Source organism: Poecile atricapillus, chromosome 8, assembly GCF_030490865.1.
Source record: "Poecile atricapillus isolate bPoeAtr1 chromosome 8, bPoeAtr1.hap1, whole genome shotgun sequence".
NCBI lineage: Eukaryota > Metazoa > Chordata > Aves > Passeriformes > Paridae > Poecile > Poecile atricapillus.
The window spans coordinates 7,350,573-7,634,436 of NC_081256.1; the positions used below are offsets into that span (position 1 = coordinate 7,350,573).

General features: G+C 46.5%; 9 protein-coding genes and 1 long non-coding RNA gene across 31 annotated transcripts in view; 6 read left to right on the top strand and 4 right to left on the bottom strand.

The window, feature by feature from the left end:
* Positions 1 to 29,092: 29,092 nt before the first annotated feature.
* Positions 29,093 to 47,130, top strand: KY (kyphoscoliosis peptidase). Of its 2 annotated transcripts, none has more exons than XM_058844419.1 (12): positions 29,093 to 29,366; positions 30,342 to 30,404; positions 32,342 to 32,434; positions 34,010 to 34,084; positions 34,204 to 34,236; positions 34,839 to 34,889; positions 35,987 to 36,069; positions 36,428 to 36,536; positions 39,167 to 39,284; positions 43,400 to 43,588; positions 44,139 to 44,329; positions 45,186 to 47,130. In XM_058844419.1, exons 1-12 carry the CDS (start codon positions 29,123 to 29,125, stop codon positions 46,091 to 46,093), a joined length of 2,157 nt encoding a protein of 718 aa, XP_058700402.1. In that variant the 5' UTR covers positions 29,093 to 29,122; the 3' UTR covers positions 46,094 to 47,130. The 2 variants fall into 2 exon arrangements, with proteins under 2 accessions (XP_058700402.1, XP_058700403.1); XM_058844420.1 differs by having other exon boundaries at positions 29,094 to 29,366; positions 32,372 to 32,434.
* A 1,890-nt stretch (positions 47,131 to 49,020) lies between these two features.
* CEP63 (centrosomal protein 63) lies at positions 49,021 to 70,534 on the bottom strand. 10 transcript variants are annotated; one of them, XM_058844042.1, is made up of 16 exons: positions 70,393 to 70,528; positions 69,927 to 70,007; positions 67,750 to 67,884; positions 65,996 to 66,176; positions 64,687 to 64,782; positions 62,445 to 62,561; positions 61,519 to 61,632; positions 58,932 to 59,165; positions 58,530 to 58,675; positions 57,669 to 57,803; positions 56,789 to 56,903; positions 54,742 to 54,939; positions 54,230 to 54,316; positions 52,543 to 52,742; positions 51,717 to 52,017; positions 49,021 to 49,555 (listed from the first exon to the last, which is right to left on the bottom strand). In XM_058844042.1, exons 3-16 carry the CDS (start codon positions 67,791 to 67,793, stop codon positions 49,397 to 49,399), a joined length of 2,127 nt encoding a protein of 708 aa, XP_058700025.1. In that variant the 5' UTR covers positions 67,794 to 67,884; positions 69,927 to 70,007; positions 70,393 to 70,528; the 3' UTR covers positions 49,021 to 49,396. The 10 variants fall into 10 exon arrangements, with proteins under 10 accessions (XP_058700025.1, XP_058700023.1, XP_058700024.1 ...); XM_058844040.1 differs by having other exon boundaries at positions 69,886 to 70,007; XM_058844041.1 differs by lacking the exon at positions 69,927 to 70,007 and having other exon boundaries at positions 70,400 to 70,534.
* Positions 70,535 to 70,582: 48 nt separating this feature from the next.
* On the top strand, positions 70,583 to 74,224 carry ANAPC13 (anaphase promoting complex subunit 13). Of its 5 annotated transcripts, none has more exons than XM_058844049.1 (3): positions 70,583 to 70,721; positions 71,555 to 71,680; positions 73,771 to 74,224. In XM_058844049.1, exons 2-3 carry the CDS (start codon positions 71,582 to 71,584, stop codon positions 73,894 to 73,896), a joined length of 225 nt encoding a protein of 74 aa, XP_058700032.1. In that variant the 5' UTR covers positions 70,583 to 70,721; positions 71,555 to 71,581; the 3' UTR covers positions 73,897 to 74,224. The 5 variants fall into 5 exon arrangements, with proteins under 5 accessions (XP_058700032.1, XP_058700035.1, XP_058700036.1 ...); XM_058844052.1 differs by lacking the exon at positions 70,583 to 70,721 and adding an exon at positions 70,780 to 70,823; XM_058844053.1 differs by lacking the exon at positions 70,583 to 70,721 and adding an exon at positions 70,816 to 70,837.
* Positions 71,725 to 74,843, bottom strand: LOC131581589 (uncharacterized). The gene is made up of 3 exons (XR_009278121.1): positions 74,742 to 74,843; positions 73,475 to 73,541; positions 71,725 to 73,347 (listed from the first exon to the last, which is right to left on the bottom strand). It is a non-coding gene; the product is annotated as an uncharacterized LOC131581589 (long non-coding RNA).
* A 1,442-nt stretch (positions 74,844 to 76,285) lies between these two features.
* LIPH (lipase H) lies at positions 76,286 to 88,859 on the top strand. Its single transcript, XM_058843822.1, has 10 exons — positions 76,286 to 76,427; positions 80,378 to 80,745; positions 81,407 to 81,515; positions 81,601 to 81,702; positions 82,622 to 82,711; positions 83,813 to 83,980; positions 84,779 to 84,874; positions 85,771 to 85,882; positions 86,833 to 87,006; positions 88,616 to 88,859. Exons 1-10 carry the CDS (start codon positions 76,376 to 76,378, stop codon positions 88,686 to 88,688), a joined length of 1,344 nt encoding a protein of 447 aa, XP_058699805.1. The 5' UTR covers positions 76,286 to 76,375; the 3' UTR covers positions 88,689 to 88,859.
* Positions 88,860 to 88,992: 133 nt separating this feature from the next.
* TMEM41A (transmembrane protein 41A) lies at positions 88,993 to 92,002 on the top strand. Of its 2 annotated transcripts, XM_058843823.1 has the most exons (5): positions 88,994 to 89,195; positions 89,272 to 89,425; positions 90,217 to 90,378; positions 90,894 to 91,032; positions 91,555 to 92,002. In XM_058843823.1, exons 1-5 carry the CDS (start codon positions 89,098 to 89,100, stop codon positions 91,773 to 91,775), a joined length of 774 nt encoding a protein of 257 aa, XP_058699806.1. In that variant the 5' UTR covers positions 88,994 to 89,097; the 3' UTR covers positions 91,776 to 92,002. The 2 variants fall into 2 exon arrangements, with proteins under 2 accessions (XP_058699807.1, XP_058699806.1); XM_058843824.1 differs by lacking the exon at positions 90,894 to 91,032 and having other exon boundaries at positions 88,993 to 89,195.
* Positions 92,003 to 92,236: 234 nt separating this feature from the next.
* On the bottom strand, positions 92,237 to 164,714 carry MAP3K13 (mitogen-activated protein kinase kinase kinase 13). Of its 6 annotated transcripts, none has more exons than XM_058843809.1 (17): positions 164,637 to 164,714; positions 156,029 to 156,143; positions 138,502 to 138,647; positions 117,896 to 118,470; positions 111,505 to 111,688; positions 111,158 to 111,349; positions 110,164 to 110,322; positions 107,223 to 107,381; positions 105,755 to 105,863; positions 105,058 to 105,167; positions 103,802 to 103,918; positions 103,191 to 103,328; positions 101,479 to 102,208; positions 100,248 to 100,318; positions 97,259 to 97,556; positions 96,506 to 96,603; positions 92,237 to 95,608 (listed from the first exon to the last, which is right to left on the bottom strand). In XM_058843809.1, exons 4-17 carry the CDS (start codon positions 118,395 to 118,397, stop codon positions 95,344 to 95,346), a joined length of 3,132 nt encoding a protein of 1,043 aa, XP_058699792.1. In that variant the 5' UTR covers positions 118,398 to 118,470; positions 138,502 to 138,647; positions 156,029 to 156,143; positions 164,637 to 164,714; the 3' UTR covers positions 92,237 to 95,343. The 6 variants fall into 6 exon arrangements, with proteins under 6 accessions (XP_058699792.1, XP_058699793.1, XP_058699794.1 ...); XM_058843810.1 differs by lacking the exon at positions 164,637 to 164,714 and adding an exon at positions 163,559 to 163,610; XM_058843813.1 differs by lacking the exon at positions 92,237 to 95,608 and adding an exon at positions 96,119 to 96,417.
* A 6,220-nt stretch (positions 164,715 to 170,934) lies between these two features.
* Positions 170,935 to 196,497, top strand: EHHADH (enoyl-CoA hydratase and 3-hydroxyacyl CoA dehydrogenase). Its single transcript, XM_058843815.1, has 7 exons — positions 170,935 to 171,093; positions 177,499 to 177,602; positions 178,347 to 178,519; positions 180,124 to 180,235; positions 180,457 to 180,561; positions 186,579 to 186,920; positions 194,023 to 196,497. Exons 1-7 carry the CDS (start codon positions 171,023 to 171,025, stop codon positions 195,291 to 195,293), a joined length of 2,178 nt encoding a protein of 725 aa, XP_058699798.1. The 5' UTR covers positions 170,935 to 171,022; the 3' UTR covers positions 195,294 to 196,497.
* Positions 196,498 to 200,445: 3,948 nt separating this feature from the next.
* Positions 200,446 to 220,946, top strand: C8H3orf70 (chromosome 8 C3orf70 homolog). The gene is made up of 2 exons (XM_058843825.1): positions 200,446 to 200,803; positions 217,814 to 220,946. Exons 1-2 carry the CDS (start codon positions 200,626 to 200,628, stop codon positions 218,365 to 218,367), a joined length of 732 nt encoding a protein of 243 aa, XP_058699808.1. The 5' UTR covers positions 200,446 to 200,625; the 3' UTR covers positions 218,368 to 220,946.
* An 836-nt stretch (positions 220,947 to 221,782) lies between these two features.
* VPS8 (VPS8 subunit of CORVET complex) overlaps positions 221,783 to 283,864 on the bottom strand; it is a 67,603-nt gene continuing 5,521 nt past the window's right edge. The window contains exons 6-45 of one of the 2 annotated variants that reach the window (XM_058843808.1): positions 283,173 to 283,227; positions 277,821 to 277,945; positions 276,280 to 276,366; positions 275,206 to 275,273; positions 274,467 to 274,620; positions 274,305 to 274,364; positions 273,399 to 273,506; positions 272,529 to 272,609; positions 271,846 to 272,016; positions 271,094 to 271,168; positions 270,590 to 270,625; positions 268,314 to 268,383; positions 267,156 to 267,202; positions 266,210 to 266,299; positions 265,779 to 265,825; positions 263,939 to 264,161; positions 263,101 to 263,190; positions 261,915 to 261,966; positions 261,612 to 261,654; positions 260,826 to 260,898; positions 258,825 to 258,944; positions 258,223 to 258,294; positions 255,621 to 255,740; positions 254,587 to 254,643; positions 254,139 to 254,221; positions 252,766 to 252,850; positions 251,682 to 251,780; positions 248,653 to 248,742; positions 248,166 to 248,212; positions 244,175 to 244,316; positions 243,471 to 243,560; positions 242,997 to 243,039; positions 242,122 to 242,225; positions 241,008 to 241,086; positions 239,648 to 239,730; positions 233,482 to 233,562; positions 232,007 to 232,176; positions 231,274 to 231,442; positions 223,123 to 223,203; positions 221,783 to 222,497 (exon numbers count right to left, since the gene is read on the bottom strand). In XM_058843808.1, the coding sequence (XP_058699791.1) occupies positions 222,354 to 222,497; positions 223,123 to 223,203; positions 231,274 to 231,442; positions 232,007 to 232,176; positions 233,482 to 233,562; positions 239,648 to 239,730; positions 241,008 to 241,086; positions 242,122 to 242,225; positions 242,997 to 243,039; positions 243,471 to 243,560; positions 244,175 to 244,316; positions 248,166 to 248,212; positions 248,653 to 248,742; positions 251,682 to 251,780; positions 252,766 to 252,850; positions 254,139 to 254,221; positions 254,587 to 254,643; positions 255,621 to 255,740; positions 258,223 to 258,294; positions 258,825 to 258,944; positions 260,826 to 260,898; positions 261,612 to 261,654; positions 261,915 to 261,966; positions 263,101 to 263,190; positions 263,939 to 264,161; positions 265,779 to 265,825; positions 266,210 to 266,299; positions 267,156 to 267,202; positions 268,314 to 268,383; positions 270,590 to 270,625; positions 271,094 to 271,168; positions 271,846 to 272,016; positions 272,529 to 272,609; positions 273,399 to 273,506; positions 274,305 to 274,364; positions 274,467 to 274,620; positions 275,206 to 275,273; positions 276,280 to 276,366; positions 277,821 to 277,945; positions 283,173 to 283,227 (3,714 nt within the window). In that variant the 3' untranslated portion in view covers positions 221,783 to 222,353. Of the gene's footprint in view, positions 222,498 to 223,122; positions 223,204 to 231,273; positions 231,443 to 232,006; positions 232,177 to 233,481; positions 233,563 to 239,647; positions 239,731 to 241,007; positions 241,087 to 242,121; positions 242,226 to 242,996; positions 243,040 to 243,470; positions 243,561 to 244,174; positions 244,317 to 248,165; positions 248,213 to 248,652; positions 248,743 to 251,681; positions 251,781 to 252,765; positions 252,851 to 254,138; positions 254,222 to 254,586; positions 254,644 to 255,620; positions 255,741 to 258,222; positions 258,295 to 258,824; positions 258,945 to 260,825; positions 260,899 to 261,611; positions 261,655 to 261,914; positions 261,967 to 263,100; positions 263,191 to 263,938; positions 264,162 to 265,778; positions 265,826 to 266,209; positions 266,300 to 267,155; positions 267,203 to 268,292; positions 268,384 to 270,589; positions 270,626 to 271,093; positions 271,169 to 271,845; positions 272,017 to 272,528; positions 272,610 to 273,398; positions 273,507 to 274,304; positions 274,365 to 274,466; positions 274,621 to 275,205; positions 275,274 to 276,279; positions 276,367 to 277,820; positions 277,946 to 283,172; positions 283,228 to 283,864 lie in introns of both variants that reach the window. The other variant, XM_058843807.1, reaches the window with a different exon arrangement.

The window sequence follows — 283,864 nt, forward strand, 5'->3', positions numbered from 1 at the left end:
CTCCTATTCAGCTGAGCAAATAACAGAAAAAAATTGCCAAGAACCTTCTGGCTAAGTTTTAAGGAAATTTGCTTTCATCTTGACAACCCTTCTTCATTTCCTTCCCATGAATATCTCAGCAATCCAGTTTACTCACTCAGAGGATCACAGAAAGAAAACTGTGAAGTAAATGTCAGTATTATTTGCATCTTTATCCAGTCTGCCATAAAAGCAACACCATGTTATTTATCTGATCTAGCACAACTCAGTAACAGCTCAAGTATAGAATATTCATGATGTGCAAAGCAAAAAAATGTTAATCGTTTGAGAATACAAGAGGCAAAAGGCAAAAAGCTGAGTCTGTGAGTTATCCAGAAAAGTGCCTCATTTTTTTGGGGGGGGGGGGGTGGGGAGAAGGGGGTTTCCTCCCAAATAATAGTTAGCAACTGAAAACATTGCATTCAGAAACTAACAGTTGACCAAAAAAAGCCTGACAATTTCTGTAGGGGAAAAAATATAATAATACATCAATATTCTTCTGATTTCTTTTCAGCTGGCCAAAGAATTGGCTGCGCTGGGTGAAAGCCAGCTGTGTTTGTTCAAAATGTTTTCTGTTCTGTGAGCTTTGCTCCAAGTCTCCCAACAGCAAGGCTGTGATTCTCCTGAAGGACACATCTCCAAAAAGGCCATGTACCATCTGGGGGTGGAAGCGGGAAGGTGGCAGCATCCTGTCACAGGGCCACTCTTCCCTGCACACCCAGTGAGATTGTCACCATCTGCCCCAGAGACAGTGCCCATCAGTGTCCCCTTGGAGGGCACATCAAGGGCATTAAAGCCTGATGGGTTTTTGGGGCACAATTTTGTTCTATTTTCCTCTCTGAGCCAGCCATGTGTGGGAGGCAAACACCCCAGGGAAGGCAAAACCACCCTCTAGGCTACCAGCAACCTCCAGTTCTGCCCACCAGGCCCCTGTGCAGGAAGGACAGGGGGCACAGACCTGCTCAGAGCATGAGCAGCCCCCCAGAGGGAAGGCTTGGGGTGGAGCTGTGCCCGGGGTGCACGGCCAGTCCCTCTGTGCTCACAGCCCGCAGCGCATTGAGATGGCAGCAGTCAGCTGCCAGAATTAGCTCTGTCTTAATTAACAGCTTTGCCTTTGTTCTCAGATGCTGCTTCAGGCGATGCCAAAGCCTTTGTGGAGGATGAAGATCTGGGATCCCAGTGAAAGGAAGCGTCAAGACTTATCATATGGTGAGGCACAGATCTCCTTCTCAAAACACCCTTGTAACCACCTTTGAGAGCAGAGGGGTCACAGCCTGTGCCAGCCCCCGTTCATCCCCGCCACACTGGCTGTGACAGGACCAGCTGAAGCACAAACGTGAATCCCATCAGGCCATCCTTGTGTATCTGGTGGCAGTAACCATGCTACAAGGGAGGCTCTGGGGGGGTCACCCCAACCTCTTCGGGCTGGGAAGCAGCAAACCCATGCTCTGGGAGCCTGACATCTCCTGTGACAGTAGGTGAGGGGTGCCCAAGGCTCCTGCCCTGCACCAGAGCTACCACCCAGCTCAGACTGGGAGCTCACTGGGATGGTGCCCTTGGTGGCAGGAGAATCCTGTGAGCCGCTCACTAACATAGGAGTGGCTCAAAACACGCTAAAGGTCAGACAAACCTCCCCTGCATCAGCCTCACGGAGCAGCAGAGCTGGCAGAGGACATGGGAGCCTCTCCAGCCAGGACAAACACAGAGCTAAAGCAGCCCTGACACTTCCGGTTTATTTTCCAAGATGAGGCCAGGCCTGCAGGGAGGGCAGAAAGCTTTTCACACAGCGCAGGAGCACTGCTCCTGAATCCCTAATCCTGCCAAGGCAGCACAGACTGCTCCCAGCAGCTTGCATGTGCATTAATTGTAGAGGAAAAGCCTGTACCTACAGCATCCTCCCAAGAGTCAAAGCCTGAGGAGCTGGTAAATCCTCTCCCTGATAAGAGAGGCAGATCCCTTCAATATTCCAGCATTCCAGATTTGTCTGGTGTGCACCACATAACAAGAATCAGGTGAGACAGGTAACAAGGGCAATGCTGGTGAGCAGCATCCAGCCCCTGCAGCACCTCCTGTGCAGTTCAACCCCTTCCTGCGAGTCCAAATAAATGTAATATGATGTAATAACATTAATTAGCAGCATTAAATGCTCAGTGTATTCAAGGCACAACTCAGCCACTTGGCACAGTGCAGCCCAAACTGCTTACAGTTCTCCCAGGGGAAATTACCTCAGGGAGACTTCTGGGCTTAAATACCATTGGGAAGCTGAAGGAACAGAGGAAGGGAGAGAAGTTATTGTCCTCTCCAGGCATTTAAAGAAAATTCAGGTGTCTTATCAGAGCAGAAGAAGCTGTAGGAAGGACAACTCCTTTGTCATGTGAACAATTTGTGGACTAAATTGAAGCAAAACGTGAAGAAAAAGTAGGTGAGATGAAGGTTAATTTGGCAACCAGAGTGAGAACAGAGGGAGCTGGGGTATGGAAGAGTCTATTAATTCCCTAGGCAAGAGACGCAGCCTGAGCCGGGCCACGGAGTAACTCCTCACACAGTACAGAAAGATAAATTGCAGGTTCTGCTGGTGGAATATTCTGTTTATTAAGTTCCAAAATAGGAGACAGTCAAGTGCCAAGTGCCTTGAGCTTCTCAGTGCCTGAGAACATATTAATCACTGGTGGGAGCAGTGTTCAGGCAGCTCTGGTGTGACACCAGGCATAATGTAATGGGATGGGCACGCCACATCCTCCCCTCTACACTGCCACAGAGACACCTGCTCCTCTAGCAATGGACAGCAAAGACAGATAAAGATCAGCAAGTTCCTTTAGGAGCGAAATAATTCACTTTGTTTCATAGATGGTGCAATTTCTGCTACTTGGCTTTTCATTTTAACTGGGTTTTTCAGGGCAGTTGCAAGTCCCAGCAGACCTGCCAGCCATGGGACAGATCAGCCATGCCACTTTCTCCTCATTTTCCTTTCCTTGCTAGGATCTCCAGGTGGAAGGATCTCTTTGTTCCCTTTGAAGGCAGAGGACTAACAAAGGCAAATGCAAAAGAGAAAAACAAAAACTCCTTTGTCTGAGGATGGATGACATCTTTTTATCTGTTTCTAATCTGGCTTCAACTTTCATTTCTTTAGGAGGGAAAAAAAAAATCCAAATATTAAATTTTATGCCAAGGCAAGCTATAATAAGTGACAGAAACACTCCATCTCCGGGTCCCTGCTAGCTCTGTGAAGTCAGAACTCTCACAAGGAAGAAAGCAAAATATAGACAGACAAACACTTTCAATGGAGATTTAAAATAAAAACTCTCCTCATGTTCCAAATGCAAAAGCTACAGAAAAATATGTCGCTCCTCCAAGGAAATTTCATTATCTTGAAGCGAAATGCAATTTATCTTTGGAAGCTTAAAAAAAAAAAAAAAATAGCAGGGAGGGGAACCTGCCATAGGAGTTTCATTTTGTCACAGCGTTTGGTTTGTTCCAGTCTGAGCCATGTTCCCATATCTGGAAGCACACAAAGGGTGGGAAGTTTTTAAGGTGCAAGTCCATCCAAAGAAGGAGGGAGGAGGGAGAATGGTCCAGCCCACTCCATATCTGCTGCTTCAGGGTCCCATTCAGATATTTTCCAACTGAAATTACACACCAGGGTGTTAAAAGCTGGCTTGGATCAGGTGCTCACCTCATGCACAGAAAACTTGCCATTTTTTCCTGCTTTATCGTGATTAATTTTCAATTGTCACCTTGATCAATGGTCCCATGAACACTATCATAAGGATAATATGATTTTTCTCCCCGATCCTATCACTCATAGGGTAATTACATGGATGATTGCACTCAAGGGCAAGAGCTTCTGTCCTGCACCCTTACACAGAGCACACAAGTTCCTGGTACTGCTGGCATCACCAGGGCACTAAGAGTAGTTTTCCCCAGGTAAAAGGAACAAAACCAGGAATATTCAAGGCCCCAAACCCGCTAGTCACATATACAAGCCAGTGAATGTCTCTGCAGGCATTGCAGGCTCCCTGCTGTTTGGATCATCAGTCTCACAGACACAGGAGGTGAAGGCCAGAAGGACCTGCTGCAGCCCCCTGTCCTCCCTGCACACACCAAACCTCACACCGAGAGTTCTGCCTTGATCATTCCACTGCCTGCAAGAGAAACCTGCCTCCCAACCAGGTCTTTACCAAGCTACTGCTTTGATAGCCCAGGGACACATTTGAACTGCCCCAGCTGTGCCCTTCTGAACAGGGATCATGGGTACCACAGGGCCGTTGGCAATATCCAGGCAACCCTTCCCACTGTCACTCCCAAGGGATCAGCTGCCAAGACCATGAGATGCCATGTCCTGGTTCCCATCATGCACATCCTCCTGCTCAGGCAGAGGTTCACAGTCCTATGAGGAGCAGCTGAGGGAGCTGGGGGGGCTCAGCCTGGAGAAGAGGAGGCTCAGGGGGGCCTTCTCACTCTGTGCAACTCAGCAGGGTGGAGCCAGACTCCATTCCCAGGGAACAGGGACAGGACAAGAGGAAACAGCCTCAAGCTGTGCCAGGGAAGGCTCAGGCTGGACATCAGGAGGAATTTCTTCACAGTAAGGGTTGTTAGGCATCAGAAGGGGCTGTGCAGGGAGGAGGTGAAGCCCCCATCCCTGGAGGTGTCCAAGGAACTGCTGGACATAACACCCACAGTTCTTGGCTGGGTGACAAGGTGGGGATCCATCACAGCTTGGACTCAATGGTCTTGGAGGTGTTTTCCAACCTGAACGATTCTGTGATGACGGTGCCAGTGACCTGCATATCCCTATCTCTGTTCCATGATTCTCCATCTAGGGAGGGGAGGAAAACTGTTTTCTTCCAGGGATAGGATAAGTGCCTGAGCCTCAGCTCCCACCCCTCCACCCCACAGCTCAGAATGTCCAGGCGCTCCACAGAGCCACACACAATTGCAATTCTTAAAGCAGGCTGCTGGAAGAGGGACAAAGGGAGTCCTCGCCAGGCTTGATTGGCAGGAGACATCAAGAACCCTTCAAGAGGGGATTTGAGGGAGTTTTGCATTTCAAACACGGCAGGCAGGCAGAGGTTTACCCAGAGTGAAGAGGGAAGCAGCGAGGCTGCTGTTTCATCGGTTAACATCTGGCAGCTGCAAAGCTCAGAGATAATTCTGCCTCCGTCCTCCAGAGAGTTTGGATCTGGGAGGGATGCCAGAGATGTGGCAACTGGGAAGGGATGAAATTCCTTCACAGAATCCAAAACAGGCAGTGAAACATCACAATATTCTTCCTCCCTTTAAATAAGTGACTCTTTGATGCTGACTGAGCCAGTGGAAATGTTATTTCTTTTTGTCTAAGTGGAAGCAGGAGGAGAACAGAGGGGGCGATGCAGGTGTGGGAAGAAGAAACACAGCAACAGCTTTTTTTTTTTTCCAAAATCAGACCTTTTTGATCAAAACCTGCAAAGACTTTTGATCAGGGTCTGCAAACAAAGCTTTTAATTGTTACCTGTATTTCTATTCTTAAAAAGCCAATAAGGACATAAAATGATTTCCATTTAGAAATACCACGTTATAGAAAACCAACAGGAAAATCTGAATTTGGATTTAAAAAAAAAAAAAAAACAAAAACAACAACAACAAACAAACAAAAAAAGCAGCTAAAAGAGACCTTTCAGCCAAAACTTGAAACTTATTCAGAGGTAATTCTAAAAAATTAACTGTCATGTGTTACGACAGTTTGTGTAAGACCATCATTTGAGGTAAGACCAGATAGTTTCATTGTGGGTATAAGGACAATCCCCACCTGAGCAGCATCCTGTGTTCTCCATCTCTCTGCCAGCTTTGCGCTTGGGGTGGCTGCAGCCAGCTGGGGACAGTGACAGTCCTCACGAGGAACAGGCAATACAGCAGCAAGGCAGCTCTTCAGTTACAGAGGAATTGTCCTAATGAAGCCTGAACGCATATGCTGCCTCTCTGCAGGCATTTCTCCCATGTATGCCACAGTTCATCTCAACCCTCTTTCCAGGCTGCACATCCCTGGCTCCAGGACATGGTCCGAGGAAGAAGCAGCTCAGCAGGGCCATCTCACAGAGCAGCACTTGAGGCAGTCTCAAGCTCCACACCCCAGCACGGGTCCCTGGGACGGTCTGTCCCCACTCCCACGGTATCAGCACACCCTGAGATCACCAAGCCTGAGCAACAGTGGCCAGATCTGACCATGGATCTGCGTGGATCCCTCAGATTGAGGAACGGACTCCTGGCTGGTACAAATTCGGTGAGCACCCGAGCGAGGGGAGGTGCTCAAGACCCAGATCAGCCATCTCCTCTCCCCACTTATTCATCAACCAGGGCTGGGGGCAGACACCCCATTTTGCTGTTGCCCAGCCTGGGGACCAGCGCTCCGTGTGCCCTCGGGCCGCGCAGGTGGCCGAGGTTTTCTCGCACCAACCTCTGGAGGTCAGCAGCCGGCAGCACTGGGGCTCTGCACTGGCGGCTGCCGCTGGAAGGAATAGAGCCTGACCCAGGAAAGCAATGGAACTCGGGGAAAGACCCAATGGCTTGGACACAAAATGCTCTCTACACACCATAGGTGACCCCAAACGTTTGCACGGGCTGGCACACATCCTCCCTGCACTACTCTCCTTCCCTGCAGGAATGCAGGAGCGCAGGACCTTCCTCATTAATAGGAAATTATTAATTTCCAGAGCCTGCTTCACCCATTTAATATCTTCAGGTCTCGTGCCAGTTTGTCCACAAGTGAGCCCTGTTCTGGGAAAAGGAATGAATCCCCATTTCACTTTGCCAGCCTCCAATGTCATTTGCTCATTTCATGTCTGAAGGACGCTACAGCAAACCCTTTACAGCTAAATCATTACTGATTTTACAGAGGTTACAAGTTGCTGGTAATGTAAAAAAAAACTCTTGGTAAATTTATTACACAGAATCTGACATTGTCCTGCATAAATCTCCATGTTCCAGGTAAATAACAGAGATTTCTAGACAATGTGAAACACCAGCAAGAACCTAGGCAGGTGAACTGGAGGTATGGAAGGAAGCACATCTAGACCCACTTGTGCAGAGCAGAAAAGGGAGTCCTAACCTTCACCTGGTCCAAAAAGGTAAAAATCAAAAGAGGAAAGCAGAAGAAATCCTCCTGCCTTCCCTAGCGGACAGGGAAAGGCAGCAGGTCTGCCAGGACAAGGTAGCCACCTCCTCCCAGGGACATGCTTCCTTGAGCATCACCAGGATATTATGGGTCAGCATCCCTCAGAGCCACTGCTCTGCTATGCAGTATCTAAATATTGACTAAAAATGTGGATTTTCTCCACAAACAAGTCTGTGGCAAGCTGCCTCCAGGCTGGGTTATAACTCACTCTGGGTTAGCTAGAAGCAAGCATTTCTGCCCGCTGGAAAAGAGTTCCCATTACTGTTTCCATCCTACTCTCTAGGAAAGCAAAAGTGTGACTTTTGGTGAGGATCATTAATCTCATTATTTTTAGATGACATTTCTAGGTGTGTTCTCAGAGCTCCAGGCTCACAGCACAAGTGCAGACAAGTGGATGGGTCCATTGTGCACCAATACAAGATCACTCCCCAAAATGGATTGAAGCAGAGGGCAGGTAACGAGTCTGGAATTGTGGTGGTCAAAGAGGACAAATGGAGGATACCTGGCAGAGGACATGTCCCATCAAGGGTTGGCTATGATGTCCCAGGAGCTCACTGACAGCTCAGCCGCATCACTCAGGCTCAGGGCAGTGGAGCAGATGGCCAACTCCAACCACTACTCTGGTGGAAGGAACAAAAAGTTCCTCCTTTTCCAGAGGGGACAATAAACATCACTTCAGCTACTCAGAACCTCCTCCAGCACACCTAGGCCCCTCTTTATCCTGCAGCCACATATCAGCTGATACTCATTTCTCCCTAGCAGGGCTCCTCTGCAGGTGGAGAGCCCTGCTGGGGAGCACCCACAGGCAGTGGGCACCATCTCTCCCTATTGTCCCACTTCCAGCTCTTCCTCACCAGGTGACAGCTCTCAGACACCAGGTGAAAGCTCTCCTCCTGCTGCATCAGGAGGAGTTCCTGGGCTTTCTGAGCTGAGGAAGATCCTTCAAAATCCGGAGGAGGGGAGACTGTGGTTGCCCCATCCCTGGAAGTGGTCAAGGTCAGGTTGGACAGGGCTTGGAGCAACCTGATCTAGTGGAACGTGTCCCTGCCCATGGCAAGGTGGTCTGAGATGATTTTTAAGGTCTTTCCCAATCCAAACCATCCTGTGAGTCTCTGACTGGGTTGGGTTGATGGATCATGACATGCTCCCAACCCAAACCGCTCCACAATGTAGCTGTGGCCAGGCAGCCAGCCACAGGGCTGCCACTAGCACCTTCACTGTCCCCATTCATCAGCATCTCCTTCAAATCAGCAACTTCCACTCTCCCACAGTATTGCTCTCAATTTCCCTCCAAGAGCTTCAAGCATATCCTGGTGACATCATGCTACACCCCCTTCCCTGCTCTTTCATTTCTTTCATCAAAGTTTCTTTTCATCTCCCACCTCCTTGCTCTGGGGCGTTTTGTTCACCTCTTGCTGCCCGCAGAGTCGAGCCGCTGTGCTGGGAAGGGCTCTGCACCCGGTGTGGAGGTGGGAGCCCTCCCAGGGGGACCAAACGTGTCATCAGAGCAGCTCAAAGAGCACACCCCTCTCTCCCAAACCTCACAAGCTCCTTACAAAACCCACAGAGTTACCGTGGGATGAGGTGCATATCTTTGTCTATCAGACAAGCACATCCCCAGAAAATGGAGGCATATAATGAAATGTGTTTAACACGGGCTCAAAACATGGTGTTTAATCTGTGGGAGTCTCCACGCCCCCAGGCATGCTCGGGTCATGCCAGCACAGACAGCAGTGATCCTGAATGCTAAAGTAAGAACCAGGGAAGAAGATCTCCCGGGCTGGATGGGCAGACACAGCTGGAGGCACAGAGGTTATCTCCAGATTGCAGGTGCGATGCTCCCACCAGCAGGGTGTGGAGACGGTACAACACGAGAGCAAGACCTGGGAGAGGGAGAAGAGATAAACCTGAGCAAAGCAACACTTTTCAGCCTCTTTGGCAACAACAAAATCATGCCTTCATTTTAGATTAGCTGATTTTCACATGCATTTGCTTTTTTTGAATGTCAGCACAACCATGCAGGTTTGTGTCTGTATGTTTGAAGCAGAACACTGACCCCTTTTGAGGCTATTCCGTGTTACATTTAGCTTGTTCTCTTCATTTCTCTCAAAACCATTTGGTAAAATCTTGCTGAGTGTGGCCAAGCCCCTTCAGAGGGATAAAACACAGAGTTTGCTTCAGTTTTGCTGCTCCAGGCCATGTGGCTGGTGGCTGCAGGCTGCAGCACACAGATCAGGCTGAACTGGGGGTGCTGGGACAAAAATACTCTTTTTCCCCATTTGCACTGAATGTTGTCATTTTGACAGAATCCAAGCCCCCACAGTTGGTTGCAAATCATCCACCAGAGAAAGAAAAAAATCCTTTGCGCCACCTCAGCACCAGTGAGCCAGGACAACACATGCCAGAGCCTGGGAATGGGGATAATGCCACTACCTCAAGGCCAGGCAGCACCTGGAGGCTGACACATCCCACCTCTACCTGTACCTGCAATTTTACAAACTTCATAAATATATATATCAAATAAACTATTTACCTTTCTTCTAAAAAAAGAAAAAAACAAAAGTTGAGAGGCATGGCCCAACCTCAGCTATGAGCCACTGATTTTTCTATGATATATTACATCTGAATCCGCCGGTGTGATGAGCAGAATGTACCAATTTGGGTAATTGGTGAGGGCCTGAGAGCACGCACGCACTGCTGCCCTAAATGTATATTTACAGTGCAGGTTGTTTGCATTTCTGATGATCTGTGACGCCAAAAGTTAATCAGCTCCTCCAGTGCACGCAATCAGCTCCGCGGTGTTCTCCTCTCTGGTGTGGGGGAAGCCACTCCGACTGTGATTTCAGAGGTGCCAAACACCATTAAACTGTTCAGCGAAGCAGGGGGAGGATGCTGCCAGGACCAGGCACTGCCCAGGTGCTCCCTTGGGCCAGAGGACACCTGGGCGATGCAGGGAAACATGGGAACAACACTGGAACTCCGAGCTGACCAACAATCCTGACGGGCCCACACTAACACCTTGAGGCTGGTTTCAATTTAAATCTGAGTGCTGGCTCAACTCTTCCCACTGGATCTTAGCATTCCCATTCCCTCACCTAAAATCCACTTGAGTAATCAACTGTCAAGCTAATGACTGGGGCACCAAATCAGCAAAGTACTTGAGCACATGCTGAAGTCCCATTGAAAGAAATTAGACCTAAGCAGACACGTTGCTCCAAGGTGAGAGGGCTTTGTGTAAAAAGTCACAAGAAGGCTGTTCAAAACAGGTGTAACAGAGTATGGAAGCAAGCCATTCCCACTTGAGCGGCTTCCAAGCATCTTGCTCAGCACTCACAAGGACCTGTTGGAAGCACGGGAAACCTAGAGCTTTAGACCTCACTTTATTCTTTTGGCAGCCAAACCTGAGTAGGATTCAGAGGATGGTCCTGGAATGTGCAGGTGGCTCCCAGGTCCTAAGTGCAGGAGAGCACTTCCTGGGATGCCCTGAGGAGGCAGATGGGACATGGATGAAGGACACAGCACCCACAGGCACCCCAGGCAGGACCAACACAACCAGTACCTCCACATTGGGATCCCCCAGCGAGCCACAGGCAGGCCCAGCCCAGCACTGCTCCCTGCAATGAGATCCAGCACTTCTGAGCAGCAGGTAAGCAGGGTTACAGCCCAGGGACCCCAAAAGGAGCCCCCCCCTGCCAGCAGCACTGCCCTGGCTTCTCCAAGGAAGGACTGAGTCTGCACATTCCCCCCGCAGCCACGCGCCCACCCTGGCGATCCCCTCACGCCTGTTCCCCAGCGGGTTCGCAGAAATCCCACATCTCAACCCCCCCGGCCGCCTCCCGGTCACGCTCCGAGTGACGGGAAGAGCAAAGATCAAGTTTCTCTGCACACCAGAGAACAGGAATAACGTTTGGTCCTGCCAAGGACAACACCTCGCTCTGGGAGGTTGTTCAGGTAACCACCTGGCACGGTGAAATTGAGCTGTGACTTGCCTAAAGTGTGGGATTTTACAGCCCCACACGGTGTTAATGTGTGTGTATCAATATGCATATACATCAATAACCAATGTGTTCCAAGGAGACAGTTTCCCTGGAAGTTTTCCAGCATTTGGATATCTTTATTACGGTGAGTTAGGTCAAAGCCCTAACTTGCATAAACTGGCACAGCTCTCCTGAAATCAATACCCCTACACCAGCTCCTGCTATTTGATGAGGTGGCCCAGAATCTCTGTACTGGTTTTACTGTCTTCCTTCATCATCTGCCCAGTTTCCATCTCCTGTATTTTTTCAGCTGATTTTAGTTTTACTTGTGGAGTCCTGAGCAAAAGCTGAAAACAAAGGGAAACCAACCACAAGAGCTTCACTTGTAAGTGAGCAGTCCAGTTGTGTTCACCATCTCAGGGAGGATTTGCTATCTTTGGTCTCCCAGCACTTGGAGATTGCTCCTTGCTTTCCTGGAGATCCCCATGTCTGACAGTTCCCCTTAATCCCTCTTGGTGTCCAGCTTAAGAGTCAAGCACAAGACCAAGCTGAGACAGGCGGTACCACGAGGCATTCATGCCCTTCTGCATTCACCCAGGGTGCAGAGACACCTGTAAAAACTGGGAAGAAGCCTTTTCTTACAACAAGCTCTTGCAGAAAGTCAAAAGCAAAGTCACAGACATCTTTCACTGCAGCAGGAGGGTAAGAGAGAAGGCCCTGCTTGGCCTCCACTGGGGGAGCAAACCAGTTTACGTGCTAATCCCAGTGTGAGCAACCAGAGCTGGCACCAGCCGGGGCCACTTGTCTGACTTCAGCACTTGGCAGGGAGGGACGGATGAACAAAAATATGTAGCACAGACCCCGGCTGCCCAAAGCCACGGGTCGTTTGCTGTCGGCAAGCAGAGCCAGACAGAAAAATAAATATAGAGAACATCTTGAATTTGGAGAGTGGCTTCTGCATGGCTGCAAGGCTCAGCAATGCCCCTGCACAGGCTTTTCCGTGCCCACGGCACATCTGATGGTGTGGCCAAAGGGAGGGACAAAGCTGCCATCCCTCTCCCAGCTCACATGTGTCCATGCAATGCTTCCAAGCTTAGGGATTTGTTATTTCTGGGGGGAAAATTAAACAAAACAAACAAACAAAACAAACAAAAAAAACAAACATAAACCTGAGGCCAGAGCAGAAAAGGAATGAGGGCAAAGAAGGGATTTTGGCAGGAGAGGGCTGGAAGATGATGCTGTGAAAGGGTTCTATTCCAGGGAAGGCAGCCTGATGCCCCCATGGGACAGACAGAGCTGTCCATGTTGACAGCTTGGATCCAAGTGTCTGTCCCCACAGATGCCTTTGGAAGCACCACCTGTACATGTGCAACATCCCAATGCTCCATGCCAATGTGACAGGGCTGCAACAGGGAGGGAGCGAGGATGGGATGCGAGGCAGCAGGCACATCTAAATAAGGCCACAGAGGTAAGGGCAGGATCACTTTAAACAATTAAAGTTTCATTTTAATAGATACAACAAGGGGGAAAACATTCCCAATGGTAAAGAGCAAAACAGGTACCTTCTTTTTCCAAGGACAGTTTTCACAGCTGGCCTCCCTGAAGAAATGAAGCATGTTTGCATCCAGTCCCACCCCTTACCCCACAATTTTAGAACCTATTGGTTTATTTTAGCCAGGTCAGAGTGGGCAGGGATGTCTGAGGGAATTTCTGTTCTTACACTTTGTGGGTTTCTCCACACTTCCACATCTTTTGGAGAATCATGGCACTACTTGCTCAAACACATAAAAAACCCAGCCAAGTTCAGACTCATATGTCAAACTGTCCCATTAATCTTGTCCAGATTGAGCATATGGATGTACAAGCTCTTAGCAGGGGTTTACCCCACCTTCTCTCCCCAAAAATCATTATAATTAGCGTTCCTGTGACCAGATCACACAGCTATCTGCTGGAAAAAATCAAGGCAGAAAGTGGTGGTGCCTTGGTTCACTGGACATCTCATCCAACTCCATCTTTATGAGTCTGGGCTTTGCATGGGTACATTCAGTGCCACTTAAGCAGATTGGCTCAAGGACAGCAAATTAAACAAGGCCAAGAAAATCAGCTCTGGAGAGCCTCACATCCTCATGTCCTTCCAAAGTGATTGTGAGCCAGGCCATTTTCTCATTTACTTACAAGGGAAAATGTAATATATCACTTTGCACACCATGATCTGCCCCCAACCCTTCCCAAGCATTTGCTGGCAAATCATGGAGCTGGGTGCATCTGCTCCAAAACCATCAGGGAGAACTTTCCTCTTTCCAAAAGGTTAGTTCAAAGGATAGAAGGGTTTCTAACTCCTCCTGGGGCTGGTGGGAGTTTGGTATAACCCGCAAATTCCAGCTTTTTGCATTCCTGGAGTGAGGAAGGCATGTGTGCCCAAGGGGAGCGATGCCGGATGAAACACCTATGGGTCACTAAACAGAACCACTGCAGAAATCACTTCAGGATTTTGGTTTTCATGGTCTCTTCTGAACCCCAGTCAGAAGACTGGGCTAGAGGGGCAGCAGCTTAGGCCAGCCCCTGTTGCAGTCCCCCATCAAAGAAGAATTAATAATTAAACACAGGCCAGGTGAGGAATACTGGGTCTTGCAGACAGCTGAAATATTTCCATTTTAAAAGGCAGGAGGGTGGGAGCTGGAAGCCAAGTGCCAATTCATCTCCCTTCTACACAACAGCATTCCAAGGTAAATTATTAGGGAGGAGCTGTTTGTTGCCACTTACATTTCCCATGGATAAAATGGCCCATTCCAACCGTCCCAGGAATGGGGGAAACAGCACAGGAAAACTCCAAGAACACACACCATTCCACCAGCAGTGACTGTGGAAGGGATTCTTCCAACAGAGCTGGATGGAGCTGCCCACCAGAGCACCCCTTCAGAGCCTTCAGCTGAAACCAGCTCTGAGCCTCTGAGCTCCCTCCACTGTGACAGTGGATTTGTTCCAGCCCAAATAAGGCAGCCCCAGGGCTGGTTACCTGCAAGCTGGCCTGGCCCTGAGAGCCCTCTGAGCCACAGAGCCCTCACAGTATTAATAAACCTGGTGGCTCAGCCCATCACCCTGGCATCGGGAACCTTTTACTCCGGTGTACAGGCTGCTCTTACCTCTCTGTATTCGAACATCAGGTGTCCAGAATCACACCTGGAACCACCATAAATCAAATGGCTCCAAGCCCAAGCGCTGCCCTTCGCACGTTTAACAGCCTGGCCCCTCTGCGGTGCCCGCGCACAAAGACAGGCAATGTCATCCTCCCGCCGCTCCCTTAACTGCTTATTGATCCCAAAGAGCCTCCAAATGGATTTCTCTGGCTAGCTATCATCCTCCATAGCCCGGGAGATCCCCTCTATATTATAGAGCAGACATCTCAGTTAGAGCTTTATTTACTGCGAAGGAACAATTAAGCCATCCTGGTTCGATTTATGGCCGACACAGATAACCCCACTCAACACAAGCCAAGGCCAGTTTAACTTTCAGATACTCATCTCTTGCCACGTGCAAAAAAACAGCTTAATTTGTGCATTTTTTATATCCCTAGCTCAAATTCAGACTTCATCTCTGATCAGTCCAGTACGAGCTGGGAAATCATTCCCTTGCAGGGTGTCTAATAGATTTCCGTTGTGTTTACTGCAGTCCTGAAGTCAGAGGTCAACTCATCGGGCTTTATTTTCTGAAAACCTTATCTTGAAGCAGGTATTTGGGATGTTGGGGATCCAGATGTCCAGTGTTATGCTCAGGACAAGATATAAGGAATGGAGGAGCAAGGTACACCTATGACACTCACTTTGGCTGGCAGGTGCAAAGATCAGTTCTGCCAGCACTATATATTTCATCTCACTTCCTCCTTTTCCCATAACTCATCCTATCTACTCCACAGAAAGCGAAGCTGTAACCAGTTTGACAGAGTCCCAGAAGGTCTTGTTTGCATCCTTACCAGCATGGGAAACTTCCACAGCTTCTGCATCATCTGGGCAAAGAGGTAATGACAAACGCAGCAGAGACTGGTGGTGTCTTGGCAGCTGCTGGATTTTAGAAATATTGCAGTATCCATAGGTGAGATGGGAGCACTGGGATAGGAGGTGAGCTGGAGGCTGGAAGCACTGGGGCACCCCTGGTACTGCAGACTTACCCACTTACTTGCTCTCAGAGAGTGAAAACTAGAGGGGAAAAGATGAAGTTTCTTTCTAGCCCTTCAGGCAATGTCAGCATGTTATTTTAGCATCTTCCAAGCAGGACAGCACTTTTGTCCCTGCCCATGGCAGGGGGGGTTGGAAATGGATGATCTTTAAGGTCCCTTCCAATCCAAACAATTTTGTGATTCATTTTATGATTTATTGTACAGTGGCAAATTAATTTAGGAGGAAGATAAAACCATTCAGCTTCTGAAATAGAGTATTATTTCCTGCAGCATTAATCGGTGGCATCAGTACCACGTAATTTGTTACCGGTGGCATATTTCTGTATGGCTTCATTTCCTTAAAAGCATGGGAATTAATGAGGTGTTTGCGTTGGGAAGGGATTGGCAGGCACCGAGCATAATGTGGGCAATCACCGGAGAGGCTTCCTGGCTGCACGGAGGCACCAGGGTTTGTAAACCAGGGTGTAAATACCACAGCTCTGCTGCCCTACAGGGATTAATCTGCTCTGAGGCAGACGTGATTCCAGCAGCTGAACACCTGCCCTGCTGTATTTAAGTGCAGAACAAGAATTCACCTCACTTAAAGTAATGTACAGCAACACTGAACCATCATCATTTTGTTTGTCAGTAACTGAGTTACTGGTGATGTCTTTTCCCAGAAGAAAGTCAATCAGGAACCATCCAGCCCAAGGGTGTCACTGGCCCTGGGATGTCACTGGCCCTGTGAATCACAGCCCTTCTGCTCATGCCATAATTGTACTTCACCTCCTTATCTTGTGTACACTGAGGAACTCCGGGAGGGAAAACCCCCATCCCTCGGCAGGGATCCAGCCCAGGGGAAGAGCTGCCAAGGGGACAATCTGCTGGTGGAGGTTGGTGGCTGGTGCATACTGGAGCCATTCCCAGGAAAAGGAGTGATGGGAGAGGGCTTGAGGCCAATAGGTTGAGGAGAGTGATTCTGCCACTCTATTCCACTCAGGTGAGACTCCACCTGCAGTGTGTGTCCAGCTTTGATGTCCACAATATCGGAAAGGGTCCGGTGGAAGCTGGAGCCCCTGTGCTTTGGAGCCAGGCTGGGAGAGCTAGGGGTGTTCACCCAGACAAGAGAAGGCTCCAGGGACATCTTAGAGTCCCTTCCAGTGCCTAAAGGGGCTCCAAAAGAGTTGGAGAGGGACTTCGGACAAGGGATGGAGTGACAGGACACAGGGAATGGCTCCCCACTGCCAGAGGGCAGGGTTAGATTGGATACTGGGAAGGAATTCTTCCCAATTAGGGTGGTGAGGTGCAGGCCTCCCCTGACTTAGCATTAAAATGGGTTACCCTAAGAAAACCTTCCCATATTTTACAGGGGTTCAGAATTTATTATCTATTTTATACACATGCATTATAGATTTATATAAACCTGACCTTTTAAGAGCTGCCTTGTGCACTTGCTGAGCATTACATATAAACCAAGCATGAAATATTTCAACCAACAGCTTCCAGATGATGTGTGGGTAAAATTCAGGGCTGGGGAAAGGAGATGAAAGGCAGCCTCAGAAATTTGTGTGCTGCAGAGAAAAGTGACTCCAACCTCAGCTCTGCACCCTCAGACCTCGGTCCTCACTCTCCGAGACTTGGGCAGGGGCTCAGGTGACTTCATCAAGTGTGCTGAGATCCCTGAGAACAGAAAAAAAGGTGCAATGATGACTTCAGCTGCCAAAGTCTTGAATAACTAAACACTTTTGGGGCTGTGACCAGCAGAAACAGCAGAATAGTTATAGGAATTAGGAGAAAAAAATCCCATTTGCTATTTTCTCATGAACATTGTATAAAAGACCTTTCCTACAGGTAATTTGGTAACTCCACCATCAAACCTCCACTAAAGCAGGGCAGAAGCAGCTCAAATCCCTGGGTCAGAGCTGATGACTGTGGCAGTGAATCTCCCACTGCAGGCATTACAGTATTAACATTTAAAAAATCACGAGACCTCAAATATCCCAATGCTAAGTCTCATGACCTTTAAGTCAACTAGATTCAGGTTTCTTTTTCTTTGACTCTTGCTGCACTTTTGGGATGGAAATAAAAGACCTTTTTAAGTTTAGGGAACATTACAGGGAGCCTCCACCACCCATTTCTTCCCCCATTTACATTTCTGGTCCCCTAAATTCAGTTATTATAAGTGCTGGTTTATTTTCAAGCACTTCTTTTTCATGTTGCTGCATTTTGATGACTTGCTTTTAAGGCAATTCTTGACACATTTTTAGGTTGAGATTAAATGAGTGTCCCTTTGAGGTTCACTCTGACCCAAACTAGCATTAATGGTTTGTCCAGGTTGGCTCACAAGGAGTTAGGAGTGGCATTTTATAGGATACAAGGAAAGACAAGGACTGAAGTTCAAAGACAGAATATTAGAAAATTCCCGAGTTCTGAGGTCCTAAAGCACAGTCCCATGCTGTGCCTTGTGCCTGGGCGCACAATACCGCAACAGTCCTCATTCAATCCTCTTGACACATTTCTCCCTTTGATAACACACTCTCCCGAAAAACCAAACCCCAGCTCAGAGAAAGCCATTCCTTGGGCTGCATTCGTTTGGTTGGCCCAAATGAAAAATGTAGAGTCAGGTGTTTGTCAGCTACTCTATAGTGCTGAAAAAAGCCCTCTCCTGCTTTTCCTCTGCGTGGCCAAGGTGTGTACTTTAGATAAAAGTCCCGTTTCTGGCCGAGGCACTCGCTGCTGCTCCCAAGAGGCAGAGGACAGGCTTTGCTCCTGCTCTTCCCCCATCCTTACCGCCATCCCAAGGTGCCTCGGCTCCTGGCCCTTGGAATTATTTGGAATTACTAGCAGGCAGAGACCCCCAACACCGCCTCTCAGGACTGCAAAGAGGCTTAGAAACCCCCCAGATTCTCTGTCCACATTCAGCAGCCCCCACTCCCCTCCTCGCTGCCCTGCCGGCCGCTCCCCACGGCCTCGGGGCCCATGGAGCCGCAGGCACGGCGACGAGGGACATCGGCTCAGCCTAGAACAGGCACTCAGCTCAGCCGCCGGCTCTGTTTGCAAGTACAGATAAATATACATGAGGCAGAGCCGAAAAGCCAGAGTCAGCTCCTCTCCGAGCCCTGCGGCTCCGGTTACGGCGCTGCCCGCGCCCCGTGGCACGGACGCTCCCTGGAGCAGCCGCCAGCCTGGCACGGCACGGAGCAGATGGTCAGAGCCGCTTGGCCCGCGGCCGCCGCCAGCCCCCGGCTCCTCGCCTCTCACGATGCTCACCGAGGCCACCTGGGCCTCCCGCGGGCCGGGCAGGACACCGAGCCACCGGGGGCAAAGCCGGAGCAGTTGCTGGCGTGGCAGGGGTCAGCATGGAACTGGGGTCGCCAAAATCACAGCGCTCCTCCCAGCATCGCCATCTGCTGTGGAGGATCCTGCTCCCGTGTGAGCGGCAGACTGGGGTAGCCGTGGGCAGATTTGGGCAAGCAAAAACACTCTAAAGTAAAGTTGGATGGCAGAGGGATCACAGCACTTCAGGTAAATCCTCAAAAGCCACAACCACCCAGTAATGACCTGCCCGTGGTGGCTGTTGTTGATGCAGGCTCGTCCTGCTGCCCAGAGCTCCCAGGAAGGATCCGCTGCTCCGTTTGTTCCTCGGACAAAGAGGGCACTAGAAGCAGATGGGACACAGCAGGATACGTGTCCTGGGCTGCAGGAAGAGCAGAGAAGGGGTGGCAATGTCTGGAAGCAGGTCCTGTGCCTGGCCACCAGCCCCCGGGCTGGGGATACCGGCGGGGAGTGAGATCCTGCAGCCAGGCTGCCGGGAGACAAGCCATGTGCAGGTATCGGCTGCGTGCAGCGCTTGGTGCTTCCCTGCCCTCCCCGTTAGGGGCTTTGCACCCTCCCCAGTAAACTGGGAGTGTTCTGGCCAAGGGCAGTGGTCACTCTGGGCAGTGGCCTGAGAGCCCCCATGGCAGGGCTCAGCGGGGTTGAGGGGTGCATCGGGGTGCACCAGGGAGTTACCGCAGCACCAACATAGCCCTGAGCACGTGAGAGCCAAACAGCTCCAAACTCGCTCCAGGAGCACCGAGCAGCGAGCACGGCCATAAAGAGCAGAGGCAGCAGCGCTCCAACTTCCTGGCACTCGGGGAATCTTCCTGGATCACGTTACGTTCATGTGTCCTTGGCTCATCTCTGTACAGTTGAAAAACACTGTAAGGGGAGCCAGACAATTAGGACAGCTGAGGTCGAGAAGCAAAACCCAGGGAACCAATTCCTGCTAAATTGAAGCCCTGTTGCTTTCAGCAAACCACACTGTCTATACAGCCCTGCTTTGCCGAGAGGCCCCTGCAGTCAGAGACAGTGGGACCATACTGCCCATCAAAGTTCTGTGTTGTTCCACAACATGCTCCCGAGGAAGTGCCAGTTCTGCTGTCGGTGGGATGGTGGTGGAGTCACCATCCCTGGAGTTGTTCAAGGAATGACTGAAGGTGGCATTCAGTGCTCTGGTCTGGTTGACAAGGTGTGCGTCAGACAGAAGTTGGACTCGATGATCCTGAAGATCTTTTCCAACATAAAGGATTATGTGATTCTGCCATTTTGGGTGACCAAAGGAACCAGAAGGCAGGCAGGCATTAAGGGTGCTGGCTGGGTGCTGCCTCCAGGCTGGCACGGCTGAGGACAGTGGTGTCACTGCAGTGACACTCAGCATTTACTCCTTTGGCTCTGCATGTCCTGACATGAGCTGCATTAGCACGAAACGCTCCCTGCCCCGGGGGATGTTCCCAGGCACTGCCATGGCACAAATAAATAACAACAACAATGCTCCGAGGGTGGCAGGGGGGCTGTCATCTGACCCAGCACCACCGATGGAAAGAGCAAAGAGCTGGTGCCTGAGTTTGCCCCCAGCACTGTGAACGCACTGGCATTTGGTCACCAGCGGGAAGGGCTGACAGGAGGGTTGTTTGGAGGGGAGCAGCATCCACACAACTCCAGGCTTTACTGGCATGTCCAAATACCAAATGCACCAAGCACAACCCCCACACCTAACATCCAGGAGCTCTTCTCTCACCTTTTTTAGGGCTGCTTGTTTAAAGAGTACTTTTAGAGCTTTTTAGTACTTTTTTAGCACTTTAGGTAAAGATGCTTTGCCTCTGCCAGGCATTCCCTCACGGAATGAGGACTGATCCTCATTTCCTTGGCTCCTTTAGGCTGGGTCTTTTGAGCTTGAATAAGCCTAGAGCAGAAAGGGACACAGAGCAGGAGAGCAAGACATGCCCTCAGCCCAAGGGCACCAGCTCCAAACACAACCCTGAGCCATGGGCAGGGAGGAGGAAGAAGCAGCTGCCATGTGCATGTCACCAATGTCCCCTTGTCACACTTGAGTTATCCGGTGGAAGAAGCAAAACAGAGATTTGAGGGAGAACCACTCCCTTGCAGGTCTGCAGCTCGGTCACTCAAGGGCTGAGAAGTGACTGTTGTGTTTTCCTTGCAGGCTCTGCCCAGGCTGTGCAAGTGAGGATGATGACAAACCCAACAACCTCAGTAAGTCAGTTGTGAGACCAGCACTGGAGAGATAGACCAAGTGACACTGGTACTTAAAAACGCGACCTTAAGTACAGCACCCTAGGATTCATGAAGGATATGACCTTACCTCTTCTGCTTTTCTGCTTTTGAGGGATCTTGGGAAAAACAAAAAGATCTTTCTCTGATCCTACCAATCAGGAGGGATAAACTCCAAGTGGTGTTGTATGGTGGAATCAATATCAAATTGCCACCCCAGTTCCCCAGTTTCCAGGGAACTAATAAATTTTCATAGAATCAGGGCATGGTTTGTGGTGCCATGGGCAGGGACATCTTCCAGTAGACCACTCTCCAAACTGGCTTTGAACACTTCCAGTGATGGGACAGCCACAGCCTCTTTGGGCAACCAGTTCCATGAAGTTATAAAATATTTCTAGAAAGACAGAAAATAACCAAATGCCAGGCTCTGCTGGGCACCATGGCAAACCTGAGACTTCTGTGGGCAATCTGAAGGGGCCAGGGAGAGAGAGGCAAAGCAGAGTATCATTCCTGGGGTAACAGCCAATGCACACTCCTGCCCTGAGGCTGAGCCCATCATGTTTCCAAGAAGAGTGCTGAGGGAACAGCACTGTCCTTGCAGCTGCCTCAATGACAGGAATAATGTGCTGCAGAGCTAAGGGGGACAATGGGATGATGATAATGAAAGTACAGGAGTGAAAACTCATTACTGGAGATGCTCGGGAGGAATCCTGAGGGATCCCCTTAGGCTTCCTGGGCTGCTTTAACCCTTTGGGTGAGGCTCTGGTACTCAGGCCAATGTGCTGTGCTGCAGACTGTGCTCTCCTCCTCTTTTTCTCCCATTTCTTTATGAAAACAACTTTCCCTTTCCCCACACAGAGCGCAGTGCACACCACAGCACAGACACACCATGCCCTTTGGCATTCAGCTTCCTGGGACTGTGCATGCAGAGCAGAAAGCATAGTGGGGTTTCTGGGCAGCTGGTCCAGAAAAGAGTCCAATAATATTTTCTCTTACGCCCAGCAGCTCAAATGGAGATGGGAGCAGTGACTGGACAAGACAGACAGCCCAGCCCCACAGGTGAGCTCATTCCCTCCCAAGGGGAGAAGACTTCCCTGACTGCTTTTGGGCCTCCTGGGGCAGAAAGAATCTATTTCAGCATTGTTAATATTGCTTCAGATGCCCTGGCATCCTGCCACGTTTCTGAAAAGTTCGAGATGCCCCTCAGCCATCTCCATGGCAACTCTGGGATGCTGATCCCAGCTGGACACAATGTCCATGTCGGAACAGCAGGCTGCCAGGTTCATCTTCCTCTGTCTTTTGGAAGGGCAGAAGGAACTGAGAGGAGCTCTGGTTCCTCTTGATGCACTCCCAGGCTGCTGGAGGAGCACCACATCAGACACCATGGGGCTTTGACCTGTGCAATGAGCCAAATGGCTCTTCCCAGCTGGTAGCAAAATTCCTGGCAAATGTATTTTTGGCTTTTTTTTTTTTTTTGGAAGGTATTGCTACCTGATAAAAGAATTTTTGGAAGGTTTGTCTGGTACAAAATGATTTGGTGTTTTGGGCTTCTCCCACAACCTGGAGGTGCAAGCAGCCCTTACCTGGTAGGTGTTTCATATTCCAGTCCATGTCAAACAGCCCAGCATCCCCATGGCAGGGCAGCAGGAGTACAGGACACCACTGTGGTGTCAGGATTTTGGATGGAAATGGCAGGAACAGCCAACCTGAGAGAAAGTGTGGCCCTCAAGGAAGGCAGGAGATGCAGGAAAGGAGGTTTTCATCCATGCTTCCAGGGCTTTAGCCAAAAGAAATGAGTTTATGTGCAGAAGAAACAGTCCAGCCTTCCCTGGGGACACATTCTTCCTGCCAGCAGCTTCACATGTTGTGAGGGACACAACAGATCTCCTTCGTGTCACTCCAGTCCTGAGAACACACAGAATCAGCAGGATTCCAGGTCCAAGGATGCACAAAGGCAGCAAAACCCAGCCTGACTCACCCTGAATTAAATACATACATCTCCTTTTGGCACTGTCACACCTCACCCCATCCTGACAAGCACAAGATTCTTCACTCAAGAGCACCTGAGATGGTATTTTGGTAGCCATAGCTCAGAGGGATGCCCACAGAAACACCAGGGGTACTTCTTCAAATGAAGCCTTGCAGCAAATTCCAACTGTTCAACTCTTACTCCTGACACTGCAGCAAATATGGACAGAGCTTCTCAAAAACAAGAGCCAGTTACCTCTACACTTCTCCAAGGCAGTGGTGGACTTGCTTCTGTTGCCAATGTTGTGTCCTCAGTTCATCCAATAGCTCAGGTGTTCAAGATCACCATGAGAGCATCCAGCTCTTCCACAGCATCCTGGCACCTTGGGTTAAGAAGAAATAACTCCAGTGAGGGCCATTCTATGACCTTGCCCCCAAATGACCACTCAGGTCCTTCAGCTGTAGCCCAGGTAAACACCACCTGGAGCCTGTCCTTCTGCAGGCCAAGCTCCCAAGGAACAGCAGCCCCACTCTTAGGGTGTCTCAGGAAGGAAGGCTGGAGGCTCAACCCCCCAAGGTCACTGTCACTCCAGAAGGGTTGATTCCTACCATGTCCACATCCCTTCAAACACCTCAACTCACACTGAGCTCCAGGCATTTTTTCCAAACTTGCCTTCCATTTACATTTACCTTTGCTATCGTATTAGAGAACACCAGGCTGGCTGGGCAATTGAGACAACTCCTTTGTCTACTGGGTCACCAAGAAGGTGACCCTTTGCTCATCCCTGCAGCAGAGAGATGTTGATAAAATGCAAAAAAAGGACTTTCTGCATCTCCCAGGATATGCCATGCTGATTGTTTAATTAGAAGGGGCAAGGCTCCCTCCTGAATAAACCAGAAATAGCCTTCCAAGGAAAAAAATAACCCTGCCTGGGTATTCTGGGGGATTCTTGGAAAGAACAGCTATACATCTCCCCCAGTCTTGCACAGTACAAGAGCCAGAATTTTGGAGGAGGAGTATGTCCAGAAAGCCAATCTGCTCTGGGAGAGAAACCTCCTTCACCTTTAATGCTGGTAAAAGGAAATAGTGTGTATTTTCCTCTCTCCTGTGTGTTTTCATCTGCCCAACTTGGATGCATTTGGTGTCACACATCACCCCCACATGTCAGGGAGCAGCTTTGTGGGGAGTGCTTGACAATAAAGCTCACCTCCAAGGGCACAGCTAATGGATAATTCAGGTTACCAGAATACCTTAACAAAAACACCCTAAACCCTCTGCAGGGTCACACAGGCACCCACTGCCTTCAAAGGATAAGTTATTTGAAGATTATACAAGGATTAATGTCTAATGACTGCATGCAGCCTGGCCAGGACCACTCCCCTCATCCAGAAAGGCCAGCAGCAAACCCCAACATGCAGGCTTAAGGTCAGTGATCCATGCTCGGACAGACAAGTCAGGATAGCTCTGGAGAGCCTCACAGCCTTCGGTGGCTGAAGTCCTGCCAGCAGCCCCCTCCTCTCTCCCTGCCTCTGGCAGTGCTGGGGACAGGGGCAGTGCCTCCAGGTGCCACAGGCAGAGCCCCACGCAGCTGCCAGGGAACGAGGAGCTCCCTGCCAGCGCCTCCCGAGGTGCCCGAGGACACACGGCCACTCCTGCAGGGACACCCGGGACATCCATGTGGTATTTTTTGTTTTAAGAAACAGTAGCAAAACATCTTCTGAATCCACAGCTGCTTCGAGTGCTTGTTCTTGTAGGAACAAAGAGCAGCTATGTTCACAGCAATGTCTTTTGTCACTGAAGAAAGGGAGAGTAGAAAAAACCAGCAGAAATATTCGCAGTTCTCTCTCGGAGCACTGAGCTGCGACACACCCCGAGCCACACCCCGCTCCTCACACAGCTCTTCTCACAATCCTGTGCAGGCAGGGTGTCCCCAGGTTCCTCATGGAAGGAGTGCTGGGCAGTGTCGTGAGCCAGGGAGCAGCCTTTTATCCCTAGCAATCCCACTCAAAATGCAGGGCCTCCTGCCAGAGGCTCGCCCACCTGTGGACAGGTATTTCCCCACGGGAAGCAGAATTCGCCTCCAAAGCATCGCTCCCGCTGTGCCTCTCAGGGGTCACAGCATTGGCTCAGTTCTGAACCAGCCCTCATTGTCTCCCTGACATCTAAACACGTCCTTGACCTCCCTGGCAGGGCTGCCCCTGCCATCAGTTAGCTTGTGTGGATACCAGGAAACTGAATACATGGGCTTATAGTTCAGTGGAAAGTTTTGCTGCCGTCTTAAATCATAAAGCACAGCTGCTGACACAGCAGAACTGCAGAATGAGGCATCTGAGCAGCCTGGGCTTGGAAAACGCCGGCAGGAGAATAAGGGCAGGGAGGGAGAAAGGACAGGGAGGCCAAGAGAGCAGATTAAAACTCACCAGAGTGCAGCTGTAATGTGTTATACACCATGGATGTGTCCCAGCCCTCCACAACTCATTTGCAGTTGGGAGAGGAAAAAGGAGCTGAGATTCAATGTCTGTAAATGCAAAGTAACGGCTGGGAACAAACAAAACAAACTCCAGACTTCAAATGTATCTGCAAACACACACAGGATAATGAGCTCTGAATGAGACATTCTGAGGAGGAGAGGGATCTTGGGAGTCTGGGTGGTGAGTGAAAGCACCCAGCTCCTGGATGGTGAACAAAGCCAGCCTAAGGCTGGGATGGCTTGGGCAGGGAGGGCGTGGAGAACAGGACAGGAGCCACTGGCACCTCTGCACATGGAGCACAGCTGGCCTTGGTCTCCTGTCTCAAAAGGGATACAGCAAAGCTTGCAGGGCTCAGAGGAGGAGGAGCAGCAATAGGGAAAAACTCCTGCAGGAGGGCTCTGCAGCTCGGAGGTGACGCTGGAACTGCTTCATGGACAGTACAGCTGGCAAAAACAGGGACACTTTGTCGTGTCACGAGGAGTGTGACACAATGAAAGGCAAAAGTTTCAAACAGTGGGTATCAGCCATTGATCAAAGGGATCAGGATATGTTAGTTCCAAATTACATTAAGGGAAGTTCACCTTTAGATGACTTTGGTGCTGCCTCCAGTGTGGTTACAGGCCCAGGCTTTCTCTCCAGACAGTTGAGAAGGCTCTGAAACACCAGGGTGTAACATGTCCCAAGGTGGGCAGACAGGGCACGTCACCACACCAAGAGGAAGAGCAGCCCTAGCACTCTTTCCAGTGCAGGCATCTACAACTGTTTTTTCCAGTCTTGGAAAAACATTTGGACATCCTCACCCATGGCCCTGGCAGAACCAAGATTCCCAGCAGCCTCCCTGCAACAAGCAGAGGTGGAATATCTTCCCAGCACACCTTCTGCTAGAGTCTTTAAGGACCTTTGTGAAGGCAAAACACCTGCACAAGAGTCAAAACCCTTTCCTGGCAATGCAGCCTACAATTTCCCTTTCCACCCAATGGGATTCAAATAACCTAATTCTTGCTCTACATTCGTACACTCCCTCTCTCCCCTAGATCCCCCCAGAGAAATGCCAGCCATGTTGTAAATACATGTAATCATGGCACTCTGATTGCAGCTTTTGCTCTCTGGCCATTAATTCTTCTCCCTGGGGCCTTGGTGAGTGTTTAAAATCCTGCAGCAAATCCAGTAAGCTGCCCTTATTTGAAAATCAACATGGCATAAAAGGCTTTCTCCTTTCCCTCCTCAAAATGTAAATATTTTTATCTCCAAAAATATCCTGACCCATGGACAGATATTGCTGGTCATGTCCTTATCTCAGGCCAATGAGGATGTTACTGTTTTCCATGGAAAACTCATGGAGCAGAGGGCTCACTGCTGCATGGGAGGCAGCAGCACCCACCTCAGGCACAGATGTGCCTTCCTCATGGCATACACTACAATTCACCATCAGAAACCTTCCCTTTCCCCTCTCCAGGAGAAAATAGAGGATAAAACAGGAAAAGGGATAATGCAAAAGAGACTTTCAAGCCCAGCTACCTTCTCCCTGAAGACTGGCATTTTTAGGAAAGCAGGAGCTCCCTGTAGATGCTTTCAGTGTGCTGGAAGCACCCTGTGGCATGACACAGGTGAGGCTGGTGCAGGAGGGAAGCAGGGGGTTCTCAGCCCCTGGGCAGCCAGGCCAGGAGCAGCCACCTCATCACTGAGAGAGAGAAAAGGAGACTCAAGTGATTTGTACAGCCTGGCAGGAAGGGCACTGCAGCAGCCCCCAAGGTAGCAACCTCCATGTGCTCGGCTGCGGAGGCTCCAGCTCAGAGCTGCCAGGGAAGAAACATCCGAGCTCAACAACATCACCAGAGCATCCACACCAAGGTCAGCTTAGATCCCAGCATGGCCTGGCTGCACCACTGGAACTGGCCCTTCCCAACATCCCCAGATGTGAGCAATCACATCACCTCTTTGGAGCTGGAGAGGAGCGAGAACAAGAGCAGATCTGGAGGAGCAGAGAGGCCGGGACACACAGGGAAATCCCTGTGGATGGGAGGCAGGAGCAGAGTGGAGAGGGTTGGAGAAGATTTTGGTGCAGGACCTGGATGACACCAGGCTTAGGATTCAGCAGTGCCAATGAACAGCTGAGGAGAGCGGACTGTCCCACCTGCAATGTGAGGGAGAAGGGACAGCAGGAACAGGGGCTGCACCCCAGGTGAGCGGCCAGGGAGGAAAGGGTGCTCTGGACCAGGCAGGATCTGTGGGGCTCAGTGACAGGTGACAGGGGGGTGCTAAAGGCCAACAGGCAGATGGTGAAACTGTGATTAGAAAGTCACTCCAGCCATAAATCTCAGGGACCTGAAATGGAGATGGGCAAGCCCCAGATGGCTTGGAAATCTGCTTGGCAGAGTCCAGCACGGCTCAGCGTGCATCTGGCCCTTCTTCCTCCTCCTCCTCCTCACCAGGTTTAACCACCTCCAGCCAGCTCCTCACAGCCAGAGCTGAACTGGGGACCCCTGAAACAAAAACATTGTCATCCATCCTGGCAAAGGACCCTGGCTGCATTACTGGGGGTTACAGGGCCCCATCCCTGGTGCTCCCTTCCTGGCAAGAATGCTGTGGCACCATCCAGGGTGGCACGGGGGGCTCAGGACTGTACCATGGTGCACCAGCAGAGCTGGATGGATGCAGGTTCCCTGCGGCCACACATGCTATTTCTGGATGGACTGGGGAGCTGCTTAGGGCTGGATTTGCAGGCGAGCACGGGGGCGTATCAGCTGTCCATGCTCTGGAAGGGACTCAGGAACAGAAAAGGGGCAGGAGATTGGGAGGGGACAGGTTTTATATAGAGATCCACGGGAAAACCCGTGTCTCCAAACACAGTAACCTAACACCAGGTGATAGTACCAGTTCCTGCCCGTGGATCCAGGACAACAAATTTCCCCACCTGCAGGCAGAGGAGCCCATTGCTCCCACACTCCTGCCTGAAAAGCCTGAAAGGCACCCTGCTCATGCCAAGCTCCTGAACCCCCTCTCTGCCAGCGGGTGCCTCCCACAACCTTTCCCAAGGCTGCCGGAGAGCCCTTCAGCCCACAGGTGCTGTCGCTCCCCCGGGACCCCCGGCCAAGGCGGGGGCTGGCAGCACGGCCGGGACACGGGCCAGTGGTAAAATTAGAACGCGTGTCCCTGCCAGCCCCTTCTGTGAGCTGCAGGGACCAGCTGAGCCCGTCTAACCCGCACTGTAACCCTTCATGTCCCCCGCATTGTGGGCTGGGACAGTTACTAGAAAGCCAGGGATTTGCAGGGCTTTCCTTTTTGATCAGCTGTGTGCAGCTACCCCAGACAGCCGAGCTCGAGGGCTGATGGGGCAGAGAGATGGGGTTTTTTGGATCCTTTGGGACAGTTGGGATTGCAGCCTGCAATTCCCTTCTCTGCTGTCCCTTTCCACGACAGGCAGTCCTGCAGAAACCTGAAGGCTTCTGAAGGCTCATTTCCCCTTTCCAGCCCCTTCTCCCCACAGCTGCCCTCCTCCTGCAGCAGTTATTGTTATTATTTACGCTCCTAAGCATCCTTTGAGTTCTGCCGGGGGACAGGATCCAAAGAGAAAGCCTTTTAAGGATTTGTGCCAGCGCCGGGAAGCGAATCCCCCCCAGCGAACAGTGGTGTTGGGGGATTTGAGTGTAGACAAGTGCTTAAAGCTGAAAAGGGCAAAGAGAGGGGAGGGAGCCGGGGGCACGCTCTGAAACCAGACCCCCTCCCCCGCCCGAAACGCAGCTCCTTCCTCTGCTTTAGGAAACGGATCCCTCCTGCGATTTCCTTTCAAAGGTGACTTGTAACCTCTTCATTAGGGTCGGCTTTGGCAGAGCCCTGATGGGCTGCGCTGGGCGGGAGCGCGCTCGCCTTGCCAAGGCTGGGCAGCACTCGCGGCTGCGGGGCGCGGCGGAGGCTCGGCGGCAGCACCGGTGCCCCGGCCATGCGCTAATGGGTACCATGGACTTTAAGACAGATGCCAGTGCAGTCACCATCAATCTGCTGCTTATTGTGCGCCCCGAGGAGGCGGCGAGCAAGGAGAAGGGGCAGCGAGAGGGGCAGACGGAAGGCGGCCGAGGCGCAGGTAACATCGCGCCTGCACCGGGCGAGGGAGGGCAGGGCTGCAGCTGCACACGGAGAAGAGAAGCGGTAGCTTAGGAGCAGGATTTGGGCTTCCTCCCTTCTTCCTCCTCTTTGCACACATGCTGCCAAACTCCAAAATGACAACTTTTTTGTGGCAGTCCGGCGCGTCTCCGCTGGTGCGGCAGAGCCTCGCTGGAGGCAGGCTCGGAGCTGCGCCCTGGCCAGCTGCAGTGCGCACGGAGCAGGGACACGCAGGGACACTAATCCGAGCCCTGTGTTCGCACCCTGCTGTGTGCTCTGCTGGCCCCGAGGTGCCCTCACGGGCTCTCTGAGCCGTGCGAGGGGAGCAGAGAGAGGGCTCAGCAGGTTCACCCCACAGCAGCACTCTCTGCCTTGGAGTACAGGAGCAGAACTGTTTTGTTTGCAACGTGCCCAGGCTTTGTCTCCGAGGCTCACTGTCCTGAGCCATTTATAGCTACAGTTTGGGACAGTGTCCCTGGCCCAGCTCCCTGTCCTGTGGAGGGTCTTCCAAAAAGCTACGGCTGTGCTCTGCAATTGCAAGGGGAGCGTCCCTGCAGAAGTAAAGGGTGGAGAATGAGTGTTTCTGCTCCAAAACCTGGGAGAGAAGCTGAATTTTCAGACAACCAGTCCCAGGCTAACAACTATAGGCAGAGCTATCACAACGTCATGTCCATGCTCCATCAAGCATGGCATTCAGCACCTGCTCAAATAAGAGCAAATCCTACCAAAGCAGCTTAGGCCCAGACTATTGCACTTTCTGCCCCCTGGTATTCCATACTTTAGCAACAAGAACTGCAAGCCAAGGCTGCAGATGAGACAGAAGGTGGATCCTGATGACACCTGGCATCAGCTGGGATAATGGGTTGCATGAAATGGTTCGGAGTGCTTGGCCTTCAGGCAGAGCCAACACTTCAGTCCAGGAGGACCCTGCCAATCTCTCATTTCTATCTTACAGGTTCGGAGGGTGATGGCAATGGAAACAGCAGATCACAGCCACCTCAGGGCCCAGACCTGAATGGTATGTCACCCTCTCCCTCTGTGAGAAACCAACTCCCGTGCACAGCCCAAAGCTCCAAGCTGTGCCCCTTGAGCATAAATGTGCTTCATACAACCCATCCCTTTCCAGCGCTTTCAGGGGCTCCAGTGGAGGCACACAGAGGGCCCTGGGAAGCCTTCCCTCCATGCTCTCCATGCCCCATGGACAGGATGCACAGGGGTGGCACTGCCGAGCCTCTGCACATCCATCTGCAGGGATTCTCCTGCCATGGAGCTCGGTCAGATTACAAGTCCACAGAGCTCTTACATTTCACAGCCAGCTGATGGCAGGGGAAATTCAGTGACCCCAATTGCTCAGGTTGCAGCTAGAGCTTCCAGAGACTTCCCCAGAACTCACACAGCTTAAAGTAGGGTCTGGGGGATGTGAAGAACCTTTTCAACCATCCTTTTCAACCTTTTCAACCACCAGTCCTTTCTTCATTTCCACCCCTCAGAGACCAAGCACAAGGCAGGTGGGATTGCTGACCAGGAATGATGTAGATTCTAGTTCTCAATGTTCTGCTGCCAATTCCCAGACTTCTGCCTTAAAATAGTTGAGGAGGAATATCTGAGGAGGTGATCCTGGAACCATGGAGCAGATTCCAGGGAAGGGACTCAGACCGTCCCACTTGCTTTCCTGGAAGTTTAAGCCTACCATGGCTTAGCAGAGAAAGGCAGGGGGCAAAGGTAGAGCAAGACACTGGTAACTTTCATGCTACCAGACACTGAATATTAGTTACACCAAGGAGGAACTTTGCTTCCACAGGTCAAGTAATAGCAGTGTGCAAAAGCCACGGCTGCTCCCAGCAGGATGCCTGGAAGGAGCCCTGATCCAAGCTCCTCTGTAATCTGTGGTGGCTGGAGGCTGCAAACAGTCTGGGAGCAAACAACACTTCATGGCAAGGCACTACTTTGGGACTTTTTTTAAAAAGCAGATAACAAAAGCCTCCACTCTAGGAAGCAGATAAATATCCTGCGTTCTCTCCCTCTGTCATGCTCAAGAGGTTCTGCAACCAGAGCTGCAGAGTCAGCCTCCTCTACGAGTGAGTAAGAGGCTGATATTGATCATTTCCCACCCTGAATTAATGGCAGGAGTATTTAGCACACACATGGGAATCCTTCCCTCGCATCTCTACCTTAAGGACAATTTAAACCCCTGGGAGGGGGATATTCAGACACCAGAGGAGCAGGCAAAGCTTTGGCTCCTCTGGCACCACAAGGGTTAATGAATTGCCCTTTCACCAGCCGTGTTCGTGTCCCTGTGAGGCCTCTGACACCCCTGGTGCTGCAACAATATTTTCAAGCTCATATAATCCCCAGCACCACTGTGTCAGAGGCTGTGGCCCCACTCCACAAGATCCCGTTGCTCTGGGGCTGGTCCCCGTCACAGCCACACGGCACGAATGGACTCGGGCAAGCTGTCAGATCCGGGTTCCCCCTGGCCTCTGGTGCGATGGGGATCGCAGGACGCTTTGAAAAAGAGCGAGAAATCACCTTGGCCAACACCCAGCAGAGTCCGGAGCGAGGGCTCCGTGTGCCCTGGCATTTGCTCCCTCCCCGGGGCTTGTGCTGCTTCCACCTGTGCGAACCCTGAGCACATCAAGGGCTGCCCCGAGGACTCCAGGTCCAAGGCAGCCAGGGTCTCCCAGAAGGGAGAGGTGAGGATCAGCTGCTGACAACCACACAAAGTTCTGCCCTTCTGTCCCACCCAGCTCTCCAAACATCCCCTGGTCCAAGCACCCCTGCCCTGAGCAGCAGCAGGCTGGTCTGGAGCATCCTTCTGGAGAGGGGGCAGGCACCCCGGAGCAATTGAGCTTTGAATCTGAAGAACAGGGTTGAGCTTCCTGAGTCATTCCCTACCTCACTGCCGAGCAGGGCTGATTTAACCCCATCCTTGCTGACTGTTCTCCTCTCTCCAAGGCACTGAGATGTTTCCCTTTGTGCCCCCAGGCCGGCGTGGCCCCACAGACCCCTGTGAGCAGACACCACCCATCACGTTGGGCCCTGACAAAGGTAAGTGGTGACCCAAGAGACAGAGCAGGGCTTCACTCAGTTCCCAACAAGCTTTTTCTCCAATGAAATAACCTCAGAACATCCCAAAAGAGAGAAAATATCCCACCGTGGGACAGCTGCCCCTCAAAGCACTTGATGGCCAAGGACTTGTCTGGCCACAAAACACAAGGAGAACAGCAAGGGCTTCTCTGAGCTTGGAGCAACCTGGTCTAGTGGCAGGGAGTTGGAGCAAGAGGATCTTTAAGGTCCCTTCCAACCCAAACCATTCTATGATTCTTTATGAAGGTATCTCGATCAGAAATAATTAAATAAACAATCATAAAAGCACCAGCAACCAGCTCATACCACCAGTTTTTAAAGTAATGATATAGCACATTGAAAAATTCCTGTGGAACTGCATTTTTCATTTGTTAAATGTCTTTTAAACTCATCAGCAAAAGGCACTCAGCACCAGTAAGTTTGTTTCTTGAAAACAAAGAATTTTAATTTATGGGGGGAAACTTAGAAAGTTGGGGAGAAAACCCAAAAAAAGCAAAGTAAAAATAAACTTGAGCAATAAAAAAGGACCCCTGGAAATATAAAAACTTAAAGGAAATCAAACCGTTTGCATAAAGTCTTCTCTTTGAGAAACAACTTCATTTTGTCTTTGAATTAACTGACAAAATACACCAGCCAGCTCTGTTCTGACATCCTGATATCTGCAACCATCCTAGAGCTGGAGTAAAGCCCTAAGATTTAAGTTTTTACAGCTTATACAGTTTTTCTTTCTTGCTGGTTTTGGGGTTTGAAGGAAATTGAATCTCTCTGCATAATCATAGGAGAAACTTCACTTTTCTAGGGGTAAATGCTGCAGAAAAACTTATTCTTCGATGAAAATGCAGATTCCCACCTAATTAGTCAGTTCCAAGAGCTGACTTTAAAGGAAAACCCCAAATGTCAGGAGGCTCTTGATAAACGTGTAGGAGGTGTGACTGGATGGCTGCCCCGAGGTGCATTAACATCCTGACCTTCAGCCTCCTGAGTAACTTCTGCCTGATCCAAAACAAAAGCCCAGGAGCACATGGAGCCCCTCCAGGGAACCTCCAGAGCTGCAAACCCTTCTGAAATACCTGCCAAAAAAATGCAGTCTCTGTCAAAAAGTTCAGGTAGTTTTTATAAGAGATTCCCTCACTCTTTTTCTGGTCTTTCCCTTTCTGAAACTTTAAAGAGCAGAGCCCAGGTTTCCAGGGGAGGTTTTTTTGGAGCATCAAGGTATGCCTGCACCACAGCTGGCTCCACCAGGATGCTGTCTCTTACAGGCAATGGCCTTTGCCAGATATTTTAGTATCACAAGTCCAACCATTTTCATCACTTCAAGACTTCCTCTGTTTAATTCCAAGAAAAATCAATGAAATACATTGATTCTCTGCTTGCTGTAGCTCCATCAAGGGTCTTTAATATGGTGATAAACCTTGGCTATCACCAGAGCTACTGCTTTGTCTAAAGTTAAGAGCTGCCTAGGCAGGCACTCCTGCCCTCTCCTCTATATACCCATTAGTTTTCCCTTTTTAGGGAGTTTATCATTGTTTCTTGCAGGAACCCAAGTGACAGTGGAGATTCACCACGAGGATACCAGCCCCCAGCTCATCAAGAGACTCTCCCTGGGAAAAGGTACAGCCCCAGCTTTAAACCCCAATAGAGGCTCAGCCCATCCTCCCTTCCCTTCACCAGAGCCAGGGAGCCCAGGAGGGGCTGAGGGGATCCCACTAACGCTGCCTGGCTTGTTGCAGGTTCCCAGAGGCTGAGAGGACACGACAACAAAGGTGAGGCTCTGCTCTATCACAGTGTCTCCAAGCTCTCCCTCCCACGGGAGGCTGCTCCCAGGAGGAGAGCCTCATTCCTCCCGTGGGGAGGCTGCTAAAGAGCACATGAGGCTGGACCCTGCCCGTGACTGGGGCTTGAGGAGCAAAATCCTTCTGCTGTTGGGGTGTGGGTGTCTCCTCCTCCTCTGGTCCTGGGATAAGGCGAGTGGTGACACTCCAGTGTCGCTCAGCTGTCCCCCACATGCCGCAGAGCTCCCACTGGGGTTATCTAACAACTCTGGAACTCAGCACTCCCTTCTTCCACACCTGGGGAGGTTTGGCCATGATGGGATGGGGTTTGATGTCCCCAACCCTCGGGCTAGAACAGGAGGTGCCTTTCTGCTGGGGAATATGGGCTCTGTGGGATGGCAGGGAGGGGATGCGGAGCGGAGCGTGTTCCACAGGGTGCTGACATCCACGTCCAAATGGAAGGGAATGGGCAAAGAACAGCCTCAGTTCCAGCTTTTTCCACCCAATCCTGCTCCCCACAATAATTTATTTCTAGTTGTCTTTTTTCTGCGGGCAATAATCTCCTCCCCTCCTCTCCCTTCTCTGCTTTGCAGGTTTCCAGAAGACTGAGGCCCCGCGGCCACCGGGAGCAAAGGACCTCCATGGTAACTATCCCTTAGCACGAGCTGTGTCCAGTTCCCCAAGCCCCCATTCATTGGGATGGCAGAGGGAAGTGGCTTTGGGAACATCACAGGTGCCCAAGCCATGCCCAGGGTTCTGTACCAGGGAAGGCAAACAGGCACAAGGCACAGGACTGTTCAAGGTACTGTGGATCCCACTCCTGCAAAGAGCCTCTGCAGACAGAACCTGCCAAAGACAAAACCTGATGACCACATCAAAAAAAAACAACAAATCATCCCCTTACCAAGGGGCAAAAAGTAATTTTTAGAGCTGCAGAGCGGGAACCTTTAAAAGTGTAAATCTTCATTCTCTCTCTTTAGGTCAGTGTAACACCTCTTTTCAGGGAAAATACAGATAAACAAACCAGCCTGTTAAGAAATAGGTGTCGTGTGCCTACATACTGATTTTGGCAGACAGGCGCCTGCCCAGCACAGGGACTATGTCCATCCATTCCCCATGGCTCACTGATGGGAGACAGCAGTGTCAGCTCCTTCCAAGGTTCTTAAAAAAAAAATCAGTTATCTGGTTAATTAGGGTGAGTTAACACTTTGTTCACACTGAATAGAACCAGAAGCTCAGAAGCTGCAAAGGTTCAGAGGGGAGGGTAGGCATGGCAGGTTCAGTCCAACTGCTCCCAGTGTTGCATTCCTCATGTGCCTGAATTCCTGCAGAATTGTGGCCCTTTACCATGCAAAACTCCTAGAGAAACCCAGCCCTTTATTGCCGGGGTTTTTTTAAGAAGTCATGTGTTTTCTAAGGCTTGCACTGATACTTCTGCATTGATCTCCTGCCCCTCCATTCAGTATCCCAGGATTTTCCATGCTGTTATGCAGTGCCAAAGTTGCAGGGGCAGCTCATGCTCCAGCACTGCACAAATCCTAGCAGCCTAGACAGGATGGCTCCTGCTTTCCATGCAGCTGGCAGGGACCTCCTGTGGGTGCCCTTGTGTCCTCTGCTCCCTAAGCACCCACTGATGGATGTCTCCATGGGCCAGGCAGGAGCTCTGTCCCCTTGTTCCACCATACTGCCAGGAAAAACACTCCCTCCCTTCCCAAAACAATGACAACTCGTTTCTTCCCAGCATATCCATGGGACAAATCCTCTTTGAAATCCATGCCAGTAGATCTGCAGCAATTTGAGAAGCTGGATGCCTACGCATTAAAAGTAAGTCTTGCTTTTGCCTCTGTCCTCCTCTCAGCTCCCCCATGGTGACGTTCCATGAACCTGGCTCCCAGCACCAACACCAGCTTAGGCTGAGCTATGGGGCAATGGCATTAAAATCTCCCAAACAAGTGAAAAAACTTTTTTTTTCAACATTAGTGAAGAAAGTACACTCTGGGAACTATAACCAAAAATAAATGGGCCTACAGCACTGCAGCTCTGTTTTTAAGGAAGCTGGAGGCAGAGCAGTCTCTGGCAGGTGGGGTCTCACTGGCTTCAGAAGAACAAGAGATGGGGAGGACAGGAGATATACTACAGGGATTTCTTCACCATGACCTTGCAATGCTTCCTCCCCACACAGGTGAATGTCAAGAACAGTGTGGAGGAACTGGTCAAAGCCCTGCTGAAACAAGCCCGGACTGACCTGGAAAAGGTCCGAGCCATATGGATGTGGATATGCCATCACATAGGTAGGCTGAGGCCTCCAGCTGAAGATAAGGCTGTCACTGTCACCCCTGTCCCACTGCCGTGGCAGTTTACTCGGTGTTTGTGGGTTATTTCCATGTGGGGAGTGGAATGAAGGCTTTCTGAAGGTTTTTTATCCAGAAATGCATCCAGAGGGTCTCTCACCACCTGTGTGTCCCAGTCCCTCTCCTCGCACTGCCAGGCCCCACAAGGTTTGTGTATACATGAATAACCTGTAACTCCATTTGAGGTGGGACTACACAAGGCCCTACCATCCAAGAGCCAGAGCAAAAGCCAGGCTGCCCAACACCAGGGGCCTGCTTGTCACCTTCAGAGCCACCTAACACCACTAGAGCCCAGTTTTAGAGAGGGTGAACAGGGAGCAGGCAGATTTTAGAAGCAACCTGGTCTAGTGAAAGGTGTCCCTACCCATGGCAGGCAGGTTGGATTGAGATGATCTTTAAGGTCCTTTCCCCCTCAAACCATTCTAAGCTTGATCTCCATCCCTATGCCAAGTCCCCACAGCCAGACACAGCCCCTCCAGCACAGTCTGATGCTGGTGCCTTTGCTCTGGGAGGGTCCCAGTGCCACACAGGTACCATCAGGAATCATCCATCTGCCTTGCCCTGCTCCTTGTCCCACACTGGCACCTGTATGATTGCAGTTCCTGCCTGTACCTGTGCCTTTTCAAGTCTCCAGAGAGCTGCAACCACTCAGGCTCCCCTGCCCTTTCCTACTCAGTCCCAAGGCCGTGGTTACACAATAACCAGGAGATGGGAAGAGGAGGAAGAGGCAGCATTTGTAGCCTCTACCATCTGGCACATCAAAGGGGGCTTCTTGCCACCCAGTGCCTTGATGGGGGGGAACTGGATATGCACCATGATGGCATTTTGTATATAACATAAGCCAAAATGTCTCTTTCCCATTAAGTCTTGGGGGCAGAGAGGCAGGGCTGTCCTTTCCCTCATCTCCTGCATATCCTGATGGGGCCCTGCTGCAGAGCAGGACAGGTGATGGAGAGGAAAACAGCAGTTTGGGCAGCACTGGCCTCATCTCACACCCACTGAGATCAGCAGCTACAGGGTTATCATGGTTAGGTCAGTCCCAAACTGCTTTAGTCTTGCCCTGAAATGTGGAGAGTGCTGATTTCACTGCATGTCCTGAAGCCCAGGCTTTGACTCACCCAGCACTGGTTATTCTATCTTTCCACTGTTAACCCATTTGGGTCCCCAGTACCTGGGCCAGGCCTGGTTGGAGTCAGTCCATACTCCTCAACATTCAGGGGATGTCTCTGGCCCTGACAGCTATGCTGGGATCTCCTCACAAGATCTTTTATACCACCTTGGCCCTGGCTGTCATTCCTTCCTGTGAGACTGACCCCTATTTACACACACAGAAAAGAAACAGGGTTGGGAATTTAAAACTGCTGGCAAAAATGCAGTGCATCTACCCTGGAATTGCATTGACATAAACTCCTCCTTCCTTGGATGGATTTTAAGTGAGAACACTGCTCTCTGTTCAATTCCTACCTGTGATGGGCTGCTATGCCCATGCAGCATCAGCATTAAAGGAAATAATTATTTTAGCTGTCATTTGGGGCACAAATAGAAAGCCATGGAGCCAGCACCCCTCAAAGGGCCCTGTAGCTTTGCTGGTGGTCAATGAACAGCCAGGGTGGAGCAGCCAGCCTTTCCCAGTGCCTGGAGCCAACACCGAGGAGGCATCGGCTGAGCCCTCGGATAAAAGACAAGCAGTGGCAGCATTTCATCAAAGCACACACAGCCTACTGCCACTTTTCTTCCTCTGCCCCAGCACCAAGGGGAGGGGGAACCAGCTGATGCAGCATTCCTGAGAGTTCTGTCAGAAAACCGCACCTGTATTTTAAGAAAGAGGTTGTGGACAGGGCCAAGGTTGGTGGTATTGAATTAACCTTCCCAGACCAGTTCCACAAGTCCAGTCTGAAGGAGTCCTGCTGTGCTGCTCTTGTGTACTCATTCCAACAAATCAAGATTTCCTGGTATTGATATGATCAGACTGGACAGGGCTTGAAGCAACCTGATCTGATGGAAGGTGTTCCTACCCCTGGCAAGGGCTTGCAATGAAATTAGATTTAATGCCCCTTCCAACCCAAACCATTCCCACTTGCAACAAAACTCTACAAGTGTTTCCCAACAAGCTGCTTTTAAAATATTTTTAATACAAATTGCTTTTATAATACAAATACAAATTGCTTTTAATACAAATTTTCTCTCTACAAAGAGAGCAGTCTCAGCGGCTTCTTTTGAGGTAACACGAATCTGACTCCTTCAAATGCAGCATGCTCAGGTTTACACTGGCAGCTCTTCAGACTGTAGATCCTCCACTTGAGGGCAATTCCCGAGGACACCTATTTGGTCCAAAAATCAAAGATTTCCTCTCACTGGGATTCAACTGCTGAACCCCAGCCCAAGCTTGGAGCAAAGGGTGATGAGGGACAGAGCTGTTCCCCTGCCCCAGCAGTGTCCAGGCCACCCTCCCCAGCACAGCCACGGCTCGTTCCCCTCTGCTCAAAGCAACCCGAGCGCTGCTCCTGCTGCCCATCGGTCCCATTGCCTCAGGCTTTTGGATGAACTTTTGTCTGTGTTCCTTCCCCCAGAATACGACGTCGTGGGCTACCACAACAAAAGCCAGCTGTCGAGCAAGCCCAGAGATGTGCTTCAGATGGGCAAGAGCATTTGTGAGGGCTATGCCGAGCTCTTTGAACATATGTGCAGGTAAATTAAGTTCAGAAGCGTTCGATGCCAGGGAGAGTTAACATTCCTTGTCATCTCCATGCCTATCCTGTCTGCCTTTGCATTGACTGATGTGACTTTAAGCAGGACATGGAACTTAAGCTTTCCAACCATGCTGTGGAAAAACAGCAAGTCCTAGAAAGGTCAATTTTGCTCTCTCCTCCACTCCCTCCACCCCCCTCCCCAGCATAATTTACTTGGTGCCATCTGCTGAGCTTCGCATTGCATTAACATAATGGCAGATGAAAACACGGAGATAATTTGATTAGAAGAAGTAGGATTTTCCTTGGGGTATCTGGATGTGAAGGTTAAAAGCATCACAAGACTTGAACAAGGAGTGCCGTCTCCAACATGCTCCCTTGCAAGAGGTAGGAAGAATCCCAGGAGGAACTTTCCCTAACCCCTCTGGAGACGCCCTGTCCCCTCCAGGAACACCCCAGGGGTGCTGCCTTGCACTTACCTCTCCATTCTCTGCCCCATATCAAGGTGCAGCACTGTTGAGGCCAATACTGCAACTCCCATTTTGTAGCTACCATTGGCATTTAATGACTAAAATCCTTTGTTCTGCCAACAAAATCTCGTGGACTTCACTGGGGATGAGTCACCTGAACTTCCCCACAGAGCAGGGGTTTATAATCACAAAGCCATTTCTAAGAGGCAGCCCATTCCTTGGTAAGGAGCACAGGGATGCAGACCCAGGCCCTAAGGAGAGCCCCAGAAATCCACAGCAAAGAAAGCAGTGAAGGTGCTTGGAGTTTTGGGGATCAGTCTTGGGTGGAAGGGTTGCCAGAAAGGAGAAAACTGGACCTGACGGCTCAGGGACAGGAGACTGGAAGGGAATTCCTATAGTAATCCTAAGAGGGTGGGCTTCCATTCCCTTGGAAAAATCACAGACTAGTTATTAATAGCACGTTTAAGTGACAATTGGCTTTCCACACCATCCAAAAGGATTTGATAAGGTTTTCACAAAGGAGCAGACAAAATCTACAGGGAAAAGGAGAGATTAAAAAAAAACCCCAGCATACTGTGCCACATGCTGAAGTGGTAAATGCTTCCAGCCAACAACATATCCCAAAATATACATTTGGTCCATTCAACCCAAATTATTCTGTAACATTGGATCTTGTTTTCTAAAGAGTAAAGAAATAGGATGGTGAAGTATGCATTTATAGCTGCATCCTATGGAATAGTTATTAGCAGTAGAAGGGGGGAATTTTCATCTGTTCGTTAAAAAGCATATGCTTAGTTCATTAAAAGCATTAATCTTTCCAAGGATATCTCTGACTATTTAAAGGCTCTGTTGATTTACTCACAATTCCTCAGTTCCAGGCTGATTAGTCACTATGTGATTCAGGAAATCTCCCAGTCATCAAGACTATTATATTGTCAAATATTAGCAAAATGTTTAGCTCCTGTCCTGAAAAACTGTACTTGAAGACAATACCTCTTTCTTGCAGAGAGATCTCCTCATCCCTTCACCCCGTTCTCTGTGCTGCTCTTACACTGAGTCTTAGCAGAAAGGCAGGAGGCAAAGATTGCTCAGCTTATAAAAAGGCTTTTCAGAGCCAGGTTTGGGGGGGAAAAATGTGTTTCAAGATGCCTTTTTTTCCTAGCTCTTATGAGGGAACTTGAACAAACAAACCTATTTGCCAGTCACCAGGAGTCCCCTCAAAAGTCCTGCTGAAGGCAACAGCTGACATTGATTGAATCCTACTTGTCCCAGTGCCAGAGGGAACAATTCCTGCTGCAGACACAACACAGTCACCTCCAACCACAGCTCTGGCAGCCAAACTTCCTCCCATTAGCTGAGATTCCTGTCACAGAGGAAAGGTGGGCACAGATAGTGGGAAGCTGGCCATAAGGCATCACTTCCCAAACATCAGGTGTGATAGCAATGAATGCAAACACTGGTTCCTGACCAATATTTCAGCAGCACTTATCAAGAACTGGCTTCTCAGCTGACAAGGAGGTAGCATGGCTGAGTGAAGTAGTGCAAATTCATGAATCCAGTTTAGGGCAAACCTTGCAGCCTGGGATTAGGGAGACACTCACTCACCAGGCACAACAATTATTTTTCCCAGGAGAGGTGGCCTCACTGCCTAAAGGGGATCTGACCAGTTAGCTAGCTGCTCCTTCTTCCTACCCAGTCTGTAAATATTCCAGATTTCACATCCTCTTGCTTCCCCCGTTTCCTGCAGGCAGTAGCTTTCCATCTTTTCAGGCTCAGAGGCGTACACCTACCAACCACAAGCACAAACCATTCTGTCTCCTTCTGGAGAAGTCAGATTTGCTCCTTTTTTAGATGAAATGATCAAAGTCAACCTAAAATCAAAGGGAAGAAGATGCCATTGAATTCCAGTGACGCCTGTAGTAAGAGCCAGACTGTTTCCTGCTGTTCTTGAGGCAGAAAAGCAACTTTGTGTTTAATCTCTTTGCTGCTCCAAGCAAATGTTGCCAACTGTTTCTTAATTCAGTTCTTCCAGTCCATTTTGTATCTAGGTCATCTTCAATCTCACACTGCCACTTCAACCAATTCTGGAGATCTTCCCAATCTTCTCTCTGCCTACTTAATTTATCTGCATGAAGTCATTGACACGAGAGACACGAGCACCCTTTTCACCAATACAGAATTGCTCCTTTACAGGATATTTTAGCTTGGATTTTTGTCTGTCCACTACTAGAGAGACCAGTTTAAATGCTCTGGTCTTTATTTTGAGAACTTCGAACACATACAAGCATAAACTCTTTTTGCTGTTTTGCCAATGCTCACTGTAATTGAGAGCACCGTGAGAGCAGAACTTGTCCCTTAATGTTCCCTCTGAATCCCAGCTAACAAGAATGTCTAGAGAAGCCTGGAAGGATTAGACACCAATCCCCATGAAATTAGTGGGAATTTGGTACTTAGCCCCTTGAAACTCCTAGGATTAAATCTTCACTACATCTCCCAGGCCAGCTCCTAGTCTCAGTTACATCATGCAAATCCAAGCTCTCACCAGTCTTGTCAGTGGAGTTGTTCCAGATTTACTGCCCAGCTCCATGTTAGAATTTGTCTCTCAGAGGCCTGCAGGCTGGCAAGGGCTTTCCAGACCACCTGCAGCACCAGGTTTCTCCATGGCATTCCTTCCAGCCTGGCCTGTTTATTCTGGATACTCATGGAACAGGCAGTGCCTGCTGTCACTGCTCCATCCTCTCCTTTGCTGAAGTGCCCACCTCCCCTGGAAACCAGCATGGAAAAAGCAGCTCTCCCTACAAGCTCCATTGCACTGCCAATTGCCAGCCAGTATCTGTTATCAGGCCTCAACTTCTTAACAACCATGCTAATTATCTTGCCCATAAATATCACTTTTCTCCTGAGCTAAACCCACATTATGCAGACAATCTCGCTCTGGAAGCCTGCACACTTTATTACTTAAGGTAGTTGTTCCATTTAACACACTTCTCAATGAAGAAGAAAAATGTCAATGCTGTCTTACACAAAAGACAACGCTCCAAGTGAAGCAATTTTAGATTAATGGTGAAATAAGATGCCAATGTTAGAATCCATCAGCAGAGAGCTTATTAACACAGTGCTTATTTAAATCTTATTTACACATCCACACAGGTATTCATCATGTCTTTAGAAAGAGACTGTTTAATCATTTCTACCCTGGGCAAGCACAAGCTCATTCTTTCAGGAAACTAAATCAGCATCCACAATCCCGTGAGGTCTGAGATACCTTGGCTGGTGTCAAACACCAGGCCCACCATCACGGGGAGAGAACAGCCTGTGCTTTTAATTTGTAATTACATGGGCTAATTGTGGACAGCAGCAAAGGGATTCCACTGAGTAACAAGACAGAGAGCAATTAAGCACACTTTACCTTGTCATCCTATAACAGTGCTGAATTGATAGCGCATCAGGCAAAAAGACAGGGAATGTGCAAAATTGTTAGAGGAAAGGACCTTCCTCCAGCAGAATACTGAGTCTCTGTGCAAAGACTACAAAAACAAACAGCCCCACCCAACACCTCAGGCATCATCACCTTTTCTCTTTCCCCAGAAGCACCTGACAGGTTTAAAACAGAACTCTTCTATTGCAGCTTATCATTTCCTTTCAGTCTTGCAGGGATTCAGTGCAAGAAGCTCTCAGGACATGCCAAGGGACACGGGTACAAGACAGGGCAGACCTTTACAGGGGACTCTGACCATGCCTGGAATGCTGTCTACCTTGAGGGAAGGTGGCATTTACTGGACAGCACCTGGGGCAGCGGTTCTGTGGATGATTCCTTCACCAAGTTCACCTACAGGTAAAGAACCCCCGTTATCCTAGTACATAAACCCTCCACAAAGGCAGAAGGAAAGCTGATAGGATTGGCAAACCAAACAGACACATTTGGTGTCACAGGAAGACCCAAAGCAAGGTACCCAGGCTACCTGTACAAGGCATGGAGCATAGCCTGTAGAGAGGTAGTAGCCCTGAGCAGCAAGTCACAAACTGCTAAAAGCCAACTGGGTTTGTTTGTCACACCTTCAGCTTAGGCAATAGTCTGTGGCACTCGAGCCACAGCTTTTGCGATTGCAGTCAACAGCCAGTGCCTCCCTCTCTTTCCAGGAGCCTGTGTGTGCAAGGGAATAGTGCAAATACCAGGGCTTATCCCAAAGCTCAGCATTTGCCCTGGAAACAGAAGACCAAAGCTCAGGTTTCTTTTCCGCCTGGGGAATTTCAAACCCACGGATCTCAGTTTATCCACAGCTCAAACCACTCCAACATCCTCCTGCTGAAACCACCACCACTGTGCGGGGGAAGAATTCACTATTCGTAATTACTCATTTTCCCTAATTTCTCCCTTCTCCCAGGTACAATGAGTTTTACTTTCTGACTCACCCGGCCCTGTTCATTAACAATCACTTCCCAGATAACAGTAACTGGCAGCTTCTTAAGCCCACGCTGACGCTGAAGGAGTTTGAGAACAACATGCTGCACAGCAGCAACTTCTACATGCTGGGGCTGCTGGCTGCACACCCAGAGACTCCTATCATCCAAACAGGTAAGGGAGAAGCCATGGAGCATCTTCCCTCATGCATCCCACATCCAACACACACCACCGTGCACCTCTTCAGGCAATACTGAGCAACCTGAGCGAGTCCAGCAGCTCTTTCAACATAAAACCACTCAGGTGCCACAACTGAACAAGGCCCACGTTTAAGACCCTCTCCCTTGGATTTTCCAAGAGCTGTAGGAATTTAACTGGATGGCTAATTTGTGAATGTTAAGAACAGAGTTAAAACCTATGGACATCAACATTTTAGGACATAATGAAGACTTCAAGCTGCTTTGGGAACAGGCTCACAGGGAGGTAGATTAATCTCATAGCTACATACTGGAGAGTTCCTGCAATTTGAAGCTCCTGGGAGCAACTACTGGGCTGGCAATTTGGTCTAATTACCTCTAATTCAGCCCTTCATCATCACAGAATTACAGAATTCCATAATGGTTTGAGTTGGAAGGGACCTTAAAGCCCATCTCATTCCAACCCCCACCATCATGGGCAGGGACATCTTCTACTAGACCAGGTTGCCCCAAACCCCGTCCAATCTGGCCTGATGGCACTTTCAGTTATATTTCACACAGGCTTTCACATTTTATCAAACCACAGCTCCACATCACGGCATATGAGAACGGGATAAATGCACATCTCCCAAACAAAGGCCACTCTCATTCTTCCAGAGGGACACTGGTCTAAGCAGACAGCTGACAAGCCATGACCTGCCAGTTGCAGCTCTTGGTTTCCCTTCTAGAAAAACAGCCACTTATTGAGCCAGATTAGCCTTCCCAGAACAGGGGGTGCATGCAAAAAGTGCACTGACACTCCTAGGCAGCCTCTTTTCTTTTGTATTTCCCAGTAAATGGAAAAGCCTCTGTATCCGTGGACTGCCGTCCTGGCACGTTATTTATGTTTAAGCTGAAGGGAACAGATGAACACGGTTTGATGACTTTGAAAAAACGCGGGATGAAGCTGGATATCTACCCACAGAAGACAGGGAGACACAAGCTGGAGATCTTTGCCAAGCCCTCCAAGGCTGAGGCTCCAGATGACGTCTTCAAGTGCGTGGTGGAGTACGTGGTGGAGTGCGAGTCTGTGGACAAGGCCATGCGCTTCCCCAAGGACCTGCACCAGCCCGTCGGGCCCAGCTGGTTCTCAGAGCGCCAGGGCTTCCTGCAGCCGTCACACCGCGAGCCCATCCTGCACACCAATGACGGGCGCTGCTCCCTCACCTTCACCCTGGGCAAGGACATCAGTGTCCTCACCTCGCTGCACACCGAGGGCAGCAGCCTCACGGAGGACATGGGCAGGCGGCACGTGCTGCAGATCCACCGCGGAAACCAGATCGAGCTGAAGGTCCATCTCCCGCACGCGGGGAACTTCGTTCTCAAAATCTACTCTAAGAAGAAGTCGGACCCTGGTAATTACGACTACATCTTCAACTACCTCATCAGGTGCCTGAACACGGAGGTGAAGTGGCCAGCCTTCCCCCGGAGCTACAGCAAGTGGCTGCAAGACTACGAGATCCTGGAGCCGCTCTCGGGCCTGCTGCCCGCCAACCGCAACGTCCAGTTCAAACTCAAAATGCACGGCGTTGCCAAGGTGCTGGTCCAGGCTGAGAACACCTACCCTCTCACCCAGAAGAAGGGCTGCTGGGAGGGAACCTGCAACACCTCGGGGTGCAGAGAGGTGTTTGTGATGGTGCACGAGAATGCCAACCACAGCTTCTACTCTCACGTCCTCAAATACGAAGTTGAGACCCAGTAACACCCACTCCTTGTTCTTTCACTCACCTGCATGAACCAACCTCCCCAATGTGCCCCAAACCAGCACAGCTTTAGGAGATTGCTCATTCTCTCAACCAAATCTGTTCTTTCAACAAATGCAGGACAACACCTCCAGGCTTTTGCCAGACCACGGGCTCAAAGATGGTCAAGGAAGCAGAAAATCCTGTTTAAAAAAGGAGCAGCAGTGGAAGACATGAGATAAAACCCTCACCTACGTTTTAGTAACACTGTCCAGACAAATATTTAGAAGAAAACAACTGACTGTCTGCAGGGCATTCTGTGCCAGCAGGGATTGCTGGTTTCCAAGTTATGGACCATAAGAAAAGTCTTATGAGGGCTACTCCAAGAATTCACCTAGTGATGGGGCAGGCAGGATAAAGAAAGTGCACCCTGGTTTTGAGCAGCAGCATTGGACATGAGGAACTTCAGGAGATTTAAACCAAGTTTCTGTATAACTGTAGTCAAGTTGAGAAATACATTCGAGAGAGAAGACTTAGGAAAAAGATACAACATGAAGTTTCCTTGTGCACTTCACTGTCTTACAGATTTCAATAATACTGGAAAAATACTTTTTACACTGACTCTTCAATACAATAAACAAAATCATTTTTACCTTTTTATATTAGAGTATTGTAGACACTTTTTCTGCTGTAATTATATCTGAAGCATATGGGTGTTTCCGTAACCAAAATGACAGTAAAAATGAGAATAAAGTTCTCAGAAATCACTCCTTCCTCCAACCTGTCTATGCGATACTGCAACTATAAACTGACGAGGTTACGTGGGACAACAGGATGAGAGACATTATTATCATGCAACAAACCATTTGGTGCTGTACTCTTGGAAAACATCTCCATGCACGAGGCAAAGGGGGCTTCTACTGAATCCCACCACAACTGCACATCCTGAGATGGAGCAACATTTTCATAACTGATTCAGATGCCTGTGAGCGTTAGCATGACCCAAGAGGTATTTTGTTTGAGTTTGAATTGAAAATAAACCTGTTATGTTTTTGCACTCTGTTTCATTGACCAAACAATATGAATTCTCTTCCCAAAGCTGCTGTATTTTCCACACAAAAGAGGTGGGCTATTCCTACATTCCTTCCTCAGTGACTGAGTGGCAGGAATTACAGGGCTGCCCACCTGTAGCAGGCCTACTCCTACCTTACTCCTTCGACCCCAGCACCCAGGGCTGAGCTCCTATTTAAGCAGGTTACATATCTGCAGCTGGATTCCAGGATCAGCAGCCTCTGGGAGGATGCAGGCTGCTGCAGACAGGAGCTTGCAAGCATAAACACAACATGTAAGCTAACAGGGCTTACCCCAGGGTAAGCTGGGAGTAGAGCAAAGCTTTGGGGTCTTTTTGTACTTGGTGACAAGAGGCACCATATGCAACATAAAAGTAGGTTTTAAGTCCTCCCCTAAACAGCTCAGTGTCTTTGCCCTCAAAAACTGGTGGCAGCAGCTCCTCCCTGCAGGAACACTAACAAGCCATGGAGCCCAGCAGGCACCCACTCCCTGGGCATCAGCACAGACTGAGCAGCACAGATGCAAGGCAGACTCCAGGATCTTTTGTTTGCCTAAGGACCTTGAAGGCTAAAGTAAGTATTGTCTGTCAGCACAGACAGCCCTGGTTTATTTTGGTGCCTGGCAGAAGGGTTCTTTTTTCTCAGATCCCACTTTTCAGATCAAGGAGGACACACTGCAGTAGTTTTCATTTCACAGGTCAAGCTGATCCAGTCAAATACGTCACTTCTTACAATGGCAGGATAAGGAAGCATCCCAGAGAGCTTAGTGACTAAAGAAAACAACTTCTTCCACAGAATGGGGTCAAGGATACCAAAGTACAGACACTCTTCATGGAACCACACATTTGATGTTCACTTATATGTACACAAATAGGCACAAGCACACAGACACTTTGGTAAAGCCTTTCTGCTATGAATGCAGTCCCTGCTCCTTGTATCAAAGACTCACTTCACAAGCCCTCTCTCTAAGCCCATATGCTCTATTTCTGTCTCAAGATGGCAGGGAGAACACTTACCCCAAGAGAGAGGACAATTTATGTACTATTGCCCCCTACTTAGCACAACCTCAGTATTCCCTGCTCCTGCAACCCGACTCTGCAAAACCCAGGCACCTGCAATTCTACACATCTATCAGTCACAAATTCTTTAACCCCTCAAAGTAAAGAGTGACCCCAAGCACTGTCACACCCACAGCAGTACCTCTGTAACACACTAAAGACAGATGAAGCCTGCACAACTTCCCACTCTACAGATGAAAGAAGCGCTGCAAATAAAGTTCCACACTTTTGTCTCAAACAGAAAACAAACATTGGTTCTGCCCTGCAAGTCTGCAAGAAATTCTTTAGTGCTATCGAAGTCATAAGTTCAAAGACACAAACCCCCTCTCCAGCTACATTAATTATAAAGCTTCCAGGGCCAGATGATTATTCCAAGGGAGATTTGACACTGCAAAGGCAGAGAAGGCCTGAGAAACCCTGCAGCCCCAGATAAAAGCACCTCAGAAGTCTGCACTTGCTGTGACATCTCCCTCCAGGATAAACATGGTCTCTTCTCCTCCCCCTCATAAAAAATGCACATTCTTCAGCACAAACAAGGTTCCAACACCAGGAGAACAGCTCTGGAACAGACTTTTCAGTTATCTCGGGCATCTGCAATGAGAGAAGGTGGGAAAGGCAGAGCACACACACCAGGAAATATTAAGAAATCCCACTAAGGGAAAATTAACTGGAAAAAATGCAGATAGCCTAAAGGAAAGAGGAATTTCATTCCTTGTTTCTTGAAGAACATAGCTATGCTGTGATGGAAAAGGTGTTGATCCAAGCTGCTGATGAGAAGGGAAGATAACCCACAAGAGTCATTTTGTGTATTTGTATGAATAAGAAAAGAGGCGTTTGCCACTCTGATTTATTTCAGTGTTTTTACAAGTACAAAATATACTTTAAATACTTCACATAAAACCTAGAAAACAGTTTGCTTTTAAAAAACACCATAATCTTTGTGAGTGAGCACATAGCTCTGATGCAGGTCTCTGACCTATGGCAAGCTGACTAAAATGTTTGTGGTCTAACACCCCTCATCAGAGCAAGCAGATAGACAGGAGTTCCTTTTCCTCAACTCTCACCCTGCTGATTCAGCTCCAAGTGGAACACGTGGCCTCTCACTCGAGCTCCAATCCCAACTGGATCCAGGCACCTTCCCAGTCACGGTGTGGAACCACGTAAGGAAACCGGCATTCCAATTCCACAAGAAACGTTATTCCTGGTGCTCAAATCGTCTCACTATCTTTGCACTCTCTTTTTTCAGTTCCTCAATGTGAGCATTTAGGCACTCCAGGATGTGCTGGGATCTCACTTCTTCATCTTCCAGGTATCGTGCAGCAATGGATCCGACAGAAGCTGTAGGCAAGGGGCACTAGAGGGAAACAAAGGGATTATCAGGCATTCCCTCATTCCAAGTTTTGGCCAGCAACTCCACTGATCTGCACACCACACAATTGAACATGCTCCTAGAGGGCTCATTTCCATCTTAGTGACCAGACTAAGCACTCAGATCTCACACTTGTATCACAGGTCATGTCCCTCCCAACAGCCTCCAGCCAGCAATGATTGATGCACCAAGCCAACACTGCCAAAAAATCACTACTAAAAAATCAGGGCTAGAGAAGGTCACTACAGAATGAGTTTACCCTGGGTGTCAGTGCAACTCAAGGTCTATATCCTGCTCCTTGTCTCCATAAAAATCCCAGCGAGTGGGAGCACCTCAGAGTTTGGGTCCAGGGAAGGGAAAGCACAGCCAGACTGGTAATTATTTTACCAGATATTCCACACTGGGAATATCTCTGCTTTCTTTCATATACCTCCTCTTCTTCCCCAAAGTAATGGGCTCCTGATACAATCCCACAGGCAAGTACAGGCCAAACTCCCATTGCAGCTCACGGAACAGCACTTCAGTCCAGCCAGCAATGGTCAACAAACTACTCCAGATTCTTTCCTTTACAGTCAAGAACTATTCCTGCTCCTCACATCACTTACCCCCAAGTTATTAACTTACAAAAACAACACTGTAAACCAGGCTTAATGTACAAGTTGATGAAGAGAAGCCTCGTGCACAGGGGCTGGCACGGGAAATATTAAGGTTACTAAGGGGCTGCTTTCCATTACAGACAAGTTGTCTCAGTGTCTTGGCAAGAGATAATAACTGGTTATTTCCAAATCCTGGAGCCCCGTGGTTTTCAGGTCTTATCAACAGCCAGGAACAAAGGGAAACAGAAAAGCCTACAGACAACAAGCAAATCTCTCCCACCCCACTACTGTCTACTGATGAGAGTCCTCTCTTAGCGCTAAAGGAATTGATTTAAAGACACTGGAGCCTGACCATGAACAGGGAGACCCAGTCAACACCAGGAAAAATATCTGCATTTCCTTAGAAACCTTATTTCGACCTCTCAGAATAAAAAGCAGCCCATTCTCTTCTATTAAGCATCAAGCCCTAGAGCTTCTCAGACCCTGAAGTGGAACTGTTCACACATTAGGTCCAATCTTGCAACCTGAAGAGTTTCCATTTACAATACTGCAGCTCCCTGAGTTTCCAACAGTGCTGTCTGGGTATGTGCACAAGCTACTTTAGTCTTGAAAAATCAAGGCCTATTCTTGGTAGTAAACTTCATCAAGATCTACAAACCTGACAAGCCTCCACTTATCTGTGCATTAGCCTTAGAGCCTCTTCTCTGGATTCCCACAAAAAGACAGCTATTCGTTTAATAGTTGTCACTGCTACCAACACACAAACAAAGGAAAAATGGCTCTGAACACTGCTGGGGCAACACATCTGGAGCAAGGACCAGCACTCAGCATTCTCCCCTCCCTAAACATGACAGGAAGAAGTGATTCAGTACAAATTTTCTGTATCTTGGTCAAGTGCTTCAGCAACTGAGCTGAGGTAAGACAGAGAAAGTGCTAACACTGCTCCCTATGAAAAAAGTATGATCAGCAACTGGGAAAAAGAGCAGGCTCCCCTTGTGCAGTGAAGCAGAGATTTCAGGCTTTGTCATCAGCAAGCATAAGCAGCTTTAAGTTCAGTGTGCTGACTGCTGCAGCCCCTTTGAAAAGGGGTAAAACTCACCCTGTGCTTTACAGATATGCAGCAACTAGTCACCCAGAGACTGTGAAATACTGACATACTCAGCACTCCACATCCACTCTGAGCCCCTACCATAGACCCAAGCCAAAAGCTGAAGCAGAATTCTGAGGGGACACAGGCAGGTCCTGGTACACAATGAGGTACAGCACCAGCACAGAGAGAACCATGAGCTCCTGGAATTAACTCAGCAAGCCCACAAACACAAAGCTCTTCTCCAAGGACCTCTGAAAGAGCCACCATATGGATCCCCCTGACCATATCTTAACCATCCAGCAATGGCTTTCCTTCCTCATTTAACTTTTCATTTACTTACAAGATCACACACAACATGCAGTTAGGTCATGCATTCAAAAGCCTGTCTCCTTTCACCAGATTAGAACCCAGCTCTGTTTTCAGCTGTTGAGCAACAACTAGCTCCTGTACAACTGCTTACCAAAAACACAGATTCTCTGTGATGATTTGAGGCAGGCTGCTTAGATGCTTCATCTGCAAAATCTTTGTTTTCATCCACCACATGGAGCACAGACTCTGCTCCCAGCCGGGCACGTGACTCCTTGCAGTTCTTGCTGCTGCTGCTCTGGGAGGGTGGCTCACCCATCTCGGGGCTCACAGCTCCTGTTCCAGCAGCCCCACACCTCTGGGAGTCCCTGTTATGATGCTGAGCAGTCCTGTCAGGCTGGAGATGTGTCCTTGCTGTGTGTTCATCGTGCTCGTGCTGTGTTTCCTGAGCTGTCCTGGAAGGCAGGTTTGAGCACTGAGTTTGTCTCTTAGCAGCTCAACTCCAGCAAAAACTCACACAGAGGCAACAATTAACATAGATGTTACTAACAACCCTGGCAATCCAAACTTGTTTCCATAGCACTTCCAAACACACATCCAGTCCCTGTGGAATTCTCTCTCTCTTCTGCTACTGTAGACACCAAAAACCACAGCCTGCACATCCTAGCACAGTAACAGAAGGGAGTGCAGCCGCCTGGGCCACATCTAATCTTGTCACCAAAAACAGCACAGACTGCTGCTCCAGAGACAGGCAAAAGCAGACAAAAGACAAACACTGCTGGCTTTGCAGAACACAAACCAGCTGGAACTCAAAGCTACTGCACTGCTGAAGGCATAAAGGCAGATTCCCAAACAGTCCTTGTGCTCTCCCGGATGCACGATGCACTGCAGAGAGACACAGCGTGCCATTAAACCCCACACATCCCCACACCTTCTGCTCTCCTCCACCCTGAGGAAGCAGCATTCCTGGGGTCACTCACCTGTGCTGTACATCCCTGGGCTCTTTGCCTTGCCCCTGCTGAGCTGTGCCCTCGGGTTCATCTGGGCACATCTGTGCAGTGACCTCCAGTTTCGCCCTGGTCTCTGCGAGGTCCTTCCGCAACTGCTGGTTCTCAGATATTAATTTCTGGAGCTCAACAGCATAGTCCTCCCTGAGTGCTCTCAGGGTGCCATCGCGCCCCTAACAGACAAAGAAGGGCAGAAGTCAGAAGTTCTGGTTTACAAGACACCACAGTCACATCCAGAGCAAAGGCCAGCAAGAGATTCCTTAGGGCATATCCCCTAATCTCATTTTGACTAGCAAAACCTTCAAGTTTTTCCTAGGAGAAAATTAATTATATATATGCCTTATTGGGCTTGCATCCAGACTCAGTGTGCTGATCTGCTGATCTGCCTGGGAAGGTCAGCCTCTGTCACCAGTGGATTCCTTTTAAAACAGGAAAACATGGACCTAGATGTACCTGCCTCTGGCCTTTCTGAAACTCTGAACAACTTGCTTCTTCCCATCATCTTCTTTATACCAGGCCAGATGGATAAAATTTCCACTGCTTCTACTCCTGTGACAGTCCCACTTGCTTTTTGCCACTTCTATTAAACTTAGACGCTTAATTAATTCTCATCACCTCTGTATCTAAGGTCTTTGTGAATGTGCATTAAGACTGCCAGGTCAAGATCCAGCTCCTGTGCCTTAGTGCTGTGGGGTTTTTTTTTAGGCAGACTTCCTGCTTCACACACTGCTACCACATTCTTGGGAGCTCACACAGGCAAAAGCCACCAGGCACTTTTCAAGCAGAAAGTAATGGGCCTTAGGTTATTTCAGTTTCAAAACAGCCCTCCAGAAAGCTCTGTTCTTAATCCATCACACCAGCCACAAGCTTCTGTTCAGCACTTTCCCAGGAACTTGGCACATTTGACAATCACCCCAAACTAATACTAAGAGCTGACTATTTCCTTCCCACAGATCTAACAGCATAAAAGCTCTGACATACTCCCATGAGGTTGTCAGCTGTCTGAATCCAGCCCTTATCCCCTGGGAAGCAGCCATTCTGCTTAAGTTGAGACAGAACTTGCAAACCAGTCACTTCTTCCTTCACAAAATGAGCCAACTCATTATTTCTGCCAAGGTTGTACCTCTTCCATGCAGGCTCCTCGTCTCCCCTCTGCCTCAAGAGCTGTGGAGGTTTTGTTCAGCTGCAGGAGCCCACCACAGGGCCTTTCACTGCCCCAACACATCCAGCCCATATTCCCAGTCTGGTTCCTGCTGAATGGCTCCTCACCAGGGGAGAACACACTCTCACCTCAAGTATTTCAAGGGCCAGAGCAGTTAAACCTCTAGGACAGGTCAAAAGGATGTCACAGGTTGAGAAGCAAAGGTTTGAGGTAAACTGGCTTCAAATGGAAGTGTAATGAAATGTGCTAAAAAACGTGGGCCAAAGCCCATGGAAAAGACATGGAAATGATGGCTGCTTCTGCAGTTCTCTTCACCACTGTCTGACTGAACAAATGCTTGATATTTGTGCACCTTGTTTCCTCTCAAATTGCCTCTTTTGCTTGGGTTTTAAGTTCACTGAGCTCTATCCCCCATTTTGAGAGGCCTGGGCAAAGACTCTGACCCAGGCAGGAAGACAGGGCTAGCCCTTTTCCCAGCTCCTGATCCTCAGTGCATACCTTCAGCTTACCACACTCTGTTTTTTCCAGAATTTCTGAGAGATGACGGTTTTCCAGCCTCAAGGTTTCCAGCTGGACCAGAATTACCTAAGGAAACAGAGGCAAACAACAAGCTCAGAAAAAGAACACAATGCATGCCCACAACACCCTCCAAGCATTTCTCACCCTCAGACTCAAGTACTAAGGAAGATTTGGGCTCAGTGTTGTACTGGGACCCTACAGAGAAGGCTACAAAAATAACCATGCACAGTTTTCAAAGATGTTCTCCATCCTGGCCTAGTTAGCATGAGTGATCCCAAAGAATTCTGTGGGACTGTAGGGTGCTGGTTTGAAAAGAAGCAGCAAGACAGATTCAGTGAACACCACCATTAGAATATTCCTTCAGAAGGTCTCAATTTTTGTACAGAGGCTAAAGACAGAAGGAAACTACTAATGTAGCTAAAAACCAGGATGGTGTTCCAAGCCTTCAGATGCCTTAAACAGATAGCATAAGAGTCTTGTGCCTTTTTTACCCTGTGCTCCACTGCTTTCCTCTCTGCTCTTTCAATCTCAGCTCTGAGCTGCTGCTCCAGGTCTGAGGTGGAGCCGCTCGCTGATGCAATGGTGATGTCCCGCTGGTGCAGCTCCTGTGTCAGCCTGGAGATCTCCCTTTTCATCCCTTCTAGCTCACTGCTGTGCATTTGTTCAGCCTGAGAGAGCTGGTCCTTCAGCTGGAGCAAGACATACACACACACCACCCACAAGCTTTTAAAACACGTTCCAGAAAAAAAATAAAAGTATTGCACATGGTGATATGAAAATTCAGTTCTGGAAAACAAAAAAGCTCTAAATAACAAACCACATGCTTGTCCTTCCTGATTGTAAGCCATCTCATCCCAATCCTTTCCCATACCACACACTGCCAACTGGAAAGAAGTTTCATGCCATGTGAAGTATTTGAGAAGACCCACAATTTACCAAACCAACAGCCTCTTCAGCTCATCATTCAACCTCTGTAGCCAAAACCAGAGAGGCAAAGGCTCACCACGACTGGGGAAAAACAGTAACTCTTGGAAAATATCACCCTGCAATTTGCCACTCTGCCTTCCTGAAGTATTTGAAGATACCATTTAAAGACGGTAACTTTAAATAACTCAAGCTGGATTTTCCTTCCAGGAATTAATTTGCCCTAAGTCTTTTGAATTGATATTAGAGTTGAATCAATGTTAGCTTGTAGCAACTAAAGCTTGCCATGGCAAGCTTCCACCAGCCAGCTATACACAGGGTAAAAATACATCTCTTTGTTTTCATAACTCTGTGTGATGACCACTAGTCCTTGCATTATGAGAGAATAATCATTCCCTATTTATTTTTCAGATGACAGGCATGATTTTATTTTTAGTCCATTCAATCTCATTTATCTCTTTTCCAGTTTGGTAAGTCCTATTCCATTCAGCTGTTGCTTGTATAAAAACCACTCCATCCTTTTGGTCATCTTTTTCCATACCTTATCTTGGTTTATTCAATGCTTTGTGAGGTTGCAGACCTGCACCATGTACAATATTTCAGTAGGCGCACTGTATAGTTACTCAGTGGCACAAGAGAACAGCAGCATAATTCCTTCCCCAGGACTCCATTTCATTAGTCAGAAATATTAACCACCCAAACACCCAGGATTTTTCTGAGAATTACAAGCATTTTAGAAAATTGAACCAGATGATCTCTGCCTACCCATGTAAATACTGTACATACGGTGATTTATCTCCATGTCACCTCAATGCCTCCCAAGTATATAAAACAGAAACAGCCTTCATAAATCTCTCCCTCCTCCCCAGCAGCCTGTGGGAGATTCATTTACTGTGTGGCTGTTTAGATGTGTAACCAAGCACACATCTCTGGCAAGATCTACACCTCTGTATGTTCAGAATAAAGGATGAAAGATTTCCACACAAGTGAGGTTTTTCACTCAGGTTCAATGAGGCTTCCCCTCTACCAGGCTCCAGTGTAAGCTCTCATACAAGCTGATGCAGACCATTATAAAGAGCCAAGCTAGTGGAGGGCTTGCCCCCCTTGGGTGCTCAGAGCTCTGGGGTGAGCCCCTTGTGGCGGGTGAGCTGCTCCATCTCTCCCAGCCCCTGCCCTCATGTCCAGCTACCAAGCCTGAAACAGACTCCCTTATTCACACAGGGACCAGGACACATTTGAAGTCCTGCCTCAAGTGTAACAGGATGTATTACAGCAAATTCACTTCTTCTCTGCTCTCCATCCTGCTGGGAGCCTGTACTTGGCTTAAACTCAGGATTGCAGACCCTCATTTTTTCATGTATTTGCCCCTCCAGCAGTAATTCAAGTATCTCCAGTGTACAGAAGTACTGGGGAAGGCCCATGAGATGCTCACAAAGCCAGTTCAGACACCTGCAAACAGGTGTCCTCTCAACCCTTCCTCTGCCAGGTGTGTTCCTTACCTCCAGCAGATCCCTGCCTGCACAGCAGCCCTGCCCTGCCCACTGCTGAGGCACGTGGCACACAGGGATCACTTCACCAGTGCCATCCCACTCCCTGGGAACAAAGCCACGTTACCTTTTTAATCTCTGCCCTTGACTCAGTCTGGTCTTCTTCCAGGGACTGCAGCTCTTTGATATTCTCACCCAGCTCCTCGCTCAGCTGCACACACCTGGCATTTGAAGACACCAGGCTGGGTGCCAAATGCAAAAGTATAGATTAGAATAATCCAAGGAGGAGGAAATGGTCAGAGAAACTTTGATCTTCCAGGCAGTCTTTTATGTCCATTACAACAGAAACTGAACTCAGCCTACAAGTTCCTTACCAATCCTTTGGGTTTGTTTTCCAAAATCATTTCACATGAGATCAGGAAGTTCATCTAACAGATAACAGCTGTTTTTTGCTTGTTTCTTTACAAACTAAGATTACAAAATTTCTATGTAAACACAAGTCTGAAAACCACAAACTTGGAGAGGAATCACAGAATCACAAAATGCTTTGGGTTGGGAGGGACCATAAAGCTCAAGTCGTTCCACCCCCTGCCATGGGCAAGGAGCTAGACCAGGCTGCCTCAACCTCCATCGAGCCTGGTCTTGAACACCTCTCAAGAAGGGGAGTCCACCGTCTCTCTGGACAGATTTGTTTATAATCCTCACTTCACAGTAAGGTCTGAATCTGGTTCTTACCAGCTGCCTAACAAAGACTCCTTAGCCTATTATGAGGGAAGGTGCTCAGCCTAAGCAAGCTGAGAACACCCACCAGGTGCAGTGAAAGGCAGCCAACAAATTACCAAAGCAGCCACTATTACACTGCAAAATGAATAGCACTTGATTTCTTTAGCCCTTTGATATTTAAAACAAGCTGACAAAAATCACTGGTTAACTTGATGAACCCAATTAGGTGTTGTATTATTATCCAAGACTAATTGCACTTCCAGAGGGAGCAAGCCGTGGGCTACCTGTTCTCAAGACGAGTCACCTCTGTCTGCAAGTGTTGTTCCTTCTTCTGGGCAACATCCAGCTGCAGCAGCACCTGCTCCAGCTCCAGCCCTGCAGAGGACAGTGGCTTCCCCTGCAAGCGCTCCTCCAAGGCCCTGCGCAGAAACAGCAGCTTAATCTCAGCACAGAACCATCATGTCTGAGTTCACTGCTACAGGGAACATAACTACTGTTTTCTTGGAATTCTCTGAAAAATGCACAGCACCTAAAAGCAGGTGACCACTGTGTGCAGTGTGAATAAGCAAACACAGCAGCTGGATGACAGCCCCTGCTTGAGTTAAGGCTGATTGAAAAAGACTACATTTTATTTTGATGTTGGCCTCCCTGACAGGCCGGTAGGTGACCAACACCCAAACCTTCTGACACAGCCACCAAAATCCAACAGCCTCTGCACATTGCCAGGGCAGAAGGGGAAGCCAAGATGATTTTGTCACAGATGTAATCACCTCACCCAGCCCCAACCAGTGTGAACTTTCACCTAGGTTAATAAGCACATTATCAAACCCTGAAAGGCCTCCAGCACTCAGCTGAAAATGCATGGGAGAAACACCCTCAAAAGGCCTGCACTGCCTCCAGAAACCCAGCTGAGGAAAGTGGATTCCTTCCATGTTCTTTACTGATTATCTGCTAATTTCAAAAGCAATGCAAACTGAAAAATGTTGCAAGGCAGCACCATGCTTGTGAGAAACTGCAGTGCACAATGTTAAATACAACCAACACAGATCCAGCTGCATGAAAATGCTGCTACTGTCCTCAGAGAGAGAACCTGAAACATAGATCTGGACTGAAGAGCCAAAGTACCAGCAAGGCACAGATGCTACCTGATGAGGAATTCTTTTGTGTGAAGCGTTTCAGTCATCTTAGCCAGTTCTTTCTGTAACTGTTCCTGGTGCAGCTTGGAGCTGTCAATAAAATCTTCTTGGGACTGCAAGGTGGCTCTCAGTTCCATCTTCTCATCCTGCAGCACCTGCACAGGAGGCAGAAGGAATGACTGCTGCAGGATGGACCAAACCAGTTGGTTGCAATGTGATGAGAAGTAGATCAGATTTTTTAGGACCCTTGGAAATACTGCAGAGCAGCATATGGCTGCAAAAAATTTTATGCCAATCAGGAACTTTACATAGGCTCTAGAAAGAGACAAAAACTCCAGGATGAAAAGCCTTCCCACCAGCAGTTCTTTAGACCCTGTTTCTTAAAGAGTTCCTCCACTCTAAGTTTCCCACCTCTAACATTTTCTTTGACTGCCTTAGTTCTTCTTGAACTCTCTGCTGATCCTCCAGAATCAGGCGATTGTCCTCACTCAGGTCATCCACCCTCATGCTGAGCCTCTCCACCTCCATCTCATTGGCACAGATGGTGTCGTTGGCCCTCTCCAGCCTGCTGGTCAAGTGCTGGATTTCTGAGCGGCTCGCCAGCTCCACCGAGTCCAGGATCTGCTTCCGATTGGCCAGCTGGTTCTGCCAACAGCAATCATCTGCATTAAAGCTGAACTGCAAAAGCACAAAAGTTGTACCAAAGCTAAATTCAACACAACTACTCATTTCTTGGTGTAACGAGCCACACTCTAAAAGTAAGCAATACCTTCCAGGGAATTAGGGAGAGTATTGTTCCAGGTTACATGATGGATAAAACTTCCAAAGGCAAACAGAATATGTAAAAAACAAAATTAAAAAAGAGGGCCTTTGATTCCAAAGGTAGTTCAAAGAGAATCTGGAAAATGAGAATCTCCAATCACTCCAGCTGCCTGAGTATGATTTGTCTAACAACAAAGCCACCTGCTATTTTTTGCTCATGAGCCAGAGGGTAGACCAGGACTAATGGCTGCAGGTAAGAAAGTTTGTAAACCAAACAAGGCAGAGATTACCCAACCATGAATTCCACATCAGGAGAGAAAGCAACTCAGGGTGCATAATTGCAAAACCACAACCACCAAACAGCCCCAAAACAAACCAAGTGTAACAGCCAATTTGCTTTGCTCTCTGCAGTAAATAGCTGGTTCCAGCAGCTTGGGGGAATGCTCACTTTGAATTTTTCAATGTTTTAATGGCAGACAAAAAAGTTACAAGGAACGTACAGGTAGCAGACAATACCTGCTCTATAATTTATAGGCACAATACTTTATTTCATAGCATTTCTTTCCACACAGCTAGCTGGTGAAATTTAACAAGCCAGCTCTCTCATAAACTTCTAGGAACATTCGCTTCATATATTCCCTTTTTGTACACAATCATTGAATTTTTAAAGGCTGAAACAAAATATCTGAGCACTCCTATACTCCCAGTTTCAAAGAGTAGCACTGCCTGTCAGAACCACCACATGCCCAGATTTACACAGACTCTAAGAACTGCTCATTTGCAAGGCTATGGTATAGTTTTGATTACAGCCTTTTATTATTATTTAAATAGTCATGACAGAAAAGGTAATCCAGAGGGCTGAGAGTTTAAAGCACAGCCTTTCTTCACCAAAGAAGGCAGAGTATCAGACTGCCTGAGTATTTATTTCTGCATTAAGAAAACATTTAAGCTGTCTCTTATTTCCAGCCACACAACATCTAGGCCAGCAGAGAATTACAGGTTTTTAGGAAAGGCTGACTTTAAAGGCTGCAGGTGTTCCAGAAGGTAGCCTGTACTGGGGAAGAATTCCAGGCTTCCCTAAGCTGCTCTGGAAGAGATGAGGGGAAGCCAGATGAAAGGAGAGAGAGGGGAAGTACTCCATGGCCATGGATCTCAGCTTGACCTCGTGCTAGAAAGACAACTGAGTGCATAAAATATACAGAAACATCCAAGACAATAAATTTAGCACTTCCATGCTGTGCTTCTCAAAGCAATTGAGGGTTCAGGAAGTCTGCTCACAGTACCTGTGCACCTAAGGCACCTATGTCGCTTCGGGAAAACCTCCCCAACCTCCTGGTTTTCTGCTGCACAGTAAGACAAGTTCCTCTGTGCCCCAGTGTCCCAGCCTGAGCTCCAAGGACACATCTGTTCCCAAACAATTGAGCTATCAACGACACACAGACAGCAGAGCAGCAAGACCTTCTGCTCAAGGACTCTCTGCATTTGTAGATCTCCTGGTGTCAGCCTCTCACAAAGCCCCTGTCAGAGCCAGCTTCAATCCTGTCATCACAGTCTCCCTCCTCGCAGGAGCTTCCACTCAAGAGCAACTCAGGAGCCCATTAAGTGCAAAGTCCCCAGCAAGAGCTTCTTATCAGTGTCTGCTGTGATTGTGTCTGTGTGACTTCACAGCTGTGCTCTAGGTCAATTCATCTCACTCTGATGCAGCACCACTAATTCACTGAGCCATCAGCTTTGCAGAACAGCAGCCCTACTACTTCTTGTCTTTGAGAGAACTAAAAAAAAAGGGGGTGGGGGGCTGAAAACTGCTGTTGCTTCAGTATTTTATGGAAGTCTCTGTTGTAGAGAAAGACTGTTTTCCATCAGTACCCTCTGAGCAGGACCCACAGGGTACGTATTTAGCTGCTGGCAGGTACACAGCTTTCAACTAGACAACATGATGTAACATATTTTAAAGTCTCATATGCTGTGGTCTCTGCCTCCCAGGTAAATCTACATCCTACTGCCTTCTCTGCTAACCAGAGCAATGGCAGGGGGAGCTCCACAAGGATTATCTAATCTCTGATGACAGACTCCACATCTTTTTTCCATACAGCACTCGTACAAGCAAACCTTATTCCACTGGAACATTAGAAGTCACTTCAATGGCAATCTGAACTGGATGGGAGCCTGAGATTTCATTAGCCTCTCCCTCCCTGCCACAAACAAAGCAGAAACTTTCAGCAGAGGTTAATTGTACCTGCACGAGCTCGGAGTGCTCTGCCAGAGCCTTGCGCTGTGCCTCCAGCGATGCCACCTGCTGCTGGTACTGCAGGCGCTGCTTCTCCCAGTCAAGTGATTTTTGACGGAACTCCTGCAAGGACAGCAGGGGTGGCTTGGAGCAGTACATCCCCCTCCAGCTCATATCCATGTTTGCCTTCTCTGCCCACCATATCCTCACACCTTTCCCCCAGCAGGGAAACCATTAGCCAGTCACCTGATGCTGCAGCTCAGCAGTGCAGAGCCCTCACACACCGTGCTCGCTGCATTCCTTCCCCTCCCAAGGTAAAGCTGCTCACAAATGTTAAGTGCCAGCACATTCATGGCTGGTTTCATGGGTTTGCTGTCAGGGGTTTAACAATTCAGACTGGCTTTAGAGTCCAAAACATGCTGTTGTCAAAATCACTAAGATCACAAGAATTAAATACCGAATTTGACTGCTAATTGCTGCTCCAGAAATTGGGCACTACATCAGTCAGATGTGTGTTGTTACCACATCTCTCAGGAGGAGAAAACTGAGTGGGGTTGAGTTCAACACAGCAGAAAGATTAGGAGACAGGGTTGAGAAGAAGTTTCACATGTAGCTCCCTCCTCCTCAAAAGAATGAGACTACAACCTCCCCACACTGGAATTCATTCCATTCACATAATTAGTTACTCTTCCAACACCTTTTTCCTTTTATTTAGTCTGGGTTAAGAACAGCATTAAGGTTTATGCTGTGCAGTCAGGGGCCCCAGCACATGAAACTGCCTTCATCACACATGCAGTTGAAAAAAGCCACACCTGGAGAGTGGATGGGCAGTGCCCCTTAAGCAGGATTCACAGTGGACTGGTCAGTCACCAGTGAAGCCCAGTAAGGCAGTTAATATATACAAGCTAGTCAGCACTTGCTTTTTCACCACATACCTCCAGCTTCCTGGTCAGTCGGCTCAATTCAAACTTGTCCTCCTCTTGTCCCTTGTTAGCTTCTCCTCTGCTTTTTTTCTTCTGCAGCTTCTCATAGCTCCTCCTCAGCCAGGACAACTGCAGGATACAGAGAAAGAGAGAGCTTTGCTCAAGGCCCCAAGGCAAGAATTACACAGCCCTTTGAAAGAAGACACACAAAGTGGTTCAAACAAACAATGCCCTCATCAAGGCCACACAGCTCCCAAGTGAAGGCTTCCATTTGGATAATGAGTCTTTTGTATCAACACCACTGCGAAACACATGAGTTGTATGAGTAGAAAGATGCCAGTGAAGTCATGACATCAGCAGCTTTAATTAAAGCTCTGTCTTACCATAATTAAAGCATGACTGAAATATTGATAAGCTGGAGATTTACATGCAGCTGTCAATGCAGCAAGAGCACAGTATCCCCCCCTCTACAGGTGCTTCCCAGCCCAGGAAGAGCCGGCAGTGCCTGTGGCTGTTCTGCTCACCCACAGGAACACACCCGCCACAGCACACACAGGTAATTCTTGTGTGATCAAAATACACTTGTGCAGCTCAGGTGGGAACTGGAACTCTCCTGCTCAGTGGGAGAAGGAAGATTTGAGAATTGCCATTACCCATAATATCAACACCACTTCATCTGTCATTTTCTGCTTAGATACACTGTGTATTTCACAATGAGTCGAGAATGCCAACAGAAAATATCACTCCTACGCCTGCTGCTAGGATGCTGAAGTTGTATCAGAAGCAGGAATGAGGAAAAAACTCTTGACATTTAAATGACCCCCCGTGCAAATAATCACCTTCAACTTGCAGAGAATTTTTCATATGATGAGCTCCCCCTACTCAACTATTAAATGAAAGGCTTCCAAATAGCCACATGAATTGGAGAAGCCATCATTGCCATTTTACTGATGGACAAAGCTAAGCCCATGGATGAACAGAAGGACCATGAGAAGAAAAAATATCTGATTCAAGACCTGATACATTCAGTACTTAGGTGTGTTCAGTGGGGACAGATGTTCAGGCCTAGAGTTAGTACCAACTATGTTTTTGCCAAACATATCAGGAGATAAAAGGTTTATTCTTTCAACAGTCTCAGTAAGTTAGACACTGCACCTGTAATTGCACTGGAAATGGTGGTAAACAGGGACAGAAATAATTTCCCCAAACAGTACTAAGAACAGAAGACTGAGGAATATTGGAGCTCGATGCCATCAGCATTAATACTGTGTAGGTAAAATACCCACAAACTGCAATTTAGGCCACAACACACAGGCTGTATTTCAGCTTTAGCAATTTAGGCTGATCTGCCAATGTACCTTAGCTTTTCTTTGCAGCTTATCCACAATTCCAGTGAGAACACCCAGCAAATGAAGACACTTAGTCATATGGAATAGTGAGGTGCTTTTAAATGAGAAAAGATGCCTTCTGTCATCAGAGCAGAGACTACCAAATTAATTTCACTTATGGCTTACAGTGAGCAGAAACTAGGCCCAGCCCTCTAGAGAAAACAGGTCAGTGCTCTATGAGCTGCTCATGCCAGTTCACTCCCTGCTACAAGCAAGTGGAGACAGGCAAACAGTTCAGGCATAAACCTGGAATGCTGTTATACCACCTGCAGGACAGGTATCATCTTGCACTGAGCAAGAGACTTTGAGATGAAAGTTCTGATATTAATGTCAAACAGCATTTCCTATGTACACTCGGTTTTTATAAAGGGTATTAAGACTAATAATCCTTGAGAGTACAAAATCCGTTCTAAATTCATCAGTGTTAACAGAGGCAAAAAGATGAGAAATGCCAGTGCTATTTCCTGATGTCAAACAAGCCAGGCCAGTTACATCACCACCCCTTTTGAATTTCAGAAATGCTGAAAGAGCAAACTGCTGCTGCCTGTAGCTGTGGCAGCTCCAGAACCAGCACTGTGGTGACTGGGATGGGCGAACACAGGACATTCTTGCAGTAAACTTCTGCAGATGTCCAACATACAAAAACATTTCTACTCCAACAGTTCTCTGTCTGTCACCAAGTTCCTCTAAATCACAAAAAACAGATGCTACCTTATCTATGCTCAATGCTGTTTTCTGTAAGAACACAAAGACTAACGGAGTGGGGAGTTTTAAAACCACAGCATTGAAACAAAAACAATGACACAAAGTAATTAGTCCATCATTATCTGAGAACTAGAAACCAAACTTTTCTCTTTGCAACTCACCTCCTCCTGGAATTTCTTCAGCTGTTGTTCATACTCTCTAACCATGTCCTGCTTGGATTTTTCCACATCTTCGACCTGGCAACGCAACATGACAATCTGAAGAAAGGGATAAAATGCAAATAAATACAACAGAAGAAGGCTCTGTTGCCAGTAGATACATGGACATTTCACTGGGGTCCCTCAATATGAAATAGATGGAGGCTGTGCCTAGATCTTTGGTAGGCTTGGGCCACACCTGTTTCTGTTGTGGCCTCCTGTTTTGAACCAGTTTCTGGATTTCACTTCTGGGGACAAAGCTGGCGTATTTGGTTTGTGCCAAAAGCCCATTTCTATCCAGTATTTTCATCAAACTCTTCACAAATATGCATTATGATTTCAAGCTATCAACCAAGAGAGAAGTTGCCCATATCATTAGCTTACTATGCTCACACAAAAGAGAGATTCCTAACAGCAAGGAAAAAGAAATAAATGGGGTTTTGAAGCTCACAGAAAAGACTTCCCTGACACTGTTTCAACTGCTCCTGTGACTCATTTTTCTCCCTTTTTTTGTTCCTCCCATCTTTTCCCATCCACAACCTGAGTGGTCACAAGCCAACAAATTAAAATTAAAAGAAAACCCACAGAAAATTCATATGACTAAACCAAAAGCATGAATATACTCCAGCAGTGATTTCAAACATACTTTACAGTTCAGTTTGAAATCCATGTTTACTTTTGGTGGTAAGAAATATTTCAGGTGTCTTGAGAAAATATAATTGATAATAACAACAATAACCTAGATGATAAAAGCAATCATTCTTGCAAACTAAAATACTATGGCTCAGCTGCATCTGATGGTCCACATCCTGCACAAAAACTTCACTTATTAATAATTTTCCACCAACACAATTTTTTTGCACTTCCCTCAGGCTTTTATTTAAAGACCACAAAAGCAGAGCTCTTTTCTGTAAAACAGCCCATAGAGAGTTTCCCAGCAATGTCTTGGTGTAGTTCATAGAAGGAAATGGTTTTCTTGGTGCAGTTTATATTGTAGGAAATGGGTTTTTTCTAGCAATGACTGCAGGTTGCTGGGCTGTCCATTACTGCTGTAGCCAGAACCAGTGTCTCTGGGTTCTCTCTAATAACTCTAACAGTTCAATATGAGGACTTCCATCAACCCTAGGGGAGCTGATCACTTGAACTGGATTGAATTATGAACCAGACATCTTGTTCCAACAGGTCCTTAAAAAATTCTATTCCTGATTTCCTGTTTCTTACAGGTAAAATGCACTGCTAACTCCAAACAAAAAATAGTATGAAACAAAGGTACCTCCTTTTGTTTTTCCTGCAAAGCTGCCTTGGCAGAGGAAAGTTCCTGCTCCCGAGCATGCAGACAAGCTTCCAAAGCCTGTGTCTGCCCTTCCCATTCGGATTTCTTGTGAGCCACCATGATGTCAATCTGCTTCATCAGCTCCTGCAGCTCAGCCTCACAGGAGGTCAAGAACCCACCACTGGAGGGGAGAGAGTCTGGAGTCACAAAGCAGGCCCCACTCAACACATCCTGTGTCCCAAACCAACAAAGACAGCAGAACACACTGACTGGCACCAGGGCACCAACTCTGCACATGCAGTGCTTTGAACTCACTTCAAATCAGCTCGTACAGACACAGAATCACAGAATCATTAAGGTCAGAAAAGACCTCCAAGATCATCAAGTCCAACCTTTTACCCAATACCATCCATGCCCACTAAACCACATCACTTCACACTTAGGCATTCAGCCTATTGCCTTGGGTACTATGCATTATGTAAGGAAACCAAAGCGTGTTTAATTCATATTTTGTATTGCCTTAATTGCTCTCCAGGCAGTGGCATTTTATAGCAGGTTTCAGTCACCAGAGGAATCTTACAGCCAAGCTATGAGCTCCCAAAAACAGAAGTTTATCACAAATGCAGACAAACCCTGAAGCAGAGGGGGCTGGATGACAACATGATAATGAAGAATCAAACCCTCGCAATCCATCGGGGAGCACAAGCTCCCTAGCGATGCCCAGATTTCTAATTTGGTGCAGTAATTATTGAAGTCAATTCAAGTAACTCTTCTAAAACTTCCCAGCTGCCAAGACAGGGACAATATTAAGGTTTGCCAGACACAGCCCTAGAGGGTGGTGAACTCCATAATGATCTCTACCCTTTAATTTGCCTGTCAAAGGGAAGAACTGAAAAGAAATGGAAATCAATAGGTTAAGGGATGGAAATTTCTCTGTTCCCCCAGGGCATATGCACACTTCAGGACTTGGCACGTTTTCTATAGGAAAAGAAATACTTCTTAAAGGAGCCAAAATCAGTCACATTTGAAGTTCACCCTGTCCTGTGAGTTAACCAAAAATTAGCAGCTATTATGCAGAGCAGGAACATTTCCTTCACAGCATCTGCTAATATGTAGCAAATTCTAAACTTGATTTCTGCAACCAGCTCTCTGAAGAAGATACAGTATCAAATAAATTTGTGTCACATTCTCAGGGATGACTAGGAAAATGGCATCAGTGACTTTTGCTTCACGGTTGTTTAACACATAAAACATTTTGTTCTGTTATTGTCACTACAGTCTCTCTCAGGGTTTAAAAAGTCTAGAGACTTTCACCTCAGACAGAGCATTAAGGATTCCTCAGAGCTGAGTGGGACTCTGCAGTTTCAACACAAGCAGGAAATAATCAGATGTTTTCAGTGAAATCAGATAACAAAGTCACATCTCATTAACCTTGCAAGGCTGTTACAAAATAAATATTTATTCACAACTCTATTTACTACTGCTCCTGATGTTGGACAGTAAGAAGAGTTTACAACAACAATTGAAAAAAAAAAGGAGGCCAAGGTTTTCAAGAAGACACAGAACTAAATTTCTGACAATTAGGACTATAATACCTGAGCAGGGATTAGTGCAGAGGCAGCTCCCCCAGTGACTTTGCTTCTGTAGCAGCTGAAGGCCACTGCACACTGGTACCAGAGGATTTCTTTTCAATAAGAAGCAAGGTTAATACTTAAATAATTTGGAATGACTGCTGTGTACAGTTGCATACATACCTCCCCTGCCCATTTCTTTGCATTCCTTCCAGCAAAGCCTCCATCACTGAATCCTGGTGGCTTCAGTACTAGGGAAGTACAGGAAAGCACTGGTCACCCATGGCAATGCACAAACCAGGCTGCTTCTCCATACAACTGCAGGACAAGCAAAAGCCCACAAAGCAAAGAAGTTAAAAAACATACAAGGAGCATGCAACTACAGGTAAGGAAAATAACGGCACCTTCATGAACTTACAAGCCAAATAGAGGAAAGCAGATTTTTCCCAGAAAAATGTACCCAATGCTATCATCCAGCACTACCAAATTGCAGTGATATAGTCATGTGATCTAATAAATTCAGAGAGGAGCAACAAGAATCTGCACTTGTGTGAACTCAACACAAAGGGACTGGTAGATCTGAGAGCACCAGCCTGTGGAGGAACAGGAACATTGAGGCTTGAAAGGGGCCAGCCCGAGATCCACCCCTGACAGGGAAGTTTGTCACTTCAGAGAGAAAACACAAGCAAGTAGCAGTATGAACTCATCCATAAATTAAGTATTTTCCAAGCCTCTATTACAGACTATGTTAAAGAGACCATGCAGTTTACCACCACACTCAGAACACACTGGATATTTATATGGTTGTGGGAATTTCAAGAAAACACAAACTCCTTAAAAATTCCTCTTAAATTATGCCTTAAATTATGAAAATAAGTTGAATGGCTTTACAGGAGCAGTACATTGCTTCAGGTAAAAATTACACCTTTTATGTCACAAACATGTGCATACCCAAAGAAATTTCACATCTTGGTGAAAGCAAGAAGGGTTTACACTAAAGCTAAAAATGGGGAATAAAAAGTTGCCATGAAACCACAGCCAGGAAGCCAAAATTTATTTCAATGTCTCCTTCATGAAACTGCATCTAACACAAAAATGGTTAAATTCATCCAGAGCTATTAACACAAACTTATGCTTCCAAAATATACACACTTTCCAAGTACTGAAGATGGATCCTTCCAACATATTTCCTCCAAGATTAATATGGCATTATTAAGCAATCAGCAAAAGGGGAGCCAGTCACTGCAAGGGAGACTTTCACAAATGCAGGCTCAGCTTTGCTCTCTTTCCCAAAGAATCTTCTATTGTGCTCCTACAGCACTTTAAAACACAACTCAGGGATTAAAACCTGTCCTTGAGAGCTGTGTTTTAAACCACAAGCAAAGAAAAAATCCTATCCCTATTCTGACAGTGTTTTGTCTGTCTTTGGTCCTGTTTGTGCTTAACAAAGCTCAATCAGTATGCAGAACAACTTTGTGGTTCTGCTGAGGGCAGGATGCTGAGGAGAGCAGATGAGCAGATCCCCTGAGCTGCTGACAGCATTCCAAGAGTTCTCCAGGTGGCAACAGCAGACATTAGACAGTAGCAGCTCTCCTCTTTCATTCTAATCACACCTACACAGAATCAATTTTCAGTGGGCAGAGAGATGAGGAGACAGACAGTAGAGAATTCCAGAACAGTTTGGGTTGGAAGGGATCTTAAAGCCATCTCATTCCACCCCCTGCCATGGGCAGGGGCACCTTTCACTATCCCAGGTTGCTCCAAGCCCTGTCCAACCTGGTCTTGGACACGTCCATGGAAAGGACAGCCATGGCTTCTCTGTGCCTCTGCCTTACCACTCTCACAGCCTGCCAGCTTTGCTTACTTTGCTGGCATATCCAGATTTTGGGGAAAAGCCTTAAAATCAGACACATCTAGCCAGTTTTATGCTACATAAGCTTTGCTGACTTACTATTAAATTTTGGCCTCTCATGCTTGCAAGTTGCAATGTGCAAGTTACAGGCACCTGAGTAAAGACCCACAAGAGGAAACAATCTCCTTCATTAACTACAGCGGAAGCATGGAGAACTAGCTGGTCACTTCTGAAAGTGAAGAAAATTGAAGTATTTGCCAAAAAGAAGAAAATAAAAAAAAAAAAGCCCAAAACAGGACAACACATTTAGCATCCCAGTTCAAGGCTGAATTGTAGTAGTCAAGTAAAGAGAACTTTACAATACGCAGGAGGATTAAGAATAGTGCTCATGAGAAAAGACTGGGATTACTTCGCATTTAAAAACACAGAAAGATGCAATCTTAAGGCGTTGCTGGAAGCATGCTTACAATGAACACAAAAGGAGCAATAACCTCCCAAAAGCACTTGCCACTTGCCAGCGGCAGGAACGGCACCTGCGGCAGGAGCCCGGAGCGAGAAAGCCCTCGCCAGAGCAAGAATCCCAGAATCACTGAGGTTGGAAAAGTCCTCTGAGACCAGCGAGTCCAACCTGTGACCGACCCCACTCTGTCACCCAGCCCACCAGCCCAGAGCACTGAGTGCCGCGCCCGGTCTCTCCTTAAAACACCTCCAGGGATGGGAACCCCACCACCGCCGCCCTGGGCAGCCCCTTCCGATTTCTAATCACCCCTTCCATGAAGGAATTCCTCCTAATGCCCAACCCAAAGCTGCCCGGGTGCAGGTTAAGCCTGTGAAGTGGCCGGGGCCAGCGTGCCCGGGCAGTGCTCCCCGGCACAGCCAGCGGGGCTGTCCTCGGGCAGGCATTCCCCACTCCTGCCACTGCAGCTCCTCCCCAGCCGGAGCCTCCCCGCCGGCCGAGCCCTCACAGCGTTTACCCCGCACCCGCCGCGGAGTTTCGCTGCCCGGGGCCCTTCCAGCGCCGCGCCCCGGGGAGCAGCCCTGAGCCCTCGGGACGAGCTCCGCTCCGGGCTGCCGACACCCCAGCTCTGGCTGGCTGGCCGACCCGCCTTCCTCCCTTGTTTGTTTGTTTGTTAGCTTGTTTCCTTCCTTCCTTCCTTCCTGCCTGCCCTCCTTCCTTCCTTCCTTTCCCCCTCCTCGCCGCCTTTCCGCCTTTCCCACCCTGGCACGGCACGGCCCCGCGGCGGCAGCGCTGCGCATGCGCTGGGGCGGCGCCTGCGCAGCGCCGGCCCCGGAGATGGGCAGGGTAGGGCGGGAAGGGGGACAGCGGGGACGGCCTGGGGACACCGCGGGGACACTGGGGGTACACCGCAGGACACCGCGGGACACGGGGCGGTCACGGAGCCGTGTTGGTCGGGAGAGGCAGGGGTCGCATCGCGCAGGGGCTGGGATGCGCTCAGGCCCACATGGCGGCTCCGGCAGCCGGCGAGTGCAGGGCCTGGCTTGGTTTGAATGAGTGTCAGTTCTCTCATGTCCCCCAGGATCGGGCTGCCTGCCGCTGCTGCAGGGACACACCGGGGTGAGGGCCTGAGGTGACCCTTCAAGGAGGGCAGAGTACAATGAAATACTCTGGCGTAATTACAGTAGCTGGGGGTGAAATATAGGTATCGTTTTGCTTCTGTTTCACCGGTTTCCCGGATTTCAGGTTTGTGCAGAATTCTGGGTACCTTGAAGTCCTTTGTTGTGACTCTCCCAGACATGTGAAGGAGTTGGTGAGGCACAGCACTGGTCAGGGGCTGTATGCCAGTAGGCAGCAAAGGGTTCTGGGCACTTCTAGGTGCTCAAATTCTCTCAAATTAGACTTCTAAAAGTCAATCAGTAGACACAAACACATGTATATACCATTAATAATAACCAGCTGGTTTTATATATTTATCTCTTATGCATATCAATCTGCAATTCACTTTGATAGAGTTCTTTTCAGATGAAGTTGTTCTCCTGTGGTTATAACCCCTTTTTGAGTTGATTAGGGAAATCAAGGTTTTCCTTCCAAGTTTAAACTTCATATGGATTACACAGTCCAGACTCCAGCTCCTTGGCTGGGGATGTTGTTAAAACAGCATCTGCTTTGTGTCACAGATTTAGCTGCTCTCACCTGCTGTGACGATGGACAGCGAGGTGCAGAGGGATGGCAGGATCTTGGATCTGATCGATGATGCGTGGAGGGAAGATAAATTGCCCTACGAGGATGTGGCCATCCCTCTGGTAGGTGAATTGCTACTTATCAATCTGAGTTAAGGCTGCTGTGTTCTTCAGAGTCCCTTCCAAGAAAAGGCACAGAGTGTTGCTCATGCTGCAGCTCGTTTGTACAAAAGGCTCCTGGATCTGACTTCTTCCTTATATGCCAGTCATTCCTGTGTGCATGAGGGCATGGATGTTTCTGTCCCTTGTTCCCTGACCAGTTGCTGAATCTTCTCAGAACTGAAGTGCCCTTCCCATTGCACTGTCCTGGGTTTGGCAGGGAGAAGTAGAATCATCCTTTCTCTCTGCCTCCCTTTCTTGTTCCTGGTGTTTGAGGTACTTTCCTGGTTGGTTTGGAGAGCAGAGGATCAGTCTCACACTGACAGTTCCAGTCTTGGTTACACTTTATTTCTACTTCCTACAATGCCATTTAAATAAGCTGAGACATTTTCATACATGTTTCAAAGCAGTCTTTTCCAGATACAGTGTTGCTGTTGGCAGTTCCAGGACCGCAGTGAAGGACTGGCAGGTGCAGCAGGATTCTTGCTGCAGTTTTGTGTCCAAGGCATGGCACCTCTTCTTTCATCCAGGGTACAGCTGCAAGGCTGGAGAGGGGCAGCAGGGTAAAAGCTACTGCTGATCCCACACTGACACCTTTCCTTAACTATTGTGAAACTTCCAGGGAAGTGAGAGTTAGCTGAAGATTTTTCCTTTCCCTTTTTCTCTCTGGTACATGAGCTTTACCCCAGCTAGCACAGATAAAGCAGCCACAGGGATTGTGGGGTGCTGGTTTATTTCAGAACAGAGACATTTCCAAATTTGTGATGTGGCTCAAGCTTTAGCCCGGCCACCACTGGCTTTTCAGAGAGGGCAAGGAGCACCTGCAGAGCTCAAAATCCATATGTACAGCACACATTTTCCTGCCAAGATCTGGGATTGAGGGAAGAGTCTTGCAGAAGCATGATTCCCAGCTAAAAGAGCCCAAACCCTCCTTTGCTTGGGATAACCTTTATTAGGCAAGCTGAGTATCATTAACAGGTTCCTTATTGACAATTGTCTTCACCCCGAGTCCAAACATTACTGTTTCTTCCCTCAGAGCCATGTTGTGATGGCTTACAGTCACATACAGATGACAGCCTCAGAGAAGGAAGCCTTACCAACTAACAATAGAAAGAAAGGCCTGGCTGTGAATATAAAGATCCCCAGAGATGGGATTGGTGCTGATCACATATTAAAAACAGCATGAATTCACAGGGGACTTACTCAGGGACATTGCAAAGGAGCAACCAGAATAGCTGTGAAAGTGGTATTTGAGCCTGTCCTGTGAATCTGTTCCAGTGCTCACTCAGGACATTTCTGGGAACCCAAATGGGAACAAATGGGTTCAATCATTCACTGTTTTGAAAGCTGAAACATTTTATTTAGCTCATGCTGGGATTTCCAGAGGTCTAGAACTCAGAATTCCTGCCCAAACGGTATCTGCTGTAACAGCACACACTCAGTGTGACAACACCAATACAAGACGGAGATACAAATAATAGAAGGAAGGAAAATGAAATCTCAGTTAAACTTTCCTTCCCCTTACAATGCCATGAGCAGCTCTGTGGCACTCCTGGCAGGGGGTTCCAACTTCTGCTGTTGATCCAGCACAGCTACACCTGAGTCCAGCATACGGACAGGAAGGACTTCACCTGCCATAGGAAAATAACATTTTACAGAACCGGTTGTCTGCAGTATTTGTATTCTTGGCAACAGCAGAAGCAGTGAATTGCAAACAAGCAATGAAATAAATGCACTGTAGTGTTATTATTTACTTACTTTGCATTTGCTGTATATTCTCCCTCACTGCATGTGCAGTCTGAATGTATAGCAAGGCCCCAGGGTCCTGGAAAACAATTTACCTTTCAGATTAAGCACCATATTCAAATGAAAAGAATACTGTTTATGACTGGGCTCAGCAATATTTTTAAGTGGATCAGTATGTATGATATTTATTGTTCAGATGCACCCTCTGGTCTCATTTATGCTTTTTTGTATCTATCCATACAAATCATAACAACCTTGCAGGAAGTGTATTAAGTGTGGAATGCATTGTACCTGTGTTTTGTTCTCAGAATGAGCTCCCTGAACCAGAGCAAGACAACGGTGGTACCACTGAGTCTGTGAAAGAGCAAGAAATGAAGTGGACAGATTTGGCTCTCCAGTATCTCCATGAAAACGTTCCACCCACGGGAAATTAGTGAATCAGTGGAATTTCATACAGTGGATGCATGAATGCAATGCAAAAATATTTTTTAGCTGACCACTGCTGTCCTAAGCTGCCCTGAGGAGGAAGCAATATTACAGAAACTTTCAGATTCCAACAGTGGTACTTCTCACAATGAAGAGTTTAAAATGCTTCTTTCTTGAATGTGAAATAGCAGAGGCTCTGATGTCTCAGAGCCAAGTGCAAAATGTTTCATGCTTATAAGATTATTTAATGTTTTCTGTTAAATTGTTCTTAAGTTGGTGCCAATTCTGATCTTAAATGTTTTCTGCACATCATTAAAAAGTTTTTACTGTCTCAAATTGCAGTTGATTTCAAAGATCACAGTGGGATTACTGTCTAGAGTTCAGTGTACAAAACCCAAATAGCTGTGAGTTGTTTCCATTTTTAACAAGTGTGTGGCTGAGGCGGGATGTGTTGGGCAGTTTTAAAAGGTTGGTCAGCAGAATCAAGAGTTTGGAGTAACCTGTAAGCACTTGAATTCCTGCTCTCAGGATCTGATGGTGGTAGTGGACAGCATTTCCAGTGCTGACATCCTGGGAATGTTTGCCAATGTGTGCAGTGAACTAATTTATATTGAAATGGTGGTTACTCAGAATCATGGTCTGCTGAGGGATGGTTGAGAGTTCCAAGGAAGAATCTGCCAGTCCCAGTGTAGGGCCTCTTGAAGTGAGAGCCACTCGGATAAGCAACCTCAAATGGGAAATGAAAATCCAAAAAAAAAGTGATGGGGAAAAGAAATGAGTAGGGCTTAGCTTCAGGGAACAAATTGTTAACTCTTTTTGTGTTGAGATGAAAAGGAAGGCCCCCTTGATTTACCTTATTTTATCTCTGGTTCTCAGATATCTCTTGCAACAGGTAAAAGCCTTCTGTTCTTCATGTTTCACTGTTGGACCAATTCTGTCTCACCATTGGCAGAACTTCTTGCTAAGGGAAAATATTTTGACAGAGTTTAGGATTACTGGTGGAGGTGAGAAAGGAGCTGGAAGGAAAACAATGTTTAAATTATATTCTTTTGCCAGTGCAGCAGAAAAAGCACTGTCCTGGAGCTTCCAGATCCACAGATGTTATTTGGTGTCTATTCTCAGTGTTCATCACCTTCAAAATAATGAGCCCCAACTTTTGCCTGGGTGATTATTAAATGGGATCACAGCATGGCACGTGTTCAGTGAGACTCAGATTGCTTAGCTGCTTGATGCTGAAGAGCCCAAGGTGCTTGTGAAAGAATCATGCTAGGCACATGCTCTGCCTCAAGCATGATCCATGTCTGCACCAGAGGAGCAGCACACTTGTCTGAAAGAAAAGGAGCTGCAGACAGCAGGAAGAGTTAAGGATTAACTTGAGAATTAGCAAAGTCAAAAAGCTTAATAAGTACAGCATGGACCAAAGAACCAGCTATGCCACTGGGAGCTGTAACAGTTCAGCTCCTCATTGGATCATCACCAGGGGAAAGAAAGCAGAGCCTGGGTTTAAAGATGTATTTCCAATACTCCCCACATTCCCTTTCCCTGGCCAATGTTAGAAGAATTTGCTAAGAAAACGCCAGGCAAGACTACCACCAAACTTCTATCCAGCAGCCATCCCTGTTCCCACCCTTCTCGTCCCTTTACAACTCCCCACCACCCTCATTTTCCCAATTTTGCCACTATACCTTCCAGCTTCAGTTACAGACTTCCTTTCCTGCCCCTGACAGTTGGCTTTCCTTGGCAATCTCCTTCCTCCCATCCATCAAGGAAAGAAAAAGCCTTCCTTACTTGAATTAGAGCTGAATTTATGAGGTTCCAGCAGGTCTGTGAGAAAATGTGGGAATTCCAGTTGTATGAGTGTCATCCAAGACAGCAGTGGAGAACCAGACACCTTGACGTGGTACTTTCCCTTTGTCACAACAAGTGCTGTGCACCTGTCTCCTGCCTGAGGTGGTGACAGGATTTGTAGAAGGGACTCTGGGCTATGGCACTCAGGAGAGCAGGAAGGACATGGGAGATATTAGGGATCATCATGAGCTCTCCAAAGGCAGGGCACTGTGAAACCAAGCGCCAACCCCGCCCAGATGCTTATCAGACTTGCAGTGACATCTACAATCTTCCTGACATTCTTTGCAAAAGACAAATAGACAGGCAATAATTTCCTTAGTTTCAACAGGTGTAGTCAAATTGCTGCTTACAGCATGATACCAACCCATTTGTGTCTTTGATTAGTCATCCCCCGAGGCAAACTATATTTAAATTAAGGAAACCTGCTAGAATAGAAGGTGCCCCACCTTCTTAAGAAGCAGCTTCATTTGACTGGTCTTCATTTCTTGGCTGGTAACTTCCTCTTTTCGCCACACCTACTGTTACTGGCAGAAAAAAAAGCAAGCAAACTGCTGTCAGAGCCAGCAGACACATGCCAGAGAAATTGTGGGATCCTTCAAATCTCTTACCTGTAGAAGTTAGTTCCATGTGGAAGTCCGTATGCTGAGGCTGTGTGTTGTGTTCATCTACCTTTTGTATGGGGTGAAAACAGGTAAGAACTCAATCATTTGTTTTGAATATTTTTGTCAAATATAACACATTTTCTGTGCTTTACAGCAACATGAACGTACCTACCCTCTGCATTTACAGTTACTAAACAGGGTTTCTCACTAGCATTATTTATTTTGGCAAAGCAAATTATACTGGTTACATGAATGCAGTCAGTTCTAAGAGTTCCAAATGGAAAACCAGAAGTATTTTTTTATTATCTTTTCCTCCCTTTGCAAACATTTCTCTTATATAAGTACAATCCATCGACACTGAAAATGTCATTCAAAATCTTCAGAGAATAATGATTTCTTCTCAGGGGTGTCATGTATGACAGAGGCGAAGGATGAATTACCATTTATGAACAGCAAGCTCCATTTGATAGCCTCACAGCCCTACAAGAACAAACCTGTGTAACAATAAACAAATGTACTGCCTTGTATTAGCATACACATGAGAGCAAGGCAAGTTACAGCTCTCTGCTTTGTAGGGAAAACAAACAGAGTTAAAAAAAACAGTGCTCTTATAAATACTAACTTGTGTTTCATCAGGTACTCTGGAGTAATCTCAGGGTTGCCTTTTGCTTGGTTTGTTTAATACTCTGTAGGAAATGCAGCCACTAGAAGTGGGAAAAGAGAATTGTCTGAAAAGGTACCGATGAAATGCAGTGAGCTATTGAGAACCAGGTTAGGAGTGGAGGGCACACCATCTCTGTGGAAAAGTGATGGAAATCTGCACCACTAGTGCTCTTGAGATTCGTGGTGTGGTAGTGAAGTGTGCTTAAAGGGGCAAAGATATTGTTGATGGTTAAGACCGGTCTGATGACATTGTACAAAGCCCAGGCAAGGTGGCAGGGGCTGGAGGGCCAGAGCTCCTGCAGCCAGAGAAGCAGCAACACGCTCACCTGAGGTGCTCACTGGGCAAGCAGCTCTGTGTCCCAAGGACCACAGCTGGGACAGCCACACATCTGGCCAAGTGACCACCGAGGTGAAAAATCTGTTGGAACTTCCCTTTTCAAAAGGACAGGCTGGAAAAAATCTCAGCTGCTACTTTATTCGTGCAGACAGCTCGGTACCACAGCCCCAAAAAGCCACTGTGGCAAACCCTTTCTGTCCATAGGGTCAACATCAAAGAAAAAGCCTTCAAACACCATCTCCTAGAAAGAAATGAGAAACACCAGGAGAATGCAGGCCTTAAGAGCACTGACTGCAGTAAATACCAGGAGTCTGCCTGGGACTGTTCCACTCCCTGCAACACCTAGCAGTATGTAACTTCAGAATATATGTGTATATATATAAAATTTCAGAAACAAGTTATTCTGAAGATGCCACCACTGCTGTATTAGCACCTTAGAGGCTGATCTCAGACTCAGGACCAAACGTGTCCAGGTCCCTGGCAGGTACATGGATTTAACACATTTTTATGCTCCCTGCTACAGGTTCTGGGAGATCAGAGCACCTTGCCCAGCAAAACAGTGTTTGTCTCCAATTTTACATATCAGAAAACAGAGCAGAAGGAGAATGGGGATTGCCAGAGGCTATCCAGCAAGCTAAGGAAGGGCTAGAAAAGAGTTACTGGGATGCTGGGTTAATGGCCATGTTCGTTCCCCTTTACTGGAGGCAAGTGATCTGTTGGACATGGGTTAAGTACAGTGCTAGGGGATAAGTTTCTACCTCATTTATTTGCTTGCAGAGTAAATCTCAGTAAGCCACTTGCCCCAGTCATCCTGGAGTTTCAAAGACACTTCCAGCCATTTGGGTAGGAGTGACTGTGCTTAGCAGAAGGAAGAGCAAAGCCAGGATAACTGGCCATCCTCATGTGTCAGTTTTTGAACACATGGTGGATGAGGCTGGCATTGGCACCAGCTTGCCAGAAGAGAAGCTGGCAGGTTTCCTCTCCTTATTAGCGCTGATTTGATTTTGTTATTCAAACCAGAACCAATCTAACAGACCTGGTGCAGATCTAATAAGGCTCTTTATACAGTCCCTGTGTTAGGTATCAGCAAATGCTGACCAGCTCTTTGAAAGCACTTCTGTACCAGAAGGTTTAGGCTGTTCTGATGACAAACACAGTGCTCCTCTGGGCAAGCCTCAGCACAGTGCAGGAGATACAGAAACAAATTAAGCAATCAGTGCAATCTTGCACCATATAGAAGTAATTCTTGCCTGGCATTTCTGCCTGTATTGCTACAGCTTCAGTGGCAGTAAAGATAATTAACAACACTATATAGTGCTACTATACAATAACTGAAACAATGCCTAGTTATTAGTAAAATACACAGCTCTATATTTTTATGCTGCAGTAGCACCTAGAGGACAGCCACAGAGTCTCACGGTGTGAGCTGGTGTGCGTGAACAAAAAATGCTAATTTTTCTCTGCTAGTTACTTTGGGATCTCCACAAGAGCAGTGTCACAGCACTCTTGCTGCTGTTCCCCTGGAGCACCTTGTCACTGGAAGAATGAGCTGAGAGCAGGCTGGCCAGGAGGCAGCCACCGAGGTCACCTTTCCTCTTGGGAGCAGGGCCCAGAGTCACACTGCTCCTGGGAGCTCTGAGCGAGGCATTTCAGAGCCAGGACACCCTCCATTCAAAGGCCCCTGATTTCATTGGGCCTGGATGAGGGCACATTTCCCACCACTCCTATCACACCATTCATATATTACCATAGGCTTTATACAGGAAGGACTCCATGGATTTCAGATGTTAAAATTTATTTCTGAATTTATTGTAGCAATTTAAAATATTCAGTTGGACTTAACTGCAACATCCTTTTAGCCTATTAACTTTTATTTCTGGAGCTCCTGGGGCTTCTACAAAGTAATTAGCAGAACTGTGGCAACTGAGCAGATTGTTTTATGTGCTGGGCACATAGCATTTATATCACTCTCATGCTCCTGATTTCCTGAGGAGGAGAAAAGGGAAAGTTGCTCATAGAAACTGTGAGAGTTTCATCATTCAGAAATTAAAATGCACAGAGCATTGGAGACTTGCTAGAGCATAATTAACTTACAGCTGCAGGTTTTCTAAACCCTGCTACCTACTGCAGAGTCCTTTAAGCAACAAAGATCAGGAAGATTCCTCTAGGAACTGTAGCCTGAACAATTACTGTAGCTCAGGACATATGCGTGAGAGAGACTCTCCCCCACAAGGTTCTTCAATGAGATTACGAGGATTGGAGGGAAAGGATTGTGAGCCAGGAAGAGGCTACAAAACCTGGGAGGTCCTTCATAAGCAGTATCTGTCTGCAGACAGTTATTCCATTCCCTGCCAGTGCCCTGTTGGAGACTGTATTGGGCTCTGAAAGCTCAGCTGGTGTTCTGCTGGAAAAGCAAGAACAAAGATGGGCTTTCCAATGGCACAGACCATCCCATTGAGCAGTACTTACATCAAATTCAGTTACACTTCAGCTGTGTATAAAGCACAGTTACCATCTCAGAGACTCTAGGGTGCCCTGTTTTGCAGTCTGGAATACCAGGCTGCATCTGCACATACAAATGAAGCATTGAGCTGCCCCTCACCATAGCAAGACTTTCTGCAGCTTGGCAGCTCCAGGCTGGAGGTACAAACCAACCCCGAAGACACCTGTTTATCTGAGAACCTGTCCAGAGCACTGCTCAAAAACCAGTACAGCAGCCATCCTGCCTGTTGGTCTCTAATACCTTTTGGACAGAGTCCCTGACAACTCCCAGCTGCCAAAGGAAGCAGGGCTGTGGTGTTTCAGGGAATGCTGCTCCAAAAAGGTCTTTTTTCCTTTGTTCCAACACAGCAAGAAAATCTAAGTTTCATTAACTTATCAGTCATGAGCATGACAGAGAGGAGAGGGAGACAGGAGCAGCTCCTCTGCTCAGATAACTCACAACACACCTTCCTGCAGTGTTGTGCAGGGTTGGCAGGTACAACAGGCTAAAGAAAATGCCTTGGTGCCAAACTCCAATTGCCACTTCGCTGCTTTCAGATCCTCAGGAGACATGTCCTACATTCACAGCCCTTGGCTTTGGGAATGCTTTGATAGGGACAGAGCTGAAAGTGAAGCTGCTGCTCTACACCAGGCAGAACCCAACCTGTGCCGAGGAGCTCCACTCAACAGCCTCCAAGTACCTTGATGTGACCAAGAAAACAACCTTCATCATCCACGGGTACCGACTCACAGGCTCTGCTCCGGTCTGGATCCCTGACCTGGTGCATCTCCTGCTTTCTGTAGAGGACATGAACATCATCGTTGTGGACTGGAACCAGGGGGCAACAACTCTCATCTACAGCTATGCTTCCAGGAAGTGCAAAAGAGTTGCTGAGATTCTGAAGAAACTTATAGATGAAATGTTGGTAAGTTGGACGCTCACGCTACGATACAGTCATTAAGGCACAGTATGTAAAGGGCACAAAGGAAGTGCTTAAACCAGCAGGATGTCTGGGAATAGAAACTCCTAAAAAAGGAATACATTAATTTTTGGAAGTGCATGTGTACTGCAGTGCCAAATCCTACCCTTGGATTCCTTTTGGTGCAATATTCAGTTTACACTCTAAGTCTCTACATTTCTGGGTACAAAACTCTCCAGAGATGTTTCTCCATACATAGAAACCCTACTTCCACTTTCTGTATATCCAAAGGCAGCTTAAGGGGATCAGCTACAGTTCACAGCTCTTCTAATGACAATGATGATGCTGGATCATTAGGATCATAGTGTCTGCTAATTCCTTGCAGGAACCACATGTGGGGCAACTGGAATTTTACTCCTGGGGCCCATCAGTGGTTCCTGTCCACACTTGAAGTCATTGCCCCAGGAAAATACAACCATTGCCTGCACTGTTCTCATCACAGCTCTCTGAGGTATAGGCCTCAGACAGGAATTCTGGCTGCTCTGTGGGACTGTCAAATGGGAAATACCTACACAGAGTAGGACATCTGGGAGATGTTACATTCCTCCTCCTAATTTTTTTTTTTGTTTGCCAAAAATACATGACCATGAGTACTTTTAAATCTCAGATTGATGGAGCGTCCCTTGACTCCATGCACATGATAGGAGTGAGTCTGGGAGCACACATCTCCGGCTTTGTGGGACAGATGTTTGATGGCACGCTGGGAAGAATCACAGGTAAGCCTTCCTCCAGCAGTCCTGTCACCTCAGGGAAGGACAGCTCGGAGCGAGGCGATGCCATGCCCATGGCTTTGTGCTGCAGGCCTTGACCCTGCGGGCCCCTTGTACAGGGGGACGGCGCCGAGCGAGAGGCTGGACCCCACGGACGCGCAGTTTGTGGATGTCATTCACTCCGACACCGACGGTACGTGACATTCCAGCTCTTTCCTTTGCACGGAAACCCCGAGATCGAGCGGGAGCACGGGGAAGGGGGGCTGCTGGTGGACAGCAGTGCGGGGGTCCTCGCTCCTTTGGTCCAGGAGCACAGCAGACTCCCCCACTGAGCCTCTGGGGCGCTGTGCTGCCCACGCTGTCCCCAGCACTCCCTCAGGAGCTGCTGCTTTATTTGCATTTCAAAACACTGCAGTTATAACCTGGCCCATGATTTACAAGGACTTAGGAACCGGTGGAGGAGGTCCTGCAGCACAATCCTGCCAGAGCAGGACACACCAACATCCCACCACGGGGTCAGGCTGCATCGGAGCACACAGCATTTCCAGAGCTGGTCCCACAGCTTGCACAGCAGATCAGTTATCCTCACCCCATGGTTCCCTGTATGATGTTTCCATCACACCTTCCAAGAGCTAAACCTTCCTCCAGGGCAAATCTGGACTCTCCTCAGCCCTGTCCTTTTCCAGACCCACCAGCCAGGCCAGCAGTGCAATTCCAAGCTCCCCATGCTGCTCCCATGCCCATCCTACCCTTAAAGCTTGGCTTTCCCACCTAACTGCTGCGTCTCTTCTCCCAGCCCTTCCAGGAAGTCAGATTAGAGCAGCACAGCAACCGCCAGGTTTCACATCCCTTCTCCTCTCCTGCACACAAGTGACACAACCCCCCACATTTTGTACTGTTGCATGCACTTATTCTAGGTACTTGATACCATTGTTAAAATGACACAGCTTTTTGCCTGCTGCCTAAACAGACGGATGACATTAGTATTCATGTACAAGCAGGCATCTGAGAGCTAAGTAACTATTTTATTCCAGTTAGGTTGCTATATTTCCTTCTTGTGCATTTAACAATTTAATATTCCCTCCCTGAGCCCTGGTATTCCCTTTTGTTAGGACTGGGTTACGAAGAAGCACTGGGCCATGTTGACTTCTATCCCAACGGCGGGACTGACCAACCAGGCTGTCCACTGACAATATTTTCTGGTAATTAATCCTGCCCTCAATTGCACAAACTCTGACAAAATGTTTCCAATCAGAAAAAGAGGAGAAAGCCAGAGAACCATCATCATCATCACTGCTTAGAAAATACATGAAATCCATATTCTGGGAAAGCCATGGCAGCAACTTCTTCTCAGCACTGGTGTGACAGGAGTTTAGCTGATGTGCAACAGGCAGAGGTGAAACTCAGGGTGACCTCCCTCTGCCACAGTGCAAGTGGGACTAATCCTCTGTGCAAAAAGTCATCAGTTAGATGTGTGCCTTCTTTTTATGACTATGTCCAGGAAATCTGTGAGATTTTTTGTTTCTAATTACTTGTAACACATGAAAGCCCAAGGACTAGCAGTGACAAGGACCTGTTCAGAAAACAGCTTCAAGATGAATGTGGAGCGGGCAGTTATCCCAAAGCAAAGGCACTTTCCTTAGCAGTAACAGACCATGCAGTCTGGAAAGCACAGCCCTAGTCTTGAATAAAAGAAAGCTTTTTTCCTTTCAGCCTGGCAGCAGAACTGGTTTGATGAAAGCTGGGTGAAAGAAAATACCTTACGGAAGGAAATGCAGTATTGTGAACTCAACCCTTATCAGACCCAAGAGAATCTACATAGGACAGCAGCCTCAGCCAAAAATCCCTAGGAAATGAGGATTTTGCTCATTTTGCTGCTCATGCAACAATTCATTCTATTAGTTATGTCTTTCTAAAGGGTTTTTTACACCAAAATGGAAGGCCATGTGCAAAACTAAAAGCAATATCCGGCTGTCAGGCCTGAGCTCAGAGAGGAAAGGACAACACCAGAGACAGAACTTGATCCATAGCTGGATCCTCTGGAACTGCAGCAACCACACAAACAAATGTTTTTAAAACCAAAAAGACGAGAAAGGCAAAGCAAACATAGGCAGAGCTGAGTGCATTCAAAAGGAGAGGCTGCTGTCCACTTACTGTTCTGCCACAAGCCAGTGCTCCCCAGTGCAATTTGTTGGGTTCAGAATGGTCAGTGACTGTCCACTGGTGTGTCCTGTGGCATTAATCCTGTTTCCCTGAGGCATGAGGATTACTAATGAAATATTTCTTCCCTGTACATGATTAAGGATTGCAGTATTTTAAATGTGACCACCAGAGGTCTGTTTTCCTGTTCCTGTCCTCCCTGACACAGAGCTGCAATATCACCACATACCCGTGCAACTCATACAGGAATTACAGGAATGGCAAATGCACCAGCTGCGAACCCTTCTGGCCCATGCCATGCCCCATCCTAGGTAAGGATCCAGGGAATATCAATCCATCCTGAATACTGAGCTGCCTGTCATTACTGTAGTTTGGAGGGTGATGTTTTGCTGGAGGACTCACACAACATGGTGTTTGCAAAAGCACTGAAGTTATTTCTACTCAGGTCTTTGAGGTCTCTCAGGCCTGCTCCTTTTAATACCACATCATGTCATGATCTAGAACAGAAATCCACAGGTAAAGGATCCAGAGCTAGAAAAGCCAAAACTAGACTTGGGATCTTTACAATAAAGTCAGAGAAACTGTGAATTAAAGTAAATTAAACTCTCAGTTGCAGAGTTTGAGGGACAGGGGCCTGTTCTTGCTAAAATAAAATTTACAAGTAAATTCCCAGCACCACAAACCCTTTTGTGCTCTAAAGGGAATGGCAAATGGGTGAATAAAGGGAATTCTGGACTTGTCTGCCCCAGCCTGGGTGTGACAGCTCAGCCTTAGGCTGGCAGCTCTGAAATGTTCATGCTAAAACACCTGACACTTCCAGAAAGGAACTAGCAAAGCCAAGGGGATGATTTTCATTCTGCACTGTAAAATGAAATCCTTCTTGACCATGGATAACAGATGTGGGAAAAGATCAGCTTGCAGAAAGTGCTGAATAGAAACCAGGCATATTCACTCCTAAGCCTTCGGAGTACAGAAGGATGTGTGTCACAGTGCTACTTGGCAGCTGGCACACAATGCACTGTTTCTTAAATACTTGCTTATTTTCAGCCATTTAGTGGCTCATCTACCTGTGCAGTAACTCAGTTTCATTTTCAAACTGTCACCTGCAGGTTATTATGCCCATGAGTGGAAAAGCTATTTAACACAACAGAGCCATCCAGTGACAAGTATGTTTTTCGACACAGCGGACAAAGAGCCATTTTGCAGTAAGTGACTGAGATTTCTGAGATTATTTTTCTTTGTGCATTGCCTGTGTCAGCAGCAGCCAAGCAGAGATGGTTATTTGCTGGTGGTGTTAAAGCCAGCATTTTAGAAACTCCAGTGGCTGCTGGATGGAATTGTGTCCATCTGTGGTTTGCCATGACCTTCCTTATCTGCCAACCTGTCCAGTGCTGGGAAAGCCAACTTGCTTTGTTGTTCTAGGAAACTGATTGAGAACTTTCAAATTAACTATAAAAGTTCCCAAGTCATGTTTCAAAGCAACACACTATTCTTTTGTCAAAGTAAGAGGTGTGTGGGAATGAGAAGTAAGACAGGCTGAACAAGTTACCTTGGAGAAAAGTGAGAGGTACAGGGAAAGGAAGAGAATCTGTAGAAAGAAAAGGTTTTGCCAAGGTGAAAGGTTTCATCTCATGCCTGTGATTACCAACTTACCAGAGCATGGGCTGGGATTATGGCCTGAGCTCCAGTGCTGGTTAGCAAGTGAATTCAGACTCACAGATCAGACAATTCTGCTCCATGACAGAGATGACCAATGACAGATATGAAGAACAGAAATGGAGGGGTTCAGAGGGGGACAGAAGAAAGAAAATACAATCTGGAAGAGAAGGGGAAGGCAGATAGTGAAAGGCAGTGTGCTGGGAACCATACAGAGAGGCCATCCTGTGTGGATAACCTTTGCTGTAGTGCTCTCCTGATACCTCCTAGTGTTTCTGGTTGAAACCTCTGCAAAGGGAAATGGAGAGCAGGGAGGACAGGGATTTTTGAGATAAACTGCAGGGGCTGTGTCCATCCTCTACCCACAGCTCTGCTCCCAGACAGTGCACAGCCTGGACAGCAGAGTGAGCCCACAGGTCTAACCCCACTCACTCTCTCCCTTCAGTCTATCACTACTTGGTGGATATTATCACATGGAACAAAGGCACCAGGAGAGGCACCTTCAGCGTCATGCTAGCTGATGAAGCTGGGAGGAAGGCAGAATCAAAAGTTAATCCGTAAGTCTTACTGGTCTGAGCATTTCTAAGTGTTAGTGCGCCCCTTGGTACAACTGCATCTGGGAGGAGGTGACACATCGTCCCCCAGTTTCTCTGCTGATACTTGCTAGTGCACATGACTGTGGATTTCCTGGCTCTATGGAATTCCCATAGCTTCCCCCAGCACACAGCCCTGACATCCCAGCCTTTTCGTTCATGCCCTTCTCTGTCATCTTAAGGACTGAAGTGGACAATCTCAACCAGCAGCACAGCTGCCCTAGGCTTCCACTAAAGCAGGAAGAAAAAAGACCTCCCCCTCTTTCCTTCCCCTTTCAGGGAATGCTCTGTTGTAGTTCCCAGTGCCCAAGACAGCTTGGGATTAACCTAGGCCTGAATATGTCACATCCAAAATCAATCCATTCCACTCAGAGACACAAATTAATGGTGTTTATGTGACATGCAAATTCCTGAGTGATCTTAACTACACTTCAGCCAAACAAACCTGCACAACTAGTTTCCCCAAGTTTCTCTAAGTGCAAATTCCCTCAGGCATATCTGGTATCTGCTTGCAATGGAGCGATCTGCATCACTCCCACACCAAGGCCAGTGCAGATTTCATGCATATCTCAAGGTGACTCAGTGTTCAGGCCTGCACAGACAGCCAGGTACAAATATCACTTGGGTCTAGACCACTTGGGATCAAAGCAGAATCACAGTGAAAATTCTGGTTTGGAACCAATGGCATCCAACCTCTGTGTCCCCATTTCCACCCCAAAAAACTGAGGGCAGAAGTGGCTGAGCAGGTTGACAACTGGAGACCTGAATCCATACCCATTTCCTGTAAATCAGAAACTGATCACAAGCTCAGGCCTCCTCCCCCAGCCCTGTTTCTAATATTACAGTGGCTACATTAAACCCAGTGCTATTCCCTTGGTGATTCTGACACTCTCTCTTGTCTGCTTTACCTTTAGAGAAGCTGCCACTTTCCAGCAGTACAAACAAATCACTTTGCTCATTGGGTTTGACCAGGATCTTGAAAATGTGGAAAGAATTTCCTTGACATTTTCCACGGGATCTATCATCGGCCCAAAATTCAAACTCAGGATTCTCCGAATGAGGTTCCGCCCACTGACAAACCCAGAAAGGTGAGCAGATGTTTACAAACAAATCATTTCTGTTGGAGCAGACTGGACAGAAGTAAAGGAATCTCCCTTTGCTTTGTTGTTCTAGGAAACTCCTGGCCTGGCTGAGTTTGTGCAGAAGAATTAGATTTATTTTACATTTAGTAAATATAAATATATTAATATAAATATATTAAATATACATTTAGTTCTCATGCACATGTCTTGGGAATAAATTCCTCTTTAATGGAATCCCACAGCTGAATACTTACTTGAACACAGAGGTTGTCTTATTGTACTGGGAACATGTCCCATGTGATGTGACTGACGTGGCCTGACACCTTAACCTTTGGTCAGGAAAATGACCTTTGAGAAGCTGCCCAAGCCTGAACTGCAGAATGAAGGGAAATGCAGCTCTCTGGGAAGAACAGATGTTCAGCCCCAAATACACATTTTATATCCCAGTCAATTTGTATGGCTAGTAAAGCAGGGAGATTAATTTACTCCTGAAATTCCAGCAAGTGAGAGCTGCTGGTTGCTCTGTCCCAAAGCCCTGACTGGTACCCACAGCATCAGGAAGTACCTCTCAAGACATTGCTGATGAGATTTCTACCACCTCATTAAACTGTCTGCTCTGCTGTCTTACCCTTAAGCTTCCCACCTCTGGAGGTTGGGAGCTCTGCCTGAGCCCAGCAAGCGCAGAATCTCTCATGCTGACCTTGTGTGCAAGGTCACGATGTGGACACCACACCATGCTTTAAGTTTGGGTTAAAACAAGGCTGGAAGATCACAGGGTCAGGAGGGTGAAGCAAGAAGACATACAGAGATGCAGAACATGTTTCTTTGTATTTCATGAGGTCTGCTACCCTTATCCTAGCCTTGGAACAAGGAAAAGATTGTGTGCATCTACTAAACCAAATCTTGCAGCTCTCCCTTGCTGCCACTCCTTGTCTCCTGTCCCACACCTCCACAGTCACTTCCAGTCCCAGATACCCATGTAGTCTTTTAAAAAGCAGACACAAATGCCCTAATATTTAATCAGAGGATGCTGTCTCTCCCTGAGGAGGGGCTGCCACAGGCCATAAGCACAATTCAGGACTTTGAACATACCAACTAATCAGTCATTGCCCCAGGGAGGGAGGACCTGCCCTCTCCCCTTCCCTGTTGCTCAACCCACCACTTAGTGCTAATGCTCATATTTTCCCAGTGAAAGCCCAAGTACTTCCTCAATTTTTTTGGCTCCAGACCAGATCTATGCTTGGACCCAGGTCAGAGCCGTGGCAGACTTTCTCATGCTGGGAGAAGAGGCAGGGACAGGCAGGTGAACTGGAAGGACCACCTTGTTTGGTGGACACAGGTGTGGACTGACTTAAAGTGAACTACAGACTCTGCAGCCAGTGCCTGTTTGTTTGCTGGATTTTTTTGTGGTTTTTTTTTTTTTTCCACAAGCAAAAGATAATGTAGAACAGAATGGCAAAATGTTCAAGGTATCCCTGGTTTTAAGACAACCTCACTTCAGGTGCACTTTGAAGCAGCTTTCTTGAGATGATGACTTACTTTTTGTAAGCCTCCAGCAGGTGGGGAGATGACGGGGAAAAGTGCCGTTTTTTCACTTTTGGCCGTTTTCACACAGACCCCAGCTGTGCCGATACGACCTGGTCCTGACTGAGAACACCCAAAAAACCTTCAAGCCCATCCCATGCTGAAGCAGGATGTCCCGAGGATGCTGTGCCTGGACAGACATTTCACCCTCGGCTGGGGCCTCACCTGGGGGGCCCCGGGCGCCTTCTGAGGGCACCGAGCAGCGGGACGCGCTCTCCACGCACAGTGTATACGCGGGCTGGGGGAGCGACAATAAACCATGGCGGCACGTGGCTTTAAAGCGTGGCTTTAAAAGGAGGGCTTAAATCGAGGGTTTAAAACGTGGGTTTAGAGCGCGTACCCGCGGCTGAGCCGGCTCGGAGCCCTCATGAGCAGCAGCTCCTAGCATGTCCCTCGGGGCCCCGCCCCCGGCCCCGCCCCGCGCCTGCGCACCCGGCCCGGGGCGCTGAGGGCAGCAGGGCCGGGCCGGGTACGCTCGGCTCGGTCCGGCAGCGGCGGCGGCCCTGAGCCGGGATGTGGCGGCGCCCGGCTGGGCTCCTGCTCGTCTTCGTGGCCGCCACGGCCGCGCTGTGGCTGCTGTCGGTGCGGCTGAGTGCGGGGCAGACGCGCAGGTGGGTGTGGGGGGCCGGCGCTGCCCGTGTGTCGCTCCCTTCCCCCGGCGCTGCCCGTGTGTCTCTCCCCTCGCAGGGCGCTGCGGTTCCCGGCGGACCTGGACGAGCTGCGGGATCTGGCCGAGGCGCTGCGGGACTACGAGCGGCAGCACCGGGGTGCGGCGCTGGCCCTGTTCTGCGGCGCGTACCTGTACAAGCAGAGTTTCGCCATCCCCGGCTCCAGCCTCCTGGTACGGGGAGGGCGGCGCGGGGCGAAGGGCCGGGCACTCACGGATCGGGCAGGAGGAGCCGGAGGGACCCGACCGGGCCCCGGCCTGGGCAGAAGTAACCCTTAGTACCAGTACGGGTCGGGGCTGACCTGCTGGAGAGCAGCTCTGCTGGGAAGGACCGGGGAGTGTTGGTGGATGATGTGCCCTGAGGGCCAGGAAGGTCAGTGGGATCCTGGAGTACACCGGGAAGAGAGTTCCCAGCAGGTTAGGGAGTGATCCTGCCCCTCTGCTTCGCCCTGGTGAGGCATAGCTGGAGTGCCAGGTCCAGATCTGGGCTCTTCAGGAAAAGAGAAAGAAGGAGAGGGTCTGCACAAAGAGGTGCGGATCTGATGAGGAGAGACTGGGAGCTGGGCCTGGTTAGTCTGGAGAATACTGAGAGGGGATCTCATTAATGCATATAAATGTCTCCAAGGAGTGTCAGAGGATGGTGCCAGACTGTTCACTGGTGCCCAGCAACAGGACAAAGAGCAATGGCCATAACCTAAAGCACACGAGTTTCATCTCAATATGAGTAAGAACTTCTTTCCATGGAGGGTGGCAGAGCACTGTGAACAGCTGCCCAAGGGAGGGCCCAGAGTCTCCTTCTCTGGAGACATCCCAAACCCACTTGTTCCTGTGTCACCTGCTCTGGGTGACCCAGCCTTGGCAGGATGTTTGGACTGAGTAATCTGCAGAGGTCCTTTCCAACCCTAACAGTTCTGTGGTTCTATGACACTGTTCCCCCCAGGCCTCACTCCATGTTGTTCCCACAGAATGTCCTGGCTGGAGCACTCTTCGGACCATGGATGGGGCTGGTGCTGTGCTCAGTGCTCACATCTGTGGGAGCCACCCTCTGCTACCTGCTCTCTGCAGCTTTTGGCAAGCAGCTCATTGTCCACTTCTTCCCTGAGAAGGTGGCTCTGCTGCAAGGGAAGGTAAGAACTGGCAGTTCTGTTGACATCCGTGATGGCCCTGGGCCAGGCTGCCCTTGCGGTGACAGTGAAAATGAGTGTGTGCAGGAGATGCATCAGGCCTACTGAGGGCACAGTCTAGGAGCAGGCTGCTCTCTTGGAGCAACCCTGTTAGCAAAGGGGCTGCCAGGAAAATCCTGGATCTTAAGGAAAAGCAGATATGAAATAAAGGAGTGTTTGGGAAGCCCCTGTACTCCAGAACTGCCTCTATCCATCCATGCTGTGTTGTACACTGGAGGTGGTTCTGCTCTTGACCTCCTGTTCTTTTGTTCAGGTGAGATCCCATTTCCACCCCTTCTTGGAAGAGGGCTGGCTCACCACTGGGCTCCCAAACATACATAATATTGCTGCTCTCCCTCAATTCTGAACTGATGTTATGCTGTGGGATGTTAGAAGGAAAATTCACTCCAGTATCTTGGCCATTTGAATGTTACTGCCGTTTGAGGAGCAGGAATGATGTGGAACATTTCTTTTGGCAGGTAGAAGAGAACAGGAGCTGCTTATTTTTCTTCTTGTTGTTCCTGAGGCTGTTCCCCATGACACCAAACTGGTTTCTGAACCTCTCGGCTCCCATTTTAAACATCCCCATATCCCAATTCTTTCTCTCCGTCCTCATTGGTAAGGCCTGGGGACATGGCCTGAGGGGATAGTGTGACACTGCTGCTCTTGCTTCTCTGAGCCAGGGAGGGCAGAGCTGGGACTCTACCCTTGGTCTGTTTCCTCTGTGCTGCCCTTGAGCATTCTGTAAACAGATGTCCCCAGTGCCGCACATTTTGCTTTACACCTGGTTCTTTCTGTTATAAGGACAGACCCCTGTGTCTGTGTAGTGGCTGTAAGTTAAAACACTGAGTTCCACCTCAACATGAGGAAGAATTTTCCATGGAGGGTGGCAGAGCATTGGAACAGCTGCCCAGGGAGGGCATGGAGTCTTCTCTGGAAACATTCCAAATTCCCCTGGACACATTCCTGTGTCACCTGCTCTGAGTAACCCTGCCTTAGCAAAGGGGGTTGGATTGGATGATCTCTAGAGGTCCTTCCCTCCCTTACAATTCTGTGATTTCTGTGTCTGGTGTTTGGCATATTTGAGCTAATTTTCCCATGGGGGGTACTAACTGCTTTTTTCTGCTCTGATTCCTTCAGGCCTTACACCATATAATTTCATCTGTGTGCAGACAGGGGCCATTCTGTCCCAAATCACCTCTCTGGATGCCATCTTTTCCTGGGACACACTGCTCAAGCTGCTGGCCATGGCTGTGGCAGCGCTGATTCCAGGGACCCTCATCAAGAGATACAGCAAGAAACACCTGAAGCTGGATGGGGACAAGCAAGCTCAGACACTCAATGGCAGAAAGAGCTTGTGATGGCTTAGGTGCCCCAGTTTTGGGGTAAAAGCTGCAGGACTCTGTTCCCAGGGGTTATATTCTGCATGCTCTGTGCCACTAAGGACAGTGGCAATTTTTAATCATCCTTCTCACCTCAGAGGAGGTGTCTGTTCTTACTTTTAATGAATGTTTACCTGTGCATGTACCTGCACGGAGAGAGAGATACAGGGGCTTTGTGAACACTCAGTTAATTTGCCTATTTAATTTAAATCAGTCTCCTGTGTGCCTGAGGCTGTGGGGAGTAAAAGGAAGAGTATTGGCATCCTGTAAGGAAGGCAAACCAGAACCTAGCTGTGGATCACTGGCCAAGCACAACCCTGTGGGCAGCAGGCAGGCCCTGCTCCCTCCAACTCCAGACAGATTTAGCATTTTTGGCCTCAAATGATGAGCCATGTGCTCCTGTGCAGCTGTACAAGCACCAAGTTGAGAAAATAATAGTGTTTCAGTGTGGATCTGTAGAAGATTCTTCTTTGATTCCCGTGTTAAACCAGCATACCCTGCAGCAAAATGCTCTGGATTTGAGCTGCCAGAATCAGTCATGTCAGAACACTTGAGATTGCTTCTCTGGTCTGCCACTGGCTGCTACACCCCATAAAGACTAAAAGGGAAAAGAATGGGAATGAATGTGCCTGACTGGCAGAGATTTGTCCTTGAAAAGTGTCTTGAAAGCCACACATTTGTTCCTGCATAACTAGGAGGATTCCAAATAAAGAGGTGGGCTCTGTCCCAATTGTGGAGAACATAAGATCCCAGAATGGTTTGAGTTGGAAGGGATCCTAAAGCCCATCCTCACCCCTGTCATGGCCACTGTCCCAGATTGCTTTAAGCCCCATCCAGCCTGGCCTTGGACACTTCCAGGGGTCCAGGGGTAGCCACAGCTTCTCTGAACAACTTGTGCCAGGGCCTCACCTTCCTCACCCCAGGATGACACTGCTCTTGGGATTTTGGTATTTGCTCTCCATGAGGAGGAGATCCATTTGAAGGATAAAGTAACCTTCCTGGTATGGAAGGGGGCAGATGGGAGACCCCAGAGCAAGGCCTCATGACATCATCCCAAAGTCCATGAGAACCCATTCCCAGATCACAAGACCAGTCTGCAGCATTGAAGTACACTGGCTTTTTATTCCATGCATTGTTTGCTTTGATAGTCATTCTTGTTTCCATCACTGTACACTGGTCAATACAAAAAAAAAATCAAGTTTGTCTCAGGAATCCACAGAGCAGGGAGGAGGGGATGAACACTACTGGACAGGGCCAAGATGAAATGGGTACTTAACACGACAGTGGGGAGGGCAACATTCAGCTCTGGGAGAAAATCTAGGCTAGTGTTCAGGAGCTGTCAGCAGCCACAAGAACTGGATCAGGGTACTCGGGATGCTGGAAAGGGAACCCACAGTTTACTCCGGCCCTGGAATGCGGTATTACTACAAGGAGTAAGCAGGCTCACCTACACCTCTCAACCCCAGACCCTGCCAGGAGAGGAAGTGTGAGGAACCACAGCAGAGGTGCCCATACAGTGATGTGGGGACTGTGTCTGTGCAATCCCAGGGAGGTGTCACTAAGGAAAATCCTACATAACCCCCCCAGAACTGACAGCAATCATCCCGGGAATGTGAGGGTGCTGAGCCAGCTCTGCCCACACACAGCGAGGCCATGGGACGTGTGTGCAGGGGAGGCTGGGGTGACACCTCCACGGGTGGGGCAAGGGGCTGCCCTTGTGGCATTCCCAGAGGGATGCAACGTCAGGGGCAGCAGGTGGGAGCAGCAACACTGGACTGGAACAGTGCAATGACCTGGGGGTCTGAGAATAGAGTTAAATGTGGCAGCCTGGAGGGGGCAGCTTTGCTTGCCCAGGCTGCAGAACAGGCCAGCATGTCCCCAGGCAAGGATGGGGAGGGATCAGCACACACCCAGGACAACTGGCCCAGAAGGGTCTCAAAATCCCAAACACCAAAGCTCTATGAGCCCAGTGGAGCTTCATCCCAAGGTGCAGCCTATGCAGAGACCACAGGTACCCAAACCCCTCTGGAACCTGTTTCTCAGGGACTGGATCACCACAGACTGGAGGCGCTGGGGACAGTGACAGGCCTGTGCTGGGGGCAGCTCTGCTTTTGGGCTGTTTGTGGGACTGCCCAAGGATACCAGTGCTGTCCATGGGTCTCCCAGAGCCTGCCAAGTCTGAGCAGAGTCTCCCCAGGGGCACAGAGCTTGGCATCCTTTGCTGAGGACACCCAATGGCAGTTCTCCACCTCTCTTTACACCACTGTGTGCTATGTGCACACAGTTCTCCACTGCTAAATTCCCATACCTTGGCCTCCAGCCTCCTGAGTAACCATCTGCACCAAACCCCCTCTCACACCACAACAGCAAAGCCATCTCTGCCCTGCTGGCTCTTCCTGCCACTGGCCAAGAGACCAAGAACATTGGGGAGGAGAAATGAAGGGTGGGAAGAGAGGGGGAAGGAGCCAGGAAAAAGCTCCACTCCTCATAGGGTTCTGCCTCTACCCAGAGCAGGGTGAGCAGGTCACTCCCTCTCCAGGAGCCTGTTTGGTCCTGCCAGGGTGATCCACTACATGGACCCATTGCCCAGGGCAGCTGCCCTCCTCCCTGATGTTGTTTTGAATGCTCTGGCCAGGGAATCTTGTCACGGTTATTCATTTTGTGATCAATTCAAAAGCCCCTCACCCCCTGACAATCCTTCCCACATTCCCACCCATTCAGTGGCTGGTGACCATCAGCAACGTGAGCAAACTGCAGCTCTGCCCCCAAGGAACCTGACTGCAGCCATCCACTCCTCCCTGTTCTCTGCCCTGGAGATCACTCGAGGCAGCAACTCCTGACAGCCACTGAGCCCAGCTCTGCTCCCACCCCTCTGGCGAGCAGGGAGAAGGTAACATCACACACAGAGATTACAATTGTGCTAGCGGTGAAGCCAACCTTCTGATCTACAGAAATGATAATAAATAATAAAATAACATCATAACTTAAGATCTGTCTGTAGTCCAGCTACAAAAATTTAAAAATATGGGATAATTTAACTCATACAATACTGCTCTCTGTATAAGTAAGACATTTTCCTTCACTTTGCCATGAGGCTATAAATTACCACAGTTAAGTTCAAACCAATATTTTAACATAAAAATGTAAACAAACAAAGCAACAGAAGTACCTGTCCATGGTCCATTCCTGCCGTTCACCTCCGGCTGGCCATGCCAGCCAGCACACTGGGAAGGGCAGAGGGAGAGCTCTTGCAGGGGGACATCAACTAAGGAAAGGGGGGGGAACGTGCTCTATCGTTTTGTTCTCTTTCAATATTGTTTTAGAAGAGTAGTGTTTGAAGGGAAGGCACTATGAGTTCTATCAGAAAACAAATTTTTCTCATCTGCCAATGCCTCGGCCTGTCATATACCAATACTATCCTCACTTGCACCTGCAGAGTTTCAGCTTAGAGGAGAAACAGAGGCCTTGGGGCACACTCGAGACACGGCCGTGCCACGGCCGTGTCAGGATTCCCTGCACAAGGCCTGCCATGAAGGGCAGGAAGCTGCTAATGCTTCCAAGAATGTTCAGTGAATAAGGAGACAGAGCAGGGCTGATGCTCTAAGCCAGGCCAGTGATTCCCAGTCTTCCCCCTCAACACACAGCCCTCTGCTGGTTCTCGATGCTGCTCTAGGTGAGAGGCTGCTTCTCCCGGTCCAGTCCAGGCGTCTCCAGCGTCCTCCCCAGAAGTGCTCAGGCTCTGCGGAATGTGCTTTCCACGCTTTGCAAGTCCTTGCTTGGCCAACACTGAGTTGATTGATTTCTTTGACTGACTGAAACAGACAGGAGGTAAGAGGAGGAAGTAAACTGGGAAATGGCACACTGCATCTGAGAGAGGTTTCCCTGCTCAGCTGGAGGTTGACACTCCCAGAGTGAAGCAAGGACGGTGGTAAGAAGTGCTCTGATACCAATTCTCAAGAGGACGAGGTTAGAATACATTTGCAGGATCTCACAACAAAATGCTGATTAAAAAAAGAAACTAAAAATCCTTAAAATAAAACCCATCATTACATTCCTGGGGATGTATCAACTCAGAAGACCCTGGATGTTAGCACCTCAGTACGAGTTTTCTCCAGGAACATGTCCACCTTCTGATTAAAAATGACCCAGCTGGTTATACTGAAAACACTTTGTTCACAGGTGACTCTACAGTCAGGTCTTTTTCTGCTTTTCCTCATGTGATAAGACTGAGTGGTTTAGTTTTCTTATCTGTTCTCCAATCTTCAGGGCCACGAGGCCTGGTCCCCTGTGCAAGCAGCAAGAGAATCCCCCGCGTCTGTACACAAAGCTGTCCAGGCAGGACTCCCAGGATGTTTCTCCGTAGTGTGCTTGCTTTCTGAACTTTTTTTTTTTTGCAACGAGTCTGTGTGTCTATAAATACAATCCACTCTTTACAGTAAAAAGTGTTAAAATGTCAAAAAAATAAATATCCATGTTACAGTAACTAGATTATTCAATAAAATACATCCCTGCCATTCTTGATTGAAATGCTCAAAGAGAATTAATTTCATTTGGACATTTTCCAGAGATTCGGGTTATTGCAAATCACTTCTGGGGTGGGAAGGAGAAGCATCTTCTCTTCCTGTAAAGTGTGATGAAGGGGAATGAAGTGGAATCTCAGGGAAATCAAAATGCCAGTACCAGGAAGCTTTGGGGGAAATCTGTATTACCAAGTAGCAGAGCTGCAGGGCTTATTGGTCCTGACTGTGGCATCAGAACACTCCCCTTCAGAAGAGTCACAGTCTGATTCTCCAAACTGTGGTGGGTTCTGCAAGACAAAAGGAAAGGGGGAGATTTGAGCACCATTCCTGTACTGCACATCACCCACACATCCCAGTCTGTCACAGCAGCCAGGCAAAGGTCACCACCTGCAGAGGAGGTAAGTGGAACACATGGGAGAGGCACAGCACACAACTGCCCTACCAAAGGTCACTTGTCTCCCCTAAGAGAGGGGACAGCATAGAAATAGTTGGTCAGAGCACTCTTAAACACAGGGTTATGAGGAGATCATGCAGCAGGCTCTGCCCTACCCCTCCTGAACACTTGAAAGGCAGAGAAAGGAAGAAAGTCATCCCAGCTTTGTCAGCAAGGCTGCTGATGGATATGTCTGAGGCAGCTTATATCCACTCCATTTCATTATCTATTTTTATCCCACTTAATGCAACTGCAAATCTGATGGCCTCCCAAGATCACACTCATCTGGAAGAGCACATTATGTTCAGCTTTGTTTGTGCTACTCTCCCCCAGCCATGCTTTTGCCAAGCAGGAGGAAGATGGGGTATTGCAGCAGTTGCTTTGCCATAGTACACCTACCACAGCATTTTCTAGGCAGCGTTCCAACTTTGTGGCCCTTGGATTCTTTTCCATAACATTTATGTAGTTCTTTTCCACTGAGTGGAAGGACAAGGGGATAACCAACTCACCTCACAGCTGTGTTCATCTGCACAAAGTTTGCCCAGAGACATCTGAGTCTTGACCCTCCGCACAGCACATTCTTTGTCCGAAAGCCCATCTGACTGCGTGGAGATTTCAATGGGGATCTCTGGAGTCTGGGACAACATGTCCTCCAGCTTCTCAGCCAGCTCATCCTCCAGCTTGGTGGCCAGCTCATCCGGGCTGTTCGAGTGGTCGCTTGTGTTCCCCTCCTCTCCATCCGACACGGAGAAGTTCTCAGAGCTGAAGGTCGAGTAGGACTGGCAGCTACTGATGCAGCGGTGGGGTCTGCAAATGAGGAGAGAAGTTCAGTGTTCATCTTGGATGACAGCCACAGGGAACTTCCTGGATGCTGTGTTCACTGCTCTGCTACACCAGGCCTTGTGGAGTGCCTTTCACATCCCAGAGCTACATAATTCTACCCCTTCTGAATGATTCAGTTCAAGACCTGCATCTTTAAATTAATCTGTTCTTATTTGGCCCTGTCTGATATGTCCATATTAGTTGATCTGCCCTGGAGCATATTTTCTTTGACAGTTCATTTTCCTAAAGGAAAGCAAGGCTGTACTGTGGAGTTCTGTTTATTATTTTTATTTATGACATGGATGAGGGTATTGAGTCTATCATTAGCAAATTTGTGGATGACACTAGGCTGAGAGTGTGTGTCAATATGTTGGAAGGTAGGAGGGCTCTGCAAAGAGACCTGGAACAGTTGGATGGATGGGCGGAGTCCAATAGGATGAAGTTTAATAAGTCCAGGTGCCAAGTCCTGAATTTTGGCCACAATAACCCCCTGCAACGTTATAGGCTGGGGACGGTGTGGCTGGACAGTGCCCAGGCAGAAAGGGACCTGGGGGTACTGGTGACAGCCTGCTGAACATGAGCCAGCAGTGCCAAGAAGGCCAATGGCCCCTGGCCTGGATCAGGAGTAGTGTGGCCAACAGGAGCAGGGAGGTCATTCTTTCCATGTACTCAGCACTGGTGAGGCCACACCTGGAGTGCTGTGTCCAGTTTTGGACCCTCAGTTTAAGAAGGACGTTGAGATGCTTGAGTGCATCCAGAGGAGGCAACGAGGCTGGTGAGGGGCTTGGAACACGAGCCCTGTGAGGAGCAACTGAGGGAGATGGGGTTGTTTAGCCTGGAGAAAAGGAGACTGAGAGGTGACCTTATCACTCTACAGCTCCTTGAAAGGTGTTTATAGTCAGGTGGGGTTGGTCTCTTTCTGCAGGCAGCAACTGACAGAACAAGAGGACACAAGGGAAATTTAGGTTGGATGTTAGGAAAAAGGTTTATATGGAAAGATTGATAAAGTACTGGAATTATCTGCCCAGGGAGGTGGTAGAGTCGTCATCCCTGGATGTGTTTAAAAAAAGACTGGATGTGGCACTCAGTGCCATGGTTTAGTTGAGGTGTTAGGGCATGAGTTGGACTCCATGATCTTAAAGGTCTCTTCCAACCCAGTGATTCTGTGAGTTCAAGCTAACCCACCTGCATCACCTGGCAGCCATCTCAAAAGCCAGGCAGGGTTTAAGACCATCCACTCAAGAAATAAGCTCATGGTTACTTGGCCATGGAAATGGCCTTGTGCCAGAATTCAACACCAATGAGGCAACACATCAGTTGAGGGAACATGCCAGGAGACCCACAACTGGGCATCACATGAAACAGGCAATTTGTCCTCCTATTCTTCCAAGTCAGTAAATCACGGAGGAAACAACATCACACAGGAACTGTATGAGTCACATAACACATCCAGCCCAGCATTCTGCCTGCAACCCCAGAGAGGAAGGTTTAATCTGGCAGAAGTATGAGAACAGGGTATACAGACAAAGCCTGCTTTCTCCTGGCATCTCTTCCTGGCTTGAACCATTCAGCAGATCTGACTTCCAAGCAGAAGCTCAAACCCAGAAGACAATGCTAACAGTTGCAGATGGATCCACACTCCAGAAATTCTGCACTTACAGCTCTTCATGGTCTGATTTCCACAGCACACCTTGACAATGAGCTCCACATCTGAAAATGTTCTGGATGGAAAAAGCACTTCCTTTTTGTTCATTTTAAAGTCCCATTTGCTTCACTGGCTGTCCCTAACATGAATGTGAAGAATCATTCCTTGTCTATTTTCTCCACATAAATTAGAATTTCATGCACCTCTGGTGTTGCCTCTCCTCCTGCTAGAGAAACATTTCACATGTTTAATCTCTTCTTCTACAGAAACCATCCCTAACTACTCTTGTCACACTTGTCAGTACCTTTCCAAACTTTACTGTGGTTTTTGAGCTGAGGCAATGAAGGGGGCATTAGGATTTAAACTTCAGGTGTGCTGTGGATGCACACAACAGGAGACAAGACTTTATTTTCTTCTCTGCTCCTTTGAATAAAACCTTCAACCTGTTTGCCTACTGGATCACTCCTGCACTTCAAGCAGCCACTTTCATGGAGCTACAGCACCAAGTCCATGATGTCTTTCCTGAGCACAGGACTGCAAATCCTGCTGTTCCCCAGGCTTTAGTAGGAACACTCCCCCCCTAAGTCTTATTTTACAGGCAGCACCATCAAATTTGATCTGCTGTTGTCACTTAGCTCTGCAATCTTATCTGAATTCAGCTACAAAGGTGCTGGGGTGGAGTTTTCCCCACTGTAGTAACAATTAATAAACAACACTGGGAGTAGCCCACAAAGGGTTCCCATATCCATCAAGTCTGATCCTGGTGAAACAGATGCAGCAGCTCATTTATAGAGGCAGAATAATGTTATCAAGTGCAAACAGCCGGCAGCAGGAAAGCTGTGCCAGAGAGAACATCTCAGGATGGGCTGGAACAGCAAGTGGACATGAGGGATCAGCTGAGGGTGGATGGGACACACAGAATTCTGTTCTCTTGCCAGCACCTTCACCAGTTTCAGTGCTGGTATGCAGCTGCTATGAGAATTCTCAGTTTTGTCCCACCAAAGAGAGATTAGAGTGAATTCACCTTTTACCTTTGTCTACGAGGAAACTCCACTTCACTGTCAACTTCGCCCTCCTCCTCTTCTGACGACTCATCCCCGCTCTGGCAGAAAACAAGGACAAAAAGGTGTCATGTCTGGGGAAGTTCAAACACGGCTGACCCTTGGTCCTCCAGGACAAAGTCACTGCAAAACACTGCAAAAATCTACAGGCTGCAAGAATCTAGACCAGAAAATAGCCTATGTGTCAGGAATGCTGACTCAGATATTGTCTACCAGGGGGTTGTTTCAGGCAGCCTCAAGGCTGCTATTCCCAAATCTGGCATGACTGACTAGGAAATACACTGGAGTATTTTAGCAGGTATGGAGTACAGAACGTTCCAGATTCTCATTGAAGCAAATAAAGTAATTAGCATCACATAGAAAGCCACATAAATTATGGAGCAGATTTGGTGCTCTTGGGTTTACCCTCTTCTACCACAGCCCATCAATAGAGCAGGATGGAGGATGACACAGCCTTTGCCAACGGGTTTCACTAGCTAGGAGAACTTGGGATTTGTTTCATACCTCAGTGAGCACAGAGCCTTTTATTTTCCTTTTCCCATCCAAATCTACCCCCACACTGTTGTTTTTTTACAGCCTCCTTCTATCCTATCCAACCTGTGAGCCCCTTGTTCAGATTAAGCCTTTATCTTATCCCATCCCGTTGTTTTACAAGGTCCTACTGCCTTAATGCTGGGGCCAAACCACACTCTTGGTCTGGTAATTATGCTATTCTCCTTGACTTTTCCAGCCAGGCCCGGTTTTCATGCTCTTTAAACTCAGACTGGTTCTTACTTCTCTCACCACCTGGATGGAAGCAGGAGGAACAAAGAGCTGCTTCTGTACAACTGTGCCATAACCTTGTTTTTACTCTTGCAAAATCTTCACAAAATTCAGGAGAGCTATGACTTTCAGTGTAGGGGAACAATTTCCGGCAAGTGCAGCAAAAGGGATGTCCTCAAGACCATGGCAAATGTTGAATCTTTGCCCTGAGACACAGCAGCACCACAGATTCTCAAAGAAACTCTCACGCAATATTACAGAACAATTTAAATAATGCATTTGTCCCTTCCTTTGGAGAAAGGCTTGAAAGCATTTTGAGACTGTTTCAACATCAAAAATTCAGCAGAACAAGTTGCAATTCAAACCAATGCAAAACTGCACGTAACAGAACCAGGCCCTACCAAAACCACATCTTCAAAGCCCAGTGCTCTATCCTTACCTTTTGGAGGGATCTTGCTTTGCAGGGCAGCCCTGAGGAAGCCAAGTGCTGGGGAGTGCCCAGGGCGGACGCCGCCGTGCCCTGCTCCTCCAGCTCCTCCATGAACTGTGCACTCTCGTAGAGGGACGCGGATGCCGGGGACTGGGGGCGGCTCCCCCCTGGTTCCACAGACGCCATCTGTGCCTGGCCGCTGTCCTCATCCCTGCACTGCAGGCAGGGGTCGTAGGCATCGGCCTGGCAGCACTCCCAGCGCTCGGCCGTGCTGTCCTTGCTGTCCAGGCCGCGGCGGCAGTCGGCCTCCATGGCGGTGGAGATGAGGTCGGGGCTGGAGCCGGACATGCGGCGCTGGGCGTGGTTGCTGAGGGGGCTGCGCAGCGCGGCCGCAGGGCCGAAGTACCGCAGGTTGTTGGCGCAGGTGGCGATGTCCTGCCCGTGGGCGTGCAGCCGCGAGTGCTGCCCGTGGGGCCCGTGGCCGGGCTGCTGTGGCACTCCGGGGGTGTGGGGAGGGTGGGGAGGGCCAGGCTGGGGGGCATCGTCTTGCGCTGGCTGGTTCTTCAAGATCCCTGCAAATTCATTGTAGCTGCCTTTGCTGTTCCCCCGGCGGTGCCGGGGCTTGCTGCGGTACCGGCTTTTACCACTCGGGGTTGACATCTTGGGACTTCCTGAGACTGGGGAGCCATTGGATGCTGCTTCTGTGCTGGGTATGCCCTCTGACTTCAGCAGATCTGGCCTGGGTGACAGGGAGAAGAAGTTACATGTCAAGCCACCAAATGAAGAAGTGACACCAGCACAGAGCCAGGATGAAGCAGCTGGAGCCAAAAGCACACTCTCTTGCTTCCTAAAATCTACAGGCTGCCCTCCCCTTCAGCCGCTTGACTCCTGCATTTTGGTCCCTGTGATTCTCTCCACTCAATGCCCTTTCCACTCAGCCCACCCTGCTCTACACTCCCATCTTGCTGCTTTTTCCAAGAGCTGTCACACGCTCTCTTTTTCCGCTCTTATTTTGATGTTCTCTCCCAAAATAGCTCCCTCCCAGGACCTTGAGGCAGAGCATGGCTCTCACTCTGTGCATGTACAATGGTGGTGATCAGGCTGCTCATCTAAGAGCCATGTGGGGATATTAATTCAGAAGTGATTATTCACTGGTAATCAGAACTAACTCCTGGAAATCCCCAAAAATGTAAAGACTAAGACAACTCCTCGAGAAAAAAAAATAATCTCCCTATCTCAAAGTCATGCAAAAGAGAAATAACTGAAAGGACAGCATGAATTCCCAAATCTCAAATCCCAAATTAATTCCTCAACAATGAATCCATCCTTCCCGAGGCCTGCCTGATTTCCACAATCCCTTGCCCTGCTTATTCCCATACAAGTAAAGGATGATCTTGGACAGTTAGGAATTTGAGAAAACACAAGAGATACCTCCTGTCCAAGCACCATCATCTGCTCAAAAATCACATGGACCAACAATTCATTCATTCAACCAACACATCCCGTGATTCTGTAGTTCCAGAGAGCTGCCCAGGTGGTAGGGATGGCAGAATTCATCCCTTTCACCTTAAGATAATTAAACAATTATGGTTCTGAGGATCAGACCAGGCTCAAGTGTGAAACCCCTTTGTACCCTGCATTTCAGCAGGCTCAAAGGGAAGGAACTGCCCAGTGGGGATCTACCACTGGCTCTGGCACAGGACTGGGTTGTTACTTCTCACCGTTTGGTCTGGCTGCCTGGTTTATGGGAGACCCCTTTCCTCTTCATCAACTTCTCCACTGTGTTGGGGTGGATTATTGGTCTGACTGGGTGGCGTTTGTAAGTCCCAGGGTATTTCTTTTCCACCGCTTGTTCCCTCCTGAAACATCAGGGAAAGACAAAAAAAGAAAACCACATCAATTGTTTGTCTCTCCACCTGCTGCTCTCACTGGACAGGAACTGGCTCTGCAGGGAACACGCTGCATGCCCGACTGCTCTGCTGGGAAAGGACACAGACACTTCTAAATTCCTTCTGCAGCCATCATGCAGCAGGGACAAGGCCCTGGCAAACAGTCCAGGAGCAGCACTGCCATTCCCTTCACACATGGGCCAAAGGATGCCAGCACCAAATGGGAAGGTGCCTTTCTCCAAGTCAGTAACCACTGACAGTGGTCTGCAGGAATTCACTCTGAAGGGACCTCTCTCCCTGCTCAACAGCAATTCCCTAACCTTTGTAGTTTGTCAGGGGACACTAAATCTACAAGTGCCACTATCCAGTTTAGCAATGAAGCACTGTTTGTGCTCTGCAGTGTGCAAACTGACACATGCATATCACCAATCCCAGACACGTACTTGATGAGCTCCTTCTCCCGCACCTCCAGCTGCAGCATGATAGCACTGAGCTCCATGTACAGGTTATTGGCTCGCTCCAGCTTCCTCTCGTAGTGCTCACGGATATCTAATGCATGTCTGAAAGGCAGAAAAGGCTTTATTCCAGTCTGACTTCGATGGACCAAGAGAAGAGAAAGAAAAAGTACAGGTGCTTTAGGAAAAGGCCTTTTGAAAGTCAAATTTGTCAGCTGTACCGCACAGAATCCCAGATACAGCTAACAGTGAATGATGATTGATGAGAGCCTGACACAGCAATAAATGGTTTAGAAAGTGTTCAACAGCCCTGAAAGAGTGGCAACACTCCTCCCTATAAGAGCTGCAAATGCCTCACACACACCCAGAAGCCCTCTGGCTAAGCCCTGATCAGCCTGTTTGCACAGAGAAGGGGCTAAACCAGCCTCTACAGAAACAGGAAAGTCATGTGTCTGTATTTCATTATCAGCAGGGTGTCCCCACAGCTCCAGCTGAACGACATGGCCACCCAAAGCTCCCTGGAGACAGGGAACACTGAACAACCACTGCATCAAATTACCCAGCCAAGGTAATTGGTTTGATACAGAACTGCTTCCTAGAGTTTTATGTTTCTCTGTCAACTGTATTTGCAAATCTGTATCACCAGAGGAAACACTTTCCCTTCTTTAAATAAATCTTCTGCTTTCATTTTTAAATTGGTTTAATGTTCAAAATGCATTTCAGTGGGCTGTTCATATGAAGCATGTTCACTCCTCTGGAATAACTAACCCAAAGAAAGTATCAGGGCAGAGAAAGCTCACAGCCAACCCCAGGATGGATTTCCCACGGAGATGAATGTATCTGCTTCAGTGCAGGTATCACAAACACTAACTCTCAGGCACAAATATTCCCTGGGAAACACACAAGCCTCTGCCACCTTGTCTGGAGCAAACTGTTGAGACTGCCCAAGAACAGCGACAGTTCTCACTGCTTCTCTCCAGCTTCCCATCGGCCGAGCAGTGCTCATGGCCTAGGCCATGCCCATGGGAATTTTGGTTTCTGGGTTCACAAGAATTTTGGCTGCCCAAATTTATACCACCAGGAATACTGGGTCCTGTTTTGGGAACCTCAGTACAAGAGGAGAATAAAAAGTGTCAGGGGCTAGAGCAGGAAGCCCTGTGAGGAGAAGCTGAGGGCTCATTTAGCTGGGAAGGGAAGGCTGGATGGGAAAAGTGAACCGTAAACACAGAAGACTGTGACCAGACCTCAGCTCTTCTCTTCGACGGCGAATCAATTCTTCATCCAGCCGGTGGATACAAGTTCCTTCACTTTTAATTTTCTCAAAATGTTTCTTCACTTCTTCTCTCCATTCAGCCTAGGAAAGCAATTTACTTTTAGCTATTTACAAAGAATTGGGATCTGTAGGTGCACCATAGAAAAACTCTTGGGCAATGTTCTTCATGTCTGCAGAAAATTACAGCTTTGGGTTGAGAATGTATTTTTGTTAGCTGAATTATTGTGGGTAACAACACTGCAGCACATGTAGTGCCAGCATTTTCAAATGGTATTTACAATTTTGTGCTCCAAACAGAGAATTTAAAATATATCTGCATTTTCTAAGAAATAATTTTTTTAATTCCTAGAGCTCTTCTTGTCCTAAGAGAACATGTTCTTTCATTTTGGTGGTGAAAATAAGTAGAAAGACTCATAATTTTGAAAGCTCCATGATGATGCCTGTCTAGAGTGATACTCTATTTGCCCCTTGAAGCCCTGGTTCCTGCAGCAGAAGTCTCAGCTAGGAAAAGTTTGGGTAAAACATTTTCAAATAATCCATCAGGTTGCTCTTCCCCAAGAATCAAACTGAAATCATGGATCCAGATTTTCTCTACTCGATGCACCCTCCAAAATCGAATCCTTGTAGCTAATTCCAGCACTCACAGGCTACAGCCTTTCCCCAGTTACCTGGGATTTGAAGTAGGTTTCCTGAGGAGTAGCCAGCACATCAGCGGAGGCGATGTCCAAGTGCATCAGTGTCTGCCGGAAGGACGGGCGGTTCCGGGGCTTGCTCTGCCTGAAACGAAACAGAAACAGCCAGGGTGAGGTGAGGGATGGGCACTGCCAGCTTCTCCTGCCCCTCTGGGTGAGGGATGGGCACTGCCAGCCTCTCCTGCCCTTCTGAAAGGTTTCACTAGATCCTATTCTATGAACCAAGCAGCTGACAGGTTAGAGCAAAGGAGCTTTTCTCGTTTTCTCTTTTGCTGAATACAATTTAATTGTGCTAGAAGCTGTTTGTGATGACCCACTCTGAAGAAACAAAAGAGGTGCAAAATGTTTAAGACCAGAAAACGTAACTACAAGGTGAAAGATGGCAACGGTGTCAGTTTCTATCCTAACTTGCTTGTCAAGAAGAAACATACTTTGGTCTGTTGTCCCATCAATTTCCAAATTTTGTAATGGGAAGACTAGCTCTAGTAGAAATGAAAACTTGCACTCAGGGTGCTTCGAAGCACTAAAGGTTTGAGTTGTCACACAGCACATGCCTGAGTACTGCAATGCACTGAACAGCCCCAAAGATCGCAGAAAAATACAGAAACGTTTGGATTTTTGAGAAAAAGGACCAGCACTTGAGTTTCAGGACTGAATCCACCTTGCAGAGAGCAAGAGCAGCTTCTTGAGCTCACTCTCCCCTGCCAACTACCTCCTTCCACTAGGTGGGGATACAAGTGTTTGCAGGTGCTCTGTTGTACCGAGCTGCACAAGCTGCCACAGCCCGCCTGCTGCAGCTCAGGGTAAACAGCCACTGGGAAACATCCACATGTGCTCTGGCCTGTTGTCCCCTTAGTGCCATGAGGAGGATGGCTGGTAAACCCACGGAGTGGGAAAATGCTGGAAGATCCTTTCCTGTGTCAAGACGTAATTACAAAAACCAAGCATCAATGTGAAACCCAAGACAAAGAATTTCAACTCTAATCTGGTACACAGAGGAAGCTGAAAGCATTTTCCATATCTGAACCTGGAAAATCTGTGCTCCAGACAGAAAGGTCGTTTTTCTCTTTGTCCAGTCCAACAGACAGTTGCTTACAAGCATTTTTCTGAGTGAAAAAATCAGATTCCTTCACTCTGGATGCAGCCTCAAGGAATTTTACCCCTACTTTCATTCCAGCTCTTTTCCTCTTTCCACAGAGCCACTTTTTATCCCCTACTTTGTTACAGCAAACCAACACCCTCCGTGAAGGCTCCTGAAGATGTCCTGGGGTCCAGGCCTGCTGCCACAAGGAAGCAGAATCCAAAATGTTAAAACTTGTTCTCAGGACAAGTGTGAGAGTATCTAAGAGCCCTCTGCTCTGGGCTCCATATTCCCACCCTGACTATCATGGGTTTTGCTGGGAGCCAGCCCTAGGTTTATGCTCTATGGGGTGCAGGCTCTTACCAGGTTTGCTTCATGAGGATTTTGAAGCCATCTGGGCAGGTGGAAGGGACGGGAAGGTGGAGGCTGTTGCTGCCCACTCCCCAAATGATGGCCGAAGAGTCCACATCCTTGTAGGGAATCTCTCCCGTGAGCAGCTCCCACAAAACCACCCCAAATGACCTGATGAAGAAATAAACCAGGAGAAATCGAGTTCACACAGAAGCTGTTAACAGAAACATCTGGGGCTTCAAAAAACAGTTTGTTGTGCAAAACAGGGAAATAGGAATGTCAAAACTGCAAGTAGGTGCAACAGTGTTTTTTAACACACCAGGTAACTCCTCTGCTCCAGCACTGAGCTAAGCACAAAACCACACTGGTTTTCACCCACCCTTTCCTGCTTTTTGGTGAGATTTTAAAGATCCTGAAAGCACATTTTATGTACAGATTAAGTCTTGCTCCTGTTAAATGAAAAGACTCCAAAGTTTACTCTCAGATAGACTTTGGACTGTTCTTGCTGGTAAGAACAGATGATTGACTACTGCACAGACTGACAAGTGTCTTACAGAGACAACACAACAAAGGTTTTGTGGCTTTTTTACATTTCATTTAACTGGTTTTCTTTTCTTTTCCCTAACCAAAGGCTCCCTCTGCTGTTACCTGTAGTCCCAGGTAAGAGTTTCAAGGTTTGAGACTCAGCACTACAACTACTGCAACACAGAAATAAGGAAACAAATGCTACTTGCATAACTGTCAGTACCAAAAGCACATGAGGTCTCATCTGATATTCCTTTTGTTCTGAAGAAAGGAAGAATAAAGCAAAAAATAATTAATTAAGAGAACTCAGTCAGGGAAAGAACCTCCTACAGGATCCGAAAGATGTAGGTAAGAAAACTTACTTTGCTTCTCGTCCTTAGTGGAGTTACCAGAAAGAACCAAAACCTTAATTTTTAACAGCAAACATTTGTTTTGTATACAATCATCACCTGATAAAACACCAAAGAAACACCAAACCAGTCAGTACAGAGGTAAACAAAATGCTGCTGAGAACCACCACCACTGTTACTGCACATCAACAACTGGGCTGTGACACAGGTGAGGCACAACCATCTCCATTTCCAAGCCAGACACCACCTTACCCCACTGTCCCATTCTCCTGTGGGACACCAACCCTGACAAACTGGAGACTACAGCCAGGTGGAAGGTGACAAGGGTCTTTCTGGCTTGTACCAATATCCAGTGCTTTTATTAAGTACAGAAGAACTTCTAAGGGACAAACTACCAGGTCTGAACAACCATCAGTCAGGAAATAACTTCATGTGAAAAACACTGCACTTCTAAAGCCCATTGACTTCAAGTCATGTGTAATAAAAAAAGCAACAAACAAGCAGAATTTGAATATTTCTCGCCTCAAAATCCTTTTTTGTGGGCTGCAGGAAAGCAGGGAGCCAGAAGGTTGGACAAACTACCATGGAAAGCTCATCTGGTTTCATATTTGTTATGACTAAGAACTGACAAAGGATTTCCAAGACTCCTGATAAGATTATAGATTTACTTTTCTGCATGCTGTTAGGATGAGAGAGAGCAGACATATAAGCAGCTCAGGAACTGTTCTCATTTGTTGGCAGCATTCATGAACATCATTTTTATTCATCTTGAAGGAGGAATGGATGGCAAGGGAGAGTCTGAGCAATCACCACTGTTATGAACTCCAGAGGAACTGGCACTAAAAAGCAACACCTCCAAGTCACTGAGGGAAGGAGCAAAGGGTTTATTGGACAGGACGTTCTGTGAAATATCCCTGAACATAAACCACTCTAAAGGACAGAAATCCAGCACCACTCGTCCTCACAGTCCTGCAATTCAAAGGGAGGGGTTCAGCAGACAAATGCTGGGTGTGTTCTCTTTCCAGAACAACCCAAGTGCTCCTCCCAGAGGGGCTGGCTGTGCTGTGACCTGGACACCTAAAATAAACACAGAGGACACCACGGGCACAAGAGCAGCTGGACACCACAGGTAACACCTTCCCTGCAGGAAATCTTGCCCTTCCGGCCAAGCCCAGGCCTGAGCCAGACCTCCAGCAGCAGCTCCTGACTCCGCTGCACCCTGGACCACCCGCGACTTTGTCCGGCAGCTCCCTGCCCTGCCAGGGAAGGGACAGCATCTGAAGCTGAAAAACCACAGGAAGCAAAATCCCTCCTCGCTGTAAAGCAGGGACAAGGGCATTTGTCCTGGCTACTGACATTGAATATGCAGAAATAATGAGGCAGAAACAGAGATGCAGTTCCCTTGAGGGCTCTGAAACCTGTGGAGAGGCCTCCCAAAGGAACTCCAAGGCTGAGCCCTCTCAAGCATTTTTAATAGCACAGAGACTGAACCATTCCTTGTGTTCCTTTGGACACAGAGATGTTCCACGTCAATAGAAACAGGTTCCAAACCTCTTACAACCTATCCTGGTTTCCTCCCTCTTGGATCTGGGACTGGATTCACTGGACTGTAATCCTGGGGCTGCCCATACAACAACCAGCCTGGTGTGCAGGAAGCACAAGGGTGTGGGGAGCAGAGCAGGGAACTCCTCACAGCCCCAGCATGGCCCTGAAGAGGGCCAGAAGTGATGGAAAACCACCCTGGCTGTGGAGGCTGCTGAGGGGGCCCTGAGCACAGCACTAGGAGAAAATTCTCAGCTGGATAATGACACAGAAAAGAATTTCTGCATTTGCTTCCTGCCAGACACAGACTGTCTGCACTGATCTTTAGCTGGAAGCTGCAGGTCAGCACCCAGCCAGCATGCCTGTGTCGTTTCCCTTTCCATCAGAGCCCACCAAAGCTCAGGGCACCAGGCAGAAGGAAAAAGGAATAGCTCACCACAGAGCAAACCATGCTCAGGCACAGGACGAGGAAAAGACAAGGGGAAACCAAGGGACTGAACAGAAGGTGAAGGTTCTTGCCCATGAACACGACTCACCAGATGTCCACCTTCTCGGAGACAGGCTCGTTCCGTATCACCTCCGGGGCCATCCACGCCACTGTCCCCGCAAAGGACATTTTGGTACTTTTATCACTGAGCTCTTTAGATGTACCAAAATCTGAAATCTTTACTGCATCTGTGTGTGTAACCAAAACACTGGAGAAGAGAAAAAAAAAAAGTCAGCATTTTGTGATTTTTCTTGCACCACAACAGCCACTGGAGTAATCCCTTCTTAAGCAACACAACCTGTTGATGAAGCCACACTGCTCACAAGTGCAGTACAAAAGAAAAGCTTTTGTATTTTCCCCATTAAAAGCTCTCACTCTCTTTTGGGTGGTTGTGTTTTGTGCCTTAAATGCATTTCTTACTGCTATGCGTCAAAAATCAATCTCAATAAAACTGCAAATTAACAAGTAACTGAGGATCCAGAGGCAAAGCTGTACCTTAAACTGTGCTGTAAATAATCTAAAAGCATTATCTTAATGCACTGTCACAGACTAAAGAAGTAATAAACATCTAGGGGATAAGAATATAAAGAAGCCAAAACATTTTAGTCAGAAAGCAACCTAGAAATGAGGAAGACACACTCTAGAAAGCCAGGGAATTAACAGTAGAATAAAAAGGAAAAATAAAAAGGCAGAAGGCAACAGAATATCCCACTTTTTAAAAAGACCAGGTATCAACAAATCATTAAATATTTCCTGACTGCTATTTATCATGAAATACAGGTAAAATTACCACTCTTGTTGAGCATCAACAAGCTGCAATAGTTTCACTCTCATTAGTTTTGAAACAATATTGTGGAAAAAATAGTAGAGCCTCAACCAAACTTTTATTTATTTCTCAAGAAAAATTAAAAATAGCCCCATCTGGGGGATGTTTAAGCATCTGAGAGTCACTCTGATGACCTGAAGAACCACAGCTGGGGGATGTGTAACTTTGGTGACTTGAGGAACACAAACTAAGGGATGTTTAAGCAGCTGATACTCACTTTGGTGACTTGAGGTCTCGGTGGATGATTTTGTGGAGGTGCAGGTAGTTCATGCCACTGGCAATTCCCGTGGACCAGTCCACTAGCAGCCGCGGGGTGACCTTCCTGCCAGCCCTCAGGACCTCATAGAGCTGCCCGTGGGCACAGTACTCCATGATGATGCAGTAGCACGGGGCCTGGGTGCAAACTCCCCTGTCAAAGAGAACACACAGTGAGGAGCAGCAGACAGACAGCTGGATCACCACTTTGTCCTAGTCACACCTTAGCTCCTGGATGGAAAAAACCTTCCCAGAGAACTTGAGTGAATGGCTCTTGCCTGGATAAAGCTGACAAGGGTCACAACTTACTTGAAGGCGATAATGTTGGGATGCTTGAGCTTCCGCAGGTGCTTGATGTCCGTCTCGTTCTGATCCCTCACTTTCTTGATGGCCACCTCCTCTGCTCGGAATTTCCCCAGGAAGACGGCTCCCTGTGCCCCGCTGCCCAGCCACTGCAGCTCCGAGATCTCCTCGAATGGCACCTCCCACGTGTCTGGGCAAAATGGGATAACGGAAAAGGTCAAGACCGTGAAAGTGTCAGAGCACACCTGCCACCTCCTGTGCCACAGCACGGGCTCTTCTGGAGGGAGTAGGTGACATCTTCTCCTGGTACAGCTGAGGCACACACCACATGAGCTCCAACAACCCTTTCAGCCATCCCAGCCACCTCCAGCCTGCTCATTCCCATCCTTCCAGCTGCTTTTTCACCTCCCTGCTAACCACTTGTGTGAGCCACTCCAGCTTGGCAGGCAGCAACTGACCATAACAGGGACCCTGGATTGGCAATTTTGGGAGACCTACTCCAACACTGAACAAAGTGCATGACTCCATTGAAAAGCATAGATTAGAAGAAACATTTAACATTCGCAAGTGATATAAAAAATATTGAGTGCCTTTTTCACTACCTGAAATAAACAAAAATAGGAAATAAAAGTCAGAGGTGGCAGGCTGCAAAACACTGAGCAGCAACCACCAAGATAGGCAACAGAAAGCACATCAACCACAGCAGCAGGCACAGAAATAGGTCCTTCCCACACCAACATCGTGTATATCAATGTCAAACTGGAAAAACAACCTTAAGTAATTCCTCCTCTTCGGTACCCACACACATTTGTAGGTATAATGCTGGAGTGGTCCAGTGGCACTGTATAAACTACTTCAAGAGAGCTGCACCCATCAGAACAGAAAGCCCTGTTCCCTGTCAGTCACCTTGAAATTACCTCAAATCTCACAAGCAGCAGGATAAAAGGCAGGCAATTGTTTATTTACTGTAATTCAATAAAGGTTGAAGTTTGGAGAATAAATTATTTAGCTGCAAACCTAACAAGTAACCCACTGATTTCCGAAATAAAAGGAAGTCACACCTGTACAGATCTCTGTTTCACATGACTACAAAGTGTGTCCTCCTCTCATCCAGACTCGGAGCCTTTGGGATGTTCCCAGGGTTGCAGCTGGGATTGTGCCAGTGTCTGTTATAGATACTGTTATCACTGAAAGGAAACTTGTACATCCCAACTGTCTGTGGCCTGATCCCACTTCCAGGCTTTCCCTGGGATCATTCATGCAACAGGCAGGCAGTGCTGTCTCCTGTTGAGCAAGCTCTCCCCCAGCATGGCCATGGGAAAGCAGCTCTCCCCCACAGCCAGACCCCAGCGCTCCTTCTGCGCACTGAACTAAAACCACAAACGTTGCTCATCCACAGCAGAAATTCCCTCCGCCTTGGCAGGGCAGAGTTCAACCCCCAGCACATGTTCCTTCACAGATACAAGGCTATTTTCCATACTCATGGAACTGCTTGCAGCTCTAAACATAAATTTGCATTAAAGTCTCTGGATATTTAAACACTAAAAGATTTTTTTAAAAAGAAAATAATTAGATAATTAATAAAATTCGTTCATTCATTCTTAAATCAAGAAGATCTGTATTTCTATTTAATTCACAAATGCATCACTTCTGAAAGGAGGTGACAAATAGAGGTGATTTTCATGCATGTTGATGAACAATATTTTTATATGGACAACATAGACGCTATTCTGTTGTACTGAAATAGCTGTTCCTTTCATAGAATCATGAATGGACTGGGGTGGAAGGGCTCTAAAAGCTTGTCCAGTTCCTACCCTGCCATGGGCAGGGACACCTTCCACTATCCCAGGTTGCTCCATGCCCCATCCAGCCTGGCCTTGGACACTTCCAGGGATCCAGGGGCAGCCACAGCTTCTCTGGGCACCCTGTGCCAGGGCCTGCCCACCCTCACAGGGAAGAATTTCTCCCCAGTATCCCACCTAATCCTGCCCTCTGGCAGTGGGAAGCCATTCTCTGTTGTCCAGAGTCTCCTTCCGTCCTTAACTGTGGGAAGTCTGTCTTTCCTGTACAGGACACAGAACACTGACATTCATTTCCATGAAGCATCTACAGTTTGTGAGCAGTAATGGATAACTGTATCACCTTGGAACCTTAGTTTGCTCTTAATATTCCCTACCAGGTAATATTACCTTCCCCTAATAGTCCCTCTGCAATGGCAAAGGCTGAGAGGGGCTGTAAACAAAGTAAGCAAAAGTTCATGTGGTTCATTCTGCAGGGTCATCTCATGTTTATTTTGAAGCATAGATGCTCTCTCATATCCCATTTGCACCCTGATTGTCAGGAGCACAGTTCCAGAAAGAGGTTTCCATGTAGTGACTGTGAAATATCCCACATCTTTGGGAATATCAAGAAGAACAAAGAGCCAAACCATAGGTAAATACAGTGCAGTAGTCAGACTCTTCTGGACCTTAAGAAACCAGTGGGATACTTCCCCTAAATAAATTTAAGTAATAGGAGCAGGAATTGCGCAAGAACTTGCGTTTCTGAGGTGATTAAGAACCATTTGAGTAGAATGATGAGAATCTATTTCCCATGGGGAAGAAATGCAGGAGCAGCCTGAGCCATTGAACCAATCTATTTGGAGGAAGTGTTTCCCAGCACTGGCTGCTCTCCAGCACTGGCATTGTGACAAGAAGCATCTCTGGTTTACACAGACCCCCTCAACACAAGCACCCTCCAACGGGCACCTTGCTCTCCAGGTACACACAAAAACCCTCACAATAATGGTAAACACACAACTTGTGAAGGGAAGGTGAAAGCAGCTCCTGGAGACAGCTTCTTAATCCAAACGAAATGGCTGGGAAGTCTAATGAGTCTCTAGGAAACACAAACGAGTCTTCAAGTCTTGCTTTAAAGTGCTGGAGTCCCCACAATCCAAATTAAATATCTGGTAGATGTAAATTGAAAAACTGAGTGTGTCTCCCTGAAAGCACTCCGCAACAGCCTTTAGAAATCAGGGTAAACAACTGGAAAATCATAGGAGGGAGGGATTTTATGGGTCAAACCCCAAGTACCTAAACCTCAGATAATCAGCTGGCACTGAACAACACAAAAACAAACATTCCCTGAAGGAATGACTCCTCACCAGGCAGGGATTGGCATCACTTGATCAACCAGCACAGAGCCTGCAGCAGTTCCCAGCTGACCAGCGTTCTGCCCAGCCTGTGTTCTGAGAGCAGCACATCACTCCTGTTGACCATTTGGGTGTCAGGAAGGACACTCAAGCAGTAATTTCAACAAGATAATGCAGAATCATGTAAAAGCTGTTTTACCTTTTCCCTCTTTCACTAAGCCAAAGCTTCCCAGGCAATATGGGCTAAAGGACATGAAACCTATTTGTCTTTTACTACTTGCAACCACAACACCACCACTATGCCCCCAAAGAATGGGCCTGCAGGACAGCCAAAGCAGGTGGGCAGGGATACCAGGGAGCAGCAAAAAGTACCATGAAGCACCTGCAGACAACATAAAATGGTTTGGGCTGGAAGGGATCTTAAAGCCCACCCCCTGCCATGGGCAGGGACACCTTCCACTATCCCAGGTTGCTCCAGGCCCCATCCAGCCTGGCCTTGGACACTTCCAGGGATCCAGGGACAACCACAGCTTCTCTGGGCACCCTGTGCCAGGGCCTCAGCACCCTCACAGGGAAGAATTTCTTCCTCATCTAATCTTAATCTCTCCTTTATTAGTTTAAAACCATTCCCTCTTGCCCTATCACTACCTCCCCATGTAAAAAGTTGCTCTCCTTTTTTATAAGCCCTCTTTAAGTACTGGAAGGCCACATGGCTCCAGATCCAAACTGGACTCCTACCCCTGTTGTTGATTCAGCCCAACACAAAGGATTACTCCTGGATGAGGCTTTAAGTAGTTGTCTGATAAAGAAGGGGAGGGGGGAAATGGTCTGCACAGATCCATGGCACCAGCCCAAAGCTGTAAAGCAGCTCCCAGGGAAATGAAAAGCCACCACAATCCTCTCCCTGCTGCTGAAAGAGCCCCAGACATTTCCTCAGCCACACAGCACTTGCACAAACACAATCCATGCATCCTCTGTGTTCTTGCTAAAAGACAGCAAAAATAAAAATAATCACATACATCAGTTACTGAACTGCTGGCTTGTATGTAGCTGATGAAATGCACACAAAGATGATTTTCTGGTGGCAAGAAGCAAGAATGAGATCATCTGGAAAAGAGAACATGAATATTCTCACAAAATCCTCAAGTTTCAGCACAGAAGCAGTTTGAAAAGGTTTATCCTTGAGTAATAGAAGTGTAGTACTGTCATCAGAGTAACAGATGTCATCAGAGCCAGACAACTGAGCAGCTCCAGAAGAAAAAATAATAACATTTTGAAAAAAGTCTTCTTTTCACTCCCCTTTCCAACAGTGAAGACACTGAAAATGCAGCTCAACCACACAGACTACATATAGCTGATCCCAGTTAATCCTCAGCCTTACCACATCTGTAGCCAGTTCAAATCTGCCCTTTTAGAAGGGCCTGATGCCAGCAGCAAACAGCAGAGTGCCCCAGGATGTGTGGCTCTGAACATGCTCCCAACACAGAGAACAGCTAGACACTGTGCACAGGAACAAGCTCTGTGTGCACCCTCCAGCCCCAGTACTGCTCTCAGCTGCTCCTTTTCATTCGTTACTGCTTCAATCTTTTAGTTTGATGACTTCCATACAAAAGCGAGTGTCCCCTGTGGGCCACCAAAGCACAGATTGCACTGTGCTCTCCAGTGCATCTGCTGGCCCAGTTATATGGGAAATGGGATCTCTGTGTCTCACAGGCCGCTCTCCCAAAGCCTCCCCTCTGAGGGGACAGGGACACACCAGCACAGGATGGCTCAGAGCCAGCAGTGAGGACAGGTGTGGGACACACAGAGAATTGCTGGGAGCAGCCACTGCCACTCTGCATCGGCAGAAATTTTTAGTTTCACTTACAAACACTGAGCATCCAACCCAAAGCACTGTCACACAGACACTGCCCAATGCCTGCTCTGAATGTCATCCAACTGCTCAGAACCTCCTTTCCTCCTTTTCCTTCCCAAGGGAGACTCCCCACCCAGACAGCCCCTTTCAAAACTGTTCACCCCTTGTGCAATCACCCCAGCAGCCTTAATCCCCTAAGGAACTTCCTGTCACTGTTTTTATTTATAGTCTGAACCACATGTGACACACCGAATTTACAACATGCAAACGAAACAGAACCAAACTGTGCCAGAGAATTTCAAACCAAGCAAACCCTTGCACAAGGGGCTGCTGCTCAGGAGGCACCTGGAATGCAGAGGTACACTTCCTGCTTGCTGAAACAACTGACTCTAGGAAGCTGATCTCAAGGCAAATTCATCTAACATGTTATTTAACAGCTCTGTTCCCTCGTATCAGGAGCTGTTCCCCATCCCTCTGGGGTTAAGATTTGAACCACTCAGACAGGTTTCTGACCTTGTATCTTATAATTTGTCAGTGCCAAAAAGCCATCTGATTACCACTGCGTGATGCTCAAAGGAGACTTTGCCCCATGATACTGTGGTGGCCAGGCTGTTCGCATTTTCCATAAGCCTCAACCATTTCAGCTCCTTAATTCTAATGACAGCTTGTTCTTTTCCCATCTGCCACCTCCCTCCCCCTGTGCTAGGGGAGAAATCAGACACCAACAGCAGAGCATACTCTGCTCTTTAGCTTTCAGTACCCCCTAAAGATACATATAGAGATAGATATATAGATATATATGCAGTCAACTGGGACATCACTTATTCTCAAGCTACAGATTTTATACGTATTTATACTCACATACACTTACACATTTATGCTTACACATCCAAATGGAAAAGGTATAAATATTAAAGAAGATATTTCTGGAAAGACGAGTACTAAATGATATTTTAAAGAGGAAAAATACTCCTGAATAAAAAGAAATATAAGTCTTTTTAAAAGAGAAGCGATACTCCTGCTATTTGGTGGTCAACTGGGGACAGCCTTTACCTGGAGGTTCTGAAGTGGAAGTGCCCATGTCTGCGTTTTCCACCTGGCATAAAAAACCTCCGGAAATTAACACAGGGACTGTACCAGGTACTTCAACACAATTCCTTCTGATCCCCACGCTCCATTCAGATTCAGGCCTTGTCACTATGGTCCAAGCCACGGGGCTGAACAGGCAGCTTTGACTCCCTCACGAGCCACCTTTGCCACACATGACGGCTGTTGGCCCTACAGCGCAGGATTTATCCCTGGAAACCCGTGACAGGGCTGGGCAAGACCAAAACGGCCACGTGGTGAGCTGGGGAAGAGCCCTGAGTGACTTGCCTCACCTCACCCCAAAGCAGGCCGTTCCCTCTTACCTTGCTGCTGCAGCTTGTAGTCCGTGGAGTAGGCCTTGCCTATGATGTTCCACACGGGCCGCAGGCACCCGAAGAGCCCCTCGAGGAAGCCGCCGCTGCCGCTGCCCGTCCGGTTGAACTGGACCTTCACATCATCGGTGGCACCGCCGGTGTCGCCGTCCCCCGGGCTGCGTGTGCCCTGCGGCAGCCCCGGCTCAGGCTCGTCCTGCTCCCGCAGCTGCAGCACGCTGTTCTCAAACTGGTCACGGGCGTCCTCGCTGATGCTGGTCAGCACGGCCGCCGTGCCCGGGCTGCTCACACCCTCCAGCAGCTCGGCCGGCAGCGAGCCCCGCTCCCGCACGTCCTCCAGCAGCTCAGGGGACGCGTGGCTCCCGGCTGCGGGGTGCTCATCGGGGAACCTCCCCAAGTCTTTGTCCTCACAGAACGCTTTGCCGATGGAGTTGGGAGAGGAAGACAGGCTCAGGCGCTCCTGAGTGCTGGCCATGATGCCGTGAGTGTGCATCAAGGAGACGACCCAAAGGGGTGCTCAGAGCATTTGTAGGACACAACTCACATGTGACATGTGGGCCCAGTACCTGAAACAAGAGGAAAAAGAACAACTTCAATTTTTTATTTAAGTATTTTCACTGCGTGCAGTTTCACTGAGGTGGGCTGATAATTAACCAGACTTTCCAGACAGTCGCTGATACTTAGTAAATAATTACTGCCCTAAAAAAAATACAAATGGTTCCAACAGAAACTCCACTCAGGCAATACTCTCGGTAACCTACTGCAGGAATTGCCCAGTAAACAAACACCACAATTTTAAACAAGAGCCTAAAGGTCAAAGTCGTGAAAGATTCTTTGCAGAGTTCCTATAGCATTATCAGGCTGAAGCTGGCCACAACTTAGCTATGGTTTGAGTCCCACCAGTGTTCCTGGGCCTGGAACAGCCCACAAGCTCAGGATCCCTCTCCAAACCCTCGAGACAAAGTGTTAGAGAAACAGAGCCCTTTGATACAGGTACCTTGATTCCACCAAGGGATGGTTTATGGCTGCTCCCTCAGAGTCCCACCTAGTTATGGCCATCCCAGACCTTTGACTGACCCTCCGTGTCCATTATGGCAATTTTCATTATGTCCATATGTTCAATTTTCTAACCACATCCATATCGCCCTCATAAGCAAGTAAAACTTGGAGTTTCACAGAACAACAGACCTTCCTTGCTGATCTTCCACCACTGCTCTCCACTTCAGCCTGGCATGAGCTTCTGGGAGGGTGCAGATAAAACAAGAGCTGGGATCTCTTTTAAGAAGTGCCACCATCTCTCACTCCATGCTCTACTGAGAGGTCTTTTTTCCATGACCCATGCTTGTGCCACCTTCCCACAGAGCCAGGTTGACAGCTGGGGGTCATGCTGCCCACTGCAAAAACAGCTTTGGGATAGTCCCTTCTGAAACAACAGGCTCTAATGCTGGGCCACAAGTAATTAAGTGAATTCAGCCTGCAACATGGAACAAAGTCCAGTTTTAAATTCCAGAAGACGCTGAGAGTGGGGTAAAAATAAAAAGGCCTTAACAGGAAGTATTTTGTTAAAAAGTAAGATCAGTTATAGCAGGTACAAATTTCCAGGCTCTGCAAACAGCCATTGGAAGGGAGAAAGAGGTGGCCAGGCAGGACACAGCCAATGGCAAGGGAACAGCTCAGTGCCCTAACTCCTCAAGATGAGGTCACTGCAGAGAGGAGAGATAAGCCCTTCAGCCTGCAGGGTGAAAAGCTCCTGCCCCGGGCTTCAGCCCCTCTCCAGCAGCAAACAGGAACAGCCAAGAACCTGGATTACCTTCCTGTATCCTGCCTGATCACATGGGGTTTGCAGAAAAGCTTTATTTAGGCTGAAAACTTTGTTGTTTAAAAGAAAGCAAAACAGCAAGTGAGGCAGAGGCCGCAGCACAGCCCAAACCAGTACAGGAGCTGAATCAGACTCATATGGGAAGCTGGAGAGTTGTCTATTCCTGACCTGCCAGTGACCAGCATTACCACGACCAATTCACCAGTGTGGGAAGCTGCAGTGTGACCTCATAGTACAAATACCACTAGCAGAAATTGTTATATTATTGCAGATTTTGTTATTGTAAGAACATATTTCAGATCTGAACAGAATTTCAGGAAAACACCAGGCCCAGCTCAACTCAGTGTTCCTGGGCACAGACTCTGCTCATTACCTAAAGTCAGGGACTGACAAGTGATTGTTTAAACAAGAGCAAAATGTTCCTAGAGAGATATCTGCTTTTTTCTAATATCTAAAGTCTGCTTAATATTCTAAATGTACAATATTAAGCAATGCAAATAAAACATCAGCCAGGTGTCCTGCAAGAAACCCAAATGTAAAGGCTAGAATTTGAGTTAACAGTGTCCCAAAATATCTCAAATTTAAGCACTGGAAAGTGCATTAAGGATTAAGTCAGACTTGGAGGATAAAATAACTTTGCTGTTATGTGACTCTCAAGAGTACACTACTACAGTGTGTGAGGCTTTGCTTTCACATTTTTAGTTTTCTGCCTCCAGAATGTTTGATCGTGGAAATTTAACAGGGAATGAACAGCTCTTCACTACACAGCTCAGCCAAGAACAAAGCTCCAGATTCAGGGATATCAGGTCTGTTTTCCCAGATCAAATTGCCTTCTCCAACACTGAGATGTTTCAAACAAAAAAAGCCTTTAGGCACTGTCCGGCCACTTTACATGCCCCTGTTTGTGCTGCATGGGGAGAGAAGGCACATAAAAGTTACAGAATTATTTTCAAACTGGCATGATACAGCTGTATTTAGGCCCTTACATAAGCAGCCTGATTTTCAGAGGTGTAGCAAACTCATTGTTTGGAGAGCATGAAACAGCAGAACTTCTTTTAAAAAACTTCCTATCAAGCCAATTTGAAGCAAAATGGTGCAGAAACCCTGGGAGGGGGAGAAGGTGATTTCTGCCACACTACATCAGTGCTGACTTGTTGGGGGGAAAATAATTTTAATTCTCTTCTATTGCAGTAAATTCTGCACTGTGCAACCTCTTGCCTTAGCGAAATGTGATTTAATCCAATGAAAATAGGTTGGTTTAGATCTCACCATCTTCTTGAAACAAGGGAAGAAGAGCACCTTCCAAGTTTTATTGTCATGCTGCCACTATTCTTTTAGTCATAGTACCAAAAGACTGAGATTTTTCATGCAGAACTCTTCCCAATAAAAGAAAAGGCAAGCAAAAACATTTTTTTGAAAGTTTGAGGTTTCATTAAATCCAGACATCCATACATTCAGGATGCATTCATAAGGGTATGCAGTGACAGGACAAGGAGGAATGGAATTCAGCTGTAGGAGGGCACATTTAGTTTAGATAATAAATTTATAATTATTATATAATAATAAATTGCTCCCTGTGAGAGTGGGGAAGCCCTGGTACAGGTTGCCCCTGCATCTCTGGAAATGTCCAAGGCCAGGTTGGTTGGGGCTTGGAGCAACCTGGGACTGTGGAAAGTGTCCCTGCCCATGGCAGGAGGTTGGAACTGGATGATTTTTAAAGTCCCTTCCAACACAAGCCAGCCTGGGATCCCATATCTGTGCTCTGCATGTGCATCCTTAGCTTTTCCAGGGAAAGGCATAGCCAAGGGCTGTGCTATTTCTACCCGAGTGATGCTCCTGCTGCAGCAGCCTCCCAGTCAAAAGCTGGAAGCTCCATGTGTGGGAGGACTGTGCATATTTAAGAGACTGAGACTTCACAAAGTGCTGCTGCACACACAGACTTGAAGGCAGACCCTCGGATTTTGAACTGTTTTGATGAGTTCATGCACTCTGCACTAACAAATTTCTCTTCTGACTGGAAGGAGATTCAAGGCTCGATGTAATTTTGTACGATCACAACTTCTCTCACAAATGACTCCATTTCCATGCAATGTATTTTTTCCAGGCAAAATCCCACCACCCCCAGACAAGAGCAGCATGAAATGCACCTCTTCTCAGAAGAGTGAGGCTGTACCTCAACATGTCGGACAGCCCAAAATTCAGTTTGAAACTATAGAAAAGTGAGAGTTTACTTGAACCACCAAGTGGGTGGATCAGCTACCAAGGTACACTCTCACTTGCCTGGTAATGTGCCTGTCCCTGGAAACAGCCATCCAGGAAATGTCCTCACACTCCCCAGGAGCCACCAAAGCACGTGGCTGCCTACACAAGTTCAATATTCGTAAGAGCATCAAAGCAATGGCCAGGTTTGCAGCTGAGTTAACACAATGCCTTCTGTGAACCATTACTGAAGTTTCTCCTTTAAAGAGCTGTGCTAAAGACTGAGTGGCAAATCAGACACAGCATTCCAGATACAGCACACAAACCAAACCAAACCAAAAGTCAGTGTGCTGGAAAGGTGATTTAGGCACAGAGGCCACCGCTCAGTCTCCTGACAGCCCAAGTCTCCAGTAACACCAAGTTTGCTTCCTTTAATGCTATTTCTATCTTAGCCAGTGAAGCATGATCTCTGCTTGCACTTCCAACATGCAAAGGGAATAAAAGCAATTGTCTGATCCATGTTTAGGGCTGAAACACAGCTGCTGGCAGAAATTATCCAGCTGGTACATGGAACTACCATGGACAGAGGAGATTCCTGCCCAGATCACTACTTACAGCCAAACCCTGTAGTCCCTTGATTTTTCCTGGTAGTCAGTGTGATTTCCTCCTGGCTACAGTGGGCACAAGGTAACTACACATTTCCTCACTGACAACATGACTGGAATTTATGTATGTATCATCTTGACTAGTGGCTTGTGACAATGCTTTAGAAATGTTCTAAAATGTAACAAAACCACAAAAAGCGTGTCTATAAAGCACAGACACCACGTTCTCCTGCTCCTTGTGACACTCTCAAATTCTACAGGGAATTTTTACAACAGATTGATGCATAGTCCTCTCCCATGGCTGTACAACTCCAGCACAGGAATAACTGAGAGCTGCTGAATTGGCAAGTCCCAGAGCTTTTGTTGTCACTTCTGACCTTTGGGGTTTGAACCATGTGGTTTTACTACACAGGATTACAACAGACTTTCTTTTCCTGTTCTCCTGATGAAGAAAATGCTACATGAGTGGATCAGATACTCCTCTTCTGCCACACTTTTTACATTACTTGGAATATAGGCTTGTGTTTTGCATGGTTGCTTTGAAAACAAAAAAGTAAAAGCAGATTTATTAATGGAGAACGGGTTACACATCACCAAAAGGCAAACTGTTTTCAGGAGGGTTAATTTTTTTTAAAGTTACGTTATTACATTAATTAATTACATTTTTTTAAGTTACATTATCTATTCTGTTAGGTTGTAAAAAAAAGAAACTACACTATGAAGCTTGCTCACATTAACTTGGTATAACCCAGCCCAGGCTATGGGCAAACATTTAAGTCAACTATGGAGTACCCCAAGGCAAAAGCTTGGGTGATTTTAAGCCATCAATCTTCTCAAGACACATTGCTCCTTCAAGGAAGAACATTTCTTCCCATCTCACACCCACATGAAAGCCACACCCCAGCTTTATCTTTAAATATTACAATTATATTACCAGAACATAATCAATTGCTGATAAAACAAGTGAAAATTCTTCAGCTGACCCAGCTGAGATTTTCTGTCACTGCCATAGCTCTGTTTATATTTTTGCATATAAACAAACAGCATATTTACCTGGGAAAATGAAGTCTTATCACGCTGGCTTTTTTCTTCTTTACACTGCTCCTTCAGGTTGTCAGATAAACACTACAGTACTCCTGCACCTCCTGAAGAATCCTGACTTGAACACATACTTTTACTTCCTCTCTCCAATAAATATTTGGATGCCAACTCAACATAAGACAACTTTCTTTGGCACACACTATAATCCTCACCTGAGTGATGTGGTAACAACTGCTTAGGGCTCACAACTATCATAATCATCATAATTTTAAAATGTTAATAGAATATTAAGATAGTCATGGGCATTAAGCACATGAGATCACAGACATGTAACTATGTTGAATGTAGTCTGTGTTATCACAATCAAAGCTTGAGTCTGCGATAATTTAATTTATAATTTAGCCTTTACCCAATATATTCCATCTATCCAAAAACAGGAACACATAATTTCTGGAAAAGTGATTTTAGTTGTGATATCCTTTTGTCTGTGGTTGTACCAGTGAGAAAGAGAACCCTGTCCAGCTCTGTGGCCTGAACCCTTTCTGACAATGACAAAAATAGCACCACGTACCAGCCAAGAAATGTCCATAAGGGCTGAATTCCAGCTCTGTGCAGAGCCAGCTGCAGGTTTGCTCGGCACCTTGCATGTCCCAAGCAAGCCTGGCTGAGGACAAAGAAGTGGCACCTGGGCTGCAGCAGTGGGATGAAGCCACAGAAGCTCAGGAGGTTCATCCACCCTCCCCCCATCCTGCTGCAAAGCCAAGGGAAGGGTGTGCAGGCAGCCAGAGCTCTCCCCAGCTCACAGCACACTGTGCTGGTGTCTGTGCCTCAGCACACAAAGAACTGGTCCTGTGCAGATGTGTCGAGGAATTTTTTTAACCAGAGCACTTCCACAAACACTGTGCTATGGGGCAGGGAGTTTTGTAGCTTAACCCTGTGTTGCAGAAGGTAACACCAGCTGCTCTTCACTCTGCATGCCCTTAATTCCTTTCTTTCTTCAAACAGCCAGTTGTTCCCTGCTTCAGTCACACCTGAATATATTATCTCTTTAATTCCAGCTGTGATTTTAAAAATTATCCCATCCTCCACTCCAACATTTTTTCTCAAGTCTAACAATTCTCATTTGACCTTCTCACTCACCATATGAAACTCCCCCTGAGCTTTTGATCACCTCTTTTTCCTTTTTTCCTGTATCACCTTAGAGTTATAGAATGTTCAATCACAGAGTACTTTGGGTTGAAAAAAGCTATTAAAACCTTAAAATTCATGGGCAGGGACACCTTCCACTAACCCAGGCTGGTTGTTCCAAGCCCCACCCAACCTGGCCTTGAACACTTCCAAGGATGGGGCAGCTTCTCTGGAAAGTTGAGGAAGTCAGACCACAGCCATGATTCCCAAAAAGGACAGAATGACAAAGAAATGCACAAAGGCACAATGATCATTTTGGTTCTTCAGGATGCTGAGCTAACTTCCATGGATCTCTTACAACCTAAGATCCCATTCCTGAGCAGGAAAAGCTCCATCAGAGCCTAATTCTGACTGGATGTTAAGATTGAATTGTGTTTAATCAACACTAAATTGAACTGGTATTTTATCACCCAAGTTCGCTGGAGCCTTCCAGTACTCCCTGCAGGTGGCCTCCATAGTCATTACCCTAAACATCTTCCTTGTGCAGCCTCACAGCCTAAACAGAATATTCCTAAAATATCTGAATAAGGGAAGAAAAGGTGGGAAGAATATGAGTAGTGCCATCTCCAAAGCAGAGAAAAATGTTTCAGCATTACCATCCTTTTACCCCTACTCTTATTCCATATCATTTAACTAGTAATCTGTCTGCCAGCCTGGTGTCTCAGTTATTTAATAGGTGTTTAGCCTCTTTAAGAGTCTCTGGTAAGTATTCCTGCCAAAATCCCAACAGATTGTATCAACCAGATCCCCTTCCTAGCATGCTCTTGTCTCCTACAAAAATAATTTAATAGATTTCCAAGGCAGACTTCACCTTAAAAGAACTGGTGACTCTTATCCCCACATGCAATGTGTGCATCTGCCTGGCTCCCAGCATGGGAATGAATTTCTACCTCCGACACCATGAGACAAATGTTTCACCAGAACCTCCTTCAGCATAAGGTCACAAATTTGCAGGGTGTGGTGAAGCAGTGCTCGATTTGGAAAGAGAAATCAAGCATCCACTTATTTTTATTTTTTTTCAAAAGGACCAAAAGAAAAAAAAGCAATAAAAATTCATCTTGGTGAAGAAGAGAGACAAAGAGCCCATCCAGCCTCCTCTGAGTGCAGGGAGACCTTTCCAGTGGCAGGGAGAGCACGGCCTGCTTCACCTGGCAGCCCTGCCAAGCACCGGCTGGGAAATAAGCACCTTACGTAACAGCGTATTTTCAGCACTACACACAGAAATGCTGCCTCTATCCTGCAGAAGGTATTTTTGGATCTGCTAAAATGCTACTGTGTTCTTCCAGGGCTTTGCATTCTTCTGCTCAGAAATTGCATAATCTGATGCCATAGGAAATAAGTGGTGTTGCATAATGACTCTCGTATTGGCTGCAGGGACCAGGGACGGCACGTTCCTGCTGGAGAGCAGCCCGGCACCGAGCCCAGGTGCTCGGCTTTGGGAGAAAGGGGAACCCACCAGCACCTGTCTCTGGGGAGCAGGGAAACAAACCAAGGACCACACAGTCACTTCACAAAAATCAGCGTAACTAAGGCACCCATTTGCTCTTTGCTCCCCTCCCCATGGCTGCTTCGTGTCGTGAGCTACGTGCACCCAGGGAACACCAGCAGCTCCACACACCATCTCACCACTGACACCCTCATCCCAGGCCCATCAATGCACTGGAAAACATTCAGCTGGGATAAAGACAGACTAAATGCTGATTAGCCTTTTATACTACAGAATTACTATTGAAATCTGTCTCAGATTAAAATGTAGAAACGACCTTAAGTTACACTCTTCTCTTCCGCCTTTCCAGCTGTCTCCATAGCAGGAAACAACTTTTCAAACCCAGTCACAGGCTTCAGGCTCTGCTTCTCTTCTCTTCATCCTGCCCAGTTCTGCACTTTTACCTTATTGACAATCCCCATATTATTATTGATCCATATGTTATTATATTACTATACAGTTACTATATGCTATTATATTACTATACAACACTTTTATATTACTATACAACATATTATAATTATAATATTTTATATTACTAATACAATATTTTATATTACTAACACAACATATTATATTACTATACAATAACAACAGATTTAAGGATTCAAACTGAAATATTTTACAACAACAAACACCAGAAAAATTTCCAGTTTAGTTCTCAGAGGCCTTACAGCCCCACTGACATTGCCACATGAAGGCACCAAATGTTCCAGTCCTACCAATAAACAACACCTTGCAATTCCCCCCCCTTACAGAACTGAAACACCCTATTTTCCTCCAAAGAGTAGCACTAAAATTAATTAATATCAGAAAGATCTTTGAGGATGAAGATCAATATCGCAGTGCTGCTTTCAGGAATCCAGTGAATGAATCAAAGTCTCACTTTAATTCACGTGAGGTGTCAGACTGGTCTCAGGTAAACTCGCTCACTCCCACGCTTGTTTTTATTTTTATAGTAGATATGAATTATTCAACATTTGCAAAGCACATTTGACATGTAAATGCTACTCACACAAACTTCTCTCAGCACCAAGAGCTTATGTGCTTCACACCCAGTATTAAAGTAACTCAACAGCTCTCCATGAAAGTAGAACAATTCCCGGGGTAGGCGCAGTGCTCCGGCCCCTGTGTCCCACAGCAGGTCCATGCCTGGGTGCACCTGCTGGGCAGGGGAAGGACACTGGAAATCCAGCTGGCAGATCTCGGATGGGAAATTACAGCAGTACTGAGTTGTATTTAGCAAGCACCATACACAAGGAGCAAAGAGGATTACTCCTCGACAGAGGCAGCACAATGCCCTGCTCAGGAGCCTCTCGTAAGCCTGTATTAGAGACAGCGCAGGGCTCGAGGTGTGAGTCTGCTCCACTACAGCTTTACGCGCTGGTAACTCACAAACAGCGCGGCCCCAGGGTGCGGCCCAGAGGAGCTCTGGGGCCTGGCTCGTGCCGTCCAACGCTGCAGAGAGCAGCACTCAGCACACCCCAAGTGGACCGCTCGGGCTGCAGCTGATGGCTCAACACCTGAGGATCTCTCCAGGCACAGAGGATGGTGAGGCCTGGACCTCCCATGTTTCAGCAGGATAGTCACAGCTGTACAGTTGCTTTACTGATTTTGGTGACCTCCAGAGAAGATAACAGAGATGGGGCTCAGGAAAGGACAAGCACCCTTGGAATGAACAGAATGTCTGCACAGAGACCTCCATTCCTCCAGCTCACCATGCTGGAAAAAGTCCAGCCTCTCACCCCTGCCAGGACTTTCTCCTTCCTTCCCTCACAGCACCTCAGTGCTATGTTACCAGCAGCTCCAGAGGGAACAGCACCAACAATCACAGCTTCACCACAGGGTTATAAATCACAGACTTTACACAGACAAATCTGCTCTTCCTCCTGGCCTACACCCAACTGTTGCCAAAGCCTTTGAACCCCCTCCAACCACCAACTTCTCAGTTGAAGCTGTAGCAGGGAGAGAGCACAAAGGTCAAAGCACACACTGAGTATTTATAGGGGTGGGAGTAACTACACACAGAGCTGCTGCTCCTGGCCCAGCTGCCAACTTGGTATTCAGCCCTAAGTAGTCTGTGTTTTGGGTGAAATATTTACCCCCCACTCCCCAGGAGATGAGACTGATTTGCTCCAATGTCACAAAACAGGAACCTACAAAAGCCTAAGCCCCTGCACGGGATGTATTTGCCAAGGAGGGATAAAAAGCAAAGTCCCATAAGCTGGACAGGGCTTGGTGAAGTGCCAAGCTCCTGAAAGCTTCAGAGGTAACATTTGCCTCAGTTGACTCATTTGGATTCAGTTGTGGCTGAGAACTCACTGGAAGTTGTACAAGCAGTGAACCTGCTGCTCCCTTCCTCCACGGGGATCTCAGGTCAGAGCTTGGCTAAAAGGCTCAGTGCACCTTTCCCTGCCTGCCCTGGCCCCAAAGACCAGAGCTGAAGGACAACCGGCACTGATTTAAAATCTGTTCACACAAGCCATGCCAGATTTCTTTTATTTTTATATTAGAAAAAAAAAAAGTTTTATTTAATAACTCTGCCATTTTGAGAAGCCTCTTGAAACTCTTGAAAATCCACCCCCCACATCTCAACTGCAGACAGCCTGGAACAGGTACAAGGCGGGAACAACTCAAGCCTAATCAGCCACCATCTCACATTTGCCATGAAAAATAAAGTCCTAACAAACAGGAAATGCTTAAAACTTTTCTTATCCTGCCACTACTTAGAGCAGACCCATGTTTAAATAACTCCTAATTGTGAAAGGTCTTACCTAGGAAGAGATTTTCAAATAAACCATTACTCAATTTTCTGATCCACTGGAGATAAGCCACTTACTTAGTCTTTACAATAGGAGATGAAAAAGGGAGGTTAAAAATGCAACCAAAAAAACCCCAAACATTATTAAACCCAAGTTCACCTATAGCTGGGGAACAGTGGGAGTCCACACCATATATTCTGTGCTAGAAGTTACTTGCTAATTCCAGGCACAAGGGTCAAAATGAATGCCAGCTATAAATTTAACTATCGGGCAGCAGGGGACAAAGACAAATCTGAATGACAGGACCGTTCTAGATCAAAGACTCAGACTGGAGGCCCCAAAGACCGGAAACAAAACTGGTGTTAGAGCAAAACAAACAAACAAACAAGCAAACGCCCCACTACATCAAAATCTGGATTTATTTGTGTTTCTCAGCGGAAGGCTGTCACAGACAGAGGGTTCAAAGGACTGCCTCTCTCTAGAAACAAAACCCGTATACATCCAGGAGCACAACAAAAAGGATAGTGACAAAAACTTTTAAACCCATGACAACTCCAGCCTCCCCATTCCAGGGTATCCTAAGGTATCTGTGGCTACCCATACAGCAGGTACTGTGGAAAGTGCTCACATTTCTCAACCAGAATGACTGCATCTCTCTCCTTTGAAACATTTTCATATTTTTCCCTCAAAATTATTGATCCAAATACATTCCTTCATCTTCTTCTACTGAACAGATTGCCTACTGCTAAAATCAGTATATCCAAACACATGGGCCTGATGTCATCTTTCTCCAGATCTACTTAAAATATCCCATTTTTCATTTACTTAAGGGAGACATGTGGTTTGATATGATTAAGCTACTGCAGCACCTAAACCACCCCCCAAAACAAAAATAAAGAGCAGCTCTTCTTTTCATTGGGAGAAAACATGACATCATGCCCATTCAGGTGAGCAGGAATATGACAAATCTTGCCCCAGTGAACAGTATCGTTAACTGCAAAGGTACTCCCAGCTCCCTCATTTATTAGGAAAATGAGGGGTGAAAAATGTGTTCAGCACATCAGAGACAGCTCAAACTGCTATTTTCAATAATACAGGAGCAAATTCCTACCCAGCTGATTGAAAGAAAAATGCACCTGCTTCATCTCAGAAATAAAATTCAATTATTTAACAGTGTAATGCACAAGAGGAATTATTTGATTAGCCCACAAGGAAAAAAAAATTACGATTCCCTAAAAAGCAAAAATTACAATTCTGCCTCTTTACACTATCTAGTAATTCTTATGTCATTGCCTGTATATTCCCTTTATATCCATTCTCCATTGCTATTCCCTTCCCCTTTAAAAGGGGGGCACAAGAAGATAACGTGCAAAATTGCAAGTGAAAAATGTCCAGCACACCGACAGGCAAAGGCCAGGCCAGCTCTCGGATTCATATCCAGTGATGGATAAATTAAGGTTCCACGTTTCCTCTTCCCTTCCTCAGCATCATTTTTTCAGCCCTTTCCCATCACAAATGCAACATCCATCTGTCCTTCTGAAATAAATGGCGAAAGGGGAATGCTGACCATGAAACACCACACACAAACACACACACCCCTCACAGAAACACATTCCCCCCCCGAATACTCACAAGGATGAAGATTCCCTATGTGATGCTCCATTTTCTTGTTTTAAAAAGATGGAAGGCAAAAAAAAAAAAAAAAAGAAAAAAAAAGAAAAAAAAAAAAGAAAAAAAAAAGAAGGAAGTGTTGCAAAATAAAAGGAAATTCCACCCACACAATCCTGCAGCCTGCTGCAAAGAAGCACCGAGCGTGCTGACGTCACGGATTCATGAATGGATGGAAATGGGGCTGGATGGAGCCCGGCGGGGGCTGCGCACCGGGAGCGCGGCCGCCAGTCCCCGCCCGCCCCGGGCAGCCGCGGCCCGAGCCCCCCGGGAGCGGCGCCGGGCCAGGGCATCTCCGCAGCCCCGCTCCCCGCCGCAGCCCCGGTCCCGCCGCTCCCGAGCAGCGGCGGATCAAATAACAGCCATCTGCCACGGGAACCCAGTGCATTCGGCAAGCAGAAAAGGAGTTCATCGCCGCCCCGGCTTCTTGCGGGATTACAAACCCTGCGTATTATTATTAAAATAACTAAATATAAACATGTAGCGCGAGGAAGAAGCGAGGAGAACAATAGGAGGCTTGTGTTTGATTAGCGATGCAAAAGCACCAGTAAAATAAAAATAGGAGCGTTAACAAAATCCCACATTCAGCTCCAGTCAAACATTCCCAGCAGCGGGAGAACAAGCTCACAACCTCGGTAACGTCCAGGAACAAAGATCAGGGCAGGCAGAGTTTCACATTCGGGGCTAAGGAATGATGGGCACATCACCCATTTCCATTCCCACTCCAGCTCCAATCCCAAGCCAATGGAATACACTTTGCAGACCAGGGGCAAGGACACCCAAATCTTTGGCAGAGTCCCGGTGACCGCCTGCAAGAGCAGCTGTGCTTCACTCGGATATGGACAGGGAAAGAGCACAAGTTCTGCCTTCTTTTTGTATCTTTGAAACATGAGGCAAGGAATGGAGGGATGAGCAGGACAAGGAATGAAGGTCAAAGTTTGAAAGATAACCTGGGTTGCAAGCTTTGCACTCACACCATCTCAGGGGTGACCAAAACTCATCAATTTGGCCTCAAACTCCTTCTGAACAATTTGTAGCCTCAAAATTATTAAGAGACAGAATTTCCATATTTCACCATGCCTTTTCCTAACCAGCAGGAAAACCCAATTATGCCAAAGCAGGGAGTCCCCAAACTTACTCTGGTGGGGCACATCTGAAAAGAATGTCTGAGACAATCCTACCTTTCCTTATGGAAAGTGGGTAACATCCCAAAATAAACCAGGACGGGATGTAACAATACCACAGATCTGGGCCGAAAAACCAAGGATTTTGTGCCTACTTGATCTCGTGTGAGCCAGCACCACTGATACCAGCTTCTGCACAGGGAGGAGGAGGAGGGCTTGGATTTTGGGCTGTGGTTTCTGATTTGAGACTTATAAATCTGGCTAGGGAAAATGAAAAGGAATGCAAATGTCTTATTACTTTCAAGATCAAAGAAACCACAAATTAAGTTTTGCTTTAGAAATATCTCTTTCTTTAAGAGCTAAAAGTCACCAAAGTGTAAGATTTCTGCCCAGACAATGCCACTGCTGCAGCCTGAGCACTCCTGTACCCAAGGGGAACCAGGAGTGGAGGGATAGGGAGAGATATCTCTTCTCCAGAGGGATCACTTGGTGCCCCCATTTCAAATCCCAGCTGCACCTGCTTTGACTCCCTGCCTTGCCCTCCAGAGCCCAGCACTCGGCTTTACACCACCACGAGATGGAAACAGCTTCCAGGTTTCCCTGACATTTTCAAAACAGGCAAAAATGTTAATTTACTCTCTTACCCTAAAGGGATCAATTCAGGAACTAAAAGGGGGAGCACAGTAGCACATGCAAGAAGCGGAAGAGAAGAAATACTGCTATAGAATAAGAAAAGTCAGCATAAAAATAGAAAGGAAAATAATTTTCAGAGGTTTACAAGGGTTAATTGCAGTGACATTTAAAAAAAAAAGAATACCCAGCAGAGAAAATAAGTGGGAACAAAACCCCAGGAAGACTCCAGGAGAAGAAAAGAGCTTGTGCATAGAATTTCAGATTTTCTTGTCCATGGTGGCTTGGCTCAGTATCCCAACACTCGATGTCACCTACACCTCAATGGCTCAGGTTAAAATTTTTAAACACAAAGGTTATGAATTTAATACAAGGTAATATCTTAGCTCATTGTGAAACAAAGAAACAACATATATTGTCCTAAAATTGATGGCTGCTACACAATTATGTTGTGTTGCAACCAGATAAGTATTTTCATTGTACACATTACACATCTCCTTCGATCCGTAAATAAGTTGATCAATATTAAGAAAGAAATTATTCTCCTCCCTCTCGCTCAGACAAAGTCATTGGTAAAAGCAGGGAACTCAAGTATCAGATGCCAAATACAATTTATTGGCTCATTATTAATGTGACAATAGAGGGGAAAATGTGCTATATACAACAAGGGTATAATATACTAAAAATTCGAAGTTCTTCAGGGACCACAAGAGTGCCAGTGAAAAGTTGACAGGCAGCAGGATTTCTGAAAGAAATTAGGGGCAACCAAGTAACTAGGCCAGTAGGAGAAATAACAGGCCAAACTGATGGCAATGGGTGCAAAAAGGAAAGCTAAAAGTATTTTTAAAAATTAACTATTCACCATATTTGAAAAATACAAGATAATTAAGTATTTCCAAGCCAATTAATAACTAATAGGAATGTTATACAGCATCTGCTAGGCATAATATTTCTAGTTGGCACATCCTATTGATTTGAGCCTCGTCCTAAAATAATCATTTAACAAGTTCTCCAATCCTGTGACCTTCAATTTTAATAAACTGGTGAACAACTAAAATTGCAGAAGACTGAGAATACCAATATTATGCCAATATTCAAAAATAGCATACATTGTTATTTATAGGCCTTGGCAATTTGGAGAAAAAATCCTAAGCCAACCTTCAACAAGAAGGGTTGGTTCTGCTGCCTTGGACCAAAGGCTGAGTTATCCAAGGACCCTGCTCTGACAGTGGCTCATAACAGCAACACAGGGAAGCACAAACCCAAAGCAAACCCTTAATGCTTTCTGTGGTATATTCCACTGACAACAGCAGAAAATTAGAAAAGAGATGGGAGTGACTCAAAGGTTAATTTCATAATTATGCAGCACTAAGGCTGTTAATAAACCTACTCAGCACACACTTGGAGGCACAAGAGGGACTGCTCTGTGAAAACTTCCTACCTGGATGAGTAAATAAGTGAAGTGAGACAGCAAATGATTCTCCAACAGGCAAATGTTTGGGTAAATATTTGCATAGATAAGGTGCTGAGAGGGACATTTCATTGTCAAGTTCTAAACACCCATGAACTCTTGAATCCACTCTTCCCAGCCCTAGACACACATCCCTGCTGTGAGTGTCCAGGAAGGAAGGAAGGAAGGAATCAGAATCATGGAATCAGACTCTTGTTCATGCTGTCATTATGTCCATACCTGATCTGGTGCAACTCACCTTCTTCTTGTTTAAGGAGCAAAGCTTCTATTTCACATCCTTCCAAACTTGCTATTTACAGAGATTTATGACTAGACCTTATTTGATGCCCCACACATTCCAGAAATATCAGTTACAGGAGACTGGAATATTGTAAAAAAATTGAACATGTAACACAGTAGTATAGACCAATTTGTTTTATTCTTTTCCCTTTTCTGTGCGATTTTGTATTTCTCTTACACACTCAATAGGGCAAATACAACACAATTTTAAATCAACTGTCTCAATGGCATTTTACTAAGACCAGAAATGAAATTTATGCATTTATCATCTAGGATTTTATCTAGAATATGCCCAGACCTGAGACTCTGAGAAATCCTCCCTGCAGAGGCAGGTGAACAAAACAGGACCAGCATTGCGACCAGAGAAGCATGACCAAAGGAAAAGAGAAAAAGTCCCAAATGGGGCTTTCTTTAACCTTGTACTGCCCTCTGCAACACACCAGGAGCTAACAATAAAGTAAAATAAAGACACTAAAGGCACTAAAAGACAAGACAAAAAGCATTATGTGTTTAGGCATGAGGTTAGTAAGGATTCCCTTTTTAAGGAGTTTCTGAGTGGTTTCCCCTCTTTTTTCCAGGTGAGCCCTGCCTTTGTGGTTCAAGTCAGCATAGTTTTAGGAGGAGACATAACACTGTAATGTTAAGAATATGCACTGATGAGGCAGGGAAAGTTCAAAAAACTACATTTTCAGACTACCTTCTTGTGAAGGATGGCAGTCCAGCTCCTGAGACATGAAGAGAAGCTCTGGAATTCCATCAGGAAGGAAAATGGTGCTACATAAGAGACATTACAGCTGCTGAAGTGAAAGTAAGTGAACAGCCTCCCCACAGTGACAGTGGTGGTGGCCAGCTGAGGAGAGGCCATTTGAGAAAACCAGATCTATTTCTTCAGGGAAACAGGCACAAAATAATGTTCCTCCCAGAGACCAGGCTGAAATCACATCTTCCATAACAATAATTAACTCAGATAGGGTTACCAGCAGTGAGAAATACTGAAGGAAAGAATTTTAAAAATAAGTATTCATCAACAGCAGTTATAAGGGGCACTTGTAAAGCCAGCTGAGCCACTGTCACTTTTCCTCTACCAGATGAGGAACCTGCAAAAAGCAACGAGACCTTGACAATAAAGCCTTAGTATTAGTGCCATGTGGAAAGAAAAGTCCTATAATTTATGTTATTGCCACAAAAAGACATGCATAAATGGGAAGCTATTGCAGGGAGGAATTAATGAAACTGAAGAAGTGATTAAAAAATTCAGTCCAATTCCCCAAGGTCAAGTGTTGTTCAGAGAAAAAAAAAAATCACCTGCATAAATATAGAAACAACTGCTGAGCAGCTGCACTGTAGATAAGGATTGGGGATGGAGAGGATCAGAGACTGAGCACAAATTATAAATATCCAGTTGTCACAAACAAGGCAACCTCTATCCATTGACAGGAATACAAATTCCTGATCCTCTCAGTTTTGATGAAGCCTTTGGGAAAGTCCACTTTTGGGAAAGGCTTGCTGGGAATGTGAGAAACGACACCCCAGAATGGCAAGCAAAGGCAAAGAGGTCATCAGGTGAGCTCTGAGGGTGGGGGAGGTAACTCAGTGAGGTGGCTCAGTCTGGACAGAGTGAAATGAGAAGCTAAGAATGAGATATGATACGTTTCAACTAAATACAGAAACAGTTTCTGCAAAGAAAGAGGGAAGTCATATTCCACATCTACAGTGAACAGGAAAAACAATGGACTCAAAGTGCAACAAGAAAAAATTACTTTGGCTGTGAGAAGAACTTTTCTAAATGGTAACCAGGGAAGCACCAGCTTAAGGAACTTGTTTCCTCTATTAAAAAGGAAACAAGTAATTTCACAAAAACTGTACAGCAATAGTAATATTGCTTTGATGCAAAAGGTGAACTTTTGGAACCTCTGAGGGATCTTCTGTGAAGATATGGAAGCACTGAAAGCTTTGCAGCAACAGCAGAAGCTGAAAAATTCCTCTGATCTTTTGCAGTGCAAGGTCTCATCAAATTAAATCATTCCGTCCTTGCTACTGTTACACAACCCTTTTGAGGAGTAATATTCAGATTTTCTACCAAAAAACCTACAGAAACTGCTGAAAGCCCATTAAGATAGCAGAACTCAAGTCATGAGACTGCCAGAATAAGGCTCTATATTTAGTACCAACAGTTTTCTCTGTAGTACTGTGATAAAGTTCCTTCAAGAAGAGTGGATCAGCTCTATGTAAATATTCTCAAGGCAAACAAAACCTGCTCAGCATCTTCCTCCCAGACCCATGTCTCTCATGAAGCTTTCAGTAGGTTTTGCTTCAGAGCTCACTGCTTTTTTTTCCCCTCCCTCCCAAGAGACTTCTGCTCCCCCAGTGCTCACTGCAGACCCCATAAGAGTCCTCTTGATCTGTGTGAGGTATCACGACGCAGAATTACTCAGAGTTCATGAGTTCTGACAGCACTTTAAATAGTTACTGTCATGATTAGCAGAATATTGGAGTTTAGAACACTGAACTTGTCAGCAGTGGGGTTTGGTCCTTATTTTCAAGCATAATATTGGCCACTGCAGTAGGATGGAGAAAGCATCCCAAACGGGTCACTGCACAGCGCCCCAAATATTTTCTGAATTAAATCACAGAATCGATCTTAAGGGACAACCAAAAGTTAAACAGACTTCACCCAAGGGGTTCCTCAAACTTCGCCAATGTCCTAATACTCCAGCTCAAACCACCAGCTTTGCATTGCACAGGATTTGCCTATCCAGGGAAAACCAGCACCACATTAGTAAATTCAAGTCATGGCTAAGCGAGGCTGACTGAAAGCCATGTTCAAAAGCACATCAGCTGAAGCATTAACCCTGGGACCTTCCAGGGCTTTGCGGGAGTGTTTTATAACCTCCAGTCCTCTGTAAATGTCACAGTCCCCCTTAGGGCCAGACCTCCCATCCTCAAGCCTCCTCTACTCACCACAGTCATAGAGAGCACTCCCATATAGAGTGCCTTGTCTATTAACCACAAAAATCAGATAAATTAGAAACAACAGTGTCGATGAAGCAACTGATGAATTGTCACTGATGAAGCAAGGACAAGGGTGGTTCAAGCGACTAATTGCTTTCACTGAGATGGAACCAGGTTCAAATCAAGGGAGAATTCAATTCTTCAGCAAAATACTTCACCTTAATTATAGCTCGTAACAAGAGACAGCCAGAATCTAAATATATGGATGCTCTGCCTCTACAGCACCCACCACTCCTCACAGAATGGGTAAAAATTGACAGCTTTTATATTAAGAAACAAATCCCAAAATGTAGCTCCATCTCACATATTCCTGCAATCCCACTCAGAGGTGGCTCAGGCACATCCTAAAATTATGTATCTGTAGCTTCCTCTGCATGAAGCATCTCTATACAACAAAGATCTCACAAACGTAAAGAAAATGTGTAGAACAAACCCATTTTCAGTCTCCTTGAGTGAAACAACTACATTTTCTAGCATTACACAGATAGCCAGCCACTAACTGAAGAAAACTCTAGCTAGTTTTATAAAAAAGAATAAATGATTTTTCAAGCAGCATCTACAAAGAAACAAGCAACTATTTTTTACATATTTTTCTAAACCTAATTCCCCAAAGCTTACACAGTTTTTAGAGAATTAGCTCCTTTTCAGTTCTTATACAGACAGATCTAAGTGGTTTGCTAACATACAAGTTTTACCACTTAACTTTTAATTTATAAAACAGATGTAGTTAAACTGAAAAACTGCATATATGAAACAGAATCAAGAGACAATATATTCTTAGGAAAGCAATACCCAAAATAAAACATGAATTTCTGCATTTCTGGAACTTTGCTGGTGTCTACTCCAGCTACAAAAGCCTGGATTCCTCTGAGAATCTGCATTCTCCAGCCAACCACCAGGGAAATACCATGTAAAAGTACTTATAACAATGGGAAATGATATGCTAAAGCTATCCCCTCACAAAATCAATACACCTGAATTAATAGATTCAAATGCTTTCAGACTCCAAGTTCTATTGGAAAAATGTAAACACTAGGATTAACTTCACCTCCATCTATGCACCCACCCCTTTGGCACTTATCCCTTCCTATTACTCCCATGGGAGCTGGATCCCATCAGGTCTCTGCAGGCTCAGCAGGGAAATGGCTTTGGACACAACAAAAAGCAAGAAGGTGAACTCAGCTCATCCCTACCTTAGAAAGGGAAGTCTATTTAGAATTTAAGGACAACTACAGGAGTGAGCACATTATCATCTTACATCTTTTTGAGCTTCTGACTAGTTACTACAATTCAAATCTCAACAATTCTGGTACCTGATCATTGTTCCAGAAGCACTGGAAGCCCATGTCCTCTTGGCTCACTGCACATGTGCCTCCTCTTCAAGTCACAGAAATCAAGCTGTCCTCAGAAGCTGCACCATGGGTAGTGCTAAAGACAGTCCAGCACTGAATTCTTCTCTCTAGAAAGAACAAGAAAGCTCAGAACCCTGCTGAAGTGTATTGAAAAAAAGCTCCCAAGATCAACTCAACACATCCCCTCAGCACATCGTGATGTGACGTGGCACATTCAAAGGCAGCAGAGAACATCCAAAATTAAGTATGCACTTTCAAAAAGGAGCTGGAGTAGAAAAATACCTCAACACATTTAGTACATCCTTTCTTAGCACAGGCACACACTCTATAATCCTTTTATGGTACAATTTTAATCTAAATTAAGCAAGCAGCTCCAGTAAAAGAGCTCAGAGCTTACCACATTACAAAATTACATTAGGATTGGATTAGACTGTAAAATAACATACTTCAAGGTAATCTATTAATGATATTTTACACGTAATTCTATACTCAAACTCCAACCTATTTGTTTTCCTAACTTTAAATTTTAAGAAAAGCATAACTTACTACAGTCCTCCTACATGCATACAACTCAAATCATTATTCCTGTTACCACCAGAAACATGCAAGGAGAGAGACAACAACTACTGAGACTTGAGCCTCCTGCACCTTTTTTCCACCCCCCTGCCCCTCTCCCCCCCAAAAATTTAACAGGCTGCAAGACTTAGCCCAGCCCTTCATAAAATTAAAGAGAAATAAACACCTTGAACTTACAGAACTTTAATGCAGACACTGAACTACCTGGTCTTAAAAGAGTTTCTCTCTACCCACACGTATGGTTTTCCTCATATCCTTCAGCATCCTTCAGACACAACCAAGCTACTACAACACTGAGGAGGAGGGTTAGAAATACCAGCACCAGTGTATTCCCAGAATTAGGAGACTTAAGACAAAAAATCCACGTGGCACCACCTGCCTCACGTTCCTCACCACAGTTCAGCTGCTTTCAAGGCCGCTCCCAAAGTTTGGGAAGCTCAGCACATTCCTAATTTTTTGCTGAAGTAGAAGCAAGGGCCAATTGTATTTGAGAAAAACACTAAGTTTTGTGACCACTGTCATTTCGTTTTCTATGTCTCCTTACATTTGCTGGTTTGCCACAAAAACAGGACAGGTAATTCCACATTCCCAATAAGGAAAAGCTTGTGAGGTTAGGGTTAGGCTACATTCAGAGGCTCCATTTGGACAACAGGAGGATGATGATATAACAATATTCTCACATTGGAAAGTACCAATTTGTAGCATCTATGGCCCCATACCAGGCCTGCATGAACTATTTTCATTACAGAACAATTTCCAAATAAAATCTAGAGTAAACATACATATATCTTAACAGTTTTATTAGACAAACATTAGAGTTTATACTTTATGTATTAAAATGTAAATATTTACCTTTGTTCACAAGAAAATTACATGGTTCTACTAAATCAATGACGAAAGCCTCAAAAGCCAGTAATTATAATTTTTACCACTATTTTAAGACAGGAAATGGTACATGCAAATGTAAGGTTTATTTTCTTGGTTATGAAAATAAACACTGTAAGCAATACTACAGATGAAACAATAGTAAGATTGAAAGAATCAAAACCACACAAAATAGGAAAAAATGCATTGGAATACCTTATCCTTGTAAGCACAAATCATATATATATATGTGTATAGGAGACAGCAGAGAAAACTGGAGAGATGTTCATAAAAAACATGAGACACCAGATGCCCAAAGTTGGCCAAATGCCACTGGAATAAATTACTGCATTTCACATGAAAAAAATACAGCTTTTAAGGACAGGTTTGAAACCACCATTTGATAACTGGCAGCCAAGGTGGGAATGGTCTAAATGGGAAACAGTGCCTAAATGGGAAGGGACTTGTGGGGCTGGAGGACTTTCAGCACCAGATGAGTTCAGCTCTTCCTGAAGTTCCATTTACCACCACCTTTTATAGCCTTCAATTGGCTTTTAACATTTGCTTCCCACATCCAACCTGAAAGATTTCATGCCTCTATAATCCAGTCCAGAAGCCAGCATGGTGTGTGGCAGCTTCAAGCTCTTAAGAATGCATAAAAGCACTTACTAGGTAAAAACTGCCCATGTAAACAGGACAGACCCAAAAGCCAAAGGTGTGCAACACAGATATCACCCCAGCTGGGAACAAGGGTACAAACACACCCGCTGATTTAATTTTATTTTTCTTTTTTAACATCATCATGGACCCAAAGAATTCTTTCTCTATCTCCTATCTCTCATCCTGCAGAAATATCAGCAGAATTCCAAGTATTTGGATTCAAGTGCAAACCACTGCAGATGGATTTTTGTTTAAAGAACTGAACAAACAAAACATTATTTGCTTCGAAATTCTTCTACTTGTGGTGAAAGCCGAGCTGTGCTGAAATCAATAGGACTGTTGGCATTGTTTTCAACTGAGCTGGAATTTCATTTCCTGTACCCCACTTCAGATCTGCTAAAAACCACTAGAACAGAGTTTTGACCTTTCACAACAACATCTACAGCTCAAAATAAAGTGTTTTGTGCAAAATAAATACTTACAGGGCAGGTTACATAAACAGCATGAAAGCAGCAGCTGTGGCTGGTTTCTTCAGAGAGAAAACTTTGCCCCCAGCCTGGCTGCTCTGGATTAATGATGTTCCTGTTCCAAACCCAGGCTCTGAAGCCTTGGGAAGTCCCTATTCCAACTCAGCAAGGTAGGAAGGTTTGCTGTTATAACTGTTGGCTGATAACAGCTTATCAGAAAGTTTTCAAAGGTTAATCTCAGTACACATACATGGCAAAAGTGCAAGGAAAGAACAAGGGAAATGTTGAATTAGTGCTCCCTCTCCTCCTGCCCCTGCAGCAAGGGACAGAATTCTCTCACACCCCATGACCTGCAGCAGTGCCAGCAAAGAAACTTCCACCAAAACTCCTGTTTGAACTGAAAACATCTGAGAGCCCCTTTCTTTCAAAGGAGGTGCTTGCTTTGCCTGCTGCATTCCCACAGGCTGCCACACGGGATGGAAAAGCTAACCAAAATCTTTAAGTTTGGTCCTTAAATACAAGGCAGTTTTATTACTGCTGCCAAATTTATCACTGACACCAAGCTCCATGACAACTCACTGGAAAACAAAAACAAAACAAAATCCTCAGTTTAGGGCATGCTATGATTTTTATTTCTCTCCCAACCAACCATGTTACTGAACTGTAAAGGGCTGATGCAACCTTAAACCAGAAAAAAAAAAAAGCCCAGTTACAGACTCATTACTAATTCATCCTGGCTGAAGCTGCATACCAGCAGCTGCTGCCTCTCTCAATTAACAGCAAATATTGAACAGTATTGTCATTTAACGGTGTTTACTGCCTGCTGCCCTGTCCACTGCCGCATTTTCAAATGCTCTGGCACAATTTAAAGCATCAACACTAATAAACAGAACTTAGTTTAACCCCTTATGTATCATAGCAGAAGTGTTTTACTCGCTTCCTACATTCATTAGGTGCTTGGCAGAAGCTGAAGCCCAAGGATGCAAGGTGCCACCAAAATGGGATCTGTAGTTCAGAGGCCCACAGGGTGCTTGGCTTCCACAGAGGGCTGAGCACAAGTGTGAAAAATGATGGGAGTAACTCCAGCAGAACAGCTCTTTAGGAATTATTGCCAAAAAGTTGAAACAAAAGAGAAAAAAAAAAGGAGGAGACCACACATTCAGCCTCTGCTGTTGAAAATTCAGAACAAGAAAAACCCAAAACAAACTGGGTAAAAAAATAAAAATAAAGATACAGCCATTCTTCAGGGAGAACATACCAGTGCTATGATTCCTGATGACCCCATCTCTGCACAGGGGAGTCAAAAGAGCCCAAATTTGGACCTCCCTTCCCACTACTGTGCCCACAGCTGCCCTTTCACCAGGCTGGGTTTGAAGTAAATGATTATACAAACTGCAGCCAGAGCAAGCAACTGGAAGTGCAGCACTTCCACGGTGCCTCCGCAGGCACTTCCGTGCCCCACTTGCTCCATGGTGTCAGGTTTGCTGGAAGCCACTGCTGTATAAGGGACTGTACAGATTCTACATTTCATTTCCACGCCGTGTTCCCAGCACATCAGCAGGAGGGAACATCTCCAGGCTCTCCTATGAGCCCACTGCCAGCTGGGCCAGGGCCAACACGTGGATACCAAGGACCTGGAGAAGGGAGGGGATGCTGGGCCAGCCCAACTCAACTGCAAGGTGCACAGTGGCAGTTTAGATACTATGGGAAAAGATCAAGCAGCTTCTGTACTCCATTTAGAATGTACAAGATAGGATAATGTCATTCCAGCTGATCCTGAAATTGGGGAATTCAGTTATTTCTGAGGTAGCTGGAACTTTTTTCTACCCATCTTGCAGAGGGAGCAAAGCCCGAAGGAGTGGTGCTCTGAGGGCTTGTCAAATACATGAGGGAATGGCTTGGAAAACTGGGCAGGTAAATGTAGGCCCAGGCTCTGGCCAGGGCTCTCTGTGAATTTATTTTCCTCAGGTTAGCACCTGGCTGCAAGTCCCCTCATTTTCTCAGGTCCCTCTGCTTGTATCCTGTGCAACTCCAACAGCCAGCCTGGTTTGCTAGGAGGATTCCTTCCCTCTAGGTTCCCCCATCACCTTTGTGCCCATGGGGTCTGAGGTGCTCAGATATATCAGGTGATATGACTAATACCTGCCATCTGCTCATTGCTACCTTCCCTCTCCTTTCCTGAAGAGGAGTCAGCACTAAAGTGCTTGTTCTACTCAATCTATTTTAGGAGCGTGGGCTTTCAGCATCCTTGCAACACTGCTTTAAGCTAGAAGACTTAAATCAAATAAGCAGACCATGCTCTGGCAGGGAAAATTGAGCACTAGGTCCTGTAGAAGTCTCTGGACCCTTTTTTTGCAAAAGTTACTCCACTCCAGTGTGCCCAAGGAACAGAACTATTGCCCAGGTTTCACTCCAGACCACAAAGCAGGGGCAGATGAGATCCAGGCCTTGGAAAGTATCCACTGCTCTCCATGGAGACCAAGTTAGCCACCACAGCTTGGAGCAGCAACAGGCAATGTGCTGCAGCATCGGGTAATTCCCTGCTTCCAGGAGTGAGGAGCTCCTACCCAATCACACCACCTTGGAACACAGCAGGGAACAGAAACAGATACCAGTAACTGAGGGCACATCTCTGCCCATCAGACTGGAGGGGAAACTTCAACTCACAGGGAACAGAAAAGCATTGATTCTACCAACAGCTGCTCCCCATATGTCATGGTCAAGGGAAAAAAGCAAACTGGGTACACAAAGGAAAGATGGGGAGAGAGGCTAGTGGAGGATAATTTGATTTCACTGTATTTCTTAGAGGAGCTGTGTCAAAATCCAAAGAGAAAAGTCATCATAGTGTAGGAGGCTGAAAGATTTGAGATGGAGCAGTGAGGAGCCTCTGGCCCCATAAATGTTTAATTTGAACAAAGCAGGAGATAAGTAGTAAGCACAGTTCTGCTGCTGTTGCTGAACTGCACACTCCTGCTTTGACTTCTAGATGACACACAGTGAGAACGTAAGTATAAAAATAAAATAGGAGAAAAGCACCAGGAAGCTTTTCATACCTGACACTACAGACAGAGCTGCACAAGCCAGCAACACACTCAGCTCCCCTCCTTCTCTGTGCTTGGGCCAGTAGCAGGAGGGTGAGCAGCACACATGGAGCTCTGGAGTGTTCCCAGCCCTTGATTTCACAGCTCTGCCAGCCCAGCACAGTGCAGGGGATAACAAGAACTACTGCACCACACCTGAGGAAGCAGCCAGGGCTGCAGATCACTGATAAAAGGCAATGCTGCCTGCTAAGAACACTGTGAAACTGGAGAACTACAGAGGGAAGATGCACATGGAAACACAGAAGAAAATGGATCCTCCAAGTCCTAGGAGCAGAAAAAGAACCCATGTGGAACTGTTCCTCTTGCAAAACTGTCTTACAAGGACTGACTCTCTTCCTGTGCTCCTTTCCCAACAAATAAAATTTATCATTAAGGATCATTCTTTCCCCATCACTTCCTTGAGTTATTCCTATCCCACTCAAAACAGTAAGCTCAAATTGGTTAAATAAATCCTGAAGAAAAGTTGCTAGTGTTTCTTCCTGCCTAAAAAACAAGAGTCTGAAAAAGTAATTAATGTATTCCATGACCCCTGTGAGATCTCCAGTTCCACTCTTCTTCCCTTTCCTGCTCTTTACTTCCCTTAGATTGTGACTTGATCACCATTACATGCTTCTTTCCTGTTCACAATCAAGGAGGAGCCTATTTCCTTTTCCTATTCATATCTTTCTCATCTCAAACTTCACTCTTTTTTCTGCATCTGTATCTACTTGCTGAAATTCAGACAACTCCTCTGCTGCCTCCACCAGCATATCTAGTCTTCCGCCCAGTCTCCCAAAAAGAAATGTGGCTTCACTAAATCCAAGCAAAAAGGTTCAATTAGACACAGATTTTACCTCAGCAGCCTGTTTTCCTAGAATTATGACACTTATCCCAAAGCCAGCTATGCCCAAACTGACTGGACAAGCTTGGAATGAGAGCAGGAAACCCTTTGGTTTAGGCCTTCCTGACTCCCAGTAGGAGAGCCTCATCCACACTGGTAAGGCATGGAACAGTGCAGGACAAATGCTACCGAAATCTGCCCAGCCTCTGGAAAACCTCCCCACAAGAAGTGAAGGTCATCCATCAGTACAGATTTTCTCTTTTAAAAGCACAAACAGATCTGAAAACATACACAGTAGTATTCTTATATTTTGCACTGTTCTCAAAGCTGGGATTGTATCTGAGGAAGTGACCATGAGATGAAACACCAACAGGTAGTTTTCTGCATGTGAAAAGAAATTAGGAGGAAACAAACTCATAGCACAGCCCCATTAACCTCCAAGGACACAACTACTCATTGCAAGTACAGACACACCAGAAGTCCCTTTTTCACTGCATTAAGCTGCTGAGGAAAACCTTGCAATGCCAGGACAGCACCCTGGACTCTTCCACGCACACCTGACATAGGAAGGTATCACCTCAGATAAAGCAGGACCTCAACTGTCACTGCTGGCTGCGCTGGATTTTCAGCTTCCCAAAAGCTGATGTCATGGCATTTCTCCTTGCAAAACAATGACCTTTGCAGGCCTCTGGAGAAATAAGCCAAGTCCAACAGTAAAAAGATACAGATGACAAGGAGAAATGCTGGTTTGTGCTGCTACTCAAATGACAGAAAGCATTAAACACTTACACTGACACATTAGGATATGATTCTACTGTAACTGCAATCTCCTGTGACACAACCATGTCATTTTTTCTTCTGAGAAACTCACTCTGAATCTACAAGATAGATGGCACTAAGAAAGAGAAGCAGTCCCATCTCTTAGCAAACACTGGCTGGTGACCTCACCCTCATTTCATACCAAGGCTGCAGAAAGGAGAACACTCCAGGGAAGCAGCTCTTGGACAGACTCACAGAACACCTCAGGAGACTCAGCCAGTCATGCTTTGTGACAGGGAGGCTCCCTCCTTACCAGGACCAAGGTGACACAGTTACTCCCCAAACCAAGACCCTCTGCCTCAGAGGAACGCACAGACATATTAAATAGCTTGAGCCATAAAAAAAAACACCAAAACCACCTTCTAGCCATCACCAGAGCTGCATTTTACATCTTCCTTCTCACTGGAGAACCAAAAGGAAACCTCCCTCACCTCCAGCTGACAGCAGCAGCTCCATCTCTCCAGGACAGAACCAGCTGTAAATATTGGCTGGAAATATGTATTCCCACTGGGGACTGGCAACTGTCTGTAATTGCTGGCAGCAGGGGGGCCAGGGGAGTCCCTCTTGTGCCAAAAAAGCAGACAAAACAAACCAAAGGAAAAAATGCCACATGCATATACCACAATAGCTGAACCTACACAGCATTGATGGGGCCACTACATCTGTGTTCAGGCTGAAAAGAAAGCATTTTAGAACAGCTATGCTAAACTAAACTACAAAAGCTGCTCATAAACAAAATTACTGAAAAGATGCTCTGTCCTTCATGCTATAGATCCAAGGTGAGGAAAGGCCACAAGAGTACGTGACCAGACCAACAGAGATGGATCGCAGGACTGCAGGCCTGGATGTGAACAGTGGTCCTAGTAGAAATTTTTCCATTACTATTACAACACTGACACAGTTTATTCCATAAATACCACCTCAGCTTGCTAGAAATGCGTTTCTGACTGAGCACAGTAAAGAAAATATACACTGTGAGCAGAATACCCAGGTTAATCAATACTCTGTGTGTCTGTGTGTGTATAGTTCAGCCACATCAGTACAGACAGTAAGACATTTTTCTCCATTTTCTTCAACAAGGAAGTATCCAGGAGTTCATTTAAGTTTTTCATAAGAAATTCTTTATACAAGCTGATCAATAAACCAAGGTTTGGGAAAAAACAGACAACTATTAGAATTCTACTGTGGTACAGTATTTTCTGCTCCTACCAGGTGTCTGTGTAAGCTGGGCTGCAAACCTGAACGTCAAAGCTACACACTGACATGGATTTGTTGACTGACACCAGGAAAACCAAGAAAACAGTGAAAGGAGCACACAGAAAGAAGGCCAAAAGACAACTCAGTATGCCTTGTGAAGACTAGACAAAAGTTTATGCAGGAAGGAATTTCTGGCTGGGATACAAATGTGAACAATTGCCTGAGAAACAGCCCAGTTCACCTGCTGAGTAGCTGCCAGCCATTCTGTAGGAAGGCAGGGTGAATTTATATCTTGGTAACATAAGGCTGAAGAGATGGAGAGCAGTAGCAGGTGGCCTTTGATATCAAGGTCTTTGCTATTGGAGCTTCAGTACCCTCTCTTGCTCCAGGCAATCACTTGATCTCACATGATTCACAGAAAGACCAAATTCTACTTAAGAGGTTGCAACAAAGCTCAGGAAACATTTTCTCTCAAAGGACATCTTGGGAAACTGAAGCAATCAGAATGATGAGGCTTTTTGCTCCTGCCAAGTGCCCGAGGTAACAAAGGTAATCAAAATAAAAGCACAAAATAAGATTCTAACTGTAGATGGTCAGTGTCTAATACAGGGATGATATTTCGGGGTTGAATTTTGTGAATATAATCATCTGAGATGACAAGTAGAACAATTTCCTCTAGCACATGAGAGGATCTTGCAGAGAAGAAAATAACACTTAATGGTCCCTTCTGCCCTCCCCTCTGGGTTTGCCTTTACTCTCCTCTGTAACAAACAGGTTGATCAAAGTTCTTCCTTCCCACTCCATGGGGAGGGAGGACCTGCAGACACAGGGTCGTTGCTCTCAGTAGTTTAAAAGCAAATGTATTGCACAGATAATGAATCTCAACTACACAGGAACATAAGTATTTTAACCTGAAAACTGCAGAAACTAACCCTGATGTTGCAAAATAATGACCAGGGAGAGTGAGAGAAGGGATTGTATTTTTACCCAAGTGTGAGAACAGTTTCTCTTGCTCCAGACACATCAGCTCAGAATGGGTAGAAGTATGTTCTCTAGGCCCTGCAGTATCTCTTGGAAGCTTGAACACACTGATGCGTGTTCTTGTGGTCACCCCAAAGACAGGCAAAGGGCAGGGCAGAACAATCAAATTAACTGCTCAGGACTTTTGCATCCAACACTCCCTTGGCCAAGGGAATAATGGAATGAGCTGTGGAGGGTTATGAAGTCTGCTGACAGGAGAATAAAGATAAAGCACTATCAGAAATTAGTCCTGAAGATCAATCCTCAAGCACAATGCTGAGTCAGCTCCTTGCAAAGAAGAGCAGAGCAGAACATCTCCTTTAGGAAGGAGCCCATTTCTTCTCACAGGTCGCTTATTGATGGTCACCTTGGACTAGAAGGCTATCAGCCAGAAAACATCATGGTTCCTGGTTGCAGCCTTCACAGCTGCATGTGGGACTGTTGTCTAACACCACAACACCTTCTCATTCTTCCCAGTTGTCTTCTTACACTTGCACTTCCAAAAGAGACTAGAAATTCTGCTTCCTGAGTAATTCCCAGTGAACAGCCACAGGGTGCTGCAGGGAGAAGGTTAAAGATTCCTCTCACACAATCCCTGTCAAGGTCCTGGTACTTCAATATGCTGCTCAGAAATGTTACTTCTACTGCAGTGTCACAATCCAACACCTCGAGACATGACAGGAGAGAAATATACCTTAGGAAAATGTGGGAAAGGTACTAAAAAGTACTTGATGCCACCCCTCCAAACATTTAAGTATAAGCTAGACAGTGAAAGTGGTTTACTGGAGCCTCTGAGCTGCTGTGCCCTCCCTGCTTCCAGTACCAGGGAAGCAAAGCCATGGGATGAGGGTCAAACTCCAGCATGGCCAGTGTGGCACAATTTCGTGAGACTTGACTGGAGAGAAATGATTCAAAATGGCTCAAACACCAGGTTTGAAAGCCAAGAAAAAGCCTTTCCTGACGAACATGCATGTCAAAGAAAATCCCATATTCCTTTAGCATCCATGTCTTACTGCAAATATTCAGTTTGGGATTGATTTTTTTTTTTTTTTAAAAGCACCAGAAAGAATGAAAAACACTTCTAATTCACTTACACACAACATTAGTCTGTTTTCACTAGTAACTGCTACTCATCCTTCTTCCATTCCAAATTCTGGTACTATCCCCTCTCACCACCAAGACTGAGAGCTGACATGTCCCTCACCCTTTCTTCCCCTCTTGTTGAAACCTAATTTCCACTGCTCTAATAGTTCTTGACTTAACTGGGACAAGGAAAATTATTCTGGGCTTCTCTGTCCTAGCAGTTAGTCTATTCTGCATTAACCATCCAGAGCACTGCAAAATCATACTGAAGCCCCAGGCAACCATTCTAACGCTTCCTTAAATTCCTGGTTTAATCAAATTGCCCATTTTTACTGGACATGTCTCTAGCCATATATATATACATACATACATATATGAGAACTTTCTGTATAAAAATCCTTCAGTGTTAAGAAAATTCAGAAAAGCTGATTTAACAGCATTCATTCCAAGAGCTCACAGTAAGCTAAATTTCTATCCAATCTTAAAACAGAGTTACTCCTTATACAAGATGGATTTTTTGCCCATCCTTTTAAGCAATATACAAAAGTATTTATCACACTAAAGAACAGAAACTTCAATAAATATTACAGACTAATGAAATGCATAATTGCATCCACTAGTTTAGGCATGGAGCTGAAAGGCCTGGCTTTCAAACACTGGCTACACAACAGCTCCCTTGGTCTGTTTTAATCTAAACTATCACATTCATCCACCTAAGCCAAAGGAAAGGAATTTTTAGGTGCACTCATCTCAAACTCTGACCTTTACTTTGTATCACCTATTGTCCAATACCAACACCATGGCACCATTAATTTCTTTAAGGGATGCAAATTTGTTTCTGCACAACCCCATTTTTCACAGCAACATAACTACAAATTTGTTTTGGCTGATGGCAGCAGCAGTATTCGAGCAACACCATGTGCATCTCTGAAGGGATAAGCTCTTTTCAGAGCAGTGACCTATACTTTACTCTGTTACAGAGCTGTGCCATTTCTGGTGGGGAAACGGCAAAGGGAAATTTTCTGTACTGTACCATGATAAAGCAAATCCCTTGCATTTTTCAGATTCCCAAAAACTGCCAATCACTTTAACTGCAAGAGACAGCACACTACATAAATGTATTATGACTTTCTAGAGGAGTGTACCCAGAAAAGCCTTTACTTGGAGCCACAACCTGTTTGGAAACTACTCTTCTATCAGGAAAAAATCAGGGCTGGTTTCCATTTCCTGTAACTGAGACAAGCAACCACAGTTTGAGTTCACCACCAACTTACACTATTCAGTTTCTCAGTGAACAAAATTCTCCCATCCATGAGCAAGGCACTGAGCACCAGCTCATTCTGCAGCCGCCACTCTGCCCATCCTAAGGCTGGAAACAGAGAGGGCTGGCTGAGGGCTGGTGTCAGCACAGGGCAGAGCAAATAAAGATACCAGTGTAATCACCCTTGAGATAAGGCAGCCAGTGCTAGCACAGCTGTCTAGGAAATACACAGCAGAGAAGCAGGAATGCAAAGTGTAAGCAGGAGATCTGTTAGACCTGAAAATTACCTGCATTGAGACACAACATCCTCTGCTACTGCTGCAACTTTCTGTCAAGTAATTAAGTTTTCCCCTTCTTACCTTCCCTCTCAGGACAGAGCACAACCATTTAAGAGCGCGCAGCTCCATTTTTCAAGTACAACAAAAAAATACAAAGTAGCAGCACACAATCAGGTTTTGGGTGGCAAACTATGCACAGTCTTTTTCCTCCTAAATTACAGCTGTAATGGAGAATGCAAGGACAAGGGGAAATGGTTTCAAACTAAAAGACAAGAGATTTAGATAGGGTGTTAGGAAGAATCCTTCCCTGTGAGGGTAGCAGGCCCTGGCACAGGTTGCCCAGAGAAGCTGTGGCTGACCCTGGACCCCTGGAAGTGCCCAAGGCCAGGCTGGACAAGGCTTGGAGTAACCTGGGATAATTGAAAGTGTCCCAGCCCATGGCAGGGGGTAGGATGAGATGATTTTTAAAGTCCCTTCCAACCCAAACCATTCTGGGATTCTGTGAAACCATCCAGTTAATTGCTCCATGCCGTGTACCAGTGGTAGGGCCCCTGATTTCAGCCAGCCCTGCTCAGGCTCCACCCAGGTGATGCTCCGGCAGTACCAGCAATGCCAGGAGAAAGGCAGGACAGAGCTCACCAGAGGTGTGTGGTACCCACTCAAACCTCTGCCACAGGGCACTTCAAAGATGGACAAACCCTTGAAGGTGGATGAAATAGCAGCTGGGATTGCCTGCACCTGCCTTCATAGGCTGGGACTTTAAGTGGAGCACATTATAGCGCATTAATAACAATTTTAGAAGAAAACAATACTGATTTCATTTACTTTTACAAAGCCTTTGCCCTCATCTTTGCTGACTACAAGTGTCAAAGAAAGGTCAAAATAGTTTAATTTTCTTCTGCACTGGACAAAAAGGCATGAAGAACAGACAGTAAATTTAGCTTTCCTCATTTGCACTGGGGCTTGAAGGAAGGAGAGAAGGAATGTATTACCATCAAACTGACCCCAGCATAAACTTTTATCATGGTTGTGTAAACCAAAAAAGAGAAAAGCAGAGATTAGAGATTTAAAAAAATGCATCACCTCAAAGACAGTAGCTAGGTTTCAATGCAAAAAAAATTGTGGTAACAGACATCAGAACACAAAAAACTGAGCAGCTTTCTAAACACAGCTACTCCAAAACAGCAGACAATGCAATGCTCAGGCACCAGAGAATGGAGACCAAGCCAAGTGGTAAATGAATTAAATAAAAGTGGATTGTGGTCTTTATCAGTAATGCTGAATTCTCCTTTACCTGGAAGCACTGAGCAAACATTATTTTAATAGAAATGTAATTCTGCTTCAAGATGACAAGTGCAATGTGCTTGAGAAACAATATAATCTTATTTGATAAGGGGACCTGCAGACTACCTGCAATGCTACCTAGCAAATTTACAGTTTCTTTATTGCTGCACCTGTATCTACTAATCAGTATCCAAAAGTTACACATGACCAGAACATAATCAAACATTTTTCTAAATGCATCCACACAATATTTAAATGTAGGAAAAACATATACTGAAAATAGAATTGTTTTACTCGGGCAGCTGGAAAAACCACCACAGATCTGAAACAATGTCTCCTTTTCCCTCCAACATGAATATAGGTTTTTACAGTTTATTCCCTTCGCTAAATGTCAGCCTGAAGTGCTCTGCTTAGCAAAAATTATTTTCTTAACAGCAGATCTTAATAAAAGAAAGATGTGCAGCATTTTTTTTGATACTTTCTAACTAAACTGGGCTGCACAGAAAGGTCCCAGACCAGGAATTCCTTTGTTCATGGCAAGGTAACTACAGTGCAGTGGGTGAACAGCCCACCCCAGGCTGATGTTGATTGTACACTGTGCCACCAGTGGGATCCATCAGGCCACAGTTGTGATATTTCACATCCAGTTAAAGCAAAACAAAGCGCTCCCAACACAGCAGCTGAAACATCCCAGAAAGGCTACAAACACCCAGCAGCCAAGCTGTCAAACCCACTGCTGTAACACTGGCTGTAAATTCAATGTGGGGATGAACCTTATGGATCTTCCTATAGGAAACTTGGTGTGTCTCAGGCTGCTCACACTGCCTGTGCCACAGCTCAGCAGCACCTCCCAGGCTTGCAGTTTGTAACATGGAACCCGGGGGATCCACAGGAAAGAGGGAGAACCACACCATGAGCTGGACTTCTTCAAGTGTCTTTGGAGGTGGCTGGGAGGGCTTCCCCTGGCAGAAGGGAATAAGCAAAGCCCTGAAGGAAGTATCAGGAAAATAAAGATGCAAACAGAAGCTGATGCAGCTCTGCCTCACAGCTCTCACCTCCAACGGTTCTGCTCCCCCAGAACAGCCTCAGCCATGCAGCACTGGAAACATTCCCTCTCCCAGAGAAAACAAGGATGGTAACTGATTCTGGCTGGGCAGCATCATCTAGTATTTGCCCAAGGTTCAAGCTGTCCATATTTTGTCAAGATGCAGGTGAAATTGATGGCATATTTTTGTCCTAATGAGACAAGAATTTCATCCACAAACACCAAGGCATTTTCAAATCCCATAAGGCCATTAGTGATGACATACTGGGGCAGACAGGCAAGGAAACAACCTACCAGGAACCTCTACACCTAGTCAAGGTTTTAGAGTTAGGATGGAAGCCTGATACAGTCAAATCTCCACATAAAAAACAGACCCAAATCCAGACTCTAGACAAAACCCAGTGGTTATCCAATATCAGAACGTGTGCACACTGCAAAAGTCAGTCTTATGGTGCATGGGTGGGCCAGTGGATAGCATAACTTATCCCTTGCTAGTAGAGCTTCCCAGTGAGCACAAACACTTGAAGCACCCTGTCCCTGTGGAAGCTGCAAATCTCTGCCAGGAGATTCATCATATGTTACCCAGAGAGGTTGTGGCTTCCAAACCCCTGGAATTGTTCAAGGCCAGTCTGGATGGGGCCCTGAGCAACCTGATCTAGTGAGTGACAAGGGCTGGACCTAGATGAGCTTTAAGGTCCCTTCCAACACAAACCATTTCGTGGTTTTAGGATTCTACAATCATTCCTGAGCCACTTCTGGCTGCAGCAGCTGCTAGAGAAGCACAGCTCACAGAGCTCCAGCCCTCCCTGCAGCAGCCCAGCAGGAACAAACTGCTGAAACAGACCAAGAGACAAGTGCTGACAAACACTGTCACTCCAGTGACAGCTCTGAACACTCTGTGCTCCAGTGCTCCCACGGGATGCACTTTCTTCCCATGCCCTGTCCTGCAGGAGGGATGCAGCCGGAGCAGGCACCAAATCCAGCCCACAGGCCATCTGGCAAGGTGCCTCTGATCAAGAGCCAAGAACCAGAACAGTTTTACTGGAAATATCTCCAAGCATTTCCCAGCTACTGTTGAAAATCCCTCCTTAAACAAGGCTGGAACAGCTCCTAGCTCCAGTGCAGGTGCCTCTCCCCAGCTGCACACCGTGAGAAGTCCCTGTGCTGACAAAATCTGCTGGGGTTGTGATAGCAGCTAAGAAAACAGCAAGTAAACAACACACAAGTACTCAGAGCAGGAATACCAGCACAGCCTGATATTTATTTAATGACTCATCCAGAGGAGGATCTGTCCCTTTAGGCTTATGGCCAGCATGAGAACAGGTAATAGGAGAGTGTATGAAATCACTGGAGCTCAGCTCCTCCTGACCTCTGAGAACAAAGGAGCCTTAGAACAGCAAAAATATCCTCGTTTCACTCTCTCTCTTCACTCTGTTGCACAATCTTTCTCCACACAGTAAAGTCACGATTTTTACTGACTGGGAAACGAGAAAGCAAAAGGCAGAGAACATCCACACAACAGCAAAACACAGACTACACCAGAAAAAGTATTTCATAGTGAGATTCCTCAGCTTTATGGGGTTTTTGGCAAAAGGTTCACAGATAACATCTGAGGAGGACACTTGGAAAACACAGGCACTTAGGAAAGAGAGCTTTTAGAACTCAGTCACACCTTTTGCTTTGGGGCTTTCAAGCTTCCATCCTTTTATGCAGAACTGTGCAGATCATACCAGACACCAAAGAGCACCAATGAAGGTGAACAGCATTTTTCTCTCCAGCTACAAGACTTTTCTTCCTCAACAAGTAAAATCCCCTGACACTGCATCCTGTTGTACCTGTCAAGTCCTACATTCCTGAGTGGCTCTCCCTGCTACCAAATATACAAACATTCAAGGAACTCACATGGCTTCAAATCTATAAGAGCACATGAAGAGTTCACTCCAGGCTGAACTTCTACTGGGATTTTTTCCTCACATTCATGCACAAATTTATGTACAAATCACATTTATGTACAAAAGGCACATGACACCAGTGCTGAACATTTTCAAGCAATTCCTGTGCAGGCAGAATGCCTACTGACAACCACCTATTTTTCACCATTTACACTCCACTATTGTCTTTGAGCTCAGAGCTGCAAGTTGGCTCATGCCAAAAAAAAGAAAAAATAATTATTAACAAAGTAGCCATCAGAAAGGCAAATTTATTAGCCTAATTTTAAAAAAAATCAATTAATGCTGCTTAGCAGGCAAACTTAGGCCTACATACCTCATGGCTTCCTTTTATGTTATTTATTAAAGTGAGAGTAAAGTCTAAACTAAGACATTTTAAACCTTAACTGTCTCAGTTTTATTTCTATGTCGAGTACAGGACTTATGTAACATTTCCCATTTTGATTTCTGTTACTAAAGGATTTTAAAACAAAACTGTACGGTCACTGCCTACAGCCCTAAGGGGCTGAGTACAAAAATAACATAAAAGATATCACAAACTCTACAAAATACAATTCTGATTTAATTTCATTCAAGCATTATGTTCTTTACTTTGGGGAAATTACTTTATCATCTTTGATAGCAAGAACTCTTCTTCAGCTCTTCTGAACACTGAAAATATCATTTGAGGTACAACTGGAACAAAACTTGAAAATGCCTTATGTAATTTAATAGAGTCGCCAAACTAAACCAAAGTTCGTCTTACAAGCTTAACTTTTTCATGCAAATAAAACAACTACACCATTTTCTCCACTCACCAGAAAATATCTGTGTTCCCAATGGCTCACCTCTTTCACTAAGCACTCCATCTTTTTCAAAGGCTTCTAAATCAATGAAAATTAATTAGTGGAAAATATTTCTCCTTATTTCTCCTGGTGATAAAATACACATTTTCACAAGCAAGTTTCCATGGGTTGTGCCAGCCAAGAGGCAGTGTCAGGCCAAGCTGGAATGAGGGTGGATCTGCCTTTGGTCAAGGCCCAAGACATCGGGCAGCTCATCTGTCACATACAAAACCTACTCACCTTCAGGACATGTTATTTTCCAGTAGGAAAGTGTGAAAAGGCTCATTTCGGAAGATGTAATGGTCCATCAGCTTTTGTCCTTAACTCTCTTTGCCGTCCCTCCCAAACTGGTGTTCTGGAGATATAAAAAGAACTTCAATTTAAAATACAGCTCAGATAAACACTAAATTTTTCCTGCTTTCTACCAGGCCCACTGAAAGGATGCCTGAAACCTATCTGATAGTCCAGTCACTGAATTACTGCTCTCTTATCTCAAAGGAGGCTGTAAGGAGTTATTTCCTTACTGTTGCCACCCTCACAGCTTACACATCTACCATCCACAGCAGCATACTGAGAATTCATCCTGAAGATTGGGAATGTGCAAGGGACTTACTTAAAGTCATACAGGTGCCAGAACTGAGAATTGGACTGTGTTATCAAAAGTCCCTTTTCACCTCGCCTGCTACATTTGACATACTGACATGTACTTACTACACTCAAGTTTATCTCAAAAGCATAAACACTGAACTGTTCTGCTGAATTTTGCTGCAGTTCCCTTGATGACAGATTACCTTCCTTCTCCTCACCAGAGACACTTGGGTCCAACTGTGCAGCACAACCAGGGCACTTCTTGCCCTGCTTGGGACTATGAGGAGTTGGACATACCTTTGCAAAATTAGGCTGAAAAGGCAAAGCAAAAGCACTGGGAGTGTAAATGAGCAAATGCCACGTTAGAAGCAATTTCCTTGGCAGTCCCATTTCGCAGCCAAAATAACTAGATCACTAGCAAGAAACATCCCAAGAAGATAAATGGTGTGTTACAAGATTAACCAAGGTCACTTCTCTTACATCCGGCTTTCTAAAAAGATGCCTCCCCCAAAAACTTAACCCTAGGGCTCCATCCAAATTAAAAATTCACTGTTGATGTACATCAATACAAACCAAATCAAAGTATTCCAGAGCCTGCCAAGTGCTGACTGCCCAAGGAAAGGCCACATGCCTTCTAAGTGAGAGAAATCTCCATTTGAGAGCCACCTAAACTTTGAGACTGCTGCTGCTGCTGGGTGTTCAGAGATAACTGCCAACTCATTAAAATCCCACATTAGAAGTTTATTAAATATGCAAACATTAATGGAATTGGACTAGCAGCTACTTAGGCAGATAAAATTTCAACGTGGCGCATCCCACAGTTCCCGTTATCAATGTTGTGTCCTTTTGGAAACATCTGTTAAAGAGTCACAAAGTTGCTCAAGGCAGTGAAACCCTTCGACTCTTTCAGATTACTCAGGTCACACTCTGAACATTCCCACTAGCCTAGAAAAGACTCCTGCTTCCCAGTAATTACAGCTCAGCATCTACTGTCCATTTCCACTTTCACGCTTCACTGCTGGAGATGCAAAGTATCCCCAAGGGTTTCCTTTTTTAGGAATATCTGCAGGACAAGTCCCACACCTCTTTGCAAGCTCACAGGTATAGAGGTTTTACACATATCCCAAATTCACAGTCCTTGTCAGCTTGCTGGAAGAATTACAAAAGAAAGAGCAGAGTGTCATACAGACAACAGGGATTAAAGAAAAGTGTTTAAAAAGCAGCTCTCCTGAACTTCAGGTAACTGCACACATGCATGTGTGTGTAGAGCTCTGCCTTGGAGATCCTTCTTTCAGCTCTCTCAAACACAAGCACCAGTCCCCCCTGCAAACATCACTCTTAGTACATTTTGCTCCACAAAATGCGTTTTCATTCCTGGGGTACCCTGTAAAGTCCCAGTGCCTGCTGAGTGTCTCAACAAACCTCCAAGTTTTTGCTGTAGAGTGATATCGGACTTGGAATTGTTCTTCACTAATGCTATCAGCATAATCTGAGTTAGCCCGAGAGAAAGGAGGACAAGGAATATCTCTCATCACACAGAGAATAAAGAAGCCCCCAAGAGTCCCTAATGCACCTCCAGGTGATTCTGGCAATAGCCCTGCTCTCTCAGTGGCTTCAAAGAATGTCTGGAAGATTCAATCCTCTAATTATGGAAAAACAAGCGTGGTCTAGCACCACCTTCTCGGAGGTGTAAGGTTTCAGCAAAAATGAAATGAAATCTTAGGGCACAACCTTGGAAAAAGCATGCCTTACAGGGGAAGAAGGGAAATGAAGGAGTATGAAGTGACCCCCAAAGAAAACCCTGAGCTCATTGAGCACAAAGGGGCTGAGCAGGTTCTTTACCACCACCTTTCCTGGTTCTAGTGACAGTCTGGAGAAGCAAGGGCTGTTGCTGTAATTGTCAACAGCTTCCCAGTACCAGCCCATGGGATGCTACACTGAAGTTTGTGTTTCTTTCAGTCCTGCAACCATATGGGTGTCTCAAAATAGAAGGTTCAAGGATGCCTTGGCCAAGAGGGAATCAACAAAATCCCCCATCCATCACCTGATGCAACACCAGGCATCACATGTTGCAGAACCTTGAGCAGCAGCCAGTTTGAGGTCAGGTACACAATAGCCTCCCACTCCATGAACCAGGAAGCCATGGCTTAGGTTTAGATCTTTTAAAGGAGAACTGAATTATTTTGGAAATTAAAGCAGAGACTTCAAGGTAATCTGGGTTCTGAAAAGGGTCCTAACTCAATCTCACATGGATTCTGGGGACTGATCTTTGCTGCTTCAGTATGTTCAGAAACACAGAAAAGCAGCCAGCTCATGGCTGGCCCCAAGGTCAGCTATTCCCTGACAAAGCAAAGGAAAACCCATACAAATCCTTTTACCTCTTAAGAGATATCATGGTGACTTTCTGTTGCAGATGGTACATTCCGGCCCTAGACACAGGGAAAAATGACTGTGCAAACATTCCCTAATGCCCTGAGCACTAGGAGGCTTCTATACAGGTATGTGCTCTGTCAACTGCCCATCAGTCCACTGAGCTCCTCTTATTGACTGCACTACACAGAGCACATCAACAGTTTGGATTATCTCTGCCCAGAGAGCTCCTGCCCACAGGAACATGCAATGGATGACTGAACACAAAAATAATACTTGTAGCTTACAGACAGAACCCTTGTTCTGCCCATCAGGCTGCAGGAGAACACACGAGAACACACTAAATCAGTTAACCAACACCAGTATTTCCTCCCAGTACAGACAGACAAGCACACCGAAACTCCAGGACACTGTGCCTTGGGGAATGTAAATACCCCATTAAAGGACAGCTCTGTTTATAAGGGAACCAGGGAGGTCACAGTGCTCTGTGTCAGGTATGTGACACACTGACCTGTGCCCAGGGACACAGGAGTCCTTCCAGCAACCCTACAGCTAAAGCAACTGCTAAACATTCTTATTTCCAAAGCAGTGTCCCAATGCCGCCAAGCAACATGGTGAACTTTAGTGTTCAGGTTACAAGGAAAACAGGTAGAAAACAAATGATTCTATGAAAACTCTACCATCCATCTGCCATCTGCTGAGGTCCATGGCACCACCAGCATGAGAGCCCAGCACTCTGTTTGCTCCACCAACATGCAGGTGTCAGACTGACCTGATGCCACCAGCAGCACTGGATACACAGCAACAGTGGGAAACTCCTCTTTGAGGGATACCTGAGTAGCCAAGACATAGGGAAGGATAACATTGCAAGGAAATTTCATCCCCCTTTGCACTGAGCCACCCTGCCACAAGCCAAAGGTCACAACTGCAGTGGCACCAACTAAGAGAGTGACAATGCAACCTCACAAGAAAGGCTGGCACACTGATCCAGAGATATGGATGCTGGGGACAAAGTTCTTTATCCATGAGTTGGGCAAATCTGTTGAGCTAAGATAGGAGCAACCAAAACTCACAAGGCTCTGAAATGTAGACAAGGCGTACCTTGGTGACTGTAACAAACCAATGGAGTAAAATTAATGTTTTCTCAGCACTTTGCTGTCGGGTGACCTTGCCAATGCCCTTCTGCAGGAGACAGGATCCTCTCTGACAGAACCACCACCAGCAGCTGACCCAGCTCACTGACCAAGGCTGACACTGCTGCACTCCCCTCTGCTCAGCTCCAAGGTTGGATTCCTGATCACTTTCTCCCCGAGGGAACTCCAGAAATAGCCTTTGCTCACTCAAGGGAGTCCACGCCTGAACTAACCACAGGCAGAGGCCTTTGTTCACAGCCCACACCACAGCAGCTCGCCTGCTCCGGAGGTGGGTGCAAGGAGAAATGTAGGCTACACATGCAGACAAAAAGAGACATCCAGAGTTCAGAGATGCCAGAGAACCCATTGGCAGAGTCAGGAAGTGAATGCCCATTAAAATAGCCTGCAAGTGCTGGGGTACAGCTCAACACAAGCCAGGCAGGCTAAGGACAAAACACACCTCATCAGAGAGTTAAAAACTTGTGGGCTATTTCCCCCACTAAATTGCCTGATGAATCATTAAAGAATATCTTTGTGACGTAACTATTCAGACTTACACAAAGAAGCCTTGTAATTAGCTCTCAAAGTAATCCTCTGGCCACCATCTGGAGCTCAGCCTAAACCTTGACCTCAGTCACACCAGACAGCCACACATCCGTGACACACACCTGACAGTGAGTCACACTGCTACACTGCATTCACAAAGTGGAGAAAGTTGACAGGAATGCTAAAAACTCGAGCCAACCATAGAACTCAACAGGTTCTTCAGTTCACACCCATCACACTTAAGGAAATGGTTTCAAAAATACAAAGTTAAAAAGCAGGAGTCAGCAACCCAATCCTGCGTCTAAAACAAAATGTTTCTTCCATCGAAACCTCAGTTTATAGTAAACAAAGTTGACACACGACAGACCCAACCTTCTTCCAGTAACACAGGAGGAAAATCTTCCTAGAACCAGATTCTGACAGAAAACAGACTTACCACAGATATAAAATAACTTATTCCCCCAGGTATAAACAGCTCAAAATATTTTACTATTAAAGGATGGCAAAATTATTTTACCTAAAGCACCATATATGACTGGATATTCTTTTTCTTGCTAAAACTTTCTGATTAGTTTGAAATTCCTGTTCCCCACAAGGAAATAAAGTCTAAGATGTCTCCCACCTCTTAGAAAGCCTCTTAGCTAGAGAAAAATTAGTTTTCTTTAATATCTAGCTCTATGTTGCTTGCTGAGCTCTCCACAGCAAAGCAGTCAAGAACGATACATGCTACATCACCAAGAACAAAATTTATCTTGTCAGTCCCAGAGGAATTCTATTTCTAATAAAGTTTAGCAAGCAGATTTTAGACTTTTGTAAAACAGCCCACAACACAAGGAAGGATGTAGCAGGCTGAAAGTGCTGAAACAGTTATTGCTTAGTTCATATCTGAGAGCAAATCTCTGCAAGAATGAGAAATGTTTATTTTTTTCTAGGGATCACGTGTCTATAAAGGACAAAGAGCCTTCTGTAGTAGGAGCCATGGTCCCAGAGCAGAGACCTCCTGCCAGCTGGGCTCCTGGCACACACAATTCCCTCCAGCTCGAGGGACAGCTAAATACAAATAAGAGCAAGATTAGAACAAACCACCAGACATGGCACCATCAGGGAGACCCCAAATTCCAGCCTTTTCACTACAGAGACAGACTGGGGCTGTTACCACTGCCAGGTACAGATGTGGTTGTCTCCTCACATCATGCAGACTCCCAGCCCTGGACATGGGGACACTCTGGGTGTTTTTGAGTCTCCTCTAGGACCATTCCCCACAGTCAGATTGGCTTCAGTTTGGCAGGGGGTGGCTTAAAGTGATTATCTTTGCCACAACACCTTTCTCCTGGCTGCAGCTTCAGCAGGGATTACCCAAGACCAAAGTTCTACACAAGTCAATATTTAACTTGACTTCTGCACTGCTGAGACTCACCTGGAATACTGGATATAGTCACTTATAAAAGGTTATGCAGCCATTTCTAACAAAAAATAATAACAGGCAAGCTCTCTTCTTCATGAGAACTTGTGAAGAAAAATTCTACAGGGACAGCAGTTAGAGCCAGCATAAGTGATTTTAATAAGGGAACTAAAGGAAAATGCTTCCAGCAAAGCAGATGTAAACAATGCGATGTGTACACTGCAGACCAGGTTCAGGGCAGGGGCAAGAGCCACATGACAAAAAGCATTTAAAAACAAACCACACCAAGGTCTGGAAACTCAGCATTTGTCCCACAAGTCGTATTTTAACATTGCAATTAATCTACGTCACAAAGGCTTATATAAAAGTCTCGCACATTACAAGGAGAAGCACTTCTTCTCCACTAATTACCACTAAGCATGAACTGCTCTACTAACACAGACTTTAAAATAACACAATAAACAAAAGTAATTTTTTTACAGGTTAATTGCTCCTAGTCTTAGTGAGGGTAAAAAAACTGTTTATACTAAAAAAAATAAAAAAATTCTCTGCATGTACCTGATACAATTTTTTGCCAATAGTCCCATCTTTTATCTTTTTGGATGGAGAGCCTTCTGCTGTGAGAAACAGCTGTTAAAATACAATTCAGGCCAAAAGTGAGCAACTGAGAATAATTCCTTCTTTCCTACATCTGTTTCTATTCTTCATCCACCTGTTCTCCATGATTTCTTTATTTGTTGTTAGCACTCCCACCTTTACATTTAGTGAAAACTGGTTTTGTTCTCTAAACCAGAACATCTGTTATAGCAATGATTCCCATGTAGTTATGGCTGAAAACCACCACAGATAGCATTATAAAAAATCCCCAGTTTTTCTATTTCTAACCTTTCACAGGTAGCAGTTTGGTCAGTACCCGAAAAGGAAACTTTTTCAGGAAACAAAAATATTTCTTTTTTCTACAAAAAGAGTAGAAGGAAGAGGCTGAGGAAATTAGGAACATCTGGAAATAAGGAGTAGTGCACAGCCTTCATCCCAAAAAAAATCCAAAACAAAACATCAACCACCAAAAAGACAAACCACACACACCAGGACAGTCCAGCAAAGTGTAGCCTTGGGGAACACCTTCAGGAGCAGCTTAACTGATTTGGATCCCTGTCACTGCCTAATGGGCGGGCCTGCCTCTCCCTGTTGGATGTACAGGCACAGACACACAGCTCCATGGATGCAACTCCCATATGGTGCTAATTGCTGGTTTGGCACTGGGTCCAGCCCACCACACCACTTACACCTGCATTTGAGGAGCAAAGAAAATAGACAAGCAAAGGGATGGAAAAGGGATGCACAGGGCTCCCCTTTCCAGAAGTAATATCAAACCCATTCCTGAAATTCCACGCTTCCAGATCCATAAAGTTACCACAAAAATTCAAGTTTTCATGGCTCAAATGTCTCCTTGGAGCAATAAGATCACAACTTCACTCCATCTTGGAGTGAATGAAGAAAGTATTTACCTTTATTTTTTCTGCTTCGCTTTGAGAATGCGATCAGTATATTAAGAGCAACCTACCTCTGAAGCAGTAAAACTACAGGTTAAAAGAACAACTGTCAGTGAATTCACAGCAAGGTCTCAGCACTTTCCAGCAGCAAAATTCTCACAGAGCTGAAATGAGAGAGGAGGCAGGATCCTAGCTAAAGGTTTTATTTTCGTGTTACTTTCATAGAGGTGTTACTTACACCCAATCGCCATCTATTTAGCAAAAATGAGGCACAGTACAAGATTGTGCCTGGTGAAGCGCCCTGCCCTACAAAGAGAAAAGAGGAATGGTCTGGATTGGAAGGAATTTTAAAGCTCTCCCCATTCCAGCCCCTGCCACGAGCAGGGACACTTTCCACTATCCCGGGTTGCTCCAAGCCCTGTCCAACCTGGCCTTGGACACTTCCATGGATGGAGCAGCCACAGCTTCTCTGAGCAGCCTGTGCTAAGGCCTCACCTCCCTCACAAGGAGGAATTTCTTCCCAATATCCCATCCATCCCCGCCCTTGAGTAGTGGGAAGCTATTTCCTTTGTCCTGCACTACAGTTCCTGCTTTCCCTCATTAGTTTAAGAGCTGCACTTCTCAGGGCTAAGCCACACAGCCCAAGAGAAGCATCCACTAAACTTATCCCATCCACTCTCTCAAACTTCTGCCACTTTTGATGCGAGAAGCATCAAAATTCCTACACTTTTTTTTGTTTACTGGAGAAGGCACAAAACCATTGGAGCCTGTGTTGGTCTTTGCCATTGTCAACAGCCCCCAGACAGGATTAGGACAGACATCAGAGGCTTAGCTCCGGCGAGATTTGCTCCAGGTTGTCTGGAGACTGACTGGAACGCTTCCTGCTGCCCGGAAAGCAGCGCTAGCACCCCGGGACTGCTCACCTGCCTCACAACAGGCACCGCCAGCACCTCGGCGGCGGCCGGGGCCACGGCTGCACCTCTGACCGCTCTCTTAAAATGGAAAAAATCCCTTTGTAATATCAAATATACAAGCGCGACAGCTCCGCGCCTGCAAGCAGGAGCACCCCGAAAGCCAGGCACTCCATTCCCCGAGCATCCCGTGTCGCTCAGCACCCCGAGCTTCCCGGAGCATCTCCCGAGCATTCCGTACCCCCGAGCACCGCGCTCCCGGGGCACATCATTCCCTCAGCACTCCGTCATTCGGACACTGAGCTCCCTAAGCATCGCGCTCCCCGAGCCCCTCGTTACCTGCGCAGCCCGTACCCCCGAGCCCCCCGTTACCTGCGCAGCCCATACCCCTGAGCTCCCCGTTACCTGCACACCCCGCGTCCCCGACCGGCGCCACCGCTCCGCCTCACGCCGGCCCCGCAACGTCACCTCCGGGCGCGCGCCAGCTGCAGGCGGGATTTAAAGCAGGGGCGGGGCCTGAGGGTGTGGATGAGGCATGAGGTGTGTGGGCGGGGCTGCGCTTGTGGGCGGGGCCTGCGGGTGTGGGTGGGTAGATGGGGCGTGGGCAAGAGTTGAAGGGGCAGGGGAGGGGTCTGAGGGGCGCGGGCGGGGTTTAAAGCGAGTGGGCGTGGTCTGATGGAGCGCGAGAGGGTCAATGAGGTGTAGGCGGGGTCTCGGGACATAGGCGGGGGCGTCTCAGGGGAGGGGGCGGGGTATGTGGGCTCTGTGGGATCGGGGGGGTCTGAGGGCTGGCCGGGGTCTGAGGGCTGGCCAGGGGGAGGTCTGTGGGAGTCTGTGCACTGGGGTGGGTCTGTGGACGTGGTGTAATGCGCTGTGGGGCCTGAGGCGGTGGGCGGGAACGCGTGAGGCGGCCGCGGGTGGAGCCCGTGAGGGGCCGGGCATGGCGGGTACGGCCGGACCTGCAGAACCTCGAGCCGGAACCGCGAGGCGGGTACCTTGAGCCGTCCTGAGGTGCTCCCGACCAGCCCTGGGCCGGGCGGGATGTGTGCAGGAATCCCAGCTGGCCCGGACAGAGCTGCCGAGAATTGCTACAGCATCACCTGTGTGGGCCGGTACGGACAGACAAGCACCAGACTTGTGGCTGAGTTCGGTAAGGGAGGCCAAACCACGACTTGCTACCTGAGGTTTATCCTGTTTTCTAGTACTTGATGACAGCAGCCTCAGTATTCTGTTATTACCTGCCAGTTCTCACAACACTAGATTATAGCCTTGTGTGGCCAAACTAGATATTAAGGTGCCAAGCTTTGGCAGACACTTTTAACACTGTAGTTTACTACTGGACACAAATGAGTCTGGAATGGAGAACAGAAAAACATATTGGTTACATGTATCTTTTCGTCACCTTCATTGCAATGTTAGTCTCCTTCAAGAAATTTCCTACAGCGACTTGTGTTGGCTTTATTGTGACTCAGCCTTCTGCAGCCATCGCCTGCTGTTTTTCAGCCTGACTCCTCGCTTTGTTCCAGCGTGTTGGATTGTTCCACGGGATGCCAGTGCAGCACAACAGCGCCTTGAACCACGTGTAATGCTGTGAGTGAGGGCACTGTCACCTTGTTCTTTGTCCTGTGGTGTTCCCAAGTCTTCCGTAGTATTCTTGTTTGCTCCTAAGGACACCCACGTTGATTTAGTGCTCAAGGAATGGGACTCTTGGAGCACTAAGGAATTTTTCTGAAACTGCTCCAAATTTCACTTCATGGTTCTGTTTATTGCTTCTACAGTCAGTTTTATGGTGGGACAGGGAAAAGACAGGAAGTTAAGAGGGCAAAGATGAGCACTAACATCCATTCACTATTTATAGAGATGACAGCAAGCATCCTTTGCTGGCTTTGCTCTTTTATGGATAAAGAGCATGGTTGTGGTGATATTGCCCATTGTAAACCAGCACCTGTGATATAAATACACACACACACACACACACACACACACACACACACACACACACACACAAAGGAGAAGCACAGCAATACCTGTCAGACAGCACTAAGTGCTTATATGTGCTCTCATTTTAAAGAATTCTGGACCGTGCTCCCAACTTCTATTCTCCCCCAGTGGAAGCTGGGACAGCCACATCCATCACACCCTGATGTGCACACTAAGCACGGAAAGGTTTTTGCTACAGGTCACTGATAGTCTGGGAGCAGTTTCTCAGAGAAGCTGTGGCTGCCCCATCCCTGGAAATGTCCAAGGCCAGGTTGGATGGGGCATGGAGCCACATGGATAACCTGGGATAGTGGAAGGTGCCCCTGCCGATGGCTGGAGGTTGGAATGAGATGGGTTTTAAAGTCCCTTCCAGCTCAAACCATTCTGTGATTCTACCACTCCACAGCATTCCTGGTTTGTCATGTGTCATCCTGCAATGATTCCTTCCCAAGGAAGGTTTCTCCCTGTACAAGCAATACCACGGCTTGCCAGGAGGTGTTGCTTTGAAACCACGCAAATATCAGAGCTCAAAAGTCATGAGGTAGGCTTGTATTATTAAAAGTAACTAACATACTTTGTTTTGTCAGGGAAAAATCAAGGTCCTACCTTTGAAATGGTGATTTTTGTTTAAGACAATTTAGATCTTAAATGCCGAGTGTGATACAGAGTGAGATAAATACAGAACAGACAATCCACTTGGGGGGAATTGCTGTGAGTTTGTACATTGCTAACATATCAGCTTTGTGTGCAAAGTTGTTCATGGTTTTGCAGCTGCAGGGCTGGATGCTAAAATATACATAAATACAGACCAGGCTTGATGCAATGGGGAGCTTTAGAGGGATAATCCTGGGTTTCAAGAAGCCAAGGAGCAGAATAAAGCCTCAGTAAGACAAAAGTCCTTCAAGCCCAGTTGGACAGGGCTTGGAGCAACCTGGTCTAGTGGAAGGTGTCCCTGGCCATGTCAGGGTATGGAATGAGATGAGCTCTAAGGTCCCTTTCAACCCAAACCAGTCTGTGATTCCATGCTAAAGTCGTGCTCACAGGGCTGTGTCATTGCTCGCCACACCTGCACACACATATTTTAAACAAAAATGAACTGTTTCTTTCTAAGGGGGAATGCAGAGTTGGGTATACAGCTGTTATCCACCTGCATACTAGGTTTTAAATTATTGAATATATTAACAGGGGCAAAGTTAACTATTGCATTTAATTATGCCCAGCCTTACTTCTCAAGACAAAACAGGAAGCAGAGAGTCCAAGACATTTAAAACCCATTTTTTACTACAGAAAAAAAAAGGTACCCTCAAAGGATACCCAGTTAGGATGAAAAGGTTTTTAAATATGTCTTTATCACATCAAGCTGAAACAACCTTCATGGCTGAAAGAAGCTGTGGTTCTTCAGCAGAAATTTAAACTCTGAAATAGGATGATATTCCATGACCCACAATGTGCCTTGCTGTGTCACTGTAGTTATCACACTTGCTCCAGCTGTGCCTTTGTGAGAGCTCCCTGTGCCAGCCCTGAGGCACTGAACTCCAGCTCACTGAGGCTCTGGGAGACTGGGTTTTGGGGACAGTTTGGAAAAGGAACTTAAAGTTATCAGAGGACACCTCCTAAGGGTGTGATAACCAAAGGAGACTTGGAAAACTATTTTGTGATCAAATGTTTACCGGTATTGGCTTTTACCACACATGAAAGGACCAGACAAAGGTTACAAAGGTTGAACAGCAATTTTTACAGCAGATAATTCTTAAGCGGAGAAAAACTAAAAATTAAAAACTGTAGCTGTAAAAGGGAAAGCAGAAAACAGTGCTTGTTGGATTTAGCTGGCCATCCAAGCTGTCATTTCAACAGCAAGGTGTAATTCAGGCCTGAAGTTTAGACTAGCTGATGACAAGAACCAGTAAATTTTCAGAGTTCCTGCCCCTCTCAGCACTGTGGCTGTGAGCTTTACCACAAATCTCCTCTCAGATTGCATAATACAACTGTCCATGTTCTTCAGAGGCTGTTCCCACAGAAATACTCTACTCCTCCAGCTGGGACATTATTGCACTCATCTTTTCCAGTGTCTCTGGGTGCAGAAATGGACAGGGTTTGACAGCTGCCAAAAAAAGCATTTTCCAGGATTTTTTTGTTCTGTGTAAATAAGATTAGAGGAAATCAAGCTGCCTCTTCTGGAGTACCTTGCAGCACTGATACACTGGAAGAAAAATTAAGCTGAGGCTCCTAGAAATAAAGCAGTTGTTTTTATCATTCAGCACTTCCTGCACAAGCTGATGATCACAGGGGGCTGTAGGAATTTGTATTGCTCCAGTTCAGAAAGAAGCAGGAGTCTTTTTTCCTCTACTGTGATGCTTTCTGAAGGGTTTGGAAGACAAAGCACAACATTCACATCCATTAAAATCTGTTCTTTGGTGAATACTCTCATTCCCACTTCTAGTATTGGAATTTCTAAGGGTTTGCTATTCCTGTCTTAGAAGCCTTTTTCTAGAGGGGGGTGCTAGGTGTATTTTCTGGGCATTATTCTCTAATGTATGGTGAAAAGACCAGTAACCAGAGGGATCTGGAATAGTGAGATCTCTTTTCTTTTGGCAGGCCTAGGATTAGAGAAAGCTGCCACCTTGTCCTGTGGTTCCATGGCCCACAGCTGCTTTCCAGTGAAGCACAAACTGCCAGGCAGCCCCTGCACAGCTTTAGAACAGCAGGGCTGACAGAGACCTGCACAAGCTCTTGGGGAACCACACAAAAGCTACAGGAACAAACTGCTTATCCTGATAACATTTTGCCAAGATGAGGTGCATTGGCAGACTCTGCAACCTGTACCCTTCCCATGTGCAAGATCAGCTCAAATGTAGCAGAACTGCACAGTCTTGGGTCTGATTTACGTGAAAAAAGCAATGCTGGGAGAGGAAAACACAGGCAGAAGCATAACTGGGACCTATGCCATGCACTTATCTTTCCCCATTGGTTTGGGAGCTGGATTTAAGCTCAGGCCTTTGCCCTTGGTCATTGCACAACTTCCAAGGCTTAATATTTCTCTGCTATATACACTGAAATGCTTTTCTTCTCACTACCAAACTCCATTCATCTTGAAGGAAAAAGGGAAAAGAAGACAGGCATAAGGCCTACAACCTTAAATATTACTTGAACTTTTCCATGACAATGTAGAAATTTGTTTTGGGGTTTCTTTCCTATGAGCTCTCTTTTCCCAATCACTGCTTTCTTCTGATTTTATTAGGGCTTGAAATGGGGCTGTTTTATCACAATTAGAGCAGTTGTATTATTAAAGGACAAGTAGATCAGACCTGTAAATTACAAACACAAAGTACAAGTTAGAGTGATCCTTGGTTTCTTTCTGGTTAATAAAAATTCAGCAGACCAGCTAGCTCTCCAAGGCATCACTTTTTATTAACTCCCAGAACATGCTGCTTTACAAGCAAATGCCAGAGTATTACCGCTAGTTTGTAGGGGGTTGTAACATTACATAATAAATGCCAGAAGAGCTGGAGTGATACATCACAACAGCTATAACAATAAAGGTTATATAAAAGCAGCAATAAAGGTGGCTTTGAGTGAAGGACCTTTCTGTACATGTAAATCAATTTCTAAAATTGTGTACACCTGTTCCAGACCAGGGAAGGAGCTGTAGCCATTCTGCCCAGGGACTGACTTTTAAAAGCCAAGAGACATAAAGGGGAGATTATAGAAATATAAATAAGAATCTAATAATATGTAGATAAGAATCCTCTCTTTCCCTTAAATAACATTTTAGAGCAACAGATACATGTTGTAACATTAGAAACAATGTTTCCTCCCCACCTCTCAGCTTGTTTTACAGTGGCATCACTGCACAGAGCTAAGGGGCTGGTATGAAGTGGTGCCCAAGGGGACCAGGGGGACAGAGTTTGACTGGGAGCACACATTAAATCCCAGTGTTGTCCCAGAATAGGTTCTTTCACCCAGCATACAAGATTCCAATCCAACACTGAGTTGAGGTATTTGAATTATTTACATTTCTATACAGAAAGGAGGCTGGATGGCAAATTCACAAAACCAGCACAACTATCAAAACTTCTCGCTTTTTATACATTTTAGCAAATGAAGGTATTGATGTTCATTGGCTGCAAGTTACACTGTTTTCTCATTAATTAGTAGTTTATCTTCTATTGATTAATGATTCTCTCATTTCTCATGCTAATTAGCCCAGTCTTCCTCTTCTTTTGGGTCAGTCTTTCTTGGGTCTGTGGCCTGTGAGTCGATGGTCATGATCTGCCCCTGCCAAAATTACTTTTTACCCAATAGAGCTTATTTCAGTACAATTGTTGGGTTGGCTCTATTGGCTTCTTCCTTATTCCAGGGGTTCTGCCAAATGTCCTTGTGGCCTCTAAGCTCTGCATTCTGTGTGCCCACTCTCAGTGCCACATCCTTCTTCCCAAATGCTGTCAATCTTCCCCCCTAGGACTGAGATCATTGAAACATGTGGAGCCCTACACCTTAACAAGGCAATTCTACCAAAATGGATTTTCTCTTTCCAACACCTGGACATCACTTAGAGCTTGCGAGCTCCTGTTTCACGGGTCAGATCTCCTTCCTAGTCGATTAGGCTTGAAAGTTACAAAGATCAAACATTAACGAACATCCTTTCTTAAGAAAAATTTCCGTATTCCGCATTTTGCAAGCCCAGCGGAGGCAGCTCCCTGCAGGCCGGGGCCGGGGCCAGCCCCGCGGTGACCGAGCGCTGAGGGCGGGCTGCGGGCGGGGCGCGCCGGGGACTGGCCCGGGGACACGGGGACACAGCGGGAGCGCTCGGCATGGCGCACTACGCGAGGGGCTCGGCCGTGGCCGTCATCCGGCTCCGCAACCCGCCGGTCAACGCGCTCAGGTACCGCCGGCAGCCCGCGGGGAGCGCCGGCCCGGGGCTGGGGACACCCTTGTGAGCGGGTGGGGGATTCTCCGATTTCCTTCCTTTTCACCTCATTCCCTCTCTCCGTGCCCGAGCGAGGCTCCGCCCGGTCCCGGAGCTTGGGCGGCCCCAGAGAGCCTCAGCCGGGATTTCTACACCGCTCCGTACTCGCAGGGGCCCGGGCAGCTCCTTCAGAGGTAGCTTGGATCTCGCTTTGCAAAAATGCTGAACTTTGCCATAACTTCTGCTCTTTCTTATAATTTCTAGTTGGGGGATTTCACAGGAGGGGTGCCAGGCTCAGCAAACCGTACTTTCGGTCATCTACCCTGGAGGATGTTTAAAAACTTTGCCTATTTCTCATCGCCTTCCAGTCTTTAAACATCAAGACACTGCTTCAGTAAGACAGCACAGCAGCGCTAACTCAGTCTGGGGTGCCTTCAGCGCTGTTTGGTACAAGACAATTCGCAGATTCCCTGGTTTGATTGCCTGCCCCACGCACTGCTAAATGCTTACCTGGCAAATCCCTGCACTATCCAAGTGTGTGCAGGGCAGAGGGCAAAGGGCTCTGTGGATATCAGGCGTGGTTCAGCAAGAGGAGCTGGCACCAGGATTAAACCCAGCCAGGGCTATCACAAAGCAGTTCGTTTGGCCTTTAAAAACTATTAAGGAATTGACCTCTAAATACGGATCATGGTCAAGAAGGGCCCCATGCAGTCTCAAACATGAGCCAGTGAAAAACAAGGTCAAACACCAGTCTGTAGGAGCCTCAGAAATTTTAGTTTTTCATGTGTCTTGAAAAGGACTTATGTGCTTTTGGCTTTACATTAGTTGTGGGTTTTAGTTCTTTTAGTTCTGAGTAGCACATAAACCCTTTTTAAGCAGCTGTATTTGTTCAGTAACAGTGACCACAGTGTATATTCAATCTGTATTCACAAGCCAAAAAAAACCCCACTGCAGCTGTGCTTGACTTATAAATGAGAAAATTTGTTTAAAAGAAGCTCATTGAGATAAGGAAGAACATGAAAAGGAGATGAAACCTAATGCTTTTCTGTAGCAAGACTACATTATAGCTGGCAGTGCTCACTCTTCTGTTGCAACTTGTTTAGAAGTACACTAAGAACATTTTCACATGTTCAGGTAATTACCATGAGAAACTGGGAGTGCCTTGATGAGTTTAGATGAACCAGACATGTAGGACTCCCAGAACAGTACAGTGTAAGACATCCTTTGGACCTCCTGTGCCCAAGAGCAGTCTAAGAAGATCTCCAGGCTGTGTTCACAATAAATTTTCAATCCTTAACATGAAAAATACAAAATACAGACCTAAAGAATCATAGTATCACTAAGGATGAAAATATCTTTAAAATCACTCAGTCCAACTATCAACAGTAACAGATATGTGCTTAAGGAACCTTAACTCCCCTCTTTTGAGAAGTCCTGAAGAAAACCCAAAGTCACCTCTGCCTTTGAACAGCAACAGCACAAGAAATTCTTCAGGACAGATCTCTGCCTTTACTGCCCTTTTCTCCTGGCCATGCAGTACCCTCACAGCAAGGTGCAGTTCTGATACACCAAGGGTGACAGATAGTGTGGTTGTGGTCCTGTTCCTCAGCCCCACAGGAAAGGAAGACCCTGTCAGACTTCAGACCCATTAAATTAGAACTTGAGACATGTCTGTGGTCTTTGGTGGCCTGCCAGGGTAACACCTGTTTTAAAAGAGATCCATAATTCTCACACCTTTGCCATTGGGTAGGTGTTAGCTGAGATCTGTCTGCAGCTAGGAAAGGTAGAGCACACTCTGATCCCTGAGTGCTCCTCCTGCTTCTGCACATTTCTGTACTGGACCACAGGGAGCAGGTTTATTAGTGCAGTTGGAAACATTTGACTGCACAGGTGATAGCAGGCAGTGAAAGTTACAGACAGGAGCCATGTCCTGCAATCCTGAAAATTTCTTTTCACAGCAGGCACAAATGCTTTTTTAAGACTGGTGAGTCTTTGCTGCTGTGCTCCAGCCTCCCCTACCTCTCCCCATTATCCATTTCCCCCCTCCTGGGCCATCACACTGGCCATTAGCACTTTAGAAGCCACTGGTGGGCAGGAATTTGCTTTCTCCTGTCTGACACCATCCTCTGCTTCATACCTGCAGGGCAGTGCTTTCCTGAGAAATGTGTGCTGACTCGAGAATCTGGCAGCAAATTTGGTTCCCACACAGACTCCCCTTTAAGCTCATTGCTTTCTTCACCAGCAGAGGTGGTATGTGCCAGATTTGATTTGTTTGGAGGGTTTTTCCTGGCTTGCAGAAGTTTAGTATTCAGAGATCTGCATTTACGAGATCATGGCATTGAGAGAAGGGATTTAGATATGCAAAGATCTGTGAGTCTGGGGGAACAGAAAGACAAGACTTGGAAAAGGAAGGACTGACTACCCCTTCTCAGCAGGGGCAGGCTGCTGGCACTGGGAATTAGAAGGACTTAAAGGAGTATTTCAACATTTGAGCTGACAAGGACAGAAAGGCTCCAGAGAGGATAGGGGAGGCCGTGCAATAGGGGAGCTTATGTGTGGAGCTATGAAGTGTGACAGCATAACAGGTTTGATTGGGAAAGGCTCTCCCTGGCTGCCAGGATTGTCCTTCTAACCCTGATCACCATAAAAATCAGGAAATGTAAAGGAGATGAGAGAAGCTGCAGTTTCAGACAGGTAGCAATGTGTGGAGAATGTGATTACATGTGATCAGCACCTCATCAGGATGAGATATGGAGAGAAAATTCTGGGATGAATAAACATCTGCTCCCTAAAACAACTAAAATTCCACCCAAAAGATGCCATTCTGGCTCTGGCCTTAATTTATGTGCAGGACCGTTCAAGCTGTATTAGCAACCTGTCACAACAATGTGTGACAGTAGCTACCACACAGCTGGATCTGACGCTGAAGCAAAGGAGAGCAGAGCAGGTAACTCCAGCACACAAATCCTCAGTTCCAAGTAGGGGATTATGTAATACCCAGCAGGTAGTTCAAAGAAAAACACTGCAGGAAGGTATCCAAAGGAAAGCAAGCTTGTGACAACGGGAGAGCCTGGATTGTTGTCCAGGTTTGGGATTTCCAGGTTTTTAAAGTATATTAGAAGCTAAGAAATATACAAAGGGAAAGGATCAGACCTGCATGTTTTACATAAACAACATTTTCCACCGTTGGATTTGACTCTCACTTCTTTGAATATGACTGTCAGTTTTCAGGATTGCCTTATATTGCTTTTTTTTTTTTTTTTTTTTTAATGAGAGAAATTCACATTCACAAACTCCAGCTAAAATGTGAAATAATTAAGGTAAATTATAAAACCCTGTTACAAATCTAGCACATCATAATCACTGCAATGAGTTCCATAAAATAAAAACAACCTGGTATGGTAACCTCCAAGAATATTCTCTTGCTCTGGTATGCACCTACTCTTTAAAAGCACCTGTTTCGAGTTCCTGAAACCTGGAACAGAGAATCACCTTGGCAGAATCACTTTTTTTGCAGTCACAATAGTACCCATGGTAGAACTGACTACATGGCATGGGATGCAACCTTGGGAAGCATGGAGGGAATTTTTGCAATGTTACTGCTAAATGAATGACAGTGTCACAGTAATGAAATACTTACGAAAATTACTGTGACTTTTTGTTTCTTCAGTGCTCTAGCAGTTTCAAGCTGGGATTCTCCTGAGCATTTTTATAATTCTACTGTCATATATTTTACTATGATGCTTTAATTGAAAATTACATCTTTTACTGCCAGTTATAATATGTGAGTGACAAAGCAGTGCAGTCTGTGTGTTGGACTGTGACATATCCAAGGCAAACTTATCACTCCATCTTAGGAAAACAAGAAACTTCAAAAAGTCTGATCTTTCTTCCTTTTTATCCCACAAAAATTCCCATTGGGATAAAGTTATATGGAAATAGAAGAGATATTTACACAAATACCAAATTATTCACTGCCATAAACAGTCCTGTTGGGTTAATAAAGGTGAAGCAGGGATCAAACTGATTTTATGGCAGCCTTGATGACTAGTTTTTATTTTGGTAGTAGTATGTTGTTGTAAGTGCTGAGGACTTGTAACTGATTTCTTCCATAGAACCTTGAACCGTTCCATTTGCTGCAGATAACCCTTCTAGATGGGCATTTTGCATCTGTTGGTCACATGCCTGGAACAGACACAGAAATACTGATTGCTTCTTGTGTGTCCCTGATGGAATTGTGCCATTTGTCTACACAATAGTTGCAAATTAGTAACTTCACATTTGTTTAGATCATGGAACATGTTTTTTCTCCCTCTTTGCACCATGGTTTGTAGAGTATAATGACATTTCCAAGTGCTTTCCCTGCTATCTGCCAGCCCCTGGGTGATTTTGGTATTGCTGTGGCCTGGCTCATCACTGATGCACAAACAGAACTCAAAGAGCAGCAAGCATTGGGTGCAGTCTGTGAGTGCTCCTCAAATAGCAGCAACCACAGGTATGCCAAAAGGAGGGAGATAAACCACAAATTTTTAACCTATTAAAACACATTTAGTGTATAGAATTTGGAAAGGTTTTCGTGTTCTGCTGTGTGGACCTACATGCAGTGGAGGGACCTTTACTGACTCACCTCACAGTTTTACTTTGGCATGACCAAATTATTCTCATTTTAAGTTTCAGCCTTCAGAACCAGAACTAACATCAGAGTTGTCTTGGGTGTCTGGATTGGGCAATTGGTACATAACTGTTCTCTCTCCAAAAAATAGCACTTCTCCCAGTCTCTGGCTGTCAGGTCTCAGGGTTCCCACTGACTCTTCTTGTAGCAAGGCCTTATACAAGCAGCAAGTGGTCCTGGAAACCCTCCTAGAAAACCCTCCTCTGTCAACAGCCCTGATTGTTAGACTTTGCCTATGGTTTGTATTTAATTTTTGATTCTGAAGGAATCTGCGGAGGTTTCTGAGGAATATGCAGAGGTTGGCTGGGATTCCTTCATACATCTGGCTTACAGGGAGCTCCTTGGGCTCACAGGTTTCCCTTTGCGGACTATGGATCCCCATGTGACTTCTGAAAGCATTGCTCTGTAAAAATGTCTGTACACAAGAGTACAATGATGTGTTTTTCATCTACTTCACGACTTCCTTTTTAGATTAAACACCCTCTAACACACAGAGCAACATGCACAAGCTGAGTATGCCTCAGGGCTTTTTATTAGTTCTGTGTAATTAATACTGCTCCTCTCCACTGGGCATCAGCAGAGCTCTGCTCCCTTTTCCTCAGCACCAAGCTTACATGTGGAGCTGGGCTCAGGGTTGGAGAAGGTGTAGGAAGAAAAGCTGGTTTTATAAAGGTCTGGGCAAGTGTGGATGATACTTGGATATTCCTCCGGCCTCCAACTGCTTGTGGTCAGATTTTCTTATCAGAGGCATCTCTACACAGCACACAGAACAGTCTCTCACAAACTCTATGAGTATATGTGTATATCAGTACATTTTAGTATCTAAATTGTATACACATAAAATTTGTTTTAATATTTCTATTATTAAAGTGTAAATGCTTCTATTTTTGCCTACTATCACTATTGTTACCACCTTTTAAAACAGACTAGGTTCTCCAAGTCCATCTATACAAACACATGAATTAGCTTTAAAGAGGCAAATGAGAAGTGGACATACAGTTGGGTCAGATTTTTAAATATCTGATTTGAAAAAAAATACTATTTATGTTTCTACAGATTCATTTTTAAATTCTTCATTAATTCTTTGCTGGCCGCATTTACTGCTGGTGTCTGCAGAGCTACCTGTTCAGATGAGTCAAGACATGTTCTGTGTAGTGCTTCATGCCCAAATTCCCTTTGACAGGATCCCACACCAGTTTAAGTCTGGACCTAGGTGCAGATTTTCACAAGGTGAAAGCATTATTAACATCAGCAGAGCCTGTGTCAGGTGTTTGAAAGGTAACTTTTTTATCCCTAGAGCTCCTTTCAAAAAAGTTCTTAGATTGTCAGTGGTTTAGCATTAATTACTTCTAAATTATGCTAAACTGTTTTCTTGAAAATCTGAATGTTTAATTCATAAAGATATCTTCAAAAGAACATTTCCCTGTGCTGCTTATTGTGGAAACAGCAGTGTCATAGCCTGAAGATGAGTCTCCAGGCAGTGACTGACAGGTTGGCAGTCAGCCTGTTGGATTTGGGTGCTTGTCCTTGGAGTAAGAGGGAGACTAAGGACAAGATTCACCTGGAGAAGCCATGGCAGCAGCCAGGCATGGGGACAGCCTGTTGGACATGGTGCTCATTTTCACTGGGCTGCTCGGTGTTCATAACATAAACCTCTCAGAAGGTGGATATATTTGATGGCTACTCACTGAATCTCCATTTTATTTCAGTCTGGCAGTTCTCCAGGCTTTAGAGGATGGGCTGAAGAAAGCAGATGCAGATCCCTCAGTGAAAGCTGTTATGATTTGTGGTGAAAATGGGAAATTCAGTGCAGGTAAGACATCAAACACAGGCTGAGCAAAAGATTAAACTCTCTCTACCCATCATATCTGGAAGATTCTCTGCCTTGTAACATTGCTGACAAAAGACCTGATTTGGCTGGAAATGGCCACAAGACAGGGTGCTTTGTCTATTTTGCTATGCCACAATTGACATGGGGTACATGACAAGCTGGACCTTGAAATAGGCTAGAAGTGAGCTGGTCTGTAATTACTGAAATGAGGGACCACTGCTCCACTCCATAACATCCTGGTGTTTCCTCTGTCTCCAAAGCTTTGTTTATGTAAAATCTCTGAACCACACTGCTCTGGTGTATGGAATGTGCCTGGGGTTGGGCAGTGGTGAATAACAGATCTCCAGCTGAAAAAGTCTGAAAAGCTAGGGGATTTCTGTGGAGTTCTACATTGCTTGTAATTAGTAACTTCCACTTAACTATTGCAGACTCAATATTACACCAAGAATGTTTGCAAATTTCTGCAGTGACCTCATGATCCTTACAGTTACTCTGTATTTTTGTACTCAACCTTCCTTGGAGCTCTGTGAACAGGATCAAGGATCCAGGGTTCCTTGAAGATGGTCCCAAAAGAGGTTGCTTCCTGTTAACCACTCTCCTGCCAGCAGCATGCTCTGCAAGGACTTGGGCATCTGTGAGCAGCTGTGTCCAGTAGCACAGAGGGAAGGATTGTTCCAGCCACCGCCTCGCCTACTAATTCCTCCTAATCTCTTGGTGCTCTCTCAGGAGCTGACATCCGAGGATTTTCATCTCCGAAGAGACAGGGAGTTGCTCTGGGCCCCATCGTGGCTCTCATCGAAAGCATTGAGAAGCCGGTGGTGGCGGCCATCGAAGGCGTCGCTTTGGGAGGAGGCCTGGAGGTGGCGCTGGGCTGTCACTACCGCATTGCACACGTGAAGGTAACACTGCGGGCCAGAGGGGCCGCTGAAGGCATCCCTGAGCCAGGTACAGATGGCACGAGCAGAGGGACAGGGTGCCTATCCTGGAACACTGTCCAGAGGAGAGCAGCTTTATAGCTATAGGATACAAGGCTGTGCACTCAGACGTTCTTCCCCTACACCACCACCCTTGACATCTTTCCTAAGTCTTACTAACTAACTAATTTCAAGTCATTTCTAAATATAAAGCAACTAGTATGATAAGACGGCTGCATAGAAACTTCAGTAACCAAATGTTAATTTGCCCTAGGTCTCATTATCTATATTCTGATGCAGACAGCTGCATCTTACTGACTCATGCAGCGTGACTTTCTCTTATTTATTTTTTTCCCCCGCCCTGTGAATTTTGCATTTTTCTGCTCATGGCCTAGTTTCTATAGGTAGTTGAAACTCAGCTAGCGTGGAGCATTTATGGTTAGATTCCTCATGAGCTCTGGGTCCCCAAGGAGCACTTTGACCAAAAGACAACTTGAAGAGTCTTCAGCAATGATCTGGGTTTTTTTCTTCAATCCCCTCCTTCAAGGTTCAGGAATGCTGAACCACCTTGAGCAGTACCTGTCTCCTTGAATAGACTCCTCACTGACAGGGCCATCCCCTCACTTCTGCAGTGACTCACATTCTCTGTGGCAGTGTGGGTTGCTGTAACAGCATAAAGAGATACTCCACATCATGCTCTGTGCCACCTAGGGTGAGGGCCATGGAATCACAGAATCATTAAGGTTGGAAAAGACCTCCAAGAGGATTTGGAGCCCTCTTTTAGAGGCCATCCAAGATCACTAAGTCTAACCTTTGACTAATTACCACCATACCCACTGAACCACATGATGAAGTGCCATGACTACTGGAACTATAAGTAGTGGTCTTAAAGTAACTCAAAATCTCTTAAAAGCTCAATAGAAAATGTGCAAACTATTTTTTAAAGGCAAAAAAATTTAGATACAATTTTTTAAGAGAAGACTTCCATACACTTACTGCTGTCCCTGGCTTATATGCCGTGACTACCAGATGTCAAATTCACCAAGAGACATTTGAAGGAAGGTTAGCAAAGAGTTCAGTGGTGTTCAAAGCCAGGTTAGATGGGGCTCTGAGCAGTCTCATGTAGTGGAAGGTGTCCCTGCCCATAGCAGGTAGTGAAACAAGATAGTTTTAAGGTTCCTTCCAACTCTTTACTAAACTTGCAAGAACTAGAGTAGGGAGATGAAAGTTAAGCCAGCATGCCCTCCAACAGTTGGTAACAACTACTTGAAAGCATTATTGACATGTGTCAATCTAGGGAATGCTATTGGCCCTACAGCTCTTCCCCAGTGCTGCACTAGCACAGAAATCCTCTGAAAGGTCATGTTTTCATTGTGCATTTACACAGAAATCCTTGAAATGGTCAAGTGCTTTTTTTTCTTATATCTTTTATGTAGCAAAAAGCAAGGATAAAGTTTCAATATAGAAATTCTGAGGCTTCCTTAGAGGAGCAATGTGACTCACATCTGCTTGGCTTTCCTCTGTGTTGCTCAGTTTGCAATTGTCACTCTTTCTAATCAGTTTTTTTGTTAATTTTTACTTCATTTTAGGCTCGGATGGGATTGCCAGAGGTCACCATAGGGTTACTTCCAGGTGCTGAAGGCACCCAGCGACTCCCCAGACTGATTGGAGTACCAGCTGCTCTGGATATGATCACTACAGGTGAGTGCTGTGTCTGTATAGAAGAACATGGCATTGAATTATAACAGTTTGGTCTAAAAACCAGGAATCTCTTACCTGTGTAGCCGCTTGGGTTGTAATTCTACTTCCTTCCACCCATGAGGGGCTAATTACCAGCTGCACAAGTTATTTGCTCAGATGGAAAAGAACAAAATTGCACATCAGGCTCCACTGCAGTCACCTTATTTCTCTTTTTATGGCAGGAAAACACATTCCAGCAACTGAAGCACTGAAGCTGGGCTTGGTTGATGAAATTGTGGAAGAAAACACCACTGAGGCAGCAATCCGTTTGGCAAACAAAGTGATTGGTGAGGAACAAAATGTAGCAGTGCCAGGAAATAACTGGTGATGTTTCAGGGCTGAAAAGAGTCAAAACAAAGCCCGTTAGTTTGTTCCAATTTATATGCTCCATTCTTGAGTTTTGGCATCCATGTAAGATAGAATTAATTGCAGAATTGCAGAATTGCTTCCTGTTATCTGAAGTGAAAAAAATCAAATGCTGGAAAGCTGCAGAAGTTCATGTGAGATTCAGAGAACAGATACATATCAAGTCCTCCTGCTTTTTAATTGTATATCCAAACTCACATGCTCCTCTGGGATGCTGCACTCTCCAGGTTTCGGGGAATAAGTGCTCTATCCATATATAGTTCTGGATCCCAGCTGGCATTGTGCACATTCTGGTTGCACCATCCATAATGGCTGAGCAAAAATAACTTTCTCCCTGTAGTGGAGGGGTTGGCACATCCTCTGTTCAGTTTAATGATCCATGGTCTGTAAGTGACTCTGTCCCTAATCCTTTGGGTGTCATGTAAAAAAAAAAAGGCCAATGCAGATAGGAGGGATGGGGAGAGATTTATTTCCCCATCTTAGAAATAACAGAATCAAATTCACTGGAGTTAACTTAGGAAGAGGAACATTCCTTGTGCAGCATGAGGAATGTTGCCTTGAAAGAAAACAGGGCATTTTCCCACTACTGACCTCCTTGTACCTCTGGAACCTGACCACTGTATTTCATCTGGAGCTCTGTCACAATGAGATGAATGCAGGAAAGTGAAATACCCTTTCTGCTCTGATCACATGGCGTTTACAGTCAATGCTGTTCCAAGCTGAGGTGCTGGTTTTGCTCCTTTGCTTCCCTTCACTACAGACAAGGCCCCTTCTCCATGCTGGAAGCTGAGGCAGCCTAAGCTTTGTCCTAGATGAGAGTGCACCATATTTCAAGGTACTTCAAAGAATGGACTCTTCTTAAATATCAGTGTCTTGTATACTTCCTCATACCTTGAGATGTACCAGAGAGCTGCCAAGGTATTCTTTGACTGGGTTTTCTATGGCAGATGCCCATCCTTCTCACAGTATTCATACCACAGTATGTTAGGGCTTCATTTTCTAGTGCAGAATCAATGACATAAGCAGTCCTCTTTTCTTTTTCCTGTATGTCATCAGACTAAATATAATTCCTTAGCAAGAGATGGGTGATGTATTTCACTGCTGCTTCTAAGAAAAACAAAGGTACTTTGGTTTGCTGGGTTTGTCTGTTTTGAATGAGAATTCTCCATCTGATGGGAGAGCAGTGAAATATTACCACTCTTCTAGGCAAATTAACCCAACAAACAGTGCTCCCTGTGATGTACCCTCTGGGCTCTGAATGATGCTTTGCACAAGATCTATGGCAGTACTGATGGCAGCAGCAGCAGCAGCAGTGTGTCATGAATGAGTAATGGATACACTGCTGGAACTGGCAAACCAGAAAACATTCTGGATTTCAACAAATGCTATGTGCAATTGGGTGAAGTTTAGATATTTGCATGCTTGTTTCTTCCATGACAGACATTGTGCAGTGGCTGACAGTTGTGAAAGCCAGCTTGGCCTTATAGGAGACCCTCAGGAAGGAAGCATTGACCACCCTCTTTCTCTGGGTAAATTGCTTTCTGGAGCTTATATCCACTACCAATACTAGCAAAATCCTGTTCTTTAGAGTCCTCTTATTTGGAAATTGCAGCTACCACTTTTTTTAAAATTATTATTATTTTAAATTTTTTTGAGTTGTATAAGCATACAAGGATCCTGGCTGAATGTCCAGCAGGTAGCCTGTCCCAGTCTTACTCATTATTAGATTTTCAATCTGTTTATTGCTGGTTTGAGTTATCCCAGCAAAAATGACTAATATCATTGATGGTGTTTCACATCACGCTATATATCAGCTCCCACAGGACTTTAAAAATGCTTTCAGACTCTTTCCAACAGCTTTACTGGCATTTAAAATACATGTTTTAACAGTGAAAACACTGGTGAGCCAGCTCATCTATTTCTTTCGTGCTTGAAAAATTTCTCATTAGACCCAGCAGAAGACCATGACAAGTTTTGATGCACCATTTACCCTCAGGTTATCTAATAATTTGAAAGATTGGTGTACCCAGGGCCTGTATGTTCCTTTTGAGCCATTCTTTGCTTTGGTCTTTGCCTAAAGTTAGTAATTTTCCTGTCACACAAAGGCAAGGCAGCACCTTCATCTTTATTCATCAAGCACTAACAGGACTGCAGAAGAGATGAGAGTCTTATATAGCTGGTCTGGAGTTTGTTCACATGGAGTTCTGTTTTCAGTGAATGTTTTTCAGATAATAAAACCAAAGTGAATGTACCAAAAAAATGTCATCACAAAATTCTGCTGGCTTTGTGTGGCACGCAGCATTTTGTTTCTGATGAGATTTTTTTTTAAACATGAAGCTACAATTGCAGACTTCTTACAGAGCAGTCTGGCTAAATAACTAGTGTTGTCACCACTGGAATTTCTATTCCTGGGAAGGCTGTACTGCAAGATAACTCCCAAAGAATCAATTCTGAAATAATTTTCTTCTAAAGCTTTCTCAGTGCTGGGGCTGCAGTATCTCATGGCAAGAGATCAGTCTCAAATGACTGCCTTACTGTATCAGGGGTCCTTGATTACTGTTGTGATACACAGCTGACAGAGCTACTTTTATGGCATGTTGGGAGAGCATTCTCCTCCATACATTCTTATGGATTGTTCCTAATGAAGAACACCTTCAAAAGATGCTCTGAAACAGTAAGTGGGTGTAGGAATACACAGAGGCAATTACTGATTCAGAGTTAGATTTTTTTATTGAAAGCCAGTATTTATATATTGCAGATAGGAAGTGAGAATAATTCCCTGACCTCTCTAGGCAAACTGGCTTCTCCAGGCTAAAGAAAACATCTTCACTTCTGAAGGCATTTTTAAAAAGGAATAGACAGGAATTAAATCCTTGGGGACAAGGAGAATGTCCTTTCATTAAATGTGCTTGATGATCACTGCAGTAATCCAAAGCTGCATTTCAGGCTTTTCCCAGCTGATGGCATCACAAAATTGACAAATGGCTGGAACTGCTGGTGGCAGTCAGCAACTTGCAGCTCATCCTGCCCACTTCTTGTTGGACTGCTCTGGTCTTCCTCAGCTGGAGGAGAAATTGGCTTTTGACCTCTACACAGCAGACTTTGAAACTCTCCATATACACCCCTTGTTTTTCTGACCCCATCTGCTGATTGACCTCAGAGCAAAGCAGTACCAATGCCTTGCACCAAAGAGCCAAGGAAAACCAGAGCAATTTGGAGTAGCTCAAGTCCCCCAGGTATTAATCTGTGTGGAAAGATGATGAGTTTCTGCCTGTAAGCTATTGGGAGCTGCTGTAGAGGAAGCAGTTGTTCCTTCTGAGGCACATCAAAGCCAGGGGCGGAACAGATGCCGCTGGTGGGTAATTGCATCCTTGAAATGGAGGCTGGAGGAAAGGCTTTCCTTTAGAGCTGCAAAGCCTTTCCGTGAATCATCTCTGCCAAGATGCACAATATCAAAAAACATTTTAATCTCTCCCCAGGGCTCAAGATTCTGGCTGACACCTTCCTTAGACAGAGGCCTAGACAAGTGTCCTTTGGACACAAACAGAGTTTGTGAAATGTTTGACATGGCCTGGACTTGTCTCTGATAGCCTGAGGGGCAGTGGCCAGGCTCAGCTTTATTCCTCAAAAATTCACAAGCAGTTCCCTGCACGAGGAAGAACATTAGTCTGGCCCTTTCTCTTGCATGTGCCATCCCATAGTATCCCAAGGGTTTACTTGGGATGATATTTCTTTCTTTAAATAACATAATATTTGATACTGTATGCATATGTGGTGCATTTGCTGACAGAAATTTTATAGACTCGATCTGCCCTTTGTGTCACCTGGACTAAAAACCTGGCAAACAAAGCAGGAGTCTGTGTTATCTCGTGTGTGGATAGTGCTTTTCCTGCAGCACTGATGTCTGACACTGTTCATCATCTTCCTGCTGCTTTGCTTTCAGAAATCAAGCTGCAGGTGTCCCACACTGATCTCTTCTTCCCAGATTTGGATTCTGATAATTCTTTCCTGATCACAAACATGTTGTGTATTCTTATTGTCATTGCAGAAGCTATGATACTGCATAGAGGTGGTGTGGAAAACCTATTTAGTTTGCAGCTAAAATGGGAGTTTTATTTCAGGACCCTGAGTTATTTTTTTCAGTCTGAGGAACTGTTTTCTGTCCCCCATCAGTATTTGTGCTTACAGTATTATTTGCTGTCTGAAGACCAAGCTTAAAGGCTCCCAATGGTATTCCTTTTTTACCAGCCCTTTCCACTGGATGTCATATGAAGTCCCTTGATCTGCCCAATCTTCCAGCCATCAGATCAGTTTTCTGGGACAAGCCTGAGCTTTCCTCTTGTGATGGAATATAACCCACTATTTAAATGCTAAATAAAGAACTGCAGATAAAGAGCATTTCTGGGTTAAAAACTTAGAGGCAAAATAATTATTCCAAAATAAAGAAACATTATCCTGACTAAATCCTGCAGTACTGGCAGATACAAATTATATCCACTGTCAATGTGAAAACATTTTTATGAACTCTGATTACAAGGGAAGCTACTTACACAGTGAGTGATCATCTTTTTCTGCTCACTAAGAGGCTTAATTAAAAAACCTGAGCTCTGAAGACCTTTATTACAAGAAATCAGTTTAATAACTCATCCTAGAAACTTGTATTTCTGTTTCTCCTAAGCATTGCTCAGTCTTGGAGGAAGAGCTAGAGTCAGGACACATTCCTCAGGCAACTATGCCTGTAGTGCTGCCATTATTCCTGCTTTTCAGTATCCCCTGCAGGATTTCCTGAGTCTTCTGCTGGTGCACTGACACTGCCCTAGCTCAGACAACAGGAAGAGAAAGGGGAGCTGCATGCAATATGCCACCTTGGAAGGAAGTGTGCCCCCCTGGCAGAGTTCATCTAACAGCCCACAGCAATGAGACATTGTCCCCAGAGAGCTTCAGCACAAGGTTCTCAGCCCACCACCTGACTTTTCTGGCAGTCCTGGCTGCTTCTGGGAACAGCACTAGCAATCCACGCAGTGCCATGCTACAGTTAACGATCTGGATATGTCAGGATGACAGCAGGGTCTTTGTGAGAACTTTGCAGTATCAAGGGGTTCCATTCCGAATTGCTGATCTTCATCCTCCCTGGTCGTTATTGAGCAACCTGCCATTAAGAGCAGAGGAGCTCCTGAGTATGGCCAGGCCTGTACTTACAAAGAAGACAGAGAATTTTGGCATCTGAAATGTAACTAAGTTCTCTCAATTAAGATCCTTTCTAGGTATCACCATAGCAACCTCTCTCTGTAATGAATTTCACATATTTGTGTGTCTGCTTGATTCATCCCTTGCTGACACAAACATGAACTCTCCCTTGTTATTCATTTGCTGCCCAACTCATGCTGAGTGAGATCTCCTTTTGGTTAGCCCCAAAGTGACTTGAGGGGCTCCTTCAGTCAGGGAAGAAGTCAGGGTGTGTTTTCCACTCTCTTGTCAATGTCTGGGTTAGGCCTGTGGCTGGAATGCCTTTGGCTAGTGTCAACTGGGTCCTGAATACTAAACAATACTGGAGGAAAGCTTCATTAATGAAGCCTATAGAAAGATCCATACGAATGTAGCAGCTGGGACTGTAGAGGGAGAGAACTGGAACGTCAGGGCACTCTGAAGCTGAGAAAAGGAAGGAGAGAATTACTTTGAAAATAAAGCCTTACTTTTTTTGAAGTCTGAGAAGGGACTTGAAAAATTGTAATTGTCAGAGCAGACAGAAATAAGGAGAAATGTCAGAAGCTTTAGTTCTAGACCCAGCTCACTGTGCCATGCAAGCCCTAACGCAGTGGGAGTTGGAGAAGAGACAGACTGCCTTCCCAACCTGTGGAAAAGGGTCTGGAAGTCTGAAAAGGCTACATCTGAAAAGATGTGGATGCTTTGTTTGGTAACTCCATTTCTCTCCCGCCAGGTCAGCCCCTGGGACCCCGCAGGCTCAGCCTTAAGCCAGTTCCCAGACTGCCCAACATGGAAGCGTTTCTGCGGGAGGCTCTCGTGAAGGTGAAGAAACAGGCGCGGGGGTGCCTGGCTCCGGAGCTGTGCTTCCAGGCCGTGCGAGCCGCCACCGAGAGGCCCTTTGCCGAGGGGGTGCGGCGGGAGCGGGAGCTCTTCAGGGTGCTGCTGACCTCGGGGCAGGCCCAGGCGCTGCAGTACGCCTTCTTCGCCGAGAGAGCCGTGCACAGGTGGGCAACTCCCAGCGGAGCCTCCTGGAGCAGCGCTGCCCCACAGCCCGTGCGCCAGGCAGCCGTCATAGGTAAGGACAGGGAGCTGCCGGGGTGGGAGTCCCGCAGCCAACAGCTCAGCCGGGAGTCCCCAGCAGTCACTCACACCCATCGCAGCCACAGATACTTCACACCCACTGTTGAAGTTGTCACTACACTGGGAAGCTCCAAATTCAGATGGCAGCTCGCATGCCGCTAGATTAGCGCCTGATGTCTCCTCTTCCTTTGGAAGAATAGCTTTCTTTTATTTCAGAGACAGGTTCTTGTGCGGACCATAAGCAGTCTGCTCCCTTTTAAGCACCGAGACCTGACTTTGCTTCGTTCTACAGGCAGGTCTGTAGGAAATTCTCCTCCTCCTGGTCTAGTTTTGTACTGCAAGTGCATGTGCTCAGAGTCACTCAGGGATATATTAATACAAAAATGTTTTGACAGCTGTATTTTAAGAAGATTTCATCTCACTGGGATCCACTCCTGCCATTTTGTAGCCCAGCAAGATAATGCCTTCATTAATTTTTTATAAGAGCAATTTAAATAAAACCTTCAATGCACTGCTGAGATTAAAAAAAAAAAAAATCTTTCAGCTCTTGCTGTTGATAGTAGCACTCAAAAATGGTTAGACAAGTAATGGAGCACTTGGAAAACATCCATTCTGTTTGAAGGAAATCTCACCAGATCAACACTGTTTTGTTTTTTGGGTTGTTTTTTTTTTTTTTTTCTGGGTGTTTCTCAGGGCTCTTGAGCTGTCTGACAACTCATTTCAGGCCATAGAGATTTTTTTGAAAGTTCTCTTCATTAGCTGCTATGCCATATTTTTAATAGAAATGGGTTTTTAAACATTGGTCCACAAACCCTGTGAGAAGGATCTGTGGCTGTTAAAGCATTCAGGTAAAGAGGCATCAATTATTACCAGTTTTATTCTATGACTTGAAGAGCATAGAAGTTTGGACATGCACTTTTGTCAGTCCCAGACAGGTCAGTCCTGCAGTGTGTGCTTTCACAGGAGGGCTCCTGTGGAGTTTGGGGGAATGACCAGGTGACCAGGAGGGACATTCTCTGCTCTGTGCTGCTAAACCATGCCAGAACAACACACTTGCAAAGATCTAATCACAGTGACAGTTTAGCCAGAAGGGCTGTTAGAGCTGAGCTGCCTATTTTGGGGCTGTAACTGAGCTAGAAGGAATTCTGAGGACAAATGCAACCTCTATTAGAAAGTTTCTACTAGAAACATAATCTGTACTTTGTATCCAGACAGAATTGGCAGGGCTGCATGTCTATTCCATTGAATTAAGTATTTACCACTCACCTCTGGACAGCTTTCTGAATTACGGTCTGAGATTGCCCCAACCTCACCCCCAGGTTTTAGTGTTTTCATAGCTGATTACAGACCATGCTCGATTTAACTCCTCCTTCTTCAGATAAAATAAACTAAGTGCCTTGATACTTCTGCTGCAAAGCACAATCTGTCACTCTCTGGTCTTCACACCCTGAACTTTCCCAAATTTTTCAACACTTCATAAAATGTGCATAGCCAAAGTCAGAACAGCATTCCAAGAGTAATTACACCAAGACCAGGTACCAAGATGTTTCTTCCTTGCTCCTGCTTAGTATCCCCAGGGTAACTGGCAACCTTGATATTAGCCAGGTCCAACACATCCAGTAAATTATTTACTGACAGCTGCACCCCAGGATGGGGAGCCAGTGGCAATAATGGGGGCACAACAACGGAATCCTTGAGACAAGAAGGCACCTCTAAATGTCATCTTGTCCAACATCTCTACTCACATGGGGTCACCTAGAGCCACTTTCTCAGGACCATGTCCAGACAGCTCTTGAACATCTCCAAGGATGAGGACTCCACAACTTTTTTGAGCAACCTATGCCAGTGCTCAATCAGTCCCACACTAAAAGTAATAGTTTCCTTTTGTTCAGATGGAACTCCCATGTTTCAGTTTGTGCCCATGACTCTTGTTTTATCACCAGAGGCCACTTGAGTCTGGTGTCATCTCCTTTACCAGGTACCATTCTCTCAGGTGTTCATATATACATGGGTGAGACTCCCCCAAGCCTTCTCAGTGCTGAAGTCACAGCTCACTCAGCCCTTCCTCATGAGACATACTCCAGTCCCTTAATCATCTTATTTGCCCTTCACTGAACTCACTCCAATCATTCCATATCACTCTTGTACTGGGGAGCCCAGAAGTGGACCCAGCACTACAGCTGTGGTCTTATCACATGGAGGGGCAGGATCACCTCCCTCAAGCTTCCAGCAAGACCCCTCCTGACATAGCTCCACATACCACTGATCTTCTCTGCCACAAGGTCATACTGCTGCTCAGAGTCAACCTGGTGTCCACCAGCACTCCCAGACCCTCTTCTGGGGAGCTGCTTCCCAGCAGCCAGCCCCCACTATGTACCATTCCTCCCCACATACAGGCCTTCACACTTCCCTGTTCCTGAAGGTCCTGTCCACTCATTTCTCCCTCTGGATGGCAGCACAACCTACTGCTGCATCAACATTTACAGTACCTGGGCAAGGCAGGTAGGGCAGGCCCAGAGGTCATGGCCAGGACCTACTGGGAATACAAGTGATCAAACAAAGTTCCCAGGATAATGCAGGTCCAAGGTAAAGATAGGAAGGCAGGCTGAGGTCTGCATCAACAGTGGTCATAGCCACAGCAAGCCACCAGAACTCCTCCAAGGAAGCTTAAGAAGCGGGTACAAGCCCAGGTCTGAGCTTAAACAGGGCTCAGAGGCAATGGGCAGTGCAAGTGGGTGGAGGCTCCAGGTGTGGCTGGTCAGGGACATTAAATTCCATCAGTGCACTCAGGGCCTTGACACTCACCCAGACTCCAGTCCTTGCTGAATCACTACTCCCATTACACAGCCCCTGTATCCCACCAGTAGAGCTTGTTTTTCTTATGCTCTTGTTCATGTCATACTTCATGTGACATATCTTATCTTGGAGGTTCTTGATCTTGACCTCCTTTTAACCCTGAATCCCACACCAAAGTGTCACTGCTTTCTATCACTTCTTTCTGCATCTTGTTGTGCTTTTTTTCCTTCCTCTGGAAGGTTTCCCTCCTATTTTGCCTTTTCATGTAAGTGAAATGGTAAGTCCATTAGAGACAGGCAGAGAACATGCCAACACAACTGTATTTTTTCTTTCAGGCTACTTTAACAAAAAGTCATTCTCCACACAGTACAATGCTCTACAGTGTTTTGTCACTTCCTATTTTTGATCTGAAGCACATCCCTGCAGCACCAAAAATCAAAATCCTAGGGTTGATTTTTGAGGGACTGATATCTTTTAAAATAGTGCTGCTCATCCATGCAAGTATTGAGTCTACCTGGGTGACCCAGGGTTTCTGTTCTGCAGAGAGAGACTGCAGAGAGGAGGGCAGTCAGAGAAAGATGCTGCCTCAATTTAGGCTCTTCAGAAATCATGCAGACCCCACAATCCCACAGACAGAGCTTTGCAGTTTCACACACTAAACCTATATTGCATTATGCTGCTGCTTCCATCTTTTATTGCTGCATGGGGAGAAGCAACTGAGAAGATCGTGTTGACTTTTTCATGTTGACTTTTTGTTTCCTTTGCTTTTGTTGTTCTGAACTCTCAGCTCCCACTTCTTTTTACTTTCTCTGGTTCCTCAGCCCCAGAAAGAAGGTTCTTTTCTCTCTGTCCCTTGCAACTACATCTCCCCACAGCTCCCTGCTTGCCTGGAGTATCATATTATTTCTGCTTGAAACCAATACCCTGAAACAGAGAAAGCAGTAGCCCCAGCCTGCAGCAGCCCATCACTGCCAAGTGCTTATTGTTGTTTTTATCAGGAAAACCGGAACAGTCCTTGCATATTTTTACCAATCTATAAAGGATTATTTCAATTGCCAGGCATTTTAACGTCCAAATATTCATTATAGTTCAGAGTGTTTTCCACTGATCGGTATTTCTGTAATGTGTGACAGTACATGATCTGCCTTGTACATATTTCAAGTTCTTTTGTTTTGAAATTTGTATTTTAAAGTCCTTTAATTAATTTTGTATGGTTTTTCATATTCTAAGTACCTCACATGACAGATAAATAATTAACCATCATTATTCACTCAACTTGCCCAGCAAATGGATTTGTCATACCCATATTTGGCCTGAAATTACATATGCACAAGTATAGTTTTAATTATATGTCAAAGCTTCATTTCACAATAAAAGACCAGGACCAGGATGGCTGGGCACTGTTCCTTGCTCCTGAAGCAGTTTTCAGTCTTTTTTGGAAAGATGTGCCTTGCACATGAAAATAGTCCCCTGCATTGAAGATGAGAATATAGGGATTTTCCTGGTTTGGGGGAAGGGAGAACACTATTGGGTAAGAAAATGGAACATACAGCAGAAATTCTGGAGCAGTTCCTCACCATGTTTCAGTCTGTGTGATCTGAGCTGAGCATGAGATATCTCCCTTCTTCTTTCTTCCACAGCCTTCTACACATGTAAGGCCTAATGATCCCCTGCCATTTTTTTCTGCTCTAACATATTCCGTAATCTTCCCGAGATCACTTGGCTTTCTGAGTTGCAAAAGAGGAGTCCTCAGAAATGCCTTTTTTGCTGCTAGATAGCCAAAGCTCTCCTCAGTTTTATAGCCCACTTTTAGAAAATATTTCCAGGGGAATCATGCTGTGCAAGCTCTAATGTAACAAACCCCTTGGGGCTTTCATTACTCTCTCTGCCAGCTTCATTAAACATCATTTCATACAGGCCATTGCAGAGTTCTGTAGGAAGTTGAGAGACAGCTTTTCTAGGTCAGAAACAAGCTTGGCAAGCTCATATCTTATCTATAAGCCTGTTCCTGTGGCCTAGAAAGCGTAGTACTACAAGCATGTGTGCCTGTCTCTCATGGGATGGCTAAAACCTACATGGAGTACTCATGATGAAAGCAACCAGGGGAATCACCTGGCACCACTGCAGAGCTTCCCTGGGAAAGAAGCTTTGGGAACATCTGCTCACAAAAGAGGTTTCGATTTAGGAAAAGGCAGTGTGTTCATATGGCAAGAGAATCACTGAGATTTCAGTCACGAAACTGAAGCTGGGAGGATCAGGAGTGAATAAGACCTAGGATGTGTGGAGAACTTGGAAATTCTAGAGAGAAAACCTTGGCCTCCATGGTGGGAAGGAAGAGACTTGAAGAGGGAGCTATGTGGAACCACAAACACTTCAGGTTGATGCCTAAAGAGAGCCTGACAGATGGAGCTGGGTTTGAGGGGTGAACTGCAGGAAGAAAGCACCTTGTGTGGCTCAACAAAGCCAGGGAAAACCTGTCCCTAATTGTACCTGGTCCTGCATCAAAGGCTCTGGAGTGTGAGCACAGTGGGAGGAACTACTCATGTTCACGTTTTTTCAGTCAGCAAACCAAAGACACTGAATTACTAAGAGTTGATTCATGTTATTCTAGATTTATTTTCAAATTAGTTTTCAGCAGAACTTGATTATGAAGTAGCAAATCTAATTTCCTAGAAAGGAACTTCAGCACTTGCTTGGGAGTGTAATGACGGTTTGTAAGCAGGCTGCCAGCTAGTGATGCCAGTAAAAACTATTTTCTGGTGGCTAAGCAGGGAATGTTTGAAATGTCTTGTGTGCATACAAGCTGAAGGTAGGCAAAACTAAACCAAGAGTGTGCAGCATGCAGGAAAAACATCCTACCTTGTCTGACCTTGGCTGCTGGAATTTGTTTAAATGATGACATAATTTCAGCTCTTCTTTACAAAGCTGATTTAGACAAAATTTTTAATCCCCTTGTTTCTGTTTATTTGTTGAGCTGAATTTCATTTGTAAACCTGAGATTAAAAAAATCATTTTTACAGAATTATAACAAACCTATACTTTGTCTGGTTGCTGCTTTATTTAGGATATTAATAATCCTCCCATTCAGAGGCTTCGCACTTTCAAAGCTGGTAAAATTGTGCTGACCTTCCCTCACTAGTTTGTATTAATTTAGTTGGAAAAGCCTCCACTGTGGGAGAGCAGGATCAGTGGCGTGGGTTGTGTGTCACAGGGAAGTGCAGCTTCATTTAATGTCACAGAGGATAGAACTGGTGCAAGGGATCAAGGCAGTAATCTCTACACTGATATTCCTGGGGGTATGAAGCTGGGGGTAGCACATTTACGGATCCTGGGGGAAAAAATTACAGTATGAATGGATTCTCAGTTACGGGAATTCTTGGCAAGAGCTTTAACTGTGTGGTTGGACATGGAAGACTGACTTTGAGAATCTTCAGAAGTTAGGAATGGCCTGTGTTGGAGGACTTAAAGAGTTCCTGGTGGGCAGAGATACCTGTCAGAAAGTGAACAGCAAGCAAAAGGCTACTGATGTGGCAGCATGGTTTAAAAGAAGAGAGAAGACGTTGGAACTAGATTAAGAATGCTGTGTTAGTTCTAGTTTGACCAGGCACTGAGAGACATGTGAGACATTAGAGACAAAGTTTAGAGCAGTTCAGCATCCAAGTCTTTACAAAAATAGCAGCCACAATTTTTTTTTCTTCGAAGATCATGCAATGAAGCGCAGAGGGAGAAAAGGAAGGAGACAAAGAGGAAACTTGGGAGCACGAGGGAGAAACCAACTCTTTGAACTTTGCTGGTGTCAAAATCTCTAGGGGGGTATATCTGCTCAATGCCCATAACAGACCATCTCACAGGAACAGTGAGGCACTGATACCCTCAGGGTGATATCTTGCTTTGAACCTGCCTGCAGAAGGCAGTAACAGGGTTTCAGCTGTAATTCAGAGCTTCTCTCTCTGATCCCCAGGTTCTCACTCCTCAATGACCCTGGTTTCCGTAGGTAGAAAACTTTGCAGAGATAAGACATGAATTACATGGTAGTGCGCACTGGGTGAATCCCACTGGCATTTTGTAAGCTTGTGAGGGTACTAGCTTGCCTTTGTGCTACCTCTTTTCAAACATTTATGCTCACTGAAAGAGCAAATTCACCCTCCTTTTTCCCAGTCCTCAATATCTGTTTTCTGTGTCTACACTACTTGTTTTCCAGAGGCCTCCACTTTTTATCCTGGAGATACAAAGGAAATGCTACTGTCAAGAGATTAATTTTCTATTCATAGTCTTTGATTCTATCTTGCTTTTATCCCTAGGGCTGGGGACAATGGGCCAAGGCATTGTGACTTCTCTGGTTAAGGCCAACATACCTGTGGTAGCCCTGGAGCAGAATCTGGAGTATCTGAACAAGGGAAGAAAAGCTGTGATGCTCCTTTTGGAACGGGAGGCTATGAAAATGGAGGGGGGTGCCCAGACCCTGGATTTCCATAACCCTGCACGTCTCCAGTTCACTGTGGACTTTGATCTGATGCGTGATGTAGACCTCGTCATCGAGGCTGTGTTTGAGAACATGGCACTAAAGAAGGAAATATTCCACAAGCTGTCAAAGATCTGCAAGCCGGGAGCCTTGCTGTGCACAAATACATCAGCCCTGAACATCGACGAAATAGCTTCTGCCACGAGCCGCCCACAGCAGGTCATTGGCACCCACTTCTTCTCCCCTGCCCACGTGATGAGGCTGCTGGAAATCATCTATGGCCGCCACACGTCCCCCACCGCCATCGCCACCGCTATGCAGCTGGCCAAAGCCCTGAAAAAAGTTGGAGTGGTGGTAGGGAACTGTTTTGGGTTTGTTGGGAATCGCATGATGTTTCCGTACGTACAGCAAGCAGTTTTCCTTTTAGAGGAAGGAAGCAGACCAGAAGCAGTAGATCAGGTTCTTGAAGATTTTGGGTTTAAGATAGGCCCTTTCCGCATGTCTGACCTTGCCGGGCTGGATGTGGGCTGGAGGTCTCGGAAGGACCAGGGCCTGACTGGGCCGTCCCTCGCTGCAGGCACACCGGCCCGGCAGCGGCACGGCCAGCGCTACAGCCCCCTGCCAGACCTCCTGTGTGAGCATGGCCGCTTTGGCCAGAAAACCGGCAAGGGCTGGTACCAGTACGAGAAGGCCGGGGGCAGGACAGCCACACCAGACCCGTGGCTCCACAACTTCCTGTCCCAGTACAGAGACACCCATCGCATCAAGACCCGCTTTATAGACCAGGAGGAAATCCTGGAGCGGTGTCTGTTTTCCCTCATCAACGAGGGGTTTGCCATCCTGGCTGAGGGAATAGCATCAGGCCCAGAGCACCTGGATGTCATTTACATCAATGGCTATGGGTGGCCGAAGCACAGGGGTGGCCCCATGTTCTACGCCTCCACCGTGGGGCTCCCCCGCGTGCTGGCTAAACTGCAGAAATACTCTGAGGACCACCCTGATGTGCCTGGGCTACGGCCCAGTGCCTTTCTGAAAAAGCTGGTGGCTCTGGGGAATCCCCCCCTCAAGGAGTGGATGTCCTACCTCAGTCGGCAGAGCCCCAAGCTGTGATTCCTCTGATGAAGGCTGATCTCATGAAACCAGTGCTTCAATTGCACTACCTCTTCCAATAAAACCCAAAGTGCTACAGGCCCGTAAACAAAATCACAGGCCTTCCAAGACCTTTGCAGGGAATAATTTTGGCCAATAATTGATCTCAGTCCCCCACCTGCTGCAGGTCACAACTGCCTTAATCCATCCTTTTGTATCAGGCCCAACCTCACCCACTGTTTCACACACTGCTGTGTAAAGGCCCATCTCACTTTGCACTGCTTGTAGTCTGTCTTTGGGAAAGGCAGGGAGCAGCATTTACAGCCCACAATGCAAATCATGGCTGGAGACAAGAAAATTACCATCACAGTTCAACCAAGACCTGCTGGATCTACCAAATCCTGTCTTCAACTTATTTCCCAGTTTGTTTCAATTCTTTCCTGTGCAGCCACCTCCCATCAATTCCCTGGCTCTTCTGCAGCCAGCCAACTGGAACCTGCTCCCTTCCTGCTGCTGGGGGACAGATGGCACAAGGGTGTAGCAGCTTTCAGAGGTGAAGTCAAATGAAGTGGAGAGAGCAGGTCTGAGCAGGAGAGAGCAAGGGGCAGTCCCTTGCTGCCCTCTGGTACTGTCTCTTCTTCCTGCTGCAGAGGAGGCTCTAATAAATGCCAGGAAAGCCACAAATCCATCAGCCTGACTAACCTACCCTGTGGCGTTGGCTCATGACTGGCCTTCTGCATCCAGACTCCATCCTCTGTTGCCATTATCCCCACCTAGCTTTGTCCAAGCAGAAACATCTTCTGGCATCTCTTCAGTGTGGAAATATGTTGCCATCACTCCTCTCATCTTGCTTGACTACAGCTACCAGGTCTTGGGGCTCAACAGGCTCTAATTGAGCAGCTTGAAACACAGCCTGACACTGACTAGGTTTTCACATGATCAGAGAGTGCACTGGGAAGGGCACGGCACAAGAGCTGTGCAGGCAGGGACACTGCTTGCAGGCAGGCAGGGAGGTGGCAGATCTTTAGCAAAGGGCAGAGCAGAGTGAGAGGGAGCTAAACCAGCTCCAGACTTGATGCTTTGGGACAAAGTCTCCCATTTCACATGTCTAGTGAATGTATCTTTCAGTCTGGTGTGAGGAATAGGTTGGTCTGTATTCCCTTCTCAGGAATATTGAATGTTTAACTTTTGATTTTAATTTAATAAAATTGCTTTGATTATCTAATGATGGATTATATGGTATCATGTGAGATGGTGGAAAAAAAGCAAATGTGCTTGATTTTTTTTTTTTTTCCCCATCCCTTCTCTGCATGGTGGAACTAGACAATTTTCCTGTTTCTGGAGGAGTTTGTGTCTGAAAAGACTGCATGCTTCTTTTGTCTAAATATGTTTTATTTTGCCCTTTGTCTACTCCTGTCCACCAGTGGGTGAGAGAGCAAAGTTGAGAGCAGGAAACCCATCAGGAGTTACAAGCCAACCCAAGTGCCTGGTTCCTGGGAGGACTTTTCTCCAGGACTGGAGAAGGAGTCATTCTAGACCCGGCAGTTTGCCCCAAATCACTCGTGTGCCACAGCTGATAGAAATCCAGCTTGGCTCAGAGGTGAAGCACTACTTCCACACGAGCAGGCTCTGCATGACACGTTACACAACATCCCTGGCTGTGCTGGTGGCTGTTCTGTCGTCCCAGGACAGCTCTGACATGATGCCCTACCTGAGCTAATCTCCCTTCTCCTGTGCCTTGTGCTGTGGTGTTCATCTGCACTGGGGATTACTTGGAAAAGGGCAATTCTCTTGCAGCAGGAGGCTGCAGAGCACAGGACGTGCCCTTCCTCTGGAGCAGTAATGTTATCCCAGGATAACAGCAGCTTCTACCCTGGGGTGAAAATGCTTCTCATCACCTGCAGCACCTGTGTGCTGGTGCCTTTGATGGGTCCGTTTCCCTCATCAGGAATTGCTGAGAACAGAGGTTTTTCACACCAGTAATGTCTCTCCTGACAGAAGTTCATCTGTAAATTCGCATCGACCAAAGCAGCCCAGCATCGATCGTTCTGTCTGCCTGACGTCCCAGCAGGCAGCGGTGACATTGCTGCCGCCGCCAGGCCACATTGCCAGCCCCGGGAGGGCGGGGGCGGTGCGGGGAGCCCTGGCCTCTGGCCTGCCCCGCTCCCGGCAGGGCAGAGTGCGCTGCGGGGCAACCACAGCTCCTTGGCCCTCAGCCCTGCAGGGCAGCCTGATCCAAAGCCCTTGGTGCCTGCTGACAAGCAGCCCAAGCAGCAACCACCTGCCTGTTCTGTGAGCTTCTTCGGTAAACTGTTAACAGCCTTGCACAGTCCCCATCAGCTCAAATGTGCAGTGATGCCAGAAATATACCCATGAGTGAAATGTTTCTTCATTTAACAGGAGAGAACACAGCCTCGCGCAGAGGAGAACTTGATAACCACTTGGTACAGGATTAGTTTTCCCACCTGTCTTTTTAAAACCAGTTAACCATTTTTACTCATTAGGGAAATATCTGTTAAAAATGTTTTCCAGGTAAAACCATCCCTACAAGTGAGGAATGTCCCCAGTTCTGCACACTTGCTGTATGTCTGACTATTCCAAGGTATCCATGAGCCGAGGTTATACAGTTCTCTGGCACGGTGAGGCTGTGGCAACACACAATGTAAGCTGGCTCTAGTCCATCCTTAATCTTTGGGCCCTGCTTTTGCTTTCTTGTGGTGTCTGGCTGCACGTCTATGCTTTCTGAACAGCATGGTGCTTGCTTTCAGTCTGAGGAGATTCAGTGTCAGCCCTGCGAGCACCCGTGGCCTCTCTCATGCAGCTGCAGGATTGTTAGATATCTTTAATTAAGTCGGTGAACTCTGCCAGTGCAGCAGATGCCTCCACTTACTGCTCAGCCACAGGCATTGTGCAAAACAGTAGCGAATGGGAGTGCACCAAAGGGGAGGATTGCCTTAGCTTTGATCAGAGTCCCCTGAAGCACTGGCCCTTCAAAGGGAGGCAGAGAGCTCCCTGCTTTAGGCTGCTCAGAAGTGCTGTCCTGCAGTGCATGCCCAAATTGGATGCGGTGCTTGGGTCTTGCCAGAAACACCTACCCCTCTTTCTATAACCTACACTTCACCTTCCTTCTTTATTTCTCTTGAACAGAAAGTGATCTGACAGTCCAGGCTGGTCTGAGAGCACTTCTGGAGGTGAGACAGTGCTGGAGAGGAAGGACTTCATGCCAGCAGGTAGAAGTGTCATTCCTCCTTGGGCCAGGGCTCTCATGGGAGCTGAGCTGCATCCCTTGTTTGCTGTTGGCAGGCTCCAGGGAACAGGGGGACATCAGGACAGTGTCAAAGAAACACCTGGATTTGCAATCAGTTTCTCCTCTGTTTGCAAAGAGCTGAGCAAGGTCCTAAAGGTTTGCAGATTTCAGTGGGATTTCAGCAAAACAAAGGCAGATAAGCCTCCAGGAGTGTCAGAATACTCTCTCTCCATTTTAATAAACACTGGAGACATTTAAAATGTGCAGACCTGTAAAGATGTCCCACTCCTGGTGACCAGTGCCAAAGGAGGCCCAAAGCCCCTGCTCAGTGCAACTGGGCACCCATCTCCTCCAAGATAGGCTGAGTCTAATGGTGTAGCCATTCCAGATCCGAGGAGGTGAGGGCACAGCTGGGACAAAGTCATGTGGCGTTGAGGTGCTGCAGGAGGGGACCCTGGATGAGCAGGAAGGGTCAGCAGCACTGCAGAGACCAGGTCTGCACTGTAAGTCAGGGATCATAGAGGTGGTTCAAAGCCTCAGTGCAACTCTGTGCTCTGCCATTATGACCCACATCCCTTGGTCTGACCCATAAAGTGTGATCACAGCCAGATACCAGCAACTTGGCTGTTCTTAAGCCCTTCTTATTGGCAAGAAGCAAATGGTTCTCTCAGCGCACTTTCAGGAGGGTGTACAGGATGGGGACATCTCTGGGACCTATCCAAGGACAGACCCATATGAACTGTCTTGGAATATTCTGGAGAACACAGAAAAATAATGTTTTGACTGTTTCTGACATGGAGCTATTGGGTATTGTACAAAGATAAGGGACTGTGAAAATGACCATTTGATTTCTGTTCTAACAGAAAGCTGACTTCAACTCCCAGGGCTGAGCAGAGCAGCAATAAAACTGCAGTTTTCTTTCAAACATAGCAGGGAAACGAGTCTACCACCACACTTAAGAAACAAATAATGTAGCCACAGCTCAAGATAAATCCAAACTTTAATTTGGCCTAAAGACATGATTGTTGGAAAATAACAATACACTTTCATATGTTTATTAATCAAAATTATGTCTGCTGATTATTTTACAAAATGAAAGACAAATTTATCAGGGTTTTTTTAAATCACTGCGTGCTTAGAAATAAATGGGTTTCTGAACTAGATTAAGTAGTATCATTAAAAAAATAAACAACTAAAACCTGCATGAGCTGTGGACCACGTGTGCAAGCAGCTCAGTGCCCTGCTCAATTGTCTCTGGCATTGCAGGGGTGATCTGTGTCCACCTGTCTCACAGGCTACCAAAGAGCTGCACGCTTGGAGCGCCCCAGGTCGCTTGTAACCGAGGCTGCTTGCCTGCTGCCCACACTCCCCGGAGGCTGCTGTCCGGTGCCAGGGTGAGCGGATCCCATTTATCAAGCTCGGTGGTGTCTGGAGAGGAGCTCCACATGGCCGGGGGAGTGCTCGGGGGAGCCTGACAGCTGGCCTCAGCCCTGCTGGGAGCCGGGCTGACTCGCCCAGGGCTGGTGGCCGCTCCCGCCCGTGCCTTGGGAAAGCAGTGAAATCTCACAGCGGCCCACAGCTGCCGGCAGCGCCCTCGGGCACCGTGCCGGGCTCACCCCGCCGCGCAGGGCAGCCAGCGGGTCACCCTCCCACCCAGCCGGGGGCCACAGCCATGGGGGGCACAGCCATCGAGGGGACACGGCCGCCAGGGCACACTGCCGTCGAGGGCACGACCATCGTGGACACGGCTATAAGGGGCCACGGTCACCGCAGGGCACTGCCATCGTGGGCATGGTCATCGAGGGACAGAGCCATCGGAAGGTACGGCCATCGCGGGACAGCGCCACCGGGTGCTGCAGCCACCGGGGTACCGCGGGCGGTGCTCCGGGGCCGGGGCGGGGCGGGGCGGGGCGGGGCGGGCGGCCGGGCCCTGCCCGCGGCGCTGCCCCCGCGGCGCTGGGCGAGCGGGCGGTCCCCGCTGCGGCTCGGCGCCTTCTCCTCCTCCTTCTCCTCCTCCTCGTCCTCAACCTCCTCCTCCTCCTTCTTCTCCTCCTCCTCCTCCTCTGGCCGCTGCGGCGCGGGGGCTGCGGGCGGAGCGGCGGCGCCATGAGCGGGGCGGCGGCGGCGGCGAAGAGCGAGAAGCTGGACGAGGCTCAGGCGCTCGCCCGCAGCTGCGCGGGCAGACCCGACTTCCAGCCCTGCGACGGGCTCTCGCTCTGCGCCACCCACAGCCACGGCCGCTGCTTCCGCCTGCACTGGTGCTGCCACCTGGGATGGTGCCACTGTGAGTGAGGGGGCGAGGGAGCGGGCGGGGGGCGAGCGATCCCGGCCGTCCCGGATGTCCTGTCGGTCCCCGCGCACTGCTTCACCGTCCGTCCCGTCCCGTCCTGTCCTGTCCCGTCCCGTCCCGTCCCGTCCCGTCCCGTCCGTCCCGTTCTGTCCCGCGGTCGGGTGCAGCCCGCTCCCGGAGCTGTCCGTGCCAAGGCTGCCCCAGTGGGACCCGGACCTCGGGCGCTGCTCCCATAGGGGCATCAGATGATGCCCAGAGATGCTGCCCAGAGAGTTCTCTTGGGGCCTGGAGTCCCAGTGCCCCTCGCCCCTGTCAGCCGGCCATAGGATGGGCTGTGGCATTGGCTGGGCACCGCTGTCCTTCGCATCAGCCACTTCGTTCTCGGTGCTAATGGTTTTCTTTTTACAGGCATAAACCCCTTTGAGCAGAGAGGTAGCTGCTTTAAGCTATATATAGCAGATAGCTTCAAAATCTAGTATTGAGCCAACTCTGGTGAAAAGGCGCCCGATGACTTTAGTATTGGTATTCACGATCCTGATGTATCTAATCATGGAGGCTGAGATTGAACTGTGAATGTCCAAACATAGTTTAATGAATAATTAATCATGTAGAGCCTTGAAGAGCAGGCTTTCCCAGCAGCGTGTTGATGCGAGGTCAGGAAATGGTGATGGAGCAATGTACTTGGGTTGTGTTGTGTTCTGGAGATCTTAAAGCTTGGATGGACAAGGTTAACACTGGACCCTTGTGTGAGGGTTACTTGGTGCTGCTGAAGGTGTCCCTGGACTCCTGACATCCCATTCTCCTTTTAAATCCATTGCCATTACCATCTCTCCTTGCAATTTAGTCACCTTCACAGATTCCCCTTCACATGCACTTTTTACAAATTTTGTTTCACAGGTAAAGGGGCTGCCCCAAAAGCCAGCTTTTGTTTGGATGCAATCTTCTATATCAATTAAATATGCATTTCAGGAATTTTGTCTGGATTTGGGATTAATTTGAAAGCAGTTCAGGACAAAAGGTTTTCTTCTGTCTGTGCCCTGAATACTGTGTGGCACAACTGGCTGTATGAGAAGGTGCCAGAGTCACCTGCTGCACAGGGATAGAGATGTCTCACTGGCATTTCATTGATAACACAAAAGCTCTTAAGTTATGACCTAGATTCTTCCCAACATTTCCCTGGTCTCAGTTATTTGTGGCCACCATCAAGATATAAAAGCTTATGAGCACTCTGGAGTACAGGATCAGAGCTCAAAGTGGTCCTTATAAACTGGAGATGTTACCCAAAATCATCTGGGAATGGTCCTGGGATAGGGAAGTCAAACATGAAACTGGGAACACTTGGAGAAACGATTGCAGAAGGGGATCTGGGGATTAGGATGGATCACAAACTGCCTGTGCATCAGCCGCGGGAGGTCTGTGTGGCAGAAAAGCCAATCCCAGAACCCCAGCCTTCGCTTTGGGATGCATTACCAGGAGCATGGCAAGTGTGCAATTTAATTAGTCTCTTCAGCTCAGTGATGAGGAAACCAGGCTGATGGGCTGAGCTTTGAGCATTGCACTTTATAGAGCTGTAGGAGAATTGGGGAGGAGATCACAAAGATGAGCTTAGAAAAATATGCTTTACAAGGGGGTGCAAAAGAAAGGGTTGTTTGGGCTGTAAAAGATTGAGGGAGGGAGAAAGGAAGAAGCAGGAAGGGATGATGAGCTTTGCAAAGTGTAAGGTAGCCTTGCAGAGCAGCTGTGTTCCAGTCCTCTGCAGAGATGTGGCAGATAACCAGGTATCTCTAACATGTGACAAGGAGAGTTTAGGTTTGGATATGGGAAAGTATCATAACTAGAAAGAGAAATGCATCAGGGGAACAGAGTACTTGAGAAGGTGAGAAGTCATGGTCCTTCAAGGAAGGCTTAGACTGGTGTCTCTAAGGCATTATTACATGGAGCTGGTTCCCTCTTGGAAAGACTGCTTGAGATCCCATCCAACCCTTTGCATCTGTGTGGCAATTATAAGATTTAAAAATAGTTATAGCATTTGCAAGAAGTACAGACTTCTTCTCAATTTCTCCTTTATGGCTAAGGAAAAGTTAAGATACCTTTGCCTCATGAAACTAGGATTTTAAAGAAAGTCACACACTCCATTGCCTTGTTTAATCTTGTGAAAGCCATGGTGAAGTGCGCTCCCTTCTTGCCCCTCATTTCCTAATGCAAATTTCAGAGCTAAGGATCCCTTTGTATCCTGCTCCTGTGGAATGAGTTGAGTTGGACTTAAAAGGGGTAAGAATGAGGTCTGTAATGGGAAATTGTATAGAGGTCAGAGATGTAATTAAACAGCATTGGGAGTTATCTTGCATAAACGCAGTGCTGTAATACCGACTTGGGAATCCTCAGAGGGTCCTTGAAAGTGCTTTTCTGTGACTCTTAAGAGCTGTATAGGGGAACAGGAAACTCTACATCAATTAAAAGGGCCACTGAAGTATTATTTTCCATCAGTGACCAAGGTCCTGGAGAATGTCAACTGAGTTAAAGTGCACTTACACTGAGAAATTACAAAAACTCACCATGCCATGATGAGTAGATTGTCTCCTCGTGTATTCAGGATCACATCTGCTTCCTTCAGTGACAGGAGCAATTTAGCATTGCAGAGCCACTTGGCTATGGAAGGAATAATTGAGAAGGAACCCAGTCTGAATTCCCCAAAGCCACTGTGGTTGGCATGCTCGGAAGTGAGGCAGTACTGTAGGTGCTCTCTTTGCCTCAGATGTTTCTCTGTCTGTAAAATGGCAATAATAGCTGGCAGGGAGATCAGGGACTGTTTGTTGTATTCAAACAGCTCCGAGAGCCTCAGCTGCCCTGGGTGTCTGTATGACTTCTGTGTCTAAGCCTGGGGTTTATTTTAGGTCCTTTTCAGTCTGTTTCAGGCTTGGTGGGGAGCAGATTTCCCAGTGTGGTGTTTCTCTAGTGAGGAGCTCTGAACCCAGGTACAGCCTCCATAAGAGGTGCATGAAAAACGTGCAGGATGGGTGTGCCTGGGGAGGCTGGGGTGGGAGGCTGCTGGGGTGCCTCGGGTGTCACTGGAGCGCCAGGCTCTGCCCAGGAGCACAGGAGCACCTCGTCCCTGCTGCTGTAGCTGCCCTCAACACCCCGCCCCTGAGTGCTGCCAGGAGGCTGTGCTGACTCCAGTCTCCATGTGGAAGCAGGATGAGGGCTCAAGCCTTGGAGTCCTTTTCCCAGCAGGGAAGAAGGTGCTTGCCCAGGAGGTGTTTTTGACATCAGTCCCTGTGTTTGTCCCACTACACACTTCTCCTGCTTGCTCTGTGCCCTGCATGCATTCCCTTTGCCAGGGTGGCAGCCCCCTGTTCACCTTCCTCCCTTCCCCTCTGACAGCCTTGTGAGGTTTTGTTTATTAGATGGAAGCTGAGAGCCTTAAATTACTCTGATCTACTTTTTCCAGAGCCAGAGAAAACATGCCAGAGGCAGGTCTGCAGCAAGGTGCCTCCCTCCCTTTCCTCACTTCGGGATTTCCACTGCAGCTGTGATTTGCACTGATGCTGGCTGTGAGGCTTCTGGCTCTGAGGTGGTACCTGCTTATGTCAGAAGGGATCAGATCCTCAGGGTTGCATCTGTCCTGACCTGACAGCAGGATTTCGACTGCATTTTGCTAATTTTACTTCCTAAGAATTAACTGTGAGAGAAGGCATCATGCTTGATACAATTAAGAGCATTCTCTTGCAACTGGGTTCATTTGTAATCTGGATATCTTGCATTCTGTTAGATATCCTGCAAACCCCTTGGTACATTATGCTGCAATTATCAATAATACATGATGGATTGTGATTCCACAGCAGTTGCATCGATAGACAGTAATTGTGCCACCTTCTATTAGCCTTTCTATGTTTTTTTTCCCCCCGATTCAGCATCAAAAGAGCAAGCTTTTAGCTTCCTAAAGCCTCTTGCATATCTTATATTGAAAAGTAAATGCAGCAAATAAATTTCAGTTTCACCACTTTTACAGGTTCACCTGTTTGGAACCTTTACAAGAAAACAAACCAAGCATGGGGAAAGTATGAGATCTCTGTTGGGTGGCCAGGAAGGGAACACAGTTGCCAGGCTCAGGCAAGGAACAAGATCATGGTGGCAGGAAAGGTTTTAAAAAATACACCTGCTCCCCGACCCTTGCAGTTTGCTTGGTGGTGGATAGCACTTGCAGGTGTGCCTTGGATTAACTTCCTGCTCCCTAGCATGCATCACAAATTATGGCACCATTCAGCTGGAGTTTGCAGCCAGACCTGGCAGGTTCTGCATAAGGTCAGGCAGGCCTAGCAAGAGATCCAAGGAACTATCACCCTTCAGCCAAGAGGAGAAAATGGGTTTGTGTGATGGATGGCATGCCACAAAGGGCACGTGTTTTCTGGCTGGTTTTGGGGAGACGGGCTTCTCCAAATTTGGCTATGCTAGGAATATTCTGGGAATGTAGAACTAGAGTACATTTCCATTTGTTGTTCACCTGAACAGCAGCCCAGGGTTTCTCTTTGCTCTCAGAGCTCCACTGCTTCCTCTCAGTGTCTGAGGGCACCCAGCAGAGGCACAGGGACTGTGGCTGGGATCTCATCAGTCCCAGCTGCATGCTGGCCAGGGGAGGGGGTTATCCCTTATCCACAGCTGCAGCCAGGGAACGAGGCAAATCAGAGTCACTGCACCTGGGTGTGCTTTGAGCCGATACTGCTCCTCACATTCTTCTCTGCTTGAATCACTAGTGATTTTCTTTTATAACATTTTAAAATGAAAACATTTGTTGTCTGTCACACAAGGCTGGTGAAAGTTCTCTGGCAAGGCCATCCTTGATCAAACCTCTTCCAGGGAGATGTGGTGTTTGTCCATGGCAGCTCCTGCCTGCTCTCTGGCAGGCTCACACCTGGCCCAGGTGCAAGTGTTTTCCCCGTCCACACAGTGATGTACGCAGCATTTCAGTATCTTTATGCACACCAGCAGCATTTCCAAGGCGTCTCTCCCTCTCTCCAGTGACAGAAGCTATCAGCAGGGGCTCTGACAATCTCCCAAGCCCATGTAATTATTCAGACCCCAGTCTGCCTGTGAGAACTGTGAGGAGGGAATCAGTGAGGGAGCCCTGCTTTCCTGTGACAAAGCTGGTAAGTGAGCTGAGATGGTATGGGGAGGAATTCAGGGGCATCCTCATAGGGCTTGGGGTCTAAAGAGGAGCTGTGCCTGCCTGCAGCCAGGGTCTGTCGATCTCTGCGTGTTGGAGGAGCAGCCACAGCTCTGGGGTTCTCTGCAGCACAGAATACACTGTACATCTCCAAAAGCCTTGTTCTTATTCCAGTGGGCTTTCCTTATGCTGGTTTTTGGTGGCTGCAAAACTCATTTCCAGGAGGGAGCAGAATGAGAGTGCTCCAATGCTCTGTGTGTCCCTCTGTGTGTGCAGATGGACTGGAAGCAGCCAGCCTGGCAGTGGTGATGGCAACTTGAGTTTCCAACAGTACTGTCCCACTGGGCAAAACTACATCCTGATGGCTGATTTGTTGGATAAACAGGGAAATGGAGTTGTAATATGCTTATATCTGAAATTCTGAGTATTTGGAGGAGCTCATAGGTTTTTCTTCATGGAAAACTCATGTCTAAAGCTGAATGGAGCAGTGGGGCTAGGAGCTCTAGGGCTGGGAATTCCCAGAAAACACAGCTTAGTCTAGAGGGAGAATGACCACAAGTCCTGGGACAAATAGGCATTTTTAATTTACTTCTGCTTTGAAAAGGATTTGAACATTCACCCTGTTAAGTCCATGTATCTGGACAGAATGTTTGTGCAGAGAGTAAGGCATTATGCTGAGTGCAAGACAGGAGCTGCAGAAAGGTGGATGTTGCAGCTTGTATTGGGAAAAGACTTTTAATGAGGATTGGTTGCCTGTGGCTGTGCAAGATTTTCTCTTCACCTGTATTTTGAAGAGCTATGATATTCCAGCTTCGTTTCACTAAGCTGTACACAACCAAGGAAAGAATGTCAGTTTAATATATTCTGAAGTGCTACTCTGAGGGAAAACGCTGCCAGTTTTTATGGGTCCACCTCCTAAAATGGGGATGGGATTTTGTTCCTCAGGTTTTAGTTATAATCTGGAAATCACAGTATGAATGTACCATTGATAAGAGAACCCACATGTGTCAATTCCTTGTACCCTGTGGCAATGTCAGCGCTTCTGGAAGAACTTGCTGGCATTAATTTTGAATCCTTACTATTAATGTTTAGAGACATGCATGTTCGGTTATTATTAACAAAGGTCCAGGTATCACTTAACAGAATTAAACCATAGGAATTCTATGAATTCAGGCTACTTGCTTAGTGTGTCTCATAAGACTAACTCTTGTACAGCTCATATGTGATTGAACAGAAATCACTGTGCTTCTTTCTCCAAAAGTCTAAGAAAAAGGGATCTGTGTACCAAAATGCTTTTTTCCAGCCAAAAACTCTTTGTCATGCATGACACTGAGGCTATTTTGTAATCTGTCTGTCCATCTGAGTGGCATAATTCACAAAGAATTTAATCTGCTTGCCCCAGACTCAGTGATCTGCTGGTTAGAACCTCTGAGAGTGGCAGATAACTGACACCCTTCCTCTGTGGCTGCTTGAAGGGTTAAGTGCTGGTTTTGTGAAGCCTGAAAGGACAAGGCTGGGGATGTTTCCTACCAGAAGCAAGTACTTCTGAAGAAAAAGTTTGTTAATCTTGTGTGTCATCAGCTGGTGGATTCAGGGTTTCCTGAACCCTGCACTGTGAGGGCTGGCCTGTGCTCCTGCTCAGAGAGCTTCCTGCTGGTGAGAGGCTGCTGGCACTTTTGTCACTGCAGAGGAACAGCCTAAAGATAAAATCTGCATGGAGCATGGAGTGCCTGTGGCGAGCATGTGGCTTCCTTCCTGGACTCTGCAGGTGAGGGAATCTCTTTGCCAGCCTGGATCTGTGAGCCTGCTTAATGCCAGTGCCCGATGCAAAAGTGCCTGCTGTCACATCCTCCTTCCTCTTGTGGTTCTTGATGGATGTTTTATGGGTCTTAAACGGCAGCCTGTGGTCATAGCCTTGCATTGTCCCATGAGACTGAGTCACAAGATTGTTGTCGCTGTGACTTCCATCCTGCAGGTCTGCAGAGCTGACACTGCTCAGGTCTGCTGGAAGCACTGAAGAGGCCTCTCAGGTGCTTGGCACAGGACCTCCAATTTCCTGGCAGCACCTGTGTGCTCATCAAGAACACGTTTTGTCACCGCTCGTGTTGCTGCAACCAGCAGAGCCGGGCTTGTAGAGCAGGGGCATCTTGGGGTGTTCTTATGTAATGGCTCTCGATTTAACCAGTGCTGCCGAGCACTTCATGACTCACTGCCAGCCTTGGTAACTTATTTCTGCACATTGGTGAGGCTGTACTAGAAATTTGTGTTTCTATAAAGGATAAAAAGCAAAATGCTTTACTCACAAACAATGTAAGATGTTCCCGAACTCCCGAGAGCTGTGACAGTGTGGGCTTAGCTGCTGATGGATGGCACAAGCTTGTCCTAATGCAAAAGCTGGTTTACAGTAGATTGGATTCCAGGTAAAGCACCCCTCTCTCTGCATATAAAGTGACCCTGGTTTAATGAGTTGTGGTTTTTCTTCCATGAATTTATCTGCCCACAAGATACAGAGTATGTTTTCATAATGGCTTTGATTCTTCCACTAATCAATTTTTATGTAGTGACTGATCACAGAACTCAAGAAGTGCAGTTCGTGCAATTTGTAGATGTTTTTGCCAACAGTTGAGTATATTCACATAGATGGTAGTCAAAAACCCACTGGGAAAGTGAAAACTGATTGCTTGGCAACTGGGCCTTGTTTTTAACATAGCCATACTTTAATTTAGGCCATGTAACAGTTGGAATTTATATGTAACCTACGTTGTAAAACAATTTCAGCAAGCAGCGTGCATTTGTATTCCTGTTCTCACTGGTGGCTGCGGAGCTCGAGAGCCCACACGTCTGCTCTTGAAGCTGCTTGTTTGGCTGTGTGCTTGCACCCAGCCCTGAAATGACTCCGTGCTGAGCCCAGCTCTGTGCCAGGCTCTGTCTGTCCCTCCCCCTGCCATACATGATGCTGGTGCACACCTGTAACTGTTGCAGGCGGGGTGCTTGGCTGTTCCACACTGTGGAGCTGCCTGGTTGGATTTCCTGCTTTCCTGAGCCCCACTCCCAGTGTTTGCACTTCCTCCCCCACTCCCTCCCCTGGGCCCTGGTGAAAGGCTGGGACAGCATCAGGTGCGCCAGGATGGACTGAGCAGCTTGTGCAGCCTTCCTGCAGTCCACCAGCATTAGCCCAGCTGTAGGCAGGCAGGTGGAAGGAGACACCTTTTGCTTTGTTTTTTCTCCCTGTGCCACTAGACCTTGATCTGCTGGCACAGGAGCCATTTTCCAGCTGGTCCTGTGGGATCTTGACACTCTGGATGTGAAGCCAAGGGTGATGCTCTCACCTCTCCTAGCACTGGCTCACCCTGCCACTGCTGAGAGCTGTTCATGCTCAAGGGGAGTGCTGGTGCCCATAGTTGCACACTTTAGCTCCACATGGTGACATGTTTTTGTCACAAGCAGGGAGAGCAGTCCTTTAAAATCTCCAGAAATGGGTTCTCTAGAGTCTTGTAATAGAAATGGTTTGAATGGTGTGTGAATGGAAGAGGGTTAAAAGAGTGTATTGGGAATAAGGACCCTGTTCCCAGCACTGAAGCTGAAGAACATGGTACTGTCCAGCCTGAAGGCTCCTGCTCTCACACAACCACTGCACAGATGATGTGTCAGCAGGAGATCCTGGGCTCTGGCCACAGGAAGGCACCAGCACAGGTACAGCACATCCTATGGGCCATTGTTTTTCCTGTCAGCCACCGGGAAAACACTGTGGCCACAGAGATGTGTCTGTTCTAAGGGGCGAAACCCAACCTCCTGCCCCAGCTGTCCCCTCTAGGTGCAGAGTGCAGGTCTTTAGAGAGGACCTTTCCTTCAAGGACCTGCTGAGCTGTTCTGCTATTTGAGAATTCCCAAGGAAGCATTCCATCGTATGCAGAGGCTCAGGGTGCCCCCCTGCAGCACGTACCACATAACTGGAAGACAACTGGATCTTGTGTCTCCAGTCCATTTGATTTCCAGGCAATGCTGTGGTTTTCTGGGTAGTTTGTCATGGAGCTGTGCTTATGTTGCTTTGTTTCCCTGTCAGCACACTGACTGGCTGCATGGAAACCATGGGCTGCTGAAGCTTGAGCAGATGGTGCACAGGGATGGGGTTGTAGAATAAATATTTAGCACTGAGCCATTTTTTGCTATTTTCTGTACAGATTTTTAAAAATATCTAGTGTAACTTGGGGGATAAAATTTCTCAGGGGAACGTGTAAGAAATGGCTGTTCTGGCCTTTGGGGGTGGGTTTGGGAGGGATGTTGGAAGATGAATATCCTTGGATTCAGAGCTTGGGTAGTGTTGCCCAGCTGCTGTGCTGGCAGAGGTAACCAGGGCTGTGCCACACTCTCCATGCCCGTGCTTCCATGTTTTTGGAACCCAGCATGGAGCAGGGGTCAGTAGCACCTGTGGTATGGGTGACATTCTCCAGATACTGAAAGGAAAGAACTCATCCAGAACACACAGGTGGTGTGTGCTGCTGCTCACTGCCTTTTTGGGTGTTGGTGTTCTGTTCCCTTACAATGGTTAGTGAGCAACTACGGCCCCTTTAAGAGGGTTTATGGCTGCATCTCTCAAGCCTTCAGGGCTGCTTTTTCTTTAAGTCCAGTAAATCCATGTAAGCAATGAGAGTAAAGAGCAGGGATGGTGGAGGAAGCTCCAGGGTCTGTTTGCATTTAAGTGTTACCTGCTCTTAAGCTGATGTGCACAGCAACTCCTCAAAGGCTTAGACAGCTCACAGCATGTACTGTCATGATCCTTTTTGTATTTAAGACAGATCAAGACAAAAGGGCATTAAAATACAAATTTGACGAAGAAAAACTTCCTGATTTTTTTCCCCGCTCTGTGCTGGTTTCCTGTGAAAAGTGTCGAGTCAGGGGCTGGCACAGCTGTCTGGCTGTACAGCAGGGAGGGAACACCTCTCCTCCACTGGAGAGAGCTGACCAGCTGTATGGAACTGCTCCTAGGCAGCCACTGCCAAAACATCGCTGGACTGGGGTCTGGAATGGGATGGATTCATCAGTGCTAAGATGGAGGTGCTTCTGTGAGAAGGAGCCCTTTGCAGTGATACATTTCTGTTAGGGCAGAGCCTGCCAGCCCTTCCTGCTGCACTTCCAGCCTGCTCAGGTCCTGCTGCGTGGCTACTTTTTCTGTTGTTCCTTTGCCGAGTTGATTTGTTCCCTTGGAGTCTCTTCTGTGATCCCTTACTGGGTCTTCTAGTTCTGCCAGAATTCCTGCAGGTATGCAGAATGTTCTGTTTGCATTCCCCACACTAGAAATCTGTTTGAGCAATCTCAGTGATTTTTCAAAGTTGTTTGGACAACGTGCAGGGCAGAAATATCACTTGCACTGAGGTGCTGCATATCTTTATCTACGAGGTTTCTTCAAGGTGGACAATCATTTCAGTTATGCCTTGTTATAACTACCAATGGCCCAGTTCAGCTCTACTTGAGCCTGTAAATCTGGCAGTGCTTCAGTGTCCTGAAACATTTTCCATTTCCTCTGGTGGCTCATTCCAACATCTTTTGTTCACCATGCAGCCCATGAATTTTTTATTTGCTGGATATGACATGATGTCTATTCCATACATCACAAAGAAGTGTATACTGGGCGATCAATGGGGTTTTTCACATGTCCCATCTGTAAATGTGCTCCAGGTTTCTCCTTCAATTTGTTCTCACCCCTCTAGAAAAGTTAGTACTGTGCTCTAAGTGTAGCTTGGAGTTGTGATACTCGGTGAGTACTTATGGGTAGGGCAAGCTTTGTTTGCAAGGGTTTGTTGTTCCAAGCTGTGCGTGCAACTGGAGAGAGGAGGAGCAAAGCCAGAGCAGTCATTTTGTTCACTGTTTAGCTGGCAGGGCTGGAAGGCCATGACCCTGGTAGGTACTCAGCCAAACATCACATTTCCCAATGGAATTCTACTCTGCTGGGCAACTGGCAACAGCAGCTGTGGTGGGCACCTCGAGCAGCTGAGGATGCTGAGTGCCCTCCATAAGCCTGTCCAGGCTGTGCAGCGAGCTTTGCCTTAGTCTGTGAAGGAGGAAACCCTCCCTTGCCCCCAGGTTCTGCTGTGCCAGTGGTGAATCCCTACCTGGTTCCTTCCCGTGCCCTCCTGCTGGGCTGGCAAACCTGTGCCATCCACTGCCCTGGGGGGCCCTGGAAACTCAGGTGGGTGTGACAACCTTTGTACTGTCCTGGGGCCACGGTGCCAGCGCCGCCAGCAGGGCACTGCTCCCGCTCGGAGCTGTCTCCACCTGCCAGACAGCTTCCATAGGCAGCGGAGCGCCGCGCATGCAGCCAGGGCTTCCCCAAGAGCCAGACTTGGCTCTCCTGCCACACCCAGGAGATGTGGAACAAGTGCTGCCAGAAGAGCGCTTGGTTCTCCATCTCTTGCTGTGAGGAAAGCCAGTGCTTGAGAAGCTCATCTCCAAGGTTTCCACACACAGAACAGCTGTGCAGGGAGCTCTCCTTGGAATAATGCAGAACCCCTCCAAGGCAGCGCTGTCTCCTGTCACACATGCATTATGAATGCTTCCTTTGCCTTCACTCCTTCAGAGCTGTGTGGTATTTAATTAGAGGGTTTTTATGTTTTTCGTAGTGGGACTGATTCCCTTCCCATGTGAACTGAATTTTTTGGCAGGGTTGCGAGTGGCAATAGCAAAGTCTGGCACAGCTGGAGTGAGAATTCCATTGTACTGCACAGGGGGGATCGCTGGTGCTGTTACACAGGTGTATGTTCAGGCAGCACCAAGTCACCAGTATTTAGGGAGCAGCTCGGTGCTGGTGAACAGGACACATCCCTCCACACCCTCACTGGGGGCCTGTGGCAGCTGCGGATTGTGCCCTGGGGTCACAGCTCCAGCCCCTCTGGAGCATCCACCACAACCAAAGGCATGGAGATTCCACTGGGATCAGAGCCAGTTCACCTCCAGCAGACCTCTGCTTGGGACTTCCACAAGTGCTCAGCCCACACAGGAGCAGTTCCTAAGCTGAGCCAGGTCACGTTCAATAACTGCAAGTATTCACAGGTCTTCGTTAACCTTGCTGATTTTTGGAGATAAGACGAGCTGGCAGATGGGAGGCTGTAGAAATATTTGTTCCAGCAGCTGCAGGGGAAAAATACACATGAAAAAAAGCTTTTCTCTTTCAGTTAATAGATGTCTAAATGCCTTGCATGTGAACAAATATCCATGGTATGTATTGCTGACTTAGACTCGTAAGATCCACAGCTCTCTCTCACCATTTTCTGAAGTGCAGTGTAATTCATGGTGTTATTTGTCAGGACTAAGTTCTCCTTTTGAGAGGGTAAAACTTGAGAATTTGTTATAAGAAACCTCCCTCCTGAAAGCTGGCCTTTTTTTTTCAACACACCAAGCATGTTAATGAGTGTTAGAGGTAAACCAGAATGCTGGGATGGAGGGAAGTGGAAAAGAAAATTTTCCAGCTGCACCTCTGCTTATTTCATGGTTATTTTGTATTAGCCATGGAAATTGCTGCCGTTTTGTGTCTGTTTGGTGATGATGCATGCAGACTGCCTAATTAGTAAAAAATCAGAGAGAAATGACCTCGTGGCTTGTTTCTCAAGGCTTGATTTGGGGTTTTGGAAGCAGGAGATTCTGTAATACAGCTTCCAGTCAATCAGCCACATAGTTCTGGTTATTAGTGCCACAAACATAAGAAATTTTCCAAGTTGCCGGAGTTTGCTGGAGATGTGCAGGTGATGATAGAGCTCCCTGCTCTGCTGGATCCTGCCTTATCCTGCTGGCAGGCTCACTGGAGGCACTGAGCCAAGGCTTTGGGGAACAGCATCCATCCGATTTGGCAACAGAAATCCTACTCCTGTGCACAGAGCAACAGGGAGATGAGCACTGCCCATCACTCACTTCCTTGGACACAGTTGAATAGTTGTTCTGCAGTTGAGTGTTGGCTGTAGCGTGTGCCAGGTCCCTGAGGATTTGGTATGTGTGCTGGCACAAGGGCCAGCTGAAGAAATGGAGAAACAATTGTCCCTTTCTCGTTGTGCACAGGCTGCTGTCACTTTGAGGGTCAGACGGAGGAGCAGTGTTGGTGGGGGATAATGCCCTGAGCACGGAGCAGGCTCAGGGGGATAAATGGTTAAGTGTAGCCTATAGACCTATTTCTGGGGTCCCTTATTTCATCATCTCAGCTGTCAGCCAGTGGCTGTCATGGACAGTCAGTACTTACCATGGCAGTCATTCTGGCAGTGCCTGATTTCACACAGTCACTGTTTCCAGGAGAGGAGCAGGCTCTTGTTTCCCTGAGCCCTTTTGCCACAGTGGTGGAAGTGCAGAGCCAGAACGGTGACATCTCTTCACAGCAGCTCTTAAAGTGCACAAAAACTTCCCAAATTTCTGCAAATTCAGCAGATTTCTTATCACAGGACTTGGAGTTTGATTTTTGGACATGTGTTTGACATGTGCAGTATTTTAACTTCACCACCTTCCGCATAGGCAGTGGTGGGGAAGTGACCCAGGAGACAACTTGGGAAGCAGTGTCTTGTGTAGCATCTGTGTTTGTACAGAACGCTGTCATTCATAGGAGTGCTCATCAGCACAGTGCAGCCACAGAGTTCTTCAGCTGACTTGGAATAAACAGGCAATGAGTTCTGAGATAGTGTATTAGATGGCATGGAGCAGAATAGGTGCTCAAAGTACCGTTTCATCACAGACTGTTGCCAGCTGTTCAGAGTCAGCAAAAATATTGCTGTTGATTTCCATGGGTATTTGATCAGATTGAGATGGATTATAAGAGAATTTGGGGACTTGTGCTTCTAGGGGCATTTCTAGTGAAAAAGCCTGGCAATCCTGCAAGCCGCAGGGGTTGGGGGCAATCTTTCTTCTAATTTCTGCATTTATTTTTCATAGGCTGCATCCTGGCTGATGTGTTTTCATGCATTATGTAGGGTGAGGAGTGTTAACTGAGGCTGTGTCCATGATCCAGTCTGACAGTCCCAGTTCTGAGCACCTGGTCATGTTTTGAAACAAGTTTATTCTGTTTAAAATTGCCTCTAAAACCAGCTAAGACTTGACAAACTTGTACCAGAATTCTAAAGAAATGTAGAAAATTCTCTTTGCTGTGTATTGGCTGGTTCCTGCTGTATCCTGGCAGAGCTTGTCCTTGGAAGGTGAGGAACATTTCAGCCCCTGTGAGGTCACACAGGCAGGCTCTGAAATCCTGTGCTAAGGGAACGCTCTTCGCTCGTGCCCTGGAATTAGTGCCAGCGGGGCAGTCCTGAGACACGCAGGGAGCTGCTGCGTGCGGCCGCAGTGGAGAAACAACCAGCTGAGCTCCCAGCAGCTCCTCAGCTGACCCGGCCACCGCTCTTCTCCTTTTCCCAAAAGGGGAAAAACAAACACCAAAAAAGTCAAACTGAGGAGTCTCTGCTTTACCATTTCATGCCCATGCTGTAAGCTTCCGTGGCTTAAATACATTACTTTCTATTCCAAACATCCCTCGGCCTTTTGCTGAGTAGAAAAACAGAGTCCTGTTATACAGACACCTTTTTTCTTCATCCTGGTAAAATCTTCACCGGGCCCTTTCTTGGAGTCCTCAAACAGAGGCAGCACAGAATAGAGCTGAAGAAACACTTTTCACCAGTATCTGGTTTTATTTTATCATTGGTTGTCAAAGGAGCCTACACAGAAGCACTCCAAATCTATGGATAAATAGAGCATCGTGGTTTCAGGCAAGGGCAGGCTGCACTTCAGTTTCCATGAGCTGAATTTATCAGATACTATCCCAGCCAGCAGCACAGTAATCATCAGCTGTGGGGCTTTGCAAGGCAATGGCATATTTAATGTTCACTAATTTCACAGAAGGATTTCTGGGAAGCAGCAGATGGCAGGAAGCCGTGGGCTGCTGCTGTGGCTGTGAGGGTGAGGAGCTTCCTAGGGAAGTTCTGTCCACAAGATTTGAGAAAGCTCCGAGGGACCCCACTGCTCAGAGATGGCCAGAACCAAGGATCTGTGCTGGAGGAGTGAGAGCTGTGCTTGCCTGTGGCTGGAGCGTGCAGCTGCTGGATGCCAGCACTCATTCCTCTGAGTCACAGCAGGTTTAGGAGCTACACCATGGTAAAGAGATGGCAAACGGAGAGGATGGCTTTGTGTTTTCTGTCATCCAGCCATAAGCAGACAGGGGAAAATCTTGATTTGTTGTCACTGAGCTTTCCTCGTGGCTCTTAACAATTACCATTGCACAGATCGTAGAGAGAAAACATTGGATGAAGTATTCGAGGCGAGCTGGTCAAAGCTATTCACACACTTCCCTCTGCTGACAGCTCTGTCTGCGCTCTCCTCCCATGGCACACGGCTGGGCTTTTCCCTCGTCGTGCCTGGAGCCTCTCCCACGCTCCAGAGCTCTTCCTTCACTTCCCTGGCCTTTCTGCTGTGCTCCCTGTCCTTGGGCGGTACCGGGGGTCGGAAGTCCCAGCCCATTTTCACATGACCCGTTTCCCTTCCAGCAGCACTGCGGGGTGGGAAGAGCCTTGCTCGAGGTTCCCGGAGCTGGCAGAGCACAGGCTGTGCGTGGGCCCCGGAGCGCCGACAGAGCTCTTCCAGGGCTGAGAGGGATTCCCAGCCCCAGGGGGGATTCTCTACTGCCGAGAGGCTCTGCAGGGGGAGCGAGCCCTTCCCTGGGGCTTACAGCAACCTGGGCAAGTAGGACGTGCCCCTGCCCACGGCAGGGGGATTGGAACTCCGGGATCTTTAAGGTCAACGCAAGCTATTCCGTGATATTCCAAAAGAATGGGTAATTTAGGGGGAAAAGGCTGCATCTACCACTGAGCTGGAAACACACCAGCACTCAGCCTTCCTTAATGCAGGAGCTTTCTGCCCCTCACCTGGAGAGCTCCAAGCACCTGCACAGCCCCTCTGCGCTTTGGTGCATCTACTGCCTGTGCAAAGCAGGATCTGCAGCGCGTGCGGCAAAACTCTTCCGACAGCCCCACTACTCACAAGGCTTCTGGAAATTTGTGCTTTCCCAGCGGATGAGCCCCTGGGGAGACATGAATCTTTCAGAGGCTTCATGCAAATAAAATGCAGCATTTTACAGTCTTAGGCATAGCCTCGGGTTTCTCAGTTTTTCCTGACATAGTCCCAATTTTCTGCTCTCTTATTTATTTCTGTTAGTGAAGATGTTCCGTTCACACTTTGTTCTGCTCAATATAACCAACATAATCCTATTTTCTTACTATTTAACCAGATAATCAAGATGCCAAAAGCATTTCTATAGCTTGGAAATTCCCTTATTTTCTGCGTTAAAATTCTAATTGTACTCATGTTTGAACTTCTGGTTTATAATATGGAAAACCACAATTTAGTCCCCAGAAATGAAGAACATGGAATCATGTGCAAGGAGACTCACTGGAATAATAATAATATAATAAAATTTTGATCATTGTAACGAAGATGTAAGCTAGAGCTTACACATTATGTTCAGTGGGGGGAAAAAAGCCTCTGAGAATCTTGTCAGTTTTCTTTCTCCTAGAAGGTAGGGTGGGCAGACTTGGCATCTTTTCCACTTCATGGCTATGGAGTTGTGCCTCTGGAGTAAATTCTCCAGAGTCAGTCATGTCCTACAGCTGTCCTCGAGGCAGGGATGTCGGGGGGGAAGCAACCCTGGGCTACAGGAGGTTGTGATTACCTGCAGCATTAGGCATCAGAGGATCCAGACCTGGAGAGGCCACGAGAGAAGCAGTGGCTGCTGCCAGCAGGGAACTGGTGGTGATGCGCAGGAGTGTCAACCTCATCACTTCTGTTGAAACTCAAGGACAACAACCTTTAAAAGCTGCTCTGTGTCCCCACAGGTAAATACGTCTACCAGCCCATGACCCCTGTGGAGCAGCTCCCCAGCACCGAGATCCCCGTCCGCCCCCGGGAGTCCCCCAACACCATCCAGATCTCCGTGTCGCTCACTGAGCACTTCCTCAAGTTCGCTCCCGCGTTCCAGCCGCCGCTGCCGCCCGAGGCACCGCAGTTCTGCACCATCGCCGACCTGTTCATCGACAACTACCGCGTCAAGTGCATCAACGGCAAGATGTGCTACGTGCAGCGCCAGCCGCCCGCCCCGCACAGGGCAAAGCCTGACGAGGGCTCCGTCCGCAATGCCTTAATCACAAAGGAGAGCAATACGCCAAAAACAGAGCACTGCTCGTCCCCCTCCAGCTCTGAGGACTCCGGCATCAATGCGGTGGGGGTTCACTACATGGAGTCGTGTGACGAGGACACGGAGGGGGTGGCCGAGCTGAGCTCAGAGGAGGATTACAGCCCCGATAGCAGCTGGGAGCCGGACGAGTGCCCGCTCCTGTCGCCCTCGCAGTGCGAGATGGAAGTGATTGAGACTATAGAAACCACTGTGTGACCACGCAAGTTGGCATCGGCTCAGTCCACTTCCTTCTCAGTAATGTTGCTTTTGTAGTATTTCTATTTTCTGTTTTTTCTGACAATCCCTTTTTTCCAGTGCACTTGATATTTCAGATTCCTGTCATGGGAGCGCGGTCACAGGACTTACATATGGTGAACTAGCAGCAGCCTGAGCAATTTTAACACGTTCTCAGCCTGATCAGCTCTCCCACGTCTGCACGCAAGGTAGTGACAAATCTTAAGACTTTTCTAGCAGAAATAGGCCCTTTTGTTGGTCTGGGTTACCCCACACGCAACTTCTCACGTGAGGACGCGCCACTCAAGATGTTTCCACCTGTCGGGTTGTTGGCAGGGTCCCTCAGAGCATGGGGGTGCACGCCTGGAGCAGCAAACCGAGGTGCCCTTAGTCTTTCCCAAACAGCTACATGAGGCTCCTCCCATCTCTGTCTGTCCTAGCGCCTTCTCCAGCCTCTTCCCTAGTGCTGGTGCAACCCTTCTCCGAGGCTGTCGGCACCACGCTTCCAGCAGGTTGGAATGGCAGGCTAGAGAATGCACAAAGTGCCTCCAACTTTTCTCCAGGCTATGCACCGAGCAGCTGCTGAGGTAGGCCAGGCTCTGAAATCTCCTGAGAAGGCAGGTCTTGCTCTGGAGGAGGATGAGTTGCCTGAATCCAGCTGGTCCCTTTTCTCTGCCTGGATCTTGGGAAGGGGGTCTGGCTTTTGCAGGTGGGCAGGAGTGGGAGCAGGCACAGGTGGGGCATGGCCATCTAACCAATACCACACTGGACTGGGGAGAACCAGGACAGGCAAAAGAAGCGACTACCTCCGAACACCCGCCCTCGGCTCCGCCTCTGCCTCCTCCTGGGCTCTTTGGCCAGACACTCAGGACCAAATGGCCTCAGGGCCTGCGTTTGCCTGAAGAATAACAAAGTTTGAACAAAAAGTATTTTACCAGCCACACCACTGTGTCAGCAGAGCTTGGGGACAGCGTGGAGATGCCCCTGGGAGGTGGCCCGTGGGCTCAGTGGCATGTGAGCTTGTTAAAATACAACCTAAGGTCATCCTAGTGGAGAGAGAAGGCTTTGGCTCCGCTCTGTCGCTCCCAGTCTGAGAGCAGGTTTGGAGCAGGGGTCCCTCACCCAGCTGGTAGTGGGCCTGTCTCACAGGAGGTTCAGTTTCAGCCCTGCTTGAAGGAAACAAAAATGTCGCTCAGATTGCAGCCAGTTTCACAGAGCTGGAGCCAGTAACTCCTGTGTTCCTGCAGCGTTACTGCTGTCCTTTGTGTAGTTGCCATTTGCGTTTCAGGAGTCCCTGGTGAATCCAAGGCTATATAAACGTGTACAGTTCGTGACTGATCCTAGGTTATAGTCTGTGGTAGAGGATGGCTCATCTCTCACTGTATCCTGACAATGTATTCCCGATTTTATACACTTTGTAATCAGTATCTTTAGAAGACATTTAGGCAACAGTGTGTGTCTGTGCACATGCGCGTGTCTAGGAGTTTCCATGGGTGGATATAAAGTAATGCTGTACTTTTTAGACTAAGACTTTCAGACAAAAATAATAAGTTTTATAGTTTTGATGACTTACATAAAAATGTGCAATGCTTGTGAAACGAGGAACTTGGGCCATTGCATGAACGGATACATTCTCACAAGGCACCTGAAAACACTCTTTTTCTGAGCGCATTTAAACAAAGGCTGTAGTAAAACTAAATAGGATTTATTTCATTTTTAAGGGCGGGATTGTCTTTCTTGGCTAACTGCGGTTTCTAAAAACATTTTTGGTGTCTTTGGACCATTCAGACACATTCCATAGGTAGAAGGAAACATTATGTATAAACCTACAGCATTTATTCATATTTAATCTTTCTATTGTAACCTGAGTGGAGAGCTGAACGAGCTCACTCTCATGCCCTGCCTCTGAGCTTTCCTCTCAGAAAGAGGAAGGCTCTTCCTCCCCTGGGAATGGCTTATCTTTCCCAGGCAGGATGGGCAAGGCAGCACAGCCTGTCCCAAGGGCAGGGAGCTCCTCACCAGCTCTCCTTGGGGCACCAAGGGCAGGGAAGGTGAGCAGGACCCCCCTGCCCAGCACAGCTCACCTTGTTTGCAGGCAAGCAGGAGCCACAGCCCTGCTTGGGCACTGGCTGGGAGCGCGGTGGCCTCGGGGGTGCTGGTGGCTGAGACTCCCCAAGGCCCTTATCCCCATCAGGATCCATTCTTTCTTAACTGTAAGTATTAGCAATACCCACAAGCTGTGAGTGTCTCCAACCCAGGATTTGTTCAGATGTCTTAAGCACAATAAGCTGCCTCTTCCTTCTGTTGTTCCTGGAAAATGTCATCGGCGCTCTGGGGAGTGCCGGGGCTGCTGGAGAGCACTGGGGCAGGGCCCAGCCGCGGGGATCTCCTGCTCCATCTCACACCCGGCTCGGGAACGCTCCCAGGGAAAATGGGGCTCCTTCCTTTGCACAAACACGGGTGTGGCCGTGTTGTTGCAGCCATGCCCTGGGCTGGCTGCTCCCCCTGCCAGGGAGAGGTGTGTGTATATTTCCTCTTGAATAAAATACTGAACAACTGGCCTTCTGCTTGTCCTAACTGCTTTCCGTGCTAGAGAGAAGCATTCTGGACTTCCAGCAAGGGAAGGGCCGCTCACAGCTTCAGATGGCAGCCCCTGGCACACCCCCAGAGCCTGGCAAAGGGAATCAGCAGGGCAGCACAGCAGGCCCTGGTAAGTGCTGGGGCTGGTGGGCAGCCTCGTGGCCCAGCTCTGACTCAGCTGGAAGGAGCTGCCCCAGTTGAGTGCAGCCAGATTCAGCTCCCTGACTTACCTGTGCTCAGGTGTGGCTGCAGGCTGCACACATTCCATGGCAGTTCTGCTCATGAGCAGGAGGTGAGCACACAGGCCCATGGGCACTGGCACTGCCCGGGTGAGCTCTGCACAACACCTGGTGCTTCTGTGTTCCTTGGAGGCAGCTGTGCTGCTCCATATTCCTGCCATTCCAGATGAGCTCTGCACAGATCAGCCACAGGAGTTCTGTGTGCAGGGAGAGCAACACTCACCTGGTGCTGTGCGCTGGGAGCAGCTGGGAGCCTGAGGGTAGCTCAAGTACACCCAAGTGCCAGTGCTGAAGTGAGCACGGGGAAGAGGAGTGTGTGTGACAGCACAGAAACCCCACCAACACTGGGCTGTGGTGCTGACAGCAAAGTGCTAAAGGGTCTGTGACCATCAGTGCCCATCAAACCCACCCTCTACCCCTTGCAGCTCCCAAGGGCCTGAGACACCTTTTTTACACACACTCCTCCCACCCCCAACACAGGTACAAGGAGGTGAGAGGGGAGGTTTAAGTTTCACCCACAGGCACAAGATGTGTCTTTTACCCACAGCCCACCCACAGAAATGCAGAGGTCACACAGGGAAGTTCAGCCAAGGGCCTCTTTAATAGGTAGGCAGAACATGTGCAGGTCAGTTTGCTCACACAGGTGCCATTTCCTGCATTCTTCAGCCTTGTCCAGCTTTGCCCATTCTGTGCCTTCAGACCCCATGACTGTTGCCATGAGACAGCAGGGCCAGGCCTTGCAAGAACAGCTGCTTTTAGGAGAACACAGAACTCAGGTGTGGCCCCCAGCCACAGAACCAGCACAGGGACACCGGGCCTCTGGGCACAGGACAGGCGTCTCCAGTGGGGCAGAGCTGGTTACTTGGAAAAGTTCCTGCTGTTGCCACGAGCCCCCGGGTCAGCACAGGCAGCCCTTCCCATGCCTCAGCATGCTGGGGTTTGTCCCAGAGTTCCAGCTTCCAGCCCAGCTGCCCCAGGACTGCCAAAGCAGAGCTGGGGTATCGCCCAGCTATGACCCACCGGTGCCCAGCGAGGCTCAGCACAGCGGGTTCTGGGAAAGGTGGTGCAGGGGAAAATCCTGTGTTGTGGTGGGAAGGCTTCCCAGCACCATGTCCTGGGAGCAGCCCTGGCCTGGCCAGGGCAGGAGCGCTACTCTTCAGCCAGCGGAGGGGGAGTCAGGTGCAGCTGGAAGTTCTCATTCTGGAAGACGCTGCTGGTGGCCGGGTCCCCGTGGGAAACACTGAGCAGCCCGTGCTTGTCACCCCCACGCGCCAGCTCCGTCAGGAGAGCCAGCTGCAAGGAAAACCCCCCTGGTCACCCTGGGAATGTTCTGCAGGGTACAGAGAGCCCAGGGCGTCCCTGTGTCCCTGCTGCAGAGAGAGAAACCTGAACCCAGGTAAAGCCAAAGGCATGTGTGACATCGAGGGACCCTATGGAGCTCCATGCCGGTCACCAGTCCCCAACTGAACAACTCTCCCGGGGTCTTTAGGTTGCTCTGAAGTCACATATTTGAAAAACAAACCCAGAAATAAATGAAAGTGCCAACAACCAAAGCCAAAAGAGGCAGGAGGCACAAGAGAAATGCCAGGGCCAGAAGGAGCTGCGCTCTCCTTAGGACAGCAGGGGCGTAGGAGGAGGGAGTGTTCCCAGTGACTACAGGAGCTACGGTGTCTAGAGGGGAGCATAGTTACAAATCCACAAAGGACCACCCCATGGACCCAGCCCCAAAGCCAGAGGCATTCCCATGGTTTCCCTGCTAGTCACTTCCCCAGCATGGCTGCCACAGCCAAGTGCCAGCACTAGACCAAACACCAGAGAAAAGCCAGAGCCCTCGTTTGCCAGTGCCAGTGTCTGACTTGGCAACATGAAAAATGCCCACCATCAGTTTAAAAGCAGAAGGAAAACAGGGGGTACATACTCGGGAGGTGCCTCGGTTCAGTCGGCAGAGCTGGTCAAAAGCTTGGATTTGCTGAGGATCCAACGCAGACTCTGAACTCATCTGAGAAAGAGTAAAAAAGTTACAGAAACCATGCAGAGCAGCCAGTTCCTACACAGAGAAATTAATTCCTGGGCTGGGTGCATTTAGTCCACAAGTTGTTTGGGAGGTCTTTTTAGCCATCTTTCCCTTGACATGAAGCCACTATGTGCGCCCCAGGTTTGGGGGAAAAAAAATTACAGGACAGTTACACCCCTGCATCCACAGTGAGTTATTGCTGGGCTTTGTCCCTGATGGCAGAGACTGACAGTACTGTGATACCTCTGAGGAAGGAAAAAAGGCAGGGGAAAACTTGCTGACAGCTGGCTGGGAAGAGAAGTAATGGGCCTCTATGGCTAATCAGCCTCTCCAGGCTCCTTCCCAGGCGGCAGCAGCAGCTTCCCCCAGCCCCTTCCTGTGTCCCAGCCCTGCCCAGCCCGACACAGCAGCACAGGAACCCTGCCAGGGGACAGGAGCTGTCTGTGCCTGCCACCCCATGACTCTGCCAATGACTATTAACTACTACTGGCATCCTATGATGGCATCAGGAGGTCCCATCTTGTCCTCTAGTGGGGTGTTACAGACTGAAAGCTGGGAAATGAGGGGTGGAAAGGGGGAGGCAAGGTGAGTCACAGCAGTGGCAGACACATCCCCAAGCCCATGGCCAGCTGTGGGGTACAAGGCCAAGTGTACCCCAGTAAAGAGGGGCAGCTGCAGGTGCAGGCAAAGAGGGGGCCCAGAGCTGCACCAAGAGCACAAAGGCAGAGGGCTGCACACACTCAGAGTGCTGTAAATGGCACCATTTACAGGTCCCAGGGAGAGATGACAAAGCATCAGAGATTCTTGTAGGTTTCTTCCATTTATCACACCACAGTGTTTCTATTTTGAATGTTTCTGCTCATATTGCAAAGCAAAAGAATCATCAAGAAACCCCAACAGAAGCCAGGAGAACAGCCTCCCTCGTGAGCAGCAGGCTGGCATCTGTTGTCTCTGGGGATCTATTTTTAAGGGAACATTCAAATATCTTCTCCAAAATACATTTCCCAGGGGCTACTAACCAAAAATGCTACAATCCTGTCAGTGGGTACTGACTGAAGCTGCACTGATTTTAAGCTCTGGCAACAGGAAATGCACTGAAGTCCCCATGGATTTCCTGAAGCCTGGATAGTTCTGAGACCATCCCAAAAACCACGCACATCTTGCCTTTGATCATTAGTCTGTGAAGAGAGGAATGTCCTGAGCGCAGATCACTTATGCTGGAAACATTAGTCAAACTCTCTCCTTCTCCTCCAGGATATTCTCTGTAGTGTAAATAACTATTTGCCAGTCAGAGAGCCAGATGTCCCCATTCCCTGCATACCTGGCATAGGCTTTGAGCCTGGGAGCCTGGGACAGGGAGGGTCAGGGACTCTCAGCCAGCATGTTGTACCAGTGCTTCCCAGAGACACACAGGTCATCCTCACTTAGAAAATGCAAAAGGCAAGAAAAAACTGCCCTCCACACTTCCTGTGGCCACAAGCATTCAAGGGCAAGGAAAATGCAATATAATTGGCCTCCCCTCTCCTGCTCTCTCCCTACCACGCGTACATAACTATCAATCAGGCTGCTCCCAAGCTGATGAGCTGAAATATTGCAGGCAATTCTTTCTGTTGTCATGGAAACAACTGCTGTCAGGCCTTTTCCTTTTTCAACAGTGTCACTAAAGGCATGTTTCCCTCCAGGAGCCATGGGAGGCTCCTGGGGTCCAGCAGCAGCACTCAGGTGTCAGTGGAAGGTGCTGGGCTCACCCCACATCACAGCCTCTGTCTCCAGGGCTGGCCAGCTCTGAGATGGACCCTTCAGCACCTCCAACCCATTTCCAGCCATATCCCCACACCCCCTCAGAAAGCCCTCAGACAAGACACAGAACCTCAGAAAGGCAATTCATCTCCTGAGGATCTTGGCCAGGAGGAAGGAAAAAGGCTTTTTTCATTTTCCAGCTCTCCTAGATCCCCCCAGTAATGCTAATCTCTATTGCATGTTTTTCTTGCACGTATTCCACCCCCTCTGGTAGTCACCACACAGCCCTCCCAAGCTTGCAATTATCTTCAATTTAACAGCTACAAACTCCATCATCAGCCAGTGCTTAAAGCAAAGCAGATCCCAACAGTTTGAGCAGAGGCACCGTCATGCCAAGAGACCCATCCCAGAGCTACCATTCCTTCCACAAAAGATATTGCTGCATCAGTTAGAGCTTCACAGTACCCCATTGCCCCAGAGGCTGCTTCCTTAACACAGAGATTCAGCCAGAAGTCCTGGGGAAAGTTTTGGGATTCCTAGGGACAAAGGCAACCCCCTCCACATTCCCATTTACAGAGCTGAGCCCACAGACAGTGGACACCAAGCCCACCCTTGGCCTTCCTCCCCTGCTTCACCATGGCTCATCAGCCTTACAAACAGGTACCCAAATTCAGGTCTTTAATGAAAACCCAGACAATTAATGTTAAACTAAGTAAATCTGCCTCTCCTCTGTCAGAAAAGGCCCTGCTGTTCTTAGGGTGCTCCCAGGAACCTGGAACAATCAACCAAAGAGAGAGCAAGGCAGGCTGAGACCCAAAGTCACTACAATGACAGTGACATTACTGAGCGGTTAAGGAACTTCAGGGAAACCTCAGGATGTCCCTCTGAGAACAGCAGTGTTCTGCTGCTGCTGCCAAGCTCTGCAGAGCCCCTGCCAGCGAGACTCCGGAACAGGGAACAGCCTGGCAGCTCCTGGGCAAAGCTGCCCTGGGACAGTCCCAGAGCCTCCAGAAGCTCACCTGTGGTAGCACACACCTGGCCTGGCAGCAGGTGAGCCCTGCCTGCTCCCCGTCGGAGACAGCCAACAGTCCCGAGTGGCCGGGGCAGAGCAGCTTCCCCAGCAGCCAGTCTGTCACACAGCCCTGGCCTCTCACTCCTCAGCAGCACCAGGGGAAAGGCAGATGTCTCTTATTTCCAGCTGAACTTAGCTGAACTTGAGGAGCAAGCCTCCCACTCAGGGCCTGGGAGAGCACAGGTCTGTTTGTGCTCTGACAGAGTCGGTGCTGCAGCCACGTGAGACTGCAGTGACGGGGAGAGGAGGGCACTCTGTGTTAGACAGGGAAGCACACAGGCTCATCCCTGTGCTCCCACTCTGGGGCAGCTGCTCCTGCCTTCACCAGGCACTGCTGAGATATTCCCTTGGACTGCTACTGATGCCTTCAGCCAAAGGAGCAATAACCCTGCTCAGAGTTAATTAGACAAACACAACCCCCACACATCCACACTGGACACCATGGCCCAGCAGACAGGGTGTTCATTCCTCATCCAGTAAGCTCCGAGGGAAGCATGGCAGCACACGGATTACATGTGAAAGATGATGCCCAACAGGCCTGTGCTTAGGCTGAGCTCAGCACCTGCCTCAGAGTTCAGAGGCCTCATGCAGAGAATTCTTTTTCTAGAGATGAGCCAAGAGGCTGTTGAACACCCTGGGCTGTGGGGCACCAGCTCAGCTCACAGAACCACTGCCAATGGGGACTGCTGCAATTTATGGGAACATACACAGGTTGCTGCAGCCCAGCAGCTGCCACTGCATTCCAGTGAGTCTGTTCTACACATCCTCCCAGACTGGAATGTTTTATTATAAGGGAGGAAATTTTCATCAGACGGTAGGAATAGTTTCTTAGAAACTGAGATGTAAAGTCAAGCCGAGATTCCCCACTACAATTTTGCCATCTTTGCACTTAACCAGGCCATGATCCTTCCCCAGGTAATCCTGGTCTCACTGCTCCTGACAGTTTGGAATCAGCTGTCCCAGCCCCCTGCCAGCATCTCACAGACCCCACAGTCTTTGGATTGTAGGCAGTGGAAGGAGCATTCTGCCAGGCTGCAGATTGCTCTGAAGGAAAGCCAGGAGACACAATTACAATTCACTCTGATCCTTCTCAAAAAAACCCCACAAAACAACAAAACTCACCCAACTCCTCCAGCATGAGAAGCTCAAGAAAACAGTAAATTTTGATTTAAAAGCTGCTACAGAGTAATTCTGGTTTTCAAATCAGTCTTTTTCAATTTGTATTGTTTGCAGTTTTAGCTTTGGTGCCAGTCCTCCTCTACCCACTCACAAAGACACCTGCACTCAGTATTCTTCTTACTAGATCACTATTGTTCCCATTACAAGCAATCAGAGATGTTCTGTGTCTCCAGTTCCTTCCTCACATGGATTTCCTGTGTACTGCTGAAGTGAAGAAATCCATCTCCAAAGCCAAAGGACTGGATGTTTGCTGAGTTAATTTGCACATGGGAACATTCTCCACAGAGAAGAATCCTTGTAACTACGTAAAACACTAATTATCTCTATGGTGTTATTGGGGGTGGGAATCACATTTGGATATTTTCAAAGTTACAAACCCCTTGGAAATTTTTTATATTGCTGAAGATAAGTTAATAACTGATGGTCACTGTTACCCTGAAAACAGTAACACTGGCTCTGTCTCCTGATGGATGGAGGTAGTGTAACATCTGTTGAGCTCTAAAGTAAGTTTAGGTGAAAAAATCCATTCTAAACCTTCACTGTTGCCCAACAGAAAGCACGTGGTACAGAGGGACCTTTAAGGTCACATGAAGGATGTGGTACCCAGCCTCTCACACGTGGGAGTTGTTCCCAAGGCTCTGGAAGGCTGTCATAGGGAGGGACACGGGAAAACTGCAGGACAAAGCCCAAAGGTAGAGCCTGACAAACTGGATTAACTATGGATCAAGTCCATTGTCCGTCCTGGCGTGACTTGACAGGATTAAACTCCTGAATAAAACATATCTGCCATCTGGACAGCTCCAACAACAGCATGCTCGGAACTCCTCGGGCACGGAATAACCAGAGCATGGCAGCTCAGGGGTTCATGGCAGAGCTTATGGCCCAGCAGCCAAGACTCTTCCTCTCCCTGATCTCCAGTGCATAGGCTGGCAGAACAAATGGAAAACATTTTCTCATTGAAATGAGGCAAATGAGTTTTGGGAATCGGTGCCTGAGCCACCCAGAGCCTTTCCTGCAGGTATGCAGGCAGTGGCCCAGCTGCTGAGCCCTCACCCCCACGCCTCAGTGAGCTCCACACACCACAACAAACACACAGCTCTGCAAGCAGATTAGAGACACACCATCAAAACAAGCTCCCATTTCTTTTAACTCTCATTAGGGTGTATGCTCCAAGGTAGGGAGGGCAGGACAGATGATCGTCCAGCCTCAGAGGATTAGCCTTGGGAAGCCAGTGAGGCTCAGGGGTAACACAAAGCACAAACTTTTGGTAGCAGAATCAGAAGAAAGAAATTCCCCTGTGCCCTTCTTTCTGCTCCCCTGGCTGGGGCAGAGTGTGCCAAGCCCTCATCCCAGCCAGGTTTCACTTAAATCCATGCTGTCACTGACCCCATAATAGGTCAGTGCTGGCTTGTGGCATCTCTCCATCTCCCCAGTTTCAGGGAATGGCCCCAGCATCGCACACAGAGCACAGGGCAGAGGAAGCGCTGTCTGTTGGGCTGTCGCTTCACATACACATCTCAGCCACACTGCACGATTCAAACTGACAGCCTTTGCCTGGGCAGGGCAGAATTAGTGCTGTGAAATGCACTCCAGATGCTCAGTGGCATTTCTCAGTATGACTCTACTCCTAATTCAAGGCTTCCTAAGAAAATAAATACCTCAGCTGAAGATCACCATATTAGATTTTGCCAAGAGAGGAATAAGCTTTCAGGGTCTTCAAAGGGGCTACAGGGAAACACCCACCCCACAGATCTCTGTGCAGAAGAGGCCCAGAAGCTCTGGAGTTTGGTCTCTGGGATCAAGGGAGGACAGGGCTGGAACCAATCACCCTCCCTCTGCAGGTCTCTGTGCAGAAGGGCCTGGAAGCCCCAGATCTGACTCTCAGGAGGGCAGGGCTGGAAAATGTTGTTAGCAGGACCTCTTTCAGGATTTCCTGCTCACAAACACCAGCTGTGGAGCCAGAGTAGCTTGTTCAACCCAGAGCTCTGGGTCTGACCAGGGCCAGCAGAGTCAAGAGAGGACACAGAGAAGCCCCATCTCCCCCAGTCTGCATTGCCCCAGCACAGAAAGTCCACTCGGTAACAGCCCACACAGGGCCAGAGGAATTGTTACCCCCCACCCCCCAGGGTTAATAAATGCTGCTGAGCAGTGATTGTTCAGCAAATGAATTTCCTGCAGGAGCTGGAGATTCTCCAGTCTACTGCCAAGTCTAAATATACTCAGCTTTTTTAAGATGTGACTGTGCAACAGTTTGATCACATGTGAGTACAACAGTTAAATATTGTAATTTCGATATGTGAGGAACATCACAGACTTGGAGAGGATCTGGGACACAGGGAGGAGGAGCTGGGGGCCCGAGCAGTGCTGGGGCTCTGCTGAACCCAGCCCAGGGCCAGGCTGTGTGTATGGAGCACAGGATGCCGTGACTTCCCTGCCAAGAGCACGTGACAGCAGCAGAGAAGCAGCAGGGCACCATCCTGCAGTGGGATGGCCTGGGATGGACACTTTCCAGCTAGCAGTAGATGATCCATACTGTAAACCTTCCCCATCCAGTCTCTCCACATCTCCCTTTAGGCCCTGAGTCCCAGCCAGCCCTTCAGCTTCATCAGTTAAATAGAAGGAAGCACCTTCTGCTCCTTACTCCAATCACTGCCATGGCATGTGGAACATTTCCCCCTTCTTTCTCTATGGGGTAAGTCAGACTGATGTCAAAGGGGAGCCACAGGGGCTCCCTAACTGACTGCCCAAGAGTAATCCAGGGATAACCCAGTTAATAAAGCATTGGAATCAAGTGTCAGGCACTTGAATGCTGAATGAAGTTTTAGTACTTAATTCTGCCTTTAGTTTTTAAACCACACCCCAGCCAGTCACTCCCATTTACGCCCACTCCTTTGCGGCAGGAGTGCAGAGGGTGAGATGTGGAGCTGCTGAACCTTCCCAGCCTCAGATGCACTGCCCACATCCCACTGCAGCAGGACAGGGCACACACACTGCTCAGCCTGGTTGGACCACGCTCCATTTCCAAGCTCCTGGGAAAGCTTTGCTGCTGTCACCTAATCAAAGGCTAACACAGCCTTGACTGCAGAGACTGCAGGGTGCTCCACACAGGCCTGCAAGATTCCCTTTCCCCACATCTCCCTCAAGCAGGAAGCCTCTCCTGTGAGTGCAGCAGCTGACCAAGGCCCTTAGCCAGCTTTTGATTGGGATGGGTTTGGCAGCAATTGAAATCATCTTCTAGAATAAAACCAAAGTACTACTATAAAAACATACTCCAAGATTGAATTATTTTGACTCCAGGAGTGAAAATGCTGCCCTGTGCACATCCCTACGGTGACAAATGCACAAAGTACCCCGAAGCAGTTGGGAACAAATCCTCACCCAGGGGCCACTGGAACATGGAGCAGCAGAGCTCAGCTGCCCAAATGCAACATCCCTTAAGATAACCCAACAAACCACCTGCCATGGGGGCTTACCATCCACAGCACCAGCCCAGGGAAAAGACAGCTCCATGCATATTTGAGGCTGTACTCCAGTTTCAATTAGTGATGATGAAACTTTAGTGCACAAATACTGACAAGGAATAGAAATTAATTCTCTGTTCTCTTACCCAAATCCAGCTGCATCAATCTTGGTTATGCTCAAGCTTCTTAAAATACTGTGCAAGCACTTAATGAGTCAAATCAATCCTAGACCTTTTATCCAGAGCCAGATTATCTGTTAGGAAGGTGGAACAGAGGCTCCACAATCCAGTCACAAGGAATGTGCCAGCTTTCAATTTAAGTTTTATACAAAACATACCTAAAAATAATTTGACAGGAATTGTCCACACAAGCAGCTGCAAGCATCCAGCTGCCCCTTACACAAGCTCCTAGACTTTCTGGATGAACAAATTTCCATGACTTCCAGAGTTGTACCCCCACCAAAATAAACATTCAGAAAAGTGACCAATTAGCTGCTGAGAGTGTGACAGGAACTGATCAGAGTCTTGTCTGGAAGCATAGACAGACAGAGAATGAAGTGATGATGAAAGTTCACCTGACAAAAAAACACCTCACAGAACCTACCTGTGCCAGGGATGCTGCAGTCCCTTTTTTCAGCTCTGAGAAGTTCTCACTCAGCTTCCCTCCCTTGTTGCTCGAGTTGCATTTGTAGCACATCCACCTCATGAGGCCCTTGGTGACCACCCCGCACTCCTTGCTCAGCAGGCACAGTGAGTGGTACAAATGGCCACAGCTGGGGAGAGAGAAGTCAGTGCTGGGAAGCAGGGCAGCACCTCCTGAGCTCTGCACGGTGGAGGGGAAGGGGCTGTATCTGGGGATCAGCAGATCAGCAATGTATCCTCACCCTCATGTTGATTTCCAGACTCACAGAATCAACACTTGGTGCCCATTTGCTGATACAGCCACAGACTGTAACACCAAGGTAACAACGATTTCACCTCATTTTACAGACACCTGGGCACAGACAGCACATGGGAGATGCCAGGGCTGTGGCAAATCCAAGATGTACAAATACACAAACGAGCCCAGGTGTTGCAGTGCCCAAAGCACACTGCTGGGAGAGGGGACAGAAAACTGACAGCCAGCTGGAGGCGATTCCTCCCAGCCAGGCAGAGCTGGCTGCATGCAAAGCAGGCTCTGATGGGTGTGATTAGCCAGCCCTCTCACAGTGCAAGGCAGCAGGGAGATGTGCTCCCAGGAATACAGATCATTACTCAAGGAAGCCAACCAGTAGATTTGTTTCCCCTTTTAAAACTATTAACATGATCGAAGCTGCAACCCCACCTCTTAACTTTACCTGAAAACAATGATTTCATCAGCTGTTTCTTGCCTTCTTTTGTACTGCTGGAGACAGATGCAGCAGTAATCCTGCTTTGGGGTAAGGCCTCTGGTGACAGAGGCTCTCAGGTTACACAGGGACCAGTGAAGATCGTGGTTTAAAAGGCTCGTGGTTGTCTCTAGAAGGGTCTGTGGGGAAGACAACACACACAGAGTAGGTCAGTCTTGTCACCTCCACACTGCAGAAACTCCCTGCCAAGAAGTTTTTCAGAACAAGCAGCTTAGCAGCTCACTAGGAGCAGAAACAACCCAATAAAATCCCTTCTCCTCCTATACTTTCTATCCACTGACCTCAAAACACTTATCCTTCCATCACATGTTAATGGAGCAATTCCTCTGCACTCTCAAATAGATGAGTCCTGTATTGACTTTTGCCCAAGAGCATTAAGAGAGGCATGGCAGGCTCATTTTGTCATCTTCCACATCAAACCTCCTTTTTTTTCCTTTCTACCTGGCAAGCTTACACTGCTTATCCCCATGTTAGGGGAAACATGCTAATAAAAATCAAAGCTCAAATGCACTATGGCAATTAAAGTCTTTAAAAAATCCACTCAACTGCTCATCTGCTTGTCTTCCCATAGATGCTCATTTTCAAAGAACCCAAAGAACCACCCTGAGTTTCCAGTATCCAGTTTCTCTCAGGCACAGGGGCTCTGCTCCCTGATCTATCCATGCTCCACAGCAGCAGCTGCAAAAGGCTGCACCAGAGGATCCCATCTGGGGACACAGCCTGTCTCAGAGCTGCCAGGCAGGGACAGGGGGCAGGAGCTGCCCAGACCTTCTGCAACAACCCAAACACAGATAAAAGCTCCTGGTGTTCAGCCTCCATAGCAAAGCTACTTCCCATTGTGTCTCTGCATTGGCTGCTGGTGCCTGGCAGCCTGCCCTGAGCAGCAGCTGGGATGGCACTGCCTCATGATGGGGGAGAGGGGCTTGGAGGAACACTGTGCATCTTGTTTAGGGAGAAACGAGTTTCAGAAAACTGCTGAAGCATGGAGACTGCCTGGGATTTGGGACTGGACTAAAAGGAAATCTCACCAGGTCACAAAGGAAGTGCAGCATTATCACTTGGAAGTGTAAAACCAGCCTAATTTAAAAATCTGTTATTTAAAACTGCATATAAAGACAAAACATATCAGCTTTGTGCCTTTGAATTCCTAACTGCAGGATGAGCTGGAGAAAAAGCAGATGTTTATCCTTCTGGTACATTTAACACAGAACTGAGCTGCAGAGGTGTTCACCATGTACCTGTCAATCCCTTCACTTGCAATCTGTGAGCAAACCAAACACCCTTCCCATCCCCCAATCACACAGAAATCACTCACATGTCTGTTGACTTTGTCCTGCAGACAGAAATGAGAGAGAGCAGTAGGCCAGGCAGCTAAAATAATGCTGCATGCAGCAGTGGACAGAACAGAAACACAGGCAACTTACTTGTTCATAGTTAAAAGTGTCAAGCATTCCCAGAACAAGCCCTTGAATTTCTCCAAGTTTCCCTTTTCCATAAACTGGATCCTGTATGAAGAAATGCAAAGCTGCAGTTGAATCACAGGATATGACAATTCTGATTCTTTTTAGGTCTTTTTTTTCCTCTGGAATGGAACTGCAAATGGAAGCTACAACTGTAGAGTTAAATATGCTGCACACGCACAAGGACAGCAGAATAATCCCACATACTGGTGGGAAAAATCAGTAATTAGCAAAACTCAGTAGATAACAACATCAGTATAAATTAGTGTGCCTGGGTCAAAACTGGAAACTCCATTTAGGAGCTGCAGGAGGTGACTGGAGAGTACATTTGAGGAATACTGAAGGGAACAGCATGGCCAGCCAGCTCTCAGCTCTGCCACTGCCCTGTGCTCTTGTCCAGCCAGTGGTGCCTCATCCCCAGGCTCATCCCAGACCCTCATCTGCAGGCTGGAAGAGCACACCCCAGTCATTGCTGAGCCCACAGCCCAGCTGGCAGGAGGAACAGAGCCCAGGGGCTCTCCTGGTGCTGCAGGGCTGATTTTCACATGCCCTGAGCAGCTCTATTGCCATGTTCCAGCAGCAGAAGCACAGGGCTGTGGTACAGGTCACCAATCTGTGCATGTCCCCCTTCCTCCAGCCTGTTCCAGCCCAAACAGCCCTGCACATCCATCCTGGCACCCTCTGAAGCATCAGAAAGCTGAGAGAAGCTGTCTGGTGGAAGGGGCAACAAAACTGAATTGAATTGGCAGAAACAGACCAGCAAGATGTGGAAAGTCAACTAACCCAGAAAGCAGAAAAATGGTGGGGACACAATGGACAAAGGAACAGGAATGGGATAAACAAGCTCTGGATAAGATGAATGAGACAAGGAGTAAGAGCAAGGCTGATTCCATGCTGGGACTGGGCAAGAAGAATCGAGAGTGACAAAGCCAGCTGACAAAGACAACTAAAGCAGCATGGAGGCTACACTGCATGACACCCTAAGAGATCACCAAAGCTACAGAAAGCAAGTCAAGGAACTCTTGAACAACAGCCCTCATGGGCAATGTAACAGGCAGAAATCCAATGTTCAAACCTAAATAAAAGCAGCCCTGAGTAACAGCACTGAGTCAAAACCAGGATCTGAAGCATGCTGGATGAAGCATGAAGAGCTGGATGTGCTGCACAGGCTCCTTTTCTGCCGGGTAAACAGCACAGCCTGAACACTCCATGGTTCCCTTCTTCCTGCACCATTTAGCAGCACAGCACAGGAAGGGCATTGCACTGAGTCACTGAAGGGATTATGAAGTCAACTGGGATTTCCAGACAGCAGGAAAGTGATCCAGAGCACAGAGCAGTTAGGCAGGCAGCCAGCATCTCTTCTTCTAAAGCCCTCAAGTACATGGCCAACAGGTCACTCACAAACTGTCCCAATCCCACAATTTCCATATGGCACCTCAAACTTCCTAAGCTGCAAGTGGAGATTTTCAAAGTCACTGTTTCCTGTCTGGACACAGAGTGGAGGAAGAGGAGATGCGAAGAAGAGAGAAGAATAAAGACCCACGTCCAGCTTTGCAGAGGGAGAACACAAGTCTGAGGGCTTTCAGTTGCTGTCTCTTCCTCAAGTCATGCTTGAGCTCTAAAAATAACAGCAGCTGGGAAGAAAATGGACTTTCTTCTTTACAGAGGAGGCCCATGGTCTGGCCAAGTCTCACCCTGAGCCTGGCAGCCCAGTGCCCGCAGTGAGTCCATGGCCATTCCCTGTAGGAGTCATCCAATGGGATGGGCTGGAGCTGCCTGCCTGCCTCCAGCATCACACCCACAGCTCCCAGGTCACTTCTCCAGACAGTTAAAATTGCAGCTTCAGACCCCAAAAAATTTCCAGCCACAAAAGCCATGTGGGATCAGTTAGTTTCATGGAGGAATATCTTTCATTAATTCCACCTTATAAAATTGGTCTCGGTTTGGAATTCAGGCATACTCCAGACACGGATGTGCCATCCCATGCAGTGAAACAGGCACTGCACCAACCAGGAACAGATCTCAGCAGCTGCTCCCAGGCTGGTGCTGCCCTGGGAATGTGGCATCAGCACAAGGAGCCAGAGCCAAACAGGCTGCCCAGGGCTGCCACCAACAAACAGATGGGGGAGAGCTGGCAAGGATCCACACACAGCCCAGAGGTGCTCACACAGCCCTTTCAGCCAGCTCTGCTTCTTCCATTTCCAGTTTCTTCCTGGGTCCAGGAAATAGCACTTGCTCTGCTACCAGTGCTGATAAATGCACTCTGCAAACACCTTTATTTCAGCTTCTCTCCTCTGCAAGGGGCCAGAGCAACCACTCCACACACAGCTAATCGTAGTGCTCATCTCCCAGACTAGGAAGAAAACAACAAAAGCCCTAAGCAGGACTGGAAAGAATATAAGGAGAAGCTTTCTGGATCTTTCTGCTTCCACTCTGTAACAGTTTTTAGAGAATCCTTCCTTCCCCTCTTTGGGGTCCCTACAAGCAGCTTTTACATTTCTGGTTTCTCCAGTTCTCCATTTTGTAGGAGGCATCAGCTGCATCTGCTTACAAAACATTCATGAAGGATTACAGCTTTGTAAGGGAATTAACACTCAACCTCAGCCCTCTTCAGAGAGCACTCACATCCTTAATAACATGGAATTTTTCTTAATGCTCAAGAGGATTCCTCTGGTATCTCTCCTAATACGGTTAGTTCAGACTTCCCAGTTAATAAGTAACTCCCCAACACTATAAAGGATGAGCAGCAGCAAATCTCTCAATTGTTATTTCACATGACTTTGGTTCAATAATGCTGAGCCCAGCTGCTGGGATAGGCAGGTGCCAGAAGCCTCCTTGTTCTCTGGGAAAGCTGCAGGTCTGGCCCCAGCCCTTGCAAGGTGCCCTTTGGCCAAACACTTTGGTTGCAAAGTTAACATATGTATAAGGTATAATCTGTAAGCAGTTAAGCCCAGAAGAGGAAGAAAACCAGTCAGCTAAAATTGGAATACTCTAATTCTATTTAATTGGAATTTTAAATAAATAAATAATTAATAAATTTAATTTTAATTGGAATTCTAATTAATTGGAATACTTTTCTAATTCTAATTCCTTTTCAGAAAAGGCAAGATAATCTACCTCAGTTGACTGATGTTACCCACCTTCCCACAAAACTCCCAGTGAATTCCTGGGCAGCTGTGCCACCTCTCAGCCTGCACCTCCAGCATGTCTACACTCTATCACAAGCTTTGAGCTCTGCTGGAACAGCATTTGAGGCTGTCAGACAAGCACCACTTGTAATTCTGCATTTCATCAAAATATTTGGAGGGCTTGGGAAAGGCTGTGTGCACTCCAGGGCCCAGAAAGGCTGATTTCAATATTTCCTTGTGGTCACAGTTAAGGTGGCACATCAGTAACACATCTAAGTGCCCTGCAGAGAGTTCAGAGCCAAGACAGGAGGGTCTGGCACCAGGGTTTGGAATTTTTCATGGCTTCAAAGAGCAACTACACAGCTCTGCAAAAGGAACACCTAGTCAGGACTAACAACACAAGGATCTTCCTGTCTGGGAAAGCACCACCTGTGCCTGCCATGTTGTGTTTCTTCCCTGCAGGGCATTTAAATGGCATTCCCAGATAACCCAAGGAAACAGATGACTAGAAGGCAAAAAAATCCAGTGCTCTCTGCTGCTCAGCTCTAAGGAAGTTTTCTTCCTGATCCCCAGCAGGGCCAGGGTTCAGAGTCCCTGAACATTTGAGCTGGGCACTCATGACAAGGCCACAGAGTAAGACCTGCTCATCACCATCCCAACACCAGCTTCCCAGCCAGATTCAAAGCAAAGTTCTCCCAAGGGCCAAGCTGTGCATTCAAATAAACTTCACAGAAACCTCCCACAGGCACCCACTGCAAGCCCTGGAGCAAGAGTTTAACAAAACACAGCCACAAACCCACAGGCAACAGTAAGCTGGAGCAGGGCAGTGCCAGCAACCCAGGAATAAGGGTTGGTGTGAAGGCAGAGTAAATGGAAATGTGAGGTTAAGGACAAGAGCAAAGGGTTCAATGAAGGGTTTGTCTTGTAACAAAGGACAGAGGAGGTGCCAAGCACTGAAGGCTGCAGACTGGTGAGACTCAGCACAGGCAAGCACTCAGGAGAAGAGCCCATCTCCTAATGAGGAGGATAAGAAGTTGAGAGATGCTTAAGTGAGCTTCAGAAGTGAAAATCTTCAGAGGTGAAAACAGCCAGCAATTTCTTAAGGACACAGCTGAGCTCTTGGCGTATGTCAGAGGATGCTCAGGATGCAGCAAGGGGCTCACACCCTCTCTGCTGCCCACAAACAATCCAGGTCACATCACTCCACACACCTCAGGAGTTTGCAAATACATGGGCGTGAGTGAAAGCTACAGAGGCTAAGTGTTAAGAGGCAAAGTCAACTTAGAGATCCTGTATATCAACACCACCTTCCCTTCCATAGGATCTTCTCTTGATCTTTATAATGTTATTTTTCCTACACGTCTTTTTCAGCTACAAGGTACCAATTACTGCCCCATTTTATGAACTTCTGACACTAATGCTCTTTACCTGGAATTCAGTCCTTTTCTCTGCACTTTAAGAAGTCATCACTTTTTGCTCTAGTTGTTCAAAAATCTGTCTTTCCAAAACTCTCTTTAGTCAGACTGAATTTGTCAGGCTGACCAGGGAGGTGGAATGAGCAGGAGCAGTTCCCCCCTGCCTCCAAACCCAGTGACCAGAGCTGCACATGCTGCTCTCAGTGATGCCTGACCCATTCCTGTCCTCAGTAAAGCACTTCACCTGATGTAGCATCCCCTCAGCCTCCTCTGCAGAGCCATCACACCAACCACTTCCCTCTACAACAGACCAAGACATTTCACTCCCCTGCTGCCTCCAGGACATCAGTGCCAGCCCCTGGAAAAGGATTTTCTATTGCTGCTAAAAGAGTCCATCAGAACAGAAATAGAATGAAATATGTGAAGATTGCCATCAACAAGACTCTCCCTTCATCCCAAAGGAGAACAGATCTTCCTCCACACTGTCACACCTCCCAGCTGTGTTATCTGCAGTGGTCACTGCTTTGATTCCTACCCCATCCTGACAGCTCTCAGCACAACCCAGGGAAGCCTCCCTTCCCTGGCAACCTCCCACTCACTCACAGCTTCTCCCTCCTTTCCTGCCTACATTAAACATCAAACAAAGCCCAACAGGAAATTATACCAAAACCTCAGCTAAAAGTAGACTAAATAAGTTATTGAAGAGCCATTAGGTTTGCTTGACACTTCCTTTGATAAAACTCCATTTCATTTGAACACACTTATTATCCACTCTCATGCAACATGCTTTGCTATCTTAAGAGTTTGTTCAAAATCCAAGACCGTGCATAATATTAAGATCAAACCGAGAGGTTGCTAGAGGTGTGTGTTCACCCTGTAAGCCCTTCTCCTCTCTCACCTGGAACAGAAACCCTGCACAATGTTTCAACACTGTCTCAACCCTTCAATCATTCCACTCCACAACACAGACAGTTCTTCTAATTCCTTTTCTGTATTTCTGAAAGCTTATTATTAAATCCCAACATCAGCTTTCATCTGTTTTGCAAATTAACAAATTACAGTTGCCTGTGATCACTCAACCCAAGGTCCTGCCTAAAATCAGCTCTTCTGCAAGTTTGCTACTCACTAACTGCATCTCTAAGATAGTATTGCACCATCAATAATATTTTGGGCCCAATCATGATCTTTCTGCAAAGCCTATACACTTTGGGTAGCGTCTCCACAACTGTCCATCCTAGAGCCTTCACTAAAAGGCTTTCAACAAATTCAGTGCCAAGTTTTGGGAAATTCATTGTGGCTTTACCCTTAAACCTGTCAAGTTTCAGTTCCAAGTAACTGCAACCTTTGAGGTACAATTTGATTTGGTTTGCAGGAATTACTTCAATTACCTTCTCACAGGTCTGTGTTCTCCCACATATCTCCCTAGATAATTCTATCAGCTTTAACACCTTATGTTCCACCAACAGAACTTCTACTGAAACACTGAACAGACAATCAGCTGATCTGATCTCCAGTGACCTGGGAATACCTTTTCCCAATAACCCAGTGGCACAGCTTGGTGAAACTTCCTTCTCTTCAGGAACTCACCTGGAGAATCCTCTGCAGGATTGAGGGAAGAGCAATAAATGCAGCCATGTTGTTCAGCACTTGCATTGTCAAACTCTTCAAAGCTGGAATGTCAAACACAACAGCCACAATAGTTCATTAGCATTCCAGGAGTAAAGAGAGGTTCAGTCTTACAGATAGAGAAGTTTCATTTCAGGTCACGTTTTCTGGTTTGGAAATAGCTTTTATGTTCTTCCTCCTGCATGTACTGCACTAAACACACAGCTTTTTGCAGTATGGTGTTACAAGGTTTTGATCCCACAGTACCTCTGTATACCCTTCCACATCCCCTGCAGTGAACACCCACTTTTTCACTTAGTTGGTAACACCACCATTCACTTTTTCTGTTGCTACCAAATCCTAGTTTGTATCCTTATCAGCATTATGGCCCACAGACTAAAACTTCCCAGCACTGACCTTTGCATGAAACTCGTTCCTAGATCCTCAGCATGGGTCTGGGACGGAGCAAAAGACATTATTCAGAGAATCCAAGAGTAGTCTGGATTGGAAAGGACCTCAAAGCTCATCCAGTCCCACCCCCTGCCATGGGCAGGGACACCTTCCACTACCTCAGGTTGCTCCAAGCCTCATCCAACCTTGCCTTGGACACCCCCAGGGATAAGGCAGCCCCAGCTTCTCTGGGCAATCTGTGCCAGGGCCCCACCTCTCTCTCAGGGAACAATTTCTTCCCAATATCCCATCTAACCCAACTCCCTCAGCCTTTCCTCACAGCAGAGCTGCTCCGTCTCCCTGGTCACCTTGGTGCCTCCTCTGGGCTCACTCCAGCAGCTCCACGTCCTTCCTGTGCTGGAGACTGCCAAAACCAATGCATTTAAGCTCCTTTTTTGCTATTCTTATCTCTCCCACAAAGGGAGGCTGCTGTTCAAGGTGTGCTGCTGACTCAGAAGTGGAGTAGAGAATTTAGCTGGTGTATTCAAGTCCCACTGACTTTATCCATGGCAGACAGGTGCAGGCAGAGGTGCACAAAAGGACTGGGCATGCACAATGACTGTGTATTAAGTCAGGAGTTCCCCAAGTGCTGACTACAACCTACAGAGCCCTTGTACACACATTGTGCACCTTGGCTACTTCAGAGACCATCCTTAATACAACCAACTTATTAGCACAGCCTATGGTAGGCTTCCTCTTCCACACAGGACAAAAAGTAAATGAAAAGAACCCTATCCACCCAACAGCTGCAGACCACACACCCAAGCTGAGCTCCCTGCCAGTCAGGGAGCAGAATATTTAGGAATGGAGTAACAAAACTTCTATTCATTCATCAGAGGAGAGACAGCACACAACTTTTACTGTTTGGAGTCACAAATGCCAAAGTACTCACATTCAGAGAATGGACACTGCGATGAACCAGAGGATTTCTGTGGGGACATCATGGCCTCAAGCAGGGGAAACCAGAGGGCCTGGAATCATGGAATGTGAGGAAAGAACCAGTAAGAACAGGGTAGTGCTAAAAATGAGCTGTGAGCAACATCAGAGGTCACTGGCTAAGACACATTTCCACATTCTGAGAACAGAACTGCATTTCTGATAACTGCTGTGGGACAGAGCTGAAACAGGATAAAGTAACCTCAGAGAAAAGCATTTTACTAGAATTGTGACAACAATCTGTGTTTGCTTCACTTGCTTCATTCAGTCTCCCCATGCGAGAGGCAAACTCCCACACAGAGTGAGAAGCACAGTAAATGGATCCCAAATGGAAAGAGACATCTAAATTCTCTTCCTATCTGTTGTACAATGACACCATTGCAGGGAAGAAATGGAGAAGGTCACCTCTCACACTGGGCAGTGCTTGTGAAGAAATTAGTTCTTGACTTCCAGCCATATCACCTCCTCAGACATGGAAAACAACATTCTCTGTTCTGAATTCAGAAATTGCATAGACTATGCAGAATCTTAGGACTAAAGATGCCTTTGTGTCACTGACATGGGCAAAAGGGAAACATAACCTCAGTCTGAGGAGATGGGCAAAGCCAGCTCCCTGTGCAAGAGCTCAAGGCAGCTGCATTTGCCTCCCCTCTCAGAGCCCAGGCTGACACTCAGCTCAGGGGCTGTGAACAGCTCTGCAGCCACAGTGACAACAGCAGCAGCTTTCTGCCACCAGGAAGCTGGCTCAGAGCTCACAGTGCCTCGGCAGCATCTGACTGACATTTGTGCCCAACTTCTGTCCAGAGTTGGAAAAGGGGAAAGGCCATGGCCTCATCCCTTCCTCCCTCTGACCTGAACTTTGCTTTGTGCTTCAACCTCACGAGTGAGGATTTCACTCTTATGTCTCCAAACCCTGAAGCAGCACAGGGAGAACACAAGGAGAGCCCCATGGTGACTGCCTGGACATAGCAGTATCCAGTGGATGGGGAGAGCAAGAGCCATATGAGGCAAAGCTTCAGGAGACACAGAGGCCTTGGTTGATACTGGTGACACGTTTTTGACTACCTTACCTCTCGCTGTTGCTGGTCTAAACTATGTGAATTCCTCTGGCAAAGAGCAATTGTTTTCATTAAAGTATCTTCAATGTTTTCTAGCAAAGATGGTTCAACTGAGCCTAAGTGTCAGGGGGAAAAAGTAAATTGCAATTATAAAAACTATTAGACAAGTTAACACTCATTAGATAAGTTAACTATCAATACTTCTGCAAAATAAAATCATGCTCTTCATCTAAGTCTGCCCACTACTGTCAGAATCTACATTATTAAGAAAAGTTTTGATTTTTGGCACTTTTCCTGAATAGCACAATAAATTGGGCAATAAAACATTTCATTTAATCAAATAAGGAAGATCTTAGCAGTGGTTTAGAATAAATTAAGTAACAACTAACAGAATAAATTAAGTAACAACAACTGCATTTAATTAGGTGCCCATGAGTCCTTGGGCTAGTGAATAGCACATCTGTGCATACACTCATTTTCTGTGGGCAGAACATTCTTATTTATCTGAGAAATTTGCTTTCAAAAAAGCTGTCTCCTATCACTGTTCCCATATAATGCCAGCTGAAGCTCAGCAATGAGTTTGAATGGATTCTGACATGGGAAATGTGTTTGGTAAGCCAGTGAGAGGACTGTTCCCAATGGGAAAAGCTGACAAGGCAGCTGACCACACACATGCAAACTATCCCTCACAGTGTTTGAGGTCCCTACTAAGGTCAGCACACCAGAGTGAGGGAGTGTCATCCAAATAACTACCATATGAAGAGTGTCACTACCATGCCTAGAAACCTGAAACAATCTCATTATACCAGGTGGCAGACACAAGCACATCACAGTTTTGTGTTTATCTGTTTTTAATGGAAAATGGAATTTAACTCAGTAAGTCTTACTTCCATCATCTTGAGTAAGCATCAGCAACTTGCTCTGCAATCGCTGAAACAAAAGAGAGGACACAGAATAGTCAGCTTGGGAGTTCACTCCCAAGAATCCTGATAGAAATGTTTGTCAAAGGTGTGGTTACACAGGTTCTCCCCTCTTTTCCTCCCCAGCACGATTAACTAGGCATAAATATCTTTCCAAATATGGAAAGGAAAACAGGAGGTGAAAGATGATTTTGGCTATGAAAAACGAATTTCAGCATTTATTATTTTCTAAATATTTGAAGACTTGTCAGAAAAATATACTGATGTTCTGAGTATGCAGACACCTCAATTTATTGGTATTTGACAGAAGGCAAATGCTTCCATGGATTCTAGTGGGAAACAAATTGAGGAACAAGGACAACACCCAACCTGATCACAGGCCACCACACTGATGCCATGGCATGGCAACAATGCCACATTCAGGATTTGGGAGTACTGTACCTCAAGCATAACCAAAAAGGCACCATGGATATCTCCCTTCTTCTCTAGCAAATACGAAGAAGCCTCATGGAGCTGATGTTTTTGGGTTATCTGAGTTGAGAGGGGAAAAAAAAGGTAAATGTCTGTCTGAAGAAAGCTGCCAGTGTTTGTTTATCCACAAGACAATGCCAAGCAGATGGCCAGGGCTGGAAGTGCCTGTGCTTACAGGCACCTTACCCAGGCTGAGCAGCTCTCCTGCATCTCCTTTCATTTCTGAGCTTGCACTATTGCCACCACCAGTGCTCAAAAATTACTGGTACAATTTCCACACGGAGAAGGAACAGTTGCTTTCCCAGCACAAGGCAGATTTTGGCAGCATTGCTTTCCAAAAACCCCAGGCTGTGATTTTATATACCTTCAACATGATTAATTAGCAGCAATACAGCCACCCTCTATTCTGCAGTTTCTCAGCAGCTTCAGACCACTACCGGCCCTATCTTATTAGCCCTGAGACCCAACACAGTGTTAGTCTATTAAATATATCCAGCTGTGCTGCAGAAGAGCAGTTTAGCAGCTCAGAGGGACAGAGAGTGCTAGAAACAGACTGGAAGAGCATTCAGGAACCAGTCCAAGCCCAAGGTAAAGTACCTTTACAGCAGTTTAAAGGGGTAGGAGCTGATTTGAATGCATCCCATGGCCCTTGTTGTCATACATCTCTCTCCTACCTGGATGGTTTCCTCCAGTCTGCAGTATTCCAGAACTTTGAGTGTCTCCAAAACCTGGTCAGGGCTGTACTGAGAGAGCAGCTCGATGAACTGCTCAGTGATACAGGGTGGGAGGTGTAGCAGGTCTTGGTTAATGCCTTCTCTGGAATAAAACAGGCACAAGAGACTAAAATCAAACTCTAGCCCAGAAATCTAGCTGGGAAGAAGAGTTTCTTATTCAATTGTGTGTTGTCTTTTGTCCTTAATACAGAAGTTCAAAAAATCTGCCTTTAAGAGGAAAATTATGCTGTTTCTCCTAGTTACTGGTGCTGGAGGTCTCTCAGCAGCCATTCAATTCGTTCCACAACACATCCTCCTGATGCCTCAGTACAAATTAAATTCTCAAAGACCCCTGTGAAGAAAGAGACCAGCACAGACCCATCTCCAGCAACTCCAATGACAAAGAGGCACAAAGAGTTAGCCTCATTTCCTCAATGAAACTTTATGGTCTGAGTGCTCTGTTCAGATCCTGGTTGCCTGTGTCCTACAGACCAGCTCTGCATGTGTTTGAGGAAACGTTTTGTTGCTTTTTGCTTATTGTTCCTGAAATTCTTCTTTGACTTCCTTTACCACATTTTCATGTTTCATCCCTTTTATCTGCCTTACTGAGAAAGGAACTCATACTTCCTTCAGAGAAACATCCCCTTTTTTCAATCCCTGGGCTCATTATTAAGGAAACTTCTCATGTGCAGAAACAGAAGGGAGAACAGAATTGTAAGCAGTGCTCATGTCCCTTTGTCATGACAGTTTCCTACTGATCTTGTTTTTAAAAAGAGCAACATGAAAAAGGAGACTTCAGAGTGAGGAGGGAAAGGATGATGCTTTCCTGAAGTCAGATACAGCACCTGCAACCTTTAAATGAACAGCAGCTCTCTGCCACTGCACGTTACGCTTCTCAAGGCAGTTCTAGTGCATCACATAGAGAAACAGTGGAAGTTTATCCTGGCTATGAAACTGGGGTTTCTGCTGAAGCTCCTGTTAGTAAAGGAAATGGATCAGGGTGTATGTATCCAATTTTCTTATCTTTCTGAACACAAATTCCTAAGCAAGGAAAGATCTGTTAGTGTGAAAACCCTACAGCCATGGGATGGAAAAGGTCTGATATCCAATATCCTCTATTTCCTGGGAGCTACAAAAGGCATACTAGCATCTAAGAAAGGCCAGGAGAATGCTGTGGCTTGAGCAAGCCAAGAGAGCAGCTTACTGTGATTACAATGATTATAAATGTGACATGCCCAGAAACAAAAGCCTCACCCATGTATTGATCACAGTGTGCAAGTATGAGCACAACTCTACAAAAACTGTGGCCAAATTATTGTGTTTTGGCAGCAAAGAATGGACCTTGAAGGACCAAACAAGAACCCTGAATTCTGCGTTCACCATCCACTCTTCCCACAACAAACACCCTGTAAACTCCCCCAGTGCCTGAAAGGGAGTGAGTGCTCTCCTCTTTCTGTGAGTAGACAAAAATAAACGCTCTCTATCTAAAATGATCTCCTGTCTACCAAGATAGGAAAAATGGCAAGTCATGCACCTATAGCATAAGAGCAAACTTCAAGTCTGGAAATACTCTGGGCAGCAAGCATCCATGATTTCAAAAGCAAGTTCACCCTTCCCTCAGCCATTTATTTCCTCAAGAAATTCAGAGAAGAGACAATGGAAAGAAATCTGGATTTTGATAATTTCTAAAACTAACTGACAGTCGTGACTTGCAGGTCCTGCTTGGCTACATGGGCTCGTGTTCACTCCAATATAACCATATTCAATGTCTCCCCTGCCATAGTCTTTACAAAAAGCAAGAGAGAAGCACTGGTTTCTCATAAAACCTGGCACAAGAAACCCTGCAAGTGTCACAGGCAGTGGGGCCCAGAAGAGAGTCCTGGGGACTCATGGTTTAGGAGTCTATTACTACATTTATAAAGCCAGAACACTGTGTTGCTAAATAAGTTCATCTTGTTGGTAAAATACATAAATACAAATGGCAACAGACAATGCTTCACTGTGTTGGGTTTTTTTAGAGGAAAAAACTCCAGAGTTTAAAATGGAAACATAGTAAATACTGTGATTAATGAGCTGAGCAATCCCTACTACATTCTCTGTTTCCTGGGGCTGCTTTATGCTACAAACATTCAGGCATTTGGTTTTAATTTCCCCAGGCAATTCCTGTTAACCCTGTTTCCTCCCTTCCCCCTTCCACCTCCTTAAAAATAAATCTCTAGCTAAATTAAATGGGCCAAATTAATCCCTAATGCAATTCCACCAACTCGGATAGTTAGACCAGCATGATGAGTCTTGTCCCCATATGATCAAGCAATCATTTGTACTTGAGACCCTAAAAAGCTCTTTTATTGCTCTAAGAGTCTTTTATTTTGACAAGAATTTTGCTTCACAAAAGCATATAAACATTTAGACTGGATGAAAAGAGATGCTGCAGAAGAGCCTAATCACTATTTTATGTATAAATATACTACAGAGTGTAGGTACATCTGCAGTTAGGCCTGCAGAGCAAGATTTTTCCTCCTTCCCTGCCTCTCCCAGGATACAGTTCAGCTCCTTTCAATAGGTCTTAGAAGAAAACAACTTCACAGCTCTGAGAACAGACCTCAGGATCTGAGTGTTATTAAGAAAAAGCCATGTGGCCCTCTCCACCACATGGAACATCATCCTTGAGGGAAAAGCAGAGACCCGTGGGAAGAACAGATGCAGAACATTGCCTCCCATTGCTGGTTTGAACACATCATGTGCTGCCCGTGATCAGAAGGCAGCTACAGGAGAAATGGGCCTATTTAGCTCTAATTATGGTAGAGTGAAATTAGATATGTTTATTACTCAGAGATTATGGGAGGCACTCTGTGCATAAGATTAGAATCCAGGTTAATTACCACCTTCACTGGGTGCAAGTGATACCACAGCATAAACAAAGTCCTACTTAACATCCAGCTGGGTTTCATTTCTGCTTAACCTATTTTTTTTCTTCCCAATAAATCATTGATTAACTAAATAATCTGATTTCTTTCCTATAAAACCCAACCAAGATATTTTTTTTATTTTGTTTTGGCCCCAGAGAAAACAGGAGGTGTGGAAATGAACATCTTCCACACAAACATGTCTGTAAAACTCAGGAAATAACAAAATGTATGTTTGGGGTTTTGGTTTTGCTTTGGGTTGGTAGGTTTTTTTCCTTAATTTACATGCTAAGAAAATCCAAGAGGTGATTGATTAATTCCAGGTTCTGGCTTCCAAAGCATGCTTTTTATTCCACTTCAACAAAAACAAACATTGACACTTGGATTCCTACTCCTCCTCTCCATTAAGCACAATTAATTTGTAACTAATTGATAAACCAAGATCTTTCCCTCAGTTGCATTAACAACTGTTTGAAAGCAACTGGAGCTGTGCATTTGATACTGATTTAACAGAAAGAGAACACTCAGTGCTGAAGCACTGAAAGAAAATGAGCAGGTGGAGCAACCAAGTAGTTAAAAAGAGGAGCTTGCAGTGAATTAAAAATGAAAATGCAGAAAAATGCAGAAATTAAAAATGTCAGTTGACCCAAATGCTCTTCTGTTTATGGTAAGCTCAGGCACCTCAGTCAAGTAACCATAGCTGTGGGCTGAGAAGAGAAATGGGTGCTCCAGCCCCAGGGTAAGCATTCCACAGCTCTCTGGAGCAGCAGTGCCCAAGCTCCCCCACATGCCAGAGGCAGCACATTCCATGCACTGGAGCCCACAGCACTTCCCAGGCAGGGAGTAAGCAGGGACTCTCCTGAAGGATACTCCCCACAATGCTTCTTTTGGGCTGTCCTTCTCAACTTGGGGCAGCTCCCTGAGGAGCAGGTCACCTTTCCTAAGCCTGACCTTGGCCATAGGCTGGCTATCGATGCACTGTTTCAAAGAACTGATTTTAATCCACATAAAGCTGCAGCTTGAGAACACTCCAATTTTCTACATACCTTGGATCAAGGAGACTCCTCAGGAACTGGAAGAGCAAGAACTTGTCCTGTACAACAGGAGGAGACACAGTATTATTATTTTAAATAATGTGCTGTAAAAGAGCGATCCTTGAACCATATCCACTGAAGAAAACATAGGTCCCAGCCATGCTGCTGCCTGCTGAAGGAGCTGCTTTAAGCAGGTCTTGCACAAATATTCAGAAAATGTGGTTGATGACAACAGCTCTGCTTTGGGACTCTAAGCCATACTGAACCCAAACTAAAAGCAGCAGCCAGCAGTTCTGATCTTATACATTTTTATGGCCAGAACTCTACCAACAGGCCAAATAATTGAGATGTAGCAATTCCTACCTGTGAGTAGCTACAGCCTATCTTTCTTCTGTTTCTGACACAGCAATAACTCACCATGACTCTTAGCAATAATTTCCTACAGGAATGACATCCCTACTGTACAGAAACCCCGAACTAATGGAGTTTGACACTTCACCTGAAGGTTTGAGATGATGCTCTCGATCTGCTCACTGAAGTGAATGGCTGCCAGGTCAGCTGCTTTACCTGGGCTCAGCACCAGCAGCTCCTTTGGGGGGAAACACAACCAAATTAATTCCTTTTGATTTCACAGGCAATATAATTATACAGCATCACCGAACCCATCCACACCGTAACTGCATCTTTGCCTAGATTCAAGTCTAAGATAACAAACACCAATACACACAGATGTAAAAAAAATAGAAGAGTAGCTGGTAAAAAGGGATTTTTGGAGGTTGAAGAGTTGATGTTTTTGCTACACACAAGGCCTTGAAGAAGACAAAACTCCTCACAGCAAGAATCCATCTTAGTCCTAAGGAGAGAAAGTTATTCCATCAAGTTTTCTGACAACTGCCTTTTCCCCCCTGCCACCAAGACATTCTCAGTGCCAACTGTGAGCCAGCAGAAAAGGGGAAACAACCAACCCTTGAGAGTTTCTGAGTCCAATGGAAACCATTTAACTGGCTTGAACTGAACCACAGCAGAGGTTTAAAAGCAAGTTTCCTGTAATTGTTCACCATAACTGATACCTGTCCAGATATGAAAAAGCAATTTCTTTATTGTAATAGAAGGAAACAAAAATCGTTTAGATGCCTGTGGGTTTGCTTTCTGTCAAGCTTGAGCTAAAAGGCTTCATATCATGAAAGTTTATACAACCTGCAGTGTGAGCTTTTTGCTTCTAACCCTTCCAAATACATCCACACTTGCAAATAAATGAGAAGCAACTGTGGCAAAACAATACTGCGCATCTGGTAAGCCTTCCCAAAAGCCCCCGCTAAACCTAAAAAGGACAGAACATTTCTTTACTGAACAAAAATAACTGTTACAGCAGTAAAGAAAGAAAAATTTCAAAAATGTACACCTGGGAAAAAGCCCAAACTGAAGAAGTTCCTTAGTAGTAGCTTGGCCTCTAGACAGACATAGCAGCCACTGAATACAGCCAATGCCAGCAACAGACTGGGGAGAAGGGAAGCAAGGAAGAGCCTGACCATTCAGTGAGCTCTTTAGGGAGAGCTGTCACAGAGAATGCCTTTGGTGAGGTTTCCAAAGAAAAACTTGCCTGCTCCATAAGAAGCTCTGCAGTGTTTGACCCCACAGCTTTACTGCACAAGCTCAGCCCTTCACTGCATCCCCATGACTCTTCCGCCCCACGCGATCCAAAGCACAGCAGTGCAGAGGGACACAGAAAGGATGCAGTGGGACAGCCTCAACCTATTTCTCTCTCTGCACAAACCCCCCTGGGAGTCTCTGGGACTACTGAAGGTAGGACTGCCAGGCTGGAGGGAGTTGGCCCAATCTCCCTGTTTAGAATCAGTGCAACCTTCAGAGCTCATCCCCCAGCAAAACATTTGGTGCTTGGGTTTCTATCCTCTCCCAAGTCTGAACAACCTGCAAACATGGTACTGTTAGACAGCCCTTGAGGGGACAGTACTGACAGTACTGACACAAGGCTTGTGGGTATGAGGGTAGAAAAGGACCAGTACTGCAACTGAAGAGAACAGAGTTTATTTTTTAAAGACATGCATCAAGGAATAATGGCTGTGGGATGATGGGGAAAATTATCAGAAACCCCACTTTCTGCCATACAACCACGAGGAAATCCTCTCCAGACACTGCTAGGTTTGCCTGAAGAGGCTGGTTTGCTGCACTCATATCTCAGCAAATGACAGTTGTCCTAAGAGCTGAAATCACAGCTCCACCCCAGTAAAGTAAAGTATTATTTACTGTTCCAAGTGTCCTGGATGCCTGAGAGCAGGTTTAACACAATGGAAAAGGACAAAAGCCCACAGCAGCCACCAGGCTGCTAAACCACATGGTTTACCAATCCTGGGAAGTAGAAGATGCCAAATGAATCAGAGAGGGATCTTGGTAACAACACCCAAGAAAGGTGACCCACAGAGCCTATCAGCTGCCCAGCAGCTCTCTGGAAGACCAAGGATGCAGTAGAAGAATGAAGCAGAAGGAAGAAGCAGACAGCAGCTTGCCCAACCTGGAACCCCAGTTGCTTTGATGAGGTTGCAATGAGCCAGGCCTGCTCAGTCCCAGCACAACCATCCCTACCAGTCCCACAGCTCTGCCAGTGCCTTTGGAGAGGGGCTGTGAGCTCAGTGAGCCACATGTGTTAGACAGCTGCATTCACAGGGTTTCTTTGTGCATTGCCTTTTGAATAACTCTCCCTCTTGGTCCATTTTCTCATTAGTCATGCACTACTTGAAGATGCTGGTAGAAAATAGAAGTGCTCTGGATGTGCCCATTAGCTTTTTGTCTGCCTCACAGGATATAGATTCTGTAGTCATTTTCTGCTAAGGAGTGTTGTCTGAGAAGCTTGTTTTACAGACAGAATTATTTTCCTGGCTTATCTCCAGATCACCCTGGTGGGGACCGAGAGCACCTTATAGGCACTAGAAACAGTATAGATTCCCCACATCTACTGACTGAACAAACATTTCAGACATCTTCATTCCCTGAAGGCAACAGAGGTTGAAGGCATGGTAAAAATTATTAGCTGGAGAAGTCTAGAAGCAGTCTGTGTCTTATAGAGAAGTCATGACCTCATTGTCCCCCAGGTCACCAGTGCCAGGGCACCAGGGCTGAATGCACTTATCAGTGTGAGGAACCAGGGTGAGCAGTTGGATCCCACAGCCTGTGAGGTCAGTGTTGTCCATATCCTGCCTTGCTGCTGCTGCACGCTTGAGAAATGGAACACTTGCTAATGGACCCCTCTCCTACTCCACAGCACTCACTACACATCCCTGAGAAGGCTCCATTATCCAAAGAGCAGCACTTGAAACCAGGAAGCCAAGGAAGTCAGCCTGAATCTGAGAGAGGCACTTACATTAATGTGTGAGAGCTCTGAGCTTACGTCAGAGCTGTCTCAGCAGCTGTGACTCAGCACCGGACACTTGCGCTTACGGAAAAGCACCGAGCAGATCCAAGAGCCATTAGCAGGAGCTGAGGGACTGTGGGTGCAGGATATACTGTACCTACCTCTATATGGTCCAAAGCTTTCTGCCACACCAGCTGCTTCTCCTCAGCACTGTAGCCAGGCATGGACAGGATGTTGTGGATGTAGTTGAAAACTTCTTCCTGTAAGGCACAAACCCAAAAATGCTGCAGTGTGTTCTGCAGCACCACTGACAGCACTGGCTTTTGGAAACTAGAGTGTTTCCAACAGCCTTAGGATGACCTCAGGGCTACTCCTCTCTAAGCAGGTCAGGATGAGTTATCTGCAGGGAGGCTGTATGTCCCTGAAGAGTTCCTGAAGAACTGCAATTGAAAAAACAGCCAAGAGGAGCCTGATGCTAATGCATTAAGCACTGAGGTCAAAGAGAATTGTTCTTCCCCTACTGGAAATGTCTCCCTCTTACCCACAGGGAAAAGGGACAGGACATCACTTGAGCTAGGAGCATAGGCAGAGAGAACATTCTGCCAGAGGGTAGCTCAGTTTTCCCAGCATATTCCTGAGCTCCTCCCTGACACTGGCCTCTCCCCCAGGCACTCCTGCACTGTCCCCAGCTCAGGTGCTCTCCTATGTTACAGTTTTCAACCACCTCACTATCACAACGTCTTCTTCTGACTCCTTCACCCACACAACGTTCACCATTGTGGATTCATAAGGATCTGGTGAGGTCCCATTTGCCAGACTCTCATCCCAACTTCTGTTGATGGTAGGGAAGGAAATACCTCAAAAACTGTGGCACATATGCATGCCAAAGATAATGGCAGAGAGATAATAAGGGCAGAGAGCCTGTGCCCAGGGGAAGAAATGTGGGGAACAACGGCAGAAACAAAAAAGTACTGCAGTTAGCCACATCTGCAGTAAATCCTACATTGCACTCAGTTTTGATGTACTAGCACTACAAAACTCTAAAACTTTTTTTTTAAAAAATCAGCTTCTCTCCAGTAGACAAGCACAAACAGCTTTGATTACAACTAAGAAACCTCAACTGTTAAGGGCATTTTTAAGGTAATTATGCTAGAAGAGCAAGGCAGCTGTGCCTAGTCACTGTGACCAGCAAGACAGGCTGCATGACCACAAAGTAGAAAGGCCAGGAGCACCAGAATTACCCACCTTCCTCAGGGGATCCCGCAGGTAACAGCCGATGATTTTGTCATAACGAAGCTGACGTTCATACATGAACTCACAAATCTGATAGCTGAAAGGAAGGGAAACTTCCCATGTCAGGAAAACCACTCAGCTGAGCCAGCACAACAGACAAGCAGCATTTGGAAGTATCTTACTTTGGGGTTTTCAGCACACAGGCTGAGTGGCTCCAGTGTGCTGGAGTGCCATTTGTACCAGCCTCAGGCCAACCTGCCCATCAACCTGCCTCTTCTGGGAAATTATCACACAGAACAGAGTAAAGAGGTACTAAGGGAGAGGCAAGGGACAGAGGACAACAATTCTTAATGAAATCAGGTCTCACAAATTCTGCTGTCAGAGATGCTCTTCCTTGTTTCCACAACACTCTGCTCTAAGCTAGGTCAATCCACTACACTAATTTGAAGAAATTCACTGAACATGACTCAACAATGTGTTATGACACAGCTTCCTACCTTCACATTTTAACAAACATTTTCAGTATTTTGAGACTTTACATATAATCAGATGTAACTGAGTCAAACCAAATGAAGAGTCTGCTAATTAATATTACACTATAGCTCTTCCAGCTCTAATGGAAGTGGCTGAACTGAGGGACCCAGCTCATTCTCATTACCCAGTAAATTCTTTGAAGCGAGGAGAAAAAAAAGTGTTTACTGAATCTGAAAAATTTGATCAAGTTACTCCTTTTAGGACACACAGGAGAACAGGCATGGTGCAACCCCATTGCTCTCCCTCTGGTCCTTTGTAGCATGATGGATTCATTCATATAACACCCGAACTCACAGCCTGGATGAAGATGCCCTCCCTGGCTGGCTCTGCTCTGGCATGACAGACTCTTTTTGGAATCATAAAACATGTAAAGGAGATGCTGGAAATTTTCAGCCTTTCCAGACACTGTTTTTGTCTCTCCTACTCAGTTCTAAAACAAGTACCATGGGGGTGGCTCCAGACCCCTTCATGCTTTTAAATCCACCTGTGGGTCTCACCCCAACAAGGCATCTCCATCTGCCAGGGGAAGAGCATTCCAATATACAATTGTACCTCTGAACACAGCCTGGGCTCTAGGATAGGGAATGTCAAAACTCATCAAGTCCCACAGGGTTTCTCCTGGAGGGTTTCCACAGCTCTACCCCTTCTTTTCTTAACAATGCTTTCTTTCAGAACACCCAGGAAAGAAAGTCTGGGACTAAATATGAACATCTTAAATGAAGCATAATGTGAATGCAGAGGGAAAATAACCCCAAACAGAGCTGCAAAGTAGAAACAATAAAAGTGGAGCCAAAAAAGAGCTGTGGAAGACATTTAAAGGCAGTTTTTATATATTGTGTCCAGCAACTCACAATTCAGCCTTCTCTGCCATTTGGATAAGGCGGCTCTCTTCAAACTGCACGATCCCTCCTGCCTGGAGCAGCTCCAAAAGGACCTGCAGAGATTGAACACCAGTTATTAACAGGGCAGCAACAACAGCTGAACAGCCAGAGCCCCTACAAGTACACTGCTCCTGCACCATCAAACGGTGAGAACACAGGGCTGACTTTACTGATTTGTTAGTTGATTGTCCTTTCACTAGGAAGGTCATGAGCTTATGAGAACCTTCTTGCCTCTGTTCTTGCTCCTGGAGGCAATGCTGGGGTGGGACTCTTCCCTCCTGCTGTGGCCAGCACTGCCCAATATTCCCATGCTCATGTCTTTGGTATGTGACCCACAGCCCATACTCACTCCCAAGGCCAAATTCCACAGCCTAGCCTTGCATGGTGCTCCAAGGAGTGTTCCCTGGAAGGCCCTTACCTGCTGCCTCTCGGAATGCCGGGAGTCGTCATCTGGGCTGCACAGGAACTCCAGCACCTGTGCCAGGAGTAGAGGCTGGTGAGAGCCAGGCCTGGCTGGCACAGCTGGGAGCACAAACTGACCAGCACACCCCGAGCCCCAGCAGTGGCAACAGCAAACCACCACACAACGGGGCCATCTGAGTGCACCTGGTCCTGGAACCAAACTGGGAATACTGGAATAGCAGAGAACTGCTGAAAGATTCCTGAGAGGGAAACACAGGACTCTGCACCAGGATCCAGAACCAAACTTTAGGGAACCCAGGGAATACAGAAGAACTCAGGGAAGCCCACGTTTCTTCTTCAGACTACACACCAAACAGCTGGCATCACTACACTGACCCTCTCACCTGGATTGTGGCATCTCATCAGGAAAACAGGAAATAATATAATTCATAAAATTTAATGTGGAATGAAAGTGTTTAATGCAAATATGTTTAGCCTGCACATAGTTCTTCAGTCTCAAATTATGACCAAGGACATCTATATTCTAATTAATTTTTATTAGTGCTCATACATCTCTATTATCACAGCACAACTGCTGGGACTTAAGCTGGGATACAAAGTTAACTCATGCAAGCTTTGGGCATGCATTGGTGCAAATGCCTTTTTCAAACAGCAGAGAAGGTAGGGGCCACCAGAACTAAAAATTACGAAGTACATTTATGTGCTCTATAAGCTCACAAATGTAATTTTAGTTGACATCTCTTATCCCAGACTGGCTTGGGTTGGAAGGGACCTTAAAGCCCATCCAGTTCCACCCCTCTCCCATGGGCAGGGACACATTCCACTAGACCAGACTGCTCAGAGCTTCACCCAGCCCGGCCTTGAACACATGCACTCTGCTCCTGGGAAGCCACAGCAATGGCCCAGCAAGATGCCACCTGATGGTTAAAATGCACCAGTAGCTCCAGACCTCCTCCAGCCTACAGAACTGGCCATGCTTTCTGCAGTGGTGCATCCTGCTTGCAATGTCACACACTCAGGAATACTTGCCTGGTCAAACAGTGTCCTGTTGACAAACAAGGTGTTGTTTGGCTTGGCGAGCTGCCGGGCAAGGAAGGTAAAAAGACAGCCAACCTGTGATGGGGTGAAGTCAGAATTCTCCACCATGACCTGAGAAATATTGGAGAGAAAAGGGAAAAATAAACCCTTAAGGGATTGATTCTGCAGCTGCCTTTGGGAAAGTAACTGGGACAACAAGAAATCCCTGTGAGCCATCATGTCTCCACACATCATGTACCCCTGACATCTCCTGGTGTTAGTCTATCCTGAAGGTGAAACATAAGTCCCCTTCCCCAACATTCAGCTGTGTCACCTGAAGACACAGGCAGTGGATGTGTCCTTGCTAAAGCACTTATGTCCCAAAGCTGAAGAAGTTCCACCTCTGCCATAAACTCAAGGGAAAAATTCTTGCCCCTGTTTTTTAGGTGTGAAGAGGCTCCAAACTCACATTTACCTCTGCCTCTGTAGCCTGTGCTGATCACGGGACATAGAACAGCTTCCGAACAGAGAAATGTTGTCACACTACTAAAGTATAATTATTATAGGAGAAAATAACCTCAAACACCTCATTTCAAGCCCCAGGCACTGACCACTTCAACTGTGGCCTGCAAAGAACTATTCTAATAGCTGAGAAATGACTGCAGGTTTGGGGAAAAGTTTTTCTCACATTATATTAGCGCTACTCTAACAATATTTAGAGAAACTTATGGCTGTACTGACTTGAAATTACAGAAAAAAAGGAGTATCTAGGAGGCACTACAAAAGGGATTGGAAACCAAGAAGTGCTTTTCACCTGTCTGGCATATAGAACACAAGCCTGATGTGTCCTGACTTGGTGTCTCCTGGTTCAAAAAAAATCCTAAACCCTACGTGAAAGTGAAATGCCCCTGTTTGGAGAGTCCCCTCTAAGAGCAGTGTGTTTAAGGTGGGAGGAAATCCATCACCTGGACAACTCTGTCAGCTAAGATCTAAGAACTGCTGCAACAAAGCCTCACCATGGAGCAGCTCACAGTTTATAACCTCATTCAGTCAGAGCTGGGGGAAGTCAATTTATTTCTTCAAGTGACCCAAAGTTCCAGACCCCCACAAGATGCTAATGGTTTTGTGACACAAGTGAGGCAGGCAGGCCAGACACATTAGAGTCAAGCAGAGCTCTGCTTGAGATTACCAGCTAATGTAATCATTCTTTTTCACTTTCCATTTTCTGTCTAAAAAGGCAATTTCTTACAGGAGCCTAGTCAGAACAGCACTACCTTTTTTAATACCATTAAAAAATTATTCACTGAAATATGTGGAGTGTTTAATTAATTTTAGCTTTGTTTTTCACAAACTGGGTCCTTGTCAGTCTATGTGAAGGTGAACATACCGCACCCTGGAACAGAGCAACTTCCCAGAGGCTGCAGGCCAGCCACATAGATGATACATTTGGGAAAGTTTTGATCAGAGCAGATCTGTAGCAGAATGTCTACGTTCACCAAACTATTTCAAAAGCACAGCTATTTCCTAGGTGTTCTCTTTCTTGCTAATGGCAAATTTAAAGTTTCAAGAGTTTTTAACTTTTATCCAAAAGGACAGCAGATTCAAGACAAAGGACTGACAGTTTTTGTAATACCACATTGTTTGCCTGAAGATGCAATGTTGCAGCCCTTCTCAAGCTGCTCTCCTGCTGCTGGTATCATGACAAGAAGACATCCCCAGCAGCTCTGGAATATGGCTGCAGTGTGCCACCTCCTGCTAACAGCAGCTCAGGACACAAACCAGAGGGGCTAAGCCAGCACAGGGCAAAAATACCCCTCAGAGGCACATCCTGTTTGGGCAGGCTCACAAAAGCCCTCACAGTGGCATTGTCTCAGCCCACTGCAGCAGCACTGCCACCCAAGTCACTCACTCACCATGCCCTTGTCTCATCTATCAGTGATGATAGGGACAGGAAAATGCTACTTATGGTACGTTTATACATAAACAGCTTCCAAGTGGAGTCACTCATGATTAATGGTTACAGCTTGGAGGAGAAAGCAAACGGTGCTTGGCAGTGAGAGCTTTTAATGGGAACATCCATTGTTGGGAACAGGGGCTGGGGATGACAAGTCATTTCCAGAGCACCAGGCTGATAACTGACACTCCTCTTCTCGCCTAAAGATAGGCCTGTCATCCTGGAAATGCTGCATCCCAAACATAGCATTTACAGGCATGGGGAGCAGGGATTCAGCAGAAAAGCAGTGGCACCCTGCCAAGCACAGGATTCCTGGGACCTTTTTATCTGCTCAGAAAGAATCAGGGAGTAGATTCAATGAAAAGCAGGTCAAAATCAGCTTAATGGTGCAGATACAAGAAATTTGACAAAGTACCACCCAGGTGAAATCACAGGAAAGGAGACCTCTCTGTCAGCATATCTAAAGCACATGAATCATCCATCACTTCTGAGTATCCAACTGAGAGCCTTGGCTGAGGTGAATCCATGCTCCTGGCCCAGCACCTTCTCAGAGGTGTCAGCCAGGGCAGGACTGCAAACACCTCCTCCAGATTACAGGCTGTACTGCAGAGCATTGCATACAATCAAATACAAGCACAGTTCATTTTTAGGCCCACTCACTTTCAGAAGAATGTCCACAATTCTCTGTTGATACTCCACAGCTTGCTTATCATTCTTAAAGTCTTCAAAAGTCTGCAAGAGGCAAAACACTGACACTTCGAGCAGAAATCCTCAGAACAGCAAACACAAAGCAGCAGCCACACCACAAAGCAGACAATGCTGGTTTAAGTCCTTTCTCTGCATATCCCTAAGCAGCAGGTTCCAAGATATAATATGCTCTTTTGTAACTACTAAAATGGTTTTTACACATTCAGGTAAAAGTAATGGGTCCAAATAGACATAGGAAATTCTAGAAATTTGGAAAGAGAGATTTCCATGCAGGAGATAGAAATAGTTACTAGAACACTCTTTACAAATACATTATTTTTTCTGTTCTGTTGCCAGAACTTCACTATGTACTGTCATGTTCATCACTCTGTATTTAAGACCACAAAAGACTACTGTGATTCCCTCTGATACCTTATAGAACAAGCACCAGAACTGTTCCTGCCCCAAGCCAGGAACTCCTGTTTTAGCTAAAGCATGGATTTATTGAGAAGAACCTCACTGATGACAGGCAAGCTGGCACTACATTTTGCTCTCAGAAAGCCAGGGTCTCTTACCAAAGCCAGCACATTGAGGAATTCCCGTGTGTCAAAGTGCAGCAGGGTCCGAACATAGGGATACACCTCCTCATCCACAGATCCCTCAGCTGAGTGCAGCCGGATCAGAAACTCAAACACCTGCAAGGACAAGGCAAGCAAAGAAAGAAGCTTTCCTATGGATTTCAGACAAGTGGGAGCACAAGTGTGTGGGAAAGCAGCACTCTTATCTGCTTTGCACTTAAGCTTTAAAGCCCCTTAGGAGTCCATCAGTTCTTATTTGAGTGGTGTTTTCTGCTGCTTGTCAGCCCTCCTTAGATTCACCAACCAATTTAAGATCAATCAAAATGTAAGATCAAACAAACATAAAGCCTTATTTATACTCGCAGACAAGTGTGTGAAATTGGAAAACTCCACCCCCTTCCTGGCAGCTTTCCTGGGAAGCTGTGCAACTTCTCCTTATCCAGGGCACAGCTCCTCTCCTTGTCAGCAGTTCATTTGGGAAGAGCCAGTCAATCTGCCCCCTCACTGTGAGGCACAAAGCTTTTGGCACTTTGCAAAGACTGACTGAGGTGCTTTTCAACTCTGTCTCTTCCACTGAATTTGCAGTTCATTAAATTTGAGGGCATCTTCCAAAATAAACTCCCTTTACTGAGCTCCTGACAGAGGTGCCCAGACCATCCCAGGGAACCAAGGGGGCAGGGCAAGCTGCAGGTGTCTCACCCAGGCTCACAGCAGAGCTGGCTGCCAGCAGGAAGGGAGCAGGAGGCTCCAGGCTGGAGCAGCACTCAGAAATACGTGTCAGGTACACACTGGGAACCCACAGACAACTGACAGGCCATGTGCTCTCCCAGCCACCCTCTGCAAGTGTCATATTCCCTCATTTACTCCTCTTCTGAGTTAATTTTCTGTCAGCACAGTGACAGTGAATCCAGCAGGAATTAGCAGCTTGCCTTTCAGATCCACACCTTCCCTGCTGGCCTCCTGGATCCCAATCTGGCAGCTAGGAATGCTTAAGAAAACAAAACAAACCCACCAGACAAAAAGGTGTTACTTAAGCCCAGCTCTCAGGAACACCACCAGGAACCACAGAAAGGAGAGGCTGAAGGCTTTTCTCAGGGCTGCTGCTGCTGACTTGGGCTCCTGTTTCCCCTCAGAGCCTGAGCAGGGGACAACCTAACAACCCTGGGAGAGGGCAACAGCCAGTGCTTGGCTCAGCAAGGTGGAGTGAACTGGTTTGCACAGCTGCTGAAGAAAGGGGCTGCAGGATCCCAGAGCTACCACATACATAGCTACAAGTTCTGGACCAGGAAACAAAATCCAGACACAGGAAAACCACAAACAAAAACCCACCCCACATTCAAAAACTGACTCTTCCATTGTACTGTAAAGGGAAAGTGCAAAAGAAAAAGCACTTCCTCTCACTGGAAGCCTGAAACTGAAGTGAAATGCTAAAAACACACACAAAAATATTTGTTGTAAAACCAGCCAGAAACTCAGGAAGAAGTTTTGTGAGAACAAAAAGTGATGATCAGGAACATCCTCTGTTTCAAGAAATTGTCAGATTAGTCCAAAGGAGTCAAAAGCCTTCAAGAAACCTATAACCACGAGCTACTTAGAGACATTCCTCCCCAGTGTCAATCCTGTGTCACATGCACTTGAAAATAGCGAAGACCCTCCCATCTTTGACACATTAACTTTACAAAGAAGAAACAACTTCACATTTCTGTAAACTCTGTGGTAAAGAATAAAGCAAAAAAACCCAATCACTGAGAATTCTGTATTCCCACACCCCAATTTACAGTTGAAAGAAAAATATTACATTTAAATGTTCAGACTGCAACAACTGTTTGATTTCATCCATTAAAAACTAATTTTGTAATTACAGCAAGGTATGCTCATATCACAAAGATACAGTTATCAGACTGATAATAGTTTTCCTTGGAAACCCATGAAATAAGACATATTCACCTTCTTCTAAAAACCTCAAATGGGAAAGTTGCATTCCAAGAGGTTTCTCACCTGATTTTTCACCAAAGGCACCAGATCTTCAGGAATATCACCCAACGGATATGCACGACCTGCCAAGCAGCAGCTACAGAAAAGGAAGGGAAAAGCATTTTAATACACCTGACATTAAAGAGCTTGAGAATTGTTCATTTTTGGACTTAATTTTCAGGATGCTTTAACACAAGGCAAACCAATTTACTTTGTAAATCATGAAAGCAAGAAGCATCCCAGGCAGCACTGCTGTTAATACACACTGAGCCAACACACTGCATGCATTTGCAGTCATTCCACAGCAGGAAAGTAATGGGAAAACTCAGTATCTCTCATAAAATTTTCACTTTTAGGAAGCTAACTTCACAATCTTGCATAGACTCCAGAAAGAGGAATCCACTAATGAATCCCTCCTGTGCAAGCTCCTGCAAATGACAGGGAACCCAGCAAGGAGCAGCTGAGCACAGCTACCCCAAAAGGCAGGGCAGAACATGGCCTGCTGCAAAACATGAGGCTACAGAGCCCTTGGTCAGGGAGCTCTGTGTCTCACAACAAAATCAAATTGTGAAGTGAAAAATGTCCATCAGCAGTAACTTGGACTAAGCATCCAACTTGATCCCTCCTATTCATGCATACCACATGCAACAGGAAGAGGTTGTAAATTTAAATGAGCTGTAGTGAGTACCCACTGCTATTCTACACAATCTCTCAGAACCTGAAGCTCCCAATAAGGTTCTGCAATTACAGAAAATTTAAAATCTGGTGCCACCACTAGGCAACACCCCACACTTTTCTGAAGGACCTTACCTTATATACACAAGCAGCTTGTTGCCCATCACCACCTGCTCATCTACAAAAAAAACATTATTTGTCACCTTTTCTTCACAAGACAAGAGAAAGAGATGCAGTTCTTCTCTCACATACAGAGTTTATCATACAAAGTTGAGCATCTTTACACACAGTAAACAATACTAGAACACTCTTCTGTTATCCAACACCCTTTTATTTGGTATGTATTCCCTTTTTACATCTCTTTGCTGGAAGTGACGTGGGATATTCAAAATATCAAGTATCAAAACTAGAAACCTTAAAAGGGAAAGCATGCTGTACCTGTGAGAGACTTTCCAGCATTCAGTGGAGGAGCAATGACTTTGAACAGCTTCTGTAACAAGAAAAAAGGCAATGCTCAAGCAGCTGGAAAAGCTCAAAGCAAAGAACCTGTGTGGTTTTAAAGCAGAGAACAGTGGGGCCTCTTCCCACAGAAACTCTTTATCACCATGTCTTCTAATTAAAAGGCACAGAGGACTCCAAGACATGGCAAAAGATGCTTTTCACAGTTCATTTCATAAAATACAGCTTTCATTCCATCAGCTCTAACCCTAAGCACAGGCTACACTAAAGCAAAGCAATGCTCAGCAGTCCCAGAGGTCAGTCAGAGCATAACCCACCAGCCCCACATCTTGTTCCTGTATGTTCTGTCACTAAAGCAACCTTCTGCCCACTCAGCAGGGTCACCAGAGCCTAGTTTGGGCATGTAGAATGAAGACTTGTCTAAAACTTGCCTCTAGAAAGCAAAGTTATTTGTACTCAAACAGCTATTGCTCAATTTTCAAAAGTCCTTTTTAAAATTACGACGACCTAAAGAGCCTCCTTCCTTAGAAAAATCAAACGAGATTACAGCTGCTAAAACTTAGTCAGGTGAAGATTTTCCCATTCCAATGGTCGCTCTCTGTTTCAGCACTACTGAGAAAACACCAGAGCAGTGCTTCCATGGTGAAACACACTGGGCTTATAGAGCCATTGGCACATTTCCAGAATAACCAGCAGAATCAACAGGGTCTTCAGAGAGAGTCTTACAGTGAGTCCTGTACGTCCAGCTGAGAGATCTCTTCCAAGTGCTCAGAACAAGGCCTGCCTCAAGCAAGGGCTGTTTCTGGCCTTTTGTATGAATTGTGTACATGCAGTCTCCTTAAATAATCATGTTATTATCTTCTGCTGCTTTTCCTTTTTATTTTATTAACATGACTATATTTCCTGCCCTAACTCTGAAGACGATTTCTGCCTCAGCAGGGAATTTGGTGTTCTAAAGCACAGTAGTTACAAATTACTTCTCTCCTCTACTGCATCCAGTCAAATAAACTGCACGAATCACATAGGATTTCCCCCTTGAAATGGAAATGAGCAAGAATACAGAATACAGAGAACAAAATAAGGCTTTGGGTTTGAAATGCTGTTTCTCAGAAAGGATGTGTGCTGAACATCCCAGTAACCCCTCCTGCAGGAACACCTCTCCTACCTCCATGGGACTGATGAAGTCGTTCATCCCGCTGTTGTAGACGTAGATCATGGCATCATACAGGCGGTTTTCCCAGCACAGGAGAACCACCTGCAAGGCAGTAAAGCACAGGACATCTACACCATTGCTCCCATCTCACAGTTTTTTCACTCCCCAGGCCCTGTCCTTGTGTTTCCATCATCCAAGAGTACAACTTAAAGCAGAATGACAATTTCCACTTTCAGAACCAGTCTCTGTGAAAACCCCAAACCCCTCAAAGCAGTGTCCAATTTAATGCTCATTCAGCAAGCATGGAATCTAACTGTCTAGATTCTAGCATTCATGTGAGGTTAAAGAATAAATTTTAAAAATCCAGTTCTTAAAAAACATTGTTTGGTTTTGTTTTGGTTGGGTTAGTGAATTGTAACATCAAATTTCCAAACAGCTTCACCTTTGGAATGGAAAGCCATGCCATCAGAAAATAGGAGTGCTTAGCAGGAAAACCTCCCTGCTCCACCAACTGTTGTGCAAAAGCAAGTATCCAAGCTGACAAACTCCAGCTTCCTGCGCTCCTGCAGCCTTTGATGTCAGGTAAGGTACTCAAAATGGGAAAGAGTGATTGGGGATAATGATAATCCTGAAGGATTTTCCAACACGTTCTGCTCCTGATACATTAACCTATGCCAGGACAAAAAGTGAGGGAGCAAAACCAGCCACGCTGCACAGTTCCCAACTCACTGAATTTGATCCCAGGGACACAGGGAAACCCCACATGCCACGCTATGCTTAGAAGCACAAGATGTTGTAACTGTTGATTTATTTAGAGGAGCTCAATACAGTAGGCAACACAACCACTCACCTGCTGTATGTCTAAACTGGTGATATCCATATGCACAATGCAGGCTTCCAAGTTTTCCAACCTGTTCTTGTCTTGGAAGTGAAGCAGCAAATCTTTCATCACTTGAGCTGTGATTCCCATCAGCTTATCACTCAAGATATATGGCTCCAAGCACTCTAGAAAGATGCCTTTGGCTACAGAGTTCTCACTCATCTTGTCATATATCTGGTTAAATAATAGATCCCTAGGAGGAAAGAAGAGTTTAGTTATCAAATAATTTTATTAAAATCTCCTTGCTTATCTACTTTCCAAGGGCTCCAGATTAAACTCTATTTTGTCTGTATTTCCCATGTTCAGGAACTGAATTCCTGTTCAGCTGCTGTACCAAGGAGTTACACAGCATAAATCAGCTATGGATGTTGGAGCAAGAAAAGTGCTGTTAGTGATGCCTGGGTTTTAGCTTTCCTATTTTCCAGATTCTGTACTGAATTAGTACATAACGCTGAACTTCCTAGAAAGTGTTAGCAAGTTCTCTACACAGTTTAGTTGGACAAAACAATCTTTTTCCAGCCTGAGAACCAGGGAAACCATTTCAGCTTCAGACCCAAAGAGTATAAACAACAGTGAATTGAGGAGAGCAATCTGGGAGGAACTTCATAAGCTGTAATTGGACAATTAACCCCAATGTGTAAATGGGTCAAAACTTATAAAAGTGTGAAAGAGTGTGACCCATAGTCCATCTTGTGTGTAGCCTTGGCCAGGCTCTTGTACAGTCCCAGGTGTATCCTTTGAAGGTCTTTCTAATAAATACCAACTTTATTCCTTTAACACTGTCTAGCCTCTGCTCTAGGCAGCCACCCCACCAGGATGGCAAGGCATCTGGAAAAGCCCTGGACCAGAGGAACACCCAGCTCCTGCCCCCCAGTCTCACTGGCACTCCCAGGGGACCCCAGCTGCAGTCCAGAGGGTATCAGAGCCCAAGAATCCTCAGACTTGGCACAGAGGCACGTGAGTAACTGAATAAAGGTGGAATTTTGTTTGTTTTAGCACCCGAGTTAGGTATTAAGAGATCTCTTACTGTTTTGTTTAGTGTAGAAGGATCCCAGTGGGTCCAGATGGAGCTGCTTTTACAGCGGTGGCACAGCGGGTTAGCTCCACACTGCTGCTCACAAGGTTTTGAGTTCTAAACCCCTATCTATAACAGCCAGATCTGTTGTTCTTGTTCTCTCTCTCCCTTATTTTAGTTTCTGCGGATTTTCTTAGTGCATAAGCACTACGACAGGGGGTGTGTATTCCCCTGTGAGAATAATAATACTACCCCGAGAGATAGCCCTTTAGGTCTAGTATTGAAAAACTGGTGGGAGCTAACTGGCAGAGGGTCATTGATTCTAAACTCCAAACTTAACAGAAAAAATGTGGCCAATTTATTAATTAGATAATGATGAGACATGGCCTGAATTTGGTAGCTTAGGTAAGAAATTTATATCAAACTTGATATCTCACATATGCAAAGACAAGTATTTTGAAGAATTAGAGTATGCTAGACCTTTTATGCTTTTATCATGTTATGTTTATCATTATCAAAGGAAGCGATGAGGATGACAGGAAACTCTATCAAGGCAGGTTCTTGGTTCGAAACAACTTTTCTTCCTCAACACATCAATGCAAATTTAAGAGATGGCTTTGTGTGAGTACTGAGTTGCTGACTTTGGTACTGACTTTAGGCACTAGGAACTGTGATGTTACATGTGCTATGGAATGATGTGATGGAATTCCTCTACTCCACGTGGTGTCACAGGAAACAGCACTGGGGGCTACCTGGGGTCTGCCCTGGGGGACAGGCCTGCAAGGCCAGACTTACATGCGCTGCAGCAGGAGACAGTAATCCACGATGACAGGCACCACATCCTGGGGAACAAACACAACAAAATTGTAGGGACTGACTGGCAAAAATCCTGCCAAGCAGCACATCCTGCAAAGCATGAAATGCAGCCTGGCCAACACAGCAGAAACAATGAGGTATCTGACTCAGCTGGTAGCTGGCACAGTTACAGGTTTTCCATATGCTGATGCATATGGAAAAAAGCTCTGCTGACACTCCTGCAGAGCACAGAGAGCACACAGGTTCTGCTCTGCCACCCACTATACCAAAGTCCTGATTTCGTGAGGGCAAACAACAGGTGAGAGTTGAGCTGAACCACAGCAAGGATTTTTCAAAAATAGACAAGTAATTTTTGCAGCAAAACAAAATTAATTTAAAAAGCCAAAAGAGAGTCCTCTGGAGCATCATACCTGAAAGTGCTGCTCCATAACCTGGATTTTTCCTTGGTCAGGACATTTCTTCAGAGTCCGATCAGTGTAATGGAGAAGGATTTCAACCATCTGCATTACAATAAATAAGAAAACACATTCAAATCCTATACTGAGGCCTTGCTTGGTAGCACATTTCAGACTGGCTTGGGGGTTGGAAGCACTGTAAACTCTGCTGTCCCATTTTGGGTATTAAGTGCTGTGAGTAGGAAGGAGCAGAGGGAAGAGGCTGCCTAGAGATAGTGGTGTGACAATGGCACAGAAGTGCCCAGAGGGATACTGACTACACTAACTTTAACTGATCTTGGAGCTGGGCAGCCAGCCCAACAGCCAGTTTTTAGGCTGGTGAACTCATCCTGAAGCACAAGGCTCATCTAGGCCATGACTTTACCCAAAGCTTAAGTTAAAGTATATTACACAGCAAAACATAGCTACCTGCAAATACAGTAAGAACAGAGCACAGCTAAATAATTACTGCAGTAAGTGTGTACTTTAAACACACCCCTCCCAGAAGCAAGTTCCTGTAACAACTGTAAGAGTTCATTCCATGTCCATATAAACATGAAACACATTTTCCATCCTGAGAGTCAGCAAATTACATACTACTGGACATGTGCCAAACAAAGGTCAGGAAAATACAGAGTCACCTATGCAAAAGGTTTCTCTTCACTGTGAGGGGACTAGAGATCTCCAGACCTGGATGATGATGTCTCCTTTTGGATGGCTAATGCTGCAGATTTTATCCCCACCTCTACCCAAATGGTATTTCCAAGTTTCTTCTAAAATTCTGCTCCAAATTTTAGCAAGAGAGGAACATGTACATGTTCTAGAGTTAGTTGGATTAACTCAACAGAAACCTTTCCTTTCAGGAACACAGTATCACACCAGCACACATGAAAATCCATGTGGGAAGAGCTCAGGGACTCACTCTGTCAGCAATGACTGCTTTCCTCTTGTTCGTGTCCCCAGTCAAGCCTAGAAAGAATCAGGCAGTGAGGTGAAAAACAAAGCTTTTCTCATCTAAGCTACCAGTAGAAATAAAAAAATTCCACAGTTCAGATGCTAACACAACTACCCTTGAGATGTAGAGGTCAGGATGTGTAAACACACAATTTTGTATTCTACTTTTAGCCCCCTTTTCTTCTAAAAGGTTTGTGCTCCTCACTCAAAGACTGTTCCAGCACAGGAAGGGCAAGTGAAAACAAGCAAGAAACAAGTGCTGTTTAACACTGTGAGAACAATTAATGGAGAGCTGTCAAAGACTGTGCATGAGGGTAATTGATGGAGGTCTTGACGCAAAGAAGCTGAATGAAGTGCACTAAAAGGGGAAAATACCATAAAAGCCAACTCAAAAAGACAGTTTTTCATTACTCAAAGCATTACTATCTTCTTTATTGGGCTATATCCATGCATCAAAACAAAACACATCTTCATATACCAGCAATTTCACAGCAGGATTGTGTCCTGGGAACTTGCATCTCATCTGTCAAAGCCATCAGAAACTATTTGCTGTAAAATCAATGTGTCCAGTACAAATCTGACCACACAAGTGGCAGTTTCTGGCACAATTGACATTCTTCTCAAGCAACCTCCCTCATAGGAAATGTGGTGCCAAAAGCCAGCGTGATTCTTTCAGTTCCTTGTACAGTCAGGGGAGAGACCTGGATCAAAGCACCTGCCTGGCAGAGCTGACAGAGAATCACACTGAAACATACCTACAGGTCATGCATGGCCTTCAGGAATATTTTAGCAGGTTGGATATTCAACATCTGGATCCACCTCCTTCATGGCAAAGTGACAACAGGATGGAGTCACACCCAGATCAAGCCTGGCTTTCATTTGAAATCGAGTTGCTAAAGGGACTATGGTTAAAAAAACATCCAAAAAGATCGAACTACTCCATATAAAGGTTGCTTCTGCCAAATTCAAAGCAACATATCCTATTTTCTCTTCTTCAATTCAATTCAATTCTGTTTTCTTTCCCTAAAATTGTGATTCCTGTATTTGCAGATATTTAAAACTATCCCTAGAGGTTTCAGTTAAAAGCAAAAAAGCCCAAACTTACCTACAACAGCCTTTGCTTTACCTTCATAAAAGGACCAAGCAAGAGCCAGGGCATCTGTGAGACGTTCTTGTTTCAGAAGGTGGTCCACTCTCTAAAATAACAAGGTATACTGGACCTCAGAACCACAGTAAATATGATTCCCTGCCCTTTAATATTGGCATTTCCCAGCAGTGGGTTATGGCTCCTGACAGCAAGCAACAAGAGACCTCAGAAGCTCTCACCATACTGCAATAAAGGACAGGATTGCAAAGAGATTCTCTCAAATGGACATTTTCTGCTAAGAAATGTCAGGCCCAGTAAATCAAGCCCCTGTGGGGGGACATTTTAAGCCAGATGCTTGATGGATGGAGACCCCCAGCATTACTGACTGTCTGATAAACAAAGGATAAAAATTTTTCATTCCCCATCCTTGCCTCATCACTTGGAGCACAATTTGGAGTGAACAGTTCTGCCATGCTTTCAGCAAAGCACGTTCTCATCCTACCTCCTGTTTTCTCCTGAGTTCATAGTCAGAAGGGCTGAAGTAGATCACAAGTCACAAGTACTTTCTGCTTTAAGGAACTATTGACACCCAAGGTCCAGCACCACTGGCCTTGGTATGATAGGTCAGTGTCAAAGAACTGCTTGAAGAAGAGAGATTCCAGCCCAGCATCCTGTCCTGCAGCAAGACCTAACTCTCAGCTCACCCTAATCACCACACACTTAATTCAAACTCTCAGTTAAGTCCCCTGTGATAAAGGAGCACAACTGCAACACAGCAGAAATCATATAGTAATTTAGAAAGGGGTTGTCTCAGAGCACAAATTGTGTTTGACTTCTGAATTCCAGGAAAATCTGTACCTGAAATCATGGATCAGAACAAGGTTCTTCATTACAGCTTACTAAACCAAATTCATGAATTTGGTGAATTTTGTCTTCTGCCATTCATGGTGAATGGCAGAAGACAAAACAAAGACTAGCAGAGAGAAGCCATCTTGGTAACTAAAAGCTCAACACAGTTCAATTGTTCATATCCTGTTAAAGGTCCTGATACAATGTCATATGAAGGAGTTTATAACCACAGATGAGGATAAGGGCCCCACAGAACTTAAGCAGGAGGAAAAATGGTGAAGGTCATGGCTTAAAGGAGAACTATGAGTTTGCAAAGAAATGGCTACCAGATCTCCTTGGGAATCAGTCTAGAAGTTGATTTTTGATTTATTGAAGCCTTCTGCATATAGGCATAAGGTGATTTTAATATTTAATTTAAATTTTAAATTTAAAGTTTGCTGACAACCAATTGGCAGCATGTGAGGTGAGACACAAGAACAGAAAGACATGAGAGATGTGCCCCTAAAACTGGTAACAGAAGAATGATGCTACCCAACAGTACAAGCAACTTCCAGCAGAAATCAGTTTGGCTACAGGGCACTAGTCAATCTCCAGAGTGCCCAAGACACTGACATCATGTAGCCAAAGAACAGAAAAATGAGATCCAAGGATGCATGAGAAATGACATATTTAGCAGAGACTGTGAAGAAGGAGAATGACCTTACCCAGAGCAATATGTGGCAAACTGTTTGCCCATGCCCAAGAAACTGAGCACACAGGACACACAGAGAACAGGAATTACAAATAAAGAAAGGAATGGGAAAGTAATCTCACAAGAGAGAGCTGAAAGAGCTCTGCTCAGCTTTGCAAAACAAAGCCTAAGAGAAAAAATGCACACACTGAATAAACATACTGCAAAGTGGTGATGCAGAAAGGAAAGAGCTGTTTGAGTCAAGTAAAAAGTACAACACAGGAACAAATCTAAACAGATCACTAAGAACTTTAGTGTGGGCACTGGTGGGGTTTCAGCTGTCAGAGAAATGACGTTCCAAAAAAATCTTCAACCAACAAGAACCTAAAATCCTGTCAACTTTCTAGGTAGTTTTTGATGGATTTTATGATGCAGTTCGTGCAGTAGCTGGAGACAAACTCCAGTGAAGCATTCACTCCTGGATGCTTGTGTGGCAGATAGAAAGCATGCATCACACACTCCTCCTAAGTCATGCATTGCACTAAAAAAAGGCTGATGCAGAGCAAGGCCTGATGCCTTATTTGGGAGAACAGGGTCTCCATTCAGCCTGGAAATTTATGCAAGCAGGAGTCCCAGTGTCCCCATGAAAATCAGTGTATCCACAGCACTGGTTCGGTGTAGCAATCAGGAATCCTGAACACAGTGCCCAGAAAATGCTTCACAAATGCTCCCTCCCTCTTTTGAGCTAGATTTAAGCAATTCAAGCTTAAGCCGTACAGTCTCCTTCTCAACATACCTCTCTCCAGCTTCTCAATGTCATGACATGAACAGACTAGGAAAGAAAAAAAGAAACTGAATGTTATTTACTGGTGGATGCTCATGCAGCCTGTAGTACTCCACAGACCCACAGCATGCCAGTACAGATGACTAAATAACAAAACTTTCAAGTAGTATAAACTGGAGCCCAGTTTTAGCTGCTGTCTTATTCTCTTCTGTTTATTCCCTAGCACATTTATAACAGAGACTGAGAAGCTTAGGACAGAGTAGATGTCAATAAAGTAAGGCTAAGTTTACCCTGGAGCAGAATGAATCAGGATACTGTGAAACTGTGACACTGTCTTACTCAGCCCATACCCTGGTAAAACCAAATTATTGCACATTTCCTTCATCCCACAACATAAAGTGAACACAGAACCTTTTCCCAATACACATCTCCACAAAAGATAAATTATCCTTTTCTAGAAGAGCTACCATCAAGAGTGAATTCCCTGTATTTTTACTGAAAAATTCCCCCACTTACTTTAGTTCCAAGGTAAAAGACCTGACCACCACAGCTGCTGATGGACTGGTAGCAAGCTTTCTCTCCAACCAGTGCCTACAGGGAGAAAATTCACATGCAAGTAAAACTGCATTTTGTTTTTTAAAAATTTCTAAAGCAACATAAATACACTTCCAAGATCCTTTGTAATGCAGAAATCAAAATGAGGCTGGAGAAAGAACACCACAAATTGCTGGGCAGTAGTAAGTCAAAGAGCTCTGCTGTCACTCCTTCCTGCTTGTGAACTCAGCTTCAAGTGCTGCTGAGTTCTGGCTACCCAAGGACATGATGAAGTAGGGCTCTGTCTCTACCCTCAGGTGCCACAAGGTTACGGGGGCCCTTTCCTTGCCCCCTGCTTCTTCACACATCTTCCTCAAGAGCAAACATGTAGGGCACAAAGATGGGAAGACAACTGTTGAAGTGAGAGCTGCTACAACAGCAGTTTGACTGCCAGTAACCACTGCTCCAGTCTGTGGTGTATGAAGTAAAAAATCCTCTTAAAGTATAAAGTACATTAGGTTTTATCCTAGACAGAGCATTCCAAAGCTTGGTAAAGGAGGAGCAGTTCCTTCAACCTTCAAGGCACAAAGGGAAACATGATCTGTCTGTTAGCTGCCCACACGACCACAATGTTTGACTTCTGAGATGCTCCCAAAAGGCCTTCTCCCTCCAGGCTTCCACTTAGGGCCTATGTTTAACACAGCTGCAAATACAAACAGGCCACCAGTGCCTACCAAGGCCTCGCTGACATTGCCCCCCGTGGCCAGAGACTTGAAGTGGCTGCTGTTGTAGACCAGCTGAACCTCTGAGATCTCGATGGTCTCCAGCTCCTCCTGAGTCTGACGGTCTATGACGTGCAGCTTCTCCACACTGTCCAGCAGCACCGCTGTCCGTGAGTTGATCCACTGCAAAAGCACCAAATTCCACATTTCACAAATGCATTCTCCATTAGAGCCAAGGAAGCAGGCTCTGGCTATATCCCTGAGTACCCCTACTGGGAATTCTGAGGGAGCCTGTAGCTTTGTTACTACACAAAGCCACTTCACAACTGCACATACGTGTAACTTCAAAGGCAGAGATAAGGAGGGTCTCTCTGGAGAGAAATTACATGGAATCTTCACAGAAAACAGCTGCATACAATTGGCAATCCACCACAGCTCCTCTCCTCTTGGCACACTGTTTATGCTCCAGCACACTTTCTATCCAGAGTTGTCAAAGCCAAGACAACTACACCAAGCTGTTCACAGGTGGTTATTGCACTGTGCTGGTTTTCCACAGAGTCCCAGGTATAAGGACATTTTCAGTTAGTTATCACCAGATAAACACAGCCAAGAGCACAGAACTAAGGGCTACTGAGATACATCTACAAGAAAACTAGCGCAAAAAAATTTAACCATTCTCTAGTACTGAGACTTACAGTAAAGTTGATGAGATCGTAGTGCAGATGAAGCTGCCTCTGCTTCGTGACATGTATTGCACCACTATCATCCCTCTTGACCTAAAAGAGAAATTAGACAAGGCTGACTCAAAGGCTTCCTTCAGTTCAGCCTCTCAGTTTCCACAGGGCACCACACTGACTCCAGGAATCTTGAGCTCCCCCCAGAAAAGCATCTTAGCAAGACAAGTTTAAACACGCACCCTTTTCCTTCTCCCCAGTTTTACCAGGAGAGATGAGAGAGGAGAAAGAGGATTCAATACAGACAACTCGTCCAGGTTCTTAAACAAAGCTTAAGGTCCGACATGATAGCAGAGTTGGGAAAGAAACTTACCACACCAAAGCCAAAATGACAGATTTTCAGAAGCCTAGGTATTGCTCTCATACTGAAATCAGTATGAAATTATCTCCAACCAACCATATCTGCATGTGTAACTGCTGCAGATCTAAACAGGATGAGCACCATGCCTCAAATTACACACCAAGAGAACTAAAAGCTCTTTTCTTAGTGTTTTATACAATTTTTTTCCAGACTCATCTTTTAAAGTAAAAACTAAGATGGTGTCTCAAATTTATGTGTTCTCCCTGAGAACAATCCACACACTTGTACCTACAGCAGAAACACACTGCAGATGAATACTTCTGGAACAGATAAATCTCAAGCCTCCAGGCAAAGGCACCACTGCACCTGGAGAGCAGTGACCACCAGGCTGGTTTTCCCAAGCCAGCAGGAAGCTGCAGCTGTTCCCAGCATGCTCAGCTATCATACTGTCACTGAGATAGAGGCTCAATCCCTGAATGTGTGGATGAGATGTGACCACGTGAAAGCAGCAGAGAACAGCTCAGGCTCACCAGAAGAAAGTACACGACATCTCCTCGACAGAAGGCAAGCATGGGGTTCACCGAGTTCTGCACTGCCACAAAGTGCCATGCCAGCAGAGGGACACTCGAGGGGTCCATCTGTCACACAAAAAGCACAGACAGTGGTTAAGACACACCAGGCAGACCCTCAGCCCCAGGACACGTGGCTCATCAGCTGCTTCTCACTTCTGACTGTGCCTGGTACACACACCAAATTCCTGGAAAGCAGTTTGTGCTCTTTGGTCCAGCCACTCATTTGGGAGTAGCATGTGCCCTTGGCAAAGTGGACACCCAGGCAGAACATCACTGGTGTCTGAGCTGCTCAGGGTAGATGCAATCCCACATGGATACATGAACTACACCAAGCTGCAGCTTGATAACCCCCTTGTCTCCACACTCCCAACATAACCTATCCCACATCTTCCCCCAGCTGCTTTTCCAAGAGGAATTATGTCATTGACCAGTGAAAGTGAATAATAAAGAGTTCAGAAGACTGTTTAATACTCAAATTCCTCTTGGTTCCTGTCTCTGTAATTAAGGGGTGTTGTATGGTTCTAATATAAAACAGTGGCCCCAGTCCAAGGCGATTGTAGCCATAATCAGGTCAACATCCCACCTATGGGTGCATCTAGACTGCAGCAGGAAAGACAAGAAGCTGAGGGACTCCCTCCTGCTTGTTTGAGAAAATCAGCATCTTCACAGAGGTACAGCTGGAAGCAGCCTTCTCATCCTCTCTGCCACAATCTCCACACATCAGACCCACAGATTATCACTGCAATTCCACAGTGCTGTGGAAGGAGGTGGTACCAAACACCTGTTCCCGATCTCATCTCTTTCCCTCCATGAAAATGTTTGCAGCCATAACCCAAAAAGCACCTGTTTGACATTATTACTCACACGACCATAGGGAAAGGTCATCCACACTTTCAGAGATGGCTTCAGGCCAATAACCAGGATCTTCAAGGAAAGCAAGAAGGCAAAATAAAATGTCTGAGTATACAACAGAGAATTTCTCCTTTGTGATGTCTCACATCAAGCCTCCTGCAAGCAGCAAGTTACCTTAGTGAGGGAGGCCATGGCCAGCAGTGAATACTGGGTGATAGGATGGTCTCTCAAATCAACCTTTGCATGTAATGGCTCAATACAGCAAACTTCCCCCTTGGAGCCACTGAAGAGACACCGAGACTCACACGTCCTCACTCCCATAACCCTCCTGCAAAGAGCAGAGATCAGCTTGGTGGCAGCCCAATAATCTCGGGACTGATCTTTCATAACAACTCCTTCTAAAAAGTCCTTTGCACGGCTCCAGGGATCACTTCTGATGTGTCACTGGAGGCAAACCCATACAGCTGCTCAGATACAGACAAGAATTCCTTAAGATCTTATCTGACAATAAGGTTTGGGAAATTCCTGGACTTGATCAGACTGACTGTCAATCCTTCCTCCTTGTACTTCCTCCTCTTGAAGAGGCCAAGAGTAAAATGAGCAGCTACTGCTCTAATGAGCCAAGGAAAAACAAGAGGCAGCACTTTTGTGACAGCTACCAAGAGCCCACAAGGAGTGCCAAATTCAGGACAATACAGTGACACCTTAACAACTAAGGCTATTCTTTGGCTATTGCACTGCCACACAGTATCCTGCTTCAGCTGAGAAATGACACCGCAGCCCTAAATTACACCTTCAACATTCAGGCAGTAGCTTTATTGGTTTCAATGGGATTTTTTTCTCCCTAGGTTTCAGAAATGATGACCCAAAATTGGTTTCTTGTAACTTCCTCTGGGTAGAGTTATTGCCTTACTTAAATGACAGTTCAAACACGGAGCCTCCGCTGTCATTGCAAATTGCGAGAGTTGGATCATCTGTAAACTGAGCAGAAAACAAGATTAAAATGGCCCTAAGATATAAACTACAAAAACAACAGTGTAAAAATACATGCTATGGCAGTACTAACAACACACATAGTACAACCAGGGCACCTAAAGAAAGGCACCTTTAACATACCGAGTTGAGACAATTACTGGGGTTATTTATGATGTGCAGGAAAAGTAAAGTTTGTGTTTCACCTTCATTTCCACAGCAAGCCCTGTTGCCAGATTTTGGTACCAAAGCCCCACTACTTTATGCTGCAGCTCAGAACTACAGCACACCAAGCCCTGAGCTGCCTCTGGAAGAGCTCTCAGCCTCAAGCCCATGGGCTTGGGCCAGAGCTGGTGGATGGGCTGCAGTTACAGACAGACCCAAATCAGAAGCATCCAGAACTTCTAATGATACCAAATAATTCAGACAATAAAGGATCACAGTCTCATCTGGGGACACTTCTGGAGGTGTTAACAATCCAGGATCTGTAAGTCCACAAACATCTGAGGCCATGTAAAACAAAGTCAGGCACAAACTCAGATATGATTTCCTGTGTATGACAATAACACTATGCTGAACTAGAAGCCACAGATTATTTCTCTTTCAACCCAAAGCATTCCCAACAAGCTATTTGAAAAACTGCTTACAGAAGCTACTTTCTACAGCTCAGATTCTTTTAAGTTGAAAGTTGGAAAGTCATGTATTCAGGTCAAAACACTGCAAGTTTTAGAGAAATGTGTTCTAACAACTAATTCTTCATACATTTTGGCATTGGAGAGAGGAGTTGTAACAGACAACAACTCTTGTTTGTTACAGTACAACTCACAGCCAAAACTATTATGTCAGTATACTCAGTTTCATTTTAAAATAGAATTTCTGCTCATTTTTCTCATCTCTTGATACCACTGCCATAGGTAGCTGCTCTAATCTAAAATCTAGAAGTGCTGCACAAGTAAAGTCACCACATCTGGCTGAAGAAAACTGGGATAAAAGTAGTACATTTAGAGTTTATTACCTTGATGTGCAAAATGGCTGTTCCTGGAGGGTGGGCATCTGTTATTGATCGCAGCAGCTTCCCACTGGCCAGATCCCACATGGTGATCTGCAAGCAGATTATGCTCAGTACATATTCACTGTCAAGAGGTTCTCTCCATCACCTTGTGCATTACAGTACAGCAACAAACTCCTACACTGACATTATCACCCTGGGTTAGTAGGGCTTTCATATCAAAGAAAAGTGACCTGAGTCCTGTTTCTCCAAGCAGTTCACTTGTCTGCTTAGAGTTGACATCATGTGTTAACTCAGAATCATGTCCTTTTGACTAGCTCTCCCCACCTGCCCAATCTCTCCCAGCTCACAGCTATCTGCCTGATAAGAACATTAAAGATAACTTTGTTACCACCCAGCAAGTCTAATGCATTAGTTCTCTCACAGAACCAATACACAGGTGAAAAATCTCTGCTAACACCCTTGAGCAAAATTCAAGCATCTCCACAGCTACCATGAACCTTATCCCTCCTCTCCTGAGCTTGCTCGGTGTGACAAGGCAGGTAGGAGGACAGACCTTGGCTTGTACTCAATATAAAATTCAAGCAATTTCTCAGCTAAGAAGCAGGAAGTCCCAAACTGCTCACTGCATGACTGAAGAGTATTAAATACTCACTGCAAAACTGCCCAGAAGAGCTGAGATTACAATCTGAAGAAACTTTTTTAAGGGAAACAGTAGTTTATGTGATCCTATAAATCATCTATCAGTGCTTCTAGACCATGTGTTTCAGAGCTGTTCCAAAATGTTTTAGCTGAGTATCATTTAAAACTGGCTGCTGTCCTGCATGGATAAAGTATTTCCACATGGCCTGCAGCAGGCTTTCATTTAGTCCTACCATAGGCACAAAGGTGTGTTTTATCTACTATGAAGGTGAAAGCCAAAGAGCAAAGAGAAATGAATGCAAAAAGAGAAAGTAGCTTTCTTTGTACTCCTCTAAATGTTACCAAGGTAATGTCTACCTGTTTTGGTTTAGTCCTGTGACTTTCGTTCAGTAATTGCTGTCTCTCCTTTGCTTCTGAGAAGGGCATAAAACTACAACAGACTCAACCCCTTTTCCCCACATTCAAAAGCTTTACTACTTCTGTCATACAAGTAAGGTATTAGCAAAAATTAATTTTGGGATTACATGAGTTTCAAGAATTTCAAGTCATCACCACAGTATAAAACAGCTTTAATTATCATGCACAGACCTTAGAGAGTGACCTAGAAAGACTAAACTGCTTGTCCCAGTGAGCCATTGTACATTTCAGTTTAACAGGAATTAGTTACAATTAATTGAACCCTTTGCAATATTCTGCATTACTCACTTCCTCCACAAAAAACTGATTCAGCAGGAATTGGCTGCCCCAAAAAGCTCTGGGCACATCACACTGTATGTGCTGCTTCCGAGCACCGAACCAGCCAACACACAGCTACAGACTGAGAGGGGGCTTGGCTCGGAGCTGTCGGCACCTCCAGCTAACCTCTCAGGACAGAGCACTGGAGCAGCTCATCCTCTGGGAATTACCTGTCCTTTTGCAAAGCCACAGAGCAGCCTGGAACAGTCATTGTTGATGCTGAGAGCAGAGATGGCCCCATACTGGGCCCCAACTGCGGTGCTGCCCAGACACAGCCGGAGAGCCTGGTTCTGATCTGGAGCACAACAATTGGTAAAATATTAAAGGAAGAGCAGTGGTTAAAATTAAATTGGTTAAAAAAAAAAATTAAAAGTGGTTAAAATTATTAAAATTATTTACACATACAATTCACAGACTTACAGTTAAGTTCTTTTGAAAAGGGGTTTACAGGATGAGAGCTCATGTTAGAACAGAAGGAGTGGGACACTGTCTTGCAGGAAAATACAAAAATTATTTTTAAAAGCACAAACCAGGGACAGAAAATATGGAAATACAGAGGTATTACATACTGAAAAAGAAACTACTAGAAAAATCAAAGCAGTATCTAGATTTCCTTTGACTATTCTGCAATGGTGCTTAAGTTGAAGCAATGAAGATGAAAAAATTAATTCTACCTTCTGAGCCTTGTATCTCTGTATTTGAACATCGACTACGAAACCCCAACAGAGGCTTTTGGTAAGTGCAGTTTTATGTCATAATTTTGTTCTTATTTTGTAATTTTACTCCTTGGTTTTGTTGCCAAAGGCTAGAAGGAAAAGGCACTTTTGTCTCCAAGCTGCACAATTAACACACCCTATGAGTTCTGGTGCACACAGCTCTTACTCTATAAAAGAACTCCCTCCCTGAGCCACAGGCTGCTGTGAAGGAACATGGATGTATCATACATTTCTTGCCCAAACTGAGGCATTTATCAGTCTGTTCAGACAGATGAGAGTGGGAGTCAAATATTTCAAATCTCACCTGTATGAAGAGGCATGAGTGGACCTCAGAAATAAACTCCAGCAAGAACAGCTGAACTCCTGGATTACTCAGAAGCACTGCTCAGGGTGAGGAGAAAACACTCCTGGCCATTCTACTAGGACACACCTTGACATCACTGTGACAGGGTGTTCATGACATAGATCAGAACAGGTAAAGAGAAGATCAATCATGATAGATTTCCATCTTTCAGAGAAAGTTCAGAGAAAACAGAGCTACAGCTGGAAAACAAGTTTCACCAAGAGATATTCTCCAAGTGGAGTCAAGATCCAAAGAAAAAATGCCTGTTCCAGAGGCTTGGAAATGCAGTTCACTTACAAAAATACCACCTGCTAACCATAAAAATCTGTTTGAAAATAGGAGAATACTGCAGCTCCTTATATTAGAGGTGAATGATGACTTCATTCATGGAAGTACCTTCCACTTCAGCCTAAGCCTGTCAGTGACTCAATAACTTATTTCCTCTCAGGCATGAAAAAGGAGCATCTTCCACAGCCTTCTCTGAAAAGATTTTACATCTTTATATGCATCCCCACAAGAACTTTCAAAAGCCATTCTCTTTTTCCCTCACCCACAATGTCAATTCAAAACAAACAAGACCTGTACTGTATCCCAGATTTAAGTGATTTGTATGACCAATCCAGTACTTGTTCTTGCTTCAAGACAGTCAAAAGATGACACACAAAAGCCATTAGATAAGACTTTTTTTAAAAAAACTCAGCTATAAAATGGATGAAATTTCTTCCAAAGCAAAGCAAGATCAGAAAATCAATGAGCTTCTACTAATAAGCTGGCAAAGTAATAAAAATAGACAAAAGCAAAATGTTATAAAAGCTGATCTGATGATTCTCCAGACTTTTATTACCAGCCCGGATGTAAGGCACATTTAGAATTAAACATAAAAAGCTTTTGCCAAATGCTTGAAACAAAGGTGGCGATCAATTGTCAAAAAATGCTTTTAATTTTTCAATTTACGTAATGCAATGCTTCATCTGAGAATTTTCTGTCAGTGACTGTGTTGCTCTCAGAGTCTGAAGTCAAAATGAGATGGTGCTCAAATACAATCTGCATGTTCAGAATAAAGACAAGTTTGTAAATGTGAAAGAAGTCGATTTCCAAACCAAAGAAATGAGCATAGAACTGCAGAAGTTGATACTGCTCGGATCACTGGGTTTTCATCAAGATGTTTTCCTTATGCCCTGATTTTCCTGAGTTTGAAAGGCCTGACTGATTTTCTGCAGAATTACTGACACACTACTAATTTTATTAGGCACAGTGCCAGGAAATGCTCTGGGTGGATGGTGATCTTAAGGAAGAGCCTCGTCCTGCCCCAAAACAACACCTTCACAAACAGCTACAGACCTGCTGCCCTAAGATGTTATAAAAATCACATTTACCTGCTCCTCTGCTGTCCCTGCCTGGTGAATTTGGGAGTGGGCAGTGCACATACACTCACTAAGCAACTCCCAGCAGCATCATCCACAGAGTGGTTCCTGCACCGCTGAGCTGCCCCTGAAATCCTGGCACAGACAACATGCAACCCGAGCAGTGCAGGGGCTGGTCATGCAGGGACATGCACACAGCAGTGGTACTGTACCTTTGCCTTTCAGTCCACACAGAAAGGGCCAAAAGAGGAGAGAAAAAGCCATAAATCAATATAAAAGGAAGGAGTGAAGCAATGAACAGCATATATGCAACCATCTCCAAAGACAGAGAAACTTCAGATTTTGCTGAGTGTTCCCCTTCTGATTTATTCAAGAAATGATGCTGTGATGGTTAGTGTTCTAGAACCAGGCAGCTTAAAAAGTAAGCTTATAAATTTAAACTTCATTGCATTGAAGATCAAAATACAGAAATCTGAGAGGAAATAAAACTGGAAGTTCACTGTAATATAATTGGTAAAACTATTTTCACCCAGTTACCACCAGACAGTAAATCAACTCCCAATTAATTTTACAAAAATATCCCCAAAATCTAGTTTTAATGCCATCATACTGCAACAAAGACTCAGGACACTCAACACAAGATTAACAAGCAACCGAGGAAACAAAAAAAAAAAAAAATAGTTTAGCTATATAGAATTCTTTTGTCTGGAACAAGTTTTTATGAAAAATTATGTATTTCATTGAGTTGTGTTTAAGACCTAGTTTTTGAGTAGTGTGAAACCTCTTTGTTCATCTAGAAAAATGGATAAAGAAACCCTCCAAAGAGTATTTGTGTATTGCTGTAGGCTTGCTGGGAGAGCACTGCTCCACTCCAGCTGGCAGTCCTCAAGCCAAGTAATGGCACATAGCATAATTGTCCATTTTCACAACATTCACAACTCCAAACGAGTTTCAGAAAGATTCTGGCAAAAAGATGGCCCTCCTTTGTATCAAAAATTAAAAATAAAATCCCCCAAGCTAGCACAGCCCTAGAAACAAACTGAGGGTAATTTTCCTAAGGCATAAAAACCCTGTAATTATCCAAATGTGGTAACCAAGCATCAAACAGCAGATAAACTACCTGAAAGATAGGTAAAAACTGAGAGCACCAACCCTTCCCATTCATGCTAGATCATGTAACAAGCAGCAAATCCCAGAAATGGCAGATGGAGAGATTTAGATGGGTCAAGAGGATTTTTCCCCCTGCCAGATTATGTGGCCCCAGAGCAGGTACCAGAGAAGAGTGTCTCCAGGCCTTCAGACATCCCTTCCTACCACCTCTTCTGCAATACTTCCAGGATGTCAGACTTGGCATCTAATCCAACACTAATCTAGAAGGAAAGTTTGCTTTTCAGTATTACACACACAGCCTGAGAACTGTCCTGTGATAATGTTTCAGGAGCCAACAGAAGCATTCAGAAAAGCAGAATGCAAGTTTCCCAAGTCTTCTATAATAAGAACAGAGTAGACAAATCATGAGTACAGGTGGAACTAGGAGGAGAGACAAATTAGCTGAAATCAAACATATGAAAGAAAAAATAAAGTTAGAAAATGTGTTAGTGACACAACAATTCATAGAAATTCGTTCAACCAGAAAATGGACCAACACTTTTGCATGCAAAAAAGATGTTATGTTCCCATTGTAGAGTATAAACCCTGCACACATATTACAAACCTTCAGGGAGTAAGTCTGACCCTAATTTACGCATCTAGTTAAAAAAAAAAGTACAGATATCAACTGGTCTACAGAAATTTAGTCTCTGTTTAAATTTCAGAATAAACCCAAGCCAGATCTCCAATCCTCTCTTTGCACACAACAAAGCCTCCTACAGCCCTATCCTGCCAGGATTATTCTCTCTTTAAATAGATCTGAGAGCACTGGGGTCAATACCCAAGTTTTAGTTACAAAACTGAAGGAATTCGGCAGAGAATAAGTGTCCAGGAAGCCTCCTAAAACTGGACACTGTATTCCATTCCTCATCACTTTTAAATTACAGCACAGAGTCATTAAGTAACTTCAGCTGTAAGGGAGCTGTGCATGGAGGTCTCTGGCCCAGTCCTGCTGCTCCATCCAAGATTAAAGAGATCAGCCAGCTCAGGGCCTTGCTGAATTTTGAATATCCCCAAGCAAAGATACTGTGCCACCTGTCTCAACTCTTATCTAATGCTTCAGCACCCTCAGGATGAAAATCTTCACCAGAGCTCCCCTCAGTGCAGCTTGGTCCACTGCCCCTTACCCAGCACCATGGACCTTTGTGAGGGATCTGAGGCTCTCTTCAATCCACCTTGAATTGTTTCAATACTGGATGAAGCAAATGGCATAGTTTAATGTCTAAATACACACAAAGGTGAGTCTTGCACTGTCACAGTCTTTCCCATCTCTCTGGAGTACCCTGTCCCCTGTAACTTTGGTCTCTAAGAATTTTAACCAGCCTCAATAAATACACTGAAATTTCTAAAACCTGAATGTGACTGGGAACGGTTCAAGAGCTGTTCTGGTCCAAGCTCAGAAAACCTTGTAAGAAAGTTTGGTGATAAGAGGAAGAACAGAATGACAGAATGAAGGGACCCAGAGGTGCCTGCCTGGTGCAGGTGAAGGGCAGGGAAGGAGACACCCATGGCACAGGTCTGCAGGCAGCCAGGGGTCAGAAGTCCCACTTCCCAGGGAACACATCTCAACTCCCATAAAGCTGACACCTATTCAGACATAGGGCAGAAGATTATTACTGATGATGGTTGTATACAGGTTGTGGTCTCCTTCACATGAAAACAGAGTATTTTCTATTCAAACATAGAAAAGGTTCTTTAGACAATTCCCACGTGGCTAAATTTCTCAATATCGAAGTGCCAAGCCCCAACAATGCAGAAGAAATATGAAGGATGACAAATATTACTTCTGCTTAATTTCTTTATTGAAAGAAAAACACATTTAGCACAAACAACATCTTAGAAGAAACGCAGCCTGCAGTTATAAATCAGGCTGGCATTTTTTGGCTTGTGTTTGAATTTTTTTAAGATCATTAAAATGCAAAAAAATTCCAAACTTTATTTTTAACTTACCAAATATCAGTGCTAACCCATGGGAAGTCCCCACTGCTATCAGATTTGATGCTGCCTGAAAGAGTCGTACAAGAAGATTGAAAGCAGAAGAAACATCATTCACAAATCCACCACTTATCAAGCAAAGTCTGCCAAAAGGGGAAGATTTCAAAGGTTATAACTTTTTCAATTTCTAAGTGACAAGCACAATTCCTGCATGAAGACAGATAAGTACTACACCTGAAACAATTGTCACACAGATTATCTTAAGATCAGAGGGCAGCTTTTCCCTCTGCTGTTTGAAATTCAAATGCTCAGAGGGCTACCCACAGCAAAATTTCATCTCTCTAAAGTCAGTCTCATTATTTTGGTGTAGTTGCTGAGTATAAATAGTCGGGATTTTATCCTAAATCAACTGCTACTTCCATATCTGAACTCTTCTAAAACCCTGGCCAGTGCTGGTCCCCTGAAGAGCAGTCCACAGCAAGCCAGAGACTCCAACTTTGTTCCATGGGGAATTAAACAAATCCTATTAAACACATCCTCCAAGATCCTAATGCACTTGCAAACTTGCACTCAATGAAATAAAACTTAATATAAATCGCATAATGCTGTAGATGCATTCATCTTGTTCTACTTTTTATTTCTCAACAAGTCTAAGTTAGATTAAAAAAATTCAAATGCCTTAATGTCTGGATGTAAAATTACAGGTT

What these genes read in the sequence shown, in the direction of transcription:
- KY (XM_058844419.1), top strand. Translation starts at nt 29,123, where the DNA reads ATGGGCTGCGCTGGGCGGGAGCGCGCTCGCCTTGCCAAGGCTGGGCAG. An exon ending in TCAGGGCCCAGACCTGAATG is followed by an intron (nt 30,405 to 32,341) that starts GTATGTCACCCT and finishes CCTCTCTCCAAG; the next exon opens with GCACTGAGATGTTTCCCTTT. An exon ending in GGGAGCAAAGGACCTCCATG is followed by an intron (nt 34,890 to 35,986) that starts GTAACTATCCCT and finishes GTTTCTTCCCAG; the next exon opens with CATATCCATGGGACAAATCC.
- TMEM41A (XM_058843823.1), top strand. Translation starts at nt 89,098, where the DNA reads ATGTGGCGGCGCCCGGCTGGGCTCCTGCTCGTCTTCGTGGCCGCCACG. An exon ending in TCCCCGGCTCCAGCCTCCTG is followed by an intron (nt 89,426 to 90,216) that starts GTACGGGGAGGG and finishes TTGTTCCCACAG; the next exon opens with AATGTCCTGGCTGGAGCACT. An exon ending in CTTTCTCTCCGTCCTCATTG is followed by an intron (nt 91,033 to 91,554) that starts GTAAGGCCTGGG and finishes TGATTCCTTCAG; the next exon opens with GCCTTACACCATATAATTTC.
- EHHADH (XM_058843815.1), top strand. Translation starts at nt 171,023, where the DNA reads ATGGCGCACTACGCGAGGGGCTCGGCCGTGGCCGTCATCCGGCTCCGC. An exon ending in AAATGGGAAATTCAGTGCAG is followed by an intron (nt 177,603 to 178,346) that starts GTAAGACATCAA and finishes GTGCTCTCTCAG; the next exon opens with GAGCTGACATCCGAGGATTT. An exon ending in GCGCCAGGCAGCCGTCATAG is followed by an intron (nt 186,921 to 194,022) that starts GTAAGGACAGGG and finishes TTTTATCCCTAG; the next exon opens with GGCTGGGGACAATGGGCCAA.
- LIPH (XM_058843822.1), top strand. Translation starts at nt 76,376, where the DNA reads ATGCTGAGGCTGTGTGTTGTGTTCATCTACCTTTTGTATGGGGTGAAA. An exon ending in AACTTATAGATGAAATGTTG is followed by an intron (nt 80,746 to 81,406) that starts GTAAGTTGGACG and finishes TTTAAATCTCAG; the next exon opens with ATTGATGGAGCGTCCCTTGA. An exon ending in CCACTGACAAACCCAGAAAG is followed by an intron (nt 87,007 to 88,615) that starts GTGAGCAGATGT and finishes GTTTTCACACAG; the next exon opens with ACCCCAGCTGTGCCGATACG.
- C8H3orf70 (XM_058843825.1), top strand. Translation starts at nt 200,626, where the DNA reads ATGAGCGGGGCGGCGGCGGCGGCGAAGAGCGAGAAGCTGGACGAGGCT. An exon ending in CCACCTGGGATGGTGCCACT is followed by an intron (nt 200,804 to 217,813) that starts GTGAGTGAGGGG and finishes GTGTCCCCACAG; the next exon opens with GTAAATACGTCTACCAGCCC.
- CEP63 (XM_058844041.1), bottom strand. Translation starts at nt 67,793, where the DNA reads ATGGAGGCTTTGCTGGAAGGAATGCAAAGAAATGGGCAGGGGAG. An exon ending in GGAAAGCAGTGGAGCACAGG is followed by an intron (nt 54,317 to 54,741) that starts GTAAAAAAGGCA and finishes CTGTTTCCTTAG; the next exon opens with GTAATTCTGGTCCAGCTGGA. An exon ending in CAGAGTGTGGTAAGCTGAAG is followed by an intron (nt 52,743 to 54,229) that starts GTATGCACTGAG and finishes TTTGTCTGTTAG; the next exon opens with GGGCGCGATGGCACCCTGAG.
- ANAPC13 (XM_058844049.1), top strand. Translation starts at nt 71,582, where the DNA reads ATGGACAGCGAGGTGCAGAGGGATGGCAGGATCTTGGATCTGATCGAT. An exon ending in AGGATGTGGCCATCCCTCTG is followed by an intron (nt 71,681 to 73,770) that starts GTAGGTGAATTG and finishes TTTTGTTCTCAG; the next exon opens with AATGAGCTCCCTGAACCAGA.
- MAP3K13 (XM_058843809.1), bottom strand. Translation starts at nt 118,397, where the DNA reads ATGCACACTCACGGCATCATGGCCAGCACTCAGGAGCGCCTGAGCCTG. An exon ending in CGAGACCTCAAGTCACCAAA is followed by an intron (nt 110,323 to 111,157) that starts GTGAGTATCAGC and finishes TCTCTTCTCCAG; the next exon opens with TGTTTTGGTTACACACACAG. An exon ending in CCAGGCAGCCAGACCAAACG is followed by an intron (nt 102,209 to 103,190) that starts GTGAGAAGTAAC and finishes CCTGTCACCCAG; the next exon opens with GCCAGATCTGCTGAAGTCAG.